Raw genomic sequence first — 288358 nt, forward strand, 5'->3', positions numbered from 1 at the left:
GAAGCAATTTTGTTGATGTAAAGAACAAATAATACAAAAAGGTTACCCACTCCTCAATCTCTGTTCTCCCCTTCTCCTTCAAACATGCACTTGCCTAAAAATTATCTGAAAATAGTAGCCCAGTAAAAACTTCATTTCCCAGACTTCTTTGCAGCCTGAGATGATCATGTTAGTGAATTCTGACCATTGGGTCATAAATAGAATTAGTCTTGACATTTTTCCCCCAGGAAATAATCTTAAAGGAAGACAAGATTTTCTTCTTCCAATTTCTCTTGCTGGTTGTGGAGATAAAATGGATAAATGGCTAAGACATTTGGAGCTTGGAGACAAAAGTGGAAGCCACTGTTGGGAATAGTAGAGTAAAAAGAGGGATAATGTTTGGTTGTCTGACAATAGTCAGTCTTTACACAAACTTTGAACTGTATATGTTTACATAAGCACATGAGAGAAATTGATTGCTGTTTTGTTTAGAACACCATAATTTTTAAAATGATTTATTCATTTGAAAGGTAGAGTTACATAGAGAGGAAGGAGGAGAAAGAGAGAGAGAGAGAGGAAAGAGGGCGGAGAGAGAGGAGAGAGGGTGGAGAGAGGGGAGAGAGAGAGAGGGAGAGAGGGAGAAAAAGAGAGAGAGAGAAAGAGAGAGAGAGAAAGAGAGAGAGAGAGAGAGAAACTCCCCAAATGTCTGCAATGGCCAGGGCTGGGCCAGGCCAAAGTCAGAAGCCAGGAGCTCCTTCCAGGTCTCTCACATGGGTACAGGGCCCAAGGATTTGGACCATATTTTGCTGCTTTCCGAGGCCATTATAAGGGAGCTAGATCAGAGTGGAACATCTGGGACATGGACCAGTGCTCATATGGGATGCCAGCATTGTAGATGGTGACTTCACATGCTATACCAAACTCTGGCCCCCAAACACTGTAATTTTTGATTTACTATTTATTATAGCTGAAGCTAATACATGGGGACATTTTAAAAATAGCACATAAGACCATTGGTTGAACTCTGTAATTAACACACAATTATTCTTAGGTGTTTAAATTTTAACTGAAAAGTGATCCCTGTTAGGAATTTGGAAAACATTATGCTGAGTGAAATAAGCCAATCCCAAAGGGACAAATACCACTTGTTCTCCTTAATAGGTGACAACTAACTGAGCACCAAAAAGGAAACCTGTTAAAGTGAAATGAACACTATGAGAAACGGTGACTTGATCAGCCCTTGCCCTGACTGTTGATGAACAACTTGATATGTTATCCCTTTTAGTATTTTTTTTGTTTGTTCTACTTAATACTTTTGGTTGAATACTGGAATCAATACACAATTCTTCTTAAGTGCTGAAACTTAACTGAAAAGTGATCACTGTTAAATATAAGAGTGGGAATAAGAGAGGGAAGAGATGTGCAATTCGGGACATGCTCAAGCTGACTTACCTCAAACGGTAGAGTTAGAAACATACCAGGGGATTCCAATTCAATCCCATCAAGGTGGCATGTACCAATGCCCTCTCACTAGTCCCAGTGATCAATTTCTGTTCACAACTGATCATAATGATAGGACTAAGAACCAAAGGGATCACATAAACAAGAATAGTGTCTGCAAATACTAGTTGATAGAATAAAAAAGGGAGAGAATGATCCAACATGTGAAGTGAGATACACAGCAGACCCATAGAATGGCAGATGTCCTAAATAGCACGCTGGCCTCAGAATCAGCCCTTAAGGCATGCGGATCCGACTGAAAAGCCCATGAGAGTATTTCAGGCATGGAAAGCCAAGACACTCTGGGGAAAAAAACAAAAAAAACAAAACAAAACAAAAAACAAAAAAAAACAAAACCTAAATGAAAGATCTCTGTGAGTGAGATCCCAGTGGAAAGAATGGGTCATCAAAGAAGGAGGTACCTTTCTCTGAAGGGAGGAGAGAACTTCCATTTTGACCATGGCCTTGTCTAAATATGATCAGAGTCAGTGAACTCAGGGGGCTTCCATAGACTTGGCAGCTCATAACAAGAGCCTAGGGTGATTACTGATGCCATAAACAAGAGTGTCAACTTGTTAAGTCAACAACAGGAGTCATTGTGCACTTACTCCTCATGTAGGATCTCTGTCCTTAGTGTGTTGTACATTGAGATTTAATGCTATAACTAGTACTCAAACAGTATTTTTCACTTTATGTTTCTGTGTGGGAGCAAACTGTTGAAATCTTTACTTAATGTATGCTAAACTGATCTTCTGTATATAAAGAGAATCGAAAATGAATCTTGATGTGAATGGAAGGGGAGAGGGAGTGGAAAAGGGGAGGGTTGCGGGTGGGAGGGACGTTATGGGGGGGGGAAGCCATTGTAATCCATAAGCTGTACTTTGGAAATTTATATTCATTAAATAAAAGTTTAAAAAAAAATAGCACATAGGGGTCATCATATGCTCTTCTTAAGCTGCTGCTTGAAATAACGCCACCCCATATTAGTTCATGTCCCTGGTATTCTGCTTCTGATCCAGCTTCCTACTAATGTGTAGGGAAGGCAGTGGAATGTGGTCCAAGTGCTTAGGCCCTTGCCACACATGTGGTAGACCAGGATGGAATTCCTGGCTCCTGGCTTTGGCTTGGCCCTTACCCAACTGTCTCTCTTGCTCTCTCTGCCACTCTGCCTTTCAAGTAAATAAAACAAATAAATCTTAAAAAAAAAAAAAAAAAGGAGCACCTGGCTTTCATTGTGTTTCTTTCAAAGAATAACTGATAGGTGTGAGTGTTTGACTTGGTAGTTCAGATGTTAGGAGGCTCATGTTGTTGGGTTTGATTCCCAGCACTGGCTCTTGATTCCAGCTTCCTGCCAATACAGACCTTGGGAAGCAGGTAGTGATGGCTCAGTTTGGTTGGATCCCTGCTACCCACATGGGAGACCAGGATTGAGTTCCTGGATCCTAGCTCTAGTCATAGGTCCAACGTTTGACAGGACATTTAGTGAGTGAACTAGTAGATATGAACTTAATCTCTCAGATAAATTATAGACACACACACACACACACACACACACACACATATATATATATATATATATACAAAATAGCTGACAAAAAATATTTTGAGCCTGGTTATCATAAATTTCACAATCACAAATAGTAAACCTGATTTGGGGTGATATCCATGGACTACCGACCTAACTAGACAAGTTTACTTGGGTAATACCTTCAATATTTTACATGAAGTTTGTAAACTAGTGTTTTATTTTCACTGAAAATTTTACATTCCAAATAGTTACATGAGGTTGTTAAAATAAGAGCATTTCTTTTAAAAAATAGAATGAGAGGAATCTAACCCCAGTGTGGTGAGTGGAAGATAATCAATTGTTTCAAGTCATTTATTTTGCAGGATATATCTTTTGCCAGTATTTAATACATTTGTCAATATTAAATTCGACATATGCATAATATTTGAGGAATAATGGCTAGGAACTTTACAAATTTGATCACAAAAAGTAAATCTACAGAGCAAAGATGCACAACAAAGCTCAAGTTGAAAAAACACAAAATTACACAAATAAACATATTAATTAAATTTCCAAAACCAATGTGGAACAGAGGAACAGATAAATTGAATTTTGCACCAGAAACTGCATTCTAAAAGAAAGAAAAGAAATCCTAAAAATGCTGAAAAAATAAGAAAGAAATGATGAAACTAGAACCTAAAAATCTACATCTAACAAAAATAGTTTTCAAAATTGAAGGCAAAATACTTTTTTTTAAAAAAACAGAGATTTTGTGGTTAGCAGATCTGCATTACAATAAATGTTTCAAAGTTGTTTTTGTAAAAAAGTTCTTTGGATGGAAGAAAAACAAGCAAGCAATGCAAAGTCCAGATGTGGTAAATATAATTTAATTTTTATTGTTATATTTCTTAAAAGTAATTTATTGTTTAAAGCAAAAATCATGCAATAGATTGTGGATTTTAACTCATGTTGAATAAATTGTATTATAAAATAGCATGAAGTATGTAAGAGAGTGAATTTAATTATACTGTTGCAAAGTTTTACATTCGTATGTGAAGTTGTATTATGTTAATTGAAGACAGATTGTTATATTTTAAAGATGCATATGATGCACTACTATAATGGAAAACAAATGAAATATAGTTTATAGTCTGACAATAGACTTAGAATAGTAGCAAATACTCATTGAATTAAAAAAAATCAGGGAAAGAGAAAAGTGGAACTAGGAACATATGTTACAAATTCAAAACCACAACAAGAAGATAAATTTAAACCTAGTTATGTTGATAATTATATTGAATATAAATACTCTAAGCATTCCCATTAAAAGGCAGAAATTGTCAGACTGCATAAAATTACAAGACCAACTATATGTTGCTTGTAAGAAAACCATGTTGTATTTAAATACACAGATACATTAAAACTGAAAGTATTGAAAAAGCTATGGGGGCCAACACTGTGACTTAGCAGATAAAGTCATTGCCTGCAATGCCAGCACCCCATATGGGCACTGACTTGAGTTCTGGCTGATCCACTTTCTGCCCAACTTCCTGCTAATGCACCTGGGAAAGCAGTGTAAGATAGCACAAGTGCTTGGGCCACTGCACCGACTTAGGAGACCCGGAAGAATCTCCTGGCTCCTGGCTTCATCCTGGCCCAGTCCAAGCTGTTGTGGCTATTTGGATAGTGAACAGGTGGATGGAAGACCTTTCTCTATGTCTGTCTCTCCCTCTCTCTCAGTCTGTAAGTTTGACTTTCAAATAAATAAAGTAAATCAAAAGGAGAAATAAATAGCAACATTATAATTTCTAAATACTTGGAAATTCAACAATGCCCTTTTAAATAATCCGTGGACCAAAAAAGATAATACAAAGGAAATCATAAACCATTTAATAGAGAAACTTAGAGGCACATTTATCTTTAAATGCTAACTTCAGAAAAGAAAAAATTGTAAATGTATGATCTAAGCCACTATCCTAGGTACTTGCTAGTTGCTTTCCACAACTTTTGATGTGTTGTGTTTCATTGTCAACCTATTCAACTTGCTTTCTTGTTTCCTTCATATGATCAAAACAATATTGCACTCCATGAGGAGTGACAGAGACCAACGCCACCCTTACAGACCCAACAGGTGCAGCATTTGTGGTACCCATCATATCTTCATTTATTCATCAGCATAGCCCTTCCAAAAGCCAGAGGGTGACAGAGTCTCAACTCAACACAGTAGGAACTCTTACATATAACATGGGGTGTATTTAACAGATTTAGTAAACAGGGTATCAAATACATGGCACGTGGCCGCCGGTATGACAGATGTGTTCTTTTCCATCCCTTATCCAGAAAGGGGATGAGATAAGTTTGTATTCACCTGGAGCACATAACAGTGCACACTGAGTCTTTAACAGTACACATGTGCCAAGGCCTTATTAACTATTTTTTTCTTTGTCATAATCTGAGGAAACCTGAACTATCTGGACATCAGGGAAAATATCACACTTTTATATTTATAACATGATAATTGGATCATATAGGCAAGAATTGTCAAGTATATTAGAGATGCTGCTAAGACATGTACTCTTGGGTTAGGAGGCATATATTGGCTCATTATATCAATGAAATTTTTAGAAGTCTCATTATCTTTTTTTTTTTTGACAGGCAGAGTGGACAGTGAGAGAGAGACAGGGAGAAAGGTCTTCCTTTACCTTTGGTTCACCCTCCAATGGCCACTGTGGCCGGTGCACCGCGGCCGGCACACCGCGCCGATCTGAAGCCAGGAGCCAGGTGCTTCTCCTGGTCTCCCATGTGGGTGCAGGGCCCAAGGACTTGGGCCATCCTCCACTGCACTCCTGGGCCACAGCAGAGAGCTGGCCTGGAAGAGAGGCAACCAGAACAGAACGCAGTGTGCCGGCACCGCAGGCGGAGGATTAGCCTATTGAGCCGCAGCTCCGGCCAGAAGTCTCATTATCTTGAGTATAATAAGATAGTCCCTGCACAGACATTTGAATTATTGTCTTGTATTTCCTTCTGCAAAGAGGGAGCAGAGCTGGCCTCTGGATTCTGGAGGCAGCGTTTCGCACACTGGAACAATTGCTTTGCACTGGCTGATACAGAAGACTGCCAGGGTTGAGCAGGGCCTCTCTGGAAAGTGCCCTGGAGCATGGTCAGAATTCTGTGCAAGGTGAGCCTTCTGGTTGGGTTGTAAAACTCTGTAGGCCTTCTATAGTTCAGATGTGGTAGAAAACCAGTGATGTTATACGGCGAGTTCCATCGGAGAATCACAGTGTGACAATTTCAGAGTTTTTTGGCTGACTTCTTTTCTAACTCAATTAAGTAACAATCTTTAATCTTACCATATGGCTATAAGAACACCTGTATTAGAGTAGAGAAAATATCCGACAGTGTCATAGTGTTACCATATTTAAAGTACTAGTATAATATCAAAACACTGATTTATATAGGAAGATATATTTTAATTAATTAACTACAGTTATGAGAGAGAGAGAGAAAGAGATAGAGCGCTCATCTACTGACTTACTCCCCACATGCCCTTAACAGTTTGGGCCAAAGCCAGGAGCCAGGAACTTAATCTAGACTTCCACATGAGTGTCAGGTGCCCAACTACTTGAGCCATCACTTACTTCTTTGCTGGGTATGCATTAGCAGGAAACTGGAATCTGGAGCACAGTTGGGAATCAAATACTCTAATACTCTGATATGGATGTGGTTGTCCTGACCAGTCTTTGTAACTACTAGGGTAAAGGCCTGCCTGACGCTCCCCACTTATAATTAATTTATTTTTGAGGTAGTAGGTGGGGGATGGGGAGAGTGTGAGAGAGTGCATTCCCATCAGCTAGTTTACTGCCTGCTTACTTTCAATGATCTGACTAGGCCAGGCAGAAGCCTGGAGCCAGGAACTCAATCCTGGTCCCCTACATGGGTGGTGGGAACCCTGTTATTTGAGCCAGGATAATGGCATTCTAACAAATGTCTTCATTGCTAGGCTAATCATCTGCCCTGGGGATATTTTCAAGGTGCAGGTCGTCCTCTTTGGTGTGGTACAAACCAAACATTAACATCTATGTGTCACCTTGCTTGGATGCAACACATTGCTGCAGGGTTTTGTGTACTCAAAGTAAATGGAGCCATAATGGTATTTCTGCATCCCCTCAGCTCTAGAAGTTCCCACTCCCTCCAAACACCTCACAGTTTTGGCATTCAAAAGGTACTGTGAGGGAGTGGGCATTTAGTGCTTAAGTTACCCATGTCCAACATCAGAGTGACTGGGTTCAATTCCTGGCTTAGGCTCCTGGCTCCAGTTTTCTGCTAAAGCAGATCTTAGAAAGTAGTGATGATGACCCAAGTAATTGGATTCCTGCTACCCTTGTGGGGAGACCTGTATTAGGTCCCTGGATCCTATCTCTGAGGCCAACCCTACTCTAACCATTGTGGATATTTGGGTAGTGAACAAGTAGAAAGAAGATCTCTGTCTCTCTGTCTCTGTCTCTTTGACTCTCAAACTTTAAAAACGTGTGAGCACCAGCAGTAATGGCATTTCCTGGAATCGTATTAGAATATAGAATCTCTGGCTGTATTTTTTATAATCTTGAATAATAACTTGCAATTTAATAAGAACTCCAGGTAATCCATTGGTGTATTAAGTTGTATTGTTTAAGATGTGTTGTTCTAAGCAATACACGACAGTCTGGCATAAGGACCCAGTAAGGTGTCATTACATACACTAAATAGTTATAATGTATAATAGTGTATATTGTTAGACAAAATTAAGTGTAGTGGGAATTTTAGCTAGGCATACTGTTATCCAAGATATGACTACATAAGGACATTTTAGTCAATGATAGACTGCATGTACAATGGTGGTACCATGAGATTATGTCACTGTCTAGTAATGTCATAGTCATCTTAGTTTGGGTAAATACACATGATATTCATACAACAATGAAATCACCTAATGAAGTATTATAATGCATACCTCTCTGGAGAGTCACATTTATGGGACAAATCACAAGTAATTCTTCAAGGACAATGAATGTGATATACCAAGTGCACAAAGAAATAAGGCAGCATGAGGAGGAACCCAAACAACAGATAATAGGAATAAACCCTGCCCATTCTAGATGGAATATTACATTATATGCTTGCCTATTTAAATTTTCTTTTGTTCAGCCTGTTTTCAGATCTGTACAAGTCGTTGTATCTCTTTTTTACTACTGAGTAGTATTCTATTCCAAGCTATGCTACACATAGTTTATTGATCCCTTTTCCTATTGAAGACACCTAAGCCTTTTTGCATTGTTATGAAAAAAGATGCTCTTAATGTTATTGTTAAAGTAGAAACAAAATAGAAATACATACATGTACATTTCTCACCCTCCTTGCGGGTATATGTAGGCATACAATTCAGCACTGGGTAGTACAGATGCCCAAAAGAGATGTGTGCACATTTAGTTTGAGTACTTTATATGAAAAGGCATGCCCCCTCCATTTTCACTGCCTGCTAACTGGAATGCAAACTTGATAGTGAGCACTAGAGTAGCCTTCTTTGGCTGCTAGTTGGCAACTATATTTAGATTGATGAAACATCCTATATTTCCTGTGATGGAACAACAAGGTAGAAGGAATGTAGGTCCCTGATGATTATAAAGGCACCAGAGAAGCCCTAGAAAGAGAAGCAACACACTACACTGAACAATTGTGGAGTATATGTTGCATCTGGAAAACTCATCTGTTTAGTGCAGTCATGGAATAGATAGTACTGCTATCATCTGGAGGCACCTTGGAATTGTTTCTAGGAGTCTAAGCTGAGGCTAGAAACTCTGCATTATTAGTGAAGGTCTGCTCAGAGAGTCATAATTTCACCTCCGCGTCCTGAGTTAAATGTCTCAGCAGATGCCTTCTCTCTGGCTCAGGGTGCGACCTATGGATTTTGCTAATGCTTTGGTAGATGCAACTCAGTGTGAAGAAGAGGATGGAGAGGAGCACATGGAGATCTTTCCCTAAAAGTTTCAATTTGAAAATGATTGGTCTTTTCTTTCTCTTTTTTGAGAAAGTTGGAAATTATTCTTCAGCCTAAGTATCCAGAATGCCATAGCCTGTGGTTGTGTGACTCAATCAAGTAGTTTCACATCATCAAATGCCCCTGGCAAACTCAGGCATCTTAGTATCTCTCTGTTAGAAACCAGAAAAATAGTAAGATCTTCATAAAGAAATTCCAGGGAATTCTGTTTCTAAGTCCTCAGCTGTTCCTGTGAGTCCCTGAGTGCTGAAAGGTTATTTTCTGGTTAAGCCATATCAAGTCAGGGTCAATTTCTTATAATATGGGGTACTCATTCTTAGATAGGGCAAGAGTGATCTTCCTGGTCACTTAAGAGAGTTGAATCAATTGCCCAAGATCACATAATTCAGTTCTGACGGAGACATTGCTTGAACCCAAGTCTTTGGAGACAAGTCCACTGTTCTGTCTCAGATCCAAAGAATAAGACGGGGGGCCAGTGCTGTGGCATAGTGGGTAAAGCCGTCCCCTGCAGTGCTGGCTTCCCATATGGGTGCTGGTTTGTGTCCCAGCTGCTCTGCTTCCGATCCAGCTCTCTAATACAGCCTGGGAAAGCAATAGAAGATGGCCCAAGCCCTTGGGCCCCTGCATCCATGTGGGATACCTGGAGAAAGCTCCTGGCTCCTGGCTTCGGATCAGCCCAGCTCTGGCCGTTGCGACCATATGGGATGGAAGCAGCAGATGGAAGACCTCTCTCTCTCTCTCTGTCTCTGTCTCTCTCTTTGCTTCTCTTTCCCTCTCTTTGTAACTCTTTCAAGTAAATAAATAAATCTTTAAAAATAATAATAAGACTGCCTATGGCTGACAGACAAGGAGGGCCAGGCATTTGGCCTAGTGGTACACTGGAGTACCACTAGGTACTAGCTCCTGATTTCATCTTCTTGATAATGTAGACCCTAGGAGGCTGTGGTGATGACTAAAATAGATGAGTTCCTGCCAGCTTGAAATCCATTGCAAGTTACCCAGTCATAAGAGTATATCACATGGCTGGCGCCACAGCTCAATAGGCTAATCCTCTGCCTGCAGTGCTGGCACACTGAGTTCTAGTCCCGGTCAGGGCGCCGGATTCTGTTCTGGTTTCCCCTCTTCCAGGCCAGCTCTCTGCTGTGGCCCGGGAGTGCATTAGAGGATGGCCCAAGTCCCTGGGCCCTGCACCTGCATGGGAGACCAGGAGAAGCACCTGGCTCCTGGCTTCGGATCAGCGTGATGCTCACGCCGCAGTGCGCCAGCCGCGGCGGCCATTGGAGGGTGAACCAACGACAAAGGAAGACCTTTCTCTCTGTCTCTCTCTCTCTCACTGTCCACTTTGCCTGTCAAAAAAAAAAAAAAAGTATATCACATTTTTGTTTTCCTGGAGCTCCTTCTACAAACCTTTATTGTAGCAGACCAGATTGAAGACTGCATTGAGTTCTTTGCCTCCCTACTACATAGGAGAAACAGCATCATCTATTTTCTTTTCTTTTCTTTTCTTTTCTTTTTCTTTTTTTTTTTTTTTGACAGGCAGAGTGGACAGTAAGAGAGAGAGACAGAGAGAAAGGTCTTCCTTTGCCGTTGGTTCACCCTCCAATGGCTGCCGCGGCCGGCGCGCTGCGGCCGGCGCACCGCGCTGATCCAATGGCAGGAGCCAGGAGCCAGGTGCTTTTCCTGGTCTCCCATGGGGTGCAGGGCCCAAGCACCTGGGCCATCCTCCACTGCACTCCCTGGCCACAGCAGAGAGCTGGCCTGGAAGAGGGGCAACCAGAACAGAATCCAGTGCCCCAACCGGGACTAGAACCCAGTGTGCTGGCGCCGCTAGGCGGAGGATTAGCCTAGTGAGCCGCGGCGCTGGCCTAGCATCATCTATTTCTACAGCAATTAGCACAAGGCCTAGGGTATAGTGCATAACGTACATTGGTTTGAATTATTGTACAACTGCAATCTTTGTTCCTCATGATAGCTTTTAAACAGGTGAAGACAATGACCTTGGCTATCTTCAGTCATCTCTTCTGCTGGTGAGGCTCCCAGTACCTTCCACTGGTCCTGCATAGCAAGGTCCCCAGCCTCTTTTCTATCATTGCACCTGTTTGGGAGACCCAGGTGAAGCTCCTGGCTCCTGGCTTCAGTCTTGCCCAGTCCTGGCTGTTTTGGCTATCCAGGGAGTGAAACAGCAGATGGAAGATCTGTCTCTCTCTGTCTCTCCCTCTTTCTCTGTAACTCTGATTTTCAAATAAATAAATACATTTTTTAAAAGATCATATGTAAAGCCACTCTGAGTTGCAGGTAAGACCTGAAGTAGGTTGATAGGAGCTCAAACAAAAGAAAACCTGGCTAAGATGTTCAGTCTGAGAATATAGGGAGAGTTTATAGATATGTGACCTTCTGTAATGAGGGAAAGGAGAGACCAGATCTTACAGAGGGACGAGGGAAGAGGAAATAGAGAGATGGCCTATGACTGAGGTCTCCACAGGGCAGAGCTGGGGCCACCATATGCGTGATTGTACAGGTGTCATGGCCCCTGCTGGCAGGCTTAGGGGGCTGGCTGACACTGTAATGAAACCAGTGCTCTGCTTCCCAAATTGTAATCCCTGGGCCTGTCAGTACCTGGAGGGAATGCCTCTATGGCCTGATGGTGACCCTGGGAAAAGCATCCCATGCCTTGGGGAGGGCGGCTCTGAACTGAGTGTTTGTGTCCCTACAAAATCGATATGCTGCAATATTATTTTCCATTGTGATTTTGTTTGGTGGTGAGACCTCCCGGGGGTCATTAGGGTTTGATAAAGTCATGAGGTGAGGTCTTCGTGATGGGATTAGTGCCCTTAGATAAAGAAGGGGACACACAGGATCTTGTTCTCTCTGCTGTGTGGGGGTACAACACTGGGAAGGCTGCTCTTACCAGACAGTAGTTCTGTTGGTGCCTTGATTTGGGGCTTCCAGTTTTCCAGAATGATGAAATAATGAATGATCGTCCTTCAATCCACCCAGTCTTGCTAGTTTGTTATTGCAGCCTGATATGACAGTGGTCTAAGATAAATTTCACCCATGAGACACTAATGTTGACTTTGAAGTTTCTGTAATATGATAATCCTTTTCCTAGCTCTTACATAAATCTCCAAGTGAAGACATCCTACTGATTAGCTTTTTGTGGGAAGTGTGTATATGCATGTGTAGAAATTAAAGAAGGGCTGGAATAAACAGCATTTGTAGAATCAGGAACTTGGATTAGGTTCATCAGAATACAAGACACCCCCCACCCTCCGCCCTTCACTTCCTGAAATTTATAGGCTTTCGTCATCCATGGAGCATGGAGCTGATGGTTTGAGCTGGACTTATCTGGATTTGAAAGGACAGGGAGGAAGCAAGTGACGCCGGACTTACATTTCATTGTTTGGTGCCTCCAGCATAGTGTCATTGGAAAATTATTTTATGGCCATCTGTCTCTTGCTTAAGAAAGCTACTATTGCATAAGGGATGGTTCACACAAATCATTACTTTGAAGAAGCAGTTTAAAACACCAATTACGTAAATAAACTGAGATTGTTATCTCTGACCCATGAGATAGTAGTTCATATATGTACTGTCTCTTCTGGAATGCATTTTTATAGCAAATTGGACAAGCTAGCTGACTGGAATGCATGGTGTAGAAGAGTAAACAGGAGCCCTGGGTTCAAGACTAAGTTTGGGTAAAACTTTCTAGCCCTCTGTGGTAAAATACATTCTGTGATAAGAGTGTTAAACAAAATGACCTCCAGTATCTATATGAATCAAGACTACATTAGGGGCTGCCGCAGTGGCATAGCAGGTAAAGTAGCCACCTGCAGTGCTGGCATCCCATATGGGTGCCGGTTTGTGTCCCGGCTGCTCCGCTTCCGATCCAGCTCTGTGCTATGGCTTGGGAAAGCAGTAGAAAATGGCCCAAACCCTTGGGCCCCTGCACCCATGTAGGAGACCCAGAAGAAGCTCCTGGCTCCTGGCTTCAGATCGGCTCAGCTCCAGCTATTGCAGCTAATTGGGGAGTGAAACAGCAGATGGAAGACCTTCCTCTCTCTCTCTCTCTGCCTCTCCTTCTCTCTCTGTGTAACTCTGACTTTCAAATAAATAATAAATAAATCTTTAAAAAAAGACTACACTAGTTATATGAAACAGTAACTTGGGTAGAATAGAAATATCCTTTTCTTAGCTAGGCTACAGGTGTTTCCATTCCAAGAAATCCTAAAGGACCCAGGGCCCTTTTATTTATTTATTTACTTATTTTGATAAAAAAAAAAAAAAAAGGCAGTATAAAGAGCCAAGAAAAGCACATCTTCCCTATTGATTTATGTACAACCTGGAAGCCACACACAGCTCTTCCACGCATATCCCCATTGGCCAGAACTGTGTCATGTGGTCTCATCTAGCTCCAAGGTACATTCAGGAATCCAGTAATACACCATTCGTTCTTTGCTGTTTCTTGCCAGCTAAACACTGGTGTTCTGCCACTCTGAGAAATGACACAAATGGATATTGCAGAACAGAAAGTAGTCTGCTGCAATTTCCTTCCAGATCTAACAATCTGCAATTCTCCATGTGGTTCACAGTTTGGATGATCTGCTGTCAAACCACCCCTTATCCACGGGGTCTTGTCTTCTGGATGATAGTCAGGACCCACTACTGAGAGAGTTAGCCACTAATTTAGACCAGGGCTGTTATGTAGAAACATAATGTGACTCACATAGTAATTAAAATTTTTCTTGCATCCACAGAGAAGAAGGCAAAAAGAAGCATGTGAAATCTATTAGAATAATTCATTTCATTTAACTTAATTATATAAAGAGTTATTAGGATATTTTCCATTCTCTTTTTCATACCAGCTTCTCAAAGTTTCACATTGTAGTTTATACTTTCAACACATCTCAGCTTGAAAGAGCTGCATTTCAAGTACTCGGCAACCACTGTGGCTAGTGTCTGCCAGAATACCACCACCACTGTATGCTCTGTAAGTTGTTCTGTCTTGAAGGGACTCTGACAACTAAGTAATTCACAATTAGCACAGTTATTATAGCCTACATTAATATGAAAGATAATATTTCCTTGTCCCCTGAGGCTCTCATGTGAATAATTGGCCATTGATTATTCACTTTCTGTATCTTCATAGATCTAACCAAATGCCCACATCAGCCAACCAGGTCAGATGGAGGTCATTGGAATCCAGCTCTGTCATGATGAGTAAACTATTTCGCTCTTTTGAGAACCTCATCTATGAGGAGGTCACATGTTGAGAAATCTCTTTAGCTGTAGTTTTTGGGAAAGTAGACAGCAGAAATGGCATGGGCTGAAGAATAAAGGACGTGGATTGTAGCTTCAACTTTCCCTTCACTCTTTGAGACTGAAAAATCTCATCTTCTCTTTGTATCCCACTTTCACACTTTGGGAGGTGGCTGAGGTAATAAGATGCTTAATATTCCTCTTCCTTCTTTTCAAACGGAACAACTTGACGTTATAGTAAAAGTAATTTGCATTTCTAGGACATGATTTGGGAGATGATTATTTTCTCAACTTCCAACTATTCCCAATAATTGCATTAAAAAGACAACTAAAATCTAGAAAGGAGAGATAGCCATAACAACTGAGTATTTCTAAATTGACATAGTCTTTGGAAAAAGGAGTGGGAAAGGACCAGTTAGAAAAATCTCTACTGGTGGCAAGTGACCCTTAGCATTAAATTTGAAAAGACACAAAACATCACAGGAGACCTCTGTTATTGATGGAAGTGTGTTCATATGCTAAGGAATCTTTCTGTAAGCCAGTTTTATAACATGTATCAAGACATAAAGAGTGTACATGCAATCATGTAAGATTTTTTTTTATTTGTTTATTTGAAATAGAGATATATAGAAAGACAAAGATCTCCCATCTGCTGGTTCATTCCCCAAATGCCCGTGACGATTAGGGCTGGACCAAGGCCAAAGCTAGGAGCTGGGAATTCCATCTAGGTTTCCTGTGTGGGTGGCAGGGACCCAACCACTAAGAATTTAAGGAAACTATCTGGGGCCAGTGTTGTGGAGCAGCAGGTTAAGCCACTGCTTGCAACACTGGCCATCCCACATTGAAGTGCTTGTTTGAGTCCTGGCTGCTCTGCTTCTTGTCCAGTTCCCTGTTAATGAGCTTGGGAAGGCAGCAGAAGATGGCCCAAGAGGTTGGGGGCCCTTCCTGCCACTTATGTGGGAGACCTGGATGGAGTTCTGTGTTCTCATCTTCAGACAGAAAAAGCCCTGGCCATTGCAACCATTTGGAGTGTGAACTGGCATATAGAAGATTCCTTTCTCTTGGTCTGCCACTCTCTAACTTTGCCTTTCCAATGTGTAAATAAAATTTTTTTAAAGGACACAATCTGATGTTCTCAAAGATCTATTTACACAAGTATCCATTGCTCTATTGCTGACATCACCAGAAAATGAGAAATACGGTGGCTGCAAAAAATAAGGTGTTAATAAAAAGTTATGGTACAGCCATGTATGGGGATTTATTAAACTGTTAGGAGTTTTCAAGGATATTTAATGATATATGCAAATACTTCACTACAATGTTGGACCATAAGAGGTGAGTAATAATATGCATGCTATTGTCATTCCCAATCCTCTTCTTAAATTAGTTCCTTCAAAGAGAATGCCCTCATGGTTCCTGATTTACCTTCTTACCCTCTGGTCCCTGGTTCCTCCTTTCCTCCTTTCCGCCCTTCACTATCTTATGGGTCAGAGTTTCCCAACTGCAAAGTTGTTGATATTTCAGGCTGGAAAATCTGTTGTTACAAGGGTGGAAGGGGGGCCGCCCTGTACTTTGTAAGATGTTGGCCAACATCCATAGCCTCTACTCACTTGGTGTCAGTTGTACCATCTCCTAAATAAGGAAACCAAAAATGTCTCCAGACATTGCTAAAGGTCTCCTGGGGACTTAGTCACCCCCCTACTTGCTCGATCATTATCCAGATTTGGTAATTATTATTTTTATTCCTGAGATGAAAATTATGCTTCCTCCTGGCTCCCTTCCTCTGTCCCTTTTCCCACCCTTAATGCACAACTTAATACACTCATCTTAACACAAATTTTAATTCTCTAAGACAGCTCAGGAGACATTTCCTTCCACGGAATTCTGACTACCCTTGGAACAGGACTAAGTTAGTATGCAGAGAGGCCATTTTTCTCGAGGTTTATCCTCTGGTTTTCAGTGTGAATGAAGATGACAGCAACACAATTTTCGGTGATCAGGATCAGGAACTGATATCTGATCTGACTTTATCATGTGTTGCAGAAAACTCTTGCCCAGGAAGATAAAGCTAGAAACCAGTAAACAACTTGATTGTTAACCTCAGACACTTCATGGAACTCATTTATTCTGCCCAGAGCAACTGCATGCTCATCTGGTAAACACCATCCTTCTTAAGAAAATAGTTTGCTCAGCTGGAAAAACCCTCTTGCTCATAAAATAGCTACTCATGAAGATTCCCCTCAAGACCCTAGGCTCCAAGTGTCTATCAATCCTAGTTTTAAGGACAAAGACCTGCTTGATTTGCCAACTACAGATCCATGACCTCTGCAAATACCACTCTTGACCTTCTCTTTCCAAATCACACAAGACTCACCAGGTGGATTTTTCCTCTTATTTGATCAGTAAAAACTGGGTTTTGCTTGGTAAACAGAAGTGTCTTTGATACACTGACAGTTCTGCATGGCCTTCCTACTTTTAAAAAAGGGAGCAGCATTATAAAGCCACTGACCCACTGACACCTGCAAAAAGACCAGGAGGAAATTTTGCAACAACAGCTTTTCTGTGTCTGAGGTCAAATAATATTCCTAGGTGAGCTGTCTTCCCACTGCTCTCTGTAAGCAGAGGGAGGCAACATGAGAATTTATGATCTTCCTGCCCACAGAGTGCATATGTGAGTAGAATAGCATTGGGGCTGCCAGTTTTATAAGAAAAGAAACAAGAAAGCATAGAAACACATCTAATGTATTAATAAATTCCTTTAATAAAAAATTAAAAAAACACAATGTAAGCATATACATGCATAGAGTGGAATTATTATAAGAATGGAATTATTTGGTTTTATACTTTTTCATTTTAAAATTTCTTTTCTTAATGAAAATGTCATTCTGTCTAGCCACATAATTGTTGTTATAATTTCAGGTGATATAATATGTCCATATAATTCTATTCTGTAGAGATTCAGGACGTTGGCTTCAAGGAAATGTTAAAGGACTGGAAACCTTTTTAATAAAGAGTTATTTATTTGTTTATTTGAAAAGCAAAGTGGCAGAGAGAAGGAGAGACAGAGAGAAATAAATCTGCCATATACTGGCTCACCTCTCAAATAACCACAATAGCCAGGGCTGGGTCAGGCCAAAACCAGGAACCTGGATTTCTGGGTTTCCCATGTGGGTGACAGGGGACCAAGTACTTGGGTCATCTTCTGCTTTCCCAGGTGCATTATCAGGGAGCTGGATCAGAAGAACAGCAGAGACTTGAACAGGTGCTCTTTATGGGATACCAACATTGCAAGCAGTGGCTTAATTGTCTACCCCACAAATCCAGGTTCAGAAGCTGAAGACTTGGTGCAATTGTTTGCGTAGAGTTTGAATATCTTTCAAAGGTTCATATGCTGGAGGTATGATCCCAGTGTGGTGGCATTGAGATGGTGCAGTCCAGTGGAAGGTAATTAGGTTGTAAGGGCCTCACCCTCAAAGGGATTAATGTAGTTCTTGCAGAAGAAATTTACATCTTGTGAGTTGCTGTAAACCAAGGCCATCCCACATACTTGGCCCCTTTACCTGCAGGCATTTCCCATTCTATTTGTCATCCCAGAGGCTGAACAAGTGGGGCTGCTCTGTGTTAGACTTCCAGACTCTTTTCAGCTTTAGCTTATTTGTTATAGTAACAGAATGTGGACCAGTGCTTGGGCTCATCTTTGTTCTGCACTGTTGAGGAGAATATGAGTAAAAACTACTACAGAGTTGAGAGTGTGTCATTTGTACCACGTATTAATTTGAAACATGAATGAACCATTATAATTACCTATGCTTTTTTGGACTCCTATTTTTGTGGTTATTAGTATATTCACTCATCAATAATTTGGGATGGGCAAGCTATGGGTTATGTGACAGGAAACAAGGTCCAGGCACTAAAATAAGCTGCACTACTGTATACCTAGGGACTTGGATGACTGTCTAAGCTCAGTGTGCCTTTTATGTATGTGATAGGTCACTGTCACACTCTCTGAGTATGGCTTTGACTCTACCACATACTAGTTTGGTGACCAGGATCAAAAAGCTTCAACTTTTGGCTGCAGTTTTTTTCACTGGCAAAAGTGAGATCCTGTCCCTGGCTAGTGAGCCTTGGAGATTTGTTTTAAAGGCTGAGAGAGATAATGTACATATAGATACTTGGGAAATGGCTCAAATGTGTGGTATTGTAGGTATCCATCTCAGTTTTTCAAATGTCTCTTTGATTAACATAGGCGAAGATAACCAGCCAGCGTGGAGGTTAAATACTTGTTCTATTTAACTCTATGGGATTGCATGAGATAGAGATAAAGGAATTTGGGCATCCCCACCTTATCTCAGAGTACCTTGGGGTGGAACAGCATCAGGAACCTGTCTGGAGGCCCCAAACTTGGAACCTGGTTCCCTTAGGGCTGTGTGGATGCTGCTGAATGCATACTTATGGAGTTAAGGATATTTAGAATTGTTTCATCAGCTGCCTACCATCTCTCATTAGCATTTCATGCCTCGCACATAGACCTGACTTTAAATTTTCAGGGTAGGGTCAAAAGAATGAGAGGAATGAAGAGGAGCAGTTAGATAAGCACATGTCCTGTGTCCATCCACTGTTTATTTGCTATGTGCAGCCTATTTTCTAGCAAATGTTATATACTACTCAGATGCACCACTAGTATAAAGTCTATGAATATCCATTTATAGGCTTCATGAATTTAAGTAATGTGACCCAGGTCACTGAGTCCATCAGTGTCAGAGCAGGGATTCACACCCAACTACATCAATTCTGTTCCACCTTCTTCCATCTAAGTGGCTCTCATTACCACTTGTGTGATTGAATCATTGTTATCTCAATTTGAGCTTTGTTGATTAGCACTGGATTTCTTTCCCTTTACACTTTATTCTTTATATTAACTGCAAGTAGCAAGAAGGCAGTGGGCAAAAAAGGCAAAATTGGAAACTTTAATGTTTAGTGGTCTTATCAGCTCCCTGTTAGCGGAGTGAATTTATGCCTGATTATGCAAGATGATTAAATATATAAAACATCATGGAAGTGAGCAATTTCCATAGAGATATGCCTTCTGTCTGTTTCCTCTGCAACTATCCACATTCTGATGTCCAAGAATGTCATAATCCAATGTTAACTGAATGAGATATGCTTGAAATATCATAACAAATAAGGGAGCATACTCTACACTCTTAATATAAATCGCCTCCTCTCTTGGTGAACTGCTTTGTATAGCACTGGGCTCTAGGAATGGCAGCTTCAACACAATGGTACAGATTCTGCTTCAGGTTTTCCTCCATCACCTACATTTACGTAATTCAAGGAAACAACAAAGGTGTTTTAGCTTGATCATTTATTCTATATCTAAATAGAAGAGTGACTAGCATTAAGTGTTAAATCCTTTCCCTGGGCATATGCCTGTTTGACATCTTGTCAAAAGGTACCTTGTTGCTGACTTATTACATGACATCACAAAAGAAGGTTGGCGTCTGCCATCAGATGGGGGTGCAAACTGTTGAAATCCTTACTTAATGCATACTAAACTGATCCTCTGTAAAAAAAAAAAAAAAAAAGAAATTATCAACTCCCAACTTGACTCTCACTGGGATTAAACATGACAATAGGTCTGCTCTGATTTCATCATCATTAAAAAAAAATCATCTATTATTTTTCACTTTATGTTTCTGTGTGGGAGCAAACTGTTGAAATCCATACTTAATGTATACTAAGCTGATCTTCTGTATATTAAGATAATCGAAAATGAATCTTGATGTGAATGGAAGGGGAGAGGGAGTGGGAAAGGGGAGGGTAGTGGGTGGGAAGGACGGTATTGGGGGGGAAGCCATTGTAATCCATAAGTCGTACTTTGGAAATTTATATTCATTAAATAAAAGTTTAAAAAAAAAAAGAAGTTGATCTTTGATGTCTGGCTTACCACTTGTTTGAATCATTGTGATCTCAAAGCCAAATGACTCTCTACTTTTTCTTTCTGCCTCACCTATCCAACCTCCTTACTACAACCAGGGTTGTGTAACAGACTTGCGAAAAACTCCCTTTTCTATATTCAAGATTTCTGTGTTGGTCATGCATTCCTTTGATATTTAAAAAAAAGCATGGAAATTGATAAATACAATGTGATGGAATACTTTACAGCAGTTAAAATGAATGAACTAGATCAATCTATATGCATCATCAAAGATAAAGACTCAATTCTATTCAATGAGTGAAAAAAGCATGTTGCAGATATATTACTAATGTTTCTTTTCAAGAGCAATTTTTTCAAAATTTTTATTTATTTGAGATGTAGAGTTACAGACAGAGGGAGAGACAGAGAAAGGTCTTCCATTCTCTGGTTAATTCCCCAAATGGCCACAACAGCCGGAGCTGAGCCTATCTGAAGCTAAGAGCCAGGAGTTTCCCCCAGGTCTCCCATGGGTGTGCAGGGGCCCAAGCATTTGGGCCACTTTCTACTGCATTCCCAGGACATTAGCAGAGAGCTGGATAGGAAGAGGAGCAGCCTGGACTCGAACCGACACTCATATGGGATGCCAGCACTGCAGGCAGAGGCTTAGCCTACTATGTCACAGCATTGGCCCCTCATGTTCAATTTGGAGCAAAGAATAAAATAAGTTGAGAAGGAAATGGTAGAGTAGATAGTAACTGTCTTCCCTGCCAGAGTTAAAAACCATCAAGATCCAGTGGCCAGAGGCCAAGTTCTTTATGTATCTTCTGAAGGGCCCTTCGTATGGTTGAGCTGGGGACAGTGCATCCCCTTCCCTCCCCAGTGCTGGAATGGGCGTGAGGAAAGGCAGAGAACTCTAGCGACTTCTATTTCTACAGAAGCCCAGCTCTTTATATTTTCATTCCCTGTGAGCCCTTTCATAAAGCATGCAAATGGGGCATGGGGTTATACTGGCCACCTGTTCCCAAGTCTTACACAGGATTCCTAGTTCAAAATAAGGGGTGTTTTACAGGTATTGCTTTGAGATGGGCTTTGGGGGATTCCTAAACAAACTCCCAGACAGTAAGAGATGTTGCTGGTGGTGTATTTTTATACTTCAATAAGACCCAAAGGTTTCAGCCTGAACTATCAGGCTCATGGCCTTTCATTAAATACGAGGTTCTTCTGCACCCAACATTAACATTGCCCAGCTCCCAGTGTTGGGATTTCACGCCCGGCAGCAATTAGCTTCCCAGTCAGCTCTCTGCAACTGTTGCCTACAAACAAGCTATGCCTCAATCACAAGGATGACTCACAAGGATTCTACCATGCACTTCCCTACCTTGAGCCCATTTGTGTGTGTGTCCATCAACCTGAGGTGACCTTGCTTCCACCACCGAACATATACTCACCCTGAAAGCCAGGGAACCCTTGTTTATTCCCATTGTACTGCTTTCAGCCTGGCCATTGGACCCTTGCCTGTGTCCTGATAACTTTCTCGTATCTGTCAGGAGTTGGATGGAACTGGGCATAAGACTGGATGCTCTGTGAGGACAGGGGCCTCAGCTTTTTTCCTTTCTGTGTTTTCTAAAATGGCAGAGACTAACACTCGTTGAAAGGGATGACACCTGAGTGCACCACTATGCCTTGCACATGCTTGGGCCTTAATTCCCTCTTTCTGGATTCTAGCAGGGTCTCAGAAAATGATATTGTAGAAAGAGAGCTGAGAGGGGCCAGCACTATGGCGCAGTTGGTTAATGCCCTGGCCTGAAGTGCCGGCATCCCATATGGACACCGGTTCTAGTCCCGGCTGCTCCTCTTCTGATCCAGCTCTCTTCTATGGCCTGGGAAAGCAGTAGAAGATGGCCCAAGTCCTTGGGCCCCTGTATCCATGTGGGAGAAGCTCCTGGCTCCTGGCTTCGGATTGGCGCAGCTCTGGCTGTTGTGGCCATCTGGGGAGTGAACCAGCGGATGCAAGACCTCTCTCTCTCTGTCTCTCCTCTCTCTCTAACTCTGCCTTTCAAATAAATAAAATAAATCTTTAAAAACAATTAAAAAAAGAAAAAAAAAAGAAAGAGCAGAGAAATGCATCAGGAGACTGGAGGTGTCATCTCTACCCTCCTGGCTGTTTGAATCAGGGAAAAGTCATTTTCTCTTTCTGAGCTTCAGTCTCAAATTGGGGAATGTCACTTATAGCTCTGAATGTATAGGAATCTGTTGTTCTGTTGTGCTTCTTCCAAATCAAATCTCCCTGTATTTCTGTATCTGTTACTTTCTGTCTTCCTCTTCTGTCCTTCCTCTCAGATGCATAATAAACCAAGAGTTTACAGTAAAAGCACAGGAAGAACTAAATGATGTGTTCTCTTCAGGAAAGTACCTGGTCCCCCAGGGAGCTGGTGGCTGCCTCAGGAGCCCCTGCCTCCTGAACTGTGTCTCCGGAGGACACTCGGTGTAGACCTTGCAACCCAACCTTCACCTTTGTTGTGGCTTTGACAGTGCTTGATGCACAAGCAGGCCTGAATCAGAGCCGTGGAAAGACTTGTTGCTCTCTGCCTCTGATCTCAGAGTCTGAATAGTGGCAATAGGGTGACAACTTGAGGGTCTATCAGGAATATACACAGAGAAGGGACCTTGGTAATCACACCTAACATGATTCCCAGACTTCAGGTGGGGCCAGCCTTTTCCTCCAAAGCTCTTTGCTCTTCTGAAGAGAAAATCAGACATGCTGTTCTGATTTGTGTGCATGCTGAAAATGCACAATTCCCTAAAGAAGTCCCTACATCAAATAATAGCTCCTGAATCTTCAAGAGCTATCTGTGCTCTTGAAAATAGTGGAAGAACCCTCAATTGGCTAATCCATGTCTCGTTTTTCTTGGTAGACATGAAGGTGATGGAGGATCCCAAAGAGATGATTTCAATTTGTGGCTTTAATTCAATTCAATTCATTCATTTATTTATTCCTTCAATCACTTTGTAAAGACTTGAGGACTTTTGTTATGCAAGGCACTGTTTGGGGCATTAAGGATGCAAAGGTTTTATATGGGTAGGTAGGTAAATCTCTATTTGGATGGATGGATGTGGAGATATAGATATGGACTTAGATGTGGGTATAGATATTAGTCCAGATATGAGTATGTATATGGTTATAGATGCAGACTTGGCCCTTGAAAAACTCAGTTTGCTAGGAGACACAAGCATTATACAAATAGTGGGAAAATAATTGTGATAACCACTCAAATGGAAAATAATGGTGTGCCACACTCACATAAAATGAAGAAATCCTGACTTATTCTAGGGGGCAAGCAAGGCTCCCACAGAGAGCCACTTGGTCTGAGTTACAATGGAAGGGTGCCACACCTCCTAACATCAACACTTGTCACAGTAATTGTGGTTTGGTTTCTGGAGTCAGACTGCCTGAGGTTTCAATGTCTTTGCTAAAAATGAAGTAATTCTACAAAGTCATCCCTCTTCTAGCCTTAGAATATTCTTTTCATTTCAGGTCATAAGATGGCTGCTGCTCCTCCAGGCATCAAAACTATTTTCAGATGTGAAGAAGGAAAGTACCAAAAACCAGAGGGGGCATTTCCTTTCAAAAAAGTTACCAAGGGGCTCCACTCAATGAATTTCACTCACATCTCATTGGCCAGAAATAGATCAACAACTCCTATTTGTGAAGATGTTGGTGGCTGGGAGGTAGGGGATTTTAAACTGCATACTTTGCCTCTTTGAACAAAATCAGAGAAGAGTGGGTGGTAAACTAGATCTGTCAACCCAGGGTATAATTGATACTAATTTCCTTTTGGTAACCTACATATCTTTCCCCACTTTTGACAACACCGTCTGAACTTTCTCATGAGAAACAAACGGTCTCCTAGATGGACATTGCTGATGTTCTGCCTTCTTGACACCAAACAATGGCTCTTGGGATTCTGAATGTTGATAAGAAGAGGCAAAGTGGGCAAAAATAGTTGGAGTCCATGCATTCCAAGGCACTGGCATGACTATTGGTTATATTCTGCTACTCTAGAATCCTGAAACTTCAGTTTTCTAGCTCTCTCCCAACTCTGGTGAGCCAATGAATGACTCTGCGCCTCTTCCAAGGTACCCCCCATCAGAAGCATACTTTTTCCCTGAGCACCCAGCTCTTCTCTGGAAGCTCAACCTGGTTCTCAGATAGCTTGGTTTTTATCTTAGCTAGTTGCCTGTAAGTCTGTCCTCCCCTCTCTCCAAACCCAGCCTCAAGTCTGTAAACTCCTTGAGAGCAGAGACTGAGTCTAACTCATTTCAAGGTCTTCAGCACCTGGCATGGTGATTAGCATATTGGGCTTCTTAATATATGCTTAATGGTGTTGGTTTTTAAAGGCTCAGAAAAGGTACTGGGTACAAAGAAGAAGACAGGCATCTTGGCCATGGAGAGATTCCTGACTGTCTAGAGATCTTCACTCAGAATCCAACCTGCTGAGTGGACTTGATGCCTCACTCTTCAGTAAGTCCTGAGTCATGGAATCATCCTCCTCCCTATATTACAAGTGCCCTTCCTCCTTTGGTTCTTCTTGCTCTTTCTCTACCTCCTCTTCCTCTTCCACCTCCTCCTCCACTTTTCCCTTTTCTTTTTCCTGCTTCTCCTTCTCCTCTTCCACCTTTGTCATCATAACCTTTATCATCATATCACTACCACTGTTAACTCCTTCTGAGCATCTGTTATGTGTTGGGCCTATTCTAATCATTATCCAAGAGGATAAACCTCTAGCCCAAGGTTACAGCTACCTCATGGCAGGGTTAGTGCTCAAAGTCAAGTCATAGTGACTCCCAATCTATGTTCCTGATTCCTCTTTTCTTCCTTCCTTCAGCCACAGAGGCTGACAGGGGACTCTGGGGAGGAGGGGGAACCTCTCTAGCCATATCCCACCTCAGTTTGAAATCCTGACCTGAACTTCAGTGGCCTCCATTTTTGTTACCATTGCCATCTCATCCTCTCTCTGAGAAGATGCTAGGCAGCCTACATTACCTTATCTTCCAAGGAACTGATCATCTTGAATGGTAAGAGCACTAAGAATGATGCTTTTGGCTGTTACTGCTTCTCTCTTGTCTGCTATGGTATTCATTAATCCAGTGCAATTTCCTGAAATATGGATATGTCAGTCTATGGCTGGTGGGCAGCATGCTAGACATGAATATCTGCCCCACCAAGGATGGAGACTCTGTGCAAATGGCTTTGCTTCTGGTTTGCTATTGGCAGGTCTGATAAGGTCAAACTGTGTGTGGAGAGGAGGAAGATGTATGTGCATGTGGAAGGAAAACATCCTGGTTCTTGTATGGAACTGCTTCTAACTTGCTGTGTGATTCCATCAAGTCTCAGCTCTTCTCTGACCATGTTTCTTGTCCATACCAGGGGTTGGTGTGACTTGGTACCTAAGCAGCTTGCACCTGAATCCCCTCATTAAGGTCTGTGAGTCTGTTTTAGGGGAGTTAGCTTGACTTATGATGCGTTATGGTTGTTGTGAGAGAGGTGACTATTGCTGTAGGGTGATGATATGTGCTTGTGGGTAGACAGAGAGGGGGAAATAGAAGTGATCTCCAGGTATGTGATGTCTACCTAGGTAGAGTATTTGGGAATTCAGCACCATTCTGAATTCTTGCAGATACCGAGAGCAATCTCTGCATACCACCCTAGAAATACACACTTCCCATTTATAGAGTACCTATTGTATACTGATGTGCTACTTCTAGGAGTTTTATATTTGTGTTTTTATTTTTACATGCATAGGTGATAATTACCCATATACTTCATGCCAAAACACACTGTCATCATTGGTCCAAAAGACCTCTCTGGTTTTATATTTTATTAGTATTATTTTTGCTTCAGTACCCTTGGTATCCTCTCTCATCTACCCACCCCTTCGGAAGGATATGTGTATGAATTTTAAAATGCATAATGTTTATGATGAATATGTAAGCTTTTAGTTTATATTTATGAAGCTATTTCAAAAAGTTCATGGGAAGTAGTGTATTTTGGTGTAAAAAGTTTTGAAAACCTTGCACAGTTTTTAAGTAATACACATTTTCCCATGACCTTTTTGATGATTCCTCATATAGCTTATTCCCATTCACTTAACAATTTCTCATTCCTTCACTTTACACCTTATATCAGAATCTGCCCACATCCATAGGTACCCTCTAGCTAACACTTCTAATTGCTTCATAATGTGTTGCAGTATGCAGCCTCTACATTGCACTCTTCCCTACTCCTGGGGATGGGTTGTGTGTTGCCTCAACTCCCAGCCACCATGAGTGCGGACTGCTCCGTGTGTGCCTTCACTGACTCCCTGCTGCTCAGAGGCAACCCCTGTGACTCCATTTGACAGTAGAGCTGCTGTGAGAAAGGTATCAGAATGCACTGCCCCATACCGGGCGGTGGTGGTGGTGGTGGTGGTGGGAAGTTACTAACATGAATGCATTAGGTACTATTTTTGCTATTAATGGAGATAGTTTCAGGGACTTCCTAGTGTGACTGTTAGTGATTTATAAATGGTTTGCACCCTGGAGAGCTATTGGTTTGGTTCTACTAAGTCATTACTGCCTCACTTTGCTTGCTAAGCTTCCCCTTTTTAAATAGATCAGGAGCAGACTTCAGGTAAAAATATTCACAGGCAGCACACTCTGGCTGAAATTTAATTATGTTGAAAACTTAATTAAAATACAATTTAGCAAAAAGGCATTTACTTAAATGGCTCTTTCTATTTTTTAATAAGAAAAGCTGGTTTTCCATTTAAAGAAGTGACATTTTATATTTAATAGAATCTAAAATACTACTGATTACATAAAATATCATTATATATCCCATTAAAAAAGAAAAATTCAACTAATTAAACCATCATAAATTTTTCATTGTAAGAAGTGTGTTGCTTTCAAAGCTGCTAAAATATGAAGAAATGCACATCTGCTTCTGTTTCCTTTAAAAAATACAGTTATTGAAGTGAAGAAGAGAATTTATTTAAAGAAAAAGTAAACAAATTACAATTTGGATGCTAGGTAAGTTTGGCAGAATTGAGGAGAGTGTGACTGGAGTTTGGAAAATTACATTACTTAAGTAGGTGATCCTCATACCAGCCTGTCTGTTTAGCAGGCAAGAAAAACCAGGGCAGGGACAAGTGGCCTTCCAAAGGCCACAAGATTAAGGATGCGTCTGAGGTCTCCACTTAGAGTTACCGAAAGTCCATGAAACCCGTGACTGGATTCCAGCATGGCCTGGCTCTTGCTCCTCCTCTCTGAGAGGCCTTGACAAATCCCAAGAGCATGACCCCTTTCCCTCCAATCCAGAATCCTTCAGTGCTTCTAATATGTTCATGTTTGTAAATTTTTATCACCCCGCTTGACCATGCATTGGTGCATTCCATGTGTTTGTCGCAGCAACTACGTTATCAGATGGAGAAGTCAATGATGATGAGTGGAGATTTCTGATATTGTGGCATCCTCAGGAATCGGGGACAGAGAATATTCCGGTAATACTTGTAGCAGTGGTAGTAATTTCCTTGTTAGTTACAGGCTCTTTTACTTTTAGTTTCATTTGATTCTTAACACAATTACTTGAAAAGATTTTATTCCCATTTTATAGATACGAACAGACAATATTAACTTGCTCCAAATCACATAATAATTGGTAGAGCTATAATTAGAGCCATGAAGTCACTGCCTCTCTATTTTTTAAGTTAAAGATTTTATTTTGAGATAATTATAGATTCACATGTTCTTGTAAGAAGCAATAGCAAGAGATCTGAGAGGTTGAGTATAAAATTGGCTTTATCGCTTTCCCCTCAATGGTAACATCTTGGAGAATTACAGACTAGCAGGAACAGGGTGTGGCATCAGCACAAGCACTATCCAAAATATTTCATAGATGTGTCTCCTGGTGTTGCCCTTTTATATCTGCATCCCCCTTCCTTTCCCACATCCCTTCTATTGCTAACTCCTGGAAATCTCCATCCTACTCTTTATTTCATAATTTTGTCATTTAAAAAATGTTACTCAAATGGAATCACAACATGTCACCATTTGAGACTGGCATTTTCTAACTCAGCTAAATTCCCTAGATATTCATGCAGCTTTGTTCCTTTTATTACTGAGTAATATTCTATGATATGGATGTATGACAACTTGTTTAACCATTTGCCCATTGAAGGACATGTAGGTGCTTCCTGTTTTTGGCAATATGAGAAAGCTGTCATAGAATCTCATATATATAGGAGTTTGCATAAGCATCAGTCTTGCTCCTCAGGGATAAGTGGCCAAGAGTGCAACTGCTGCATTATTTGCATGTTTAGTCTTTTAAGAAACTGCCAGATTGTTTCCTGGAGAGCTTATACTCATTTACATCCCCATCAGCAATGTCTGAGTGACATAATTTCTCTGCATCCTAACTGACATTTTTCCACCAAATTTTATTGTAGCCATTTTGAGAAGTGTGTAGTTATATCACATTATAGTTTTAATATGCATTTCCCTAATGGCTAATGATACTGAACATCTTTTCATGTGCTCAGTTGCCATCTGTATTTCCTCTTAGGCAACACACTGTTGTTTTTTTCTTTATTCTCTTCCATTTCCCCCTAATATTCTTTTTAAAAAATACTGAAAGCTTTATTAAGATAATTATAGATTTGTATGCCATTATAAGAAATAATAGAAGTCAGTAATAAAAACATAAATAACTTCATTAAAAAGTGTGCAAAGGGTTTGAAGAGACATTTTTCCAAAGAAAAAGTACAAATGGCCTATCAAAATATGAAAAGATGTTCAAGCTCATTAGCCATCAGGAAAATGGAGATTCAAATGACAATGCGATACCACTTTACACCCATTAGGACGATTACAATAAAGACCTTAACAAGTGTTGATGAAGATATGGTGAAATTGGATCCTTTTACTCTGTTGGTGGGGATATAAAATCATGCAGATATTTTGGAAAACAGTTTGATAACTTGTCAGAAGTATAAACAGTCACCAGAGAATTCAACAATTGCATTTATATGCATATACACAAGAGAATTGAAACATATATTCACATAAAAGCTTATACATGAATATTTATAGTAGCATTATCTGTAATAGGCCAAAGGTAGAAATACCCAAATCAGATCAGATGATGAACAGATAAAAAAGATGGTATACCCATATAATAGACTGTTATTCAGCAATAAAAGGAAATGAAATACTGATACCTACTACCATGAATGTTAACCAAAAAGTCAGTTGTAAAGGAACATTATTTCTATGATTTTATTTATATGAAATGTCAAAAATCGGCAAATCTACAGAGAAATAAAATAGATTAGTGGTTGCCTGGGGCTTTGGAGATGGAGAGTTGAGGAGTGATGGCTAAGAGGCGTGGGGTTTCTTTTTGAGATAGTGAAAAGACTCTAAATTGATTGTGGCAATGGATGTACAACCCTATGAATATACTAAAAGCCGCTGAATTGTATAGTTTAAGTGGATGAATTGTATGGTATATGAATCATATCTTAATAAACCAGTTTAAAAAAGAAATAATACAGCAAATTCATGTACCTTTGACCTATCACCCACCCATGGTATTATGTCTACACATTATAGTACAGTAGAATATTGAGATGAGGATTTTGGGATTGACACAAGCTATTGATCTTATTTATACTCCTCCAATTTAACTTGTACTCTTCTTTTCTGTCTTCCATGTTTTGTTTTATGAATGTTATTCCATCTGTAGGTTCATGTTTCCATTGAGTAGAATACTACCTGTTTTATGGCTCTATTGGATGCTCTGTGAAGCAGCACAGCAGAGACCTTGAATTTTTGCTCCTGTTCATAATTAGATGCCAGGCAGTTCCTCCTCTTGCCTTTACCCTCCCACCACACAGAGCTTCCTTCTCATTATGGTCAATGGAAAGAAATCACAAAGGGACATGAATTCCCACCCCCTCAATAATAGAGGAATGGCTGGGATTGTGGGTACATTCATCTAGATTCTAGAATCACTCACACTTCTCAAAGAGTAGGAAAGGATCTTACCGAAGGGAGGAAGGTGAATTCTGGAAGGGGGCTATGCCTCCATGTCTTCCTCCCACTGATTTCGGGAGTGATTTCTATAACTCCCAGTCAGGTCTGTAGATTGTCAGCACTTTCAGGGCTCTTGTATTTATTACGTTGCCCCAGCAAACACTCTCAGTGAGAGGCCTGGCAATGATTCATCTGTACTGATCCCTGTGTTTTCACCAGCCTTGTCTCTATGCGAGGGGACAGTCCCGGTGGCTCTTCTACAGCATCATCACTTCAGTTTCTCTCAAAATGGTTTGCTCAGAAAAAGCCCAGAACTTGGCTTCAGTTCGCTTTGGGCTTCCAAGGGAATTTCCCATCCTCCTCAGACTCCATGGCTGAAGATGCCTAAATGTTCACTCCTTACCCAGCAGGGCAAGTGTGAAAACTGACTCCAGCACAGCTATCTTTCAGGATCGAAGACAAACTTAGTAGAATCGCATAATGTGGGACAAGAGATGGGGGAAGTGGTACCAATAACTACTTTCTGTCTCTCAACTGTTGTCCCAATAGCCCCAAAACACCTATCCTGTCATCACTGACCAAATGCTAGCATCAACTTTACCCTCCACCTAGATCTTAAAATCCAGCCAAGATTTATGCATCTAAAACTTACCTTGTGCATATGTACCCTGTATGACCCAACTGTGTCCTCTGCCCTTTGATTTTCTCCTCTAAAACCCCAACACTCATGGTCCCAATTAAACTTGACCTTGTGACTGTACATGGTAAAATCTGCAAAAAATGAGAACTAATGATAATGATGAAAACCATAACGCCTCATACTCATTTGTAATAATTATAATAATAAACGAATTGAGCATTTATCAGGAAGGATGGCAAGCCTGTCATAAGCATAACTTCCCTGAATACTCACAACTTTTTTGAAACAAATAGTAGCTCAGAGATAGGAAAAGACTTATCCAACATTACATAGTGTACTGGTGATACAAATTTGAAATAAAAAGTTTAAAATTCTCTCCCTTGGTCATGGTTTTCTGATTGCCTTTTACCTCCTTCAAGCTGATTGTCCCAGAGAACAGATACTTGACCTCCTTGGTGAGACTAAAGACTTACAAACTGGTTCTTATAGAGAAGAAAATGATTTATTTAATTATTTCATCTCCTATTTATCATACCAAAGACAAAGCATAGAGGAGTCAAAATGGACCTCTGTACACCAGTAAGGCCCAAGAATGAGACTGGCTCAAGTTGTACCAGTCAGAATTCTCTGGAGAAATAGAACCAACAGAGTAATGAGGGAGGGAAGAAGGCAGGGAAGTGGGGGAAGGAGAAAAGAGACAGAGACAGAATCAGAGACAGAGACAAGAGATAGAGACAGACAGAGACAGAGAGAGAGAGAGAGAGAGAGTGAGCAAGCAAACTGACCTCAAGTTTCACCTGCTACAAACAGTGGCAGGGCCATCTACATTTAGGTAAACCAATGGAGTTGCTTTTGACACTAACACCAAGAAGGCTTAATGCCTTGGAGCTCCTGTGTTTCCCCTATGTTTTCTCCCACCATACCATCTTAGGGAGGAGTTGGGAATAGCAGGCAAAAGCTACCATTCTTGTGACTAGACTTTTTTATTTGTTTTTCTAGAGAGACTGAGAAATTCCTAAAGGATCTGTTTAACATTGCTGGCTAAACTAAGTATACATTTTTTTAAACATTAAAGTCACATTTTCACACTAACTGGTCTGAACTAGATTCACTAAATGAAGCAATATGTATTGGAATATGATTACATGTGTGTTCTTGTCATGTTAGTAAGTGGTTCAGGAGCTTGAAAACCAGGTGTGCATCAGTTCACACCAAACTCTCATGCTGTCTCCCAGACAATGTCAACATGATTCTCCAGCACTCCCCAGGAGCTACCATCACCCCTGGCTAACTCCTACACAGACCTGATCCCACTCTCTGGCCATGGCCTTCAGTTTCCCCTAAGTGCATTTTAGGCTAATGCTATACCAATGCCATACTACCCAATGCTATACTTTCATTTATAAAGTATACAAAAGTATAAAATAACATCACACATGTTGCCACTATGCAACTTAGCACATGCTAAAATGTTATCGTACTTTTGTCTATGCTTCTCAAATGTCAATGAAACGTGAATGACATGCTGTCCTCTTTGATCCTTGTCCTTCTGCTCATTTTCCTCCAACTTCTTTCAGAGGCATTCAGGCTCATAAGTTTGTTGTGGATCCATCTAGTCTGCTTCAAAAATAGTTTTAAATGTATAATTGCCTACACTCGAAAATATGAAATATTTTGTGTGTTTTAAAACTTAATGGTACCCATCTCTACATGAATATATCAGAAGTTTCATGGAAAATAGAATTTAAAGATATGTTTATTTTTGTGCAAAAACTTAGAAATCTATGTGTGCTTTTTTTTTTATAGGCAGAGTTAGAGAGAAAGGTCTTCCTTCCATTGGTTCACCCCCCAAATGGCTGCCACGGCCAGCACACTGCACTGATCCGAAGCCAGGAACCAGGTGCTTCCTCCTGGTCTCCCATGCTGGTGCAGGGCCCAAGCACTTGGGCCATCCTCCACTGCCTTCCCAGGCCACAGCAGAGAGCTGGACTAGAAGAGGAGCAACCGGGACAGAAACCAGTGCCCCAACCAGGATTAGAACCTGGGGTACCGGTGCCGCAGGTGAAGGATTAACCAAGTGAGCCCCATGTATGCTCGTTCATATACTTTTTCAAGACCCCTCATTTATGTAATTTGTCACTACATTTTCACTAACACTTAGCTTTGGAGATGACTTGTTCATGATTCTGGTTATTTAACTGTTACATTTGATTTGCTCTCCTATTGGTGGATAGTTTTTTTATTTTACAAATGTTTACTATCTGAGAAGAAGAGAGAGAGCTACCCACTGATTCACTCCCCAAATTCCTGTAGTGGCTGGGGCTGGCCTGAGGTCAAAACTGGAGCTGAAACTCAATCCAGGTCGCTCACATGCGTGGCAGGAACCCAACCACTTGAGTCATTACCACTTTCTCCTGCATTAGCAGAAGGTTGGAGTTGTCTGGAGCAAACCCCATGTTTCAATTTGGGATGCAGGTATCTTCATTGGTATCTTAACCACTAAGCTAAAATTGTCCCTTTTTAAATTTATAGCCAGACTTGCAGTGGACATTTCTATTTATGTTTTCATGGACACCTGTGTATATTTCTCTTTTATCTGCTTCTAGAAGGGGAAGTACTGGCTTTCTCTCTTTTTTTAAAAAAAATTATTTATCTGAGAGGTGGAGTTACAGACAGAGAGAGGGAGAGACAGACAGAAAAGTCTTCCATCTGCTGGTTCACTCCCCAAATGGCCACAATGGCTGGAGCTGGGCTGCTCTGAAATCAGGAGCCAGGAGATTCTTCTGGTTCTCACAAGTGGGTGCAGGGGCCTAATCACTTGGGCCACTTTCTACTGCTTTCCCAGGCCCTAAGCAGAGAGCTGGATTGGGAAAGGAGCAGCTGGGACACAAACTGGCACCCATATGGGATGCCAGCACTGCAAGCAGAGACTTAGCCTACTACGCCACAGTGCCGGTCCCAATACTAGCTTTCTTATACTTGTTTGATGCAGTTATCATGCTTGAGGATAGATAACTTACATATGAGCCTGTCTCTCCTCCCAGGTGGAGAGTTCTTAGAGGTCAAAGGCTGTGTTTTATTCATTTCTGTATTGCCAGTGTCTGGGACATGATGTTGAGATAAATGAGCACATACATAAATGAAGAGATGCTCTCATCCCTCCCCCTGATTTTCCAAACCATCTCCATTCCTAACCCGAGCATGACAGGAGTAAAGGAAATTCTGTGACAACTCAACAGGTGTGTTATTTCATTATTGCAGCTTTCTGAGCTGTAGCACATTACAAGTGATAAAATCGAGGCTTAGAAAGGTGAAGTGGATTCCTCCCATCAAACAGTCTGATTGGAGTAAAGATTTGAATGGAGGCCTGCCCAAACCCAGAGCCTATGCTTCTCTACTCTCTCCTGCCACCAGTGAAATAGTGGAATTTGCTCCACGAAAATGTTTGATCTTTTGTCTTCATAAACATGACACCAGCTTCAACTCTTCTGTCCCCTTTAATGATTTTTTCCCCTTACTGTCTGGGGAAATCATCTTCATTAATTGCCCTGCAGCTTCAACTAATTGACTCACATCCTTCTCTCTTGGGCTTTGAGTCTACAAGTTAGAATCCTAAAATGCTCCCCAGGGTGCTTTGGGATCAACTCCTTAATTTTAGAGGTGGAGCCAAGGAAACGTGATCAGGGTGACACAGTACAGGAGAAGCCAAGCTGAGCTCAGTACCAGGTCTCCTGTGACTGGGTCTTTGGTCAGTGTTCTGAGTTAGCTTATGAGGCTACAGCCTTGCCTCCTCCTCTTCCTCCTCCTTCTCCTCCTTCTAGATTTTATTTATTTATTTGAGAGGTGCAGACAGAGAGAGGGAGAAACAGACAGAAAGGTCTTCCACCCACTGATTCACTCCCCAGATGGCCACAATGGCTAGAGCTGAGCTGATCCGAAGACAGGAGCCAGGAACTCTCCTATTGGTAGCATGCGGGTTCGGGGGCCCAAGCACTTGCGCCATCTTTCACTGCCTTCCAAGGCCATCAGCAGAGAGCTATATCAGAAGAGGAGCAGCTGAAATGTGAACCAGCACCCATATGGGATGCTAGAGCTGCAGACAGAGACTTGGCCTACTATGCCACAGTGCCAACCACCGGCATTGCCTTCTTAATGATTCTAGAAGTAATAAAGAAAAATAAGGGCTGGAGACTTGGAATGGACATCACAGAATGTCATCAGAGAAATCCAGTTTGAAAGGGCCAGGTGGAAGCCAGGTGGAAGGTGCTGGCTTTGATGGGCTGAGGTGAGAGGAGAGAGTGGACTGGACTGTGAGGGGCTATATCAGCCAGAATAGGCTAACTGCTAAGCATCAGCTCCACAGACTCTATGGCACTGCAATATAAATGTGTGTTGCTTGCTCATATCATGGGCCAAGGCTACTGCTGGGCTTGATCTCTGCTCTATCCAGTTGTTCAGAGCCAGGCTCTTTCCATTCTTACAGTCTTCCCTCTCCAATACACAGCCTGAAAGTCAGTGCCAGTGAGGAACAGGCAGCCCAGGGTGAGTCAAGGAGAGGCAGGGCAGGGCTAGGCCTAGAGCAGCCCTCCCAGTTCCATGTCCTGTGACTGGCCTTTCTATTCCATCATCCTGCATCTCAGCATCTCTGGTCTTCAGTTTGCTCCTCTCTGAAATAGGAATCCTACAGCCTACTCTACTTGCCCTCGGGGTCGTGAGTTCAGGCACTGGCATGCGCTTTATAAATAGGCACCCCATAGCGATGGCTGTGCTTTCCTTTGTGTATCACAAGCAGCCGAGCCTCCTGCCCTACCGGACTAGAGTCTTTTCCCTCCGAGGCTTGAAAGAGGGTGACAAATCTGAGACACATTCCTTGTGAATGAAGACAGCTGCAGCATGACCCATCAGGACACAGCCTACTGCTGTCAGTTTGTGACGCAAGGTACATCACCTTGCAGATGACGCTGGTGAATCCATGCTGTGTGTTTATTTTGACAATGAGAATCTCTTCCTACTTGTCTCAGCTGCAGCCATTAAGCATACATCCTCAGGGTCAATCACTGATCTTGAACCCCGGTTGCAACACCATCAGATCCTGGCAGGGTGCTTGGTTTGTTCAGAGCAGTTGAATCTTGATTCTAGCGATTAGGTGGCCTCATGTTCTCATCTATAAAGTGGGAGAGTAGCTTATAAGCTTTTGAGGTCTAAATGAGCTAATTACGAAAACTGCTTAGCAGACAGACTGTAAATAAACAGGCAACACTCAGGAAAGCCGTGGTTACTTTCATGCCAGATCCAAAGTGCTAGAGATGAGTCTGGGCACTTGCATAAACGGTTGAGTCAGACCTTTAGTTTGTGGCTTCCCTGTTGGCCTATTTCTGTGAGCAACCTTTTGGCTCAGGGTCCCTTCTCTGCCAATCCCTTTTACTGCCCTGAACTTCAGCCAGCTTTGCTGAGGCCTGTTGACTCTCTCTGGTGCTTGCGAAGCCAGATCCAACCCCTTACAAGCACTCATGCCATCACTGCTTCCCGGAGGCTTGTCTGCTTGGTTTTCAGGCTGGGCACTGCTGTCTAGACTCCACTGGCCTTACAGTCTGAAATCTAAAGCTTTTCCAAGGGCTGTTGACTGTTAGGCAAGGATTGACCTCATGGATTTCATCTCATAGAGCACCCCTCATTCTTCAACCACAATGAGCTCCCTCCTTGACTTATTAGGCCTGAGGCAGAGCCTGAGACAAGGGCTTGGGAGGTGGCTCCTGGGAATAGGAGTGAGGGAGTGATTAGGATGAGACATGGAGGGGGGGGAGAAAAAAACAATATTCAGTCAGTTCCTGCTCTGGGTAGCCATGGCTCAGTCCCACTGAGGCCCTCTGAGAAGATGGGAACCTGGGACGTTCATCACTTCTCCCTCCCTCACTGGTTGAGGGGCACCCAGAGATGTCCCTCTTTGGAAATATTCCTTGCTGAGAGCTGAGTGAGCTTCTAATGCTTGTGAGCAAGCCTCAAGACAGAAGTGGAGAGACTTGGAGGCACATGGTTGAAGGGAAACCTGCCTGCATGGGATGTGACATGGACGCAAGGAGTCTGGAGAGACAGCTGGAACTGCATGCTAAGTATACTTAGCAAGCTGTTTCCCATGCTAGGAGCTTTGCATGAACTCTGCCCTGGAACACACTAAAGGCCCAGGATCAGACATCACCTTTCCAAAGAGAGATTTCTTGACATCCTATACAAATGTACCTACCTGTGATTACTCCATGCCATGCTCATGTCTTCCCGTGATCCTCCATTGGCAGCTGTCCAGTGTGGCTTAAAACCAACCAACCCACAAGTGGGTTCAGGTGTTGGGAGTAGGGTTCAAACAAGATCTATACCAGATGGGGATTATTACAGAAGAAATGGGGTAAGATGCCAGTGTCCATCTGGGAAGCAAGTACAAAAAGAGAGTTAAAGCTTTGGTTGATCATCAGGTGTTGGAGGAGAGATGTTAGGAGGTGAGAGGAAGGAACCCTATAGTCAGAGTCAAGCATAGGGAGTAGGAGAGCCACTGGCAGAGAATACCTGGGTAGCAGGAAAGGGTCAGAAGACAGGCAGTGCTGTTTTCTACAGGCAGTGCAAGGCTGGCAGGAGGATCTCCTGGGAATGAACAAGATGCATCCTCTAGCCCTGATTGAAGCCAAACTAACATACGTCTCTGCCCCACTGTCAGGGAGGCTATACGGTGATATACTGAAGGTTTGGAAAAATAACCACTTCTTCCCACCCCTTGATGAAGATGTATGTCCATCTTGCTGCAGTTCGTTCTGAAACTCTGAAGGCGATGGGAATCTAGGACCTAGAAATAGACCTTTTTGTTAAGTTTTGGAGTCATGGGCCCAAAATAAAATGGTTTCTGATGGCATTTTCTTGGTAAGGGCTTGGAGTTCTGAAGACTCTGGACTGCAGCCCAGCAGGGCAGAACCTTCCATTGGCCATAGTTTTAAGAGCTGTAGGTAAGAGAGCCACTTCTCCATCCAACCACACAGCAAGACCAGCTCATCTGCATACAAATGAGTCACTCTCCAGACTGGTCAGGAGCCAGGGCTGCAGCTCCCTTGATATGACCTCATGATCCCTGTCTCAGTTCTCCACCCAACAGCAATGCCATCCTGGTCATGCACAGGAGGCTGCAGAATGATGGCTGGCTTGGAGACAGTGAAAACATTAGGGTGCATATCTTTCAAGTAGAGTTACAACAACAAATAACCCTTTAGCTTTCATTGATGCTGCACCCAGGTTTTGCAGTTCCTGATAGTGGATCTTTCTATGGAATTTACTCCTCATTAGCATCACCTTCAGAGTCTGCACAGTGTGGAATTAGTCCTTCTCATCATTTGCATTGCATTAATTCTGTGTATAGCCATCTTCAGTTCTAGATGATGGGGTTCTGGATTAAAGCATTCCATTTTAGTCCTCATGGCATTAAAGGACTTCAAGAGTGGAGTTTTGATTTTCCTAACTTCTCTGTGCCTCAGTTTCCTCTTTTGCACAATGGAGATCATGACCTGAGAAGTACTTTTAACAAGCCTGGCATATGTCAGGAATTACCATGTTTGCTGCTATTATCTTTCTGCATCATCACTCATTTAGAGGTGGTGAAGTCAGAGAAATTAGTCTTCTTTATTTTTTTAAGATTTACTTTTTACTTATTTGAAAGGCAGAGTTACAGAGAGTGGGGGGAGAAGGAGAAGGAAGAAGAGGAAGAGGAAGAAGAGGAGGAGAGGGAGGAGAGATATTTTCCATCTATGGGTTCACTCCCCAAATGGCTGCAATAGCTGGGACTGGACAAGGCCAAAGCCAGGATCCACGAGCTGCTTCCGGGTCTCCCAAGCACTTGGGCCATCTTCCATTGCTTTCCCAGGCACATTTGCACAATGCTAGATCAGAAGTGGAGCAGCCAGTACTCTACCAGCGCCATATGGGCTGCCAACATCTTGGGAGAGGTTTAATCTGCTATGCCACATTGCTGGCCCCAGTTGGTGTCTTTTTCAAAGTGAGAATCCAAGTACAAGTTCATGTTTTTGATATTCTTTTGTCTTACCCTTTTTGCAAAAAAAAAAAAATTGCAATGGTTTCTGGATTAAACAGAAAGGAAAACTGACCACTGGGAGGAAAAGAAGACCAGGCCAACAGAAGGAACTAAAGTGAATAAGTTATGCCACAGACCATGCCATGACAACTGGAAATAAGTGGCCAATGAATTTGTCCTCAATTTCCTAGCAGCTAAGGAAGCTGGAGAATGTGTTCAATGTCACATATTTTGCTTTCTGATGGCAGCATCAAATATTCACCCTGTCGCAAAAATAAGCTCTTTGGAGGTGGGAGAGGGGATCTGTTGCAGTAGCAATTTATTCTGTGGTAACCTTGGGTACAAATGCCTTTGAGTGCAGCTCTACTATGAAAGTCTGTTGAAGATGTGACCCCTACATTATCCTCTGGAAGACACAGGGACTTTGCTTTATGGAGCTCAGATATCAAAGTAGAAACCATTGTGTAAATGAGAGATGCATGCATGTATTGGCTGCTCTCACACTGAGCAGGGAGCTACTGAATTATTACATTTGGTTCTCTCCCCTGCCCCTGTTTCCTCCGTAAGCAGCTGCATAGCTGATGTCACTTGACATAACCTATCTTAGCTTCCTCCTAAAAGAACTGACTGCATTCATGTTAGTTCCACCTATTGATAAGCCAATCAAATGGGTATTGATTGTTTTGTGTAAAGGAAGATTGCAGGGAAAAAAGGGGGGATTCACTGAACACCAACTGCATGCCAGACACCATCTGGGACACTTAATACACATTGCTGTGCTTGCTGCAATCATACAAGTTAGCACAGTACGGTACAGACAAGACTCATCATCAGTCGATTGGTCCTTTCATTGACTTAACCTAATGTTATCTTCCTTGCCTGGTGCTGCTGATGCAAAGAATGCTAAGAAATGTTTCCTGTTTCCAACCCACCCACAATCTGGTCGGGGAGACAATTCTCAAACTCAGTGCTCAAGTGCCTTATTATACCCAATCTCAAGGCTTAGTACTGAAAACAGGAATTATTTGATATCAGCAAGCTATTTACATTCCAGTTGCATGCTCTTGGGAATTAAGTGTTGATGAGGGAGGAAGCTGAATGATGACATCACACCTTTCTTTACACTGAAAGTCTCCTTAATGGAGACCTTGTCTTTGAGCAAGACTCTTGTAGCTTCTAAGTGAAGTTTGGCTCTGGGCAATGTCTTGCAGAAATTGTCCTGACACAGATGATGAGACGCCCTGGCAACAGCTGCAGATTCTTTTCCATTGAGCATTTGCTTCAGAGAAACTAATTAAACTGAGAATTTTTAGAGGGTTTAGGGCTTTGTCAACTTGCAAGCGTGGATCCTCTCCAGCAAGTTCCTTGGGGGAAGGGCCCAGCCTGAGCAGAGAAACAGTGAGCATTTCTGTTTTTATTCTCTCCCCTGTCTCCCCAAGATACCACCTTCTGGTTCATGATAGCATTTGAATTTCCTGGTGCCTCAGCTCTTTTGGTTGCATTTGAAACTCAGGCTGGAGATGGAAAACCTGAGATGAACACATTTTCCACACTTCCTATGCAACAACTGGGTGAGCCAGAGGAGTAGAACTAGTGCATTTCATGGCTGGGTGAGGAGGGACATTCCAGTGCCACCTTACTTAACATCCTAGTGACACCGAGGAGTAGGAGTCTTCTAGCATCAGACACTCACTGCTTCTCTGACAGCCTGTTCATTCTTTGGATGGCTTTCATCACTTGAAGTTCTTCTTTCGTTGAGTGCACATTGTTCCCCTGGAGATCTCTCCCATTGGTCCTGTTCTTCTCTCTGTCACCAGGCAACATGAGCCTGTTCTCTCCTCTCTGCAGTGACCTTCATTGTCTTTGAGACAGAGATCACATCCTTACTCAAGATCCTATTTTTCCTCTTTCTGTCTTCTTACCGCCCTGGTGTTCTAAGTGTGCTCCCTTTCAAGGATGGCAAACACAGTAATCAGGCATCTACTAATTGAGTACCAGCCTCTTTTCTGGGCCTAATTGCAACCTCTGAATCTTTCCCAATATCTTCCAGTCGTTATGATAAATTGATTTATTAACAAAGGAATCTTAATTGTGCAACTACAATGTTCAAACCTCACACCCTGGGGCTGCAGCATTGGGGATGGCGGTGCCAACATAGCAGAGCAATCCATACCCTGAGGGAATCTGCAGCCTGCTCTGAACAAACCAAGCATTGCACTGAGTTGAAGAGTTTTCTGGAAAAAAATTATCAGTTGATTTGACAGGCACAGAGGCAGAGAGAAAGAGAGACAGAGAGAAAGACAGAGAGAGCATGCTCCCATCAGCTAGTTCATTTCCCCAACACCCAGAATGGCCAGGTCTGGGCTGAGGCTGAAGCTGGGAGCTGGAAATTCAACCTTGATCTCCCACATCGGCGGTAGAGCCCAAACACTTGAGTCATCCCTACTGCCTTCCAGGGTGCCCATTGGTAGGAAGCTGGCGTTAGGTGCCAGGGCTGGTCCACTGACCTGGGTACCGAGATGTGGGACATGCACATCTTTTTTTTTTTTTTTAAGATTTATTTATTTATTTGAAAGGCAGAGTCGCAGAGAGGCAGACAGAGAGAGAGGTCTTCCATTCGCTGGTTCACTCCCCATATGGCCGCAATGGCCAGAGCTGAGCTGAGCTGAAGCCAGGAGCCAGGAGCTTCTTCCGAGTCTCCAACATGGGTGCAGGAGCCCAAGCATTTGGGCCACCTTCTACTGCTTTCCCAGGCCATTAGCAGAGAGCTGGATCAGAAGTGGAGCAGCCAGGACTCGAACCGGTGCTCATTTGGGATGCCAGCACCGTAGGGGGTGGCTTCACCCACTACGTCACAGCGGACATCCACATCTTAAATCCAGCTTCTCAACTGCCCACCTGAAGACTCTCTAGTATCTCTGAATTTGAAATGAGTGATATTTAAGGCGTATTTCCCCTCCAGCTACCCTGCTGGGTCTGTGTTCTGTAAGGTGATCCCAGTCCATTGGCCTGACCCTGTAGGGGATGTTGAATATTGGGGCTCTTGACAAAGCAGCTGCTTCGCTGATTCTTTCACTCACCTTGTTAGGTTTCTACTGTTGAGGGAATGGCGTGGGTGAGTGGGAACTGAATTCGAATCCACACTGATGATACCGTTGCTATGGGAAAATCACTTCCTCTCTGGGTTGGCTGTGAAATGCTGATCTGAGAATACAGCCAGCACTCAACAAGTTGGATAGCCAGTAATGAGTCCATGGACCTCTGGACTCTCCTCCTAGATGTGGTCCTCCATTGTGTGCTGGTTGAGAGACGGCAGGACTGGTCCTGTTGCAGGCACTGGAGATACAGCAGGGACACAGGTTCCTGTTGCCATGGAGTTGATTTCTAGAAAGGACCTGCATGAGTAAGTAACCAGTAGTGTTGGGAGGAAGCAGACCCCATATGGAGTAAAACAGGAGTAGTGGGCTGGGGAAGACCTGTGTGTGTGTGTGTGTGTGTGTGTGTGTGTGCAGGCGTGTGGGTTCTGCCTGGGTGGGCGTGCATGTGTGGGTAACTATGTAAGGTGTAAGGAAGTTCTCATGGAGAACATGACTTTGGGAGGTGCCTAAGGAAAGCGGGAATGTGGGCTGTGCATGTGCCAGGGCAAGGAACATTTCAGGCAAAGGGCTGGCAGTGGAGTGAGCCTCTGGCCTCCGAGCACCGTGAGAGAGGAGCTGTGGTCAGGGAAGAATGGGGTTGGCAGGGCGCTGCCACATCTCGGGCTTTCCTCTGAGCCAGAAGGCCAGCACTGGAGGGTTGAGCAGGGGAGTGAGGGACGGCTTAGGGTTGCACCAGGCTCTCACTACAGCTTGTGGGGTACAGACCCGCTCGAGGTGCTGGGAACACACACAGGGTTCTTGATTCTGTATTCCATGACTCCCAAGTGCTCACGGTGATCCACAGGGATCAGCGCCTATGCCAGGCTTTACAGAGGAAGAGAAAACAAATTGCAGCAGAAACAGCAGCAGCAGCAGGAGCAAGCTCACATCTTTAGAGGAGTCTCTCTCTGTGCTATGAAGGAAGCCCAGTGGGAAGGCTAGCAGGCATCTTGCTGCTCAGAGGTCAGGGTCAAGCCAAAGGAACCACACAGACAACAGAGAATGTGCGGGCTTGGCCTTCACAACTCACAAGCAGGGAATTGTAAATACGAACAAATTAGCAATGGGGCATAGATTGCAGTGGAGCTGTTAAACGTGCTGGGTTTTCTTGCAAAAAAAATTGTTTTAAACTTTTTTTAAAGATTTATTTATTTTTTGAAAGAATTACACAGAGAAGAGGAGAGGCAGAGAGAGAGAGAGAGGTCTTTCATCCATTGGTTCACTCCCCAACTGGCCGCAACAGCAGAAGCTGCACCAATCTAAAGCCAGGAGCCAGGAGCCTCTTCCAGGTCTCCCACACAGGTGCGGGACCCAAGGACTTGGGCCATCTTCTACTGCTTTCCCAGGCCATAGCAGAGAGCTGGGTTGGAAATGGAGCAGCCAGGATTTGAACCGGCACCCATATGGGATGCCGGCACTGCACGCAATGGCTTTACCTGACTTTACCTGACAGCCCCGGAAAAAATTTTTTAAAAGATTTTATTTATTTATTTGAGAGGCAGAGTTACAGACAGAAGGAGAGACAGATAGAAAGGTCTTCACTCCCCAAATGGCTGCAATGGCCTGAGCTCAGATCTGAAGCCACGAGCCAGGAGCTTCTTCCAGCTCTCACACGTGGGTGTAGGGGCCCAAACACTTGGACCATCTTCTGCTGCTTTCCCAGGCCATTAACAGAGAGCTGGACTGGAAGAGGAGCAGCTGAGACACCAACTGGCACCCATATGGGATGCAGGCGCTGCAGGCGGAGGTTTAGCCAACCAAGCCATGGTGCCAGTCCCCCTTGTAGAATTTGGATGAGGATTGGACATGGTGGGGAGATGAAACATTCCCTCCCCATGTTTCTTTTCCCTGTCTGCCACCCAGTACACATGTTCAAGAGGTAATATGTGGGAGGGTTTGGGGCTGCCGACCAGAGGTTTTATGCAGCAGGTGGAGCTGGAGACCAGGAAAGGAGTTTGCCACGTTCCTCCTGGCCTCCAGGCTGTTTCAACCACTTATGGAGAGAAAGACTGGAGCAGAGATGATGAATTGTTTTCTCAAAGGTATCTGTAACCTGGGAGCTCCAGTGGCATCAGCCCCACCCATAGCCACAAGTCACCAGGGGCATTTGAGGGTCATGCATTTTTAAAGCCTGGTGGAGACTGCCACCTGCTGGCTGACTTGAGGATTTTACCCAGTTGCTCCGCTTTTCTGAATCTCAAGAGAAGCCCGTCTTGCCAGCATTTTCTTCAGACCAGTGCTACCATTGTCTCTTTTAAATGATCACAAATTTTTGCCATGGCAGGTATTTTTCACTTACATTCTAAGGTAAACTAAGGAAGAACTAAGTGACTAGTCCAAGATGATACTGTAATTCTAAAGACGTGGAACTCAAGGTTAGCTCTTGCTACAAATATGAATTTTTTTAAAACTAAAGATTTATTGATTTGAAAGGCAGAGAGAGAGAGAGAGAGAGATTGATTGATTCTATCTCCTGGTTCACTCCCCAAATGCCCACATCAACCTGGCCTGAGCCAGGCCAAAGCCAGGAGACAGGAACTCCAAGTGTGTCTCCCGCATGGGTGGCAAAGGCCCAAGTGCTTGAACCACAATCTATTGCCTCCCAGGCACATTAGCAAGAAGCTGCATCTGAAGCAGAACAGCTGGGACTCAAACTGGCACTCTGAAATGGGACGCTAGCATTGGAGGCAGTGGCTAAACCCACTGTGCACAATGCCAGCCCTCAGATGATTACTTCAAAGAGCCTGTAATGGCCACATTTGCTTTGCCAACTGTAGAGTGTGTTGGGAACCTGGAAATGGCAGATTGCCAAGTGTCCTAAATGGCGAATGGATAAGGAGTAAATACACAACCAATGTCCCTTGGGGCAGTGTGGCTGTGCTCAGAGGACCCGGGGTTGAGTCCCGGCTCTGGCCCCCAGAGGCTGAACAGACCTGGGGGAAGTCATTTCATTTCTCTGAGACACAGCTCCTTTAGCTGCAGTTGCAAAGGTGCTGCTGGGCAAATGCAGGAGCTTATTGTTTTATAAAACACTGAACTCTGTTTTGCAATCCTGGAGGGGTTGGAGTGGTTCTCTAGAGAACATTTTCCTGCCTGCTTTCTAGAGATTCCTCTGTGCAGTGCCTTGGGAAGGAAGGAGGACCGGGAGAGTGAGCCCTCTGCTGGCTATGAAAATACCCCGGTTGTGTGCAAGAACTGAGCTCTGTGCACCCCGCCCCACTGAAGCTGGAGAACTCAGATGGGGCAAATGCCTAAGTGGGGGAGTGTGCTTTGAAAGAGCTGCCCTGGGATGACACCCAGCCTTTCGGGCTAGGCCCTGTCACCCCCTTCACCTGTGCTGCCCACTACTGTCACCCTTTGCCAGCAATCACAGATTTGACCTTGGCATTGGTACCTGGCCCTGTGCTAATCAGGGTCACCTCGGAGGAGCCTCCCCGAATCCTCCAGCTGCCCAAGCTGGGTTCCCTGGAGCCTGCCCCAGTGACCCAGAACCCTGCAGCTCTGCCCCCCTCCCCTAGCAAGGTTAACTTCACCAAAACTGACCTCCATGCCAAGGAAGAGTGCCCTCTAGGGACTGGGGCAGCTCAGAACAAGGCTGTGGACGTGGAGGCGCTCACAGGGGTCCCAAAACCTCATGAGCTTCGCCTTCTGAATATCCCCCAGAACCATGTGCTCTGTCTTCCTGGCCCACTCAGCCAGACTCCAAAACCTTCGGCTGGACTCCTGCAGGCATCTCCTCTGGCAGTTTTCTTGCCTCATCTCCCAGCCCTGATCTAAAGTGCAACAAAAGATGGCCGTGTTGCTCCCCTGCTCAACACTCCTTAGCAGCTTTCCACTGCATTTAAGGGAAGCATCCAAGTCTTACTGTGACCTCAGAAGACCTGCACAGCCAAGTTCTGCCAGCCACAGCAGCCTCATCCTCCAGGTCCCCACCTCCTGTTTCCCCTACGGCTTTTGCTGTGCACAGCCTGGCAGCTTTGCACCCGTGGGGTTGCTCTGCCCTCAGCCTTTTGCCTCTCCCACCTCCTACACCTGGTGAACTTGTACTTGTCATTGAGATCTCGGTTCCAATACTGCTTCTCCAGGGAAGCCTTTGCGATCAGGTCCCCCATTAGACTTCACAGCACTGTTGTACTTGTTCCGGTGGCACCGTGCTCAGTTTGTGTTTATCCATCTGCTGGTCTGACCCTGCGGCTGTTCCAAGTCTCTTCCTGGCATGGAGGCTGCACCAGGGTAGGGACCATGGCTATTTTGTTCCCTTTGTCCTGGGTATAAGGTGGTGGGTGGAGTACTCAATACTTATTTTTAAATGAAATGAGAAGTGAGAACCTTAGGGAAGACCCATCAGCGTGGTCTATCAGGGGTTCTACAGATTCTTTGGGCTTAGGCAATGTATGGTGGGAAGGATGACAGGTTGGCTGGGACTAGATGCAAAGGAATGGAGGGAGGTGGAAGTCCCGGATGGCTGGGTGTGGCTTAGGCCACAGGAGGCTCAGTAAGGGGAAACTGGCAATATTTCACTCCCTTGAGAGCACAGCCAGCCAGGATACTCTAGAGGAGGAGCAAGATGACCTAGGATCTGACCATAATCTATTGCCAAATCGCTGTGGTTCCTGGGGCAACCCCGATTCTTGCCTGGACTTAGATTTCCCCATTTGGATGAGAACAACGATCACCTATTCAATACAGCAGACATGAACTACATTGTCCCTTCCTCCTTCCTCTGCCCTGCTTCGGGTCTGGCCTCCACAGCTCCTTCTCCTACCTTTTCCCTTTCTCTGCAGAGCTTCTTACATTTGCAAAGCCCATTCGATTCACTTCTGTGTCATGTTCATCACTCAGTATTCCTTGTTAGAACGTAAGTTCCCCCGTAGTGGGGGTCTTGGTCCTTTTGTTCCCTGTTGAACCTCTTCTGTGTGGGGCGTGTTGGGCAAGTACTTGTTACATGAATGAAGTGCTATTCTCAGTGGAGCATGGTGTGTTGAAGTAAGGGAGATGTCTGGACTGCGAAGGACTTGGATTTGGGCACAGGCAGGTGGTCTAGCAATTAAGATGCTGGCTAACATGTCTACATTTCCTATCAGAGTGCCTGGGTTCCAGTCTTGGCTCTATTTCCAATTCCAGCTTCTTGCTAATGTGCATCCTGGCATGGAGCAGGGATGGTTCAGTTTTCAGGTGCTTGCCACCTGCATGGGAGTCCCTGATTAAGTTCCTGGCTCCTGGCTTCAGCCCTGTCCAACCCTGGCTGTTTTAGGCATTTGAGAAGTGAACTGGTGGATGGGGCTCTCTGTCTGTCCCCCAGTCCCTCAGCCACTGAAATAAGTAAATAAATAAAATGAAAATGAAACAAACTTGAATTTTGGAATTAGGCAACATGGCTTTTAGTCTTGTCAAGTCACCTGGTCTTTGTGAGGCTCTGTTTCCTACAAAGCTCAGATGACTTTGAACATCGAAACACCAAGCAGAGTGCCAGGTGTGCAGGAAAGCTGATGAATGTGAGGGGCTCCTGGTCCAGGTGAGGAGAGTACCAGTCAAAGCATTTGGCTGCAAGCATCAGAAATCAGCTGAGACTACCCAAGCTGAAAAGGGGTTTTCTGGAAGGATTTGGGGTGTCATAAAATTTGGTGGAAGTTTGGAGATGCAGGCTCAGAAATTTCTCAGGCACCAAAGGAGGCCAGGTCACAGGAGTCATCAGCCAGAGTGCCTTTGTCCCTGCTGAAAATTATTGTCCCTTGAGATGAAGATGCTGCTGTCCCCTGCCACAAGGGCTGGTCACAGAACCCACTGATGCAGGGCCCGTGGGCAAGTCAGGCTCCTGTGTGCTTTGTTTTGCATTCCTTGCTCGAAGTTACAGGTCCCTCAGTGGGTACCCAACTGGTGAAGCTCAAGTTCAGTGCCCATACCCTGGCTGCCCAGGAAGGAGGAAAGAGGCTTTCCCCTGGGGCTTTTACAGTGGGAAGCAAGGTCTCACCAGATGAGAAATTCTCAAATTCTGGGAAACCACTAGATACCCAATGGCTGCCACAGGGAATAGACGGGCTTGGAATAGACAGGAGAATGGATAAGGCAGGCAGGCACCAGGTGCCCAGGCATTCCCAAGAGCCTGTCAGGGTCTGTGAGAAGACTTTAAGTTGAGGGACTCCTTCCAAAGGTGTTGGCGGTATGGAGGACACAAGGGCTGGCACAGCTTCCCATACCTAGCAACAGCTGGGGTGCAGAGACCGCTCCCAGGCCAGAAGGGACAGGTGGGGAGAGCCATTATCTGAAACCGGAAGACAGGTTGGTGTGGGGAGGGACACAACTAGCAGTCACTGTGCCCCTCTAATGGTGGACACTGCTCACAGGGATGCCGTGGAAATGGCCAGGAAGTACATGCCTGACTCCCCTCCACTGCCTGTCTCCCCGGTTCAGTGTCCTACTGGCATTTTCATAACCAGTGGGAACCCTGGGAGCACTGATGTATGTAATTCACATGGGGTGGCCCTGAAGGGTACAGAGCTTAAAGAGGAGGGGAGAAAAGATGGGGGCGGGGGCTGGGGAGGAACAGATCGTACATACTGGAAATGAATTCTCAATGGAGGTGGTTTGGCTGCCTCTAGGTGGGGGCAGAGAGTGACCTGGACCTGGAGGGTATGGTGGAACTTGAAGACACTTTTCCAGACGAAGGAAGTGGTCTGAACTAGCCGGGGAGTCTGGGACCAAATCTGTTTGAGAAACGATGAGCTCACACTTTCAACTTGATGGGAGAGCTTGGACTTCTGTGGCTTCATACCCTTGGGTCTCCATTTGGGGCCATCTGCCACCCTCCTGTTTGATGAGGCTTTGTCAGCAGCCAGAATCTGGGGAGCAACTTGATAGCCGAGGTGTCTACAATTCTGCAGAGAGGGTAAGAGCTGGGCTTAGGGACTCCGGAGTCTGCAGCCTGGAGAGAGTTAAGTCTCCCACTTGAGGCTTGGTTGTTACAGGGGGCCCATTTGTTTGGGTTTCGGCAGCCAGGAGAGTGTTGCTATGGCGGAACTGCAAGCAACAGGTCTCAGGGTCTGGAACAGCGAATTGTGTATCTAACAAGACAGCATTTATTAAAGCAAGATAAACTCCACACTGAAGGATCTGGCTGGAGCTGCAAATTCCTCTGATCATCGCTTCTGAGACCTCGCATTCCATTTGAATGAGGCCCATCAGCACAAATATTTCCATTAAATTAATCAATTTGCTGCAAGCCCATCGGCGAATGAACTGGGAATTGTTCCATGAACTAATGTGCTCCTGGTGGTTGTGCCTCACCGTGGTTGCTGGGTGCCAACAGATCTGCTATTACTGGATATGCTGAGGCTGGAAACACTGGGCTCTCTTCCTTATTGGGGACTTTAGTGTAAAGGGCAAGAGATATTTCTAACAGACATTGCTTCTAAGAAATCAGGACTGTAGGGGGCCTGATGAGGGATCCTGGTGAACGTCCCCCACAGCCCTCAGTATGAAACCTGCTCTCTCTCCCCATGGCACACAGGTCCTCAGCAAGGCGAGACCTTCGTCAACGGCCTGGGAGACAGCAGGTGCATTGGAGCCAGGAGGCCCGGGACCTAAATCTTTACCCTGTTATTAATCAGGCGAGTACTCACAGCCAAGTTGATGTATTTCTATGAACCCCAGTCCATCCTATATAAAATGATAGCAGTAACAGCCAATACTTAGTTTAGAATTAATTAATGTACAGCAGCATGCTACAGGCCTTATATAGATGGCATATTTAAATTTTACAGAAAGAATGTGATCCTCAGAAGAGGAAACTGAGGCAGGGAGAGATTAGGGAAAAGGGTGGCGTCAAGGCATGAACTCAGGCAGCCTGACAATAATCCTCACCTCAGGTTACATCTTAGTATTTCAAGGAGGTTGCATCAGAAAATGGGTATAACAGCAAGTTTTATTTTAAAAATTGCTTAATTTATTTATTTTTGTTCATTTGAAAGGGAGGGAGGGACGGAGAGAGGAGGAGGAGGAAGAAGAAGCAGAAGCAGAAGAAGAAGCAGAAGAAGAAGAAGAGAGAGTCTTTATTCTGTTGATTCATTCCCTAAATGCTTGCAACGGCCAGGGCTGAGCTAGGCTGAAGCCAGGAGCTAGGAATTCAATCCCGGTCTCCCACATCAGGGGCAGGAATACTGCTAATTGAGCTATAACCTGCTATCTTCCAAGAGTGTTCATTGGTAGGAAGCTGCAATCAGAAGCGGAGCTGGGACTCGAATACAGGCAACTCCAGTGTGGGATGTGGGCATCCCAAGTGGCGTTGGAACACTTGTGCCAAATGCCCTCCTCTAAAAGCATATTTTAAAACATAAACTATTATTCTAAGAAATGCTGAGCAAGAAGCTGAATCTTAAGTTATAAGCTGTATTCCAACCTCTTCCCCATAAATATTTTCCTCTCTCCCAGCCTATAGTCTCCTATTTCTCCTGCCCCTCCCAAAGGACCATACCCCCCCACCCCCCCACCCCCATCTCATCTTTCTAGCATTCCTGCTTTTATTCAAATGCATTGGCTTTGGTGGAATTTCAGACTCAACCATGAAAGGCAAAATAACAGCCATACTCAAAAGTACTTGTGCTTTTATTAAAAAAAAAAATACAACCAGGTACTGTCCAGATGTGTTTTGAAAGGAATATTTCCTTAAAAATCCTTAGTTTGCATCACCATCATCATTATTATATTAATAATATTAATCATATCCTTGAAATCAAAACAGTATTGCTTTTCTGGTTTCTGTTGTATGAAATGTAAAAAAATGGATGGGGGAGGGGTGGCAGCTTCCAATGACACACATTTAATTTTTGCTAACAAAAATAATGATAATTAATTATACAGCTTTGTGTAAAATACGGCTTGTTCTAAAATAAACTACCATTGTACAACCCACCCCTCTCCCATTCCCAGAATCACCCAAGAGAAGTAAAAACGGTTGTGTTGTTCACTGGCAGATTCTTGCTGAATCCACCAACAGAACAGAAACCTGCTGGAGGCTGTGGTCTTTGGTGTGGAGGAAGGAATCGCAGAGTGGGTGATACCAGTGCATCGATGCTCCGTCGTCAGCTGGGACTCTTGCCAAAGGCCGCAGTGTGGCTGACCTGGTGGTTGGACCGGCGGTATTGATGCTTTGGTAAACTTCTTTCCATTCTCTGGGCTCTACTCCTCTCTCTCCCAGCTGTCCCTGGAAGTCACGCCCGTTTGCGCCTGCCTTCGAGATTCCGGAAGTTGCTGGGTCTCAGCTTCATCTCAGCAAACTGGATTGAGTATTCGTGGCCTTTCCAGTGGAACCAGTTAACCCCCTGTAAGAAAGAGCAGGCTTGTGTTGGGACGGGGATGGACGACAGAGAGGGTAAGATGCTTTACAGTGGCCCGAGCAGAGCCAGAGCTGGGACCGAGCTCCTGTGACTCCTGTGTGCCCTTCTACGTCATCCATGGAAGGATGGGAAAAGACATGTAGCTTTTTTGTTTGTTGTAGAAGGCCTCTGGAACAGGGGGAACAGGGCAATAAAGGGTGACAATGGAATAAACTCCCAGGGGAAGTGTTATTCAAGCAGCCCAAGAAGATGGAAACACCAGTGGACTGGTTTCGAGAGATGTCTTAACTCTTGCCTTCTCCGTCACAGGAGCCTGAGAAACCATGCTGTGATTCTCTCACGTGGTGAAGAGAACATGAGACGGAGAAGGTGAGAGTGTGCGGAGAAGGATCAGCCATGATGTCAAGGTCAGATCAACATTTCAGGTCAAAGGTGTTATTTGCTAGCAGTCAGCCCAGGTATAAACACAAGTCTCAAAGTGACTGGTAACCGAGAACAGCAGCTTCCAACATCTGCTGCCAGTCGGAAGTCACCCCTGGAGCCTACCGAAAGAAAAAAAGCACACAAACCACAAGAGAACAGCACACATAAACAAGGTGAGATGCTGCAGCCCACCTGAGATTGTAGCCTCAGAATCGCTGGGGCTGTCAGATTTAACTGGACCTTGGCGTTTTTACAAAGCCCCTGGGATCCTGAAGAGCAGCACGGGCAAGAATCATTGAGGTCCAGGGACCAATGCGGCATGGCCCTGTGAGAACTTCCACCCCTTCTCCCTGGAAGGCGGACAAGCCTTGGAGAAGGGACGAGGGCAGGGACTTGTTCCTGGCTCAGTAGCTGGCTCTACTTGACTTTATCTGCCTTTCCGGCCCATGCAGGTGCAGGCAGATCTCAGTGTGGGGTGGATTATAGGATTTGTTCTCATCACCTGTTTTTTTAAAGGGAACCTCCAAAGTCTGCCTCTGTGACTCCTGAAGTTGGGGAACAGTTATATGTGGCTTAGGATTGCCCCAGGGACTGAAACTGGGGAGACTTGACTCTGCTTCTAATTTCTCTCTGTGATCCAAGGAATGTCACCTGTCTGTGGGTCTCGGTACCTTAAAAAAAAATCCGTGGACTTCATTTTAAGGTATTCTTGGGGTTCTGAAGCTACATCTGGGCCAGGGCACCTCCAGGCTCTGCACCATCCCTGCTTTAGCTAAATGGCCTCATGTGAGAGTTCAGAGATTTTGCTTGATGATAGCTTTTTGAGTTTGGAATTCTACCAGGGGTTCTCCCTGGGATCTCCAAGAGTCAACATGTACCATTCCTCTTTTACCCAATCTGCAGGGCCACTGAGATTTCTTGTGGTGTTGGGAGAAGCACGTTGCCCTTGTTGTGTCTCTGAGGTTGTGCCTTCTAATCCCAGCCAGCGTGGAGGGGCTGAGTTGCCCTTCCCCAGTCCCCAGTCCCTTCCCAAGCCTTGCCCGCCCAGGGCCCGCACGGTCCTCTCACCTGACTGTGGTTGTTGTCCCCGTATCTGCCCATCAGGTTGACACGGTGGCAGTTCTTGTACCAGAAAGCCCCCTTGTAGGACAGGGCACAGTTGGTGATGGCTGAGTCTGTGTCCTTGTCGAAGGTGGAGAAGGACCTGCCATTGTGGTATGCCATGGAGTCCCCTGGGAGAGAGTGAGAGAAAGGAGATGTGGATCAGAGAGATCCCAGCTGGAATCTCAGAAGGGCAGTGCCAAGGTGAAAACAACGGGGTCCTTCAACGCTGGCCTTCGAGTCACGATTGAACGCAGGGCTGGGCAGGGCATGAGCATCACGCCCAGGGCTCATTTCTGATAGAGGCAGCATGAAGTGGAAGAAAGAAGCCTGCAGGTTGGGGCCGGCGCCATGGCTCACTTGGTTAATCCTCTGCCTGCAGCGCTGGCAACCCATATGGGCACCGGGTTCTGGTCCCGGTTGCTCGTCTTCCAGTCCAGCTCTCTGCTGTGGCCTGGGAGTGCAGTGGAGGATGGCCCAAGTGCTTGGGCCCCTGCACCTGCATGGGAGATCAGGAAGAAGCACCTGGCTCCTGGCTTCAGATCAGCGCAGCGCTGACTGTAGCGGCCATTTGGGGAGTGAACCAATGGGAACAGACCTTTCTCTCTGTCTGTCTCTCTCACTGTCTACTCTACCTGTCAAAAAAAAAAAAAAAAAAAAAAAAAGCCTGAAGGTGGCTGTAGGTGGCTTTCGAAGGCTCAGCCCCCAGTTCCAGTTCAATTACTCATTAGCCTTTGTGACCTTGCACAAGTTATGCCTCTAGCTTGCTCTCAGTTTTCTCACCTATAAAATGGTACTAGCAAGTACAGTCTATTCTACCTCCCAGGGCTGCTGTGACACTGGACATGAAGGTGCCCTGTATAAACACTGAGAGTGGTGTGCAATTAGTTATTATGAATGTAGTTTTTAAAATGATTTTTCTGCATTCCTTTTATATAAAAATCCTCAGAGAATAAGGTGAAACATCTGCATTTAATAATGCTTCCCTCACAGACAAGTATTTATAGCCACACTTATAATTAAGCCCTTTCAAGATTTAGATGTTGCCCAACAGTCTGTGTAACATTCAGTTATATCTTTGAAGTGTTTATCAGACCAATGTTCTCTTATTTTTAGACAAAAAGCTCATTTATAGATCACACTATCTGGGACTCTAGGTTGTAATTTGGTATATTGAATAGGAGGAGTGATTCAGTGCCATTTCTTTTGGTGACCCCTCACTCCCACCCAGGGCCAAGTGTGGTATCCCCCCAAAAATCAAGATGCTGAGGAATTCTACCCTGATACTTCACAGCAAGTTTTCAAAGGAACCTGGGCACCTGTTGGACTGATGAGCAAGAGAATGGCAGGCAGTGGCCGGCGCCGCGGCTCAATAGGCTAATCCTCCGCCTAGCGGCGCCGGCACACCGGGTTCTAGTCCCGGTCGGGGCGCCGGATTCTGTCCCGGTTGCCCCTCTTCCAGGCCAGCCCTCTGCTGTGGCCAGGGAGTGCAGTGGAGGATGGCCCGGGTGCTTGGGCCCTGCACCCCATGGGAGACCAGGAAAAGCACCTGGCTCCTGGCTCCTGCCATCGGATCAGCGCGGTGCGCCGGCCGCAGTGCGCCGGCCGCGGCAGCCATTGGAGGGTGAACCAACGGCAAAAGGAAGACCTTTCTCTCTGTCTCTCTCTCTCACTGTCCACTCTGCCTGTCAAAAAAAAAAAAATAAATAAAATAAAAAAAAAATAAATAAAAGAGAATGGCAGGCAGAACAAGAGAAGGGAGAGGAAACAGGAGGCCAGGCACAGAGAAATGCAGGCCTCCTAGGGTTGTCCTGCTAATGCGAATTACTAAGGTTCCTCTGACATTGGAAATACAAACAGAGATGGACTGGGGCCACATTCCTCCTGCTGGGTGACTTTCTCTGCATGTAACAATATCCTTCTCGCCTGAAGGCAGCTCCAGCTGAGGTAATGTCAGAATTCTTTGAGGAATGCAAGAAGGAAAACCAAACTTGCCCCTGGGTATCTCCCTTTGTGACCACCAAACTCCCATCTCAAGAGAGCTTTGTGCCTCCCTTAGATGGGAGCCTGGCTTTTGGCAACCCCTCATCCAGGGATTCTTCCATTTATGGGTGTTTTCTTTCAGGGCTTAGAGAGGTTGGAAATGTGCCATAGTATCTGTCTCTTATGTTTTCGTAAACATGAACAAAAGCCACTCAAAGTGGGCATGGGTGGTCCCCGCTCTCACCCCTGTTTCCTCTTTGTTGCCAAGAGCAGGGCTGCTCAAAGTTCTCTGCAGGCACCTGCATTGCCTTCGTGAGCTGCTTCACCTTGGGCAAGTCCACAAGCTTTCCTGGGCCTGCTTCTTTGAGTGTAAGCTAGCAGGACCTTCCTGAAATAATCTTCTTGAGGAATAAGCAGAGATAATGCAGGTGAAATGCTACCTAAGAGGCTGCTCCCCAGAAGGCCTTACCACTGGGCCCTTATTTCTTTCTCCTTATTTCTTTATTTTCCTTATTTCCTTTTTCCTTATTTCTTTCTCCTCTAACGTGGAACCAGAAAACCACACAAGAGGCCATTTCAAGCCAAAGAAATCTTCAAAACCTGGACTAGGATTATGAACCAGACAAGGAATGAAAGGGCCCATTGGGAGTAGGGAGCATCTGGTCATAGTGTCTGCAGGCTGAGTTGTATGACCTGCATGGCAAGGGTATCTTAGAAGAGAGTCAAGTAGTGAGGTGATGGAGTAGAGTGTTTGCTACTCAAAGCGTGGTTTATACAGCAGCAACAGCAGCAGCACCAGAAATGTAGCAGCACAAGTAATGTAGCATCCTGGCCTCACTCCACACTGGTCATATGCCCATAATAAATTGAGATGTCCTGGATTAGCTGAATATTAAAGACCCCAAGATACTGGTTTTCCAATTCTATATAATGGACATTCATAAATGGATACCAAAGACACAGATTTTGAATGAAGGTAGTTATAAATTTATCTTGGTTGGCCTGATTCCCAACGACCCTATGTCTATTTCCTATCACCTGCCTAACCCTTTCAATTACAGCTCTTCTGCATTAGCACCTACTAGGTATTCAAATATTTGTTGACTGAATGAAGGAAGGAGAAGAGGAAGTAGCAGAAGACACCAGCCAGGTTTCTGTGGTTTTGGAGGCTCTGAGTGTGGCTGCCCTGTACCTACCTGCTGTCCCACTGTAGCCCTCCACCCTCAGCCGATAGCGAGTCTTGGCATCTCCCACGCTGAACTTGTCGTAGACGGCAAAGGCTGTCTCCCCATGGTCTTTCAGGTCCACTCGCAGCTCATATTGCCCCTGGGCTGTGATTTTGCTGAGGTTGTCCAGACCTGTGGATGACAGGCAAGGGTTGCTGAGAAGCCAAAGTGACCCAAGCCATTGATTTTATTGTACCCTGTAAGAGCTGCAGGTGGTGTACTTGAAAGAGGTTCCCATCACACAGACTTGGGCTTAAAACTTGGTTTGTTCCTTACGGATACAACATCAAGTAAATACAGATGATGTTTTTGAACTTCAGGTAAAATTGGGTTGACATTTTTGTTATTCCAACAGCCTAGAGTATTGAGAAGATCAAAGGGGATAAGGTGATCAAAGCATCTTTTAAACTCTAAAGCTCCTTACACATACAAGGCAATGGGTGATAAAGGCAGAAGTAGAAATACAAGGCAATGTGTGATAAAGGCAATGGCGCACAGAACAATGCTCCATGTAGATGGTTGTTGGAAAAAGTGAGTGGAGTAGATGGACAAGTAGACAGATGATGGCTGAATCATTCTTCAAATGCTCACAATGGTTGGGTCTAGACCAGGGAGTCAGCAAATCAACCCAGGTCTCCCATGAGGGAGCCATCACCTGGTACTCCTCAGGGTGCACATCAGTAGGAAACTAGCATCAGGAGCAGAGCTGGGACTTGAACCAAAGTACTCTGACATAGAATGTGCACCTCTTACTCACTGTGCCAAACACCCACCCCTAGGTTGGCCTGGAGGTTGGATTTCCCTTGAGCAGGGTTTTATTTGAAAGATCCTCAGCCATTTAAATAGTCTTTTCCATTGAGAGTCTGGTGGTCTGCCTACTACCAGATCTTTTCCCCTCCTAGTTCATTTCCCCCATGGGTCACTGTGGGTTAGGAAGAATGACAAGGAGGGCAGAAAGGGATATTTCAGATTCAGAAGTGCAGGGATGCAGTACCAAGCCAGAATTCTTCTCTGCGGTCCCCAAACCCAGCAGCGTAGGCCTTCCAGTTTCGGTAGAAGTCCTCACGGCCATTTTTGCGTCTCAGGAACACCTAGGAACATAATCAATGAATCTGGGTGTGCTTAGGTTATCGAGAGAAATAGCAGGCAACTTCCTGAGAGGAAGAAACATGGGATCGAGGACACAGGACCTGTTCACAACTCTGTCCATCACTAATTTGCCCTGTGACTTTGGGTAAGCCACTTTCTCTCTCTAAACCTTGGTGATCTCACCTGAAAAAACATGAACTTAATAAACTCCCCAGCTTGAGGTGATAGTGATGTGTCACCATAGGCTCATTCCTTGTGGCAAACACGCCACTTTGGAGCAGGAAGTAGATGGTGGGAGACCCTGTGTATGGTGTGGGGACAGGAAGTATCAGGGAACTCTCTGCTTTCTGATCAATTTCAAAATGAACCTAAAACTATTCTGAAAAAAAAATAAAAGTTTATCAATTAGAAAAAAATCCTACCCAGTTTGTAGGGTAGTGGGGTTGAATTTATTCCTGGAAAACTACTAACACGGTGACTGGAAGCCAGTAGATGCTCAGTCTTTTCCAATGAACACAACTCATGATTTTGATGAGCCCTGTCATTTATATATCATAGAGTTAGATGCAGGTCAGGTGAAATAAATTATAAGGAAATTACTTTTATATATCCCCAGCTTCTTTCCTATTCCCGAGTACCTCTATGTGACAGGTGCTCTCTTGCAAAACCTCAGGTACATCGGTGTTAGAGTTCTTTGGGAGAGGGACAACCCCTCCTCCATCCCCTGCTGGGCCCTCTCTGCCCATTCTCCAGCCCTGAGAATTCTGGAGTCCAAGGTGATACTCACAATCCATCCACCCCCATCAGAGGTCATGTCACAGTAGACTTCCAGTGCCTGGGCCTTGTCACCATTCAGGTAAATTGTGTACAGGCCAGATGTTGTGTCTCCATTCAGCATTGCCTGAGAGCAGTCCCTGGGGAATGGGTACAGCAGTCCAACTGCAAGATAAGGAGGAAAAAAAAAACAAAGCTCAGAGCAGGGGGAATGGGCTAAGAGCTTCCCTATTGCAGCCCAGCAATTTACTGGCTAGACTCCCACGGGTAAGCAAACTGGCCTCTCTGAGTCTCTGTTCCCTCATATGTAAGATGGGGATAAAATCAACCTTGGAGGTACTGTGAGGATTAGAGGTTATGGACATAAGGGAACCAATTCGAGCCCTTATAATGATGGAAGTCATCCATTGGTAGAAGAGCAGGGCTTCTGTGAAGGGGACGTGTCACGTTAACCTGGACCTGCCTGAAGCAGCCAAGTAGCACCTGATGGACATCCAGGTACCAGCCAGGTGAGTAACTCAACCACGGATCAGGGGACCTTAATTAGGGTGCAAGTTGCTTTGAGTGTCTGACCAAAGCTTTGGCTCTTTCAGCCCCTCAGACAAATATATTTCAACCCACAACACACATCTTAGCCTCTTTAGATTATTCTAAGACAAGGGCTCCAGTCTTGAACCTGCCACTGATTGGCTGTGTGGCACTGAAGAGGTCATTTAACTGATCTGAGGCTGGGAATTCAAGGGTGATAAACCAAGAATGCCTGGGACGTTCCAAGTTCAGCAATGTGATACAAAAATATACACACTTGATAGAAAGGGGCCAACTTGGGGCTGTGCTTAGTCGAGAGCTGGAGAAGTGATGGTCATGAGTTCTTTATTTCTGATCTAACACCATCCCCTGATGTGCATCCATTTCCTTGCCTTGAGGTTGAATCAGGAGCTGTTTTCTTATTTATTTCACAGCCCTAGTCTTAAAATTCCTTTAGGACACACTTCTATTTTGTGCTCTAAGCACCTGACCTAAGATTGGCACAGAGGATACATCCTCTTCTGTCTAGTGAAATGTAAAGGGTGGGGCATTGCTGGGGTGCACTCAAGGTATCCTGGTTCAGGGCTTTCCAAAGGGGAGCTCCTCCCTTCCTCCTGAGTGGATGCCGTCTCTCAGCAGCAGAACAACTTGCCTGCTGGCTACTTGCAGGGGTTACTCAGGGGCAGGGGCAGGGTAGGCTTCTTGGCATTGGATTACCAAGCCCGACTCTAACTAACTCGCAATGCAGCCTTGAGCAGGTCAATTAGTCTCTGGAGCCTTGCTGTCTGCACCAGGAGGTTGGGCATGATAATCCTGGCCCATTGAACTCGTTTGAAACTGGAAGGCTTTGTAAATACTAATTGGTTGAAGGAGAAGAAAAGGGATCCCGAGCTTGTATTGAGTCCTACGTATTAAAGAGCCACCCAGTTATATGCATCACACACTTCACTAGGAGTACAACTAACTGTAAAACCTCAGTGACCCATACAAGATCCTCGAAAGGAAGGGAGGATTATAATCCCATTGTACAGATGAAGAAACTGAGGCTTGTAGAATGGAAGTGATGTTCCTAAGGCACACAGAACAAGCAGTGGAAATGGGGATTGAACCCAGATGGTTTTGTTGCCAGCCCTTCTTCCCTTCTACTGGATGTCCATAAACTACCTCCTCATCCATGCCCATGTTCCTTGGGCTTCCTGGTTATATCAAGAAATTGATAGTTTTCATAGATTTGTTTGAAAAAGTTGAAGCAGAAGTCAAAGAGGAAGTGCAGCTTTGACTCAGTCAGCAGGTTGGATCCCACGGCTGGATGCTTCCTGGGCCCTCTTACTTGTGGTGAAGATGGTCTGGATCAGCTTGCTCCTCAGAGGCCCGTTCAGTGCCTGCACCTTGGCTGTGTAGTGGGTGGATGGGCTCAGGTCAGCCAGGCTGTACGAGGTGGTTTCTGGACCCACGATGACTTCCTAAGGGCAGAAGGAAGAGGAGAGTAGCTTTTAGCCACAGAGATTCTCAGGGTATAAACGATGGAGACATTCATTCACCCATAAATTCATTCAACAGAAATCCACTGAGTACTTCCTCTGTGCCAGGCTACCTGTGCCCAGCTGGAATGTCAGAGATGAGATGAGTACAGCATGAGCAAAGGTCCTGGGGGCAGAGTAAATTAATATAATGTGAAGAGGCAATGCCTACTTCAACCATACATGGTTTTAGGTAGAGAAGCAGTGGGAAAGGTGGGCAAAGACCAGACTGCACAGGGCCTTAAGTGCTAAGCCATGCAATTTAAAGTTGAGCATTGCAAGGAATGGGGTCATGGATAAGAAACTCCCCAGATGATTCTGCTGTGTAGTCAGCTTGGGAACCTCTCGAGTCCACAGGTGACTTTAAGAACTCAGTAGGCACCGTGTCATGAAGGTTAGAGCTAACCTACCCTGCATCTCTTCCAGAACAGAGACACCCAGGAAAACACAGGTGTGTGGCCTACTCAACCTGTAGTTTGTGGCTGGACCCTGTGAGTGTCAGAGAACCTAAGAGAACTGCCCCTACTCCATAATTTTGGGTGGTAGAGGATAGTCTTGCATCCTGGTTTCACAAGCCAAACCAAACTATACAATGAAACACAGAAAAAAATCTTGGAAGAAAAAACTAGGCAGGTTGCAGTATACAACACCAATAACAAACATATTCATCATTAAGAGTTGATACACAAGGAATTCCTGCCCAGGACTTTTTGTCCTATACAAAGTTGACTGCTTGAGTAAGACACATAAAGTTGTGGATTGGCCATGTGGGAAAGGCATTCGGGGTGAATGACTCTTTAATGTCAGTGACCCACCGACCCTGGTGCGGCCCCCAGGTCTGGCCCCTGGGGGAAGGATCACCTGTCAGACACAAAGCTGGGCTCATTGAATTACTTGCAGATACAATTACCAGTCAGCTCTCCAGGCTGCTGTGCAGCTGTTTCCTAGGCTATCAGGGTAGATTGAAGTGAGGCTCATGATTCAGGTGGACACAGATCCTGGAATGCATGACCGGGAGGGGACCTCAGAGATGTGACAGTTCTGTGCTCTCATTTGACTTGCTTCTGATGCCCACTAAGATCAGAATAAAGGATGTAAGGTACAAAGAAATCCACCAACATGAAGGCAATGGAAGAGAAGACAGCCACAGACACATAACAGCAACAGCAGCTTAGATGGAAAGTAGGTGATGCAGAGACCCCTGAGGGGCAGAACAGAGATGAAGCAGGGGGAGAGGGGCTACTCAACAACAATGGGCCGAGCCAATTGGAGGCTGGCTGATATCTGCTAGGGAGTTCTGCAAGTTCAGGAATGCCAAAATCTACAAAAGCCAAAATTCTTTGAAGGCCACTGTAGGGTGTGGCTGGACAAAGGTCTGTTTTGTTCAGAAGCTTTGTATAAGAAACAGATTGGCTGATCTCTCTCATTCCAGATGGAAAGCTGAGGTTTACTCTCTAGAGAGGTTGAGCCAGAGAAGAGGCTCTGGATTCAAATCTACTGGCCTCAGATCCTGGGAAGGCTGAGGTGTGGCCCTGGAAATATAAGATGAACTGAAGGTTTGTACACAGTGAGAACGCAGGCTTTGTAGCACTGCTATTTGGGGCCTCCCAATAAAATTGCTGGTTCCTTGCTAAACCCCCTCCTGTTGGTGAGCCCTTACTATGCAGCTGAACTCCCAATTACTTCTTTCATTCTTGGTTCGAGTACAGAAGGATGAAGGAGGACCAACAGACACTTGGTGGTCGATTCCAACATAAAAGAGGGAGACCTAAATCCAAACTGAACTAAAACAACAGTGAAAGAGGGAAACATCAAAGTTGAGAGCAGCAACTATGCAAGCTGTACAATACAATACCAACAAAGTGTATCGTGAGTAAAAGAAGATGAAACACAAAACACAAACAATATGCCAGAAAAAGATGAATGTGCAGAGAATCAGAAAAAATATCTTGGAAATAAAAAGTGGGATAAGTGAAAAACTCAATATCAATTTAGAAGGTAAAAGTTAATTTTTTTTTCCACTTGAATGAAGATCTACAGTTATTTCAAATTAAAAAGCAAAAGAGGGGCAGGTGTTTGGTGAAAAGGTTAAAAGTTACTGTGTGGGATGCTTGCATCCCTTATGGTAGTTGCTGGTTCCAGTGCCGGCTCCACTTCCAATCCAGCTTCCTGCTAGTCTGCACTCTGGGAAGCAGCGGGTGATGGCTCAAGTGCTTGAGTCCTTGACACCCACATGGAAGCCTACTATTGAGTTTCAGGCTCCTGGATTCAGCCTGGCTCAGCCCTGGCTGTTGCAGGCATTTGGGAAGTGAACCAGCAGATGGAAGATATATATATATATCCCAAGATCTGAGGCTATATATATATATATATATATATATTTCAAAAATAAAATGGAAATACTTAATTTTTTAAAGTGGATGAAAAATTATGGGGAAGCATATAAATATATTAACAACAAATATAAACAGATTTAAGTTGATGTCATGAGCACATGGTAAAATATATTGCAATATATAAAGAAACAACCTGTGAGATCAAATATTTGGCAAAGACGCAGAAGTAGCTCTTGGTCTTTGCTCAGAAACATGGAAGGACCAAGAGTCCAGCTCCTAAAGCATCCTCAAGTCTTGTAGGCAGTGGTTCTTAGTTGGTTGGCTGGCAGAGCTGGGGTCTGTTTAGAGTGAGGGAGGCTGGAGGGTTTTATTCTGAAGGCCTGGCATGGTGTCTGGTCCCTACTAATTTATTATTATTATTATTATTGCTTCCCATCCGCACTGGGGCAGAGAAACAGCATGAGGTAATGCTTTACCGAGTTAAAGACCATGCACATTCTCCCAGCAGCAGTGCAGGCTCGTTTACGTTCTTCAACATACCTTGACTGTTCCATCCACAGATTCATAGAGCAAGAGGTAACCAGTGATGGAGGCCCGGGGAGGTCGCCAGGTGAGGAGGGCAGTTTCCGATTGAACCTCGGTTGCAGTCAAGTCTCTTGGAGAATCGAGGTCTGGAAAAGACACGACAGGGGATAGCGCCATAGGTCAGCAAGTGACGGACAGGAATCTCAGCTGGGCGTCAAGAGGCTCCTTACCACTGACGGGCGTGACTGCGGGCAAGGACCTTTCCTTATAGATGAGAAGGTCAAGCTGATGTGGGAAAGCTTAGACAGATAATTTTACGTTCATGGGCTGGAAGCCGTACCTCCTTCCTCTGTGTTGCCATGTTCACCTACCCGTCAATCAGGGGACCCCTCCCCAGGAAGTACTGCCTCCTACCCGGGACGTGGGGGCGGTACCACGGAAACACTTCCGCTTTTCTATAACTCATTCAGAATGCTTGCCTGCACGCCTGCTCATGGGCTCAGGATGAGCAGAACAGGGTATGATGATTCCCTTTCTTTGGCCCGTTCTCCCTTAATAAAGCCCTAACGGGCCTGTGTATTTTTCTCACTTTGTAAATAAAGTTTATCACACTGCCCGCCGTGTTTGCACCTGTATTTAGAATCCTTCTCTAAGTAAAAGGCAAGAACCCGGAAAATTAATTTAGGCCCAGTCTTAGCCCAGAACTGAGCCCTGTGCTTTTCCATGGCTCACAGCACCCTCAGGGCTGGGTTTGCATAGCACAGCATGGTCTTGACGGGTCTCGGTTGGATTTGGGCCGACAGGTACAGCTGCAAACATCAGTAGCAACCCCTTGCTTCTAGGTAGAAGGACAGATGAGGGCCAACATCCAACTCACTGGCCTGAGACCACTTCCCTGCCATCTGAGGTTTGTAAAAAGGTCTCAGTGCATAAACACCGGACGGACATCTAGGAAAACTTGCCTTTCTGTTCAAAAATATTTCCTTGCCTGGAACAGGGATCATAAAGGGCTGGATTTAGGGCTGGGGGAGGGGAGAACTGTTTTTCCACTTAATAAGCCCTCCTCTTGAAATCTTTTCCGTGCCCGTGGGGAGAACGGGGTCATTTCAGTTCAAAAGGAAGCGGTGTGTTTCTGCAGGCCCTGATTGAGTGGGCACGGGCGAGTTTAACCGATGCTAAGGTCATCACATTGCAAGGGCCTGACTTAAGAGAGAAGAGCTGGCCAGGGGTTGCCGCTGAAGGCACAGGCAGTGGGTGGGCATCTGGGAAAGATGCCCCCGGCTGTCAGGGGGCTTTGTTCGTACCTGTTGTGAACTTGGTGGTGATGGGGGAGCTTTTCTGGGGACCTTTCTCCGCAAAGATTCTGAGTGTGTATTCCGTGGCAGGCTCGAGGTCCGTCAGAGCATACTCCACCGTGTTCCCAGACACCGTGCGGGTAATTTCCGGAGCTGCACATGAAATACGCGAAGCCAGGCCATTACCTCTCCCTGTCTGAGCCATCAGCGATCTTGGCAAAGAGCGCACTGCCTCCTTCTCAGAAACTTCCAGTGACCCGCGGAAAAGCAGGTTTGATTTTTGGAACGACTCACGCTCCTTTCCCTCTCCTGGGCACTCACCTCATATGCAAAGAGTTTATCATATGGAGAGCGGATTTTTCCAGGCACCAAATCAGAGGGAAGGGGAACTGGGGGTCAGAAAATTGTTTTCCACGTGGTAAAGCGGCTGGAACCGCTTTGAGGCTGACACACAAGAACCGGCAAGAGGAGAGTTGCAGGTAGCATCCCGAGCCTCGAGTCTCCCCACCCCCAGTTTAATTTGTTCCTTTGCTTACTCTCTCTGCTTTTCCATTAACTCGCAAGTCCATTTAAAAATGGCTTGATTGCACACATTGATGGGGTACAATGTGATAATTCAGTGCATCACAGAGTGTGTAATGATCAACTCATTTGTTAGTATTTCCATCTCCTTAAACGTTTTCACATGTCCTTTTGTAATTCACCAAATGTGGTTAAATCAAGGGCCACAAAGCCTCATGTTTCCTTGCTAACTCTCAGGCCCTCTGGGTCAACGTCCAGTGGTGGAAATGAACCCACAGTGGCCAGGTGTGTCTGTTTATTTCCTAATCCTAGGCCATCAGCCACCTGGTTTGCCAGGACCGGAGGGGTTTTCGAGGCATGGAACTTTCAGTGTGAAAACTAGGAAAGCCCCTTGCAAACTGGGACAAGTTGGCCACTGCACATTGTCCTCCGGGAGCCCCTTGTCCCCTCTGGACCAAAGCCTTTTTGAAACCCAAACACACAGTTTCCGTGATTCCCATGAACTATACCCTGACTTATTTCAGTTGAGACTTAAAACACCTGAAGTTTTCTGAAAAATTTGCTCACATGAATAAGAATTAAAGGGCCAAAGGAATAAGCCCAAATATGTTCCCACCCCCAGCTTTGCTCTGTCTTCATAAAATAATGCTCTCAGGCAGTCACCAGGCCTGAGTTAAAATGTTCAAAGGACCAGGCACAGGTAATGGCACCTGTGTTCCCAGACACATACTCCACCGTGGAGTATGCAGGTTGTCATCGCAAACAAAATGCTACTGAACTGTAAAATATGAAACTGATATAGGCCAGGCAATTGAAAGAGGAGAGGTCTTTCTAGAATAGCTCATTAAAAAATTACTGGTGGGTTTATTGAAAAGAATTCTCTCTTATTTGTATCTGATTTTACTCTCTGGTGATCTTGGTTTGCTGGTATCCTGAGTGAGTGTTTGATTTTCCAACTGGGTGAATTGAAAAGGCTGATTGCAAAAACAAAGAGAAATCATTTCAGATTTTTCAATCAGATTTGCTGCAGTGGGTCTCTTCTGTGGCCTCAAAAACACACAGGCGCCCCAGTGTAGTCTGAAATAGTCTGAGCTCTCTTCCTTGGTGGAGGATGAGAACTGCTTGCCAGAGATGGCGTCTCTCACCAACAGGCAGAGACACTAGCTGGGAGGAAGAATCAGACTAGGAAGACATGCGGAGGCTGGAGATGGGTCTTGTTTCCCTGTTGCTGCTGTTCAGTGGTCTACTGGCCTCCTCCGAGGTTGCATTTGAAGAGTCCCAAGGACATGACTGGCCTTTCCAACCTACCCATGCGCCTTGGTAGTCCTGTATCAAATGGCACAGAGAATGGAGGAAGGGGTGGAAGAGTTGTGGCGGGGCTGTCTGAGTGGGGGGAGTCTTGGGCAGGGCCTTACCTCTCTCTCCTGTGTAGGAGATGACGTAACTGTCCACAGCGGCGATGGCTGGCTGCCACATGGCCAAGGCTTCTGAATCAGTGATGTTGGCTGTCACCAGGCTAGACGGACCATCCAGAGCTGCAAAGAAAGATGGGGAGAGGGGGCAGTCAAGTGGTAGGACATTGGACCACAACCGCTCTGTTGTCTACACTGCTTAGGACGCTGAGATGGTTTAGAATCCTGAAACTGGAGTCAGGTTGACCTGGGTTGGAGTCATGACTCCTTCCCTTGCTGGCTGGGTTACTTTGGGACTCTATATTCTCACCTGTAAAGTGGGGATAATAATTCTGCTGGTTTTTTCCTCAGTGTTGTTTGATTTTCACATGCTATTACAGGTGGGGAGCTGCCATATAAATTGAAAAGGGCTGAAAACATGACAAGGATTACAGTTCATAGCACCTTCCCCAGGGAAAGACCTTAGAGACCTGACAGAGTTAAGACAGCTCAAGGCTTTTCTAGGCATTGGGCAATATCTGTAGCTGAGTGATTTGCAGATAATCTGGAGCCAGGTTCTAGAAGCTAGCAGTCTAGGTTCTATTGGGGCTTCTCTGCCCAGTGCCTTTGAAACTTATTTCCCTTCTGCAGATGTCACTGTCTTTGGTTGTGAAAGGGTGAGTGCTATAAAGACCCATTAGACAACATGTGTGCAATGTGCTCAGGGAAATTCTCGATAATTGCAAGTGCTATTAAAGTTATTTGGAGTCTTGGGTGTGAATTTCAATTGACTTAAATTGAGTAAGCATTGACACCCAAGGTTTATTTTCCCTGTGCCTCTTTTAACTGACCACTTCCACTGCCCAATACCCCTCTCTTGGAAGCCAACCTAGATATCACTTTTTCCCTTTTGTTTTTGTGTTCGCTACTCAATTACTCCTTGGGAGCAGTGGGAGGATGGAACTCAGTATCAATCGTTCACTTCCCAGATGAGGCACCTGAGTCTCAACATGAAACAACTGGCCTGGGAGTCGGGATGTGGCAGAGTAATTGGGGGACCCACTATGAGTTCCTTCTGTTTGCATCCCTTGCATGCACAGAATCTCCTTTAACTGGTGATGACAGTGGGATCTTGGGAGAAATGCACCCAGCTTTTGTGATCTGTTGCCATGGAGAATTCATGAATGAAAGATGTCTTTGGGAAAGTAAGAGCCCATGTGGCAGGATAAACAGGACTCTGGGTTCAGATGGGATGTTTTAGTTGTATTTCATTAATTCTATGAGGCTACTAGGATATTTTTAAAATTTCCTATAAGGATTATTGTTTGGATCCTCTGATGGTTTGGACTGGGCAGTTGTTCATGGATCAAAGGATAAATTGTTTAGAAACATGGCTGTCTGAAGAGAAATGTTCCACTCATTCTCCTTCAGAGTGGTTCATTATTTCCCTCTTCTCTAGTGACAAATCAGGTCATAGCAGGAAAATAACCCTTTGTGTTCAAATCTGGCTCCAGCATTTACTACTTGTGTGGGTTTGGTCAAGGTACTTAATTCCTCCAGGTCTTAGTTGTCTCCTCTGTGAAATGGGAATGATAATAGCTGTGGGGTTTGAATGTGAAGGGTTTGGTATCACTGGCTGAAATGCAGTGGTTGCCAAATAGAAGCTGCTTTGTCTTCATCACCTGTCCCTGTGAAGCACCTGTTTTGATGAAGTCTCACATCGGTTCCAGGCAAGAGGAGGAGAAAGCGAGAAGGTGGCAGGCTAAAGGGTACACCTGTTGACATTTACAGAGTCTCCAGTACCCTGGGGGGAAGCTGGATTGTGCCCATCTTACAGAAAAGAAAAGTGGACTCCTGAGAAATTAATTGGCAGCTCACAGGGTTTTAAGCCAGGCCAATCTCACTCCCAAACTTGGGGTCTCCCACAATGCTTCAGGAAACAGAGACTCGGCAAGGATAAGGATGCATGGAAGATTCCCTGCTCCTCAGAGGCTGGGGATGGGCCAGAGAAAGGAGGCTTTTGGCGCTCTGAATCCAATTCACTTTCCGCTAGGATTACACAAAGAAGAGCTTCCTCCAGCTGCCAAGTCACAAGCCACATAGTGCAAGGTGAGAAATAATGCAGCATGCATACGTGAGCTCTGAAAGGCAAAATGCCAAACACAACACACCTGTGATGAGTGACCCGGAGAGAGGTTCACTTTCCTCAAAGCCCTTGGTGGCGATGATGTTGACAATGTATTCCATGCCAGGGATGAGTTTCACCAGCCTGGTCTGAGTCTCGGTGCCGTCCACAGTTACCGTGGCGGGTGGACCTGGGTCACAGTACAGACAAGAAGGCGAGTGGTGAACTTTACTGAAGTATATTCACTGTTGCCCCAAGGCTGGGTGTATCCATTTGGAAATGAAACACTATCTTTATCCAATAACCATTTTTTTAAACTTCATTTACTCCTACCCTCTGGCATAAGGAAAGACATTTTTTTTTATAATGCTTTTTCCATTGGTGAAGATGCCAAAAACCAAGCCCAGGAGAGGAAAAAACATGAAGTCACAACATACTAAAAATGGCAAGTTTCCGTTCTGTAGAGAGTGGGCATGTTGTGTAAGTTTAAATTCCTTTCTTTCCCACAAAGAATATGGGAAGCTCCCTATGTGATGCATAATTGATCTGTTTAACTCCTATCTTGGTTTAAGATTATGCAGTCTCCATTACTAGCAGAAATTCTATTTAGGAAGAAATGATGGTCACAGTCAAGTCTGTGCACTAAATTTATTAACAAGCACATAATTTCTCTTTCCAAGAGTTGCCTGGTTAGTGTACAGTTTGAATATGAGCTGGTCAAACTCCCCATAGGAAAGCTACTGCACATCTGTTAGGAGGTTATCAATTATTTTCTCTTGGCACATCTGTGGTAAAAGGAGCTCACTATCTTTCAGAGTGTGTTTAGATGGATTTGACTATGCTGTGGTCTCTGTCAGAATACTTAAAAAATCATGGCAAATGAAGTTAAAGATAAGTTTATTTTGTTTCAAAAATTGATTTCCATTCTAGTTTTTTTTTTTCATAATACATTTTCCATGAACTTTTGGAAGACTCCTTATCTGTTGGCTTTCAATATTTTTTGCATCCGAATAAACTTATCTTTTAATTGCATTTCCACGAGATTTTTGAAGCAGTCTCATAGCCCACTTACTCTGAACTAGAACTTGCAGCTCTGCTGGGATCACAACTCTGTATCCTATACTGAGACAGACTTGGGCACCCAAGACTAGCTTTTGAGATGACTGTGCTCCAAGGTGGAAAGACTTATGCATTTTTAGTCTTTTGTCATTGCATGAAAACATTATTGTTGGATTTCTCATTGAGTTTTATTTCTCATGGAATTTTAGGATTTCAAGACCAGAAAGGGTCTTCATACAAAGACCCTTCACAAGGTAGTTTCTTCCAAGGGCCTCACAGAACTTTACAAACGGGGACTTTTCAGAAACAAGGAAATAGTTTTCTTTGGCTGTGATGTTTAGGGGAGATGGGCACTATCTGGGTCCCTTTTACTTTCAACACAAACCCACCATGCTCCTCCTCCAGCTCCCCTCTCCGAGTCACCTACCTCCTGACAAGGGCACGTAGGTGATCCGGAAGCTCTCCACCTGAGCGGTGGGTGCCTTCCAGCTGACGGTGGCTGCGTTTTCAGTGATGTCTGAGAAAACGATTTCCTTTGGAGAGCCCATGGCTGCCAAGGAAAGAACACAAGAGAAACCAAGAACAGTTAGCTGTCTTGCTCAATGTTGCTATCTGGATTCCTTATCCAGGAAAACTCAGTGCCTGGAGATCATGGCTGAGTCAAGACTGTAGGATGACGATGTGATGATCTGTGGTCAAACAGAGACTTGCTAGAAGCAACTGTTCTTTCATTGCAGGTACAGGGCCCAGAACTGTAGAGTAGTCATTTGTGTTTCTTCAGGGGCAGTGTGAACACTAAGACCAACTTCCAAGCAAGTGAGGGAGAGTGGTTTTACAGGTTGAAATGTGCTACCTTGCCTTCTAGTTTGGTTTCTAGCATTTCCCTCCCAAATCTTTGCAGTTGAGTTCCTTTTTGATAGTAATACCAAGACTTAGAAGCTGTTCAGGTCTTTGCAATGTATAAGACTGAATCCTCACACAGAAACCTCCGAGAAGGTGTGGTTGTAGCCATCTTACCAAGAACCACACTGAGGATCTGTTCTCCAACAAACATTTTTGTGATGCGGCCTCTCTAGTTTCCAGGCCTGGGCAGCAGAGCCAAGCACTGCCCAGGATCCTGGAAATGATGCTCCTGTGGAAAATGACCTTGACAGACCGCTTCTTAGAACTGAAAGAAGGGCCAGTCCAGAAGAACAGCCTGAGACCCTCCCCAAAGTCAACACGCAACGGACACCGGGTCTACCTGTTGGGAAAGGAAGCCACAGGGCTCCAAATACTACCCGCCTTCAAACCCAGCTTCCTTGGCTCATCTCGTGTGGTTTTTGGCTTAGGTTTCACCCTGTTCAGTTGACCAAGCTTAACCAGAAAATTCAGGAAACAATTTTCAGGCTCTAGGGAGCTCCTTCCTCATCTTTTCCTGTCTCCAACCCACGTTGCTTATTAAGCTCTGAAACCCACAGACATTTAGAGAGATTTGTTCCCCTCCCCATGTCTTAATCTCTAAGACATCTCCTTTTTCAGCTTTCTTCTGTGACCTGCATGCCACCCCCAGATTCTGCGGCTGCCTAGGTTTTTGCCCTCTCCATGGAAAGTTTCGGAAACCACAAGGTCTCTGGAGCCTGCAAGATCCTGATTGTCCAAATTCCACTGAGAGGCTGGGTAACCAGGGGCATGTCCCTTCACTTCTGTGAGCTCCAGTTGCTCCATCTGTCCAGAGGGGAAAGTGGAACCCATCCACAGCAATGTTTTGTGGATTAGCAGAAATAATGAAAAATAAAAACTCCTGGCATGGTATCTGGTTTCTTGTGAGAACTGCATGAAAATGATTGCCCTCACTATTTTCTTTCCTCTGTAGTTCGCCATGAATTCTAGGGTACTCCCCCCGGAAAGGTATAGAGGAGTCCCACTGAGAATGAAACCCCAGTAAAAGTGTATGAATTCCAGCCTCAGGGTCTCCTCTGCCAGCCTGGCTCATTGTGGCTTTTGTTCTTACTGAAAACCTCATGGCTCTGGGTTCTGGCACATTTTAGGAGGTGTAGCTTATAGCCAAAGCTTTCATCCCTGGATCCCAGTTTTCTCATCTGCAAAGTGGTAATAATTTCTGCCCTATCTTGATAAAATAGGAATAAGCAACCTTGTCCATCACAGTCCTGGGAGATGTGATTGGTACAAGTAGCCGTGGGAAGACAGCTGTGCACAACTTGGAAGAATGGCTCCACTGGTGGTGGAATTCTAGGGTCAAAGGGGGTGATGTTTTTGGAACTCAGAACTTTCTATGTGTGTCTTTTTTTTGCCATGAATAGGGCCCTTACAACAGATGCTATACACAGAGCAGCTGAATCACAGCAATTGAAAAGTTGGGGAGACCCAGGCCAGACAACGCTTCTTGTCTCTTTTCAAGGAGACTGTCAATTTTCAAAAATAAATAAATAAAACTCCATTAGAGAGATTTCTGGAACTGATAAGCATTCCCAAGGAGATTGAAGTAGACTTCTATTTACTCTCTCCATAAAAAGTTGCCTTCCAAAATCTGGAGTGGATGACTTTCCTTATGAAGCCATTGACCAATGTATTTTTATGGAACATTTAATGTGTTAGGTCCTATGCAAAGGTAAAGGGTCAACTACTATAGGCAGTCTGATTTCAGAGCAAGGATTTTTGGAGTTGGACCCACCTAGGTTTGAATTCTGCTCTGGCTTCACTACTTATAAATACGTTGGCCCCTGAGGCCTCAGTTTTCACTTCTGTGAAACGGGGCTTGGATCTGCCTGTGTCATGGAGGTTCCATGAGGTCAAGTGTGTCAGTTACTCCATTGGTGGTTATTACGTTCATGCTTCTGGGGGGAGCATGTGAGTCAGAGTCAGAGGTACTGAGCACAAAGGGCTTGTGTCATGCGGAAGGATGCCAAGCAGATGTGTCTGCAGACCCTCTGACCCAGGCCCCTGGACACAACGGCCTCTCAGCTCTGTTGTGGGTGGCTTCAAGTTCATCTGGATTGGAACCAAGCTGAGGAGCTGAGAGGCTGCTTGGCAGGGAAAAATGGGTCAGGCTGGGAGTGGGGCACCTTCTGGGAGTTAGGAGGAGAGGGACTGAACACCCTATTGGCCTCAGGGGTGGAAGAGAGTACGAAGAGTACATGTGTGGGGGTCAGGGTGGGACAGGTTCAAGAAACCCTTCTGGGTCCTCACTCTGTACACCTGAGGAGGGCTGTAGGAGCCTCCGGAAGAGAAGCACTAAGCCACCTTACTCAGGTGCTACTATATTTTCCCTATTTTATGCGCACTGGGGATCCTCATGATGGTGACGAGCTCACTGACATTTAACTTCCTGGAGGCAGAAGGAGCACTGGGCAACTCCGTGTCTCTCTAAAGGGAGCTGAGGCTATTGGCAGGAAGAGGCTCAAACTGCAGAGATGAAGAGAAGCCATTGCAATTGCTAGGATGAACTGATAGAATGAACAATAACATAATAACCTCAGTGTTCATCAATAGGGAACTGGTTAATAAATAATATCTGGGGATAATCTCTGAGATCAACTAAAAAATAAACACAACAAAGTATGGAAGAATGGGTACTATGTTAAACATTGTGCCCTCCTGAAAAAGTAAAAAATATAAATTTATGTCTAATTTTGTCTAATTGTGTATTTCTTGAAGGACACATAAGGAATTGGTAATATTGGTTGCTTTTAGATAGAGTAGCTGAGTGGAGAGATACAGTAGAATAGAGATTTCACTGTATACATTTTTAACTTTATAATTTTGAAACAAGTAGTCCATTAAAACTAAAATTTGTAGCATAATAATAAAAATAAAAAATAAAAATAATAAAAAAATAAAAACCAAGCATAATAATAGCTAATGTGGTTAGTATGTGCAAGGGAATTCTGCTAAACACCTGCCATTCACGATCTTATTTAAAACTCATGGCAGGCAGACCTTTGAGTTAAATCCTGTTTTCCAGATGAGGAAATTGAGGCTCAGTGAGGAAGGGAGTTGTGTCCAAGGTCACACAGCTGGTAACAGGTTTGAACTCTGTTCAGAGAGTGCCGGCTTAGCCAGGAGGCAACACTGCCTCTCAGCGGTTGGGCTCATGCTCCGGAGAGAGGGCGACGGTGCTTTTCAGCCAGAGGTGGAGCCACAGCCACTCCTCACCAGAAGGAAGAGGGCTAGCACAATACAGAGATGGGTTTGCAAAGGTCTAAGGGATGCCAGAGAAGAGAGGAGAAAAGAAGAAAAACAGAAAGGAGACTTTATAAAGCTGACAAGGTGAAGATAGAATTAGACATCTGCTGTATGGAATCCCCTCTCCTGACCCCCTCCGGGTCCTGGAGCACAGGTGTGCAAGTGCACACTATTTTCTTTGGCTGTAATCTACAAGGCCCCAGAAAAGGGAATCAAAGAGACAGGGCTTTTCAGAAATGACTCTCCCTTTTCTTTCCTTTTGTTCTTAAAAAAAAAAAAAGTAGCTCATGATTATTCATTCTCATGTGCTTTAGAACTGCAGGACTGCTAGAAAGAAAAAGGGTCAGCAAAACAAAATCAGTGATCAGATGTAAACTTTGAAGAGTGGTGTTTATAAACCCAGGTCAAAATCCAGCTCTGCCTCTGATCTGGAGGCATTTGATGGGCAGCCACAGGGAGGAGCAGACTTAGACCTTCTCTGGGATCAGGTGTCCCTGACAATAAGGAACAGGGTTTTTTCTGTTAAAATGACTTGGTCTTTTGAGTTCTACTTGAGATCTAGTTGTGTAGCTTCCACCATTGACTGCACCTTTCTGGGCATCACATCTTCATGTACAAACGAGACCCCGAGCTACGTCGTTTCCCAGATTCTTTTGCCCTCTGCCTGTGATTTTGTGAGCTTTTCCTCTGGTTCCTCTTTGAAGGAGCTGTGTCCTGAAGTAAATCACACACACCCCCAGCTGCAGGCCCTTCCTTTTTTCTCTAAGGAGGCACGTTAGTCTTACTGATATTAGAAAAGACATGTTATTAATCACTTCTTTCTCCTTGGAACAGCTCACATGGAAAATGACTTTCCTTTCCCTCTCTCGGTGCCTTTTCGAGTTGTTCCCAGTATGGGATAAAGTTATTGAGGTCTTTGCTTCTTCCATGCCAGCCATCGCACTGATTATTGACATGGAATCTGGGCTAAATCTTAATCTTGACAGGTGCATTGACACTTCTTCATTAACCCTACCTCATGGAGCTACAACTCTTGGCCAAAGCACAGTAAAATGCATCTCTGGATAAAATATGAAGAAATAATAGAAGGGGGGACCGGTGCCATGGCTCATTTGGTTAATCCTCTGCCTTGTGGCGCTGGCATCCCATGTGGGCTCTGGGTTCTAGTCCCGGTTGCTCCTCTTCCAGGCCAGCTCTCTGCTGTGGCCCTGGAGGACAGTGGAGGATGGCCCAGGTGCTTGGACCCCTGCACCTGCTTGGGAGACCAGGAAGAAGCACCTGGCTCCTGGCTTTGGATCGGCGCAGCGCTGGCTGTGGCAGCCATTTGGGGGGTGAATGGAAGGGGTCAACGGAAGGAAGACCTTTCTGTCTCTCTCTCTCACTGTCTATAACTCTACCTGTCAAGTAAATAAAAAAAAAATAGTAGATGCGTTCTTCAAAAAGTTCATGAAAAATGGAATAAAAAATGAGTTTATTTTGGTGCAAAAAACACATTGAAATCTATGCAGAGGTTTTTCATAATATACATTTTCCACAAGCTTTTTGAAGACTCATGGTATGCACGGGTTTAGAAAAGGTTTTACACAAAATGTATTTAAATTCCATTTTCCATGGACTACACTCTAGATAGGAAAGAAGAGTCTTTGGAATCTAAGATATGTGATAATTATAATGATGATAATGTATTGATGACAATGTGAATAGCTCTCATTTGCCCAGCTCCTGCCATGTGCCAGGCCTTCTGATATGGGCTCTATGTGAATTACCTCATTTCATCCTTACAATCCTATTAAGTCATAGGCACCACACTCTTTCTGCATAAAGACAGCCAAATTGTCCAAAATACCCCAATCAATAATTGAAAGAGCCAGGGTTTGAAGGCAAGCTTGTGTGCATCCAGTACTCTTGTGATCATGGACACCTGTGGGAAGAAAACCCTCAATTCATGACTTTTCTTGTTTTTTTCCTGTTTGTTTACGGTACCTGTTGTTGCTATAGCACTGACTGGCTGGGATCGCCTTCCATTGCTTATTCCATAGAGTTCGATTTCATATTCAGTCGCCTCTCTGAGACCTGTAACATCCCTGGTACGTTCAAGGGCAGGTAGGATTATTTCCAGTGGCTCAGACTGCTTTTTGGTGTCTCTTATTTTGAGAAAAAAACTGTCAAACATCCCTTCATCAGCTGTCCAGGATAGACGGAAACCATCTGGGGTGGCATCTGAAACCAGAAGGTTATCCACTTCTGGTTCGGCTTCTAGAGAGGGAGAAAATGGAGGGGAAAGGAGGAAGGAACAACATTTAGCAGCCCGTGGAATGCTTTCTCCAGTGAGGGTATCAGAATGCAGTGATGCCCCAGCTTTCAGGACAGAAGTATCCTGAGATACCAAAAACAAAATCACTCAACATGAACAAGTCTAGTAGGGCTACGAGAGGGGAGAGATGGTGTTAACACAGTCAATACAGGCTACATGTATGCTTGCATATGTGAGTTTTGTCTACAAGCAATTCTATAAATCCACATCTGGACTCAGCATTGGTCCCTCCCATGCATTATTAAACAAGTTCAAAGCCAGTAACTTGTTTACATTTGCTCTCTGTCTTCCCGTGGCTGAATGCCCATCCTCTGTGAGACCTTCTTGAAAGGACAAATAAACCAGCATTAATGATCTGTGGAGCTGCCATTGATGACACTTCTGATTACATTTCCCTTGAGCCTGACCAAAATGGCTTTTAAACTGCTTCAGTCTTTTTGCTTTGTTCTTGGATCTGTTCTACAAAAGAAGGTTCCAACTCCCTGCTATTTGTTCTTCCTTGACTTTCTTTCCTTGCCATTTTAACCATTACATAAATGTTCAGATGGCAGAACTGAGGCTTTGAACCTCCTGTGATACATTTGAGTGTCATTCAAAAAGTTTATGGGAAAGTGGAATTTAAAGATAAGTTTATTGTGGTACAAAAAATGAAATCTATGCTTGTAATACATATTTTCCATGAACTTTCCGATGATACCTTGAATTTTTGCCCCAAGGTTTCATCTTGGATTGTCTTAACTAGACAAAACTCTATTTCAAGGTAAATTTAGAGCCGAGTTTCCCAAAGTGTGCTCAAAGCAAACTTTCTACTTGATCTTCTTCCTTAAAAGGCATCCATTATCAATACGCCTGGAGGAGTTGCTCTTGGAGCCACACAATGCACATTAAGATGCTCTGAAAAGCCTCATGGTCGGCCGGTGCCGCGGCTCACTAGGCTAATCCTCTGCCTAGCGGCGCCGGCACACCGGGTTCTAGTCCCGGTCGGGGCACCGGATTCTGTCCCGGTTGCCCCTCTTCCAGGCCAGCTCTCTGCTGTGGCCAGGGAGTGCAGTGGAGGATGGCCCGGGTGCTTGGGCCCTGCACCCCATGGGAGACCAGGAAAAGCACCGGGCTCCTGGCTCCTGCCATCGGATCAGCGCGGTGCGCCAGCCGCAGCACGCCGGCCGCGGCAGCCATTGGAGGGTGAACCAACGGCAAAAGGAAGACCTTTCTCTCTGTCTCTCTCTCTCACTGTCCACTCTGCCTGTCAAAAAAAAAAAAAAAAAAAGCCTCATGGTCAAAGATCCTGCTGAACTTTGTCTAACTCAGTGTTCCCAAACATGGAACACTAGAAACATGAACATGGAACTCCTTCATCAAGTAAGACTTTTCATTTTTAGAGAGACTTTGGGAAACACAGGTTTCTGACTGTTAAAATTGTAATTGTTTTACTTCTCTAGGAATTATTAATCATGTGAAAATTATGGATTTAGTCTGTGTTGAAGATTCTCTCTGATGTTAGTGTGTATTGATATCAGTTCATACATGGTTTGCCAGTAATGAACTCCCTGGGTAAATTTGTTAAGATCACTTTTGAGACTTTGAGGTGGCAAAAGTTTCACGTACATTTTCAAAATATACTCATTGGTATATTTTTCCTGAGAAGGCTGAAATGTAGCTGGGGACCAGCCAGGATGAACACAAGGGAAAGTGACATGGAGTAAGTATGTAAGAGCTATGGACAAGACATGGTCTACAAGGATTTGGGACACCAAGTGGAAACATTTCGACCTTCTCATTGCTAGGGTGGCAGTAGGGAGTGCTCATTAGATACATAAGACATGGGGGAGTATGGGAGGACGTGACAAAACAGTCCACATCTATGGAGTAAGCAGAGAATATTGACAAAGATGTTAAAATCACGTGATCTGGTAGACAAATGGAAGGGGACTGGGAAGAGGAGAGAATGGCTCACTTGAATTGAAATACCTGTGACAACCTCAGCCCTCAAGGGCTTGGTTTGATGCCCTTGGGTGAAGCCAGAGACCATAACCTCATAGCCAATGCCGGTTATGAGGCCTCTGAGCTCCAGCTTCCTCTGGGTTCCTGAAAGTGTGAATTCCTGGGGGTCCAGCAGCTTCCCAGAATCCACCACCGTAACTAGGAAGCTGTCAAAGGCATGCTCCGATGCCATCCAGGAAACTGTGAACCCGTAGGGATTAATGTCGGAAATGGTTAGGTTTTCCAGAAGGGGCAGGGCCTCTGAAAGAAGGGGGGAGGGGTAAAAATAATGCAGGTTAGCAGCACTGACGTTGCCAGGACAGTACCCGTTTCCAAGAACACCAGCAGATACCCAGTCAATCATTCAGTGTGTTATACTCAGAAAATGAATATTTAGTAAGAGCTTATTGGGTGCCGGATAGTGTTAGCATGTATCATCCTCCTAACAAGCCTTTGCAGTAGGTACCTGCCCCATTTCTCAGGTGAGAAAACAGTTTCAGGGAGGTAGATTAACTTGGCCAAAGTCATAAGCTGTTGTGAGACAGGGCAAAGTTGTTGATTGGATCTGATTCTGAAGGCCATGGTTTTCTCCCAGTGTAAGCAGGATCGCTTATGTTGGGTTCGGACTCCTTCCTCTATTCCCTACTGCCTTCAGTCATGAGGCACGTCAGTTTTCTGTTTGTCATTTTGCTGTACTTCATATGTTTCTATCCCACTTCTAGCTCACATTTTGAATCAAGTTGGTTAGGCCATTTAGTGAAATACCCTTACAAGTTGACATAAAGGTAAGATTTGCTATTTTTTCCCCTGTTTTCCTGGATAAAGTTGAAAGGAAGGATATATCCGGGTCTTCAGTGAGGTCTATCATCCCTTTTTTCATTCATTCACCAAACATCTGTGTCCCAGGCACTCTTCTTTCTCAGGTACCCAAGGGTTATTTTGTAGATTCAGGTTCCCAAAAAGAGTGAGGTTGTATCAACAAGTTCCTGTTAGTAATTATTCAGTTGATGAGGCTTTACGTTCATTATCCTGTTTAATCCTTACAGTGATGAGGAAGGAAACAGAGAGATCATGACTTATCCAAGATCACGCACCCACTAGGTGACTAAGCTGGGCTCTAGCTGGGGCTTCTGACTCCAACTTCTGTGTTCTTATCCATACCCCAAGGCAACATCTAATTAACAAAACCTGTCAGTGCTAATAAGCTCTGAGTCAGTAGCAGGAACAGTGGAGAAGGCTCAGCACCTCCTCTCTATTAAGTTAACAGCACGTGTAATGGTGGACATATATATGTATATATATTTAAATCCGAGGGGCTGGGGATGGGAATTCCATGGCCAAGGCTTGTCCAGTTTAGAACCTCTTTTCCATTGCAGGTGCATGGAAACGTTCAAAGAGCTAAATGACCTTGCAATAATGCCCAGGGTCTAATTTTATGGGATACAAAGAAAAATGTTTTAAAAAGAAGTGTTTGGTGACTGAATGAATAAGTGAATGCATACCCTCATCTGCTAAGCAGGGACTTAAGTTTTGCTGTGGTTTGGACTTCCTGTACTTATTTTGAAACACTTGGTGTTTCTTTTGAGTCTTTTTTTTTTTTCCATGTAAAGAGCTCTCAAGAACCATAACTCTATCAAAGGCAAAGATGATCACAAATACAGCGCAAACAGTCGTCTTGGTCTGAGAGACAAGGGTTTCGAATTCTGTTGCAGGGTTTTGTTTAGATAAGTGAGCCTTTCTTTCATAGCTGCCCTTTTTTGCACCTCCCCAACATCAAAGCAGCAGATTCCAAGGAAAATGAGGGTGTTTAGGCTAATTAGTCAATCAAGGGCTTGTTTCTTAGAGTCCCTCCTATGTAGATTTTTTTTTTCTTTTTAACAAGCTGTTACAATGCAGACTCTTTTCACAGCAAGGATTAGCTGAGACATAGCTGCAAAGACCTCTAGATTTCCAAGCCCTACTCTCCCAGCCTTCCTTTCTTCTGTGGGAGGTCCTGCAAGAGGCTACAAGTAAGGGCCTGATGGGATCTGTGGCCGTTCCTCCGCTCCTGGGCAGAGCATCTCATCTCATACCTATGCTTCCCATTCTTCTGAACAAGTCACCAGATTGTGCCTTTGAAGATGGATGTGACTCATTTATTTCACATTAGAAACTGGATAAAAAAATAATTACTTTTTAATCTAACACTGAAATGTGCGGAGATGGGTGTTTTATCTAGCAGTTAAGATGCTGCCTAGGACAACCATGTTCCACGTTGGAGTGCCTGGGATTGACTGCTGACTCCAGCTTCCTGCTAATGCAGATCCTGGGAGACAGCAGTGATGGCTCAAGTAGTCGGATTCTGTCACCCGCAGGGGAAACCTGCATTGAATTCTCAGCTCCACATTTCAGCCTGGTCCAGTCCTGGCTGTTGCTAGCATTTGGGGAGTGAACCAGTGGAAGGGAGCAGTCTCCTTGCCTTCCTCCTTCCCGCCTTCCCACCTTCTCACCTTCTCAAATAAACACACGATAAAAATCCATTATTCTCTTAAAATTAATAGGGAAATTGTGATTGCATAACTCTGTATTTAGGCTCTTTGGTTATACTTTGCTTATACTGTTGGGAGGCAATAGAAAGGACCCAGAATCTATAAAATGCATACCAGATGCCAGGCACCCACACCTACTTAATCCAGAGACAGGTTGGAGGTGCTGGTGGCTATCTTCTTTCCATATAGAAGGAAATAGGGGTTCAAACAACTTAAGTACTTGTTAAGTTTATATAGCTAAAAATGTGGGAGAAGTTTAGAAACCTTGCAGGCTTAACCTAAAAATACTCATTCTTTCTGGATACCTTAATGCTTCCAATTAAATATTTAATTAACCTTATTAACATATTTAAGGCAATTTCAATTTCGGGAGAGACCTGGTTTAATGTCAAAGTCAAATGGCAAAGTCTGTCTCTTGAAAATTGTCCTTAATGGAAGGCAAGATACTTCTAAATGCTTTCTGAGACTTTTCAGCCTGGAGATCAGGAAAACTGACACCATGTGCAGCTGTTGCCATTGACTTAGGATAATATCAGGAAAGAAAATAGATAACCGTTGTTTATGCAATACAAAGGGAATTTAAAAGTCAAGGTCAATGAATGGATAAGGTTCAGTTAATTTAAGAATTTATTTGTCAGAATACTGAATTGAAGCTTCAGTCTGTTGTAGTTGTTAGTTCTAAAAAGATTTTTTAAAAGATGCTTTTTAAGAGAGAGAGACAGAGAGAATCTCCCATTTGTTGGTTCACTCCCCAAATGCCTACTGTGACTGAGACGGGGCTGGAGTGGGTGACAGAGCCCTACTACTTGAACTACCACGTGTTGGCTTCTTTTGAGGTTTGGATTAGCAGGAAATTGGACTCAGGAGCTGGAGGTAAATATTGAACCCAGATGCTCTAATGTAGAATGCCATTAGGCCAAATGCCCAAGAAGCTTTTCTAAAGATAAAGATTGTTCTGGTATAAGTAGTTTATGAACTGTTTTACCTAGCATGATTTATGGGCAAAATTCCTGTTCTAGACCTTATTAAATTAGAATTCTCTCTTTTAGACAGAATCTCCAAACTCTGGATCAGACAACTAAAAAACTAGGCACAAAAAATCCCTGAAAACTTTATGTAGCTGTTGAGTTTCAGGTTTTGAAGTGTTGCTGTGAAAGACCTCTACTTTGCAACGATACCTCTTCTCTCTTGACTTAGACGGTACCATTGGCTGTTGTCAATAATGCTGCATTGCAACATAGGTGGATGAATTGGATGGCACAGTCACAAAATGGAATAGTAGTAGGCTTTATAAAAAAAAAAGGGAATTCTGTCATTTGTGACAACATAGATGGGCCTGGAGGATGTTTTGTGAAGTGAAACATGCCTCACACAGGGACAGGGAATGCATGATCTCACTTCTGTGTAGAATCTAAAGATGTTAAACTCATAGAAGTGGAGAGGAGAATGGGGCATGCGGAAATGGAAAATGTTGGCCAAAGGTTACAAAGTTCAGGTGGAGACTACGCATAAGGTTTAGCGATCTTTTGTACAGCATGATGGCCATAGGTTATAATAATGTATATTTCAAAATATAAAAGAGAAGATTTTAAATGTTCTCACCATACACACAAACAAATATGTAAGTGAGGTGATGGCTATGTTAATTAGCTCGATCTCATCATCCCAGAATGCATACATATTTCAAAGATCATACTATACCCCATAAATATATACAGTTATTATTTGTCAATTAAAAACTGAAACGTTTGCAGTTAGAGTGAAAACTCTGTTTTGAGTTGAATTTTCCCCCAGAGTGTCCATCTCCGTCTCCCCCTTTTCCTGTGTCAGCATTCTAAACAGTAAGTGAGAACCTCTGATTGAGTACCTGTAATGACAAAGGCAGTGAGGGGTCTGGTGGAGTCGCCAGCCCACGTGGTCCCTGCCACACTAACGTCATAGCCAGTGTTCTCCACCAAGCCTGTGATGTGAGCTTGCTGCGCATCTCCTGAGACTGTGAATTGCTGGGCCTCGTGCAGCAAGTGAACATCGCTCACATTGATAACAATCTTTGCAAAAAGCCCAGCTCGAGTGGTCCAGGAGACGTTGAAGCTGTGAGGAGTAATATTGCTAAAGATTAGCGTGCCCAACTGTGGTTCTGGCTCTGAAGGGAAGGAACATGGACAGAGAAAGAGACATTATTAGAGCAAGCAATGGATTTATCCAGAATGTAGCCATAGAATTTGAAAGCATTAATATCTCCAAATATTTGCAGAAATGGAAGTATATTAAACTATGTCCTCACCTGCATTGATTATAATATATAATCAGAACAAAAATATATAGATAGATAGATAGCTATATGTGTATATATATATGTATATATAAATATGTAGATATAGATATATACCTATATATAGATGTAGAAATATAGGTATAGATACAGATATGTATAGACATGTCTACAGATATGTATCTGTATCTATATATCTACATCTATATATATCTATATCTACATATCTATATCTATCTTCCTCTGAGGATACTTTTAAAGTATGGACACAAGCATTTGCTTGTTGTATATGAAGGAAAGTGAATAAGCCACTAAAGCAGCAGATAGGATTAATATAATTGGTATTAAGTTCTGATTTTGAAAGTTTCTATTGGAACACTAGCCCTGTAAGATGTCCCAAGACAAGAGAGCTTCATGTTGAAAAGTACATGGTAAACACTGGAAATTATATCTCATTATAGACATTCACAAAACATATTAGCATTTTAAAGGCTCTGACAGATGGGTTCTGTAAGTTTATGCGTTTTTTTTTTAGCCCCATGCTTTAAAAATTATCCATCAATGGGTATGTTATCTGAGGAAGATTCTTGGAACATTTCAAAGACCTGGTGTTCTACCAATCATGCTTTAACAAAAGTTACTTTGGAGTTCTTATTTAGTTTTCTTTTGATCTACTTGGATTGTGCAAGTTAAAGACCAATATTCATACAAGAGGAATTCTTTACAGTATTTAAGAATCCAAATGCATGCACTGTGGGAAACCTATATATCAACTTAAATATTGTGTAAAGGTAAAGGAGGCTCCCATTAAAAAATTCTTGGTAGATTCAAAAGTTATAGGAAAACTTCAAGTTATTGCATTTTTGATTAAGAAACTTATTTATTGGATACTATGTAAAGGTGGTTGTTGCCACCGAGGTTAAATTTCTCTTGTGCCTTAAATCTCAATCATTGATGATGAAATCAACTCATTGAATGTAAGGGTCCTATATGGCTACTGTCAATTTCTAAGTCTATGTAGGACTGGCCCCCAAAAGCTCCTTTATCAAATAATACTGATGTAAAAACAGATTCAGTTCAGGCTGTGTTTTAGAGAGGCCAGTTTCCTGGAGGTTTGCTATTTCAAGATCAGGATTTGGGGGTGGAAAGAGGAAGACTATTTCTTCCAAGGACTAGGGAGGGAGTTGTTTTTCTTCAGCTCCTGAATTTGGAGGAGAGAAGGAGGAGCTCATTTAGACAAACTTTGCACAACTGCACTGCATAACTTGATGCTCAAAGGACAAAAAGAGTCTGCCTCAGAATTAGAACGTGTCCATAGGCAATGACATGGGATTTCCTACTTCTCAATTAGACTGAGAAGCTAATGAAACTACAGTTTTCGTCTATAGTATTGGCAAATTCCCTCAACCACACAAAAGATAAAATACCCCAAAATGGAGCTCTGCCCTTTCCCTATTTTTTGTTGCATCTCTTGAGTTGAGGATGCATGTTGGTAAGCTTCTCATGCTACCAAAGACTGACAATGCCAGCACATTCATCATGCAGAATGATGTAATTTCTTGAGGTCAGTTTGAGCTCCGGCTGCCTCTCAGAGGGTACAATCAAGCCGAAAAGTAAGATGCAAGAAAACATTGAGAAACAGAATATAGTTAGGATGTGAGCAATATTCCATGCAAACAAGGAACATTTTTCTCCTACCAGTTCTAACCCTTTGAGACAATTCCTTGACATGCTGTCGGCTTCTAGAAAAGATAGAGATGTTCAGAAGCTGAATCTGGACGTCATGCACTGGGGTTTGGACAAGATGATGGGTGGGAAAAAGATTCTGATGCTTGACCACAGGTATCAGTGGGTGACAAAACATGCTTGATGGAGTCAGTGTCAAAAAGGAGCAGTGTTTGTAGGGAATCCAGACAAAAGAAAGTTTCAAGGAGATGAGACCACTGAATCGTCTCATGCATTTCTTGGAGAGTGATCAAATTTTCTTGGCCTCATGCTAGGGACACCATTATTTAAAATCCTCTTAGGGAGAAAGAGATTAGATCATTCCAACTGAACCAAAAATGGCATGCGCACACCTCTTTGAATATGATGCAAGCAAATTTTGATTAGAAAGACCACAGGCAGATGGTAATGAGTGGTATTTGAAAAGATTATTTAAGATCAGATTAAAGGATGGTTTAGAAATTCAACCAAAGCAAGTCACGTTAACTCCATACATACAAACAGAGCAACTCCAGATGTGAGTAAATATTTAGGAAAAAGAGATTGACACTAAAATCCTTTAATTTGGGGGTGAGGGTTATCTGAGAGCTTTAAAGCTTTGATTTGGCTGGCTCTATCAAACTTGAGGAAGTTGAAGAGTGGCTAGTGGGTAACTTTTGGAGTGCTACTCAGAGGAAGTTCAATAAACAGCAAAGAACTCATAATGGGAAATACCTGTGGTTGTTTGGACCATCAGGGTCTGAGCACGTTGCCTGCCAATCAGCCCATGAAGGTGGGCAGTGTAATTAGAAGAAGCTTTGAGGTTGGTGATGACAGAACTGCGAGATGCCGCAGGCACAGAGTATACCGCCGTCTCCTGGGGGTGGTCAGAATTACTAACTTCTATAAGAAAACTATCAAAGGCAGGCTCCTGAGCTTTCCATGAGATGAACACACTGCCCCAGGTCACATTTGAGATAGTGAGGTGGCTAAGGAGAGGTTCAGCTACTAAAGTGAGAAGAAAAATATGAAAGCATGTCACTTTAAACCATTATAGGTTCAAAATCAAAACACATAAGACTAAATCCATAAAGTTTTAGACTTCACTCCTGGTAAAAGTATTTGCTCTTTGTTGAAAACCAGTTTGAGCCAAATATATATGGTAGACTAATTATCTCCCCCGTGTTTGCTCCCACTTTAATGTGGCTGAGAAGGGAACTCTATCATGCTGGAACTACACCTGCCTTTTCTGTGGGTCACTCAAATAACAATTGGTTGTTGCATGTAGAATGACAGATGTTTCTTCAAATGTGGGTGACCTAAAGAATAATCATTTTGATGTTACAACCTTTTTCTTGCATTCTCTAGAATATGCCCCCCCCCCCGAACTATAAGGGAAAATTCTCCTGTGTTGGGTCCAAATGTCATTCCCCCCACCGAGTTTGTGATCCTTAATTTACCTGCCAAGAGAAGGCATTGTCTAAAATTTGCTAAGAATGCTATTTCTGTTGAATGAAGCTCTTCTTTCTAAACTCTTCTTTCTAAACTGTCTTTTGCTACATGACCCAGAGCTTTTAGCATGGTATAGATGCCAAAGACACCACAGATTAAAGTATGATCACTTCCCTCTTTCAAAAACCAAGATCCTTGTTTGAACCTGACAATTGTAACTTTATTTTTGTCATGTTGGTATCACTCACTGTCCTGGGGCAAGATATTTGGTCTGGTCTTTTCTCTTAGAGACAGTGTTAGAAACAACATAGCTACCTGCTCTACTCATCTGATGAGTAATCTTTGCTCTTTCTCTTCACTTTCGCAATTGGAATCAGCATAATTTCATTAAACCATTGCGATGTTTGGGTATACAAAAGTCAAAGCCACTAGGAAGACAAAGACACTAGGAAAACACACAATGTGACTTTAAGACCTCGTGCAGACATCTTCCCAAGGCCAGGGCAACTCTGAAAATCATGGCTTTTTAGTTACTGCAGGAAAGAATTCTTTCTCCAAATCCTATAATGCAATCAGAACCAAAAGCACATTTTATGATGCAAATGTCCTAGTCAGTGATAAATCAAGAACATGGCATTATGCAAATCCACCACTGGGGCTGCTGTTGGAAGAGAGTCACGTTAAATATCACTGCAGCCTAGCAAGCACCATAGAAGAGGTGGTGTGTCCTGTGGTTTCAACTTCCACGGAGGGGGAGGAGTGGCTTCACCCTGCAAAGAAGACTGTGGAAAGAGGATGTTGGGAATGAGACAATGCACATGTACCTGTGGTAGCTGTGGCACTGATGGTTTTGGTCCGGATGCTGGGAGCAAGGCCAGAGAGGTAGATAATAAAATCAGTGCTAGGGGTTAACCCTGAGATGTGGGCAGATCGCTCAGCACCAGAGATATTGTATTCCAGCGTCTCCAGCAACCTATTGGAATCAATAATTTCAATGGTAAAGGTCTCGAAGATCCCATCAGTAGCTGTCCAGGAAAGATTGAAGCTCTCAGGAGTTATGTCAGAAACATTTAAGTTTCCAATTTCAGGTTCTTTGGCTGAAAAAGGAGGGATAAGAGAGAAGAAACAAACGAGTTAATTATTTGGTTGTGTTTTCCGACTAAGGTTGTTAATAGAACCATTGCCAGGGAGGAAGATCTGATGGTTAAGCATGAGTGTGTAAATGAAGCAATGTTATCAATCAGTGCCAATGAGAGAGAAAAGGAGTTTTGTTAAAGGAAAACATTTTTAAAAAGGAAGGGATGGCAATTAGAGTGCCCTACTCTATAGTTGCCACACATGAGCATATCCTGGCCAGAATATCTCAAGGGAGAAGACCCAGTAAATGATCTCAGCAGAAATCTCTGTACTCTAGCTATACATGTCTCTGGGTGTGCAACAGCAGGGGTTCTGGTCATGGGTCAGAAGATAGGAGCTCTAGCAACTTCCAGTCTCTTGAACTGCATGCAGGAGACGAGGATTATTTGTATGCCTCCTGCAGAATCCTTTGCTTTGAGGGTGCGCCCATCTATTTAAATGAAGGCTAAATCATTTCAACATCAATATCCTACTAAGGTGATACCTTGAGGCTTCTGGTTTTGTGACTTAAAGGGAATTGCAAATTTCTAAGTGTAATTCTTGGTACTTTTTCATATTTTAGACAAGGGCTAGCCAGGCATTCCCATTTTCTGTTAAAATAGCTTATGCCCACTTTACTCCTTCTATGTGGGCCAAGAAGGTCTGGCACAACATTGCCAACCAAGAGAGCTAAGCCAAGACAAGGCTGTTTAGGGAACCATTTTTGGCCAAGAAATAACTTTTAGTCTTGGAGATGATCCTGCCAGTGCTTTCTTAAGTAACAGGAATAAGAAGTGCAGAAGGCAGGCAAGAAAACTTACACTGTCTCTTTAGCAAGGAAGAATGCCCCTAATCTGAGACCATCCCAATAGATTTTTTGATAAAGAACTCAGATGGGATTATGGGCCTTGCTCCCCATAGGCCATCATTGCCTCATCAGAGGCCATAATGTTGCTATTGATAAAACACACACACACGCACACGCACAAACACACACAAATACTAACCACACCCAAACCACAAGATCTGTATAAAAGATCAGAAGTGGTGGGTGATTTCCCTGCCTTCTGGAATGGGGTGGTTTATGGATGTCAGATGAAAGATGATTGGGCATGTTCAGAGAAGCCTCAGCTGTAATTTCTAGGCATTTCATGGTTGCCATCCATGGAGGGTTGCTTCTATTTTATGGTGATCTCAGTGAGAGTAACTGAAATGACTGATGCTAAAATGCAGAGCCATGCTTTAGCCAGAGTCAGCTAGCACATGCAGATTTGCCGTGAATGTTTAGTTGCAATAATTACATAAAAGAGAGACAGTCCTATGTAAAACAAAGCAGTACGGCCTCTTCTGAGCTTCAGACCAGCTGAGGCACATCCTGAAGAGGGGCCGTAGAAAACAGTGCGAGGGGGAAGGCTGCTCACTTACGTAGGCTCCCGGGGAAGCACTGAATGCCTTGGAACAGGAGTAGAGTGATTAGTAAACCATAGCATCCCCTCCTGGGGCTGGGGCTAGGAGTCTGCCACCCAAAGGCCAGTGCTGCAAGGAACAGCTCTTGACTAAAGGAGCAAAAAGGATACCAGTTCTTGACATTCATTTCTTGCTCTGAATGCTGCTGTGTGTATTTCTGCTAACGAATGGCCTTCTGTTTGGTACAGTCGCCAAGCATAATTGTATGACTTTTTTCTTTTTGGTTTAGCTGTTTGCTAATCTGATGTTCTAACAATGACTCAGTAACTGAGGGAATTGCCTGGAGGAGGGTAATTCAGTTCTCTTATTATACCCAGTACATTTTAGAGAAACATTTCTTAAATGCAGGAACCACGGCGCCTATACCCTGGAGGGATTTAGAGATAGTAAGGCACCATTTCCAACTAGCAAAGGTCCCTCTAAAGTAAATAATCTGTGCCCCAGTGCACTCATGGGAAAGGAGGGCTTCTGGTTGTATTCCAGCACTAGAGAAGTGAATTAAAACCATCAGGCTGACTCCTGAAACAAAAAGCCATCATTCATCATTGTAGGACTGGCCAGATAAAGTGTGGGAGAGAGAGGCTGGGGCCTGAAGGTCAGAAAAGGCAACATCTGCATCATTCATCATTGAGATGGCAAAGACATCTTGATAAAGGCACAGCCCACAGGGCAGTCTCTGAGCATGCAAGGGCAGCGGCTGAAGGGTGCATAGAAATGATTCAGTTATGGAGGGGAGAAGACTGCTTGCACAATCTAGTGGCAGGAAAGCAGGGAACTTCGGGGGAGAAAGCATTGACATGGAGAAGAGGTACCTGTGAAGGCCTCAGCAGAGAGCACTGGTGTTCTATAGCCCTGGATGACCCCATAGATGGACACTCTGTAAGGGGTGGCAGCTTTGAGGCCAGGAATATCCACAGCCTGGAGGCTGCCAGGCACCGTGAGGTTCTGAGCAGCCTCCACCTTGTTGGCCTCCTGCACCTGAATGACAAAGTGCTCGTAGGCCTGGTCAGCTGTGGTCCAGTTGAGTGAGAGGCTGTCCCAGGCAACCTCAGTCACAGTTAATGCTCCCAGCTCGGGGAGCTTCTCTGAGGAAGGACAAAGAGGTAGGTGTCAGTTCTGTAAAGCCCAGACGAAGAAACCAAACGTCCCACAGCCCAACTCTAGGAAGGAAAGAAAAGGGAACAGAGAATTTTGGTAATTCCTGGTCTCTGGTCATTTGCAATTTGAGCATAGCACTCTGGCTACAGCTTTCTTCTGGAGTTGGAAATGGTCAGAAAGAGGATGTGTACATCGTTGATCTGGAGGATGGCAAAGGAGTCTGCACCAATATACAATCCCTGAATATGCATCGCTTGCCTGGCCACTAAAGGCGGCCAGGCCTTGGTTAGGTAGAGGCGGATAGGCCTTGGTTAGAATTCCAACTCTGACACCAATTGGGTCATGCCACTCAGCTTCTTTTCTCATCCTCTTCACCTGTAAATGGAACTGATACTACCATTTCATTGGCTTGCGTGATGTTATGTGATGTTGAAGTGATGATATTTATCAACCTCTTAATACCATACTTAAGACAGAGTGAGAGTCCAGTAAGAGTCAGCTTAAGCAATATAATGTGGTCTTGGTGTTTGTCCTTGGAACTTCTTGATCTTTTGGGGAGATAACGACTTGCTTCATTTCATTATTTGAAATTAGATCATCTCATTGCTGGCCATGTGCTGTCTGCCTGTGTTCATAAAGTGTACACTGTCTCAGGTTTGGACAAGTGAGATGTTTTCTCTCTGGACTTTTCTCAGCTTTCAGGGATCAGAAGTGATGTCTGTTCTTGGCTTTGTTCTCCTCATCCACCCTTCTTCAAGCACTTGGTGTCTGACTGAAGAATGGCTGCCTCACAAGCAGTGTGTCTACTTTTAATTAAGAATTGTTAATGTTTTGATCAGTCAGTGGTGCAGAGAAAGGCCCACTATGAATTTTTATTCTCCTACAGTGCAGGAAGGAAACTTAATGTAGTAATTAGTGTTGGTTTAGAAAGTGTGGATTCAGGTCATAGAAAAATCTGGTGCTTTGTGGGATGCTTCTCTGGGTTACATGGAATCTGTCAGCCTCTCTATTGAGGGCCACAATGGCCATGGGTTAGAAATTAGAGTAAAATAAATAAATAAATAAATAAATCTCTACAGGTATTTCCATTAGAACAAGGTAGGGGTTGGATGCTTGTCCTCAGGAGTCCTAGGGCTCAGTGCACTATCAGAGCCTGAGGGTAACCTCTTCCTTTTAGGGGGCTGACCTACATGGACTATCTTCCATATATAGTGGGTGCTTTTCTGGAAGAATTACTCTGAGGACACAGAAGGAATTTCCTGTGGCTCCCCAATTCACTAGCAAAGCTGCTTGCTTATGTACCACATAGTGGGATTCCTTGCAAGACTTCATTTGCAAAAAGAGTTTTTCTGTTAAGAACAAAATTCTGCAGACCACAGCTGTAGATGATCTGTATCCTGCACCTAGTCTGCATGTCTCAAAAGCCCTTTTTGCTCTCACTTGGTCTGAAGCTATTCCAGGAAACTGAGGATAATGGCATCCCATGGGACCTTAAGATTATCACACCATCACTTTTCATATTTTTGGAATTGTGTGTCATCTCTAGCAATGACTACATTTATTTGGCGTATATGAGCAAGGAGCAAAATCTATTTGAATTAGGTGATTTGGATGGCATTATCAGAACACAGGATATGGAGAGAGGGTTAATGGGCTTAGGGTCTACCATAGAAACCCTAATACTAAAAATTTGGTCCATTTGCTCACAGCCTCATTTGAAGCTATTTTTAAAAATTTCATGCACAGTGGATAGTTTTCTATGACAGATGGAGCAGCATATATTCAGGGGGGAAAATTAAGATGAATTGTGTTTTCTTTCCAGGTTGAATGAAATACATTGAACTCAAATGGGCTGTCCTTTCTTGGAAATGCCCCTGCCTTGAGTGTCTTTGAAGGAGACTTGGATAATTTCAGCAGAAGATGAATAGATTATTTCTAAAGGTTGTTCTGTAGAGATCCAAAGATTGAATATTAGTGATTCTGAGGTTGGCAATGACAATGTTGCTCTAGAAAGTTCTGATCTTAGCCTTGTGCCACAGCCTTACCACTTCATTTGTTTTCGCATGCTTCTATTATGCAATTAGCTATTGTTGTTCAATACTACATGACGGGCACGGTGCTGAGTGCTTTCATTCAGTAGTTCATTTACTGCTCAGGATAGTGCTCTGAAGTATGGTTACTCTCTCTGATTTGAGTGTGAGAAAAGAAGGCTTAGAGATAGCAAGTGGTATACCCAAGGATATTCAGCTGACAAAGTGGAATTCCAGCCCAGACCTTCCTTCATGCTGCCTGTCAACCATGGAGAGGGAGGACCCTGAAGCTGGGGAATTATCTATTGCAATGACTCCCATCAGATCTCTGGTCTGGAAAGAGGGTCATGTACCTGTGATGACCTCCGCAGCCAGGGGTCGAGTGCTTCGGCCCCTGACCTCGCCATGCAGGGTGATTTTGTAAGGCGTTCCAGCCCTGAGGCCTGGGATTTCCACAAAGCGCAGGCTGCCAGGAACTGTAAGATTGCGAGCTTCTTCCACCTGGTCAGCCTCCTGGACCTGAATGACAAACTGGTCATAGGTCCCATCTGGTGTGGTCCAGTCCAGTCTGAGAGCATCCCAGCTAACCTTGGTCACTGTCAGGTTTCCCAGCTCTGGACTCTCCTCTGCATAAGGACACAGAGTTGCTGAGTTACTAAAAAAAGGCAACTGCACAGGGGGATTCAGGTGAGATGGCATTTTGGCTCAGGTTGGGATGAGTTGTCTGCTAAGTGTTGATTACAGGTGCATGCTTTACAGCTGAGTTGACATAATCTCATTGTTGGCACTAAAGCCAGAGTTTTCAACTCAGCCCTTGGGAATGAAAGTTGGTTTTAGGAATCGTTCACAATTTCCATTCTTTATATACAAATAGGGCTCTGGGGAGTCCTCCAGTGTCCTCAAAATGAGCTCAGAGCTATTATTTCTTCACATAAAAGTTGTGCTTTCCAATTTCTTAGATATTATGACTGAAACTTGCTTTGCAAGAGAAGTTAACTTCTCACTTTTGCAAAGGAAGAGTAGCTGGAATTTTCCATGGAACTGGATACATTAGGCTGTGACTGGGATGTGGCCAAATAAGGGATATGACATTTGGGAAGACACAGTGATGAGTCACCAGGATTTCCCCAACATGGTAGGTGCTGAACCCAGTTTAGAGCAGGCAAACACTTTGATTCCTCCTGAGCAGAGGCAGAGGGGGTGATGCAGGTGTGCAGAATGAGCCAGAATACCTGTTAAGACTTCAATAGAGAGAGGGGTTGTGATGAAGTCCCGAGTGACCCCTTGGATAGTGATGCTATAGAGAGTGGCTGCTTTGAGCCCAGGCAGGTCCGTGGACCTCAGTTCTCCTGGGACCGTGACATTCTGGGCTGCGTCTGTTGTGCCAGCCTCCTGCACCTGAATGAAAAAGTGCTCATAGGCCCTCTCTGGAGCAGTCCAGTTGAGCTTGAGGGCATCCCAGCCCACCTCAGCCACCGTGACCTCTCCCAAGCTGGGAGTTTCTCCTGGAGAAGGATAAAGAACTAGTTTAATGATTAAATCACACACCAAGATCCTGGGCATCTTTAAACACAACAAGAGGATTTAGATCACTTAGAAATGTGACTCTTTTTAGATAAGCATGCATCATGCAACTTTCCAAATTTTAGAAATAAAGCAAAGAGGGAGAATGTGGGAAAATACCAGTTTTTGTATCTTATTAAAGAATTTCCCTAATCTTTACTAAAAAAAGGGATTAATTTTGTGGTGTTATTTCCCTTTTTAAATGGAGTGTCTTCAATCCCTGAAAGGCAGAGAGGCTATTCATGGAGTTAACTGTCCCCTCCACTGGGGCTATGTGGAGGATGTGTGTCCAGGTTGGGCTCTGCATAGCTCCAAAGGGTGTCATTCATGTGGAGTGAAATGACCATGGTGGCCCTGGAGTTGTGTCTTCTGCTGGCCTGGCTGTTCTGTTATTAGACCCTGTCACATTAAAACATGAAGCACAAGTCCATTCCAAAGTCAGTTATGCCTGATCATCCTTGGGCAGCTGCCTGTTGAGAGAAGCAAAAGCTAGAGATAGAAAGGTAAGAGGTACCTGTGGAGACCTCAGCAGAGAGCACTGGTGTTCTATAGCCCTGGATGACCCCATAGATGGACACTCTGTAGGGGGTGGCAGCCTTGAGTCCCGGGATGTCCACAGCCCGGAGGCTGCCGGGCACTGTGAGGTTCTGAGCAGCCTCCACCTTGTTGGCCTCCTGCACCTGAATGACAAAGTGCTCGTAGGCCTGGTCAGCTGTGGTCCAGTTGAGTGAGAGGCCATTCCAGCCAACCTCAGTCACGGTGAGGCTTTCCAGTTCAGGGGCTTGTTCTGAATAAGGACAGAGATGGGGTCAGTTACACAACTCTTCAAAATGCTTTCTTTCTGAGAACCCACGGTCCATGCTGAAAGGCCATCAGCATCCCAGTTCTGTGTTTCCCTCGCTGCATCCCCTGCTGGTGCTGCCCCCATTAAAAACATCAACAGAGAAACAATACACATTTCGCCTTCATGCATATTTAGGCTTTTCCTTTGGGAACCGTATTTCCCTATTGGCCAGTATCCTGTAAATTAGAAAACCCTTTACATCCATGCCAGTGAGACTCTAGGCTTCAGCTCCAATTTTCATCACAGGGAGCTGGCCTTCAGCTGTTCTGCATGACTTGGGCTGAGCTGTGTAGCTTTCTGTATTTTGTGACTATTGACCCTACTTGTTCTTGGGTTCCCTTCCTTTCTGTACTGCCTCTGTCTCCTCTGGATGGTATGTTTTACAGTTTATAATTAGGGTGAGCTAGTTGTAGGAGTTCAGATCAATTGACATAGGTCAGTTTGGGGGAAGATCAGAGATAAATGAACATAGGGTTGGCAAGATAGAACTGAGGAAGGCAACAAGTCTTAGAAAAATCGTTCCTTTTTGGACACAAAGAATGACTGAGGCCCTGGGACAAACAAAGATTGTTAAGCTCAATGAAAATTGAAAGCACCATCTTCTTTTGTATCCTGAGCATACAGGATTCAGTAAAATAAAAATTAGCTTGTCTGAATCTGCCTAAGGGGGATATTTTCCCAGAGCTGGGCTTAAGTGGACTTTGCATGACCTAGAAAAAAATTTTTTTTTCTGGAAATTAATCATGTAAACAAAAGAGTTGAATCTTCCTTAGCTCATTTCAAAAAGTAAATCATTTTCCTATTTATGCCTTCCATTGCTGCTAATTTCAAAGGAGCCCTGTGTGTCCACAAAAATCAACTTCTAACTTGAAAGTCTTAGTTTGCAACTTGATGGAGGACCCTTTGTTTTCAGCAGAAGAAACATCTCTATTGTGGAATCTGTTTAATTCAAAATTTTCCAAATTCTGAAAACTGTTTTCCTAATCACTTCACATTGGCAAAGTTTACACTCTTCCACATCTAGAACAGAGGTTCACAAATAGTGATTTAATGTGTACATCTAGTCTACTGCCCATTCTGATATAGTCACCAATCCAGCAAGTTTTTACATCTGTAAATGATTGATAAAAATCCAAAGAATAGTACTTCATGAAACAAGTAGGTCATATGAAATTTAAGTTTTGTCATTATAAATAAAGTTTTATTAGAACATGGCCAACGTGATCACTCACATGTTATTGATCACTGCTTTAATTGTATCAGAGATTCCCTGGCCTGGCAAAATCTAAAGTATCAACCATCTGACACTGTACAGAAGACGCTAATCTGTAAACTCCTCATATAATTTCAAATCACGTCCTGGAGCTCACATTCAAGGTTTTAGCAGTTCTTAACCTCCTAAACCTAGTCTCTATGAGAGACAGAGGATCCCAAGTTCAAGGTGTTGTATGTAGAGAAGGAGAAAGGAAGGATAGTCAGCTCTCCTTCAACCTAATGGCCCTTGTGTGGCCAGAAACAGTGCCTCCAGCTACAATGATTATCCTTGGCCATGAGATTTAAGCACAACTAAACTCAGGAACAGTCCTTGTGCATAAAGAGATGCAGAGCAAAACCAAAGCTCAGCGAACAGTGAAACTGATCCTATGGCTCTTAAGTGTCCCTTTCTGTCCCACTTCCTTCTTTTCTTTTCCCCCTGCCATCCCAACCCACTTGTCAGGGACTCAGCTACATTGACCATGCATCCCTTTGTGTGAATAAAGTCACTGTCTTTCCTCTCCAAGTATCCATATGTTAAATCTTTTCTTCAATTATGAAAGAAATTTCAGATGCCAGGTTGCAAGAGACAGGCGAGTCATCCTGGGAGAGGTAGGGAGGACCAGGATTCCCTGTGAAGCTGTTATAGGAAATACTATTGGTGAGAGAAGAGGCGATATGTGTTGGAAAAATATTTCTTCATGGTGAACATCATCTCATCTCTTGGCATAAGCTTTTTGATGTCACTAATAATCTTCACAGTGTCTCTCACCTCCGCTTCATGTATTCAGTCATTTTCAGGTAAATGTCATTTTGCTCAGTCAATAGTAATAATCATGCTAATGATACTTCCAGCAAAAATTCTGGCTATTCCTCCATTGTTTTTGGTAGGCAAAATCAAGAAACAGCATTGGGTTATTATTTAGGGAGGCAGCACTTTAGCCATGTCTGTAGTGGATGCTACAAATATCAAGAAATAAGTAAAATGCACAATGTTCATGAATAAAATTGGTAGACAAAGGAAAGGGAGAGGGTTAAGGATTAAAAAAGGAGGGGGAATACTATGAATAAAACATAAAGCAGACAATATTTGAGATGGGGACCACAAATGCTGACTCTACATTTCCTAAGCAAATGACAGCTGTGGGCTCAGTCCCAGGAAGCCAAGTGTTCCCACTGTATAGCACCACACTGAATTTCTTTGGCATTTCTCTATGAAAAGGCTGTTGTCTCTCTCTTACAGCTGTGCACAGGAATCTACCCTCTGAAAAATGTCAATGGGCCTGGGAAATCAGAATTTTGAAATTCCATTTCTGTATCCATGGTAGGTTGAGCAGCTGGCCTGGAGGAATTTCTGGCAGTACCAAGACCTTTAGATTCTCACCATCCTGTAGATGGTCTGGCTAGAGGATAAACCCACTTTTCATGTTCACTTATGGGAGAGAGCCTCTCCCGCAGCTGGGGGATGGGCATATTCAAGCCTAAAGACCCCACAGAGTAGATAAAAGAACTTCCGTCTCATCTTGCAGGCATAAGATATAGGGAATGAAAATTCAGTGAGTCTTCCTGTCAAGAGTGACACCCAAGCCCCTTAAGGTCATATCCACGGCCATTTCAAGGCTGTCCCAACAGTCTCTAGTATTACCCCGTAGCAGGGTTAGCAGGGCTGCACAGCTTACATCTCATTGTGGGGAGCAACTCGGACTAGACTAAGTTACTGGAATTAAGACTTATTCTATGCATCTGCTCTCCCACAATATGGCGCTGGGAGAGAAGAAAACAGCTTCTACACAGCTGCCTCCAGTTCAGCCAATAAACTATAGGACTTGCTCCTGATTGGAGGAGAGCAGCGTACTCGGCGTGTGGGCAGCTGAGTTGGGATTGGCGGAGGAGGACTATAAAGGAGGAGAGAGACGGCATGCACCAGGAACATCTGAGGGGAACATCTAAGGGGAACATCTGAAGGAACACCTGTGCAGCCCCCGAGAGAGCCGGCCGGCGGTGTGCCGCTCCCCTGCGGAAGTGGGGAAAGTGAAAGGGGGAACCGCCCTTCCACGGAGGTGGAAGGGACAGTAGCCAACCCGGGAAGAACCAGCAGCAAACCCAGGGAGGGCCGAGCAGACGAAAGAACAGCGCAGGGTCCTGTGTCGTTCCTCCACGAAGAGGGGGAGCGACATAATGGTGCCGTGACTCGGATAGGAAACCTATGCAGGGTTCAGTGTCGTTCCTCCATGAAGAGGGGGAGCGACATAATGGTGCCGTGACTCGGATATGAAGCCTAGGCAGGGTTCAGTGTTGCTCCTCCACGAAGATGGGGAGCGACATCTCATCAATATAAACTTCCTGATGCCTTTGATGCCTTCAAATACTGGTTCTCCTGCTGGAAATGTTCCTCCGCTGCTTGCTCAACTCCATTTCCTTTTTCAGAACTCAGCCAAGCATCATCTTTTCTAAAGTATCTTCTCAGCTACTCCTCATTGCCTTTGCTCAGGCCTGGGCTGGACACCTGTCTCTGTGTTCCTAGAATCCCCTGCCTCCATGCTCCTGGAAACCTCTGCCACTGTGTTCCTGGAACACTCTGCCTCCACTAATCTTAACATCTAGTCTACCTGAAGGACTGTGAGCAGGTGCACACAAGTCAACATAACAGTGCTGACTGGGGACTCATTTCTGCTCCAATACCATTGCTGTCCAGTGCATGCAGATTTTTAATACATGCTTGCTAGTTAAAGTAAATACTGTTACTTGCCAAACCTGAAATAAGTAAACTTTTCCACCTATACATCTTGAATATTTGGTGGCAGATATTGAAATGCATACTGTTTGTATAGGAAGAGACATTTTTTTTTCCTGATTGTCTCTTCCATGTAGCAACTGAGGAGACATGACAGCAGGTTCAGTGAGCAGGATGAATGGGCTAGAAGGGGCACTGGAGGTCAGGACTGAGCTGCCATCATGGAAAAACTTGGTTAACCTCTTACTGACTAAGAGAAAAGGAAAACATAAGAAGGGCATAGTGGAAGCTCAAGGACCATATGCAAGCTTTCTGGGGTGACTTTGGAAAAAAGCAATAGACCTGGAACAGAAACATTTCATGGGAAATAACCACAGAATTATTACCAATCTCCTTGGCATCTTTAAAAGAAATCTAATGAAAAGTAAATGAATTATTAGGCTGAAAGAAAGGAAATAACAATTTAGAAGATTCTGTGAAACACACAACAGGAACAGGAAAACAAAAATAAATACAAATCCTGATGCTTCAACTTCTCCTAGGAAGAAAATCACTATTGCCCAGCAAGGGAAATTTGCTGAATGAGTTGACAAGAAGAAAATTTCATATTCAGAAAAGACAATCAGTTGTTTCAAAGTGGCATTTAGAGGCTTTGTGGGTAGACAAAGCAGCATGTTTTCCCATCTGGCTTTCTCGTGGGTGGATAACATGGCTGGCAGGATCCACAAATCTCAGGATCACCAGCGGGTTTGCAGGAAGCTCGGGTGCACTCACCTATGGATGCCTTCACATGCGCAGGCTTGCTCTTGTGTCGGCCCTTCTCTGCTGTGAGGAGGATGCTGTATTCCTGTCCTGGTTCCAGCCCTGTCAGGATGTAGGAGGTGCTATCTCTCGGGAGCAGCACCTCTGCTGGCTGGCCCATGGGGGAGCTGTAGTTGAGGCGGTAACGGTCAAACTTGGCCAAAGGTGTCCTCCAGAGCAGGGTCAGACTGCTGTCAGTGGTGCCAGAAACCCGAAGGTCCTTGGGTGCATCCAAGTCTGTGGGTGAAACAGAGATGAACACTCTTCAGACTATGAGGCAGGGCTGCTTCTGGGGCTGCCAGTCAACTCACTTGACCAGACTCCTATGTCTGCCACATACGGGCTATGTGGCTGCAAGACATTCACCTCTGAGTCTCAGTCTCCACCTTTGTAAAATAGGCCTATTTACAGTTCCTTACAGCCATGTGCATGATGACGTTTCAGTAAATGGTGGAGTTCAAGAAGGACAGTGGTCCCATAAGAATATAATGGAGTTGAACAACTCCTGTTGCTTAATGACCCTGTAGCTGTTGCCACGTCAGAGCACAATGCATTCTTCCTGTGTCTGTGGTGATGATGTTGGAGTAAACAAACCATATAGCCAGCTGTATGAACACATAGCTCATGTGATTATGTTCAGCCCTTCTCTATCCCCACCCAGATGCAGTAGCCCCTGGCTGCAATGGTTCTACCCCGTAAAATCTGCTTGATAAAAGTTCAGTGTTTTCAGCAGAAATTTCCCTACTCCCTGATGTGTTTTGGCTAGACAGTTGTTCACTGAAACATGGAATTGGTTATCAGCTTTACAAAAGTGTCTGGATTTCTTATAAAATCTGGTTTCAATTTTTCTTCAAAAATCCAGTTCTTGGGACTGGTGATGTGGTATCTGTGATGCTGATAGCATGGATACTTGACAATGACAGTCCGCCATGCTACTGGTTTATGTATTCACTACGTTGTACTTTTAACCATTATTTACTCTAATTACCACAAACAGAATGCTATTTACAGAATGCTGGCAGCAGCTTTACACATCTCAACCTTGTCCCAAGAGGCCACATTGAGGGATTGGCCTTTACAATGTAGTTTGTTTAAGGACATTTTCTGACATTTCTACAACAGTGGAATCACCTCACTGTGCCTTTCACGGGACACTTTCCTGTCCTTAAGTGATGCATGACTGTAATTCATCCAACTTTTGGAAGATTAAAAATAATGCATTGATAGATCTGTACCACAAAATGCCACTCAGCTAAAAGCATTCCATATAAATAGATTATTGATGCAAGAAACAGTTTAGAAAATTGCCAAGAGAATTATGCTGAAGGAAAAAAAGCCAATTGCAACAGGTTACACACTGTATTGTCATGGGCTAGACATTGTCCCCCCAAAATGTCTGTGTTGAAACCTAACACCCATGTGGTGGTATTTGGAAGGCCTCACAAATGGGGTTGGTGCCCTGAGAAAAGTGGTCCTAGAGAGGGCACAGTGAAGACACAGCAATCTCTGAACCAGGAAGGGGCCTCACTAGACATGGCATCTGCTGGGGCCTTGACCTTGCACTTTTCAGCCTTCAGAACTGCAAAAAATTAATTTCTTCTGCTTGGAAGCCATAAGCCTGGGGCGTTTTTGCTATGGTATCCTGAATGGGCCACTCCATGTAAGATTTCATTAGTATGGCATTCTTGAAATGCTAAAATTATAGAGATGAAGAACGGATCAGTGAATGTCAAGGTTAGGCAGAGGGGAAGAAAGGGAGGTGGCTGTGGCTTTTTAAAGGTAGTACAGGGGATCTTTTTACCAGAGGTACAAGCATTCTGTATCTTGACTATAGTGGTAAAATCATAAATCCACATGTGTGATAACATTGCATGGAACTAAACATACATACATACACACACACACACACACACACACGAGTGCATGCAGCATTGGTGAAACCTGAACAAAGTACATAGATTGCATCAATGCCAACTTACCAGTTGTAATATTGTTATACATTTATGAGAGATGCTACCCCTTGGGAAAACTGGGTGAAGGACAGAGGAATCTATGATTTCTCACACTTGCAATTGAAACTAAGATGATCCCAAATCAAAGGGTGAATAAAACAAAGCATAGGCAAGTGAGTCCCAGCATTGGCACCTGCATAATGTGGAAGCCTGATGCAGCATCATCTGTGTCCTCCTTCCTCACCAGTCTCCTCCTCCCCCACAGTACCCAGGAAGGTCTGATGGAGGCTGATGGAGAGGTAGAGGAGGTTGGTTTTTTTTTTTTTTTTTTTTTTCAGTGCAAATTTTCCAGGACAAAAAGAAAACTTGAGCAAATACTCAATTACTTCAAATCATGTAGCCCTTCTCTATCCCCACCCAGAGGCAGTAGTCTCTGGCTGCAATGGTTCTACCCTGTAAAATCTGCTTGATAAAAGTTCAGTGTTTTCAGCAGAAATCTCCCTACTCCCTGATGTGTTTTGGCTAGACAGTTGTTCATTGAAACATGGAATTGGTTATCAGCTTTACAAAGTGTCTGGATTTCTTATAAAATCTGGTTTCAATTTTTCTTCAAAAATCCAGTTCTTGGGACTGGTGATGTGGTATCTGTGATGCTGGCATGCAATATGGGCACCAGTTTGAGTCCTAGCTGCTCCACTTTCAATCTAGTTCCCTGCTAATGCACCTGCGAAAGTAGAGGAGGGTGGCCCAGGTTCCTGAGCCCCTGCACCTATGTGGGAGACCCGGCTGAGGCTCCTGGCTCCTGGCTTTGACTTGGATTGGTCCTAGCCTTGTGGCGTTTGGGGAGTGAGCCAGCGGATGGAGAATCTCTTTCTCTGTATCTCCCTCTCCCTCTCTCTGTAACTCTTTCAAGTAAATAAAAAAAAATCTTTAAAAAAACCAATTTTGTTCCCCTTTCTGTATATATATAGAGAAGTGTTGGCTTCATTTAGGTGGGCTGAGCTGATGTTAGTTTTGAATATGAACACCTGGGGTAGATTTACAGACCCTTTCACCTCCCGGGGCTTCTACTTTTTCCTTCTAACCAGACGTCTGCCCCATCAGCCCTATCCTGTCTGCCTAGAGCCAGCTCAGTGGCAGTAAGAATCCAAGGCATGCCTCACCTGTGGCTGCATTGATGGTTGCTGGGTCACTCTCCTTGTCTTCCTTCACAGCAGAGACTCCAATCCCATACTCTGTTCCTGGCTTCAGACCTAGGAGAGAACGTGTAGGTTGGTATTCAGCCTGAAACTGAAAAGGCTTTGAGAGGCCATAAAATTGGCCTTGAACTTGTCCCTGGTGGCTATGATTTCACAATGTCTGGAAGTTTTACATACTAACCTGCTGCAGCTCAAGGGGGAGGAATTGCTGCAAACTGGACCCATTTCTCCCTCTAGAGGGTTGCAGTAGGGACTTGTGGGAGCAGGTGCCCATGCTTTGAGGACCCGTGAGGCTGGCTGCATGCAGGGTGCGGAGCTCACCTTTGAGAGTGGTTCTGGTTGTGCCTTGTTGGCTCTTTGAGACATCAGCTTCAGCATGGTCACCTCCAGAGATGGGAGCATACTTAATTCGGTAACTGTCGATGGCTGCCTTGACATTCCGCCATTCCAGCGTGATGCTGTTATCTGTCTGGGAGACACGTCGGAGATTCCTGGGAGCATCCAGGCCTGTTTGAGAAAGGAGGGAACATATGAAAGGTGCCGCTGGACAGAAATGACATAATCACTCCTCCCCTCTTTCTTCAGTCTCCATAGCTAATGCACACATTTATTTTAAAAAAAAAAAATCATTTATTTGAAAGGCAGCGTGATAGAAGGAGAGACAGAGAGATCTTTCACATCTGCTGGTTCACTCCCCAAATAACAGCCAGGGTAGGGCCAGGGTGAAGCCAGGAACTCCATCCAGGTCTTCCGCATAGGTAGCAGGGGCCCAAGTACTTGGGCCATTGTCTTCTCCCTTCCCAGGCACATTAGCAGGAAGCTGGATGGGAGGCAGAGAAGCCAGCACTCTGATGTGGGATGTGGGCTTAACCCGCTGCATCACAATGCTGGCCTCTCACGCACAAATTTAAACAGATACTAATCATTTTGGTGACACTCGTGCCGTTTGAGTTTTTCTCAGACTTTGTGCTTAAAGAATAATGTGAAACTTACAAATAAGCTCCTGAGTGTGAGAACTGATCTTTTGTGCCTTCTCACTGCTACTTCTTTTTTTTTTTTTTTTTTTTTTTTGACAGGCAGAGTGGACAGTGAGAGAGAGAGACAGAGAGAGAAAGGTCTTCCTTTGCCGCTGGTTCACCCTCCAATGGCCGCCGCTGCAGCCGGCGCACCGCGCTGATCCTGGCAGGAGCCAGGAGCCAGGTGCTTTTCCTGGTCTCCCATGGGGTGCAGGGCCCAAGCACCTGGGCCATCCTCCACTGCACTCCCTGGCCATAGCAGAGAGCTGGCCTGGAAGAGGGGCAACCGGGACAGAATCCGGCGCCCCAACCGGGACTAGAACCCGGTGTGCCGGCGCCGCAAGGTGGAGGATTAGCCTATTGAGCCACGGCGCCGGCTCCTCACTGCTACTTCTGATAACTCACACAGTGCTTATTGAGTGCTGAAAAAATATTTATTCAAGGAAGGATTAATACCTTGCTACTTTAAACATAAAGAAGTAAGATGGTTTCCTCATCACTAATATTTTCCATAGTATTTATTTAATTTTATAAATATTTATTTGAATTTTACTTTAACCAGAACTTTGGTCTGAGAGCATCAGCCTAGCATCTTCTATGAGGTATTCAAAAGTTCATCAAAAATGCATATTATTAGAAGAACTATGTATAGGTTTCTAAATTTTTATACCAAAATAAACTTACTTCTTTTTAAAGATTTTTTTTTTGTATTTATTTGAAAGATAGAGTAACAGAGAGAGGTCTTCCCATCTGCTGATTCACTCCCCCAATGGCAACAATGGCTGGAGGTACACCGTTCTGAAGCCAGGAGCTTCTTCTGCAGGGCCCCAAGGACTTGGGCCATCCTCTGCTGCTTCCCCAGACACATTAGCAGGGAGCTGGATCGGAAGGAGAGCAGCCGGGATTTGAACTGTTGCCCATATGGGATGCCAACGCTGCAGACTACAGGCTTTAACCTGCTGCCCCACAGCATCGTTCCCAGTAAACTTAATTTTAAAAAAATTACTTAAGGACCAGTGATGTGGTGCAGTGTGTTAAGCCACTGCTTGCAACACCTGCATCCCATGTCAGAGCACTGGCTGCTCCGCTTCTGATCCAGTATCCAGTTCTCTGCTGACGTCACAGAGAAAGCAGCAGAGGATGGTTCAAATACTTGGGTCCCTGTCACCCAGGTGGGAGATCCATTTGGTGTTCCTGGCTTCTGGCCTCAGCCTGGCCCAGCCCCCACCCCCCATCACTCTGCTTTTCAAATAAATAAATAAATCTTAAACATGACTGGCTTATATATTTATTTATTTTAGAAGAGAGAGAAATGGGGAGAAACGAAGAAAGGAGAGAGACAGGTGGCCGAGAGAACTCTCATTCACTGGTTCACTCCACATATGCCTGCAATGACTGACTAGGAGCCAGGAACTCAATTCAGGTCTCCCATTTGGGTGGCAAGAACCCAACTACTTGAGTCATCACCTGTTGCCTCCTATGGTATGCACTGATAGGGAGCTAGAACTGGGAGTCAAACTGGGACATGAACCCAGGCACTTGGATATGGGATGTGGGTATTTACAATGCTAGACCAAATATTTCCATTAATTTTTTTCCATGAATCGTGTACATGTGTGTACAAAAAAAAGTGCTTTGGAATGTATTTGGGGTATTTTTCTTTGAAAAATGAAGGATTGCTACAGTATTTTAAAATAAAATTTAAATGAGTAGAAATTCCTTCCTTCACTTTTTTAACTGTCAAATGAGCCTGGACGATACCCAACATGGGAGAAAATGGAGATGTTTCCCCTTGTTAACAGGGGAAAGCATGTTACCTGTTGTGAAGGTCTCTTTGGCCGGGTTGCTGGACATGTCACCCCTGCGGGAGATTAGGGACACTTCATACTCGGTGTCAGGCTTCAGGTTCCCGATGGAGTACTGGTTCTCGTCGTGTGTGAGATCAATGGTGGTGCGGTCACCGGGTACATCTTTGATGCCGTAGGAGAGTTCAATGCCGTCAATCTCAGCCAGGGGCTTGAACCAGGTGACCAGAGCCGTGGTGTCTGTGACATCTTTCACCTCGATCTGACTGGGGGCATCCAAGCCTGTGCCGGGGAGAGGAGAGAGCTGTTTCAGAGATGAAGGCCAGTGCCATGACTAAGCAGAGAGAGGAACTCGCTGTCCTGCAGAACAGGGCTGTGCGTTTAGATAGCGAGTGACAGCTTGATCTTATTTTACCTCTCTGTGCTTCAGTTTCCTGTTTGGTAAGTCGTACATTGTGACAATGATAGCTGCCTTTGGAATTTTTGCCCTTTTCAAATACCAATGCAGACAAGACTTGTAAAGCATCTAGCACAGAGCCTGGCACATGCCAGTGACATGATGCATGGTCCTTCCTTTGTTGATGTTATTGTTACTATTTTCACAAGGTGAGGACACACAGTGGGGGTTACTTTATTTGGTAGGAAATTGACTTGATTGATAACTTTTCTATGAGAATGACAGAGTAGAAAAGTAAGACAGTAGATGGTCTTGATAGTGCATGGAAAGTTATTGTTGATGAGAATTCATCGCTATCTCAAGCCTTGCCTATCTTTGTACCTCCTCTTGGCTTTCCTGCTGTCTTTCATTCATCTCATGCCGTCTACGCTGTGCCACGACAGCCTGCTCCTCAGAGCTTGGGAGCAGCCCAGGCTGTTTGTCGCCTCTTGGTTTTTGTACGTGCTCCTCCTTTGTTTCTTCTCCCTGACGCTAACCCTTCCCCCACTTAAAATCTTTTATGCGCCCTTCAAAATCCCTCATGCATGACACCCCCTAACAAAAAGCCTCCTTTGACCTTGCTGTAATCAGGTGAATGTACACTTGCTTCCTATGACTGCAATAGTCAGTCCTTAAAGAGCATTTTATTGTCTCACTTTTCTCATTGATCTGTAATGGATTTATTTACAGTGTGAATCAATTTAGATGGGGTCATTCATTCATTCCAACAGTGGGTCTTGAGCCTTCTGTAATCCCCAGTGTCAAGGCAGGAACATGTTCTACTTTGAGTAAACATTTCTTTCTTCTTTTTAAATACTTAAGTTCATGTTTTTGGCATTGATTGGGTAGATAGTACAAATGAAATAAACTTGGCTTTTGCAGAGAGTGAGAATGAGAAATAATTCATTGTTGACTATGAGGCAGCTGCAGAGTTTATTTTTGAAGTCATGTTAGTTCATCAGTTTCAGCTCACAAGATAATAAACCCATAAAATGCACAGTGAAAATTGATTCAAATTGGTAATGAACCTGACCATCCTACATAAATGCCAACAAGCACTCAAAGTATCCCTACTGCCTTCCTTAGCACACTTTTAATTAAAGAAGTTAAGATTCAGTCAAGGACATTGATATCACAATAGACTTTGGACTCTTCAATAGTGAAAACTAACATTGTTCTGTGCTCATGTATCATGTGCTAGGTCATTTACGTCTTTATTGCTATAAACCCATTTTTCATGTGTTGGACTTAAAGCTGAAAGAAATGGACTTTTCCAAGGTGATGGTGAATGGTGAAGATAGGATTCAGTTAATCCAAACTTAACTCAGTTTTTACCATATGACAATGCTTCTTTTAAAAAAAGTCCTCATAAGCCAATGGTAGTTTTAATTCAGCCTTGACAGAATGGGTGACATGTGTTTTGCAACAAAGTTTAAGGTCCTTTGAGCCTGGAAAAAGCTCAGACATGCTAGCAAAATGGACAGGTAAATATCTGTCCCTCATTGGTGTTGGTGTTTATGGTTATAGAACTTCAAATGGTGGAGTATTTGTCCTGCAATAAGAAGAAAACAGCCAATCCTTAAATTTAAATTAGAAAGAAAAAGGGGATGAAAGAAATGTCCTCTGCGTTTTCCATGTGGTTACTCCACAGCGAATATGCATTTGCTTGATCATTTCTGTGCGTTGCCTTTCTGGTGATCTAATGATTTTTCCTGTTGCTACCTGCCTGCTACCTACCACAGAGGGTTGTTGTCAGGATGATGGAAAACACTTGCTTAAGAACGAGACGATTCTATGAGTTGGCTCTGAGCTACACAAAATGTGCAAATGTTTAAATGCAAGATGTTCTTTCTTGTCCTTAGTCAACAGATTTAACTTTTCCAACAACCCCCTGCCAAGAAGAGACTATTCCTTAAAGATTTGGCACACGTGCTATTTTGAAAAAAATAAAGGTTTTCCTGAATGGCAATGCACAAATTATTTTCTTTCTTTTTAAAAATTTGCTTTCTGGGAGAACAATCCCAAATTCAGAATTTTTGACCACCAGATGGTCTTAGTAGTGCTAAATCCTACTCTACCTCAATAATTTCTGACATCATTAGTATTGAGTAAAACTTTTTAAATATTCAGTGTATATGTAAGGAGAAGGAGGAAGAAGCAGATAATGGAGTGAGGGAGAGGGAGAGGGAAAGAAAAAAAGAAAGAGGGACAGAGACAACAGCAAAGACAGAGACTTTCCAATTCTTCTGGTTTAATTCTCAAATGCCAGCAATAGCCAGAGCTGGACCAAGCCAAAGTTGGGGAGCTTGGAATTCAACCCATGTCTCCTGCATGGATGACAGGGACTTGAATAACAACCTGCTGCCTCCCAGGGTGCATTAGCAGGAATAGGGGATCAGAGTAGAGTTAGGACTCGAAGCCAGGCGTTCCAATATGAGAGGCAGGCAGCATAAGCAGCACCTTACCCATTGTGCCAATCATCTGCCCCTTATGTGAATTTTTATTTAGGTTTCTGTTGAACAGATGGAATCAACATTCTGCATAAACCAGAGACTAGTCAATGCTAGTGGTAATGGGGTTAAAGTTAGAAACCAACCCTGGCTTAAACTTGTGGCTCTGATAGTATTAACTAAGTGGTGTTAAAGCAATTTCATTTCTTGAAATCTTAAGTTTCTACTCTTGAAAAATACAATAACATTAATTTTTGTCCTATGTCTGACGTGGTGCTGGGTGCTAATATTAGATGATGTAGTAGACAGTTAGTAATGACCTCAATTACTTATCTTCATGAGCCCATGCCCCTTGTGATTTTGAAGCTCTTCTCATCAAGAGATGGCTCTATTTCCCCACACTTTACATCTGTGATGGCCTTAAGATTTGCTTTGACAGAAGTGATGGAGTGTCAGTTTTCATTCTGCACAATAGCCGTGTGAACAGGTCCAGGCTAGCATCCTGGGGGATGAGGGACCACGTGGAGCTGGAAAGACCATGCTGTCTAAGGCCATCCTAAGCCAATCAGCCCCCATCCTACTCAGACACATGAGTGAGCCCAGGTCAAGAACAGACACATTGCTCAACTGAGCCAACTGTACATCCCCAAGGTGCAGAATTGTTTTAAGCCACTGCATCAACAAAAGCTAATTGAAATAGATGCTATGAGAGGCTGCACGGTTGAACAGAGATGTTGTGGGGTACAGTTGACTTCATCACTGCATTAGCAGCACTCGAGGTGATACTCACGGGTGGTGGTCACCCTCTTCAGGCCAGGGCCTCGGGTATTGTTTTTCACGATGTGCAGAGATATCTCGTAGTCTTGCCCGGGAGCTAGGCCAGTTTGCCGGTAAGAGGTCTCTGGCCTCCTAAGGCTTTTGGTGATCTCTCCCTCATCTTCTTTATTCTGAAAGACACAGGCATCATGGTGAGACTTAGAGGAGGTGTCAGCTCCTTCAATTCAACACTTATCTGTTCCTCTTTTATTCTTCTTTCAGTTTTTTCATTAGGCACTTACTATGCAGATCAAGATGTCAGCTGCTAAGGATACAGACATGGTAAAGATGCTTCTCAAGTATACTTCTCCCTCTCCTAAACCTCTGTTTGATGTACAGATGTAATAACAGAATGTGAGGGTTCAGGGAATTCTGAAGCCCAGGCTTAGGGGCTCCTGTGGTATCATCAGAGAAGTAGGGCAACTGTTTCATGATCACACAGGAAGTTGGTAGCAGAGCCCAGGCTTAAATTCAGAAACCAGTTTCCATGCCTAAGTTGTGCTTTTGTGCCTGGAGAGGAGGGCTGCTCAAATTCACTCACAGTGCAGTGATGAAGAACTCTGCCAAGACATTCAGGGTTCAAATCCCTTCTCTGCCACTTGTTAGCTGTGTGATTTAGGGTGAGAAATGCCTGGAGGCATTTTGAGAGGCAGATTCCATTTCTTCTCTTCTTTGCCTTGGACTCAAGATTTGCAAGACTAGAAGGAGTAACTGGAACCTAGAAATGACTTAAGTTACGTTTATGTTGGCTCTCAGCTCCCCATGCTATGCTCAGTGACATAAAGTCAAGTGAAAAACAACACCCCTCAAAATATATATGCAAACACTCAAGATGCTAAGGAAATCAAGTGAATGTAGAAGTCTGCAGCATCTTTGTTTCAGATCACTGAGGTTCATTCAATACACTAGCTTCTTAGTGCTACATACCATATTGCGAAAGATGATTTCCCATGTTTCAAAAGCAATATCCAGAGGGTCCCATTCTACGTCGACAGATGTCTCCTTGATGGACTTGAATCTTAGGCCTTCAGGGGCAGGCAAGTCTACAAGGAATATCACAAACATAATATAAGAATGGGGCAGGTGTGTGGTGGGGGCCACCCAGCCATGATGCCAGGCTGCATGCCTGCCAGAGCCCCGGGGCTGAATCCCAGAGCTGGAGTCTGTTTGAAGGTTCTTCTGTTTTGTTTTGTTGTTGCTCTTTGTTTTTTACTGTGAGGCAGTATAAAGTTAACATTAGGACCAATTATATGATTAAATAATGGCAATTTCATAAGAATGAGGCTAATACAAACATAGGCTTTGAAGTCCGACTGGGCTAGAATGTGAATTCCATGATGACAAGCACTGCAACCTTGGGAAGTAGCACAGAATGGCCTGCGCCTTGCTTTCTTTCCCTGGGAGGAGTAAATATGCCTGCCCTTTGGGAATGCATGGACATCCAAGTGACACATTTTAGTGGACTGCAGAGCCTCTCCCCTGGCATGCAGCAAGTGGCAGCAGATGCTGCTCTCACTAAGCCACAAAGGGCCTTTTTCCAGCCACAACTTGCTTTTCCAGGCTGTGGATAATTACACTGATCCTGGGCTCTTAAGGGAACAACTGGAAATAGAATGTTTCTACATTAAAAAAAAGAAAAAAACCTAGGTCCTAGTTTTATAAAAAGGTAACAGAATGATTCAGAGCATAAATCTGCCAAGACTGCCTGGATTCAAATCTCATCTCCATACCTGTTAGCTACATGATTTGGGATGAGGTGTTTAACCATCCAGAGTCTCAGTTTCCTCATCAGTGAAATGGGCTTAAGAATAGCTCCTACTGGATTGGGTTAAAGGAGCTAGTATACATAGAGTGGGTAAAACAGTCTGCGGAATTAACAAGTAATTATTAAATGTTACCTGCAGTGTAAAAGGGATATGGGGCGGGGAGAGCAAGGAGAGAGTTGGTAGAAATGAGGCATTTCTATAAGAGACTGATGCACTTAAGTGGGTGCCAGGGTCTGAACTGATACAACTATCCCAGGGCAACTAGAGGGCTGTGGGCTGAAGGTGAAGAGGTGATTTGTGGGATGGGCCCAAGGCCGGTGCAGTGTCTCAGAGGAGTACAGCTGACTCACACGTGGCCACTCTGGCGCTGACGGGAATGCTCCTCTTGTTCTCCAAGATGGCAAAGACACGAATGAAGTATTCCACACCAGGCTCCAACTCCCGGATGGTGGTAGATGTCTGGTCCCCAGGCACACGGAATTGCATTTCCAGGCCATCTGCTTGGGTGGGTGTGTACACAACGAGGTACTCCGTGACCCGCATCTCATTGTCCCAGGCCAGGTTGACAGTCTCTTCTGTCACTTCTGTGACAATGAGGTCTTTAGGAGGGGACACTGGCAAGAGTAAGAAAGGACATCTGGGGTCAGTGACATACCATGTGAAATCCCAATAGGTTTGTTTCCCTTGCCCTGTCTTTTCTACTCTTGGCAACAGAGTTCTGAAATTCTCCCCTGGACATCCAGTTTCTGATTGTCTCTAGATTCCAGAACCCCTCAAGGGCACCCTGCTATGACCCATCTTTAGATGCTGTTTTGGCCATAATTTGTCCATGCCCTTCAGGCTGAAGTTCCAGGTCAACAGCATACTCCCCAGTGATCTTTGCTGCAGCCCCTCCTACTTCTCCTCTTGCTGGGTCTCCGTTTCAATTCAGGCCATTGACATGGCAAAGTGCAATCTGGGTCTGACTCCCTGTCCTGGACGTGTGTTATACATCTGTGGCCCTGGAAGTGTATTTTCAGTTCATTTGGTTTAATGTTGGTTTTCTAGATGTGAATGATGCAAAGGGACTTGCCCAAGTTTGCATGCCTCATCAAGTTTGGAGCTCACGTTAAACACAGAGGCATCCTTTTATTCCTGTCTACCAATGTCAGCTCTCCTCCAGATAACGTCAGATAACATGGAGCAAGAAGTAAAGAGGGCTCTCAGTAAATACGAACATTACAATTCTTTGTTGTGCTTTTGTTCAGCCAGTGTTTCCTGAGTACTTACTATATACCATGTTCTGTGCTAAGTGCTGGGAATGGTGTTCACATTCGTTGAAGCAAGACAATAATGAGAAGATGATTTAAGAGACAGGTCTACCTCGTAGGTGATCAGCATTTAGACATTAGCTAAGTGTGCATTTAAAACAGTTTCTCTCATGTAATCTCACCATCAATTCAATTCAGTTGAGTGTTTGCTTCCACAAAGAACAATGTCATTTACTATCAGTTCAGTGTCAGTAGTGAGTAAGAAGTGAGGTTGGTATTTAGTCAAAGAGAGGTTGTTACTTCATCTGCTATCTTTGGGCACTTGGATATTAAACTCAGGATAGATGACATAGGCAGATGCAAACATCAGCTCTGTGATGCATTAGCTGCGTGTCATTGAGACATTATACCTTTCTGAGCCTCTGAGCCCCTTGCCAGAAAGCCCTGTAACAAGAGAATGAATAAGTCTCCCTCAAAGAGTTAGAGTGTGTGTGTGTGTGTGTATTGAATCTAGCATATTAATGTATTAGAAAAGTCTGTGTGGGTTATAGATTTAAACATAGCTCTCTACCACACTCCAGGTGTACACCCCACGGTGGTTGTCATCACACTCATTGTGTCAGGTACTCACCCTCTGAGCAGTCTTCCCCGCTGTGGCCCTCATTGCAGATGCACCTGCCCGCCACACACTGCCCCCAGTTGCTGCAGTCATTGGGGCAGGAGCGCTGCCCACAGTCCAGGCCTGTGAAGCCCTCGTGGCAGATGCACTGGCCGTCCTCGCAGCGGCCCTGGCCATGACAGTCATCGGGACACCTTCGTTCCTTGCAGTCTTTGCCCACGAAGCCTTCGTGGCACACACACTGCCCGTTCACACAGCGCCCTTGGCCATGGCAGTCATTCAGACAGGAGAGCTCTGCACAGTCGGGGCCAGTGAAGCCGTCCTCACACACACACTGCCCATTGACACAGCGGCCCCTGTTGCTGCAGTCCCTGGGGCATCGGCGATCCCGGCAGTCTTCTCCAGTGTAGTCATCATCACAGACACACATGCCATTCACGCAGCGGCCGTGCTGGTGACAATCATTGGGGCAGCTCATTTCACTGCAGTCATAGCCCTTGAAGCCCTGTTCACATATGCATTTGCCTTGCACACAGCGGCCCCGGCTGTGGCAGTCACTGGGGCACCGCTGTTGGCCACAGTCCTCCCCAGTGTAGCCCTCATCACACACGCACTGTCCATTGACGCAGCGGCCACGGCTGCTACAGCTGTTGGGACATTTGAGTTCCCCGCAGTCTGCTCCCTTGAATCCATCATCACACTCACACTGCCCGTTGATGCAGCGGCCGCGGTTGTGACAGTCAGCAGGACATCTCTTCTCGCTGCAGTCTGCACCTGCAAAGCCGTCATCACATATGCACTGCCCCTCCTCGCAGCGGCCCTGGCCACGGCAGTCATTCGGGCAGGTGAGTTTGCCACAGTCTTCGCCTGTGAAGCCTTCTTCACAGTAGCAGGTGCCGTTGACACAGCGGCCCCGGTCGAAGCAGTCATTGGGGCAGATAAGCTCACTACAGTCTTCCCCAGTAAAGCCCTCATCGCACACACACTCATTCTCCACGCACCGCCCTCGGTTGTAGCAGTTGTTGAGGCACAGGGGCTCATTGCAGTCTTCGCCAGCAAAGCCATCCTGGCACACACACCGGCCATCCACGCAGGTGCCATGCTCCTTGCTGCAGGGCACTGGGCAGATCTCTTGGCTGCAGTCAGCCCCGGTGTAGCCTTCGAAACAGATGCAGACCCCATTCACACACCTCCCCTGGTCATTGCAGTCACTGGGACAAGCCAGCTGGCTGCAGTCCTCACCAGTGAAGCCCTCATCACAGACACACTGTCCATCGTTGCATTGGCCTTGAAGGTGACAGTTGCCTGGACATTCAGGCTCAGAGCAGTTGGGTCCTTTCCAGCCAGGTTCACAAACACAGCCGCATCCTTCAGTGCTGAAATTGCCCCTGCCACTGCAGAAGGGTCTGGTGTCCAGGCGGCCTGCCATGGAGAGAACAAAGGCTCTTAGGTGAATTCAAGCAGCAGAAGTTCTTGGTGCCTACCCACAAAACTCAGACCCAAATTTAGCCAGAGAATAGTTGCACCTTCAGGTTCCTTTGGCTTGAAAACCTGTTCATCTAGTGTATGAAATCAAATGGATTCACATCCAATACCAGGTATCAGTTCTTGACCTGTACTCCCTGAAACTATTCTTGCATGCAAAGGTGTGTGTGTGTGTGTGTGTGTGTGTGTGTATTTCCAATCATGGGCAGGGGTTCCATGATTTTCATCCCATTTTCAAGGAGTCCATGACCCACTGTGTTGTGGCATGCACTGTGGTCAGCTATTTTTCTGCCTTTCCAGTGTCCAGTCAAGGCCAGACATTTAAGAGATGCTGAAAAAGTACTTGTTCAATGGTACTTCATTCTCACTATTTGCCTCAATAGCTGTGGCACATTTGGGAAGGGATTTAGACTCTTTGGAGCTCAGTTTCCTCATAGGTCAAGTGGGACCAAGAGTCTACTACCCTGGGGTATATAAATGAAGACAATGAGAGCTAATTTTTGTATTTATTCATTGAGATTTCTTCTTTTTTCTTTTCCAAATCTTTTTCTTTGTGTGTGTGTGTGTGTGTGTGTGTGTGTAGAGGGGGTTGATTCAAGTTGGTGTATGGATTACACGACTAATCTTTCGAATTTTCTGTAACTGAAATGATGTCCCTATACAGTGGCTTTCTTACTGGGTCAGGACATCTTTCAGTTTGGTTCTTCCTGCAGAAACCCCATGCACCTCTGTCTTTTCGATCTCCTGCAAGCTGAGGTGCTGGGTCGATTTGAAGAAGGCAGGGTTGGAGCTGATCCGATTCCAGCCCTTTGAATTCTAAATATTGTGTTGGCCCAACTTATAAGAGCCATAGGTCTAACCTTCATGGAGACCAAGGGGAAGAATACAACTCACTGTTATATTATCTGCACCTAGATACACTTGTGTTAATACATTTATCTCCTGTCAGCAGGAGAGAAGGGAATTTTTAAAAAGTTATTGAGAATCTAAACCTATGTCCAATAAGGTGGCCACTGGCAACATTTGGCTCTTAAGTACTGAATTATGATTCGTCTAAATTGAGATGAACTGTAAGTGTAAGATATATAGCAGATCTCAAAGACTTAGCATAAACGAATAGAATGTGAAATATTTCTTAATTTTTATATTGATTCTATGCTGAAAAGTAAATTTTTTTTTTCACATTGAATAAAATAGGTGGTTAAGACAACTTTTACCTGTTTCTGTTTTAAGAATTGTGACAACTGAAAACAAGATTATATGTGTGGCTAATACTTGTATTAGCACTGCCTACAGTGATTTTAGCCCACTGTTTAGCATTGATCACTTTGGGTACTTTGACCTGCAGTTTTCCATGGAGTTGACAGAAGTAAAATATAAACTAACTTTTCCATAAAGACAACTTTAAAAAAAAAAGTCTAAGAAACCTACAACATGTCCTATTAGACTTATTCCACTTATGGCTGTTAGATCTACTATTGAAATAATTATCAAAATATTTCCTGATATATTCCTTCTGAGTGGCAGAAATAGAGATTTTCATCTATGATTTGAAGTTGTCAGAATACCTGCAGTTCTATTGACTTTAGGGAATACAGATAAAGACATGACTGAAAACCAACAAAATTCCTTAAAAATGGGATGTCTGTGGGGATATAGTATCAGTGTGAAAGAATGGGTTCCAGAAACCCATAGGCATGTTCAAAGGTTGTTTATTATTACTCTCTGTGTCATCTTATGCCCAAGGTTATCTTCTTTGCTAGATCCGCAGATAGGGGTGTTGAGGTGAGGCTTAGTGAAAAGGTTGTTTATGCTTGCTGCATAGATAGGGATTAATTCCCTATTGGCATCATTTTAATCATCACCAAGCCATTAAATTGGAATTTTGTTTTAATACCAATAGACTCAGCACCACCCCATGCAACACCAAATATGTTTAAGAACCACGGGATGTGGAATGCTGTGATGTAAGAGCTAACTTGGCTACTCACTGCAGGACCTTGAACAACCCATCCTCAGTTTTCCTGTTTGTACAGTGTGGTGATGGAGTGTCATCAGGACCTTTCCAAGAGTGCTCTTTAGGGCATGAATTTCATGATACATTCAAAGGGCTTTTGAGAGCGATGGGTATATTTCATGGACAAATAAATTGCAGACACTTAAAGTGAAATGGAGGTTTTTCAAAGCAGGATTTCTCAAAGGCCTAAACGTCTCTCTGAGAAATGTTTTCTACCATGACTTCTCCAAAAGCAGGGGAGAGAGAGAGCTACATCGTTCATATTTACTTAATCCTAAAACTTAAAATTTCTTTGTAATCAACACCTGGTGAGCTTAGGTTCCCAGAAACCCACTTTGGAAACACCTGATGTATCCTGTTATGCCCATTCTTTCTCCCCATCTTGCAGTCTTGTGATCAGACCAGTCCCCAGTTTGTACCTTCAGCAGCCTGGGGACAGCAGCCTGCTCCCATGGTGCACTGTTCCCGCAGGGAAGATACCACACTCTCTAGCTCCTCCAGCCTGCTCAGGAGCTCCTTGACGTCGGGAGCTGCGGCACAGCCACAGGCCCTGCGGGGGATGTTGATGCGATGTGTGAAGACAATTTGGTTTTCCCCATCCACTGTGTGTTCCTGGAAGCTCTCACTGGGCTCAGATGGTGGAGCCAGGTCTTTCTCCCCACTGGCTGATTCTAGATCCACTGAACACTGGGACCCCACGGGCAGCTTGATGTTGTAGACGTGGTTAAAAACCACTGGCTGATTCTCCTCTGGCAGGGTGACGTTCACCCCACTCTGTCGTTTGTGCCGGATGACTCTCTTGAGTACACCACCTTCAGTAGGGAGGGCAAGAAAAGCCAGCAAGACGCCTGGCAACAGCCAAGTCATGGCCCCCATGGTGGAGGTGGGTGAGTTGGGTGTTTCTGGAGTTCTAAGGTCCTCGGGTGTATCACTTGAGCAGAATTGCAGATTTAGAAGTACAGAACAGAATCCAAATCAGTCACCTCTGATCTTCTTAAAAATGATCTTCTAGAAGTAAATGAAAGAAAACAATAAACTTATTAGTATCTGCTGCTGATAAAACCCATTGAATCTCTAAAATTGCAGTGAATGTGGTTTTATGTCTCCTGAGTTTGAGGCTCTCCTGATATCCCTTCATTATATACTAATATAAAATGAATTCTAAAAAGCAATTTGCTATCTTGAAGAAGTGATTTCAGTCACTCTTTAACTTCCAGGGAGGCAGAGGGTATGGAGGAAATAGTCTAACGTTGGAACAAGACAGAATGGGCATGTCTCTTGGCTCTAGCCCTGGGTCCTTGGGTAAATTTTATAACTTTCATTGCTTTTTCTGTACTGTGAAAATCATAACTAATGGCAGGGCTAAAAGAGTGATGTCAGTGAGAACACTGAGCAGAAGTCATTCTTGCATTCATTGATTCATTCAATATTTACTAGATAAGCCTCCTGAATGAGTCATTAAAATGACATGAAGGCTGTAATAACTTTGGCCTCTCATTGACCCTTTAAAGTGATTTTAACGCCATCTACCGCTTCTCTTCTGTCATAGGAGGCAGAGGTTAAAGTGAAGGACTCCAGAAGGCAAACTGAGCTTTAATCCCACCTGGGCATCTCACTAGCTATGTGGCTGTCAGCATAGGATTCTTTCTATACCTCAGATCCCTTCTTTGATTCAGTTTCAAAGCCCTCAGAAGTCCAGTGTTTAGAAAAGTCTGACAGAATGTTCCTGAAATAGTTGTCTACACTGAGAGCCATGGCAATAGATAGCTTAGAAAAATTGTGCATGAGCCACTAAAGTCTTCTCCAATCAATAAGAACTTCCAGATTTTGTATTGTGTTTCCCACAATAAGCCCGGTTCTGTAGATGGCAGAAATAAAGATCAAATGTCTTCCCATAGAGGACTTAGCAACAGAAGAAGAAAATGGGATCATCCATTCAATACTTGGAGAATAAAGCAATAAAGAGTGTAAAGGATTAATATTGTGGTATAGAATATAGGATGTGAAAAACAGAAATGAATTGTCAAAAAAGTGATAGGGCCTGGCTTATTGGAAAGGATGGAATTTAAGCTGAGCCTTAAATAGCAAGAAAGTTCAGATGGACAGAGTTATGAAGGAGAATATACTACTGTGAATCAGTTTTCATGTTGCTAAAGTCATCTTACTCATCTGTCTCAGGGTTAGTAACTTGTGGGGGCAAACAGGTGGCAGAAGAAACCAGAGATGTCTAAGATGGTTGATAAATTATGGCATAAAGAGGGTAAGCAGGACTTAACTTGGGGGTAGTTATAATATTGACTAAAATAATGCCTTAGATTCATGCAAGGATAGTCTCCACATGCTATAGTCACTTATTGTCCTCTTTAATTAGGAAATACACCTGAATGTAGTTCAAGAAAATGGTTGAAAAACTATTTGTTCTGTAATAATCATTCCTGAAACTGACATTTCCCCATACCTATGTTATTCTTGCACATTCTATCAGCTACCTGTATTTATATTTATTAGCCGTGGCATTTACGGCTCTTATCCAGTAAGTTTTCTAACATTTTTTCCCCAGTAACATCATATCTCAGTGACAGAACACATCTACGTGGTCCCTCGTGGTCATAGGAAGTCTTCTGCAAAACCTGGCTGGTGGCAGGAAGAATTGAGCGGAGAAGCATTTCTATTAGACTTAGCAGGGGTCCAGAGGTCTAGAAAGCAAGAGCTGTACATTTTATCCAGAATGTTCTGCCCACAACCCCATCACATCCCAATTGCTTTCATATTTATGCTGATATTTTACCAACTACCCACGTAGTATCTACTTAGGCCATTTCTTCTTTGTGTAGACCATAAAAGTAAAATAAAACAAATCCAAAAATAAAATGCTGTTTTCTGAGCATGCTTTCTTATTCAAATTAGTTTTCTAAAAAACAGTTTGTGGCTTTGTGATGTAGGTAAGGCCACTGAATGAAGAGGAAAGCTCGGCATGTTCATTCTCTCAAACCAATTTGGTCCATCTGTTTACTGGACAAATATTTATTGAATGCATACTCTATTGGAATGACTGCTTTAACTCCCTTACTCCCTTTGCCTTCATAAAGTCCTTCTTTCCTGCCCTCTTCCCATCAATTCAATTCTTAGCTTTTTTTTTTTTTTTTTTTGAGGGAGGGCCATGGGCCAAGCAGCTTGAAATGCTTTTGGACTTTTACCCAACACTTTTGTGTGAGTTGCTAAATGACTTACATTTCCATCTAAAAAGGCATTGGAGTTGCTGGTTGAGACTTCAAGGCAATCAGTTTAGGGTAGTATTGACCAGAGTGTGGGTTGGGTGAGGAATTTTCACTGTGTGTTTAAGAGATGTATGCTGGTGCAGCCAAATGTTGCCCTGTTTGGGGAAGGATATGCTATTCTTGAATATTGTGTATTTTCCATTGACTCATGGTGGTCTGAGGGTCAGTGCATGTTTTTGATCTTTGAGAAAACCCACAGTATTGTCAGAGTTGTGGAAAATGCTTAGCCTATGGAATTAGATGCATCTGGGTTCAAATGCCACTCACTAGCCCTCTAACTTTGGCAAGCTGCTTATCTACTCTAAACCATGACCTCATTTATAAACTAGGAGTCAAAAACCATTCCAGAGAGAACTGAGGATTAGAGATTTGAAAATAAAGCACACAGCCTGCTGTCAGGCCCATAGTAAGTACTCATTAAACAGTAGCTGCTGCTCTGTCACATCCCCAGGGACAAAACCTAGTGAGATACAATGCCAACAGCCTCCTTTTTGCTTCCACTTGAGCTTGACAGCCTACTTGAGTCCAGTCCTAAATTCAGCAGCAGTTTGGCACTAGATCGAAGAGGAGGTACAGAAATCACCGATGGGTGAAGAGATAAGCTGCGTGAAGATCAATTTACTAGAACTGCAGATATTTCCATCAGAAAGGAAAAAGATACAAAGTAATGACCTTTAAGAATGTAAAATAATTTCAGGCAGACAAGTGGCTGATTTATATCTCCTTTGAGGATAGATCTAGGGAAAATTAATTGAAATTGCATTTTGAGATACTCAGGTTATGCATAAAGAATCAAGTTCTGATAGTAGGGCTTTTAGAATTTCAGGATGAGCAATTTATTCCACTGAGACCCTTAAAATAGTACAGGCAGATTTTATGTTTACAGGAAGTGATCAGTAATGAAAGGTCTGGAAAATACCTTGTAGGAGGAAGAGATATGGACCTGTGCTTTTCCTGTAGCTGAGAAAACCAAGGTTGAGGTGGGAAATGTTACTATGTAATAACTCTGGGCAAGCAGGTTCTGTTTTTGTGGCCCCAAAGGACAGAATAAGTGCCAATTATGTGTATCTGTGTTGGAAGATCACTTACAAAAAGGCAAATTTCAGCTCAAATGGAAAACTATTTTTTCTAGTTGGAATTGTCACCCAATAGAAAAAGCTTCTTTGAGAATGCAGCAAGCTCCATAGCACCAGAACAGAAATGCCAGGAGAGTGGTGTTGAAGAGCACAGGTTTCACAAAATCTGTTGGCTTTGAATCACCGATCAGTCACTTCCTGCTTCATGGACAAGGTATTAGCCACTAATACAAGCCAGAGTCCTGTCATCATTAAAGATGTTGAGTATCCTCACTGGGGTCACTGTGAAAAGTGCATGAAATAATGTATATGAAAGGAATATCAGTCTTTGGCAGCAGCCACACTTCCATCAAGGGAAAGTTTTGTGGTGAAAAATATGGACTTCAATTAATATTTTATTCTAGAATTTTCTTTCCCTCAACCCTTGAAACCCTTACCTTGTCATATGCAGTTCCGTTTTTAAGTGAGGATAAGGGATTTTCAGTGAAAGGGAAAATTCTTCTCTCTGTGTCTCCAGACAGGTATGTCCCAAGAGATAGATAAACGAGTATATATAGATACTCCTCAGGTTATGATGGGGCTATGTCCCAAGAAATCTAGCCTAGGTTAAAAATGTTATAAGCCAAAGATACAATTAGCATACCTACCTACTGAACACTCTGACTCAGCCGTAGTCAGCAGAGTTTCAATTATTCAGCCAGGACCCTCCTGGCTGTGTGGCTGCTGGGAGCTTCAGCTCCGTGTCTCTGCCCAATGTCATGAGCAAGTATGAGGCTGCAAGTCAGTAGCCCAGAAAAAGACCACAATTCAGAATCCAAAGGCTTGTTTCCACTAGGTGTTTGTCATTTTGTACCTTGGTAGATCCAAAAAACAGTTGAACTTTTGTTGTGCTAGGAACAATTTGCATGTGTGTCTTTCTGAGATGAAAGGACCTATGGGTCACTGGTGGTAAAGGGTATCAGGAAGAGGCAAAGCTTTCACAGTGTCTCGATCTGAGATTGTTGGGTCACATGCCCAAAGGACTATGCCGACCCGGGTATGTCTCACTGCTCTGCAGCCTGCCTCAGCATCTGCCTGACGCAGAAGCAGCCAGGTGTGGATCAGACTTTGCTTTCTGCCCTTTCCAAAAGCAACTTTCAGAGCCAAATGAATACCTGTGAATTGTGGGATTCTTTTTTGTGAGATTTTCCAGGTATCTCCATCCCTGCTAGTGTCTCAAGACATAATTAAGTGAAAAAATGTTCATTTTTTATTGTTTGGATGTTAAATGACCCCCCCCCCCCAAAAGACCTAAGTTTTAAATATTTGGACCCCTGAGTAGCACTATTGGGAAATAGCAGAACCAGTAGGAAGTGTGGCCTGGTGAGAGGTCCTTGGGTCACTGGGGTGTACCCTTGAAGAGGGCCTGAGTTGCTTCCTCTTTCTTGTTCTTAGCTTGAATTGTAACTACTTTCTCTGACACACTTCTCTCACCTGTGGCTTTTACTAGAGGCCAAAAGCCATGGGCTACTCAATCTTGGACTTGAATTTCCAAAACTGTGAGCTAAATTAAACATTTCTCTTTATTAAGTTAGTTGACTGAGACAGTCATTGTTCCATTGCAAAGCTGACTTATAAAACTACTGTAAAGATTTTTGGGTGAGATAGATTTAAGGTTAACAAATTTTGTAACTACTAGCCACATATGGTTATTAAAACTGAAGTTAATTTGGGGCAAACATTTAGCCTAGTATGTAAGATACTGGTTAAGATACCTGTATCCCATATTGGAATGTGTGGGTTTGATACTCTCCTCTGGCTCCTGACTCCAGCTTCCTGCTAGTGCAGATTCTGGAAGGCAGCTTAATGATGGCTTAAGTAATTAAGTTTCTGCCACCCATGTGGAAGAACTGGATTGAGTTTCTAACTCAGCTTTGGCTTAACCCAGCCCTGGCCACTGTGGGCATTTGAGGCATGGAAGAGCAGATGGGAGTACATTCTGTCTCTCTCTGGTTCTCAAAGAAATAGAACTCTAAATTAATTTGAATTAAATGCAATTAAAAATCTCACCCCTCAGTTGTACTACCCACGTTTCAAGGATTTCATCACCACAGGTGGCTAAAGTAGCCAAAGGTGCAGATGATGGACATTTTCATCTTGCAGGAGGGCAAGTTCTGTTGAGCATTGCTTGATTTTTGTTAAGCCCATGACACAGATGAGGAAACAGACTCAAAGAGATCAAAGAGAATCTAAAATAAAGTCCTGATGTTGTTGTATTCTGTCTACTGAAAGTGAGTACCTCAGACACAGGTGCTATGGGATGAGTGAGAAAATATGGCATCTTTTCATTGACTGACTTAAATGTAAGCAAGCACATATGTGCTCTGCAGTGTTCATATGTTACGTATTTGACCATATTCAGGTACAAGTGAAGAATGGTCTCAAAGAGTATGTGCTCCTCAAATCTGAAGGGGTAGTAACTGAGATAACTTCATTGGACAAACTGGGAAACCAAATCCTATTGGATTTTTGGCTTATAGTTTTATATTTTATGATGCCTCTTTCTCTTAACTTGTTGTCCAAACTTCCATATTTTTTCCTCCAGTAAGGCTATTTGGTAGCTAACGTTTGGGAAGCAGCATGAATAAATTACATTATTTTTAGACACCTCACTACAAGACAAAGACTATGGCTGTATGAAGGAATCAACAGTCTTTGAATTTTCCCCTGGTCACAGATGGAGAACAAACCATTTGAATTTTAGATGAAGATGAATTATCCAATTGGCTAGTCAGATTTCAGAGTTAGTTACTCGTGACTTCATTTTTAATAGCTTATAGAATATATTTACCTCGTCAACTTGGGCAGGATAGGAAATATCCTAGTTTGGGGGACAAGGAGGGTTCTTACATTTGGAAATCCAGATGATTTTGTTTCCACATATGTTGGCAACACATGAGGCAGCTTACACCGAACTTTTCTTCTCACTTACAGGCAAGAGAATTTTATTGTGTGTAGTCAGTCAACCATGGAGCTGCTTACATGGGCGTTCTTAAATGTTCTAGAAATTCCTCACCCTTTGTCCTTCCCAACATCCATAAATTCCTTCTTGGAATGTGTCAGGAAGACAGAAAGGAGCCAGGAAACAGCCTTAAGTGTGGATTTTTTCCGAGGACATCTGATCCCCACAGTTGAGTGATCCAACACAACCTGTGTCATAAAAGAATTGAGAAACCTCTAACCACCAAGCCAAAGACTTATCCAAGCCTGAGGTGGCTGCATTCTAGGCCTGAGTAGTAGTTATGCATTTAGGTAGCACATGGCTTAACCAATTCCCAGTTAGGATGGTAGTGGAGCCAGCAATCTTCCCAGAGGTCTGTGGGTTTATTCATTTTTAAGATGATTTATTCTTATATTCAATAGAGATGAGCTGAATGAGTGTAAGAACAGGCCACAGGATACCCCAGGGGTAGTGGGGGAAGTTTTAGAGACCAATGATGGACAGAGCTTGCTCTCAGTGAATCCACAATCCAGTAAAGGAGGCAGACGCATCAGCATCCTTATTGGGAAGAATGAAAAATAATAACATTGACAAATTCCCCAGAAGAGCATATGAGATGTTTGAGAATGTATGCTCTAGACTCAGTCAAATACTGTTAGATCCTGGCTCTGCCACTTGCTATTAATTTAAACCATATGGAATCTCCATTTTTTTTTCCCCGAGGAAAAAAATGGTTGAGTAGTAGCATCTCCATATGCTTTCTAGTAGCTGTGACCTCGCATGTGTAACATTATCCCTCTAGGCCTCAATTCTCTCGTATGTAAAATGGTAACACTAATATGAACCCAACACAGTACTTCAAACCTTGAGTGAGAAAACTGGTATTAATGGGGCCAGCATTGTGGTGTAGTGGGTTAAGCACCAGCCTGCAGCACCGGCATCCCATATGGGCCCCGGTTTGAGTCGTGGCTTCTCCACTTCCAATCCAGCTTCCTGCTAATGTGCCTGGCACACTAGCAGCAGAGGATGGCCCAAGTGCTTGGGCCCCTCCACCCATGTGGGAGACCTGGAAGAAGCTCCTGGCTTCAGCCTGACACAGCCCTGGCTGTTGTGAATTAGTGGATAGAAGATCTCTCTTTCTCTGTTTCTCTCTTTCTCTCTGTTTCTCTCCCTCTCTTTATAACCCTGCCTTTCATATAAATAAAATAAACCTTAAAAAAAACTGAGGTTAAAGCAGATATGCAAGACACACAGTAGCTAACACTTGCAAGCAGAGAGTCCTTAGAAACTGGTGTGTATAATTACTCATGACTTTTCAATGGAGAGAAGGCAGAAGGCTCATGTCTGAAGGATGAGAGATTCATTAAAGAATTTTGGGAAGTCCCCTCATGCCTGTTGTTACTTTTTCCATGGAAGTGTGTGATTCTTGGTGTTTCAGTTTGTCAATCAACCCTGTAATCCTTCAGAGAGTGGATAAGTTGTGTCTATAGCCTTAGTTTTCTTCCTAGCTTTTCTACTCAAACTCAGTAGCAGAAAAAGCAAGTGAATGAGCCAGGGTGGGGCTCTTTTCTGGGAGGCCAACTCCCTGGCCAAAGTTTCTCAGACACAGTGCTGCTACTGGAATGGTTGTCCATGCTGTCGAGCCAGGGATTTCTCCAGAACACATTGCTTGTGGTTTAGTCTTTCAGGACTGTGCTCCTAATGGGAAACATTTGGCCCACCTTCTCAGCTCTTTCCATCGACACAGACACCAGATTATAGACTCAAAGTCATGCTTGAGCAGGGCTTAGATGCAACTGTAGAAGGTCACTGAGTAAAGGGGTAGCAAATCTGTCATTCACACACATAGTTCTGCTGCTAATCAATATCCACACACTTGTGGGGCCCCACATGCTGAGCTGGGAAGATCAGGGATAGGTTGCTAGTAACAACAGAATAAAAGTAACAAAATATTAATTATCATTTATTATTTTTCCAAAGCCTATGAAAATCATTTTTAAAACTCCAGTTTTGATTTCTTACAAAATTAGATGAGATTCAAATAGAGATTAAGTTGCGGAGTCTGGATTTGAACTCAAGCCCATCTGAGTAGAAAAATCAGTACTCTGAACCGCCACTTTACACAGACATTTGTGCTGAAGGGTCAAGGACAGGAGTTGTTTTTCAACTTTCCACGCTTTGTCCATCTCTCTTCCAAACACTTGGCTCAAAGTTGAAGACCATCAATCTTTTGGAATTAGACCCAAAGAATGCCAGACATCCTGCTGCTGTTGTAGAGAAGAAGCAAAGCAGAAAGACCTCTAAGATACTGTCATGTCTCAGTTATCACTGAGGAGGGTTCCAGATGTGTTGGAGGCTTCTAGAAAACCCTGTTGCTAATCGAGAGAACAAATCTATCTGTCCTTCAAGATGCAGCTAAAAAACATCTGTCTTTGGAAGTGTTGTTATTCAGGTGACTTCAGCTACTGAGCTTCTCCTCTAGTGAATAGTCTGAGTATTTGATATTATTCCCATCAAATATCATTAAAAGGAAGAATTGGGGTGACTTTGTTATAAATCCTTTTTCTTAAGGAATTATCTAACTCTACCATGTAATTATGTTATACCATAAGCAACTAGCTGGGATACAGTTAGTATGCATTCTGTAAGCTCTGAAGATGGGAACTATGAGTGGATTTCAAGAGTTTCATTAAAATGCAATGAAAAGAAAATGAATTTTTTCATTAATTTTTCAGTAAATTTTTGTAGTCCCCTCATGTATCTGAGACATTCCTTCCTGAATCCCTAACACTGTGTGTGTAGTAGATAGTAAATGCATAGTATAGTTGCATAATTTGAATACAATAAAGCTGAATATACTTATGACTTTGAACTTACACATAAAAGACTCTTACATTTGTGGAATTAATGAATGAACAAAATGATCTTATTTTCTTGATGACTCTAATTTAATTAGCCCTGCTGTGATCTCTTATAAGGCAAAATGTACCAAGGAATTCATCATATTCTCGATTCTGCAATTCATTTTTATTCATTCAGGTCTTCAGTGGTTACTGATTACGCATCACACATTATGCTAACAGACTTCTCTCCTTGCCACGAGATTCTAGTCAATACCATACGGCTCTGGAAAGCACAGTGCCGTTTACTGTAAGACAAGCTTTCTCTACTACGAAGGAAATTGCTACTAGCAGGAGTTGGACAGGCACACTGTGAAACCCTTGTTTTGATATGAAGGAAGCATCCTGGCTTATTAGTCAGCAATCTTTCTAATTTTCTTGTGGTATTGATTATTTGTTAAATTCAGGTCACTTCCCACCTTTAGAATTTTGGTTTTTCATTATTTTAAGTTCCTGGAGATTTGAGGCCCTCTAGCAGAAAGTACAATAGATGGAGGAGTCGGAGGAAGCGTTCTGGCCAACTGCTCATTGTGTGACCTTGGGCAAGTCTCATTCACTCTTCAGTCTTGAAGTTTTCTTGCAAAACAAAAAATTGTATGTGGCCTCAAGCTCTAGGGTCCCTTTGGTTCTAGTGATCTGTGTCTCAGGGCTAATTTGGCAATTTTTCTGTTTTCATTTCATTGGCAATTTTCATTTCACTTTAGATCCAGGTCAAATGGCCAATGGTAAGTACAAACCTCCTGAATACTATGTTTCTTTCTTTAGCTATTTGGCTTAAGCCTTCGTGGTACTTCATTGCTACCTCCTTTCTCCCACCCCTTGAACAGAAGTTTCATTACCAACCAAATTAAATCCACAAATCTTAATCCATAAAATATTTCTTAGCAGACACAATAATGAGCTTCACATTTGTGGTTTAGTATACCTAAGAGAAGCTTCGATGAAATATGACTAGATCCATTGATACATTCAGACCACAAACTGACCTGATATGGTCTGGTTTTAATTTTTGAAGTAAAACTTCTGCAGAATACTGCTTTCTCTTTTCTATTTCTGGATTCAACAGAAAATAAAAAGTGGGTCTGACGAGGTAACAGCAATATAGATTCCTATAAAATTCTGGAAAATTATTTCAAAAATAGATTTAAATTCATTTCTAATAGAAAAATGACCTCTTCTGTTTCAGCCTTCATCCAGAATTTTAAGAAATATGATTGACTCTTTCACAAATGTTGGAAAGTTTTGAGTTCTTGAGTTAAGGTTAATAAAGATATTTTCAAGGAAGGCCAAACTACTGACTGACTCACACCTCAATCGTAAATAACAGAATTTCTGAAAAGGACTCTATGACATAGTGGCCTTCGTGAAACTATTAACAGCCACTCAATTTCAAAGATTAAGTCTGGAAAGGCTTTGAAAATTCATAAGAAGTCATTACTATGGGAGAGAGAAGAGTGTAACCTTTAGAGGCAGAAGACCTGAGATATAATGAACTTACCGACTGGGGAGCCAGGGCCAAAGTCCTATAATTTTCTGAACTGAGACTTACTCAGCTGTAAGATGGGAATCTATTCAAAGTTAATGGAGACAGTCAGTGGGATAATAGGGCTGTAAATGCTAGGCATAATAATAAATTCTACCCGAATGTTAGTATCTCTTCCTTTTTCCTTATTTTTTTCACCTTATCAGTAAGTGAAATGGAATCAACACGTTTAAAAAAGAGAACAGAGGCAAATGTTTACTCTAGTGGTTAAGACACCTGTTAAGATGTCCATGGCCCACAATGGAGGGCTTGGGTTCTGTCTCCAGCTCCAAACTCTAGCTTCCTGCTAATGCAGATCCTATGCAGTGGTGGTGATGGCTCAAGTGGTTATGCTCCTGCCACTCACGAGGGAGGCCTGGATTTGTTCTAGGCTCACTGACTTGGGCCTGATCCAGCTCTGGCCATTGCAGATATTTGTGGGAGTGACTAAGCTAATGGGAATATTTCTCTTTGTGTCTCTGTCTACCTCTCATTCTGTTCCTCAAATAAATAAATAAATAAATAACTTAAAAAGAGCAAAATTGCAGAAGTAGTTTAAGTACTTGTTAAGAGGCTGAATTGTTTTGCAATGACAATTAGGTGTCAACTTCAATATTTTGATATGGTTTTCTGGAATTGCTTTGAGAAAGATTCTGTGGCCATGTTTGGATTCAGGGGGAAAAGATGTTGAGATGGATTTGCAGGACTAGGCAGGTTTGTAAATCTTTTCCAATCCAATGTGCTAATATTCAAAGTAACAGAATTCTGCTTGACTTTACTGAGTTTTGCATCAGAGGGAGCCAAGTGGAGCCAGTGACAATACAAAAATCTACATAAATCAAGTTCAATTAAGTTTGATATCTTCTGATAGAAGATGACTCCTTAAATAAAAACATGTCTCTAAGATTAGAAGTAGGAAACTGAACCGTTAGGCAAAACTAAAAGTATTTCAGGAACTAATTTGTGTGAGGCCAGGCAAGGAAATCATACTTTGTCTACTTTCCCTTTCCCCAAAATGGGACCATTTAAAAACAACCACTGTTGATTGAATACATTTGTGTCAGGCAGGCACTGCTCTGTGTGTTTTATGGGAATTATATCACTGAGTCCTCTCTAAGACCTCTGAAGTAATTACCTTTATCTTCCTCAGTTTACAGATAAGAAAAGGGAGGCTCGCATAATTCAAGGTCAGCCTCTTAAAAGGGTAAGCAGGAGTTTCATGTAGCTGGACTGACTCACTGGTCAGAAACTCCATTCTCAGCCTTTGGCATTACTGCTGCGGTTTAATGATATCTAAGGGTGGTTTACGTGACTAAGTTAAAAAGGCTAACTTCAAAAGGAACCAGTGGTCAGGGTCCAGGATAACTTTTCATCATTGCTGATGAAGGGTCTTTATGATTAATAGACAAAGAGAAGCTGTACAAGAGCCTGAAAGAGAGAGATATCTCTTCCCCTTGACTTGGGTTGAATTTGGCTGTGTGATTTTAAGTGAAACTTTCTGAAGTATAATCTACATCCTACTCATAGGTCTTGATGCAGGGAAAATATTTCCTAATTACACATGTTTGGAGAATGCTATTGTAGACCAAATGTTATTTTAAGTCTTTACTTCAGGACTTTCCAGGGTCTTTTATGTGTTCATGTTTATTGGAAATCTCTAAGAATGGGACAGTTTATAGAGTGTTTCCCACGCTTACTTGATTATTTTGTGTTTGAAGTATGTCCCGGGATTTGATGGCACACAAAGGGAAAAATGCTGGTGCAGTGCAAATCTGAGGCCCGTTGCACTCTAGTTTTCTTATGACTCTGTGATGGGGCTGTGATGTGTGTGAAGCTCCAGGATGGACGACCTGGTGTGAGTGAGGGGAGAAACTAACACTTATCCTGTGCTGTTTAATCCTGATGCCAACCTTATGAGTTAAAGAACATTGTTTGTCTTTTATTGGCAAGAAAACAAGTGGCTTGAGATGGGTAAGTTGCCTTTTCCATAAGTATCTGAATCAGAATTAAGAACCCAGTTTTACAACTCCAAACTATATATACTCTTTTTTTGTTTTTGCTATATTGAGTTGTTCTTTGCAGCAAATTTGTTGTCCAATTGAAAGCATTAGTAATTATGTCATAAATATCAGAGTGAAACCCATTATCATTAATGGAAAGAGAATTGTTAGATTCCTAAAATGGGATGTTTGAGTGTGATATTGGGGAATTGATGTATACATGATTAATTACAGCTTTGAACTTGAGGGAAGGGCACAAAGCCAACTGAACTATAACATCTTGGTCTCAGGCAAATTTTTTTTTTTTATTTATTTGACAGGTAGAGTTACAGACAGTGAGAGAGAGAGAGAGAGAGACAGATAGACAGACAGAGAGAAAGGTCTTCCCTCCATTGGTTCACTCCCCAAGTGGCTGCAATGGCCAGAACTGCACCAATCCGAAGCCAGGAACCAAGAGCCTCCTCCTGGTCTCCCATGCGGGGTAGGGGCCCAAGCACCTGGGCCATCTTCCACTGCTTCCCCTGGGCCACAGCAGAGAGCTGTACTGGAAAAGGAGCAGCCGGGGCTAGAACCGGTGTCCATATGGGATGCCTGCGCTACAGGCAAAGGATTAACCAAGTGAGCCATGGCACTGGCCCCTAGGCAAATATTTTTATTATCATTTTTGACATATATTTGGGGTACCATGTACCATGTGATTTTTCAATATATACATATACTATGCAATATTCAAATCAAGATCAGTATATTCTGTCTTCTCAAATATTGATTATTTCTTTATAGTGAAAGCATTCCATATCTTTTCATCTGGTCCTTATTAAATAAACGTTCAGTACTTTATCATTATCTGTAGTCATGCTACTGTGCAATAATCAGGACTTCTATCTAACAGTACCTTCATAGCCCTTTACCAACTTTTCCTCATCCCATTTGCTCTCTCCTGTCCCCAACCTCTAGTCTCCGCAGTTCTACTCTCAACTTCTATGAGATCAACATTTTAGATTCCACACGTGTCTGAGAGCAGGCAATATTTGTCTTTTTGTGTCTGGCAAACTTGTAAAGTCCTCAGGGAACAATCTGCTCTCCTTCAGCTGGCCCGGGAAGAAGGTTAATCAGTGAGAGGAAGACAAAGTGAGAAGTAGCAGACAGGGGAGATTAAAAAAAATCTATCAGTTCTGGAAATTTGGCCTTACACTCTGTACTATCTAAAAACAGTATGGCTTCCAAGAAATCAGTCAAAGCACCAGAGCATTTCAAAGGTCTGGAGACTACAACTTTCATTTCTGAAAGCATGGACTTGTATGAACAAGCAAATAACAAAATCAGGAAAAGGGGAAAATCCCTTCTAGACAGGATCACTTAATTCAGCAATGGCAGGAAAGTCAAGAAATTTAGGATGAATCATACAAATGAGTAACTCTTTTATCATTTTCTAAGCTTCCTCCTTGTTTTAGAAGGGAAGTTACTAGATGAATCTTAATTTATGACTTATAACTCCCATATGTGTAAGTTTAATAATATCTACCTTGCTAGGTTATGGTGATTGGAAATCATGCATAAACATTTAGCATGCTAACTGGCAGGAGTCAACTATCTTTTCTTTTTCTATTTATTCTTTATTTATTCTTATTTTAAAGGGAGAGAGAGGATGAGAAAGGGAGAGAAATCTTTCATCTGCTGGTTCACTACCCAAATACCCCAACAGCTTGGACTAGGTCAGGCAGAAACTAGGAGGCCAGAACCCCATCTACATCTCCCAGCTGGGTGGAGAGACCCAAGCACCTTAGTCATCACCTGCTGCTCCCCGCTATGTACATAAACAGTAAGCCAAATTGGAAGTAGAGTAGAGACTCAAAGCCAGGCACTCTGGTATGGGACATGAATGGGTATCTTGAGCACTGAGCCAAACATCCCGGTACACATTTTCATAAATGACAGGACAGTAAGAGTGTGAAGCTTTGCAGTCAGATGATCTAGCACAGCTACTCAATTCTAGGATTGTAGAGAAAGTAGTTTCAGAGACTACATAACTGTGGCTATTTTCCAGTAAATTTGTATTTACAAAAATAGATTTCTGCCTCTTGCTAGACTATAGTAGTTACTCCATAAATGGCAGCTTTTATTATAAAACCAAATACAAATTGAACTGGACAGGAAGGAAACCAACATTTTGTGTAGTGCCCCCTATGTACTTGTTTTAAGCCAGAGTTTGTCATGAGATAGTTTGTCATGAGATGGATATCATTAGGTTGACTTGGAAAAACTCAGGGAAGTGCAGTAACTAGTTTAAGAGGCAGAGCCAGCTTCTGGACCCTGATCTATGGCTCTCATAAGTTCACTTTCAACTATGTTGAGGTACACTGGGTTGATTCCTCAATCAACTTCCTTCAGTTCACATCAGGTAGAAACTTAAAATTCGAACTTCCCCATTGAGAGAGTCCACCCCATGTCTACACTTTCTATTTCCTGGACTTCCAGCAGCTCTCCAGTGGCTGGCCACATGTAAGCACTAAAATATTTGGCCTTTGTCTTTCTCCCAAAGCCTCTGGCTGGAGCCCAAGGTGTATACACTTCCTCTTTGGAGAACACTTAAGGCAAGGTGTACTGTTTGCAAATTCCTATTAGCTTCTGGGCAAATGTTGGCAAATTTCCTTTGGCCTGAGATGTAGTTCGAGAGTCTGCTGAGATCTGGCTGTGTTCATTGATTATCTGAGCCAAAAAGGCTTCTAATTAGGGTGATACCCTGCATGTCTCTACCTCCAGAGCTAGGCTTTCCTGCCCTGGGCATGCCTGTTTTGGCCCAAGTGGTTTTCCTGGCATTTTACTATACATTTAGATGAGTGAGAGAAAATTTACAATCCCTTTAAAATCTTCAAAGCCTTGTGCTTCAGTACAGAATATCCCAGACTGTTCCAAAATGTTTTTAGGGAGCTGTGCTGTGGAAAAGGGTATCTGTGGTCAAATGAGTTTGGAGATCCTGGGTTGACCAGATTGAACAGATTAATTCCTGCAGAATTTCTCAGATCACACACTCAGCTGCCCCAAACTATCTGTTGGCTTCTAATCACATTCAACATAAAACACAATTGAGAGCCAAGCTTGTCCCTCTATTGCATTCAGATGTCTACTTGAACCTTTAATCGGTGGGTATTATCTGTTTCCTTGCATTCTATTTCTTCTTAGCAAAGATCACCATGTGAAATTGTGCTATATGCTTATTTGATTCTTTTTTATTTTCTAATTCCCCCCATGCTATGGTGTGAATGTAAACCCTCCAAAATTGCCATGTTGAAAATAAAATACCAATGTGGTAATATTGGCTGGTGATACCTTTGGGAAGAAAGCAGGTCATAAAGACAGAGCCCTCATGAATGGAGTAAGTTTCTAAAAGAAGGAGACCCTTGGGGCCAGCACTGTCATGTAGTGGGCAAAGCCACTGCCTGCAATGCTGGCATCGCCTATGGGCACCGGTTTGTGTCCGGTCATTCCACTTCTGATCCAGCTCCCTACTATTGTGCCTGGGAGAGAAATGGAGAATGGCCCAAGTGTTTGGGCCCCTGCCAGCCACATGGGAGAATTGGAAGAAGCTCCTGGCCCCTGGCTTCAGTCTGGCTCAAGATGTTGCAGCCATTTGGGAAGTGAAATAGTGGATGTAGGATCTTTCTCTTTCCCTCCCTCTCTCCTTTTCTTTCTCCCCCTCTCTATCTCTCTTTCCCTCCCTCTCTCCCTCCCTCCCTCTCTCTATTTGTGTGTGTCTATGTATGTCTACCTCTGTCGCTAACTCTGCCTTTCAAATAAATAAATAAATCTTAAAAAAGACCATAGAAAGCTGCCTGTGAAGACACAGCTGGAAGAAACCATCTGTGACAAGGATGTGGACTTTGTTGTCCCCAGACAACAAATCTGCTGCCATCCTGACACTAGTCTTATCAGCTTCCCAAACTGGGAGAAACTTATTTCTGTTGTTTAGAAGCCACTCAGTCTATGGTATTTTGTTATAGCTGCCTGTATGGACTAAGGAACTTCACTGTAATATAAAGTCCATGAAAAGTATCTGTCCTCTATTATTTATTGTATCACCCCAGCTTTTATAACTATGCATTGAATGGACATTCGAACTGAATTTCCAAGAATGGGACACAGTGTCAAATGTTCCCCAAACTCATTTGACCATAGAAAAATTTCAGGCACATTTCATGAGAATTCTTTCCAGCAGGACACACTCTGAAAGCTGCTTCTCTAGTACAGTCTTATCATCAAGAACCATTTCAATGGCAGGAAACAATAATGGCAATGGTGACAATAAAACATTTGTATTGAGTGCCAGTGTATGTGCTAAGCAGTCCAAGTTCACTATGACATATAGTCATCACACTAACCTCCTAACACAGGTACTATTATGTTGCCTGTAGTATGGATGAGGAAAACAAAGCTTGGAGAAAGTGAATTAATTGGGGCAAGATCACTTAGCCAACACATACTTCTTGAACCCACAGATTTCTGATGCAAAGCCATATCTATAACCATTATGCATTCCTTCCCCTAAGCTATGAATTTACTATGTCCTGAGATAGAGAGCTCTTTGTCTCCATTCCTTCATTTAACTCATTCATTTTCCCAGTAGTTCCTTAACTTATCTTTGTTAAAACCTCCAGATTTTCAGTTATCTCTTGTGACTCAGTCTCAGATCCCCAGACAGGCCTTCTCTGTCCTTGGTACTAGATTTTCCACATCTCAAGCAATGCCTGCTTTTATCTGGGGTGGGGGCACCTCTGAAAGCAAGGGAATTCCTTGAAATCTACATTCTGAGATGGTTTTCTGTCCCAGGACTGGGCTGGATTCCTCTTGACACATGCTATGACATCACTCTTCACTGTTGCAAGCCTAGATAGTGAAGTATGAAAACAACCCCAAGCTCTCAACTTTATAAACAGACTCTGGGGAGGAAAGAAGGGAATGTCCAAGTCTGGGACAAAACAAGGATTCTATTTAAAAAATTTTCCCCAGAAACCTTTTATTGAAGATATACAAACTTCATACATTTCTTAAATACAACTTCAGGAACATAGTGATTCTCCCCACTGCACCCACCCTCCCACCCTTCTTCCTCTTCCCTCTCCTATTCCCATTCTCATTTTTTACTACGATCTATTTTCAATTAACTTTATACACATAAGATTAAGTCTGTACTGAGTAAAGATCTTGTTAATTGTTGAGGAATAATTTTATGCCAGTGTGCTCAGTTTAAAATAAACCAGATGCAAATTCTCCCTTTAAGAATGGCATTGTTATGGGATTACATCAAGTTAAGACGCTTCTGCACTGCAAAGGAAACATTCAACAGAGTTCATAGTCAACCAACAGAATGGGAGAAAATATTTGCAAACTATGAAACTGATAAAGGATTAATAACCAGAATCTATAAAGAGCTCAAGAAACTCAACAACAATAAAAACAACAATCCAGTTAAGAAAAGGGCAAAGAACTAGAACAGGCACTTTTCAAAAGAGGAAATTCAAATGGTCAACAGATACATGAAGAAGTGCTCAGAATCAGTAGCCATCAGGGATTTGCAAATCAAAACCACAATGAGGTTTTCACCTCACCCCATTTAGACCTCATAGAGCAGTCAAAAAAAATTACAAGGATGTAGGAGAAAAGGTACAGTAATCCACTGTTTATGGGAATGTAAGCTAGTACAGCATATGTGGAAGTATGGAGATTCCTCAGAAATCTGAAAATAGATCTGCCATATGACTCAGCAGTCCCATTTCTGGGAATTTACCCAAACAAAAAGAAATCAACATATGAAATGAAATCAACATATGAAAGAGTTTTCTGTACCCCCATGTTTATTGCAGCTCAATTCACAATAGCAAGATATGGAATCAATTCAGCTGTCTACCAACTGATTAGTGGATAATAAATATTGTTATGTACATGTATATACGTGTGTGTGTGTGTGTATAGATATATAGTATGGAATACTACTCAGCTATAAAAAAACAATGAAATTTTGTCTTTAGCAACAACATGTATGTCACTGGAAACTATTATGCTTAGTGAAATAATGCAGTCCCCCAAAGATAAATACCGTATTTTTTCCTGATCTGTGGTAACTAATAGAGTATAAAAATGTAATGTGTATGAACATTTTGAAATTTTGGGATCCACTGATTGTTTACAGCCCTTGTCTCTACTGTTGAGGAACGGTATTATTTTCTGCTTACTCTTTGTTGAATGCTTTACTTAGTGTAGAGTTAATCATATGAATATAAAATAAATTGAAAGTAGATTATTGTAAAAATAAAAGAAAGAATAAGAAAGGAAAGAGGAGCAAGGGTAGAGTGGGAAGCATTGCTATATTCCTAAGCCTGTATATATGACATACATGACATTTGTTCACCTTAAAAACTAAGTAAATTAATTAATTTTAAAAAGAATGGCATTGTTGAAGCAAGCAGTTAGCCTAGTGGTTAAGATGCTCACCTCCTACATCAGAGTGCCTGTGTTCAACTTCCAGATACAGCTCCTGATTTTAGATTCCTGCCAATGAAGACCCTGGAAGGCAGTAGTGATGGTTCACATAGTGGAGGTTCTGCCACTTACATAGGAGAACTGGACTGTATTCCTGGCGTCCAGTTTTGACCCTAGTCCAGTGGATGGAAACTCTGTTTGTCTATTTGTATTTTAAGTAAATTATTTTAAAACTTTTAAAAAGAACTTTATTTTCAGGAGTTTACCTATGAGCAGACAGGAAATTCCAGAATAATGAGGGAGAAGATAGAGAAAAATATGGTGGAATAGTATGATAGTGAAAAGACATCTGCCTGGAGGAGTTGGTTCCTGGCCTAAGTTTTGAAAGACTAGAAGTAGTGAAATGCATAGGAAGGGAATTGTAGGTAAGAAGAAATGGCATTTGCAAGGGCATAAAAAGAATAAAACAGTTGATGTGGAGAGCATGGATTACAGTTGAAGTACAGGGTCTGTTTGAAGAACAGGAGCCTGATCATGGTAAACTTTGAGTGTTAGGCTGGGAGGCTGAATTTTTCCTGTGAGTAGAAGAGAAACATTTGGAAATCTTTAGGCCTAGGAATGTTGACCTCTGCAACCCAAAGTTGAGGGAGGATTGAAAAGAGAAGACTGCTGCAGAGGAGACCGATGTGGAAGCTATTGTAGTGGCTCATCTGTGAGATGTCAGGGGTTGAACATGCGGGGTGATGATAGAGGGGGAGGGTGATGATGAAGGATGTAGGTGATGATGGAGGGTGAGGAAGCGGTAAACTGATTTACTTTCAAGGCACATGTTGAGTCTGTAAAATGCTGTGAAATGGGGAGTGGTAAGAGAAATAGAATTGATCCCATATTTTAGTCTTCATTATATCTGTGAGAGAAATAGTTTTCAGGGCACCACAACAAATGAGTTTCCAACACCTTGAATATCTTGCTCTTAAATAAAACACATCTGGAATCATTGCTTTGGAAAACCTTACCCTGGATGATTTTTAAGACAATCATGGAAATTCACTGAACTATGACATTAAATGCAGGACTCTTTGATATTTCTTATAAATGGTCAAAAATTTAAATAATATAGAAACTACCTTAGAACTGCTATAATTACTGGTTGCTCATCAATAGATGTACAGCTGGGTTAAGCAAATTTGCTATTGATAAGGGGTTGCCAGAAAATGTGGGAGATGCAAAGCAGACTCAAAAGTGGCCCCTATTAATACTACCTCCTGGTATTCTCTTGTGTAATCACCTCCACTTGAGTGTGAGATGGCCTAATACTTTGTTTCTAATCAACAACATATAACAAAGGTGTTGAGTGTCACCTCCATGATTAGGTTATATAAACATAACATCCTTCTTACTTGAAGACTCTCTGCTTCTCTTATTGGTTTTGATAAAATAAATGACATTGTTGGAGATGCCCATGGGGCAAGACTTTGAGAGTAGTGGAAGACCAACAGCCAGGAAGGAACGGATGCATTCAGGCCAACAACCTTTGAGGAACTGAGTCCAACCAATAGCCCTATTAGTGATTCTGGAAGATAATCATTCCCCAACTGAAACTTCAAATGAGACCCCAACCCTGGCTAGCACTGAGATGGTAGCCTGTTGAGATTCCATGAAGCAGAAAATCCAGTTGAATTATTCTTGACCTATAGAAGCTGTGAGATAATAAATGCATTATTTTAAGCCACTAAGTTTTATGGTAATTGGCTGTGCAACTATAATTAACAACCACAGAATTATTTGTTATCCATGTCTCAGTCCCTGGGAGCTAAGGCTGTTCAGAGAATATGACTGTTCATTTTTCTTTTCTAAAAGAATGTATTAATTCTGCTACTTTTTATATTGTCCCTAGCTTCCAAGAGCGAGAGTCAGAAGACCTAGGCATCAGTCCTGGTGTTGTTGCCAACTGGCATGAGATCTTAGGAAGATCTTTCCCTTCTCCATGTCTCAGTTTCACCATCTTGAAAAATGAGGGATAATAAGCTAGGCCAGCAATTTATGAAAACATTTTTTTTTGTCACAGATCTCTTTCATTTAATGAAATTTCATGAGGATGCCCAGTGTACAAAACAGATAGAAGTGAAGGGGCTTTTGTTGAAATAATTTTGAGTGGAGCCCCCTGTTTAGCTTCCCCAGCTCCCCACGGCAGCCTTCAATCTACCTCTGAGGAGCTTTTTCAAACCCAGTCTGTCAGCTGTGGGTTAGAGGCTGCCAGTTTCAACATTCTATGGGCTCCAGGGAGTTTTTTTTTTTTTTTTTTTTAAACCAAACTACTAGTAAGTTGGAGTCCCTTTTCTGTACCATCTCTGTGTGGACCCCTGCATGACAATCCCATGCCCCAGGGCGTCTCGGATATCAGCCTGCTCCCTTTGGGGGCTGTGTTAACAGTACATCTGCCCGTGCTGGTCCAGTTTTGGCTTCCTGAGCTTCCTAGCAGACAGACCCTCTCTGTAATAGCAAAGTACTGTAGGTATTTGCTACCACCAGACTACCTTACCTCCCTAGGTGGGTGAAAAGCCATAGCTTTCTTCTCTGCATACATTCTTGTCTTTTCAAGACAAGTACCTATATAATGGATGCCATGCTCCTAAGGGTCCCTGGCCGTCTGGAGTTCAGGGGAGCCCTGGGCTCTTTCATTGTGACTGTGGTATTATTTCTGCAGGTGAGGGTATATCCATTCACATTTCGCTGCATGCCTACCAGAATTCCCCAGTTGGCACACTGACTATGCCAATGTCAGATATTCAGATATTCCCTATTCTATGTCTGTGTTTTTAGAGTTTTGAACAAAATTATTTAATATTTTTTCACTCAAACATTCAGATATTTGGTCTTTTTTTAAAGATTTATTTATTTTACTTGAAAGTCAAAGTTACACAGAGAAGAGAGGCAGAGAGAGAGAGAGAGAGAGAGAGGTCTTCCATCTGATGGATCACTCCCCAGTTGGCCCCAACGGCCAGAACTGCGCCGATCTGAAGCCAGGAGCCAGGAGCTTCCTCCGGGTGTCCTGTGCGGGTGCAGGGGCCTAAGGAATTGAGCAATCTTTTACTGCTATCCCAGGCCATAGCAAAGAGCTGGATGGGAAGTGGAGCAGCCGGGACTTGAACCGGTGCCTGTATTGGATGCCGGCACTTCAGCCCAGGGTGTTAACCCGCTGCGCCACAGCACCGGCCCTAGTCTTTATTATTTTTTTTAACCTATCAGATTTGGTTTTACCTTGGTCCCCTCCACTGGGTGATGAACGTTGAACTTTCTTGCAAAGCATCCCTTTGCCTCCTTTCTACCAATGGTTATTCATTCATTGAGCATTGCTTCTACTTAACTATAATATGTGTTCCTCACAGGGGTGAGGAACCTTTCTTCTGCCAAATGCCACTGAGAAATTTATAACATCATTGGCAGGTCATACAAAATTATCAACTTAACAATCAGCCTGCTTTAGATGTATTGAATTTTGAGTCCCACCTGTGGTAGCCTTGGTAGGGCTAGGCCAGATGATTTTCTTGGCCTTACGTGGCCCGTGGGCTGGATGTTCCTGACATCTGCATGAACAGCCTACTAACTCAAATATTTTCCCATCTGGAAAAAGGAAATAATCCCTGAGTACTGTGTGGTGAAATGAGAGGGGCACAGTTTTGTGGAATTAGGCCTGAGGGAGAACCCCCAGGCCACCCCATGCTACTTTGTGAAAGTGACAACCATCTGTAAAATAATGTATACCTGATGGGAGAACCTCAGGTTGATGCATAGAAAAGTTATTTTATAAATTTAGAAATTTCTTAGCATCCTACTTTGTTAAAAACATATTTTGCATGTGAGGATGCTTCATAAGCCATAGATCAGAGCAAAAACTTAGGTGCAAAAAGTGTTTTCAGCAGCAAAGCAATATTGCCTTATTGTTCCATTTCCTGGAGGATAGCAGAGAGTTTGTTCACAGTAAGTTACCACAGGCCTGATTCCCGCCCATAGGGGAATGGATTTGTGGACAACACACGCCAGCAGACACAGTTCCTGCTTCCTTGATGTTCTTGACCTCAATAGCCTCTAGTCCCGTGGGGTAGGGGAGGTGACTATGGGGCAGTTATGATATGGAGAGGTCAGCAGGAAGAGGACAGAGCCCCTTGGCAGGGGGAATCAAGGCAGGGCAAGCAGGGCTTCATGCCAACAGTACTTGCTTACATGACTGTGCTTCAGTGTTGATCCAGTTTTGTGTCCATACAGCTTACAGCCCGGAGAAAACATTACACTAGGAATCATACACGAATTGCTAACTACACTTTCAGCAGGAGGCGGAACCTGGAAGAGCAAGTTGAAGATAGAAAGATGGCTGCCCCATTGCAAAGAACATCAGGGTCTGAAAGACAAGCTTTTGGCTCTTTCTTAGCTTTGACATGTCATGCCCTCTCTCTGTTGGAAGATGAATGGAATAACAGTGCTGAACATGAATGTTTATACCCTATGACACCCACTTTCTCAGAACTTGGAGCTGGGTTTGAGTTCTGGCTCTAGCAATCACTTCTGTGTGGTGTTGGGTGAAGTGCTTAAGTGTTTCCTACCATAGATTTTCTGATATTTGGATGAGGGTGGGCAGTGATGCTTACTGGAACCAATGGGTGATAATTAAATGACATAGTGCCCGTACAGTCCTCAGTAAATATCAGCTACTACAATTAGGCTCTAGGTCCCACCTAGAAGAACATTTTGGACATGTTCAAAGCTTATGTAGAAGGTAACAGAAACCAACTCACCTACATTAGGGTAAGAGGTGATCAGCTGTTCATTCTGAAGCCAAGCTGCTTACTTTCAGAGCTTGTAAAAATGTCTCAGGTTCTTGCCATAGGATATTTGGAGAGGGTTAAAGAATAAAACAAAGCTATCTGAGTTACCATGGATGCATAATTAAAGATTAGTGAGCTTAAGGAAATTTTGAAATTCTGAGACAATTTTGTCATAAAATGCTTTTTTTCCCCCCAGTTCCTCAGAGAAGGGACTTTGTATTCACCCTCTGCTTTCGTCGTTGGCATTCTGCCTTTATTTGATGATGGAGGGAAATAGACAGCGATAATACTGTTGAGTTCCAGGTTGGTGCTAAAGAGGAGAGGCTGGAAATGCAAGACAAGGAGGAAGGAAGCATGAAAGGGTTTCTAGGCTTAAGGACACAGCTGAGGGTTAGAATCAGATAGGTATACAGACTTTTCTCTTTTGCGGAGAAGTCCTAGAATGTGCATGGTCCCTTGTGGTAGGTCAGGCCACTGCTTGTCTCTTGTGTTGGACAGAACTGTTGTCTGGAGTCTGCAGGAGCTTATGTTCCACCACACCTTGAAGGGGTTTTCCTACTTCGAAAGGAGCCTTCATCTAATGTTTCCTACGTGTTGAAGGTGTTCAGTGGGCCCAGAATTTGTGGATTCAAGGGGATTCCCTGAAATCTCAGAGTGAGAGGTATCTGGATCATAATCTTCCTTTATGATATTTTTGTCTGAATTCGAAGCCTATAACCCTTTCTCAGTTGTCCTGGGATTCACTTTGCTGGGGCTGGGGCATACTGATTTCACTCTATATCCAAATCAACCCTTTATAAACCAGATGTTCAGCTCACATGGCTCTCAGACAGGATTCAAGTACTGCTCTGCTTTCCCGATCCAATCTCCCACCCGTATAGTATGCAGAAGTGTGTGCCTCGTTTTCTGGGATGAAAATCAGCAGTAATGACCTAAGTGCTACCTCTGGTTTCATTCTTTGCTCTCCCGGGGCTGAAATTTGAACTTTTCTGTTTCCAGGCAGAGAGCGACACCACCGTGGGTTGACCTTTTCTGAGTACCATGAAAAATGATACACACAGGGCTATTCTGGAAACCAGTGGACCCCAGTGCCAAGGGGGGCTGCTCCACTGTGCTGGCCATCCACGTGAGGTTCTACACTCAGTCAGCCCAGGCTGACATCAGGAAGCAGTGCGGCATAGGAGAAGGAGCAAGAGGGTTTTAGTTAGAAAGCTTGGGTTCAAAGCCAACTCTGCCCTACATACGGAATGATCTCAGTGAGTCAGTTAACTTTCTTGGGTCTCAATTTCTCTATCCATGAAATAGAGCCAATAATTCATAACTTCCAGGCTTATAGAGAGAATTGTATGAGAAGCCACAGATAAACCTTCTATCATGTATGTCATACATAGTCAGCCTTTAATTTTCACTATTTTATGTTCCTGTGTGTGTGTGTTTTTATCACAAGGGGATTCTGTATTTAGTGCCAACCAAATGTTTGTAACCTACTTTCTGCTTTTCAAATTGAAGTGGCTTCAGTGTGGAGGATCTTGTGTTTTAGCCAGTTGGGTGTTTTTTTTTCCATAAGAAAGCATGGCTTGTGTCTAGAGAAATCCAAGGAGAGAAGAGAAGAGGTGTGCTTAGTTAATAGTAAGTATTAGAAGGGGCAGGATTAAGGGGGATATGTTTTTCATTCTGTCAGCTTGAATTCCCTTTCCAAATTCCATTCTGGTTATATGATCAGGCTACTGCTGTATTTATGGGTGGCCACAGTCTGCCTGGAGGGGCATATTTAGTCAGAAAGGAAGTTTGTTTTCCTTCTACAGGCAGTGCAAGAAACAGAAGCATTTGAAAGGAACACAGTAGAATGTGCCTCTGAGTTGATGATCGTGGGGACCTGGGTCTGAAACCTGGCTCCATCACTCTAGGTGTGAAGACTCTGGAGAATTTGCTCCATTTCTCTGCTCTCCAAGCCATCTCCTTTGCCAGTAGGCACAGAGATACACTGTGGATGTTTAGGGAGAGGGTGCCCATGGAAGGCCAACTCATTACAGAGTAGGCTTAGAACAATCAGGCTCTGTTAAGCTGTTTTATACTACTTACAAACATTTTTATCTGTTGTAGAATTTGGGAAATGGCTCTCACTCCCTTTAGAGATGCTGACAAAGAGAAACAAAAAAACCTTGCTCAGTGCAGAATTGCAGCTGAAGTGCATGTCACCTCACTTCATGGTTTGTAACTACAATGTGTTATTACACAGGCTGAGCATGATACTGTGAGGTTTGGACTCTCTGATTCCATTTTAATAAAAGCAGCCCCACCTCTACCTGTCATAGACTAGGATTTTGCATTACATTATTGGTATGAATATTTCCCTTATTAAACTTAAGTTTGAAAATCATTGTTTTAGAACATTAACCCTGGACAGATCCTTATAAATTCATCAGCAGAAAAGCTAAGAGAAACCTTCTTCTATTGACCCTTTATAGTGTGCCAAGTATAGTGTCAAAAGTGTGCCACTTAAGATCTCATTTAAACACCCCAAGAGCCCTGAGTGGTACAGATTGTCATCCTCTTTACATGGATTACAGAGCCAAGGGTTGTGGATCCAGTACCTTCTTGGGAAGGGGGCGAGGGATTAGTGGCACATGAGGTAGTGAAGCTGTTTTTAACACAAGTACAGAGGGAAAATACTTAATGACCACAGAGCCTGAGGACTTCCTTTTCAATCCTATCCAATCACACAGTTTGAGCAAACCAGAGCATTTTCTTATTCTGGACCCACTCCTTCCCCCGGACACCTTCAGGTCACCTCCTGAAGTGCACAGAACCGGAGCACACCGACTTACATCCCCTGCAAATGGCTCAGATGCTCGTGATGCCAGAAAACTTCCCACTGGTTTATTTAGGGGAGGAAGCCTTCCCTTAGTCCTGCATGGGGCTTCCCATATCCCAGGACAAGACCGGGAAACTGGCTGGGGTGGGTGAGAGTTTTCATTTCTAAAGGGCATATGGGAAAGTGTCATCTAAAAAGGGAAAACGGGATTAGAAAAACGTGAAAAAGAGGCACTCATTCTTCTTCCAGTCCTGCATTTCTTGAGAGCCCTCAGCAGCACCAGCACCGCACCTTATAGCCTGCAGCTCTGGGATCTGCAAGTGCCTAAATGCGAAACCTTCTGGCACTGTGGATTCAAAACTCAACAGTTCTGTGCAGCCCGGGCTGCCACCTCTCCTCCCAACCTGTGCCAACACAACCTCCTGCTTGTAGATGCAGCCAAGTCTCCAAGTTGCCTGGCTAGTGAGCCACACTGACAGGGCGCCATAAAAGGGGGGGGGGGGCTGGGGGAGTGAGAAACGCACAAGAAGCAATTCAAGATTGGCTAAGTGCCTCTTTTAACTTCCAGAGTAAGGGCAGATTTTGGCAATGGCTGTGATTATCCAAACTTCCCCTTATTAAGCACTCACTGACAACCTCTTTATACTTAATTTTCTCTTTATATGACAACAGACTAATTGTCCCCATTTTAAAGAAGTGCACACTGAGGCTCAGCCAGTTTACATATTTTTCTCAGGGTTCTATTCCCGGTGCTGGTGGGGATACCAGTTACCTCTGGCTTTAAGGCTTGAGTTCCTAATCCCCTTCCAGCACCCATTGATGAGAGGAATCCCTGTGTTCCTTCCAAAATCCACCAAGGGAAAGAAGCTTCTCATATGGAGTGGGGTGGGAGGTGAGGAGGGGGAGGCGAGATTAAGGTGTAGCACTGGCTCAGCGCACCCCAAACTTGCGTCTGTCTGTAGCCTGCTGGAGGATCAGGAAATCGGGAGGTGTCCACAAGAAGCTCCCTGCCTTTAGGAACTGCCGTTCAGCTGGCAGGCTGGAGTTTCGCATCTGGCCCCGGGAGTCACCTCATCTCTCCTGTCCCAAACTCTCATCTCTGTTGGTGACCCAGAACAGGGTGGATACTGTGAGCATCGAGTCAGAGAACAGGTACAAAACTCCTTGTAAACTATGCAAGCTGTTTAGATCTAAAATGTGTTGTCTTCCCCACGCTCTTCTAACAGTCGTTACCTAATGCACCCTGGTGCACCCCGGAGAAAGGCACATTAGGAGCAAACGCTGCTTCCCTGACCCTCCAAGAAAAATATCCACAGGTGAATCAGCTTGGCAAGGAGTTAGAGAAATCCCGACTTCTGCTCTACAGAACGACAGAGATCAAAACTTGACAAAAAGTTCCTCTCTGGTGTGACTTGTCACTGGGTGAAAACCAACAGACAAAATCCAAGACTGGACAGGACAACGTCAAGGTGTATCACGATCATTAGCAACCCATAGCCCCTTTGGGCAGCGGAGAAAATAAAGCAGAGGTTTTATAATGAGACCCACAACCCATAAATGTGCCTGGAGTACAGTCTACCATTCCCCTCTTCTGTGATGAGGGAGAAGCTGACTTACCTTTCCGGAGGAGTAGGAGAGACCTAGATCCTGGCATGCCGCAGTTCCAAGGAATAAGTACCTGGCTGTGAGCAGCGGCAGGGTTCCCTCGTGTGCAGTCCCCCAGCGGCCCCCCAGTCACGCTGTCTTTGTGCCGACCAGAGGCGTGCCCGCGTGTCTGCCCGGGAGAGGCTGGCGTGTGGCACTAGACAGGTTGTGGCCAGAGCAGCCAGCTTTGGCTGGCTTATATAGCCGGCTCCTTCCTCCGTAATGGGACGCCTCGCCTCCAGACATCCTTTCCCACTTTTTCAGTTGGTGAATTAAAGGAACAGCCCTCCCAGCGGAACAGGGTTAGCTCATGAAAGACACACTCCCTCCAGGCTTTCAGCCAGGGAAAGAACCTATTTGCATACAATTTATGGCGAAAGGAGGAATTCCAGTTTCCCCCGCCCCCGACTTCGGGTAGCTGTTAGTGATGTGTGATTTTTGCTGTGCTCCCCAAACGGGGTTTTCTAATTGTGAAACAGAAGTCCGGGGAGCGAGCCGGAGGGAGCGGGATTAGCAGCCCTGGCTCGGAGACTCCCGGCAAGTTTCAAACTCCGCTGGGCTCGCCTGGGCTCTGGGCAGCAGCTGCTCTGTGGCACCTCAGAGACATCAGAGTTCCTGGAAAGAGCAGATAAAGCCCTTCAAAAGCCCAGGGCGTTTCAGGTTTCTCTGGGCCAGGATTAGTTCTCAGCAGGTGGGAACCGCGGGGTGCCCAGATCAGTCCTGCTAGTCTCAAGTGGGAGCCAGCCTTGCCCAGCTGCCTGGAGGAGTCTTTGTTCCCACCCCAGAGTCCTACTGGGGAGCAGCTTCTTGACATTGTTCCAGCCTAGTGCTAGGCACGGACTTCTCAGCAGGATTCCTTACAGGAAAAGGTACCAACTTAATTTTTGAGCCACAAACTGAGCCGTTGCTTCCCAGCCACTGTGGATTGTTTCCCAGCTCTGAGTCATGCATTCAGTTCCTTTGGTGGTTAGCATGCATTGAACACAGGGCATTAGAGGGAGTGGGGAAGGAGTGCAACACCCACAATGGAGGGACTTCTAAGCTGGTTGTGGCACAAAGGAGTTGGTGGTGGCAAAGGGAAAGGAAGCACCTTGTCACCCGAAGCTCCCACTGAGCCCTCCTTTATCAGGACTGTGTTAGGTGCCGTGCAAGAGACTCTTGAACACGATTCATTGTATCTTTGCAACCACCAGGTATGGAGTATGCAAGTGTCCCCTTTTACAGATGCTAAAACTGAGGTTTAAAGATTTATTTATTTATTTGAAAGGCAGAGTTACAGAGAGGCAGAGGCAGGGGGAGAGGTCTTCCATCCACTGGGTCACTTCCCAGATGGCGGCAATGGCCAGAGCTGTGCCTCTTCAAAGCCAGGAGCCAGGAGCTTCTTCTGGGTCTCCCATGTGGGTGCAGGGGCCCAAGGACTTGGACCATTTTCCACTGCTTTCCCAGGCTATAGCAGAGAGCTGGATTGGAAGTGGAGCAGCCGGGACTAGACTGGTGCCCATATGGGATTCTGGCACTGCAGGCAGCTGCGTTACCATTTATGCCACAGCGCCGGCCCCAAAAACTGAAGTTTAGAGAAATAATTTGACTATGACTTCACTGGGGAGCATTCAGCTTTCCACCTCATGCTCTGTAGTTGTTTCCATTGCATACAATTATCTAGGAGGATTGTGATATTTGAAGGCTTTTACATCCTGTTACTTTTACATCCTGTTAGAATGTTACAGCATTTGTACAAAAATCACTGCCATACATGAATATGGAAAATACCAATTTTTATTCTGCCGAGCTTAAATTAGGAGAGATCTTTAATATGTTCAATTAGCTGCTAATGAAAGAGATTTCAATTATGCACTGATTTTCAATACTAAATGATAACATCCCTACAGTTATTATTGCTGTGGTCTCAGTTTCCCCACCAGAAAACAGCACGATAGAATTAGGTCATTTTGATGGTGTCTGCTCTGGCATTCTAGGATTCTTTGTTAATGCAACCCTCCCAGACAGTGAGAAAGCCCATAAATAGCCATGTCATAAAGCAGCTCATTTGAACTTTTAAAACATTGTGGCTGAATCAAATGTTGATTGTTTTGGAAGTTTTTAATTCAGTGCTTTTGCCAAAGCATATTTTAGTAGCATGAGGCTGTGTCTTTCAACTGCTCCCAGGCCTCTTTGTTTTCCTGTGTCCTCTGACTTTATCTTCAGGGTGAGGGAATAAAATGTTAATGTATGATGCATGTCATATGGCATAGAAACTGTATTTACATATCCCAAATAATATATGCTTTTAATTATGTATGTTTAAATAAGACCATTGAGCATGCTAGAAAGCTGGATGATGAATATGGCTTCTGCTGGAAATATTCCAAATCCAAACCTTCTCCCTCCTCCCCAAAACTCCCCCACAAGGTTAATATCCTACAGCCGTTGATTAGTGTCTACTACAATTGGCTTAGCCAATCACAGGGAAAATAAAACCATATATGAGCAGGCTGGCCCTCATTAAAGAAACAGGCTAGTGGAGCTCACCAGCATATTATTATCATGCATTAAGTTCACAACTATCATAGAAATATTGGCTAATAATACAGAGGGGTGGTTAGCTTTGTGCATCTTTAGGAGAGACTACTTGTTTTCTTTTTTAACTTTTATTTAATAAATATAAATTTCCAAAGTACAACTTTCGGATTATAGCAGCTTTTTCCCCCCATAACCTCCCTCCCAACTGCAACCATCCCATCTCACACCTTCTCACCCATCCATTCACATATTAATTTTCAATTATTTATATATACAGAAGATCAGTTTAGTATATACTAAGTAAAGATTTCAACAGTTTGCACCCACACAGAAACACAAAGTATAAAATACTGTTTGAGTACTAGTTATGCCATTAGTTCACATAGTACAACACATTAAGGACAGAGATCCTGCATGGGGAGTAAGTGGACAGTGACTCCTGTTGTTGATTTAACAATTGACACTCTTGTTTATGACGTCAGTGATCACCCGAGGCTCTTGTCATGAGCTGCCAAGGCTATGGAAGCCTCTTGAGTTCGCCAAAATAGAGGCTACTTGTAAAGGGAGTTTGTTCCAAAAACTGCATGGTATCCTGAGCCACACCTTGGCGTTTGAACAAGCAGGGTCTAGGCAAGGACTTGTTTTCCACCCGCCAACCTTTTGCAACCTCTTCTCCAGGCAAATAAGTCTGCACATGCCATGGACTCTCCTCTCTCTGCACCTTGGATCATGCTGCCCTTCTCGTAGAATCCTTGCCTCTGTCTCCTTGCATCTCCTGCTCAGTCAGTTCTGATCTGTCTGCACTGTGGAGCTCCCTTGATGGATTTCTTTTGCAAGACAAGCCTCCAGGATGCCACTCTGTTAAGACAGTCATCACTTCCACAAGGTATTATATATGTACCCATCTAGATATTTTCCTCCAAGACTCTAGATTTCCTGTTTAGTGACCATGCTTACTTTTTCTGTGTCTAGCAAGGGTCTTTGGCTTTGTAGAAGCTCAGTAGGTGTTAGCTGAGTGAATGAAATAGTGGAGGTACACATAAATGTTTGGCAAGTTGTGTTTTATGACTTTCTTCCTTTTTCACCCATAAAACCTAAGAAGAAGATTGGATTATTGTGTCCAATACAGTCATTGCACAGAGAGGAGAAATGATTTCCAGGGCCTGTAAGGTTACAGTCCCTAGATGGGGCCATCCAGGTCAGAGTTGAGCAATCAACCTATACCAGACATTACAGCAGAGGTGTTTATGGAAATTAATAACCATTCGTCCTCCTGTTTGGCAGAAGTTGTCACCCCTCTAGGCATCTGCTCTCTCGTGGTTGTATCCTCCTCTGTACTATAAGCACTTTTTTTTCCCATGTGAAAGGGCAAAGTGAATGCTTGTAAACACACCTCTGCACAGAGCTCCCTGCCAAGCCCTGATGTTGTGATTGCTTGTTAGCACTTCTCATTCATGAGTTCTTGGTGGAAGCTGTGGTTTGGAGGCCAGAGGGAGCCTTGGGGTTGCCTCAGGTGAGATCATCCTCATTTCCCAAAGCTTAACTGCAATATATCCCTGTCCCCCACATCTCCCGCAGTGGGACCCACCAGCTGATGGAATATTGGTCAAGACTAGTCCTATCTGGAGAAGCTGAGAGTCCATTTCTCCATAGGATCCCTTGCTTTCCACTCCAATTATTTACTCCTTCCCTGTTCCCAACCCTCTCCTCTTCATGGGATTCATCTAGTGTGCCAACTCCTCTCCAAATGCTCCATGTGACTCTAATTGCCAGGAATCTCTTCCCAGTGAGGAAGGAGCTCTGCTCCAGTGCTAGGGGCTAGTGATTCAATGAGATGTATTGCTTAGCGTAAAGTCTTCCTCACTTGTTAGCTGCAGATCCTGGTTGAGGGCTCTTCTTTTCCATCTCCTCTCACTTTTTCTTAGATAGCAAACACAACAAAAAAACTAAGGCTTGATTGAATGAATGGCAAAACAGATGGGAACTTCCCTGCCTGATGGAACAGGACAAATCAGCTCTAACATCAAGCACTTGAGTGGATTGTCTGGACAACACAGCAGAGAAGAAAGAGATTTGATGGGGGAATAAGCTTGAGTTTTGATGCTGTACCACCTTACTGTTTGACTTTGGGCAAAACCTTCTGTTTCCTGGCCCTCAGTGTCATGGGCACCAAATGGATGACTCCCAAGGATCTAAACAACTCAAAACCTTTCAGTAAAAAAAATCAGAAAAATACTTTAGAAGCCTCTGAACCTTTACACATTCAATCCTCCACAATGAGCCCTGCCTATCCATATGGCAAATATTATTTCTTCAACACTTACTTCTTAGTGCTTCTTCTCAGAATGTTTCCATGATCCTCACACCCAGAGAGAAGGTCCTGTGCTCCATGCTCATCCACACGATTGGTTTTCATTTTTAGCCTGTTGCACGCTGTGTTTCCTTTGCCTGTTGACTTCACTAGCTCAGGGGTACCATAAGGTAGGCTCAGTGCCTTTTCGCCTGCTTATTAGCGTATCTATTATAGCCAGCATCTGTTTGTAACTGGTACGTATGCCGCACCATATTTGCTAATTATTTTGAGCAGCATTTATGGATACATCTAGTTTTTAGGATTGTGTTTGAGCATAAGATATTTTAGAGGTAAACAGTATAGAATGTTTTTGAAATGACTTATTAATTAGATTATTAGAGCCCTTCATTGCCATCAGTTATTTCCTAATCTGTTCCTCCAGCTGCTCTGTGAGTGTTCATTGAGCATAAGCATTGTGCTTTCCTTGCCACGTGCCCAAAGCTCTGAGCCTGTTAATGAACCCAGGACATGAATGAGGGACCAGCTGATCGGCTGCATGATGGAAAAGGGATAAGGTTTGCGAAAGTAGTCTTGGGTTCTATTCATGTTGCTACTTGGAAGGTGAGTCACCTTGGGGGAAAAAGCATGCTCCCTCTCTGGAGCTCAGTTCCTCTTTTGCGAGACGAGAATAGAATTCCACACCTTGGGTACCTCCCAGAGTTCACATGAAGCCCGAGTAAGGCAGCAGATGAGAAAGTCCTTGGCAAACTGTATATTCTCGATAGAGTTATCTTGACCCCCCCACCCCCACTCCCCACATGCTGAAGTCTCAGTGGAAAGCTCGCATTTTGCATGTCTGTGCCTATTTTGTGAAAGCATGAGTGAGTCCCAGCTTCTGTCTGAATGTCTACATCATTTCTGGGCTCTGTGCAAGTTCAGCAGGGAGGGGGGGTAGAAGCCACCTGGTGCTGTCTTGCTAGCACTTTGCGACTGCTTCTTAGCTGGAGGCTGAAGAGAGGGGAGTTTACAACCAGCATTGGCCAAAGTTGGAAGGTCTGAAGTTGTGTCTTCGTTCAGAGGGCTGAGAAGGCGGTTTTGGTCATGCTTGCGGATCGGAGCCCAAGCTGTGGTAATGAATACAAATGAGTCAGACCATTTGCACTTACTGCAGGTCACAGGGGGAATACGCGGCTTTGAAATCAGTGCAGACTGAATTTCTATGCTTGATTTTCCACAGCTGAGTTGGACACTTGCGAGGAAGTGTCATTCATCTCTTTTCCTTATTTCTCTCCTAGATCTCTTACATTTCTTTTGTAGACAATGAAGGGTATCCGTGCTGACATTTACAGAGTGTTCCTGTGACCAAGACACTATTCAAGCAGCTTGCATGCATTAAATTTTGCAATCTTTATAATGAACCTCTTGAATAGGTCCTATTCACTACTCCCATTTTGCAGATGGGGATTATGAGGTGTGGAGGGATGAAGAAAATGTGCAAAAAAATATGAGTAATAGGAAGCCCCAAGAGGATCTGAACTTAGAACACTCCAGCCCTCACCTTTCTGACTATTTTGGGGGGTTGTTTCTATGTATGTATTTTAACAATTGCCCTAAGGCAAGGATGGCATTCTTGAACTCAGATGGACCATGCTGTGCGGTTATGGTATTTGTACATAAAGATCCAGTGAGGTAGGGAGGGCTGTGGTTATGTTGCTATGGCTGTTGTGGCAGTAGAGTGCAGTGGAAGATCATCTTGTGTCTGTGCTAATCCTATAATTGGGGAGCTTTGTAGCATGGACTCAGTTACAATCCTAAACTCCCTAGCTATGAAAGGGAGAGGGATCTTGGGAAAATTACCCAACTTTTTCTATTACAATTTCCTCATATGTATAATAGAGATGATGATACCTGACGCTTAGAATTTTCCCCAGTATTAAAGTGGCTACACTTGGTCAGATGTCAATACTATTGCTTGTCACATTCAAAGTAATCTCCAAATTGTGGCCATTGGCTATTATAGATCAGACATTTATGCCAGTCTGAGCCTTTCTTTTCTCATGTGTTAATGATGGAAAAAATAATCTCAGAACTATATTCCAGAAATGTAAAGGGTTAGTGAAAAGCTGTGCAAGGGAATAAAAATATGTAACTCCTTTTGGTGCACCATGTGATCCCATCCCATTGTAGATATATTTTATCAGTCACTCTGTTTACTAAAACATCCTTGATAAACTTTCTAAGCAACACACACTCATCACAGGCACAAGAATGAGCTCACTGAGAAGAGTATTGTCCTGAAGGGATGTTTATTGCTGCTCAGAGAGGCTATTTGTCTGGAAGAAATAGTATTGACTTACTTTAAAAAGTAGACCTATTTGCCCATCCGTTCAATTGCAGGCTTTGAAGGAGAGCTCTGTTCTTTAATTGTTCTCCAGGTCGGTGCACATTTTGTTTCTCAGGAGGAAAATGTTCCCCTAGTCAGAATCAGCTGGGAGGCATCACCTGCTTCAGAGCTGGAAACTCCCTTGATAGGGCTTAGAGGTTGATGGACTGGTATCACACACAAGAGTATCTCAACTCGTGGAAAATGTATGCTATGAAGAAACTCTAAGAATTTTGATTCACATCAAAATTAACTTACCTTTAATCTCATTTCCATGATTTTTTTGAAGTAGCCTTGTAGATATTTGAGTCTCTCACCTCCTTGGGGAGTACCCTGGGCTGTCCCTTTGTTCTGATTGGGCACTATTCCCCACCCCACAGCCTTCCAATAACAACAGTGGTAGCAATGATAGCCACTTACAATTGTCAACAGCATTACAAAGCATTTGAATGCTATCAGTCCCCACACCAGGCTAGGTTGGTACAAATGAGGAAATAAATAGGAGGAGACGTCAAGAGACTTGCTTAACATCACACAAATCTATGTGCAGTTTGAGAGACAGATGATTCCTACATGCAAATTTCTGGGTTTTTCTTTGATTTCCATAGCAGAAACTATCTATATTAGTTTGTTTTGCATTATAATAGAATAATAAAGATAGTCAAGGAAAGTTAACCATAAAGAAAAGTTTATTTATGCTTGCAATTTTGGAGGTTCAAGGGTAGAGTGCTGGACATTGGTTCAGTGAAGGTAAGGACCCTCTTGGCTGTGTTATGTTGTAGTTGGAGCATTGCAAGGAGGAGAATCCACTTGAAAAAAGAAGCCAGAGAGAGACTGGGATACCAAAATCTCCTTTGAGGACATGCTCTTAAATGACCTCAGGACTCTCAAGTAAGCTCCACCCCTTAATGGTGCTGGCACCTCCCAATCCTGCCACGTTGGGGTCATGTCTCATGAAAGTTTAGGGGGACACACTTAAACAATAGACCATCTATAAGGAGTATATTTCTTTTTTTCTTTTTTTTTTTTTTTTTAAACTTTTATTTAATGCATATAATTTTCCAAAGTACGACTTATGGATTACAATGGCTTCCCCCCCATACCGTCCCTCCCACCCACAACCCTCCCCTTTCCCACTCCCTCTCCCCTATAAGGAGTATATTTCATCAGCTGTATAGAACTCTTGGTATAATATAAGAAGCTCATGATCTGAAACCAGACTTGGGTTCAGTGTTAGTTCTGCCATTTATTAGCATGTAATCATTTTCAAATTCCTTCACTTATGTGCGCCCCATCTTATACCTATATCTGTAAAATCAGAGTGAGAATGCCTCCTTCATGGGGTTGACAGGAGGATTATGTGAGAATGAAACATGATTCCCCCATGATGTCTGTGTCCTAATCCACAGCCCATGTGAGAATATTTGGTGGAGAAAGGGCTTTGCAGTTTTGTGTATGTTAAGGATTTTGAGATGGGGAGATTATTCTGGAGTAAATTATAAGTGTTCTTGTAAGAAGAATGCAGAGACATATATGATTACACAGGCGGAGAAGACAATGTGATGAGGGAACAGAGATTGGAGTGATGTGGCCACAGGCCAATGAAATGCCAGCAGTCACCAGAAGCTGAAAGATTGTTGGAACAGATGACACACTCCTTGTCAAAGTCCCTAGAAAGACCAATTGTGTTGACACTTTGATTGTAGATCACTAAAACTCACATCAGAATTGTGGCCTAGAAAAGAGTAAGAGAATAAATTTCTGCTGTTTAAAGGCACTAACTTTCCGATACTTTGTTAAAGTAGTCATAGGAAACTCATGCAAGAACTAAGAGGGATACTATCTCTATGTTGTGTATAATAAGACCTTAATAATGGTAATACTTAATGTTTCTCTAAGAAACTCTTTGGGAGAAATGGAATTAACTTTCTTTGAAAACTGAAATTATATTTCCATAGAGTTTTAGTTCTGCAATGTAAATCTCTAGACTTTCAAACACTGTTTTTGTTGCAACTCCTTTAATATGATTTTTTAGGTGTGGGAAGGGACAGGAAATTGGAGTTGCAACCTCTACCACTAGCCTGAGAGTTTTGAAGTGGCATCTTGACGTCAGGCTTTGCACCCCTGAGTGGTTTAGCCCACAGGGAGAAGTAAATCTTAACTTACACATTTCATCCTTATCATTCCAGGGTCAACCTGACCCCAACGAATGTCAGGCTTATCTGGGTAGCTGCTCATCTATAACTGAGAGGGTTCACCCACAGCACACTTTGTCAAGCTGAAAAGAGAGAAGAGACATTCATGCTCAAATTACAGATAAGAATGAGGCCTAGAGTGGTTGCCTGCTTTGCCTACACACTGTGAACTGTGGTGAGTCTGATAACTTGTGAAACAGTGTTCCATATGGAGGAAGAAACTGGTCTCGTCTACATTAGTGTACAACCTGCAAGAACTAGATGGGTTTTTGCTTAAAAAAATCCTTCACATAGTTCAAGTTTCTTCTACTTAGACAGCAAAGACATAAAATGGGCCCAAGAAGGGAAATGGACGCGCACAAGGGCTTCTGTGAATAGTCAAGTCCCATCTCTCTCTTCAGCTCCCTTCTTGTTTCTATTGTGTTCAGTGACCTCATCAGATGTGGTTATAGTATCAGAACTGAGGGGCCCCTTAGTGAGACATCAAGCACATTTTTCAGACAGTGTCTCAGAGAAGCACTTCTCTAGGGAAACTTCAAAAGCTTTCTGCATTCTTTAAAATTTTTTATTAATATAATGAGAACAGATTTTATGCATTCCATAGGTACAGTTCCAAGAAGACAACCACAATTCCCTCACTCCCGTGCTCACCCCCAAACTCCCTCTCTCCTTCCCCTCTGTTCATTGGTTTTTTTCAAAGACAGAATTTTAAATCATTCTATATTCACAGGATTAATTCACCACTAAGCATAATAGTCAACAAGGAAAAAGTAAGAAGACCACAGTTTCACAGGGGTATAAACAAGGGCTAAAGATGACAAAGCTTTCTATATTCTTCAGAACACCTGCTAGACCAGGATTGGGCTCAACTTGTAGATAAATGACATATGGGGAATGTTCTTAAGTGACTATAGATAGATGACTCATCGTTCAAGGCAGATGATAGAAGTGCCCCCCCCCCAAGGAAATACTGTATAAGGAAACCATGGTGAAGCCTTGATAATCCCCATGCATAGGAGGGGCTGGGGGACAGGATGAATCAGTGAGACAGCTGCACAGCAGAAGACCAACTGAGAGCTGCTTGCTTTGAAGTGTTTGCTACCAGTGGCTCAACCAAGCAAATAAAGAACTGCTGAGGAGAGATCTTCTGAGATCCTGGTTCAATGAACCAAAGATAGTAGTAAATGATTGCCTTTGAAGTAAGTAAAAGTACTTTGGCTCTTTAGCAAGTTACAGTGTTGTTTTCATGGTTAATAAAATGGGCAGTTCATGCACATGTGCAACCATATTTTACCTGAAAAATGACGCTTTCATATGGTTGAACTTAATGCAGTCCAATCTTTATCATAAATTCTAGATTAGACCTTGACTAAATTTTAAAAATATTTTGCCTACTGTCATTCTTGCAAAGGAAAAACAAGCCACACCCCAAACAGGTGTTCAGGAGGGTCTTCATGAAAGACAGTGAGCTATTCCACTCCCTAAAGTCCTTGGAACCACAGTTGATCTATAAGTACTTTTCTCCTATCTGTGGATACTCTACTGATACTCTACTGATCTCAAAGCTATGTGTAGAACTGCGGTATATCAGAAGGACATCCAAACAAGGAGATATCACAAACTGTTAGTATCAGATAACAGATTCAGGACCTTTGAAAGCTAGGAAGATGAGCAGAGAGCATACGTCAAAGGCAAGGTGCTCCTGATCACATACCTGGTCAAATGTGTGAGTGTGTGGTTGTTTTATAGAGGGCCCCTCACAGGGGAATGGAATTTCCTCTTTCATTTACACACTGGGGATCCCCTATAAATAATGATTGCTAATTTTTACAGAACATTTACTATGTGGTAGGTACCATGCTTAGAAATTTATATATACTAATCTTATGCAATCTTTGTAACAACTCTATGTATATATTCTGTTGTTAATATCAAATAGAGACCCCAGGAAGAGAAGTTATTTGACCAGATGTGGGATTAGGACCCAAAAACTTATTTTGTTTGTGTAGAATCCTCTTCACTGTGTTTTCTGAAAAAGATGTTTTAGTGCATTGTTAATCTTGTTGAAATAAATATGAAGAAGAAAGGAGAATGCTAAGGTAACATGCTCAATGACTAATTCTTCCATTCAACTATTTCTTACCCGACATGTACTGATAGCATACACAGTTTCTGTGCTGGTAGATGTAGGGAATACAGCTGCAAACATGATACGTGCAGTTCTTTTCTGTTGTACTTCACTTCTCCTGCAATGTTTCTCAATATAGGGATGATTTTGTCCTCCAGACATATTTGGTAATGTCTGGAGACTGTTCAGCTGCCACAATTTTTAGGGTTGCTACTGGCATTGAATGTGGGGAGACCAGAAATTCTGCATTCTGCTAGATATCTGCAATGCACAGGATAGTCCCTCAAAACAATTATTTGGTCTAAAATTTCAATAGTGCTGGGTTTAAATGAGGTTGATCAGTGAGTATGTAGGAATGTGTAGCAGTACAAGAGATATCTAACATATCAGATTGGAAAGACCTTTACTTGGACCCCCAGATAACATTGGGACATACATGGCCTTGGGTAAAACTAATCCAGTTGACATGCAGTGGTGGGATGGTGTGTGCCAAAAATTGTAGTTGTAGTTTTCATGAAGTGATAGAGATACCCAAGACAATGCCTCAGGAAATAATGGGATCTTGGCTGGTCAAGGCCATGGGGTGTATCCAGAGAAACTGTGACCCGAGCAGGCTCCTAGGAATTGGCAATATCTTAACATCACAGCTAGGTATCAAAGGAGCAGAGATACTTTAGGAGTGCAAGTATATACAATGAGGATATCTGCTATAACCTAGGAGAAACTTGTTAACTAAATGTTTTGGAATATATAAGACCTTTGGTTCTTGAATAAACTAAGTGGGAAAGGAAACAACTTGCAATACAGTTGAAATTTCAACCACTCATTTCGGTGATAACTCAGAAGAGAATGGCATGATTAGGAGAAATAAAGAAATAAGATGTATCTGACCCTCAAGTATTGTAATGTATTCATTATGGGGCTACATATCTAGAGCTCCTACCTTATGGCAAGCTACAGAGAATATTAATTTCCTTCTTCCTTCCCAGAGAGAACAATTATAGATGAAGTAATAGCTCTTCCTGTTTTCAGAGAAGTTGCAGGATGACTCGGGAGATGAGACCTACAATCGTGCCAAACTTTTCAGTGCCTAAACATTCTGTTTCAAATGATAGCCAAGAAGTATATGTGGTTTAGTTTATTAACTGTTTCATTTGTGCATCATATTTTCCTTTCTCCAGGGGTACTGAGACCAGAGGATGCAGAGTTGCCTTGAAGACTGCCAAGCCCTTTATTGTTGTCTGCCCGAAGCAATACAATAGAAATGGCTGGTTTCATTTGAGTAACTTAGAAGAATATACAATGTAAATATCATTTTCTGGATATTGGAAGTGCCAACAAGATTTAACTAGCATATTGGTTGTTAAATGTTGTCAATAGAATTGCCAAAACATAGAATTGATGAGTGATAAGATATGAGAATGTTAATTTTGTCTGAGTTGTAATTCAGTGGACAGATGCTCCCTAAGGCATCAGTGTCTTTATTTTACAAATATTCAGTGGACTCACATAGGCATCACAGCTAGGTACTTATAATGGGTCCATGTTGTGTATTGAAAAGTAGTTCATCTGGCCCTGATGGAGTTTATAGAAACATTAATTACAAAATAATTTAATGTGTGCTATAGTTGAAATCACCATAATGACAGGGGCATAGACAAGCAGAGAATTTAATTTTTCCAATAATTTAAAACCTCATGAGGAAATACAATGTATATGTGTGTGTGTGAGAGAGAGAGCGAGAGAGCGAGAGAGCGCGAGAGCATACAAGCACATATGAGCATATTGCAAATGAGTTCCTAGTGCCAAGTTCTATGTGAGGCACCTGAGAAGGAGTGAATAAAAGAGGCATGGTCCCTACTGTCATAGAACTTGCAGGCTCATAGATGGGACAACTATTAAACACCACATAAATGCACAAACAAGCATGATTACAAAGAGTGATAAGTATAATGAAGGAAAATCCAAACAGTTGGGAGACTCTGAGTTCCCACTATCTGGTTTTAGTCAATTTCATCGATCCTGATAGGTATTTTCATCTTCATTTTGCTGAGGAGTTAACGGAGTCTCCCAGCCAGAATGTGCTTCATCTGGCATTGTTTACCTACTACGTGTCAGAATTAGGATTAGAACCCAGAACTGTTTAATGCCAAATCCATATTCTCAACTCCAAGTCCTCGTTGATGAACCTCATGACATATGGGCCATCCAGGGTCAGTTTCACTTACTAGAAACATAATCATTAAAAACAGTAACTTTTCTTTTGGCCGATTATTTACCTTGTATTCCTTTTATATGTACCACTCACTTAGGGGTTAAATAAGAACCATCTCATGTTGATTTGTAAGTGTGGTTTTGTGTTGTTTGAGTAAGGGCATGGAAAGTCTCATTCCCCCACCCAAATCTACCCACCTACAGTTTAGGCTGATGCTGGGTGCATAAGTTCTTATTAAATACTCACTGACTTAAATTGTAGATCTTCAAATTTTATGACGTTGGATACAGATTCTAAGGTAATGGGCTAAAATAACCAAATGACTGTGTGTAAATCTTGGTTTAAATCCTGGCTAAAATATTTTGTAGATGTATGCTTCTGGGTGAGACTTTTGCCTTCCCCAAGCCTCAATGTCCTGTCTGTGAGGCAGAAATCAGAACACTCTGCAGGGCTGCCATGAGCATAAAGTGATATAAAGTTCTTAGCATCATGCTTAGAACACAGTGCTAAGTAGTGGTCATCTCTATTACTTCTAATTTTTCTTCTTTAGTTAACAGCAATCATCTGAACCATCAAGGAAGGCTACTGCTCAACTTTTAATTCCTTTTTGAAACCACATGAGAAGCTGCAGACTTATTATATTCTATCAGTTCCTGAATTCTTTTCCCTACTTTTATCAAGAAGGGTGTCTGATACGTTCTGCCTTTTGGTTTGTGTCAGTGGGTATTTACTGCGAGTATTTGGAAATGACTGAAGACATTTGTGTTGTCACGCCTGGGGTTGGAGTGTGTGGGATGGATAGCAATAGTATTGGCAAGTAGGAGGGTAACGGCTGAGGAAGCTGCTGAACTTCCTACAGTGCACAGGACAGCTCCCCTCCAGAAAGAATCATTCGGTTGAAAAATGTCAGTAGTGCTGAGATTCAGAAACCCTGATTTATATGCACCAGCACCACATCCATGTTCCTGTGCACATGCAACATGCAAGCATATGGCTGGAAACACACTTATACATGTAGGTACATGTATGCCCCGGGTCCTTGGCCCACTGTGGAAGGAGCAGTGTATGCAGACCGGAGCCCGAGTGAGGTCCAAGATGATGTCATGCTGGGGGAGACCGAGGCCGGCTGTGGTGAGACACATGACGCATGGGGGATCTCACCATTTCCGTGCAGACCCCTCACCTCCCCGCCGCCGCCACCTCATATCCTGCTCAGGTCCCTCCTGGGAACGAGGGAAACCTCGCAGCAGATGGGGTTTCACTTAGTCACAGTGTCTGCAGCCAGCTTGGATTACAGCAACAGCAGCTCTGGCTCCAGAGACGCACAGTTGCCTGGTGTGCTCTGGGTTGGCCTTTCACCTTCTGGGACCCAAACTCACCCTGAGAATGGCCAGGAGCATGACTTTTTAGCAGTGCTATCTTTCAAAAGGAAGGAAGCTGAGAAGTAGAAAAAGCCAAAAAGATACTGATTTCTTCTTTGGAGGTTAGGGGCTGGATATTTCTGTCTGTGCATGCACTTGTGCCTGCCATGCCAGATGATAAGCATGGGCTGTGGCATAGAAGGCTAAGCCTCCACCTGCAGCACCAGCATCTCATATGGGTACCAGTTCAAGTCCCGGCTGCTCCACTTCGGACCAGCTCCCTGCTAATGTGCCTGGGAAAGTAGCAGAAGATGGCCCAAGCCCTTGGGCCCCTGTAGCCATGTGGGAGACCAGGAAGAAGCTCCTGGCTCCTGGCTCCTGGCTGCTGGCTCCTGGCTTTGGCCTGGCTCAGCCCCGGCTGTTGTGGCCATTTGGGGATGGAAGATCTCTTTCTCTCTCTCTCTCCTTCTCTCTCTCTCTCTATCTCTACCTTTCAAATATAAGTAAGTAAATCTTTAAAAAATAAATATGTAGATGATAGAAATCTTGATGGAGTTTGCATTTCACATGTGTCTTAGTTCAGGCTGCTATAATAGGGGGCCATAGACTGAGTGGCTTTAAACAAAAAATTATTTCTCACACTCGTGGAGCCTGGGAAGACTGAGATGAAAGGGCTGTGTGGTGAGAGTCTGCTTCCTGGTTCACACTGGGCCATCTTTTCATTGTGTCCCCACATCATAGAAGGGACACAGAAGTTCTCTGGGGCCTCTGTTACAAGGCACTGATCCCACTCATAATTAATTCATCTTAACAACCTAATCACCTCCCAAGGCCTTGCTCCCCAACACTATGACATTGAGGATTAGGCTTCAACATGTGAATTGTGGGGTGATACAAACATTCAGTCTATAGCAAGTTGTAAAGAGTAAGAAAGTCTACTAACTCCTGGGTACTTTTTATAGTTCAAGTACTGTGTTACGTGTTTACCAAGTCATGTCACATATGTATAATTCTAAATCAGTGATGTGTAGATTACCATCTCCACTTGAGGACTGATCTGACAGAGGGTCACTGAAGCTAACTGCCTTCTACTGGCTGCTCCATGGAGAAAAACAGATTCCAACACGGGTCTCAGGTCTAGGTCTTAATCACTGAACCAGATGCCTCTCAGTGGTTTAGACTCCAGAGAGAAAAGGTCTGATGTTTTGCAGAGAGCTAGTCCAAGACCTCCAGGTGATGGACACATATGACTCCTTTTGGCAGTGCTCTTTTGAAAACGGGTGACACCAGTGACCTTAGTTTCTAGTTCTTCCATTTCTCACTTGCACGTGCACTCCATGCCCTTCCCAATGAACACAAGCAGCAGCTACCCGCTGTCTCAGGGGTTCCCTAAAAACTTGCTACAGTGCTAGCCACCAGGTACTTAAACATCCAGTGCCTGATTTTAAGAAGACTACAGTCAAGTATGCAAAGGAGACAAAGATTAGTGCTCTTGGAATACAGTAGGTGAATGCTAGGTGTGGATCAACTACCTGCAAAGATTTATCTCTGAACCAAGTTTTGAAATAGCGTCAAAGCAATGTGGCCTGGGAAGGGTGTTCTGATGGGACAGCAACATGTGCAAAGGAAAGGAGGCGGGGACGACAGCTCAGAGCAGTGAGCAGTTCAGGAGAGGTGGGCACAGAATCATGGTGAGTATTGTGTACTAAGAAGCATGCGTTCATTCAGCTTTTTTGACCTTCCCAAAATGTGAGTGTCCATTTGGGAACAGAGAGTTTCATGGAACACAATGGAACTATCCGTAGCTGGACTTGATGAGAAGGTACTGCTCTTCCATAGTGGTTTGGTCACCACCAGCAACTCGGTGTGCTTGCTTTTAGGCTTGGGAAATCTACTGATCATGCGATCCTTTAGGATATACTCCATATTCATCTTGGCTACACATTGCAATCTCCCCTGGCTTTGCTGTGAGCCAGAGTAGGCAGTGACTCTACCTACTTAGGTACTACTCTTTATTTTGCCAAGGACTCTCCAGTACAATGAAATCCTTCCTCCCTACACCCCAGGGGAACTGACGGCTCTTTCTACTCTCCAGAGAAGACTGAGAGAAGACTGAGTCACTGTATGGTCATTACCCCTAGACTTAACATCGTCTAGCACTCACGGAAGAGATGAAGAGTGAGGATGCATGAGAATTAGAATCTCAGTTTCTCGTTTGTAATCTATTTTTGGATAGGAAGCAGAGCTGCATGGAAAAGATTTGATAATGTTAACAAATGACACAACAATAACCAGCTGAGCCAGGAAGTGTTTCTTTTCATGCTCATGTGATGCGCTTTGATTATACAGACTTCTGAGAAGACAGCCTTCTCATCCTCTCTAAAAGGTCACTTCTTTTGATGCCCAAACTGACTGCCCCCTGTTCTGCAAGTCATTTCTTAGAATTCAGCTCAGACTGCCTCTCTGTACTTTACTTGTATCTCTATTCTTTGATTACCCCACACTGCTGGATCCTAAATAATTACATCCATATGTGCCTCTCATGAGTTTATAAAATAAGGAGAGTAACATTTATGATGGGCCTTTATGTGGCACACACTGGAATAATTGTTTTGTAAATTCTATTTTATGGAATCTTTTCAGATTAACTGTAGACAGATATTACCATCCCTGTATGAAAAATGAGTAAATGGGGAATCCAAGATTAATTAAGCTCCCAAGAGGTTTTAAAATGTATGCCTTTCTCTGTCTCTACTTGCTTCACCTGTCTGGCATAACAGTTCCCAGGGCATGGTAGTAACAAAATAAGTTTTGTTGAAATCCTTGGAATCTTCCTTTTCTTTGCTCAAGTAATACAATATCCATCTAAGGCTCATCTTATATTAAAAAATGTTCTAGGAAGGCTCAACAGTGGTGCATCCAAGGAGTCAGAGCGTTAAGTATCCTGGGCTGCTGCCACAGACACTTGCCAGGAGGTAAAGAACATGTATTGTTCTGTGCTTCATCATAGCAGAAAGAATGCTCAGTGACATCATGGTGTATTTCAGGACCAGATTTGCAAAACTCCACTTCCAAACAGCTGTGTGTCATGATGTGGGCAGGACTAGGGCATCTGGACCACCCCACATTCTGCCCTTTCTTGTCTTGTCTCTGGTTGCTAGCAAGCCCTATGTCTCTTCCTTGATGAAGCAAAACTCTTTCTGAGTCAGTCCCTGATTTTGGAAAATCTTCAAGCATCTGCTTCTAAGTGTGTGTGTGTGTGTGTGTGTTTGTGTGTGTTGCTGGGGGTGTGGAGGGGGGTCAGGAAGAGTGAGAAATGGTTTCCATTCAGTAGTCTGGGGCCCTCTCCATTGCAAAGTTACTCCCTAAAAGGAAATGCTACAAGAGCTGTTCTTCTGTAGAATTCAGAGTGGATTCATTTCTGTTTTGGAAGAACAGGCATGAAAAATTCATCATGTACTCATCCACAGTCAGAAATCCTGTTCAGATCTCTAAGATTGCAGAGGGAGTATTTGTTAGCCCCTGTTTTGCATGAGCTGGATGCATTGGTTCCCCAGCTGAAGGGCTGTGGTCACGTGGAGATGCTGAAGCCATCTTCACCATTCCCAGGAGAGGGATGCTGGGTGGCCCTAAAGAGTTAATAACAATGCTCACCTTCACTTAACTTTTTCACTCAGCTTAGTTGCAAAAGCATAAAATCTTTAGGGGAACAAAGCATTACTTAGGAGGTGGCAATGATAATGAATATGTTTATTCATTTATTTAATACACATTTGTCTATTACTTGCTTCAAGTTGAGTGTTGTGCTGGGAAGTGAGGAATTTAGATGAACCAGGGAGTTTCTTAAGAGGCTTGTAGCCCAGAAGAGGAGACAGAGAGGATACAGACAACTGACAATTGCAATCCAATGGGATACAGGTTCTGATTGGGCAAGTAGAGGATCTGGGAGTCAGTGATGACTGGGGCTGGGGAAGAGCCTTCTAGAGAGTGATGCACCTGAGCAAGGAGGAAGTAGGAGAAAGGGAAGAGCGGTTGAACTCCCTCTCAGAGCAAGGAGCTGACAAACAGCATGTTGCCCCCTGGGAATGTTTCCGAGATGAAGTCAGGGAATGGAGGCAGTGCTGGGACTTGAGCTGTTAGGACACACAAGACTGGCAGGTTCACACACAGGGCCTTGAAAACTATGCAAACAAGTTTGGATTATTCTCCTCTAGGAAGGTGATGGGAGCCATTCCAGGTCTTCAGTAGGGGAGGGACAAGGATAGAGTCATGCTTTAGAAACGTCAACCTGGCAGCAACATGTAACAGGGTCAAGAAGGCATTTTGGGGCCGGTGCCGCTGCTCAATAGGCTAATCCTCCGCCTGCGGTGCCGGCACCCCGGGTTCTAGTCCTGGTCAGGGCACCGGATTCTGTCCCAGTTGCTTCTTTTCCAGTCCAGCTCTCTGCTGTGGCCCGGGAGTGCAGTGGAGGATGGCCCAAGTCCTTGGGCCCTGCACCCTCATGGGAGACCAGGAGAAGCACCTGACTCCTGGCTTTGGATCAGCACGGTGCGCCGGGCGCACCGCGCTGGGTGCAGCGGCCATTGCGGGGTGAATCAACGGAAAAGGAAGACCTTTCTCTCTGTCTGTTTCTCTCTCACTGTCCACTATGCCTGTCAAAAAAAAAAAAAAAATGGCATTTTGGAGCTAGGAAGACCAAGGAGACGCTTCTGTGGTTGTGTAAACGAGAGGGGATGTTGGCTTGGAGCAGGTAGGAAATATGGGTATGGAGAGAAGTGGGCAGACTCTAGTGACATGAAAGATAAATTTGTAGGATGTTGGAATTGAAGTAGAAAGAAGTAACATCCTGGATGGGAAGCCCAATGTTTGATGCCATTCAGTGAAATGGGGCAGAAGCAGAAGGAGAATGGGTGAAGAGTGACCATCATTGGGACCTAGTAGTTCCAGCTCAGGAACACAGAAAATAGTTACAAAAGGATTCTTTTGTGGGCCTGGCCTCAACAGGAAACTGCCCTGTTCCATCCTTCTCCAGTCTAGGCTGATGAGCACGATGACACAGACCCTAACCTGAGACAGAGCTAAGTTTGGCCAAGTTTCTCCCTACTGGTCCTTTACCCTCTCTGATTTGGTGTGGTTTTAGTCTCACTGTCCATGGCAGTAAGATAGTAATCATAACACATACAGAGAGATAGTACTATGACTAAGTGCTATGGTTAGGTGCATGTAAGCCACACTGCCAGGATTTGTAAGCAGTCTGGTTCTTACATAGTTTTTTAAAGATTTATTTTATTTATTTGAAAGACAGAGTTACAGAGAGAGGTAGAGCCAGAGAAAGGTCCTCCATCCACTGGTTAGTTCCCCAAATGCTGCAATGGCCAGAGATAAGCTGATCCGAAGTCAGGAGCCAGGAGCTTCTTCCGGGTCTCCCACACAGGTGCAGAGGCTCAAGCACTTGGGCTATCCTCCACTGCTTTCCCAGGTGCACTAGCAGGGACTTGGATTGGACGTGGAGCAGCCAGAACTTGAACTGGTACCCATATGGGATGCTGGCACTGCAGGCCGAGGCTTTAACCTGCTGCTCCATAGCACTGGCCCCAGTCTAGTTCTTATTCACTAGCGACTTGAGAATGTCACTCAAGCCATCTGTGATTTCATGTTCACATCAATAAAGTGAAAGTACTCATTTGTACCTAACAAATTGATTGTTGAAAAAAAAGTAACAATATGTATTTGTTTACAGGTTTCTGTTGACCTTAATAAACTGTGAGAAGAAATTCAAGGGCAGAGCCTTTGTCTTTTTTGCCCCTGATAGTCCCTGATCTTAACCCAGACCTTGGTACGGAGTGAGGAAAGGTTTACTGCATGAATCAGTGGATATGTAAATCCCGTTTAAAGCAGAGCAATAGTAGGCAGAGGACATGTCATTTTCCCTTCCATATCTCCTTGCCTTGGCTTAACCCTAGCTCAGCAGTCTGCCCAGAAAGTGGAGCATCTGGAACCAATCAAAGAAGGAAAGAATGTTCTAAGAGATGATACAAATAGTTTTTGCTTTTCTGCATTCCCCAGATAAGGCATTGACTCCTAGGCACCAGCAATATATACTGTAATTAAAGACTTAATTTTCTTTCTCAACAAAGACCTAGAGTTTTTCAAATGCAAGTTAGGGGACCAGTTACATAGGGCTACATGGGTCCAGGAGTCAGTACACTGGATTGGAACTAACTGAGGATGGACAAGGAAATGTAGACTTAATACGATATCTGCTCAAATTTGATTTCAAACATTTATGTTTAGAAAATGGGTTATCCTCAACTCTTTTACCACAATTAGTCCATTGGCAAATCAAGTCCTTTTCAACATTTACCATTTGATCTCCTCTATTACAACTTCAAATATATTTGTTATGTTTATTTAAAAGAGAGATTGAAAGGAAGCCAAAGAGGGTGAGAGAGAAATCTCCTATCTGGGGAATCACTCCTCCCCTCTGCAAATACCCATCATGGCCAGGGGTTGTACTGGAATGCAGCCAGCAGCCAGGAGCCAGGAACACAATCCAGATCTCCCACATGGGAGGCAGAGACCTAACTACTTGAGTCATTACCAGCTGCTTCCCAGGGTCTGCATCCGTAGGAAGCTGGAATCCGTAGTGGAGCCAGGACTCACACCCCGATACTTCCATATGGAAGTGGGCATCCCAGATAGCATCTTAACTGCTGTGCCAAGCACCTTCCCCCATGATAAGTATTGAAGAGGATTCACTATGTTAAAATTTGGTACTCTTCAGGAGTTTGCTTTTGTGCCATCCAAAATAATCTTGGAAAACTACGTACATTTTAAAAATGACATTTTTATTTTAAGTTTAAGTAATTGTACAGATAGAACATCAAGTTTTAAAAATGTAGTCATTTAAAAATAAAAACATTTTATTATTATTTTAAGTTGATTAAAGGTATTTAAATTACACAGTTTTTCAACATCAACATTTGCCCATTAAGAAATATACAGATGACATTTTCCTCAGTGGTTGAAATCTTAGCTTCTTTTTGTTTTTAAGTGTGCATTTCCATTTAATTTCCTCCACAATAGTTTATCCTACTGTAACTTATTTTTATATTTGAAATTCTCTCCTTATATTATCATATTTCTCTGAAACAAAAATACAAATTGATATGGAAATTTCTGTAATGATCTATAAGTATAATGTCCTTATAAGGAATAATTCTTCTGGATTGAATTATAATAATAATCCAATTGACCAATCCTCTATACATTGACTAAAATACTGATAAATATAACATGAAACATAAGCTTTATTGGAAATGAATCTTTTAGTGAAATGACTTTTTTTCAATTAGACCATATATCTTTTGAAGAATATTCAATATTTTTAGGTGAGATGCCATTATTTAAGCTCTTTTCCTAGTTTTTGTTGTTTGTAAACTCTGAGAAACCTGTTCACAAAAGTAAGTAGTTGGGGAAGGAAGGAGTTTTGTTAAAATGGTCTCATCACTTCCTATCAGTGCATGCCAAAATCACACAAGGATCAATCATTGGAAAGTATTTTTAATGATCTCTCAACCTACATTCTAATTGGGTTCCCTTTTAATTTTATTGTAATTAAAGGATGGGGTGTCATCTGACTTGTAAAATGATTTTTTACTGGATCATTCATCCTTAACTTTCTGAATACCACAAAATTTTGAGTTGTACCTTATTTGATCTCCCAGATATTTTCATACTTTGTCAATTTTGAATGAGTGAGAGGTATAGCTTCCTTTTGGGAAGGGAGAAGAAATTTAGGAAAAGGGTAATCTACTCAAATTTTTGAGAAAGAATGCAAATGGAAGTTGAGGATCTGAAAATTCCTTTAAAATCTTTGCCAGCTGGGTTCCTTGGAAAGTCCTTGAGTATACCAGAGGTCAATGTGTGTCACAGTTTGAAATTTGGTATATGAGATATCCTTTCCATAATTGAATTAATCCTCCCTGGAGAGAGAACGTGGTTTTACAGGTAATGATGAGACAACAGTGCAAAGCAGCCAGAAGTCAAGTTCACATGGGCTTCAATGTGTCAGTCTCTTTAATTCAAATGCAGAAAAAACTAACTTCTGTTTCAGCAATCTAAGGTTTTCTTATGAATGCATTGGGATTCTAATGATTTCTCAAATTATGGAAACAGAATATTCAATAAGGAATGAGCTTCATATATCATTTAGTCTGGAGAAGACAATTAAGCATTGCTTTTTGTACTGAATTGATTGTTACTGTCTGCTTTGAGTTCTGTGTCAAGAGGGATTTAGAGGCATCATCTGAGTTCTGCAAGAACCAAGTGCCTGTCAGAGGAAGCAAGCAAAAAAGGGCCATGGTACTCTCCATTTCCATCGTTGAGTTGGCCCAAATACATCTAGTCTACATCACACGGGGAAACTGAGGCCCAGGGAGAGCAGGAAGCACTACCAAAATCCCACAGCCAATTGGTGGCAGGATAAGTACAATTACTTATTTTTTTCTTCAACATTCAGTGCTCATTGTGAACTTGTTGCTAACATTGGCAACTGGAAAGTTTTGGGATATTTTAGAGCTGGAATGGAGTAAGTTCTTATTGTACAAATATGAACTGTTCTTTCATTAGTAGGCTTTTAGCTTCCTTCATATTTGTACTCTGTGCTATTTGATGAAAGGAGGAAATAGGTCATCCATTATGAAAAGATTGAAAAACTGAAAATACTAAGAGCATGGTCTTAGTTGCCCATTCATAATGGTGCTCAGGAAAAACCATAAGACATACAAACAACTCACTGCTCATCTGGCTGTTCCTTCTATCTCACTCTGGTCCAGGGAAATAGATCTACAGAAGAGAGGCTTGTAAACTTCCTATTCCTACATTCATTCAGGAGATCCACTCATTCCTAGCATCTCCCACATCCGTAAGGCCCTACATGGTCCTTTACTCATGTGAGTATTGTAAACTCTTGGGATTGGAGTGGAAGTAGAGAGAGGTATAAGAGAGGTTCAACAGGACACGTACTTTGATGGAGGGGTTAATTTTATATATTGCAAGTGGATTTTACCAAGTGCACAAAATTTAATATCAATTTCTTCCTTTTCCTTTTAGATTTCTTTCTACATGAACCTACATGTACCTCATTCTGTTTAACTAAAATTAGTTAATTCCAGACTTTAGCTATTGCTAACAGTGCTTCAGTAAACAGCCTCTTGCATTCATCTTGGTGCTCTTCTGAAAATTTCTCTTAAGAATAAATTCCTAGAAGTGGACTGGCTGCAACAAAGGGTGCATGGACTGTCAATTTCCATAGATACTGCCAGATGGGTCACTGAAGAGGTCACACCAGTTTATACTCTCAGCTATGACATATGGAAACGACTGCTCTCCACATCTGACTGACATTAGGTGTTTTCCAATATTGAATTAGACTTGAAGTATCCCTCTTGGCTGCCCCCGTCTGTGTCATCCCAAAGTAATACAGCTGGGGAGTGCCTGATGCCACAGACTCCACTCAGAAGTTTGAATGCTCCTGCTTCAGTGGGAACAGGGGTGTTTCTTTGGTCTGTGACCTACTTGGCATTTGTCCCTGACAAACACAGCCAGTGTGAGGAGCCAGCCTCTGTGATCATAAGAAAGAGTGGGCTGGAAACAAATTGATCTGTTCACAGCTGGCCATTTCTGTCTTTCCCTTCAACCTGGACCCAGCTCCTAACAAGGTCGCTGATGTTCTGCTGCAACAAAGATGTTATTATTGATGACTACCTCCTTTGGGGGAAAAGCCTTGTTCTCCAGGAACTGCCTCTGTAGTGTCAACTGTGACAGACCTAGGAGACAGAGCATTTCTGTGCATCTCCAAGGGTCTCCAAAGCAACACCCAAGGGGTCCACCCTTTTGATGACCATGTACTCTTCTGCTGGTATCTGCATTGTTTTTAAAGGATGTCAGATAATTCCATTCACTAGTGTATAACCCCTTATTCATCCTGGTGGCTGTGGTCAGAGGGTGAGAGAGATTGGGTCTCAAAAGGATAACTGTGCAGGCACAGGGGAAAAGCATCCAGTGCTGGTTTTTGGCACTGCCACGCTTAGCATCATTTTGTTTCTCCACATTCTTTTTCTCCATCACACCCATTGCACCTGATAGAAATCTCTGATTATTGCCTACTTCTTCTACCAGAATAAAGCCTCCATGCAGTCCATGATATTGTTTAGTTTGTGAACACATCGTAAGTTCTTAGAATACTTCCTCATACATTGAACATTCTTGGTATGTATCTGTTGAGTGAATGAGTTTAATGAGCACATGCTGTGTTAGACACTTTATTGTATGTGATGCCTTTAAATAAATAAGCTTTGTGAGATATAGCTGTCGTCTTCATTTATATAGCTAAGGGAACTGGATTTTAGAGATTAACTAATGCTTCCAGAATCACAACATTGGTAATTGATAGAACATAGATTTTCATTTGGGCCTGACTCATTCCAAACCCATCTTCTAGACCATCAGGATTCTGATCCTTCACAGCTTAAATTTTAGTATATTTAAGGCTTTCACAAGCAGTGAGTGAAGTGCTCACTGAGACATTTCCATGCCTATGGTGTTTTCAACAAGAACAGGTCCCATTAAAATTTTAAGTTTTTATTACATCCTTACTGATTTTGGAGCAGGCAGTAGGATAACCTATAGGCATTTGCACAAAGTTTGGGACCTTTGAACTGAGAAATAAGGGGATTCTAGAAGACCTTATGTTCACCATGAGTGAGTGTAGGGACGGGAAGGAATATTTAGCTAGGTTGTGTTCTATGCCAGGGACCATGCTTTAAATATATAATTTCACTTAGTATTAAAACAACACTTTTCTTAAATTTTCAGACCAGAATTTTGAAGTTTAGTTTGATCAAGCTATGTGTAATAATAGGAATCTATATGAGCATACAAGAGGGCTTTAAAATGTCAGTGGAAAAATAGAAATTTCAAATCCCCTTCACATCCACAGAGCCTCTTCTCTTTTTTATCCACTGTGCCACAGAGTGTTGGGCGGGGACTGCGCTATTCTTGACCAAGCGCAGTCATAGGCAAGAAGGTGCTGCATCATTGACTTGTTGCAAGGCCCCTGGCAGCCTAGATCTTAGACAGTGCCCCTGAGGGCTACTTGGGGTTTGGCACCATGCCTGGTATGACTTTATCCTTTTATTGTTTCTTTCCTTTGTTGTCCAATCCTTAGAGAGAGCCCTGTCTCTTGTTGGAAACTGCTGGAATGAGAGTTTTCCACAGAGGTTCCGGAAGCACACACTCCATGCTGTGATTTTTCCTGAGAATTGGCTGCAAGGTAATGCTCTGAGGTCAGTCCTTCCAGCTCTCAACTCAAAGATCTCAAACTCTAGGCTCCCATGGGTCTTGAGCTGCCAGTTATGATGAAATGTTAGCCCAGAAGAAAATATCTTTTTTCCTATTTTGGGTTTCTAATCAGGACAGCATGGTTACAGGATGATTTATGGACTTTGAGTATTTTCAAAAAAAAAGTTTCTTTTAATGATGTTCCTTCTCCAGGCATTTTTCTTATCACTTGGGCTCAGCTTGATGCTTCGCTGGAATGTGCCTTTTTTCCTCCCATCTAAAATGCCAAACACATGTCCCCAGTCTGGGTCATGAAACTGAAAATCTTAAGGGAATTCTTTATATAAAGTTTCTACAGATTTTGTTTGGATATAGTCGGTCCCAAAGACATTGCAGTCACAGTGTAAGGGGATGGCATTTTCCTTCTGAAATAATAGAAATGCTGAAAGAGAGAGAGAGAGAGAGAGAGAGAGGGAGGGAGGGAGGGAGAGAAATAAGGAAGGAAGGAAAGAAGACAGACAAGGGGAAGGAAGAGAGAGAGAGGGACTGAGAGATTGATTCTCTGAAACATTTTGCTCATTATTTCTTGTTCATCTATATAATCATTTGACAAATACCTCAGTATTTGTGCTGGACATTGTGCTGGATCCAGAGCACATGGTAATAGCTCTGATAGGATCTCATCCTGCAGGGGCATGTGGTCTATTGCACCAGTCATGGGAGTCACATGGCCTGACCCCTCCTACCTCTGGAACCCTTCTTTGATGGCTCTTCTGTCCTGGCACTACTATTCTCCCATCCTAGCCCCCAGGTTTTCCCATCTATGTTCTCCTTCAATACTTTGATCCACGTACTTTTTCGCCCCAGAACACTTGTCTACTCTCTCTCCTTCTGACAAACTTGTTCTTTCAGTACAATTCTAGATGTCATATCCTCCTGGAAGTCTTCCTGATACCCATCTCATATTGGGCTTGAGACCTTACATGTGTTCTCATTCCTCCTCCTATCGTATAACACTTACATTGCACTGTGATCAGCTACTTCCTTGTCTCCTTCTCTTACTACATTGCAAGCTTCTTGAGGACAATGATAAAATAATAGCGTTCATAAAATATGCCTAGGGCGGGTGTTTGGCCTTAAGACATTGGTTAAGATGCCTGTATCCTATATCAGAGTACCTCTATTTGCATCTTGGCTCCAGCTTCAGTTTCAGTTTCCTGCCAATGTGCACTCTAGGAGGCAGCAGATCATGGCTCAAGTGGTTGGATTCTAGCCACCCATGTGGGAGACCAGCATTGAATTCATGGCTCCTGGATTCAACCCAGTACAGCCTCAGTTGTTGCAGGCATTTGGGGGAGTGGATTGGTAGATGAGAAATCTCTATCTTTCTCTTACTCTCTCTCTTTGCTTCTTGAATTAAAATATCCCTAAATATGTTCCAAGTGCATAGCACACAGTGAGCACTTGATAATTATTCTTGGGAAGTGGTATTGAATATGGACAGAATAAATGAATTCTAAGAACCTCGTAGGGATTCTTATGGGGATTAAATCAATAGATGTTTGCAAAGAGCTTAAATAATGCCTGCTTCTCAAAAATACATTCCAGCACTATTTAATAAAATGCAGAAAAGAAAAGAAAAGGAATACTTTAAGATGTCCTGGGATCCAGGATAAAGAGTTACCTATAGTGCATTTTAAAGAGAAAATTAGTTCAAAAACTGAATGAATAAGGGTCCTGAAGGTAAGCAAAGAGGTAAAGTGTCTATGGTAGAGAGAATCGTAAATGCCAAAGCATAAAAGCAACAGAGATGAAATACTTACTTAAGGTATACTAAGCTGATCTTCTGTATATTAAGATAATCGAAAATGAATCTTGATGTGAATGGAAGGGGAGAGGGAGTGGGAAAGGGGAGGGTTGTTGGTGGGAGGGACGGTATGGGGGGGGAAGCCATTGTAACCCATGAGTCGTACTTTGGAAATTTATATTCATTAAATAAAAGATAAAAAAAAAAAAGCAACAGAGAATACATGTTTGAGAGGCTTTGGCTTCCTCATGTGTTTGGAGGAGAGAATATTTGGGTGGGTGTGAGTGGATAAATGGGAGAGGAGATTTGTAAGTGGATTAAAAATGGTCCTATGGCCCGATGCCCAATGGAAAGAACATTAGAAGGAGAATAAGGGAACTAGAACTTGAGGACAAACTGACTTAACTCTTTAAGTGGCCTTGTCCAATTACATGACTTTTCTTTCCTTTTTATTGTTAAAAGACTTATTTATTTGATCTTTTCATCTTCTGGTTCACTCCCCAAACAGTGACAATGGCTGGAGCTGAGTCTGGCGGAAGCCATGAGCTTCTTCCAGATCTCCCACAAGAGTGTAGGGGTCCAAGCACTCAGACCATTTTCTTGTCTGCTGCTTTCCTTGCTGGATCAGAAGTGGAGCAGCCAGGACTTGAACTGGAGCCCATAGGGGATGCTGGCATTGCAGGTAGAGGCTTAACCTGCTATGCCACAGTGCTGACCTCAACATGTGACTTTTCTGTACCTTAGTTTCCTCTTCTGCATACTGTGGGGCACATACTAGATGATCTCAGAAGCCTGTTTTCATCTAAGACATCTAAGGAATTTGGGAACACTAGAAGCTTCTTGAGAACGAGGGACTCATGGCTGATGCCTGGCAAATGTGGTCATCATTACCATAATTCAATATTATTACTTTTTCTATTATACTACTATATACTATTTCTAGTGTTATACCAGTTCGATACATCTAGTACTATTACTACTGTATTACTATATTACAACCAGTACTATTATCACTAAGCTGTTACATTATTGCTTATAATATGCTACAACTACTACACTACTACCACTACTACCATATGATTATACTATTATTACTGTCATACTATTATTCCTATGCTACTGGAAGAAATAGTGCTTACAATCATAATGTTGGTATATTTATCATACATTACTTCTTGTAAAAAATTTATTTATTTGAAAGAGAAAGGGAGGGAGAGAGAGAGAGAGGGAGGGAGGGAGGGAGGGAGGGAGATCGATCGATCTTCCATCTACTTGCTTTCTCCCCAGATGGCTGAAAGGGCCAGGGCTGGGTCAGGCCAAAGCCAGGAGCCAGGAGCCAGGAACTTTACCTGAGTCTCCCACCCGGGTGGCAGGGGCCCAAGTACTTGGGTCATCTTCCATTGCATTTCTCAGTCCATTAGCAGGGAGCTGGATCGGAAGTGGAGCAGCTGGGACATGAACCAGCACCCATATGGTTTGGTGATAATAGGCAATGACTTTACTCACTATAACACAATGCCAACCCCTGTAATTTCTATAATACTACTACAACTACCAGACATAATAGCTAACATGTATTTAGATCCTATTCAATGTCAGTCACTACTTTATGTATATTGACTCCTAATTCTCCCAATAATTCTAGGTCCTCTTTTCTTTGAAATTTTGTGGTATAAGAAACTGAGCATCAGAGAGGTTAAGGAACTTACTCAAGAGGCTGGGTTTGAAATTTAGGTAACACAGCGTAGGAGCCTGTAATCTCCTGAGGTCTCTAGGCAGCTCTGTTGAATGACTGAGTAGAAGGTTGAATGAAGTTATATCTTCAACTGATGTTTCTGAATTGTTATTTTGGTAAGAAATCACAGGGAAATTATTACCTATTGGAGATGGGTTGACCAAGAGTTGTTAGCTCAATCTGTAAACTCTTACTTCCGCAACCATCATGTATCAAGCATGAACTACATGAAATGAAAGATAAAGTGGTTTATTTAGCAAAATTCATTTATCATTCAGCAGTGTAAGACCATGACTGCAAGCACTGCCTATGTGCCATTCTGAGATTACCTGCAACACCTGTGGTCTTTTGGAGGCACATGGTGAGAGGTGTTCACTTGGAGGATTCTGGCTTGTGTTTCCACATGGCCTGAGAGAGGAAGCTGCTGACACCTTGGCCAATAGGAATTTTATGTGCTCTATAGTGTACTTACTCATTCCTGTTAAGGCCTCTAACATTTTGGGAACCTAATGAGAAGGAGCATCATTCCTGGCATTATGGGGCCATTGTGGAATTAAAAAATGTTTATGGGAGGGCATCTTTGCACATTATCCATTTCCAAACCATCTAGAAACATATCTAAGAACTTCTCATTAACTTCCCTTCATGGTTATTGAATCTGCTAACTTGAAATTTCCCTGGCTCTTTGCTTGGATTTGGAGTCTGCGTTTTATCTTGTGGATCCTCTGGGCTCTGTTTTGGACTGCTGGAACATTTTGCTCCCACAGCTGTTGGAAATGACCCATCAACATAACCAGAAGCAGTTGCTCAGCATCTGAACAGCAAGACCAAAAGGGGTGAAAAAAAATGGAAGTCACGGTTAGTAAGCAACTGACCTCATTCTGTAGGAATTCTTTCTGGAAAGGGAGCGACAGAATGTTGTGACAGGCGGTAAGTCATCTGTAAGAACGTTCACCATGGAATTCTAGCAAGAAAATTGGCTCAAGAAACCTCTGGGTAATGCAAATAGAGCCTGCTTTGAGGCTCAAGAGGGGAGTACTAGAAAACTTCAGCCTTGCAAGGGAGGCTATCTATTCCTGTGCTGAAGTCAGCTGAAGCTGTAAACAACACTGGAGATATCAAACTGCTAGGATAGTGTTTATACAAAGGAGCCTTCTGGTTCTCGAGTCAGCGTGGCTTCAGGAAGGCCAGCCATGAGATATATGGGGAAGAAGTAAAGGGCAAGCTGCTAAATGTGTAGCTAGGAGTTACTGTTTCCATTTTATGGAGGCTTAGATGGATGAAGGAATTTCCTAACTTGATGAAGTTTGTAAGTTCCGGAGTCTGAGTTTAAACTCAAGTGTGTCTGATTCCAAATCCTGTCATTCTGAGAGGAGCTCTATGCATTGCGCATACTTTTCTGTGTCCATTGTCTCATCTGCTGTGCTAGGTAGTAGAATCCTGGAATATCAGAGTTGGAAAGGCCTCTGAGCATCCCATGGTCTAATCTCTCTGTACAGTTGAGAATGGGCCCAGAGAAGGGAAGACATTGTTCTGACTCAAAGGCCAGGGCCCAAATACAGTTTGGTTGACCTTCTATTTAGAACTCTACCTCTGACCAGGCCCCTTGTGCCAAATGAATACTCAACATAGTTTGCTGGTTGATTAAAGATAATGTAATTTATGGCAGTGCCATCTGTCCTCCCAGGAAGTGACAGCTAAAGCCTAAGAGTTCACCTTTGGCCCCCTTGCTGCTCTTCTGGCTGGTGGTTATCAGTATTTGGTAGGTAAAGGCTTTCTCCTTCAGATCAGTAGACAATGGTATGTGAAACATTAGAGGTGATAAGATAAATCAGTCACAGTTAGTTAGCTTCAAGAATTTACCAAGACGTTGGAGATCAGACATGAGAACAGCTTATTTTAATGCGCTAGGAAATATATTATACACCTGGGCAGTATGGAAACTGAAATAAAGGCACCTACCTCTGTTTGGGAAAGTAAAGGAGTCTTCTTGGAGGATTAATTAAGCTAATTTTATGATTTCATCTATTCAACAAACATTTAGTGGGCACCTTTTTGGTGTCAGATGATCTTCCAGATATTAAAAAAATCCAAGAATAAGAAAGTACGACTATTTCTCTATCTAGAGGTATGTAATATCTATTATTAAACAAAACATTATTCAAAGAAGCAATAGTGAAGAAAACTATAGCAAGGCAAAGGTTTAGAGAATAATATGGGTTTGAGGTTTTATTTTTAAAAAGGTATCCAGGAAAAGCTTCTTCAAAGGGATGTATTTTGTTAAAAATTAATGCACACTTTGGAGAAGTGTGCATGTGTGTGTGGGTGTGGCGGGTACTCCTATGCATTAACTCACTCCCCAAATGCCCATATTGGCCCCCAGCTGGAGCTGAAAGTGGGAACCAGGAACTCAGTCCAGGTATCTCATGTGGGTGACAGGAACCCAGCTACTTGGGATGTTATTGCTGCTTGTCAGTGTGCATCAGCAGGAAGCTGGAGTCAGGAGCCAGGTGTCAAACCCAGGTCCTCTGATGTGGAATCTGGGCATTCTAACCAGCATTTCAGCTGCTAGACTAAATGTCCATCTAAGGAGAAGTCTTTGGGTCATAGAACTAAGGGAAATGACAGAGCAGATTCTTGCAAATATGTATGAGAAATGCTCCTCAGGCAAGGAAAATATTAGAGCCAATCTCTTGAGACAGGAACTATCTTGGTGAATTTGAATAAAGCGTGGGGACAGACATTTAGTTTAAGTGGTTAAGACTCCACTTGGGATGCCTTCATTCCATATGGGAACGCCTGAGTTCAAGTCCTGGTTCTGTTCCCAATTTCAGCTCCCTGATGATTCAGACAGTGGGTTAAGTGGTTTTGTCCCTGTCATGTTTGTGGGACACCTGGATTGAGTTTCCAGCTCCTGGCATTGGCCTGGTGTAGTTCCAGCCATTGAAAGCACTTGAGAAATGAATGAGTGGATAGGAGATCTCTGTCTGTCTCTCTTTGTATTTCTGCTTTTCATATGAATGAAAAAAAGAACAAAAGAGAAAGCCAGTATTGGTAGAGTAGGATTATTGAAGGTTTCTGCAGGAAGAAATGGAGAAGGAGATGAAGAAAATGGTCAGATTGCATGTGGTGTAGGTTACAGGTGAATAGAAGGCAGTCAGATGTAGAGGAATTTCCAATCCTTTCATTCCTGGTGAGCATCACTGATAATGCATGACACCAATGCATAGTAAAAGAAAAAGCTAATAATAACTGAATCATTCTGACTGTACATCTTGAGATATTGTCATGGAGCACAATTAATGTGTTTCTGCCCATAAGGCAAGATTGCATCAAAGAATCTCCCTGGAGAATGCAGTGGCCAGAACTTAAGTTCCAGCACTCCTGCCCACTCCACCATCCATCCTATATTATCATGTCTCTCTCTGGTTCCTTGTCATGTTACTAATATTTCCCTTCAGGGAGATGGTGCTGTGCCAAGTAAAGTTGTCTCCATAAATATTTAGACTGAATAGAAAGTGTGCCAGAGATGCAAAGAATCTGTCCAGAGGGAGGAAAGACTTTGCTCTTTGTTGCTTCTTCCAGCTTGTTATTTAATTCATGGATATAGTATCTTCAAATAGTACATATTGATCAATTTCCCTAAAAGAATACCAGAGAAACCTTAGCCTCCTCATCCTTCTGTCATGCCCTAAACAGCATTTTCTTCTCACCAGGGAGCACAGATTCCTTCATTTTTCCTTTGTTCTCTATCTCTTCTTTATCTCCATATTTCTGATCCCACAGAGTGTCAGGCTCTGTTAAATGTATCCATGCTGAGTCTACATCCACAGCCTCTTCTCATCTCCTTCATCTGTGTATTCATTCTACTCAATCTGCTCCATCTATCTCCCTTTGCCTCAGTCTGTTCCCACTGAGGTCAACCTAGTCTTCATATTACTAAACTTCATGACCATCTTTCTGGTTCATATTTTGCCAGACCTCCTCACTGAAATGCATAATGTGAATCGGTCCTGGCTGAAACACGACATGTCTCCTGTGACATCTTTGCGCTGTTCTTCTGCTTGGACTACTCTGGCTATTTCTTCTACTCTGTCCCTTACATTTTTGCCTTCCCGTGGGTTGTGTCTTTGTACTCTTCTTTCTCGAAGTCCATTCCCCTCATGCCACCCTCCTCTCTTAGGGGTCTGGACTTTGCCTCTAATAGCTTCTGAAGCCCTCTACTCTATCTAGACTCAATAGCTGGTTCCTGTCTGTGGGCCTGGAATGACCAGCCTCAGACAATTCCCCCTCTCATCTGATTAACAAGTTCAAAGTGACCTTTGATGCAACTTCTTATTTCTATTCCAGTTGCATTTACCTCTTCACCTGTTTTCAAATCCTCGTACCAGATACTTCCTTAAGAGGCAGAGAAACCATGCTTTCCTGGTAATTGTCCGATGGAAATTATTCCACTTGAAAGTTTGATGATGACACACACTGACTTGATAAAGATGTTCAAACTCCTCCCAGCTGCCTGTTTAGCATAAAGAGCTCTTCTCCAGACCTGGAGGTGAAACTCTTATCTTCTCCTTTAATCAAATGAATTTAGGCTGAAAAGAACCCCAGTCAGCAGCCAGCATTTCACTAGCATTCCACCTCTCTCAGCATCCATGATATTTTTCCTGCTTTACTGGGTGAGAAGAGTTGCTTGATTTTAAAAGCTCTCAACAGGAATCAAGTGAATTTATGACTACAAAAATAGAAAGTGCTTAAGGCTATACAAAGAAAGGTAAAAAGGTGCAGAGACCTTTTATTGTCTATAGGTATTATCATCTGTGATTTTGACAGTTGAAGAAAAAATGTTAGAGAGGGAATGTGACATGGCCAAAGTTGTTGATTAAAAAAATTTAGACAAGGTAGAATGTAATCCTGATTTGTAACTCCTAATGAGATGACTTTTGCCAGCACACAGCATACCTGAGATAATAAGCCTCTTAATGTTTCCTAATGAATACTGCAAATTGTTTAAATCAGGAGTGCATGTGTGAGATCTAGGGCGCTATCTAATTCAACAATGCTGTACTTTCAAAATTAGAAGTTGGAAGAGTTACCTTCCTAGTCTACCTGTTTATATACCATTTTGTTGTAGACTAGTACATTGAAAATAGGCAAATTTCGTTTTTAATTGGAAGAGTAGTATAAATATTCTTAGGAGTTACACTAGTATTATAATGAATCAATTCTTATGATTAAGATAATAAAGCACATCTATAATAGCATTGCATTTTTCAGCTTTGTCAATAAGTTTTTTGGTTCTGCATCACTTACTCCTGTTAAAAAGTTAACAGTCAAGGTTTGGAGATGCACTTATCCTTTAATTGAAGGTGCACCAACCAGAGTCCATGGAGATGCTGGATCTCCCCCTTATCTTCTGGCTCCCAGCATGGGAGAAGTGGCTTAATTAGCTTGGGGAGTCTGGGAGAAGTTGCTGAGCATATTTAGTTTACCACAGTGATTCAGTCTGGCCCCAGCCTCAATACTACCATAAAACTTGTTAGAAAGGCAGGTTCTCAGACCCCACCCAAGCTTACTGAATCCGAAAATCTGGGGATAGGCCGCATCGTGTGCGTTCACAAACCTACCACGTGTTTCTTGTGCCCACTTGGGTTTTAGAACCACTGATTAGCTTGTTCCTCCAACTTCTTTGTGTCTGCCTGCCTGCAGAGGGATCTTGTTTCCATCATGTTGTTCAAAAAAATGTCTACCTGAAAGTGTCATTGGGAAGAGAGCATGCAATTAGGCAGGGAAGCCCATGACTAGGTGTTCCGATATGATTCCATGTGCAGCGGTAGAGAGCCCAGGATTTCACAACCATAGACCATGTTCTCCAATCAACATTCTAAAATGAAGCTGACATTTTGATTTCCTTGCTTACTCTGGCCCTAATTTCAACTCATGCAGCTGATTCTGAATTTGTGAGTGGAAGGAGGAAGACGTGTCTTTAATGGCACCTTAAAACCATGGTGATCGTTACTTTTTTCTTTATAGTATTATACACTCCACTCATTTTAGTGGTAGTAACTGGAGCCCAGAGAAAGGAAGGCATCACTCAAACTCAGAGGTTTAACTGGAGAGAGCCGTGTTCCACTTCTGGAGCTAGACCCATGCATCCAGCCATGATGTACCTTAACCAGTTCCAAGTTGAAGCAAGGAAATGCATATTTGGAGCAATTCAGCTCACCACATTGAACACTTCCTAATTTTTATTTCAGCCTAGAAATCCTGGATACCTCTCTATCTACCTCATTTCCGTGCCTCCTCCTCCCACTCCCCCAGTTGGTGAATGCAGCCTCTCTCAGTGTCCCATCCTTGCATTCTTTTTCCAGCTCCTCGCATCCAACTTCCTTAACAGGAATTTAAAATGAATTGCAGCTGTTCAGCAGTTCTCTGCGTGGGACCTAAACCGAGCTCATCCCAGGAGAAAAACATAGCACAATGAGGAAATGCTCTTAACTACGACACTGAGCTAACCTTCATTTCCTTTTAGTCATTTTTGTTTCCAGTTTGCAACGTGATTATTTCCCCAAATTGGGATACTTGATTGTCTGCCAGAGACATTTCCTATGAATTCACAAATCCGACTCTCAGAAATGTATTTTATTTTGACCAATCTAATTTTCATTGTCATTATGCTTTTCTCTTCCATGACTCCTCTTCTTGACTGTCTACTTGCATGAATTTTTCAGTCAGAAAGTTTACAGCAACTTCTAGCTTTGGCACTACAGACTAATCAGTTCACCTCTGTGTACATTGATAGTGTCAGCTAATCTTTGTTGAGCAATTACTATATGCAAGATAAGGTGCTAAGCATTTTATATGTGCTGTCTTAACTGGGCCTCACTCTAACCTATAACATTATTATAATCCTCACATTTTAGGTGAGAAATTCAGGCATTATGCATTTATGTAAGCTATCCAAGATCACACAGCTAGTAGATGAGAGGCAGTGCTTGAGCACTAGTTATTTGAGTCCATAGACTGTCCTTTAGACCTGTGTTTTGCCATGGACTCCATATATATGGGTCTGGAAGATGTCTTTTATTTTTTTCTTTGATAGGCAGAGTTAGACAGTGAGAGAAAGAGAGAGAGTTATAGAGAGACAGAGAGGAAAGTCTTTCCCCTCCCCTTGGTTCACTCCTCTAATAGCTGCTACAGCTGGCGCTGTGCTGATCCGAAGCCAGAAGCTGGGTGCTTCCTCCCAGTCTCCCATGTGGGTGCAGGGACCCAAGTGCTTGGCCCATCCTCCACTGCCCTCCCGAGCCACAGCAGAGAGCTGGACTGGAAGAGGAGCAACCAGGACTAGTACCCGGCCTCCCAATTGGGACTAGAACCCGGGGTGCCGGCGCCGCAGGTGGAGGATTAGCCAGGTGAGCCATGGTGCCGGCCAGGAAGATGTCTTCTTGATGCATCACTCCTTTCTTTGTTTAGTATTTGCTGTGGTAGAGGATTGATACCAAGTCGTGGGTCTCTAAGACCATTTTACACAATGAAATATTTGACAGCTTTTTGGGGTTGCTCAACTGATAGGGAGGAGAGGGTATGCTGGATTGATGGAAAGTGTAATTAACGGCCTCTGTAGAAGCAAGACAAGGGGTTGTTTGATACAAATTTGATGCCAAAGGGAAGAACTAGAGGTAGATGATTTTTTGAGAAATATTTAGGGTTTGCCATTAGGTACAAAAGGTTAAAACCCATCTCCATAGGTCCCTCTTTGGTCTGAAGATATCCAGCAACATGGAGTATGATATAAGTCTGGGAGATATTCTGGTATAATGTGCCAGATTGGCCCAAGTTTATAGGAAGTCCCCTGGCAGATTCTCAAGTTCTTAAAGGGAAAAAACAACATGGATGAAATCAAGAAAGAATGGATTAATTGGGACACCTACAGAAATCAAAGATGTGCACAGAATTTATACACCAAATATGGACAAAAATAGGACTGATACAACTTGTTCTTCATAGAAAACTCACATGACTCATTTCATTAATCCAGGAAGAATGGGGCCTGAGTTAGTACTTTGACATATAAACTAGGTGTAAGGGGGATACTGTGACTGAGCTGAGTCTGAGAGGGCCAGTAGGAATTAGGCAATGAAGGAAGATGGCAAAGATTGGTGATCCAGAAATGAAAATGTTACTTGCTCTCATCTGTGGATGTGCTGGTTGTCAGTGACAGAAAGTCTGACTAAGTGTGGGAAAAAGAACTGTAAGCTTTTCTTGTTTGGCTTTGGTTTTGTCCTTTCTTGTTTTTTAATATTTGTTTGATTTTAAAAAATTATTTAAAGTGTACAAATTTCATTTGTTTCATATGTACAAAATTAGGAACATAGTGATTCTTCCCACCCTACTCCCTCCCACTCACGCCCCCACCCTTCTTTCTCCTCCCTCTCTTATTCCCATTCTTATTTTCAGTTCACTTTATACTCATATGGTTAACCCTACATTATGTAAAGAGTTCAACAAATAGCATGAAGGAAAGAAAACACTGACTGAAAGGCAGAGCTGCAGAGATAGTGAGATATACAGATAGAGCTAGAGCGAGAGCAGGAGTGAGAGCAAGACTGAGAGAATGATTTAGTCTTCCATTGTCTGGTTCATTCCACAAATGGCGGTAATGGCCAGGGCTGGGCCAGGCCAAGAGGATCCTGGAACTCCATCTGGGTCTTGCACATGTGTGGCAGGCCCAAGTACTCAGTCTGTTAACTACTGCTTTCCCAGGTACATTAGCAGAGAGCTAGATCAGAAGCGGAGCAGCTGGCTCTTTTACCTATAAAATCTTTCCTTAACATCATCAAAGCTTGCATCTGTATTTTCCTTTGTTCTCCTGTAATCAACTCATGTTGATCATCACAAGTCTGGGTATCTTATTTACATTCACATCCAGAAGACTAGGGGGTGCATGGTACCACCTACACTGAATCCCTTTTTTTGTTTCAGAAAAAAATGAAAGATTTTCTAGAATACACAGCAACTTTACACTTACATTTTATTGTCTGCAGCAAAATCATGTGGCCATTCTTGGCTGCTTTTCCAGATTCCACTGAGGATGTAGATGAGGAAAAATGTCACTGGGGATGTGTGTAAGGTTGGCCAACTGACAGCATCTTCCACAGCACCCCTATTGTCCTGACAGCTTTATGAAGGCAGTGTTGATATTTCTTTATTTCCTCCAAGTGTAGAATACAGTGTCAAAACATAAAACATTCATTGCCAAAATAAATCAACTTAGTTCATTTCAACAAGCATTTTCTAACTATGATGTACATGTTAGAAACTGTATTGATACAGATCAAGGAACATGGAACCTATAAGATAGTGGACATATATGAAACACATACATGGTATAGTATGCTATGAAACATGTTAGTCTGCAGCAACACATAGGAAGATGACTGAGGAAACCCAAAAAAGGAGCATGTAGTTCACCCCAGTGCTAGAGAAGAAAGATAAAAAGTGAGCTAGTTAGGACAGTTTAGGTTATATTTAGGCAAAAAAATGATCCCTAAATCTCAATGTACAGTCACAAGATTGATTTCTTTGTCATACTGTTTGGCCATGTGGCTTATCTCTGGATCTATAGTTCTATTTCACTTCTATCTTAGCCTGCGATCCAGATTGAGTGAATGCGCAACCTCTATCTGAAACCAAAAGAACAGAGAGCAGAGGGAACAGAGATCATAGTAACTGCATTGGCTTGCAGAAGCTTTTCCTGAGAAATGACAGATAGCACTTCTGCTTCTGTCTTCCTTAGCCAACACAAGTCACAGAACTCTGCCAGAACTGAAGGGTGAAGATGTACAGGTGGGAGAGTAATAAAGTCTACTACATGGAGCCAGGGCTGGGTCCAGTTGATTGCTCTCTGTTTCTTCTGGTCTACCTTCCCTGTTTCCCCTTTTCTCAATGCCCAATCATTAACCTCACTTGGTGCAGAGAGCTGTGGGCTGAGCTGAGGGCCCATGATGGATTGGGAGAGACCGAAGGCTGTCTTCATCTCCACTGAGTCCAGACAAGGAGTCTGAGGATAGGGGCCTAAGTGCACAGCCAGGATCATCCTTGCAGGATGTGGCTAGAAGAGTGAAGACACTATCTGTGTCTTTCCTAATGCTGTCTGAACAGGATCTATCCCAGGATATAGAGGCTGATGACCCAGAAACCTGAGAAATCGTTACTGCCAGCCAGCACTGGCTTAGCACATGCCAGTTATGAGGATGAACTACTTGCATGTGTGGGATTTTGCCTATGTAGGGGCCATTGGGAGAGTAAGCTGGGGATAGGGGCATTGACCCGAACCCTAACTTGTTATCAGTGGGAATAAACATGCTCAAATATGAACTGAGTACACAAAGAGCCAGGATAAGCCCCAGCTTGACCTGAATAGTTAGATTTTTCTGCTCCCTTGTCTTCTTTCTGTCTGCTGCTTGCTTTTTGTGTATCTTGCATTCAAATTCTCCATTAAAACATTATTACAAAATAAGTTTTAATATCAATTGTTCCTAAGATACTCACAAACTCAGATTTTTGTCTGTACCAAAAATTATACCTTCAGCCTCCAACATAGAGGTAGATAGAATGCCTGGCAAGAACAACATAAAATTTGGTTTCATTCCTGGATCTATAACTTTCAGATTCTCTTCAACTTCTCTTTCCCTTCTATAAAATATAGATGCTGATCATAGCCTTTCTGCTACCTTAAATAACTATTGTGGGAATCTAATAAGAGCCTTCATTATTGAATACTTACTGGGTACCAGACATTGGATAATAGGAACACATTATCTTTTGTAAGATTTATATAGCTGAAGGTAATTTATTTTAAGATTTATTTATTTACTTGAAAGAGTTACACAAAGAGAGAAGGAGAGGCAGAGAGAGAGAGAGAGAGATGTCTTCCATCGGCTGGTTCACTCCCCAGATGGCTGCAATGGCCAGAGCTGTGCCAATCCAAAACCAGGAGCCAGGAGCTTCTCTGGGTCTCCCATGTGGGTGCAGGGACCCAAGGACTTGGGCCATCTTCTACTGCTTTCCCAGGCCATAGCAGAGAGCTGGATTGGAAGTGGAGCAGCCAGGACAAGAACCGGCGCTCATATGGGATGCCGGCACTCTAGGTGGTGGCTTTTCCTGTTAAGCCACAGTGCCGGCCCCTGAAGGTAATTTCTATTGTAATTGTTCTATTTGGGAAAAAGTTGAGTTCACAAATGTACACAATTATGTATGTTCCTTCTCTAATTCTGGCATCAGAATCTCTATTTAAAGCTTCAGACTGTTAATAACAATCTTCAATCATCATGTGGACCATGAGTATTCTGAAACTGAAATTGCCAATATGTCCTACCTGGATTATGGCAGTATCTTCTTATCTTGTCTCTCTCCCCAACTCTAAATTGTTCCAATTCATTTTATGTATATCAGACAAATCTAAAAGCATTCTGCTGAAAATCCTTCATGACTCTCTGCCCTTCTGAGAAGTCCACATTTTTAGACTCTGTCCAGATTCTTTAGAACCTAGCCCCTGCCAAATTCTCCAGGCTTATCTCTCAACATACTTTTTCCTATCCCAACATTTTCACATAAACCCACAAGCTATAATGCAACCCCAGAGTCCTAAAATAGAGATTCCAGCACCTTATACCCTTAGAGAACATCTAGAATGTCTAGAACATCTTTGTTCTTGAAACTTCTCACTTAAGTTCAACAATGGTGTGTTTGAGATCTCAGCATAACGGTTTCTTCAGTTCATCTGGGGAGCCTTGCATGACATTTATCCTTTCTTCCCCATTGCTCACATCAAATGTGATAGTGTTGTCTGTTTCATGTTCAGGTTGATAATAGAATTTGCATTCTTTGAAATTACTGATCTAATTTCCTTTCTTTTTATCTACTTTCTTCCATAAGCAGTACTTGAGTTCAGACTTGGGGTCAGGCATTGTATCCATAAGATGCTCATGTCTTCAGGCCTGAGATGGTGCATCATACTAAGCAAAGAAGCAATAAATATGAGGGGCTGGTGCTATGGCTCACTTGGTTAATCCTCCGCCTGAGGTGCTGGCATCCCATGTGGGTGCCAGGTTCTGGTCCCCGTTGCTCCTCTTCCAGTCCAGCTCTCTGCTGTGGCCCGGGAGGGCAGTGGATGATGGCCCAAGTGCTTGGGCCCTGCACCTGCATGGGAGACCAGGAAGAAGCACCTGACTCCTGGCTTCAGATCAGTGTAGCGCCGGCCGTGGCAGCCATTTGGGTAGTGAACCAATGGAAGGAAGATCTTTCTCTCTGTCTCTCTCTCTCTCACTGTCTATAACTCTACCTGTCAAATAAAAAAAAAGAAGCAATAAATATGAGTGATGAAATGTCAAACAATGGATCAAAAATTCAGTTCAAATAAACCCAGTTTAAATAAACCTATTTATCACCTAAATCAATCTGGAGCTTCAGGAAGATCAGCATTTTTTCTAATCTTTACTTTTGGCCATATTCTTAATTTTTTTCTGGTGTCACCTTTTGACAGAGAGATCTGTTTTTCAAAATATATTGCCACATTTTTGTAGAACATATCATCCCGTCAGTGAATCACTCTAATTCCTGATTTAGCTTCCTTTTAACCTTATTTTTATTTTACTCTTTTGGGTGGTAGAAAGACATGAGCATAGGGTCCAAGACCCCTGGATACTCTCAGTTATAAGATAGGTCCTTGGGGAAGTCAGTTACTCCTATGGAGAGTCATTGTCCTTATCTGAGCAAAGGAGATGACATTATCTAGTCTTATAAGGACTAACTCTAAATATGTATAAGTATCTGCCATAGTTTCTAAAATGATTTTCCAAAAATATGTCTGCTTGTTTCATTCAACTCCTACTTTCCCAGGATAAATCTAGAAAGAGGGAAGAAGAGTATTATACACATTAGCAAATGAATACAATGTGCTGAGAAGATAGAGAATTGGAATCATTGGCTAAAGTGTTCATATTACTCTTAGAATTATTGGACAATTTTTTAGAGCTCCTTGTCTTCATATGTAAAAATGTATCTCTTATTTTGTATATGGGAGTATTGATTGGTAAATGAGAGAATGAATATAAATTCCTTCATCAAGAGACTGTCACATTGGGAAGCTTCAGTCCATTTTAGTGATAATATTGTATAGCCCTCTTCATTCACATCATGTGGTCAACCAGTCTTTAGTTTTGAGACTCTTTTACTCTGACAGCTGGTCCAGACTGGCATTAGTCTTAGGGGGCAGTGACAGAGTCCATCTGCTCTAATGGATATGACCTGCAAACTATGTACTTTGACAGAGTGAGGACAAGAACCAGATCACGCAGCACTTTATTCCGAGGCCAACTGCAAAGCCCAAGTGAATTTTCTGATATCTCTGAACTTTCAGGGAGGAGTGATGGGACTTGCTGGGATTTTGTTGCTCTTCTTCCATTGCGGGTCTTAATGAAAATAATGTCAGCCGAGAAATACTGGTGTCAGGCATTGTTGGAATTTTCCATGTGTTATCATTACACAGCATTTCCAGTTACAAAAATGAGTGGAGCTGTTTTTCCCTGTTGCTTAATGGGTGAGGAGACTCTTAACAGAATGCATGTCTCAGTGTGGCACAATGGACAGTGATCTGTGGTGCAACCTTGAGTAAATCACAGAACTATTCATGATCTCAGTGACGCTCGCCATGGGAAAGCTGGAGACCACATGTGAGAGAATGAGGCTCTGATTAGAACTTGGGCTCTGACATGAGAGAGAATCGTGCTTGGAGTCCAGTTCTATTAAGACCAGTGCAGGATACTGGGTGCATTACTCAAACTCTCTGAACTTTCATTTTCTTTCCTATTACAGGGGCTGGTGATTGGTCCAGTCTTATGGAGCCAATGTGAGTATTAAAAGGTAGAATGCATGTAACATACTTTAAACAACTTCTCGATATGCTTGGTGGGATTATCCTGCTACTGTTATTATTAGGAATAAATACTTGCTGAGAACATGCCATCTTCCATATCCTCTGGTTGAGTTTTCATGTTCAGTTCTCACAAGAGAAGAAAATATTATCCTGAGGTTGAATGTGAAAAAATTATGACTTAGAGGGTTCAAGTAACTTGCCCAAAGTCATATGGGTGTGAGTGGCAGGGCTGAATTTTTTAGATTTTTATTTATTTATTTATTTGAGAGGTAGAGTTACAAAGAGAGGGAGAGACAGAGAAAAAGGTCTTCCGTTTGCTGGCTCACTCCCCAAATGGATGCGACAGCCAGAGCTTGGCCAATCTGAAGCTAGGAGCCAGGAGCTTCCTCTGGGTCTCCCACGCAGGTGTAGGGGCCCAAGCACTTGGGCCATCTTCTTCCCCAGGCCATAGCAGAGAGCTGGATCAGAAGTGGAGCAGCTGGGACTTGAACCGGTGTCCAGATGGGAGCCACAGGAGGAGGCTTAGCTTATTACACCACACTGATGGCCCCCAGAGCTGAAATTTAAACCAATGATTGATACCAAAGCCTATTGATTGGACTTTCTACTGAAAGATAAAAACCAGGTGAACCTGTTAAATATTTCCCTGATAAAATTTTGGAGGTCAGTGCCTAAGCAAACCAATTAACTTCAGATAAAGACTATTTGTAGAGCACTCTGGATATTCCTAATGCTGTGAGAGATAAAGAAAAATAGGTGACCAGATCTTAGGCTGTAGGAATTTTTGATTTATTTGAATATTTAAGAAGAAAAAGAGACAGGGAGTGTTAATATTGCATGGGTGCTGTGGATCCCAGGTGCTCCCAGGGTCACAGGCAATGATTCCTAGCTCATGTGTTCAAAATATCTTCCAAGAAGGCCCTGGAAGAGAAAAAGGAGCTGATGTGGATAATACAATAGTCATCCAATGCTTGGTGATGTGGAACTACTGTAAATTCAACAGGAGCCTGTCCAGGTGCCCATTCTCTGGGGATCCTTCTCTGGTGCCCAGATTGGTGCTTACTGTGTAATTCTTCCCTACTCACTGCTTCATCAACAGCAGTTTACCCCACTGTTGCCTTTGCTAGATAGACACGCTTTGCAATGAAATGCTTGGTCTTTCTTCTTTGTTATTTTTCCCGTAACACATTGCCTGGTGCATATCAAATGCCAGAATGTGATTGACACAGACTTATAGGAAAGAATGATCATCTGTCTTTTTGGCTGGATTTACCTGCTCCAGGCTGGTGATCTTTTGGGAGATGTGTTTCAGTCACTCTTATGGCAGATGAGTAACAAGTACAGGATTCTGGAAGAGCAATGCTTGCAGCAAGTCCTGTCATACTTCCTATGTGATAAGATTCCCTCTGCAGCGAGGCAGCTCCGTGACTCAGTGTTATGGAGTATGTTTGTGACCCTCATCCCATCTTATAGGATGAAGCCCTAATATGAAGGCATTAACAATTGGGGCCTATAGGAAGTAATTTTGATCATATAAGGTCTAATCCTAATTAGGTGTGGGTAGAGTCCTAATGAATGTGATTAGTGCCTTTAGAAGAGTCATAAGAGGATTTAGTTCTCTGCTTTCTCAGTGTGAAGATACAGAGAGCAAATGGCCACCTATGGACTAGGAAGTGAGTCTTCACTAGACACCTAGACACTTGGAGTCCTTGATCTTGGACTTCCCAGCTTCCAAAGGGTGAGAAATAAAGGTTTGTTTTTAAAACCACCCACCCAGTCTATGGCATTTTTGCTATAGAAGCCAAAAGAACCGAGACACTAGGGCACTTTCAGTGGCCTCCTTGTGGAGTGTTGTCATCCTGCAATATCTCTGGGGATGTCCAAGTTCCAGATTTCCCTGTCATTCCAGGGCTAGCAGATAGAAATCCACAGCAAAGTGAACACCCATCCTTCAATTTTCAGTATATGCTCTGCTCTCTCACTCACAGGCTGTTTTTCCTTCTTCTCTTCCTTTTCAATAACTCCTGTGGCTCTACTGGGCTCAACATCAATCCCCTGCCTATGGGAATCTTGGTACTCCAAGGTACCCTTTCTTTGGGCCTTCTACAGCATAGCCTTCATCAATCAAATTAATGCTTTGATTAATTGTTCAATTATCTTTTTCTCTATGTTGTTCATCATCTTTAGCTTTAATTAGTTTACCAGGTGAATTTATCAGTGGCTGAACTTCAGAGAACTTCAGAGTTTGGGGCTTTGGAGAAAATGTTCATAGCACTGGGAGTTTTTGGTGGAGGACAATAAGAAGCAGAAGGAAGGTATCTGACTCATTGTCAGATGTGCCCCAACAGAGGCCTTTGAGCCTGATAGCATTAAGAAGCTTTGTGAGTAAGAACTGAGAGGGGAGTCCAAAGATGGAAAACTTTACTCACTAGATAATCTGACCATGAGCCAGTCCACACAAATGAAACGTGATCTGATCAAAGCTTGCCTCCTTGATCATGGTCATATATTGTTAAGTGTGTGCTTTTCAACCTACAAAGCACTGTCACATAATGTTCCAGCAGCCTTATGTGTTATGCACAGCAGAATTCCTCTCATTCACAGGCAATGAATCTGAGGCTTGAAGAGTGTCTTGCTGAAGTCCTGTGGCACCCACATGTGCCCCAGGTCTTTGACTGTTGTGGAAGCTGCTCCAGTCCTTACCACACCTCGGTAGGAGAGGTCTTCGGACAACTTAGAGATAAACACTTGTCATCTCTTTTCTCAGAGAATTCAGTGTGACTTGCTGTTGAGAATTGTGACAGGATGATTTCGTATTCTGTAGAGGTATCATATGAAGATGACCAAACCTGCCCTGGGAAAATGCAACTGAATGTAGAAAATTACAAGAAAGGAAAACAGAAAATACAAATATGCAAATCCCATGTACTCACGAGATTGATATATTTGAGCTTCCTCTGTGGCTGTGTTTCCCAGGAGCCAAAGAAAAAAAGGAGAAATAGGTTGTCATTTACTCTCTGGAAAATAGTAGTTCTTGAGCCAAAGAAATCTTTTGCAAGATTTAAATCTCAGAAAAGTCTTTACCATTTATTCAGCAAGTATTTATTTACTGTGCATCAGGTCCCACTCTGGCATGGACATAGTTGGGGAGGGAGATGTAAAACATCATACTATATTGTGTATATCATAAGAGGGATCAAAACTGAGATGGGTAAGATGATAAGAGAGAATATAGAAAAACTTGTTTTTTTGGGCAGTTATGGAATGTTTGGAGAAGGTGATGTTGCGGTTGAGAATGGGCTGGAGACAATGTTTTAACAGTATGGAGCACTGAAAGAACAAACATTGTGTTCAGCAAGAACAGCAGAAGCAAAGGCCCTGAGGCTGGTAAGAACTTGCTACATTCCAGAAACTTCAGGAAGGACAGTGTGAGCTAGAGAGGGCAAGGAGAATAGCCTGAGATGACCCCTGAGAGTAGGAAGGAAGAGACTCCCAACCCATCCCTACCCCTTAGAGCCTTCCTGGTCTTGTTAAGACGTGGTCTTTACCCTGGAGAGAGCCATTAAGGTTCTGCAGGATTTCAAGGAAGAAAGTGGCTCATCAGATTTGGAGACCACGAGGAGGTTATGGAGCTGTCCTTGTCAGAGGTGAGAGTGATCTAGAAATGCAGGGAGAAATGGAGATACTCAAAAGATTCTGGAATTGGAAGTCCACTAGCTTGATGCAGCTACACCAGGGGAGGGCTGCTGCTGCACAGAGACAAGTGGTGGGTGATGTTCCTCACATCTCCCAAGTCCCAGAAGTCAACACTGTGGAAGAAAGGTGGGGTGGAAGTCTAGCCTTTATGGAACTGGTTGATATGGTCCTTCCTGCCTCAATTTGCTGGGTAATAGGAGACATTGAGAGCAAACATCCGTACACAAAGCCCAAATGTGCATGCCGCACAGTCACTACTGCTCACATCTGGCAGTTTTCACAAAGCAATTGGAAAAAAAAGTTATTTTTGGTTCTTTTTTGTTATAATCATGGGTGGTGGGGTTTGGTCTCCATGGTGAAAGGAGCAGGCTTCTGGCAGAGCAAAGCAGCCACAGATTTTCCTGAATAATGGGTCTCCCTCCATGGACAAAGCCTGGGACTCCTCGATGACTCACCTCTGAGGGGCTCAGCTTGTCTTGGGATCCAAGAAAGGAAGAGAGCTGGCGTCAGGCCTGGTGACATAGTGGCTTTTCACTCACTTTTTTGTCATTGCCCCAGTGGGCACATCTGCCCCCAGAATTTGTCAGTTTGTGTGAAGATACAATGAAGATTTGTTCCCTGTATCCGATGCGATGACCTCATACTTCTTTAAGGCAGAGTAAGAGCTGGGGCGTGGGAGGTAAGAAATGAATGAAGTGAAATGGGCAGATTATAAAGTTAGAACTTCATGTTGGGTAAAATCTGGAATGCCTCTTATCTGGGAAACTAAAAATCCAGGGCATTAACCACGTTGGCAACAAGGATCCAAGTTTCCTCCTGTTTAGCTAATTTAAAAAGGAGTTATGAACATCCAAACCACTGGGGTGACGTGTGTGGACTTATTTTCCTTTCTTGTGCTGAAAGTCTGATGCAGAGCAGTGGCTTTTAACATTTTTTAACAATGACCCATACTCAGAAGTACATCGTATATTGTGACTCAAACACATGTATGCACTGAGAACAATTTTATGAAAAATATAATAAATAACATTAATGAATATTTCATGTATTTTATTTGTTAAATTATTTTTACTTATTTCATATAATTTTTAAATATTTATTTATCTGAAAGGCAGAGTTACACAGAGAATGTGAGATAGTGAGTTTCCATTTGCCAGTTCACTCTGCCAAATGGTGACATTGGCCAGGGCTAGACCAGGCCAAAGCCAGGAACCCGAAGTTTCTTCTGGGTCTCTCACATGGGTGGCAGGAGCCCAAACACTTTGGTCCACCTTCCACAACTTTTCCAAGGCAATTAGCAGGGAGCTAGATCAGAAATGGAGCAGGTGAAACTTGAATCAGAGACCATAAGGGATGCTGGTGCTGTAGGCAGTGGCTTTACCCACTGTGCCATAATGCTGGCTACAGTTACATTATTTTTATTTTCAAAAAATCAGTGGATGACTAAATGCAGCAGCTTCAAGAACCCCTAACGGGGTGTGACCTGCAGTGGGAAAACATGGATGTTGAGGAAAGAGCATGGGTTTGCATGTTGAGCCTAAGGACTTACCTCTGCAATCTTAGTGTTGTGGAGGTTTTCTGAGCCTTACTGTGTGAGTCAGCATGGGGCTGGCTGTGCTTCAGTAATGAACACCCCCAACATTTCAGTGGCTTAAAACAACAAACATTTATGTCACAGTCATGTGACATCAAAGCATTGCATTCTTGTGGTGCTCAAAGATCAAGGCTGCAGGAATCCCCATAACTGCCATGCTTTCCCACCTGCTGCAAGAACGATTTGACTTCCAGCTCTGGCCCTTCCTTACTTTCTGAGCCTAGGCATGTCATCGACCAGGGCTAACTTCATGGGCCTGGGATCTGTGTAGCCACACACTGCCTGGTCTTCACAAAAGTTTTGTCCTTGGCTTAATACTCTGTCACCATTGTCTTGAAATCCTTAATAAATTTTGAACAAGAAACCTCACACTTTCATTTTGCACTGGGTCCCATTATTTTGTAGCTGATCTGCATACAATTCCCTTGGTCTCCTTTTTGCCTCATAAAATGGGTTGATTGTGTAGAACTTGTAGGGTTCTTAAGAGGACTGAAGGCAGGAAGGCACAGTAGCCCTACCTGTTAAATAAAACTGCTGCTTTTATTTTGTGACATCATCTTCAGTTTTAACACTGTGAAAAACTTCTGTTTAATCGAGTTGGTGTCCTCATCTTGAAAAATAACACTTCCCTATGTGACCCTCCTCTCTCCCTTTGTGTATGTGAATTTTGTTCATTATTTAAGACTCAACTCTGGTATCTCTTTGGAACCTACTTCCATGACTGCTCAAGCTGCTCCCAGGACCCCTACATGATTCATTGTGGATCCTTCTTCATGACCTTCTTCCTTCTATTCCTTCCACTCCCCGGGAACACTTGGTCAGAACTGCTTGAACCTTGTCTAGGACACTGAATAACCTCCTTATCAGTTGCTTCATGTTCAGTTGGCTCTTGGATCCTTGCCTGCATGATGACAAGATCATCTTCCCATTACCCTAAAATGCCTTTTCTTCCACGCCATTGCCTGTTTTCAGAAGCTGTCAACAGCTCCTGCCACCTAAGCGGTGTTGTGTTAGGCTTTAGTCTTGCATGTAGGATCTGGCCCTGAGGTCTCTTTTCCTGTCTGTTTCCCCTGCTTCCCTTGTAGACTTCTCCTGCCTCCCTGCTTTACACAGTCTCTGAAATAGAGCTTATTCTCTTACTTTCAATTCCTTGTACATTCTTTTCCTTCTACTGAAATGACCTGCCTCCAACCTTCCCCTGGAAGAATTCAACTTACCTTTCACTACTTGGCTGAAATCCAACCTCCTCCCAGCAAATGCAGACTCAGGATAAAATATGCCCCCCTTCTTCTGCATGCCTGTGGCATTTCCTAGAATTTTGCATGTATCTTGAATGTGTTGGGCAATCCAGCCAAAGTCTTGGTTGCCTTTTCCATTGTGTCTGTGTTCCAGAGAGAGGACAATAACAAGATACACCTAGTGAGTCAGCCACATTTTGTGGGAGCCCCCTGGAGTGAAGGGCTCCTGCAGAGATTTTCTGGTTCTTTTCCCATTCCCCTCAGCTGGTCTGCATAATCTCCCTTCCCTTGGGCCTTCTTGGCACTTTGTACATTCTGCTAACATTGCACTCACCACTTTCCATTCCAATTATTTTTTGACATGTCTGGCTCCCCCATTAGGCATGTCTTATTCATTATTACAGATACAACAGGGCCTGGTGCCCAGTCAAGACTCATTGAAAGAATGGACTCATGGAAGGATAGAGACCCAGGGAAGGGAAAGTTGCTGGCTATTGTAAGTGGGTATGATGGGGAAGGACTCCATGTATAAGTGTAGGGCAAGTTAGGCTATGGCAGCTGTGATTCTAAACTCTTATTGGCTCCAAACAACAAATAAATGAAAGGACTTCAAAAAGTTCATGGAAAATGGAATATTAAAGTTTATATTGTTGCAGAAGTTTTTGAAATCCATGGCAGTTTTTTCATAATATACATTTCATTAATTTTTTAAAAAATATAAAAAGTATCAAAGTATCACATAAAATTATGGCTATTTATGAGAACTATGATATTTTGATATATATGTATGTATACACATTATATAATGTACAATGGAGGTAAATACATCTATCTCAAACATCTAACAAAGAAAATTAGAGCCATACTCTTTATGTTTTATCATGAGCAAGCTAGACAGGATAAAAGATTGAAAATCAGGTCTTTTGATGGGTTTTGTCCCCCCTTGTAACTAAATGTCAAGCTGATAAGTTTTTTCTTCCTCAAAATTGTGCTCAAAAACCCCACTACCAGCAGCCTCTTTGGGTTTTGCCTCTCGGAGCCTCCCTTCCAGGCCACGCTGGCCGCAGCTCTCTGACTAATAAATCTAGCTTCTAAACACTTAAAAGAAAATAAAACAGAGACATACATACCATATTAGCATTATCTACTTCTGACTTCTATCTAACTATAACTTAATATCCATTCATCAACATTTCCCTACCCCCTTTTTCCTCACCCTATGGTACCTACCATTATACATTTAACTTTTAGGAGATCACTTTTTTAAATGAACTTTGTAAGTTATTTGTATAGATGCATTTCATTTTTTTTATTTATCATGGTTGTCATCACATTTTTAGGAAGTTTTTAAATTTTTTTTTGCATCAAAATCAACTTATTTTATTCCATTTCTCAGATTTTTTTGAAAGTCCCCTGGTATTATTTCTCATTCAAATTCATATCTACTGTTTTTTGCCCATAATTCTATTCTCTCTTTTATCCTGGCATAAAGTCTGATAGAGAAGCCTCAATATAGGATGTGCCATTCTGTGTCAGAAGAGGAGACAGGGGAGGCATGCCATGGCTCTCAAAGCATTTGTAGAGAAATTGTTAATGTCCTATCTTGTTGGCCAGATCAAGTCTCATGGCCACAGAATGATGATACTGTTAGAGAGATGGGCTGGTAGAAAGGGGTATCTGGATTTGATGGTGGTTGTGGTGGGTGGTTAGGAACTGCCATCATTTACCCACTGATGAACTGTGACCCCGTATATATTCACAGGATGTTGCACCCTGCACATTGGACAATAATATGTCTTATCCTGTGGTTTAGGCAGACCGTGAATATTGGGTTGAATGTTTTGTGTGTGATATATACCTCTGTATTGGTTTGCAGTTACTGATGTAATACGTTTGCACAGATATAGTAGGTTAAGAAGGCACAAATCTATCATCTAACAGTTTTGGAGATCAGAAGTCCAGAATTAGTATCACGAGGCTGAAGTCGAGGCATCTACAAACATATTCCTTTAGAAGGATCTGCAGGAGAGTCCCTTCCTTGTATTTTCCGGATTCTGGTGATTGCCTATACTCCTTGGCTCATGGCTGTTCCTTCGTTATCAAAGCCAGCAGGGTAGTATTTGTCAACTTCTTTCCTGACTTCTAACCTCTTGTCTCCCTTTCACAAAGACCCTTGTGATTGTATCTTCATCTCAAGATCTTTAACTGAATCACATCTGCAAACTTCCTTTCGCCATATGAGGCAGCATCTTTGAGTTGGAATTAAGGCATCGTTTAGCTTATTATACCCTCTAAGTAGTTGTATTTGGCTTTGGTTTAACCAAAATAATCAAGAGGAGATGAATTCAGCCTTAGTGAAGCACTCTGCCTTTTCCCTGCTAGAAACTTCATGCTTTGTTTCGGTCAGCCCTTGCTGTGACTCTGCAAGGTAGGTCTTCATTATGTTCATTCTATGAATAAACTAACTGAAGATTGCTTAAATAAATATGTATTCAGCTTGTAAGAGATGGAAGTGAAATTTGAATGTAAATTAGTTTGCCTAAAAAAAAGATCACTCTTTTCCTACAACTTCAAACACTCCACCGCCAGAGCTATTATTTTCTCATAACTGAAATGATAGGATGAGAAATATTCCAGCGTTTCACATCTCTGCTCCCCTGGAGGCTACAGAGGCTCACTGGAGGGATTTCCTTTTCCTGTTTCGGGAGTCAAGGAGACTCCTGACTCCTTCGGCTTTTCTCTTGGGACTCAGTCCTGGGTACTCAGGTTTTGTGGAAGGGACACACCCAAGTGCCTTGAGTGAGTCATACTCTGCCTGGAGCTAAAATGTGTTGAGGCGGGAAGGCTTTTGCCTCCCCAGCCTGTGAAATGGTTTCCATTACAGCATTTCTGCCGACAGCAGTAGTTCTTTCCTTTGATCCTCCTCCCCATGAATGCAGAGCCACCGGCATCTGATTGAGTTGGTGGAAGATTGAGGGGGGCGCTGGAGAGAGCCCTGGGCTGGCTGCCAGGGTCATGGGAAGCTTGTGCCAGTGTTGCCTCGCACTGGTCTCTTTGCACCTTGGACTCCCTGCTCCAGTTTCTGAGCCCTCTGGTCCTATGTGAACCCAAAGTCTTAGGGATTATCTGCTCTTAGAATTGAAGGTAACCCTGCTTAGCAAAAGGCTACCATTTTCATTGGCGTAAGCAGTATCAGAAAGACTTTGGAAGACATGCTTCACTGTCTCTGAACAGATAGTATGGCAGAGAGCTTGAGGGCTCCAGCTCTGCTCCTTTGGTTGGGTTATCTTGGGCAAGCTTCTTAATCTCTATGCCTCACTTTCTTCGTCAATGCAGTGGGGATAAAGAGAATGATGATCTTTTCCTCCAGGATTGTGAAGATCTTAGAGAAGCTAGAACAGCACTGGAAATGTTCAGTCGAACGAAAATACTCAGCGTGTGCCTCCTGCCCACGTTCATTCTTTTGAAGTACCCTGGAGAGAAAGGAACTTTGACTATAGATTGAGAATCACTTGGTTTTTATGTTGGTCTCTTCTACTCATCAGTTATGTGAGCTTAAGCAACTAGACTGGACTCTCTGATCCTCAGATTTTTTTGTCTTTAAAATGAGGATAATAATAAAATCAACTTCACATTTTTTATTGGTGGGGGGAGATGATGGTTAATGAAGCAATGCTTGGAAACTCCTAGCAAAGAGTGGCATATGGAAAATGTTTGTTCTCTTTGGATGTCACCCTCTTCTTGTATGATAGACTTCTTTAACATTTCTAATCTGCTTTGAATTTAATTCCATTTTCTAAGGTGTCAGCATGCATAATTTGATGCTTTGGATAAAGTTAAGTTTTTATATGGAGCTCACACATTTGCAAATATGTGTATTAAACTATGTCCTGGTGTGTAACAAGGGGCAGATTTTTCTGGGATCCTTTACCTTCCCCCCTCCCCCGCCCCCTGCAACTACCAGTCTCAACATCTGCATATAATTAATGCAGAGAGGCGGTTTATAGCTGGCCACCCAAATGCATCTGAAACACTACATTTAAAATACTAGAAGGATGAGCCCAGTGAACTGCTATAAACTTCAAAGGACCAATTAAGGACTGAGACATGCAATGCAAAAAGATATACCTAAGATTTCTGGTGTTGGGTTTACTAAAAATAATTTCAGAGAGGAGGGAATCATGGCTGTGTAGAATGTCAGGAAAGGGAAAGTTGAGGTGAGCCACGTGCCCCAGACTGGCCTGGTCTGACTTTGATCACAGAATCAGATAGCAGTAGGCACAGCTTAACTCCATTCCTCCAGCGGCAAGAAAAAAATCAGAAGGCTCACAGAGGTGAGACTGTAATTGAATGAGAGCTTCCATAGTTGGAGGAAGATAGACTGGATCTGCTGAAGACTTTCGCTTTTTCTGCCTGGAACACAGGGAATAATAACTATGCCAACTAACATTTATTGAGCAATTGTAATGTGTGAGATGGCTTTACACTGAATTTAATTTATAGCTCATCATGTGAGAAGTCAGGTGGGTTAATAGGTAGTCAGGGGATCCCAGTGGAATTTGGGGTATAAAATATTTGCTTCCTTCTTTGTTCTTTAGCAAGAACAAGCAGGCCTCCCTCCTTCCTAGGGATCTCCAGATTTACCAGTTGAATAGTAAGGGAGCTCTTCCTGAGCTCACAGATTATTGTGGAAACAAGTTACCTATCCCACCCTTCTGGATGGTCTTTTGTTTTATCTGGGCAGGCCAGACAGGATGGAGAACTGTAAATCAGGTCCTTTGGGTTTTGCCCCTGCCTGGTAACTGAATGCCAATCTGATTGTCAATTTTTTTTCCCTTCCAAATGAAATTGTACTTAAAAACCCCACTACCACCAGCCCCTTTGGGTTTTTTCCTTTCTTGGAAGCCCCATTCCATCCTGCTCTGGTTGGAGGTCTTTGACTCTAATAAATCTATTTAAATCTCTCTGCTGTCCACGTGGAAATTCTTCTTCCCTGTGAGACAAAGAACCAAGGTAACAATAATTTCTCCACCACAGTTTTCTGTAGCAATAACAAATCATAAAGGAGGCACTGCTAATATTCCCATTTTACAGAAAGAGCAACTGAGGCTGAGAAAGCCGCGGTGCCTTCTTCAGAGCCAGGTAGCTCACAAATTTGAACATAGATCTACTTGATGCAAGACTACTTCTGTGAAACTTCTCAAGGGAACAGATAGCATCGACTATGAGTAGTTCAGCCACTGATCTTGAAGGTTGAGCAATGGATAAAATGACCTCTTGGATACATCCAAGATTTGGGGAGTGCAAGATACCCATCTCCTTTCTAAACTGAATATGAGTGCGTCACAAGAGTCCTTCCAAAGAAGCCGCTGAACATTCCCAGTCTATGTATCCCTTGTATGTATTGTTCCCTTAAAACTGCAGCATTGAATTTATTCACTTGGAAGTTAACTTGTCTGTCTGTTGTTTGCTAGAGAGTAAGTTTCCTTTTTGATCAAATTCATACAAACTCACATGCAGTCCAGGCTCAGGATGCATTTTTTAAATTGATTAAAATTGTTCCTTGAGGTTTTCTTTCCCTTATTTTGATGATGGGAGGAACAGAAAGGTTTTCAGTGGGTCCCTATGTATTGTCTCTTGCTACAGGTGTGGTCTGGGCCCAAAGTTTGGGGATGGAGTTTTCTGCCCTTGCTCTCAGTTTGCACTAGTTCCTAAGATGGGGCAACCTCCCCCATCCTCTTATCATCACCCATCCATCCACTGTAATTCAAATAACCATTGTACTTCACCTAAAAATATTGAATGGTCTATTGATTCTCCTTACCTCCTCTAATTTATTTCATTTAAAAATAGTTATAAGCATAATACAAGCATATAGAAAGTACTGATTAATTAATAACTCACTTAATGATAACAGCTTTTTAATCACATATGTACATTTATAAAAGCAATATATGTGATGGTTGTATATGCATGTAAACTTGGAGTAAATTGTATCATACTAATCGTACTAAATACATCATTATGTAAGTTACTTTTTCTTTTTAAAAGTTAACATTAAGGGGCCAGTGCTGTGGCATGGTGGGTTAAAGCCGCTGCCTGCAATGCTGGCATCCCATATGGGTGCAGTTTCAGGTACTGGCTGCACCACTTCTGATCCAGCTTTCTGCTAATGCACCTGGGAAAGCAGTGGAAGATGGCCCAAGTGCTTGGGCTCCTGCAACCATGTGGGAGACCCAGAGGAACCTCCTGGCTTTGGAACACACAGCTTCATCCATTGCAGGCATTTGGGGAGTAAACCAGCATATAGAAGATCTCTCTGTCCACCTCTCCCTCTCTTTCTGTAATTCTGCCTTTCAGATAAATAAATAAATCTTTGAAAAATACTCAGCATTGTTTTGAAGAATAGCTGTTGACAAATGTGGATAAATTTACCCACTTTTAGCAGCTCCATGGAGTACCCTTGTGTGACTATTACACAGTCTAATTTGTCTGCTCTTCTACTGGTATGTGTTTAGGTTGGTTGGTTCCCATTGTTATAGAAAACACTGCAGTGAGCTTTCTGTACACATCTGTGCAGATTTGTATATATAACTGTGGAGCAAATACCTCAATTTGGAATTTCCAGATCACATAATATGTTCATATTTATATTTACTAAATAATATCACATTGCTGTCTGAAATCATTGTACCACTTTACCTTCTTAGCAGCACTGGATGAGGGTTTTCATTTCCCTGAAACTTTACAGTAAGTAATTGGCATTGCCAGACATTTGATAACCTAATAAGTCTGACAAAGTGCTTCACTGTCTAAATTTGCATTTGTTTGTGAGAACAATTTAGTTGTATTTATTTACTATATAGTAATTTGTGTTTATTGATGAGAATAACTTTTTACATGCTTTTTGGCTGTTTTGACTTTTTCTCTCATTAAATGATTTGTTCATGCCTTTTCCTATTTTTCCTCTCAAAATTATATAGTATTTATTTTATTTATGGGAAATTCTTCCCCTATGTAGTCTGCATGTTAATTCTTTGTTATTTAAAAATTAAGACAAAACTTGCAAATAACTTCTTCAAGTTTGTGGTGTAGTTACATCTTTGAGGTGTCTTTATTTTGATTTTTTATTTATTGTAGTTACAATATCACTTTTTTTGGTTTGAGCTTTTAATGTCTGATTCAGTAAATTTTAAATCTTGAGGTCAAAGAATTATTTTTCAATTGTTTGCTTAGAAAAGTTTAAAAGTTTTACTTCTTTAATTGTGATCTTAAATCTATCTGGAATTTATTTTGCTTTACTTAAAGCAGTGTTCCAATTTTGTTTCTTTTTCTATATGGAAAGCCAATTGCTTTGTACTACTTATTGAATAGTCTACCCTTTTTCTATTTATTTATAATGGCATTTTTGATAATGCCAAGTTTCCATGGGTCTATTTTAAGATGTTCAAGTCAATTATATTGATCCATTTGCCACTTTTTATATCAAAAACATATTGCCTTACATATTACACTGATAGAATAAGGTTTGATATCTGATCTTGTTGTGTTTTATTATTTTTAAAAAACTTTCTTTTATCTGCTTTCTTCCCTATGAGGTGTATAAATCTTGGCTGCTCTGTTTATTATATAGCCTTTTGAGATTTTTACTCAAATTGCAGCAAATGTATTTACTATTTAAGTGATAAAACAGAGGCTCCTTTGATACCGAGTCTCTTCTTCCATCAGTCTTTTATCAGACATTCTTTTATGTCTTTTGAAAAAATTTTCAGTGTTTTTTCTAAATGTTTATTTGCATTTTTGCTAGAATGGCTCATAGAAGTTCTGTGATTTTTCTTGCTGTTGTGGACGTATCCTCGATATCCATTGAACTTATAATTGATATTGCTGTTTTCTGGAAACACCAATGAATTTGTGTATTGATCCAGTAACTGTTGCAGAACCTCAAAACCTGTGTCTGCTTGTCTACTGTGTAGTGAGCCAATCAGTGACATCAGGATGGTGGAAGAGAGTAGGTATTTCTCTTTGTCAAGTGCAGAGCAAGGAATTCTCTTAATTGTTGGGCGCCCTGAGGGATTCAGGGTTAAGGAGTCTGATAGATTGAAGTTGGGACTGAGAGGTGCATGACTGGCTCCAGCACAGGTCTTGGTCTGCAGCACTCATTGTATGTCTTTGCTACACAATAGGATGCCCATCATGTTCTTTTGGGAATTTTGCTGATGGCAAAGTAGGCTCCAGCCAGTCTGGGGGTTATGTTCTGATGGCTTTTACCTTGTTTACTCAGAGCCTGAGGTTCCCATATCCCTTCAAGACAGGGTCTAACATCAAGATAGTATCTAAAGAGGAGATCAGTGCATGCTGGGTCTTGTGATCAGGACCTGGTGCATTACTCCCTCAATCTGGTTAGTCTTTAGAAGCTGATTGTCATGAAATCATCAAAACATAGCAAAGAAACTGCAAGCCGAGGAAGGGCGACTGAGAGAGCAGGGCCTGAGCATATATACATCAAAGGCGCAGTGCAGGAGCTCTGTTTCAGAACTTGCTGAATCCCATGATCTTTTCTACATCCTTCTCTGTCAACTCTAATTCTGTTCTCCAGTGAAGGCCGTCTCATCTCTTTGTACCTAGTTTATTTTTAGAAGAATCAGCCACTGACCACTTTTTTTTTTTAATAAGATTTATTTATTTATTTGAAAGGCAGAGTAACAGATTGGGGAAGGGGGGGGGAGGAGGGAGGGAGGGAGAGAGAGAGAGAGAGAGGGAGAGTCTTCCATTCGCTGGTTCACTCCCCAGATGGCTGCAGTGGCCAGAACTGTGCCCATCCAAAGCAAGGAGCTTCTTCCAGGTCTCCCACTTAAGTGCAGAGACCCAAAGACTTGAGCTGTCTTCCCAGGCCATAGCAGAGAGCTGGTTCACAAGTGGAGCAGCTGGAACTTGAACCAGCGCCCATATGGGATGCAGTGGCACTGCAGGAAGCATCTTTAACCTGCTCCGCCACAGCGCCAGCCCCTGTACCAGTTTTAAAATCTCATGTCTGTTTTCTTGTTTATTGGCTAGGGCTCCCAGGTCATGTTGAATATTGGGCATGCCAGCAGGCATCCTTTGCTTCTTCCAGATTTTAAACAATGTTTTTGTTTCTGGCTTTCTAGCACTAGTAGAAAGGCCATGGAGCACAGTGATGAAACAAAACAGCTCTGAGGTCAAATGAAGAGTTGTATGATTTGGAACAGATTATTTTACCCCTGTGTCCATGTTTTCTCCATCTGTAAAATGATAACAAAAACATACTTATAGCATATGAATTGTATAAAAATGGATCATATTCAATTATATGCATATATTTATGTATATATGTATGTGCATGGGTATGTACAGTATTTACAGCAGTTCCTGGTAGAAATTAAATGATAAATAAGTATTGGATAATTAAAAAGAAAATATATTTGTTGTATATTTTTGATGCAGATTTTTTGTACTTTTTATTTGAAAATAACAATAGATCATGCAAAGTTTCAAAAATAGTGCTGTGTTCCCCTTATTTATTTTCCTTCATTGATAACATCTTATATAATGATATTAATCAAAGCTGGGAAATTAGTGTAATCTATAGATATAACTTAGATCTCTCTAGTCTTTTAGTCATATATTTATATGGGCTGCAGTACTACATTTAAATACATGCATGTGACAAAGATTCTTTATAAGCTTGAGGAAATCTCTTTGCATTTCTGTTTTTCCTAAAGTGATGGGCTTAGAGTGAATTCCGCAGCACCATTTTCATTTCTTCTGTTAGTTTTTAAAGTTCTCAGAAATTAATGTGCATTTTACAGTCAATGAGATCTAAATGTTTTGCCAGATGATACCTGACATTCTTGTCATTATCTGTGCATGTGGGAACTTGAATTAACTATTAATGTTCTAGTGCCTTGAGCTGGGTTACATGCTTTGCTGATACTGCATATATACTACAGGTTGAGTTCTAATGCCATTTGAAATATAACATCATAGCATGGGTCACCATTGAAAAAGAAGCTGATGTATTTGAAAAGCAGTTGAAGTGGGCAGGCATACATGATTAGGTTTGTGAGCTGGAAGACCATGCCTTCGCCATGCCCCTATGTGACCTCACACCCTACCTGATACCTCACCATGCTCCTGTGTGACTTCATCCCCCTGCCTGACCACACAAGGGTACCCAGCAGCCAATCAAGTTAATTAACCACTCCCCTTTGGAAGTGGGTTAAAAGCCTGGGACACGATGTGTCCTGCTCTTCTGCTCTTCTTTTCTTCCCTGGCCTCTTGCCAGGAGGGGGCTTGCCGTAGCCCTGTGCCTCCAGGGCGCATGGCCTTTGGGCCAGGTACTCTAGGCTTCTGGCCTAGATGCTCCTCCACGTGGCTGGTTCCTGGTGTTTGGTATGAACCCCTATTCACCTCTCTCTCCTAAATAAAGCTCTCACTCTCCTATGCATCTTTCTCACTAAATAAAAGCTTAAAATGTACCATGCTGCCTCATTTATCTGTGCTGGTATTTAGAATTCTTCTCTAAATATTAGGCAAGAACACTCTTGGGCTTATTAATACTGGGGATTTATTAACAAGCATATTATGAAATCGTTTGGCACCCCAAAATTCAAGTAGCATATGTGGCACCCCAGATGGCGCTTCTGGGAAACTTTAAAGGGCCACATTTTTGTATAAATTTTAGGGAATCAACTCTGATTTCACAGGGACTTTGAAGAAAATCCTAGAAACCAGACGAGGGCATCTGGGAGGATGCGGCAACACCAATGCTCTTGATTGCACAGTGAATGGATAGTAATGCAGATTGAAAGGTGCACATCAGTGGCTTTGCACCAAAGCTGGTTTAAAAGAATAGGATTCTGAATGCAAAAAAAAAAAAAAAAAAGAATATTTTAACGTTGGTTTGCTTATAATTCGCTTTATGAGTGCACAAGTACGTTATATAAGAATTTATTACTATGAGCTCATTCATTAAGCATTCTTATTGTAAGAAGACTAATAAGAAAGCATGGAGACATAGTTAAAATAGCAGCTGTAGCAGTAAAGTTTCAATCAGAGAAGCAGAGCCAGATCAGAGAAGCACATCTATAGATATTGACGTAGATGTATAGCTGTAGATGTCCTTATCCAGACAAATGCATGCAGGGATGGATTTACTGCTAGGAATTGGCTTAGACATTTATGAGAGTTGGCTACACAAACTTGAAATCCCCAGAAAGAAGGGTATAACAATCAGGCTGGAACTCCACACTTACAAGTTGTTACAAGCTCATGGAATGCTTAGGCTCTCTTTTCAGGGACTCTCTGGTTGGGTCAAGCCCACCCAGGATAGTATCTCTTTTGATTAATTTGTAATCAGCAAATTAGGCATTGCAAAACCTCTTCACAGCACCACCTACATCTGGGTTTACCTAACACTTTTGAACTTCTTTTCACCTTAAAAGATCATCACCATAACTTTTTTTTATTTTTTAAATAGTTCTTGAAATAAGGATGCATTTAAATATGGAGGATGTCTTGGATGTAATGAAGTATGTCTTCTAATTCACTCTTTTAACTCATTATCTCTTTTTCTTATTCTCCTTGATGGAACAAAGCCTTAAGCCTCAGTCATTTTCCCTCATTGCCCAAAAGATAGATATTTATTCCTTGTCCCTGAATCTGAATCTCAATTCAATCTCACACCCTGCTGTCTTTACAGCACCCCCACCCCCCATTGTTCCCCAGGTTTGGAGGCCTAGCCACTTGAAAGACAAGTATGGAGGAATTCATCTCTGCCTCCTGCCCCTATCCCCACTCCCACCCCTAGCCCAGCTGTGATATAAAAAGGTCCGGTCCCTGGGGTTGGGGCCCTCTGCCATGTGTGCAGTCTGTGCATGCTGGCGGTTGGTCACCCACCTCTGCAGATTTATTTTCTCTGAATAAATTCGATCTGGCTGTAGATTCGTACCCTCTTCATCTCTGTTTTGCACCTCTTTTCCTTACAATTTGGTGCCCAGTCTGCACTCTTTTCTTAACACTCTTTGTCTGAAATAGGTTTCTTTGAGTTATTAAAAATAAATTTTAATTATATTTTTCTATTTACAAATTTTCTATTGGATTCTTTTTTTTCTATTCATTATTATTCTTATTCACTATTCCTGTTTTTGGTTCATAATTTCTGAAATTTCTTTAAAAACTAGATCTAGAACTTCCATATGATACAGAAACCCCACTACTTGATAGCTATGCAAAAGACATGAAGTCTTTGTATCAAAAAGATACCTGCTCCACTGTGTTTATTGCAGCACTATTCACAATCACCAAGGTATTTTCTCTTGGACAATTGCAAATGTACTTACTGAAAGTCTTGTATTAGATTAGAAACTTTAATGTTGTTTATAGTTGATTTATCTCCTGATTATTATTTTTATCTTGATCTTTACATTGTTTTGAATTATTTTGATTTTTGATTTGGTTTTGTTTTGCTCTTTAGATGTTGGGCTTTCTTTTTTAGGCTTTTGTGTGCTTTGTAGGATTATCTTATGTTGAAGGAGTTTTGTTTTCTGCTGGTGTCTTACCTCCTTTAGAAGATTTGTAATGTTTTCTTCCAATGGACCTTGAATCTGCTATCCAGGACTGTGTTTTATGTCAGCTGTTTGAGATTCCTGCTCTGTGGACAGAGTGGGGTATTTGGATCCAGTTACTTAAAGGAGCATATGGCTTGGTTCAGCTTGACTCTTGGCTGTAAGGCTGTGTTCGCACACACAGTCCACTTGTCAGGTGCTCTAGCCCTAGACACTGGAACATTTAATTTTCAGTCTCCTTAATAGGGGATCTTCATCTTCCACTTGATTCTCAGAAGGGAGCCTGACTCCAGTCTTCAACCTTGCTTCAACTGGGTTCCCTGTGCTTCCCTCAGAAGTAGAAATCCTGCCTGCCTCTGCCTCTGCCTCTGCCTCTGCCTGCCTGGGGGCCTGGAATTCCTGTTGCTTCAGCCCCTCTTTACCTGTATTTATTCTGTTTCTCATTCACGGAGATGTTTATCATGTGTGTGAGACCAGCTTTTGTTTTCAGTGAGCCCTTTACAGCTGTTATCCATCATTGTCATGGGGTTGGAAAGATGCCACCTCCTTGGATGCCTCCTTTCCTTTCCAACCTGGAAGGCTTACTGGTATTTCCTAAAAGGCAACTCTCGGCATGTCATCTCCTCCTTTGTAAGGTTTCAGTGTGGTCAGATCGAACTTAGCACAAATGACAAGAATGCTGCCAGACCCCTGAAGACCTTTAGTTACCTGGCCTCTGCCCCCTATTTACGTGGAGCTGTTTTTAGTTCCCTGACTACCCTGTGCTTCCTCTCACCACCAGGCTTTCCCAGGGGCTCTTTGTCCATCTGATACACTCGCCTCTCTGCCTTGTTGGTATTTAATCCTCTGGAGTCTCCTGCTCTTCCTTCAATGTCATTTCCTCTTCTATACCTCGCCCCATGAACTTTCATTCCTACTGCTACTTCTTAAATGAGAACTCTTTCTTTTCTTTGAGATAACTTTTTCAAAAAGATTTATTTCTGTATTTGTTTAAAGGTAGAACAGGAAAAGAGAATGAGGGACAGAGAGAGAGAGGTATCTTCCATCTGTTGTTTCACAACCCAAATATCTGTGACAGCCAGTCTGGACCAGGCTGAACCAAGGAGCCAGGAACTGGTCTCGCACATGGTTGAACCATCATCTGCCATCTTCCCAGGCATGTTAGCAGGAAACCAAGCTGCAGGAATTTGAACCAGCACTCTGGTGTGTGAATGGGGTCTTAACCTGCTGTGCCACAACGCCAACCCCTTGGAGCTACTTTTTAATCAATCTGTGGTGAATCTCTTAGGTAGGAAGTCAGATTTGAGCTTATGTGTGTGTGACATAAAGGCCCAAAGAGTTGACATCTAGGTCCAGTATATGCATCTCAAAGTCATCGTTTCAGGGGCAACCCAGTATTTGCATCCTGCCTTCCCCCTTCTACCTGATAACCTGCCAGGTGGGGGTCCCCACCTCTTCTGCCTGATAACCTTCCAGGTGCAGCCCAGTGTCTGCACTTCAAATGTGCCCAGCCCCTTCTACATGATAACCATCCTTCCTCTAAGGCTCCTCTAATGTGGTGAGATGCCAGCCAGGCTTCCCCCTGTCTGATAACTTCAGGGGAAAACTCAGAAAGGAATTTTTAGTATTTATATCCAAAAAGTCCTTTGTTCCAAGAGGAGCAGAGGTGGAGAGGCAAGACCCACCCCCTTAAAAACCCTCAGCCTCAACCAGGCTGCGCACCCAGCCCTCTGCCTCCCTGCTGAGCCTCCCGACTGGCCTGGCCAGGTGTACCCTCTCCACTCAACCATGTAACCCCGCTCTCCCCCAGTCTGAGCGACTGCGAACTCTCTCTCAGGTTCTGTCTGGAGAGGTGCCCATCCGTTCTTACAGATGTCCCTGCCCTAATAAAGCTTCCTATTTTACTTTCTGCTACTCTCTGTCTCATGCCTGAATTCTTTCTTGTGCGAAGACAAGAACCCTGCCATTCACGGGTAACAAATCCTTGACTTAAGCTCCTTGTATGTAGGAAGAATGTCTTACTCATTTAGTCTTCCATCACCACACCTAGCACATCACTGATATGTAAATATTAGTAGAATGAATAAATGTAAAAGGAGATGCAATTTGCTCACTCATCTCATTTCCTCCTTGCATCTGGAGGGAGCCCTGACTTTCTTGTGATGTCGTAGAAAACACTATCCTTTTACAGTATCAGCTTGCTGAAGAGTCACTAGTCACTTAAATTCCTGTAAGGGGATTCTGAGCTTCTTGGTGTGCTGAAGGCTCTGGGGGGAGTGATGGGATTCTAGTGTACAACAGAGAGGGCCTGGAGGGGCGAGTTAGAATGTCCTGTGTTCTGTGACAGAGAGATCCTTTTGTCCCCACTTGGTGTTGTTAGGGAGTGACACACAGACTTTCCAGGTCTGGCATGGCTTGTGACTCTGAAGTAGGCAGGCATACAGGCTAAAATTAGATTTGTGAATTGGAAGACTACGCCTTCACCATGCCCCTGTGTGACCTCATACCCCTACCTGATGCCTTCACCACTCCCCTGTGTGGCCTCATTTCCCCTACCTAGCCACACCTGGGTGCCCACCAGCCAATCAGGTTAATTAACCACTCCCCTTTGGAAGTGGATTAAAGCCAGACATGGTGTGGCCCAGCCCGGCTCTTCTTCCCTGACCTCTTGTCAGGAGGGGACTTGCTGTAGCCCTGTGCCTCCAGGGCGCATGGCCTTTGGGCCATGTGCTCTAGGCTTCCTGGCCCAGATACAGGCCTAGATGCTCATCCACATGGCTGATTCCTGGTGTTTGGTATGAACCCCTATTCACCTCTCTCTCCTAAATAAAGCTCTCACTCTCCTATGCATCTTTCTCACTAAATAAAAGCTTAAAATGTACCATGCTGGGGCCGGCACCGTGGCTCAATAGGCTAATCCTCCACCTTGCGGCGCCGGCACACCGGGTTCTAGTCCCGGTTGGGGCGCCGGATTCTGTCCCGGTTGCCCCTCTTCCAGGCCAGCTCTCTGCTATGGCCAGGGAGTGCAGTGGAGGATGGCCCAGGTGCTTGGGCCCTGCACCCCATGGGAGACCAGGAAAAGCACCTGGCTCCTGCCATCGGATCAGCGCGGTGCGCCGGCTGCAGCGGCGGCCATTGGAGGGTGAACCAACGGCAAAGGAAGACCTTTCTCTCTCTGTCTCTCTCTCTCACTGTCCACTCTGCCTGTCAAAAAAAAAAAAAAAAATGTACCATGCTGCCTCATTTATCTGTGCTGGTATTTAGAATTCTTCTCTAAATATTAGGCAAGAACCCTCTTGGGCTTATTAATATCGGATATTTATTAATAAGTGCATGGTGAAATCGTATGGCACCCCAAATTCCGGTTGCACATGTGGCACCTCAGATAGCACTGCTGGGGAACTTTAAGGGGCCACATTGCAGTGTAAATTTTAGGGGGTCTTCTCCGATTTCAACTCGACAGTAATTATTAGGATGTATTGCTACCCCCTTGAAACTGCCAGTCCATGCAGACCAGTGCATGAAAGTTGATCTGAGCTCAGGGGCCCTAGGGGAGCAGAGCTACTCCTCTCCATTCTGAAGTAGACATAGTTCTGTGCTTGGACGTAGGCCTGTGACCTTGGCTGCAGCCAGTGGGTGCTGGGAAATCTGAGTTTACTTATTGATCACCAGAGCAGCTGTTTAGGTTGGCTTTCAGGATGATCCCTCACAGAGAGCTGTGGTTGTGCCAAAAGCTCTCTTACTCGTTTTCCTCCACCATTTTTATGTGCAATTTAGTTAAAAAAAAAAAAAAAAAAACTTGCCTTTCATGTGTAGGCCAAGATGGTGACTTCATAAAGGAGAGGAAATGGGAAAGCAAGAAACTTCCTTGAAAGATTTAAAATAAATTATTTTTTGTAATAATAAATGGTGCATTGAAATATTTTACCTGAGGAACTCTGATAGTTGAATGGGCTGAAATCTAGGTATTTGGGGATGGTTACCAATCCTTCTCCAGGACTTGGAGAAGTTTTGTACTTGCCTGATCTCTACTTTCTATTCTTTATTTATTTTCATTCCTTAGAGAAGAGGTGTATGTCAAATTTTATTCTATTCTATTTATTTATTTATTTGAAAGTCAGAGTTACACAGAGAGAGGAGAGGCAGAGAGAGAGAGAGAGGGAGAGAAAAGTCTTACATCCACTGGTTCACTCCCCAACTGATCACAATGGTTTGAGCTGGGCCGATCCAAAGCCAGGAACCAGGAGCTTCTTCTGGGTCTCCCACATGCGCGCAGTGGCCCAAGGACTTAGGCCATCCTCTACCACCTTTCCAGGCCATAGCAGAGATCTGGCTCGGAAGTAGAGCAGCTGGGACTCTAACCGGTGCCCACATGGGATGCTAGCACTGCAGGTGGTGGCTTTAACCGGTACGCCACAGTGCCAGCCCCAACTTCTCAGTATTCTCTGCTCTGCTATGTGACCTGAGACCACTATTCAGGCTGGAGGTGCAGAGAGGGGAAGAGTCACATTACCTGTGATTTCTAGAGTATCTTTCCTAAGATACTCCTGAGAAGTATCTTAGGAAGAGTGTCAGTTTAGAAGGGAAAGCAGAGGAAACCACTATAATGTTCGTCCTCTCATTCACTAGCCATGTGGCCTTAGGAAAATCATGGACAGATGTGAGCCCAGCATCTGTCCAGGCCTCTGTTTACCCACCTGTAAATGTGAGGGTTGCAGCCAAGGGTAGTCACTTTGTTGTCTTGGGAGGAATCAGATTGTTTAAGAAAGTAGAGAACGAACAGGGTGAATGAGAGGCCACATGAAGTCAACATACAAATCCAGTGAAGTCGTTGCTGTGCAGGAAGCAAACCATGAGCATCAGCATCTCTAATTACTTCAAAAGAATCCTCTCTCTGAGTTAAAATATATATTATTTTAACAAAATTACATACTTACTAATTTCGTTGGATGGTTTATTTTTTAATTTAAATACATTTACTTATTTTTTAAAAATATTTATTTTATTTATTTGAAAGAGTTACAAAGAGATGTAGAGCCAGAAATAGGGAGAGGTCTTCCATCCACTGATTCCCTCCCCAGTGACTGCAATGGCCAGAGCTGAGCTGATCCGAAGCCAGGAGCCAGGAGCTTCTTCCCAGTCTCCCATGTGGGTGCAGGGGCCCAAGGACTTCTACTGCTTTCCCAGGCCTTAGCAGAGAGCTCGGCGAGAAGTGGAGCAGCCAGGACTCGAATTGGCACACATATGGGATGCCAGCCCTGTAGACCAAGGCTTTAACCCACTGTGCCACAGCACCGGCTCCCTTACTTGTTTTAAGAGATTTACTTATTTATTTGAAATGCAAAGTTAGAGACAAGGAGAAACAGAACGAGAGAGAGAAATATATCTTCCATCCGCTGGTTCACTCTCCAAATAGCCTCAATGACTGGGGATGGGCCAGATCAAAGCCGGGATCCTGGAACTTGATTTGTGTCTCCCACATGGGTACAGGGATCCAGGCACTTGGACCATTCTCCACTGACTTCCCAGGCAGTTTAGCAGCGAACTAGATTGGAAGATGAGCAGCAGAGACCAGAAGCAGCATGCTGGTATCACAGATTGTGGCTCAACGTACTACACCACATTGCCAGCCCCTAGATACATTTTTTTTTTTTTTGACAGGCAGAGTGGATAGTGAGAGAGAGAGAGAGAGAGAGAGAGAGAAAGGTCTTCCTTTTGCTGTTGGTTCACCGTCCAATGGCTGCCACGGCTGGCGCGCTGCGGCTGGCACACCGCGCTAATCTGAAGCCAGGAGCCAGGTGCTTCTCCTGGTCTCCCATGGGGTGCAGGGCCCAAGCACTTGGGCCATCCTCCACTGCACTCCCGGGCCACAGCAGAGAGCTGGACTGGAAGAGGGGCAACCTGGACAGAATCTGGCGCCCCGACCGGGACTAGAACCCGGTGTGCCAGCGCCGCTAGGTGGAGGATTAGCCTATTGAGCTGTGGCACTGGCCTAGATACATTTATTTTAACAGGAAAATTTTTCATGTTGTAAATGGAAAGTAAGCATAATTCACTATAAAATGAAGATAAATTGGCATTTTGAAAATTATTTATTTATTTTAAAGAATTACAGAGAGAGAGGGAGAAAGAGAGAGAGAGAGAGAGAGGAGAGAGAGAGATCGTCCATCCACAGGTCCACTCTCCAGATGGCCTTAATGGCCAGGGCTGGGCCAGGCTGAAGTCAGGAGCCAGGAGCTTCTTCTGGGTCTCCCACATGGGTGCAGGGGCCCGAGGACCTGGGCTATCCTCCACTGCTTCCCCAGGCCATCAGAAGGGAACTGGATCAGAAGTGGAACAGCTAGAACAGGAGCAGGCAGCCATACAGGAAACAGGCATTGCAGGTGGTGGCTTTACCTGTTATACCAAAATGCCAGCCCCTGAACTGGCATTTATTTCTTTTCAAAATACAATTTATTATTTTTATGTTATTGTGCATATTTAATATACACAACATGTTATATATACATAAAGTGTATGTATGTATACATAAAGTGAAAAGGTTACTGTGGTAAGGAAAATGAACATATCCATCATCTCAAATATTACTCATTGTTTATTTTTGTAGCAAAAGTAATATCTATTCATTTAGCATGAATCCAGTGTAGGGTAAAATTTTATTACCTTCAGTCCCCCTGCTGCACATTAAGTCTCAGAACTTGTTCATCTTACATTTCTGCTACTTTATATCCTCTGACCTACATCTGTTCATCTCCCCACTCATACACACCCATGCTAATCACTGTTTTGTTCTATCTCTATAGAAATGTTATACTATTTTTTAGATTCCACAGATAAATGAGATTATGCAATATTTTGTTTCTGTTACCTGGCCTATTTCACTTAGCATAATGTCCATCCATTCACTTAACATAGTGACTCATCCATGCTATGACAAATGGCAATATTATGTTCTTTGTAGGGTTGGATAATATTTCATGATTATATTTATATATATATATATATTCTAATCTATGTCCACCTCATCTATATCCATATCTATTTCCATCTCATCTTTATCTGCGTCCATCTCTATCTACACCACATTTCTTTCCTTTCATTGGTTGATGCACTCTTAAGTTGTTTCCATATCTTGACTGTTGTGGATACTGCTGCAATGAACATGGAGAGCAGATGCCATTTATTAGATGGTGATTGCATTTTTTTGGGTATATGCCCAGAAGTGAGCTTGCAGGATCTATAGAAGTTCTGTTTTTAAATTTCTTTAGAAACTTCCATACTGTTTCCCATAATGGCTGTGCCAATCTATCCTTTTCAATATAATTTCCGTTTCGATAATGTTGCCTGGAGAAGGCTCTGAGCCTAAGGCATCCTATCTCTTATTAATAAGGGAGATGAGGCAGGCGCCGCGGCTCAATAGGCTAATCCTCCACCTAGCGGCGCTGGCACACCAGGTTCTAGTCCCGGTCGGGGCACCGGATTCTGTCCCAGTTGCCCCTCTTCCAGGCCAGCTCTCTGCTGTGGCCAGGGAGTGCAGTGGAGGATGGCCTAAGTGCCTGGGTCTGCACCCCATGGGAGACCAGGAGAAGCACCTGGCTCCTGGCTTCAGATTAGCGCGGTGCGCCGGCCACAGCGCGCCACCGTGGCAGCCATTGGAGGGTGAACCAATGGCAAAGGAAGACCTTTCTCTCTGTCTCTCTGTCTCTCACTGTCTACTCTGCCTGTCAAAAAAAAAAAAAAAAACAAACAAAAAAAAAACATATCAGGACTGGTGTTGTGGCATCCCATATAGGCACTGATTTGAGTCCCAGCTGCTGCTCTTCTGATCCAGCTTTCTGCTAATGTGCCTGGGAAAGCAGCAGAAGATGGCTCAAGTGCTTGGATCCCTGAACCCACACAGGAGACCTGGATGAAGTTTCCTGGTTGTCTCCATTCAGGGAGTGAAACAGTGAATGCAAGATTTTTCTCTACCTCTCCTTCTATCCCTGTAACTCTGACCTCCAAATAAATAAAAATAACTCTTTTAAAAAGCACATGTCATATATGATGCACTCTGGACAATGCACCAGTTGCCATGGATATGCTAAAATGTGGTGTTCAAATGAACACAAATATCCAACTCTTCAGCCAATTTTTTGACACCCATATCTCTACTTGAATTTATGGAATTTTTTAGTTTCTATTAAAAACACCACTGAGTCTATCTGTATCTTGGATTTGCCTAGGACTAAAGAGAGAAACATATTTTGATGTGCAGGAATGCAAAGGGCCTTGTGGTTCTCTACCCAAGTAGAGCAGAATTTAAGAGTATTGGCTAACAAAACATTCAAACCAGATGGGTACCAAGCATGTCAAAGCATTTTGTAGAAGTAGTTTGGTGACTATTTCTAGATACAAAAGCAGTCCTGTTCTTCAGTTGTGTTGTCTTCTTTAAACACCTACCACCTACCACCGGAACTTGTACTTAATTGCATTTTCTTAAGACAATTTACAGTTACTGAAACACAAGCGTACTGCACTGAAGGGCTCAGGTTTTCTCTCTACCAGTGAAGCGACAGAAGCACAAAGGGGACCAATGTGTGGCTCAAGGGATATTAGTGAATCGCTAGCAGACAGGGGACTCGTCAGCCTTATAAATGAAGTCATGTTTTGCCTACAACCCAAGAAAGCATGAATCACTGGTTTTGATTTCTTTCTTTTTATTTTATTAGTTTTAAACTGCTAAATGGATCACCCTCCTCCTACTCCTCAACTCCAGCTCCTTTCAAATTTGGAAGCCAATTACATTCCAGGGAAGCAGAGATCTGGTGATAAAGTACTTGCTGCAAGTTTCAGACTATTTTTACGGCTTGCTTATAAAATCGTGAAAGCTGGTCTAATGGTGGAAAGGTTGATGCTGCCCAATGCTAAATAGTACAATTAGAGGGACACTCAGATATCCTCCCTGAGCATCCCGTCTCCTCTTGGTATCCCAAAACACAGATCTTTCACGTAGTAGTTCAGGCTCCTCCTTATTTTCAGGGGTCATCATATGGATCTTCTCTGCCAGATATCCCAACTACTAATGAAAAAAACAAAGCAGCTGGGCCGAGACAGTTGCAACCACTGGGGACAGAGGCAGGGCTGACGGACCAGCATCTAGGTGGGGGATAGCTTGAGGAATCTGCATCAGAGGAAAAGACCAAGGTATCATTTCACAGAGGTCTTCTGCTTCTGGTATTCTTTCTTGTCTGCTCTAAGGCTTTATCAACTGAGGGCCTGGAGGGTAGGGTAGAAGTGAGTCTATTACTTATAATATTCTACATCAATTTAAAATAAAAGAGTTAGTTCAGAATCAGCTCTTTTGACTGATACAAACTTAAAGGGGTTAAGTCATTCAATTCAGGTCAAATTCTAAAATATAGGTCTTATTCAACTACTTAACTATATAATCCATGTCAAGAAAAATGGCTTTGGTCAAGAGCTCTCAATTCTTATCTGAAAGAGCAAAATGTTGAGAGTTCTATTTTTAATGTAATATTCTAAATTTCAAAATTGAATAATTGCATCAAATAACTAAATCTCTAATATAGCAACATCAGTGGGCAAATAACAAGAACAATACATTCATAAAAGCTACATAGCATTTATTAAGCACATAATATACCACATTCCATCCACATTGCTGAGAAATTTGCTTTCCATGTATACTACCTCTCTAGCTCCTGTAATTCTAAAGGGATTTTGTTTCATCTTTCTGGCAACTCTGTAAAATAGTTATGATGACCTATTAATTTGACAGATATTATTATTACATGCAGAAATTGTTCAAAGTCCTTGGGATGCAAAACAGTTGGGCAAGATGAGCATTCTTTCTGCTCTCAGATTTACAACATAGTGGAGAGAGAACACTGACAGTAAAATGATCCCTTTAAAATTTTGTTTCTTTTAAAAATTTATTTATGTATTTGAAAGGTGAAGAGACAGAGATCTCTCATCCACTGGTTCACTCCCCAAAGGCCCATGACACTGTACGCTAGACCAGGCCAAAGCTAGGAGACTGGAACTCCATCTGGGTCTCCCATGTGGGTGGCAGGGACCTGACTACTTGAGCTACCAACTGTCTCCTGGGATGCACATTAGCAGGAAATGGGGTTGGAAGTGGATCTGGGACTTCAACCAGGAACTCCAATATGGGATTCTGTAGTCCCAAGTAGCATCTTAACCACTGCAGCAAGCACCTGTCCCTAAACTATAGTTTCAAATAGTTTAGTTTCTTTACAGTTTTTTGTTTAGACCTGTAAATTTGAAGCAAACATCTATAGTAATATGATTCCTTTAGGAGGTAGCAAAGTGATGAGGAAGACAAATGAGGCGAATGGAGACCTTTAGACAGGAGACAAAGGGAAAGCCTTCCTTTCTTTATGGTGAGCTTCCAGGTAAAATCACTATCCCAGGCCCAGCTCTGTGGTGGAGAAGATGTTGGAATGTTTCAGATACTGAAAGAAACTCCCTGTGACTGGTGATGGTGGGAAGGGAAGAGCGATAAAGGATGCGATTGAGGATGCCAGCAGGGGCCAGATTATACAGAATCTTGTGGGTCATGGTGCAGAATTAAAGCAAGGAAACTGAGTCAGGGAGCAAAAGTAAGTCTCTTTTCCTGGACCACACAGACTGTATGACCTAAAGCATCGCTGAGCCACAGGAGAATTTCTCTGCGTCTCTCTCCTTAGCTCTATCACTCCCTCTATTTTTATATTTTTATATGTACTCCTGCCTCTATCTCTCCCATCTCTATCTGTACATTTAGCTTGACATATACCTATAGGATCGATAGGTCTCTATATCTATTTACTTATCTATCAGCTATCATCTTTTTATTGTTTATCAGTTACTATGTGCTTGGGATTTTAGCCTGTGGAGATATAATAAACATGGCTGTCAGTGTTCCTACCTTTGGGATCTTCATTAAGTACAATAAAGCAAACTAAAGCAAGAAAAAAGAATGCAGAATGAAGGAGGCTGTTTTAGATAAGACGCTTTAGGCAGGAAAATGCTTCTTGAACAGAGACATGAGTTAGGAGAGGAAGCAGCTATCAGCTCTGAGCTCTAAAGCTAATGATTTTGTCATTTGCATTTCTAAGTAAAGAAAAATGACATGCTGTGATTATTGTGTGTGTGTGCATGTACACATGTGCATGTGTGCACTTGTTAGCCAAACCATTTCTCAGACCAGAGACAGCGAGAAAAGCTCAGCCTACGTTGTGTAAACAGGATTTGGAAGCATCAGTTTAGTAAAATTTTGCCAGGCTTGGAGAACCATGGAAGCAGTGTTTCTGGAAAGAAAGAGCCCAGCCAGACAGAAGTTCTGTGTGTTTCAGATGTGAGGCTCTGGCGTCTGCATGCCAGGTGTCAGTTACCCCTGGAGAGACTGTTACGGCATTTTTACTGCAGTGTTCATTGGCTTGGATAAGAGTAGACCTCCACAAAAGATTGAGGGAGATTGATGAGTCCAGTAACAGCCAATAAGAGAAGACTAAATGTTGGAATTTGGTAATCATTGGATCTGGGCACTGCAATATATTCCTGTAAAGGACTCATGATTAAGTCATACTCTTTTCTCTGTATACTTCTCTCTAATTTTTTTCCCCAGCAGAATTTCTACTCTTTGACAATAATTAATACATATCAAAATTCTGAACATGTAGGGACTCCTTGTTGTATGAGCCCTTGGATAATTTAGATGTGAATGAAAAATAAAAATATACTATATTGTTTTTAAAATGACTATAAAGTGGAGTAAACCACCCAGGATTAAATTTGGCAGTTCACATGTTGATTCCAACCACTTTGGCCTTTTTGATGACATGGACCAAGATATTTCAAAGGGTACTTGGTGATTTATTGAGTCCTATGCAATTATTATTCAGAGAAGAAAGAAAATGTGTCAGGTTATAGTTCTGGAAACTACTAAGGCATTTATCCATGCATGCTTTTGTCCATCCATCCAGGAGGCATTTATGGAACACTGTTAATTACAGATGAATAAGGCATGGCCTCTGTCTCCAGAGAGCTCACAGTCCAGTGACGGACATGGGAAAGATATTTGACCAAAAAGATTAGTGCAGGACTGTGGTAAAGATCAGATGCTGGCTGGCGCCGTGGCTCAATAGGCTAATCCTCCACCTAGCGGCGCTGGCACACCGGGTTCTAGTCCTGGTTGGGGCGCCGGATTCTGTCCCGGTTGCCCCTCTTCCAGGCCAGCTCTCTGCTGTGGCCAGGGAGTGCAGTGGAGGATGGCCCAAGTGCTTGGGCCCTGCACCCGCATGGGAGACTAGGAGAAGCACCTGGCTCCTGGCTTCGGATCAGCGTGATGTGCCAGCCACAGTGTGCCAGTCGCGGCGGCCATTGGAGGGTGAACCAACGGCAAAAGGAAGACCTTTCTCTCTGCCTGTCCAAAAAAAAAAAAAAAAAAAAAAAAAAAAGATCAGATGTGCTTGTGGGCAGTTTCCCATGAACACTGCTCATCCTGGAGAGGAATGGTGTGTGGGAGTTTGCAGGCAGAGAAGGCCTGAAGAGGCTTTTCAGTAAGACAAACTTGTAAGAACCTGTACTTAGGCACAGAGGGTGGAAGAGCAAGACTCACTCAAGGAAGTGCGGTAAATTTGCACAATCAGAGTCCTGACTGGACATCTTTTCAGGTGGTAGGGCTGGGTATGTGGAGGAAAATAATGGCCAGAAGTGAGAGTCAGTATTTTTAGGGACAAGATTATGCGAGGCCTAAAGACTATGTCAGTGAACTTGGGTTTGGTGCTAGTAGCTCTAAGAAACCAGAGATATATTATTTATCAGTTATTTTTGAATTATTTATTTGAGAGGCAATAGAGAGGAGGACAGGGAGAGGTGAAGCGGAGGAGAGAAATAGGAAACAAATCAAAAACATGAAAAAATATCCATTCCACTTCCAAGCTACGTGTACATTTCTGACATGCATCAATTACTCTGGAAGCATGATTGTTGATTGTCTGACGTCATTTTTCATTCATGAAAGAAACCCTTCTTTTTTTTTCTTTTAAAGATTTATTTATTTATCTGAAAGTCAGTTACACAGAGAAAGAAGGAGAGGCAGAGAGAGAGAGAGAGAAAGGGAGAGAGGGAGAGGGAGAGGTCTTCCATCCACTGGTTCACTCCCCAATTGGCTGCAACGGCCGGAGCTGTGCTGATCTGAAGCCAGGAGCCAAGAACTTCCCCAGTGTCTCCCACGTGGGTGCAAAGGCCCTAGGACTTGGGACATCTTCTACTGATTTCCCAGGCCATTGCCAGAGCTGGATTGGAAGCAGAGCAGCCGGGACTTGAACTGGTGCCCATATAGGATACCAGCACTGCAGGCAGTGGCTTTAACTGCTACGCCACAGTGCCGGCCCTACCCTTCTGTGTTGAATCCTCAGCTGTGCCTGAGAATAAGCCTGGGACAGAGAAGATGGTTGGTGAGTGAGCCAGGAGTTGATCTGTGAATGATTCAAACTGTGTATGAGCCCATTTGAACATTTATTGAATTATTCATGTTAATATGTTGGTCATTGTAACAAAAGTAAGTCAAAAGCAGCAATATAGCAATGACTTCATAGTTACTTACTGAGGATCCTCTTCGAGCTAGTCACAATCTCAGGTTCTGCATGCATCATCTGAGTTAACCTTCATCATCTCCTCATAGCATCAGTTTTATCATCCCACTTTACATATGGGAACACCAAGGTTGATGGAGCTTACTCAACACTCTCAGGGTCACACAGATTGAGAGGTGGGAAAGTAGGATGAGATGCCAATACTGCTTGACAGCAGTCTGTGCCTCTTCTCTCTCACTGCTATTCCAAGTATCAGTAGGTGCTTTAACTGAAAGAGGAGGCGTGTTTGTTTCTCTGGCTCTAGAGGACGGAGGCTCTTCTGGATGGGGAGGAGGAGGGCTTCTGCTGGACAACATGGCGATCCTGGATCTTGGTGAACAGGACTGACTTTTCCAGGAGGCTCTGACAGCCATCCCTGGATGAGAAATGTTGATGTAAAAAATGGACAGCCATCTCTCAGGGTATGTGTAGAGTAATTTCTATTCTGCCAGGTAGAATTAAATGTGTTCAGTTCTGTTTGTATGATCCTGAGATATTCTTTGGATAAATAGTTCCTGACATCTGGAGGGTATTTCACATTAGACAAACACTTGCAAGGACCATCTTATTTGATCCCAAGTAGAACTTTTGTGGGGGGGGGGGGGTTGAGGCAGCCCAAAGAAGCAACGTGACTTGTCCAGGGATATACAGAGTGAGTGGGAGATTTGGAAACAGAGCTGAGTCAGAAAATTCCAAGATCAGTGCTTCTTCCCCTGTGTGTAATGTTTACTTCAGTGGAGCAGATCTCCTGATCTGTAGGGCAATGTCATGCAGAGTGAGCAGTTTGTCCCATAATGAGAATGGACCTCATGCTGAGACAGTCATCCATTTCTATGTGGGTCAATATTCCCTGAGGCCTGGACCTCCTTCTGGAAAAAAAAGAGGCATTTTTCAAAATCTTCCTTAATTATCTCATCAGTCTAACATGTTGCTTTCTATCTAACTTTGCCCTATTTCCATGGGCAATTTATGTATACCCAGAGATGTTAGAGTGGTATTTTTTGCCTCAAAGATTTTATGTTTGGCTTATTCTTCCTGACATGTGACTCCAGGGCATAGGTTTAAGTCCCCCATTTGTGTAGCCCAGAGGGTCAAGCCGTCTTGGGCCAGGAAATGCATTGACTCCTGACTGGAAATTTGTGTGCTAAATATAAGCAGATCTCCCTTGCTACTAGATTGTGAGCCCATGTGAAACGAATCATTCACTCGGTACAAACATGCATCATCAGGCCGCACTCTGGAGCTCCAACCAATTCATCTGGCTTCTCATGGAGCAGTGGGTGACTAAGGAGTGCAGGGGCATGGGGAGACTGCTCAGTCCTGTCCATCTAAGGCAATATCTGTGTGGTTTGATGGGATAGATGTGGTGAGTTTGGGGCCAAATGGTTGTGTTAGACATTCAGACTGGAACTTCAACACCATCTGAATAGTTTCAATTCTGTGTATGTAGGACACTAGGGTTTGGGGGTGGAGGTGACTTTCTCATGATCTCACAGCAATTTGGTGGCTTAGTCAGGGTTTTATCAAAGGTCAAAATGCCCAGGCCAGTATTCATTCCCTTATGTAAGGCTGCCTGTGCCATTGCTTTTCCGTGGGCTTCTTAGGTTTCTTACGCTTTGAATCCTGGAAGTCTTGGGGTGACTTCTGTGAGTCTTAGGAACTTTCAAGAGAATATGATGATTAATGCCATCTACTGGGAGTTGATATTAGGTCAAGATAGATGTTCTGTGTATTTTTTATACATAACAATCTTTTTTTAAAGATTTATTTATTTATTTGACAGTTACACAGAGAGAAGAGAGGCAGAGAGAGAGAGAGAGAGAATGTGAGAGAGTTTTCCATCCACTGGTTCACTCTCCAACTGGCCACAATGGCCAGAGCTGCGCCAATCTGAAGCCAGGAGCCAGGAGCTTCCTTCGGGTCCCCCATGAGGGTGCAGGGGCCCAAGGACTTGGGCCATCTTCTGCTTTCCCAGGCCATCACAGAGAGCTGGATTGGAAGTGGAACAGCGCCGGCCCCAACATAACAATCTTAAAGTACCATGAAGTTTGTGTTTTTCCTCTCGTGTTTTGAAGTGGAGGGAACTGATACTCACAGATGGCAATTTCCCAGGGACATAGAGTCTACGAGGGGGCACAGCCTGGATTCACATCAAGATGTAACCCAGAGGTGTGGTGCAAAGGATTCAGAGAGGTCCTATGGTGACATCTGATCAGTTAACAGAGATGGCTGGGACCAGCATTTCATCACCTCAAAGGGATTTTTTGAGCATCTGTTAATATCTTGAAGGATAGTTTTAAAAATGAATCTTTAAAATTCATTAATTTTTATTTTAGTTTTGAATATTTGTTTATTTGAAAGAGAGAGAGAGAAAAGAGTGAATATCTTCCATCTGCTGGTTTACTCTAAATGACTGCAACACCTGGGGTGAGGCCAGGCAAAAGCCAGGAACTAGGAACTCCATTTGGGTTTCCCACATGAGTGGCAGGGATCCACATACTTGGGCCATCTTCTGTTTTCTCAGGCACATTAATAGGCAGCTGTATCAGAAGCAGAGCAGCTGGGACTTGAACCAATGCTTATATAAGATTCCAGTGTCACAGGTGGTGGCTTACTCACTGTGTCACAATGCTGGCCCCTATTTATTAGAAAGGGAAAGAGACAAAGACACATAGAAGGAGATCTTTCATCTGGTAATTTACTCCCCAAATGCCTGCAACAGCAAAGGCTGGGCCAAGATGAAGCCAGGAACTCAGAACTCAATCTAGCTCTCTTATGTGGATGGCGGAAACCCTAGTCCTTGAACCATTACCTGGTACTCCCAGGAAATACATTATCAGGAAGCTAGGATTAGAAGCATAACTGGGGCCAGGGCTGTGGCTCACTAGGCTAATCCTCGACCTGTGGCGCCGGCACCCCGGGTTCTAGTCCCTGTTGGGGCACCGGTTCTGTTCCGGTTGCTCCTCTTCCAGTCCAGCTCTCTGCTGTGGCCTGGGAAGGCAGTGGAGGATGGCCCAAGTGCTTGGGCCCTGCACCTGCATGGGAGACCAGGAGGAAGCACCTGACTCCTTGCTTCAGATTGGTGCAGGCGCCGGCCGTAGTGGCCATTTGGGGGTGAACCAACGGAAGGAAGACATTTCGCTCTGTCTCTCTCTCTCTCTCACTGTCTAACTTTGCCTGTCAAAAAAAAAAAAAAAAAAAAAAGAAAGAAAGAAAGAAAGAAAGAAAGAAAGAAAGAAAGAAAGAAAGAAAGAAGCAGAACTGGAACTAGAACTCAGGCCCTCTGATGTGAACATCCCAAGGTTCTTTTAACCATTGAACCAAATGCCCATCCCAGTTATATGTATTTCAAAGATGAACATATTATTATCCCAGTCTTCTGGGAAAACTGTCTGCTGGTAGAAATGCAAGCAAACTCCTACTATATTGGAGAAATTGTCAAATGGATGGATGATAAGGTCTAAGAGGAATAGAGCAAAAGGAATATATGATTTTGTACAAAGAATAAAAATAGTTTGTCAGAGGAGTTGACATTTTTCTGTTAAACAAGTGAGGAAAGAATTCAAAGCATAAGATGATTGTATGTGTAAAAAAATGGAAGCAGAATAAATTGTGGAATTATGGAATACTTCAGAAATACAGATCATTAGGTATTGTAAATTTGTGAAAATACAAGCAGAGAACCCTAAAAGATAATATCAAATTCACAGGTTTTTAAGGACCTTGAATATTTTGTTAATAGGATTGGAATTTTTCTCTGAGAACAACTGAGAAAACTGTGGGTAGATTTCAAGCAAGAGTGACATGATTGACATATTTTTATAGGATTAGTTTTGACTATTACTAATGGAAACCTCCACCTTGATACTGATTTAAAAACAGTTAAAGTTATTTATTATGTAAAAGTATCAAGTTACATAATCTAGTACTGATATGGGGACTTCAGTAATTCAAGCTCTTTCCTAACATCCCTGTTTGTGGCCTCATATTTGAAACCCATTTATATTAAAAATTCACAGTCCTGACAGAGATATAGAATCAGTGATAAAGAAGAGTGTTAAATCTAGGCCATAGGGTTCTTTTAAAGAAATTTCCAGAAACTTCTGCAAGACACTTCTGATTTTGTCTCTTTCAATGAAACTTAGCCATATATCTATACCCAACTACAAGGATGGTTTGGAAGTTTAGTCTTTATTCTGGACCATCTTAGGCCTATACAAAAATACAGTTGTATATGTTTCTTCAGGGACCAGAATGGATACTGAGAAAAGTTAGCAGCTATTAATTTTAAAGAGCTCACTTCAATAGCTCTATCCAAGATGGAAAATGATATAGAAATAAGACTAAAGTTGTGAACTTGGAGGTGCTCGCCCCTTACATTACCTAGGCATTGCCAAATTAAGGAAATTGCTCTCTCAGCTTTATTTCTATGCTATTGAGTCAGAGTTAGACATGTCTACTTGAGTCAATGAGTCATAACCATGGTTGGGCAGACCTGTTTAGGTATGTAGAATGGACTACAACATGAGTCTGGTTTGGACTGAATCCTTTATTGGCTTAAAACTCTTTTCATTGTGCTTTTGACCACAAAGAGCTATATCAGGTTTCTTGTTCTGATCATTTATAGAGCTAGGACAGGAAAGAGGAAGTTTCTGTACATTCCATTCTGATTAGCAGAGTTAACAGGCTGTGTTTATTAGATATTCATGGAGTTAGATTAAGAATATGAGCTTTAGAATCAAAAATTGCCTTCAGCAAGCAACATGTCATATTGCTTCCTTTCTGGCTCTTTGTTTACTTTTGTCTGATCCCTAAACTATTCACTTTCAAAGGGGATGAGGAAAGTAGTCACCCGTGTTTTTGACTGTCTGTAAAATATAGTGGCATAGAAGGGAGTTGAAGATGGAAGAATTTAGTCTTTGACCCTGACAATACTCATTTGGTTGTGTCTACCTACATGCATCTCCTTTAGTAATCTACTCCTGGCTCAAGAAGTATGTTGAGAGCTTGATAAGTGCAATAATCCAGCATATGTCCAATGTTGGTTCATCAAGTCCTCACCAGCCCCTCCAATCTGCACTCCCTTTACATTCCACTCTTTTTTCCGATGACCTTATGTCCACTGTCCTCCAGAATCCTGGTCTTCCCACTTTACTCAGTTTTGTTGGGTCCTACATTGTAGCTTGCTTCTTGGCTATAGTATTGCTAGGGATCTGAAAGAGTAAGATTTTGCTTGAGAACTCCAAGGTTGAGATATAATAATATCTATAGTATTATATGGACATCTATATAATATCGACATAATATAAAACAACTGGTATGAATTTTCAGTTTTTATTTATATGATTAATTCTGGACCTTGGTAGTCATGTAGGTTTTTCAGGTTTTCTTATTAGTAAGAGAGGATAATGATCCTGTACATTATTCTGAAGATTAGATGAGTTTATATGTGTATCTCACATTTTGATATAGTACTTGGCATATAACAAGTAAGAAATAAATATTTGCTATTGATAATAGTTTTGGGGCTGGGAATTTAAAAAATAAGGTCAGGAAATTGGAGGAGCTAAGTCATGAGAGCTACTTTATGTCAAAGAAGTTGGAATCTGGCAAAAGGGAAGAGGGGCTTCAGACAGGAGACTGTATTAGTTTCTTATTGTTATTAGAGTAAGTTATAAAAAATATTACAGTTCTGCATATCAGAAAACTGAAGTGGGTAGGCCAGGCTGCCTTCCTCTGGCTTTAGGAGAACACTGCCTTTTCCACTTCTAGGTTGTGCCTGTTCCAAGGCTCATGACCACATCAAGCTCTGCCTCTACAGTCAAATCTCCTATGTGACACTGAATCTACTGCTTCCTTCTTACAAACACCTTTATGATTACAACAGGTCCAGCCAGTTAATTCAGGGCAGTCTGCCCATCCAAGTGTCTTAATTATATCTGCAAAGTCCCTTTTGCTCTGTAAGGTAAAACATTCACAGAGTCTGGGTTTTAGGATATGGGCTCCCCACCCACCCACACCGTGTGCGGGTATTATTTAGCCCATGATGTAAAGTAATATGGCTATTTGGAGATTTCCAGTTAAGATGCTTCTGTGAGATTTGGGTACGGGTGGCAGATCTGGACATAAACATTAGGGTCAATAAGGGAGATGAGGAGGAGTGGAAGATGAGGAACTAAATTCACCAGGACATGGTTAAAGAGAGTAGGAAAGGGAATGATTTCTGGATTTCTAACTGCAGGGATTGAGAGAATGGTGGAATCAAAAGGGGTTGGAAACTACAAGTTAGGTGATTCATGTGGATCAAGGCTTTCCAAGAATTGCTATTTCTTGTTCCTACAGTCATTCCTTATGAAACACAGAAGGCAGCTTGGCCTAAAAGAGTGACTCCAATACTTCATTAATTCTTTTTTTTAAGATTTATTTATTTATTTGAAAGTCAGAGTTATAGAGAGGCAGAGAGAGAGAAGAAAGAGAGAGAGAGATCGATCTTCCTTCCACTGGTTCACTCCCCAGATGGTCACAATGGCCAGAGTTGAGCTGATCTGAAGCCAGGAGTTTCTTGCTGGTCTCCCACATGGCCATCTTCTACTACTTTCCCAGACACATTAGCAGGGAACTGGATTGGAAGTGGAGCAGCCAGGACTTGAACTGGTGCCCATATGGGATGCCAGCACTGCAGGTGGTGGTTTTACCTGCTATGCCACAGTGCCAGCTGCTTGTCATTAATTCTTAACAACTAATTCCATATCATTGTTTCAAATGCTTCAAAGTATGAATTTTTTTTGTTCCATTGGTCTCCAGTAAAAAGTAGCCTCATCCTAATCAATTGTTTCATAAAAGCACAATTCTGATATCCCTGGATTTTTTGGTATACATTATAGGTTATATCTTAACATATATATATATATATATATATATGTTATTTCTTCATATCTATCCATTAAATGGAAATATTTTCCCATGAACCATCTAAAATGATCCCTCAAACCACTGGTACTTAGCATAACACATGAGGATAAACACTAGCGTAATGACAAGAACAGAGTCTGAGAGATTCAAACCTACATTGAGCATGCCACTCGCTCTCTCCAGATTTTTCCTTTCTCATTTGTGAATTAGAGACAACACCTCTTGTAAAAATGATTTAATTAGATAATGTATGGGAAATACTCGATACTATGTCTCATGGAAGGAATGCTACCTGCATAACTTCATATGGCTCATCTGATGATGATTTTTCCTTGTGTATTTTAAATAATTCAAAGCCTTTACATGAGGCCTGCCAGTTAATTCTGATAAATTCAGTAGAAAATCTATTGTCTTTGCAGTCTAGGTGACAGAACAATTTAACGTAATGTTACTCATGATCTCTTGAGTTTTCTATACTTTCTTTTTTTTTTAACTTTTATTTAAAAATATAAATGTCCAAAGTACAGCTTTTGGATTACAGTGGCTTTCCCCCCCACCATAACTTCCCTCCTACCCACAACCGTCCCATCTCCCGCTCCCATTCCATTCACATCAAGATTCATTTTCGATTATCTTTATATTCAGAAGATCAATCTAGTATATATTAAGTAAAGATTTCAACAGTTTGCACCCACACAGAAATACAAAGTGTAAAGTACTGTTTGAGTACTAGTTATAGCATTAATTCACATTGTACAACACATTAAGGACAGAGATCCTACATGGGGAGTAAGTGCATAGTGATTCCTGATGTTGACTTAACAAATTGGCACTCTTCTTTATGGCGTCAGTAATCACCCTAGGCTCTTGTCATGAGTTGCCAAGGCTATGGAAGCCTTTTGAGTTCACCAACTGTGATCTTATTTAGACAAGGTCATAGTCAAAGTGGAAGTTCTCTCCTCCCTTCATAGAAAGGTACCTCCTTCTTTGATGGCCCATTCTTTCCACTGGGATCTCACTTGCAGAGTTCTTTCATTTAGTTTTTTTGTTTTTTTGTTTGTTTTTTTTTTTTTTTTTTTTTTTTTTTTTTTTTTTTTTGGCCAGGGTGTTTTGGCTTTCCATGCCTGAAATACTCTCATGGGCTCTTCAGCCAGATCTGACTGCCTTAAGGGCTGATTCTGAGGCCAGAGTGCTGTTTAGGACATCTGCCATTCTATGAGTCTGCTGTGTACCCCACTTCCCATGTTGGATCGTTCTCTCCTTTTTAATTCTTTCAGATAGTATTAGCAGACACTAGTCTTGTTTATGTGATCCCTTTGACTCTTAATCCTTTCATTATGATCAATTGTGAACTAAAACTGATCACTTGGGCTAGTGAGATGGCATTGGTACATGCCACCTTGATGGGATTGAATTGGAATCCCCTGGCACATTTCTAACTCTACCATTTGGGGAGGATTAGCCTAGTGAGCCATGGCGCCAGCCGATGATATGGATTCTTCCAATCCATGAGCATGGAAGATTTTTCCATTTTTTGGCATCCTCTTCTATTTCTTTCTTTAAGATTTTGTAATTCTCATCGTAGAGATCTTTAATGTCCTTGATTAAGTTTATTCCAAGGTATTTGATTGTTTTTGTGGGTATTGTGAATGGGATTGATCTTAGAAGTTCTTTCTCAGCCATGGCATTGCCTGTGTATACAAAGGTTGTTGATTTTTGTGCATTGATTTTATATCCTGCTACTTTGCCAAACTCTTCTATGAGTTCCAGTAGTCTCTCAGCAGAGTTCTTTGGATCCCCTAAATAAAGAATCATATCATCTGCAAAGAGGGATAGTTTGAGTTCTTCCTTCCCAATTTGTATCCCTTTAATTTCTCTTTCTTGCCTAATGGCTCTGGCTAAAACTTCCAGAACTATATTGGATAGCAGTGGTGAGAGTGGGCATCCTTGTCTGGTACCAGATCTCAGAGGAAATGCTTCCAACTTTTCCTCATTCAATAGGATGCTGGCCATGGGTTTTTCATAAATTGCTTTGATTGTATTGAGGAATGCTCCTTCCAAACCCAATTTGCTTAGAGTTTTCATCATGAAAGGGTGTTGAATTTTATCAAATGCTTTCTCTGCATCTATTGAGATAATCATATGATTTTTCTTCTGCATTCTGTTAATGTGGTATATAACATTGATTGATTTGTGAACATTGAACCATCCCTGCATACCAGGGATAAATCCCACTTGGTCTGGGTGGATGATCTTTCTGATGCGTTGTTGTATTCTGTTGGCCAGAATTTTATTGAGGATTTTTGCATCTATGTTCATCAGGGATATTGGCCTGTAATTCTCTTTCAATGCTGCATCTTTTTCAGGCTTATGGATTAAGGTGATGCTGGCTTCATGGAAAGAATTTGGGAGGATTCCCTCGTTTTCAATTTTTCTGAATAGTCTGAGAAGAATTGGAGTTAGTTCTTCTTTAAATGTCTTGTAGAATTCAGCAGTGAATCCATCTGGTCCTGGGCTTTTCTTTGTTGGGAGGGCCTTTATTACTGTTTCAATTTCTGTCTCAGTTGTGGGTCTGTTTAGGTTTTCGATGTCTTCCTGGTTCAATTTAGGTAGGTTGCATGTGTCCAGGAATCTATCCATTTCTGATAGGTTTCCCTGTTTGCTGGTATACAACTCCTTGTAGTAATTTCTGATGACTCTTTTTTATTTCTGTGGTGTCTGTTGTTACATTTCCTTTTTCATCTCTGATTTTATTGATTTGGGTCTTTTCTTTTTTTAGTTGTGCCAATGGTGTGTCAATTTTGTTTATTTTTCAAAAAACCAGCTCTTAGTTTTTCTGTGGCATAGTAGATTAAGTCTCTGCCTGCACCACCGGCATCCCATATGGGCACTGGTTTGTATCCTGGCTGTTCCATGTCTGATCCAGCTCCCTGCTGATGGCCTGGGAAAGCAGTAGAAGATGGCCTCACATGGGGGACCTGAATGAAGCTTCTGGTTTCTGGCTTCGTAACCTCTCAGCTCCAGCCTTTGTGGCCATTTGGGGAATAAACCAGTGGGTGGAAGAGCCCTCCCTCTCCCTCTCCCTCTCCCTCTCCCTCTCCCTCTCCCTCTCCCTCTCCCTCTCCCTCTCCCTCTCCCTCTCCCTCCCTCCCTCTCCCTCTCCCTCCCTCCCTCTCTCTCTCTGTAACTATGCCTCTCAAGTAAATACATACATCTTTAGAAAAAGGCATTTAAGGTGAAGTGATGGAAGGGCTTTGCAAAGCAACTCATCCCTGTTGAGTGTTCCAGGAGAGTTTTGGGTCTGGTGGTGCTAGAGCCTGGGGGAGGAAACCTAGTTTCTCTTGCGTAGTAGGCTGACCATAGATGATGTTATTTTTTGGCATATTTTTTATTAAAAATAGAAAACAGGATATTGTATGTTTTTACTATTAAAGAACTGTTAAATGCTTGAAGAGATAAGTATATTTATAGATTAGACATTAGATAATGTATATATGCAAAGAAACATCACACAGCACCCTGTGAACACAATATTTTTATGTCTGTTAATTTTTTTTTTTTAAATTAACAATAATTTAAAAGTGATGAAGTCCAGGCTTGAGATGGGGGCCTCAGCCCCACTGTTTTCTGAGCTAACCTGGGATCATTCCTGAATACATGGTTCTGGAGCACATCGCTTACAAATCCCAGTCGTGTAGCTCATTGGAAGATATACTGTAAGTCTGCAAGACAGAACCAACCTGGGTTTTTCAAAAAACCTCCCCAGGATCTTTCTTCCCCTTTATGCCCTTACTCAGAATAACAGAATTAGACTCAGAGCAGTATTTGCTGAAGATAGCACTGTTTGCACGAGCTTTCCATTAATACATCTGGTTTTCCTTTAGTAAAAGGCCCTCAAACCCTATAAAACTGAAGTCTTTTGAATCAAACCACAAATTCCTTAAAGCTAACCTCAGCAGAATGCCCTACGCACACTGCGTATTTAGTCCCTCTAACCTTCATCCTGTTTCTTTCCTCTTCACCAAGCTTGCAGGATCCAAGCTTATATGATAAGTCAGTTTTTTTCCCCAATTCACTTCATATTAATAAAAATTAGAGGTCATTTTTCTGTCTTAGACCTGTGATTTAGAATAGCTACCATTTATTGAGATCTAATTATATGCCAAGTGCTTTTACATAGTATCCCCTTTTATCCTACAACACACTTGCGAGGTAGGTGGTATTTTTCCATGATTTCCAACGAGGAATGAGAAACAAAGAGAAGTCACTGTTTCATTGCCTTGCTGATGCTGAGCAGTAGAGTGTGACTCAAATTCAGTCTCTGCAACTCCAGTACCATCACTGCTCCCATCTGTCTTGCTTATAATAGAGACCTAAGAGTTAAATGACTTTATATTTAAAAGTTCCTCATCTGCCCCAGGCAATCATCATCCCAATTATTTACTTTGTGGTGATGACAGTAGTTGCTACTACTAATAATGAAAGCTCCTATTTTCTGAACATTATACTGAGCCCTTTACATACCTTAAATTTAATAAAAATAAAACAAAAACCCTGTTTTTTTTTTAAATATTTGTTTTATTCAAGAGGGAGAGAGAGAGAAAAAGAGAGAGAGAGAGAGAGAGAGAGAGAGAGAGAGAGAGAGAGGTCTTTTATACACTGATTCACTTCCCAAATGCCTGCAATAGCTGTAGCTGGCCCAGGTGGATCTCTCACATGGTCTTCCAGGGACCCAAGTACTTGAGCCATCACCTGCTGTGCCCCAGGGTTCACATTAGCAGGAAGCTGGAACCGTAATTATAGCTGAGATTCAGATCCAGATACTTCACTGGTTTTGGATGTGGGCATTCTTGGAGGAATCTTGACAGCTGGGCCAAATGCTTACCCTTAATTTTTAAAATGATCTCTCAAGGCAAGTGTTATCTACATTTTACAGATTTGTAAACTGAGATGCAAAATTGTTTAGTAATCTGCTTAAGGTCACTGAGCAGCCAATTAGTCAGAACTGCAAATATTAATGAAAAGCAACACTTTGGTGCATGCCAGAACCTTTGAACTCTTTTACAGAGTTAACTCCTTCAATCCCCACAGCAATCCCATAAGGCAGACAGAATTGTCTTCTGCCTCCCACAAGTGAGGACACTAAGGCACAGAGGATGCAGGGATTTCTCAAGGCTGCACAGCTTGTGAATGGGAATCAGTGCATCCTGGGGTCCCAAATGAGAGCAGATAACCACAGCACCCTGCTGCCTCATTTTCTCAAGGCAGAACGTGTTTGCATTGACCAGGTACTTACTTGCATGAGAGTGAATTTAACATTGTATTCCTCAGTCCAGTCCAGTTATTCTCCAGTGACTTCATTGTGTTGAAAAGACAGGACTTGATGTATGCCCTGCCAGTGGTGATCATGGTTACTGAGCTGGATTCACGTTGATGTCTGGGAGTCTGGACTGAATGTTGATGATGTACAAAGGTGACTTGCGAAAACTGCTCTTCTCTGTCTGCAAGCCAGCGCTCTGCTTGGCAGGAAGAGCCCTCGCAGCTTGTGGTGGATTTCCCTCCTGTCAGGCCTTATCTAAAGGCTGAGCAAATCACACTGGAATCCTCTGGGAAGTTGGAAGAGGGGAAAAATTAAGCGTTGGGTGGGAGTAGAGATGTGGAGAAGTTTCAGCTGGAAGATGGAATATTGACGAGAACAAAGGTGAAATTGATGTCAGCCAGCTTTTCCTTCAGGAATGAAGGCTCAGGAATGGAAATGAAAAGAGAGGAACTTTCTGTTTAATTGCAGGAATGGAAACAGACAAGTTAACATCTGGAGGACTTCTGAGTGGATAACTGGACTTTAGATAGGTGTTACCCTTTTTTAGTTCTCTGATTTTATTCCTTCAATCTTTTTTGCATCTATACTGATGTACACACAGCACAGCCAAGAGTGGATGCCTTCATACTGGAAATGTCTTTGAAGTTACATGTTTTATTAATTCATAACGACTAGATAAGAATTTGCCTCTTACACTTGTTTTCACATAAAATAATCCAAATTACTGTCAAGTTAAATTTCTTAACACTCAAATTTTCAAGTAAAAAGGACACATGATGCTTATTGTTGGGATGAGGACAACACTGCTATTAGCGCTTAAGAGGCATTCCTGGAGCCAGCACTGTGGCGCAGCAGATCAGGCTGCTGCTTGCCACGCCTCCGTTGTCATCCCAGCTGTCTGCTCATGTACCTGAGGAGGCCGCAGAAGATGGGCCAAGTATGCAGGCCCCAACTGCCGTCATGAGAGATCCAGGTGGAGTTCCAGACTTCTGACTTGGCTTGGTCCAGCCCCAGCCATTTGTGGCCATTTGTGTGGGGAGCAATCCGGACTAGACTAAGTTACTGGAATTAAGACTTATTCTGTGCATCTGCTCTCCCACAATATGGCGCTGGGAGAGAAGAAAACAGCTTCTACGCAGCTGCCTCCAGTTCAACCAATAAACTGTAGGACTTGCTCCTGATTGGAGGAGAGCAGCGTACTCGGCGTGTGGGCAGCCGAGTTGGGATTGGTGGAAGAGGACTATAAAGGAGGAGAGAGACGGCATGCACCAGGAACATCTAAGGGGAACACCTGTGCAGCCCCCAAGAGAGCCGGCCGGCGGTGTGCCGCTCCCCTGCGGAAGTGGGGAATGTGGCAGGGGGAACCGCCCTTCCACGGAGGTGGAAGGGACAGTAGCCAACCCGGGAAGAACCAGCAGCAAACCCGGGGAGGGCCGAGCAGATGAAAGAACAGCGCAGGGTCCTGTGTCGTTCCTCCACGAAGAGGGGGAGCGACAATTTGGAAAGTAAACTGCCATTTGGGCAGATGGATGGTTTCTCTCTCTCCCCCCTCCAATACATACATAAATAATTAAATCTTTAAAAAAAGAGGCATCAACCTACCCCCAGATTTATGGGAATATGTTCCTCAGTTATGCAGATTTGCAGGGAGGTGTTGCCCAATAATGCAGAGGTTAAGGAAGGAAAAGTGTGAAGGGGACAGATGTTTGTCTTTCACCTGTGTTGTGTCAGGCACTGTGTATTATTGAGTATGTACAGTCTTGTTTAATAACAATAGTAATACATAGTAATTATTTTCCCCATTTTCTTGATGAAGGAGCAAATGGAGAAGAGTGGATTAAATTGTACAATGCATGTGATTAGAACCTGCAGGAGCCAGAGCTTAAAAACCAGTTAGGGGCCTTGCGCTGTGGTACAGTGGGCTGGGCCTCTACCTGCGGCACTGGCATCCCATATGGGTGCCGGTTCGGGTCCTGGCTGCTCCACTTCCAATTCAGCTCTCTGCTGTGGCCTGGGAAAGCAGTGGAAGATGGCCCAAGTGCTTGGGCCCCTGCACCCACGTGAGGAACCAGGAGGAAGCTTCTGGCTCCTGGCTTTGCACTGGCTCACCTCCAGCCATTGTGGGCATTTGGAGAGTGAACCATAGGATGGAAGACTTCTCTCTCTTTGCCTCTGCCTCTCTGTAACTCTGCCTTTCAAATAAATAAATATATCTTTTTTAAAAAAGAAAACTAGTTTGTCTGACTTCAAAATATATGCTGTTTTCCCAAACCATTCTTCACTTCCTCTCAGAGTAAAGTGGAGATAAATCTAGAAGTCAGGCGGTCAGGAGACACTCTGTTTTCCAGGGGGAAAGACCAAACCAAAATAAAACCATGGAATTCTGAAATTCAACCTAACTTGGAATAGTAGCTTTTTGGAATATCATGTTCTTTCTGGGTAAAAAAAAAGTGGGGCTATTTCATGCTCTAAGATAGTTGGCTTTGCCCCCACTGCCAGGTAGAAAGTAGGCTGTTTATGAAGGGAGCATTAGTTTTAATAAGAAAATAGTACATCACATGTCATAATTTAATGTGCCATGCATTTCATTGATTTATTCAAACTGCTTTGTGGTCATTTGAAAAACGTGCTTCTATTTCTCTACTGCTATTTAGTACTGCAGGTCTTTCATCAGGAGGGTAGTCTGTTTCGCCATGAGTTAACTCTGTGCTGCTCTTGTGTCTCGGTTTGTCTGACAAAGTATAGCAGGAGTGACAATGTGCCAGTTCTGGGTCTAGACTCTAAGAGACATTGCATGCTTCTGTTTCTCTCATTGGCTCCTGTATCCCTGTCAATGCCATGGGAACAGAATTAGGCCACAGTTCAGGAGGAAGGGAGAGACATGTGTGGGCAGCCGCATGCAGAAGCAGAGCTGCCTGGCTGAACACAGCTAACCTCATTCTCCTGAGGGATACCAGCGGAAACCAGAAGGACTGCCCATCTAAGGCAGCCTTAAATTGCTGACACACAGAATTTGGAGCTAAATAGATGGTTGTGGCTTTCAGCCACTGTGTTTTGGAGTGGTTTGTTTTGCAGCAGTAGATAACTGGTATCTATTCACTGAAAGAGAACTGGGTGCCAACATCATGGCAAGCTATAGGGGCACAGAGGCAATCAAGACATGGTCCTTGTTCGAGCAGCCAGCACTCCAAATGGGAAGTCAGACATGTAAACAGACATTCACAACATGGCAGGTTGCGTGATTAATCAAGTAACTTATGAAATCCTCTTAGTTGCAATAGTTCCGCTTGCTTAAATAACAACCATTATCACAGGGAGCACAGGACCAGTTGGTTTCAATAATTTGTGGGATAGTGTCATCCAAACCTCAGACTGCAACAGTGGTCATTCAACGAGGAGCCTTCAGGATTACCCAATGCTATTTATATCTATTATATGATCCGCATTAAGTAACCTCAAATGGGAGCCAGTAGCTCGAAGCCAGAACTTTTTGGAAGGGCTTCTTTAAAGTGATATCATTCTCTGTTTAAATTTGGAATAGCCAGGTATTTGGAGGCATCAAGCAAAGATTTCAGTCCCTTGTACTTTTAATTATTTTTTTAAAAAAAATGAATACAGTCTAGGCTTCAGAAATCAGGGATTTGTTGAGTACCTTTTCTTTTTTGGAGAGAAAAGTGAGGCACCTGACAGATTAGTGTAGAGAAGATACACCTGGGTTTGAATCCCAGCTAAAGATATCAGGCCATTAGCTTGTTCCAGAATTCCCCATAAATTTCACATTGCTTGTGTTTAAGTAGGGATAAAGATCGCTATCTTATAAGGTTATGATGAGAACTAAATGTACCTGGCACATAGTTAGTGTTAACTCTCTCCCTATTTTGTTGATTTTTTTCTAGTTCCTTCTATTGCCATTTCCTCCTTTTTTCCAAAGGAACCAACTGGAGTCCTAATATATTCTTGAAATTAGGTTCCGATTATCAGCAGAATGGGTGAGTTTGAAGCCTTCCTCACTGTCTGTGAAAGCACCTTTTAAAAGTGAGGGCTCACTAGGCTAATCCTCCACCTTGCGGCGCTGGCACACCGGGTTCTAGTCCCGGTCGGGGCGCTGGATTCTGTCCCAGTTGCCCCTCTTCCAGGCCAGCTCTCTGCTGTGGCCAGGGAGTGCAGTGGAGGATGGCCCAAGTGCTTGGGCCCTGCACCCCATGGGAGACCAGGATAAGTACCTGGCTCCTGCCATCGATCAGCACAGTGCACTGGCTGCAGCGTGCCGGCCGCGGTGGCCATTGGAGGGTGAACCAACGGCAAAGGAAGACCTTTCTCTCTGTCTCTCTCTCTCACTGTCCATTCTGCCTGTCAAAAAAAAAAAGTGACTTTGAATGACTGCTTGAGATCTATTCATGATCATGTAGAGCAAGGTTATTTTGGGCAAATTCTGCATTGAGTGCAAATGCACATATGAGCACCAGTCCACCACTTTGGTCCAAAGAAAAAAATGATGATTTATGATATCTTTGTCACCTCAATGCAGTAACTCTCAACTGACTGGTATGTTAATGAGGACACGGACGTAGTTAGGAAAACTGTCCTAGAATTTCTTGTGCTTTGAATGTAGCACATTCAGTGTTTTTATGTGAACAAGAGAGGAAGTGGGAGAATTATTTCCTCTTCCTTCTCTTTGCTATTAACCTCGGTGGTTTAATTTCCCTTCTATAGAGGGAACACTTAACAGAAAGCACATGTGAGAATTAAATAACTACAGCATGGAATGAAGTCTGAATCAATGGAACACGTCAGGACTGTTTACAGTGACGGTGAATTGACAACCCTTTAGATGCAGTTGTCTTACCTGGACGGTAGGACTAACCACTGAGGGATCAGCATGGGGTTTTAAGGATGCTCCAAGGAATCTTTCCCCACTTTTTTTTTTTTTTTTGACTGGCAGAGTGGACAGTGAGAGAGAGAGAGAGACAGAGAGAAAGATCTTCCTTTACTGTTGGTTCACCCTCCAATGGCCACTGCGGCCAGCGTGCTGTGGCCAGCTAGCTGTGCTGATCCGAAGCCAGGAGCCAGGTGCTTCCTCCTGGTCTCCCATGGGGTGCAGGGCCCAAGGACTTGGGCCATCCTCCACTGCCCTCCTGGGCCATAGCAGAGAACTGGACTGGAAGAGGAGTAACAGGGACAGAATCTAGCACCCCAACCGGGACTAGAACCCTGGGTGCCAGTGCCGCAGGCGGAGGATTAGCCTATTGAGCCATGGCGCCGGCCAGCATGGGGTTTTAAAGATGCTCCAAGGAATCTTTCCCCACTTCCTAGTTTCAGGGATCTTGCACTTACTGTCTCTTTTCCTAGAAATTCCATATATTTGTTTGTGCAAGCCTCAGTTGTTTCTGGTCTCTGTCCAGGTGTCACCTTCTTACACGGACCTTCCTTGATTATGTTATCCAAAATCACCTTTCTAACTCCGTCTGCTTTTCTCAGTTACATTTTACACTGGTGGGGCTGGGGCTGTGGTGCTGTGGGTTAACGCCCTGGCCTGAAGCACCGGCATCCCATATGGGCGCCGGTTCGAGACTCGGCTGCTCCACTTCCGATCCAACTCTCTGCTATGGCCTGGGAAAGCAGTAGAAGATGATCCAGGTCCTTGGGCCCCTGCAGCCATGTGGGAGACCCAGAAGAAGGTCCTGGCTCCTGGCTTTGGATCGGCGCAGCTCTGGCTATTGTAGCCAACTGGGGAGTGAACCATGGGATGTAGGACCCCCCCCCCCAACCCTGCCTCTCCTCTCTCTTTGTAACTCTGACTTTCAAATAAATAAATAAATCTTTAAAAAAAATTTTACACTGGAGTGCCTGACATTGTATCAAGAATCATATGTTGACCTGTTAATTGTCCATCTTCTGCAATTGAATTTCAGCTTCACTGTGGCTGGGACTTTGTTCAATTCTGGATCTTCAGCACTTACAATCATAGTACCTATGACATAGCAGGCACTTGAGCCAGGCATTTGCTAAGTAAATTAGTGGATTCACGTACAAGATCATTTTGGCATCAGACATCACAGGCACATGATAAGCATGCTGTAACTGTTAGCAGAATTAATGATTGTGTATGCTCAAGTGCAACCAGCATTGTGGAATCACAGTTCCCCAGGAAGACAGTGTCTCCTTCTCGCCCCTGCAGATTGCATAAGGAACGTCCAGACACTTTCTCTTTCCAGCATGACGTAATGTGGAACGAGAAGACCTGCAGAACATGCTGCTCACAGACCAGACAGATGATCTCATCCCCTTCCTGGGCATTCCCAGGCTTTGCTATTAGAAAAGAAATTACAATATTCAGTTCACAGGTGGTTGTTTCAGTCTCAACCCTTTGTTGGCAAAATGCTGTAACTCATCTTAGCTCAGTTCCCTGGTGGCTGGTGTGGGGGAGGGGGATGTCAGATACTGTCTGGGCTATTTCTTCCGCCAAATGGAATAGATTTAGCCTGAGAAACTGGGACAGAAATGGGGGAAGGGGGTAGAAAAAGCCTTTTAACATCAGCCACAGGGGACAAGCTGAGAGCAACTGACTGGGGGTGATGGAGGAGTTTAAAAAACAAAGTAAGCAAAGTGTTTCATTGACACCAGAAGGTTGAGGTTGTTCTTGGGATTGTTTCAAAGGTTTAGGGCTTCAAGAAAGAATGTGCTGGATTTCTCTCACATGGTTTGCTCTCATTTAGAAATTTGTTTGGTTTTGAGGTCTGTGTGTATATAAAAACAATAAAAATTCGGAGTTACAGGTATTTACTGCCCTACGGTTTATGGCACATTTTAATACACAGATCTTTACAAAGTCTCTGAAAATGAGGGGTGCAGAGTTACATCTTTTATGGTTGAGGAGGCTGAGGTTCAGAGAGGAGAGGTGAATTAATTGGCTTTGCACAGCTGAGGAGAATTAGAATTGGTAATAGAGCCCAGATTTGGTGATCCTTAGTCCAAAACTTAAACAGTGACCTCTGGGGGCTGGTGCTGTGGCATAGTGGGTTAAGCCCAGTCTGCAGCATGGATATCTCATATGAGTGCTGGTTTGAGTCCCATCTGCTCTCCTTCTGATCTAGCTCCTGGGAAAGCAGCAGAGGATGACCCAATGGCTTGGGCCCCTGTACCCACGGGGAGACCTGGTAGAAGCTTCTGGCTCCTGGCTTTGGCCTGCTCCAGCCCTGGTCATTGCAGCCATTTGAGAAATGAACAAGAAGATAAAAAATCTCTCTCTTCTCTCTCTGTCTCTCCCTCTCTTTTTGTAACTCTTTCAAATACATAAATAAAATATTTTTTAAAAAAGATGACCTCTGTCAACCACAGTGTCTATTCCTTCCCAGCTCAGCTGCTAGAGACCCCACTTCAGACCCAAATCTGGTGTGGGCCTGGTAGGATGGATGGGTCTGCACACGGTCCAAACTGAAGTCCACCTTGATTTTTCATGAACGATTAGCAACCCAAATGTAACTGTTGACCCTGCTCTCCTAACCCTCCACCATACTGTCTTTTTGCAGAAACTAGTATCACCAGTATGTCAACTCCTAGATACAAAGTCATCTACATTATAGCTGCTTCTTCCATGCAATCCCAGATGAAAGTCATCCAATTTTCATTTTCAAACATATCCTGGCTCTGCCCACTTGTCCCCATCCTGCTGTTACTAACTTAGTTAAGGCACCATCCTTGAGCCTAGATTATGGCAGCAGCCTTCCAGCTCCCCACTCTTCCCCTACTCTTGCTTCTTTCATTCATTCGCAGCAATGAAGTCTTAACATGCAATCATTTCTTGTGCTTAACTCCCTAGGACCTCTCAATACACAAGTAAAATTCAAAGTCCTTGACTTGATCACAAGACTCTGCTTAATCTAGTGCTTGACTTTCTTGACAAACGTATTTGTGACTGTTTCAATCTTGCTTATTCTATTCAATGAGTTGGCATATGTGGAGAAAGCTTCTTGAGAATAGAATGAACCCTACAGAGATGATACACTGAGAGATCAAATTGTAGAGGTGTTGTGTGAACTTCTGAGTCCATTTGTGCCCTCAACACTGCATTAAGTTGTGAAGCCAATACATCCTTTCCCCTATTTTTGCTTAAATTAAAATTAGTGGGTTTGAGTTTATTACCACTTGCAACTAATAATTCCTGGATTTCCAGGAACATAGTGTTGGATGGGGAAAGTTGACAGATGATACAGTGAACACTCTGGAAAGAGATGGCTGCTGTGGTGCAGGTCAACTGAAGATGGTTTTAAGCAGCCTGAGAGAAGAGCAAGTGTCTGCTACCTTGCAGGAGGCAACATCTGTTCTGAATCTTGAAGCAAGAAAAGCAGGTAGCAAAGTAATTCTCATTCTGAGGTTGGTAGAGAGGTGTTTCAGGCAGGAGGGAGACATCAAAGCCTAATAGGAAAGAATATGATAATTTCAAGGAACTTCAAGTAGTTCGGTGAAACTTTTTAAACAAATTATTATTTTTTATTTGAATGATGGAGATAAGGACAGAGAGAGAAAGAGGTATAGGTAGGGGTGGGGGTGAGGTTGGGGAGTAGAGGTAGAGATGGAGAGGAAGTTCTTCCTTATGCTGGTTCACTCCCAAAATGGCTGCAATAGCTAAGTCTGCTACAAGCCCAAGCCAGGAGCCAGGAACTCCATGCTAGTTTCTCACATGGTTGAAAATGGCCTGAATACTTGGGCCATCTTCCACTGCCTTCCCAGGCACATTAGAAGAAAGCAGGACTGGAAATGGAGCAGCCAGGACTTGAACTGGTCTTCTCATGTGGGATGCTGGAATGGTGACTTAAATCTCTGTATTACAACAATGGGCCCAGTTCTGGGTAACTTTGTAGTCAGAGCAGTGGAGGCAAGGAGAGAGAAGCTAGAGAGAGAGGCAGAGGCCAGACCATGAAGTGGATCACATGTTATCCTAAGAAGATGAATATTATCCTGGTAGTTTTGCGGAGATTTTGAGAAGTTAATTTCTCCACTTTTTAAACAGGTGTTCTAACCCTGCCCAATGTACCTTAAAGAATTAGTGTGAAGGTCTCTTAATAAAATGGCTATAAATTTGCTTTTAAAATATTTATTTACTTAAAAAGAGTGTGTGAAAGTGTATGTGTGTGCGTGTATTCTCCATTCCCTAGTTTACTCCCTAAAATGCCTGCAAGAGCTTAAGCTGGCCAGGTTGAAGCCAGGAGCCATGAACTCAATCCGAATCTCCCAAGTGGTCTAAGTATTTGATCCATCCTCTGCTGCCTTCTCTGGTGTATTAACAAGGAGCTGGATCAGAAGAGGAGTAGCTGAGACTCACACCAGCACTCGGGTATGAGATGTGGGCATCCCTAGAGATGGCTCCATGCTGCCACAGTGCCTGCCCCCTGAATGAACTTCAAACAAAGGATGGATGCACTCATTATACAAAGGAAAGAAGGAAACTGGAATCTGTTTGGTATCTCCTTCCTGCCAGGCCATGGGCCAAGAGAGAGATTCAGGAACATTGGAGACGCTGAGAGGATGCAGGGCGGGTTTGGGGAGCCTCACACACATTCTGTTTCTGCAGGGAAGACCTGTGTGCTGGGCATCTTTGGGAGTTGAAGGTATCCTGGCAGTGGGGAGAGGAGAAAATACTGCTTATGATCTTAACCTGTTTCACCACTTTCCAGAGCAAGGCCTGCTCCCTGCCCCTCTGGGCCCCTTGCTTGCATTCCAGCAACAGGAATCAGACTGGCTTTTCTGAGGCTCAAGTTCCAGACACTTCAGCATCCAGGAGCTTTGTTCTCAGAAATTATCACCCCACCGCCATCTCTTCTGGCCTTACTTCCTGTGTGTTTTAATGACCCCCCTCTCCAACCCTGGATCATTACAGCTGAGCAAAGCCAAGAAAATGCCACAGCTGCAGGGTTTGACCCAGGCAGTGCCAGCTCTTGCATTCTTGGGGGCATTGTGGGCTGGAAAGCAGGGATGTAATTGACAATACACCAGAACAAGGGCTTCTTCTCCTGAGGGGACCCATCCGTGAGACCAGGAACTCTCAAGCCACGTTCTTGGCGTCAGCCTTCCTGGACCATTCACTATGGCCACTAAGTATCAGGCTGGCTCTGGGCTCATTGCTTCTATTTAGTGAGCTGGAATGATTGAGCTCTGCCATGTTACGATAGGGTCTGCCCAAAGAAAACTCCATAGCTTTGTCACAAAAGATGAAACTATGTGTCTTTCCAGTTCAGGAGGTGCCATGACTACATTTACAATGGGAAGTATATCCTCCCCCCTACTTTATTTCTCATTCTGGGTTGGAAAGTGTGATGAAGTAGTAGAGGATGCTTTGCGTTAATGTTTAATTGATTCACATTTTTTTTGTTCAACTGTGGAGGACTGTTCTGTGTCAGGTTTTGTGCTAGGTTTGAATAACATAAAAGGCATTGCCTTGCCTTCCAGGAAGGTGCAGTTTATTTGTGCTGTTGAGCAGGATGCTAACTCAAAACCAGAAGCCAGAAAATCCCAATCCCTTCCCTGCCCTGCTTCAGTGTTGTGTGTGGCTGACTGCATGGTGGGGGCTGTTCATCCACAAAAATTCTATCTTGTCAAATGGGACCGTCTTATAATCAAAGAAGGCCTTACAAGTTTTGCCATAATGATCTCACAATCATTTTTACTTTTGTTTGTAAATTGTTATTTACTTATTTTTATTTTATTGGGAAGACAGAGAAATTAGGAAAGACAGAAAGAAAATCTTCCAAATGCCTATAACAGGTAGGGTTGGACCAGGCCAAAGCCAGGAGCCCAGAACTTCATCAGGTGGTTGCACATGAATATCAGGGGCCCAAGTACTTAAACCATCATCGGCAACCTCTCATGATGTGAATTATCAGGAAGCTGGATTAGAAGTAGAATAGCTGGGACTCACTCCAGGCTCTCTGAATATTGGAAGTGGATCTAGTAAGCAATGAAACTGCCGTGATAAAGGCCTGCCCAATTGTTTTATTTTTAATAGCAAAAATGTTCAGAGAAAACATATGAATACAGATAGGGCTTAATATGTACAGAAGTCACCTGGACAACTGACAAACTAAGAGGTGTGGGGAGCAGCCCGGACTGGACTGAGTTACTGGAATTAAGACTTATTCTATGCATCTGCTCTCCCACAATATGGCGCTGGGAGAGAAGTAAACAGCTTCCGCACAGCTGCCTCCAGTTCAACCAATAAACTGTAGGACTTGCTACTGATTGGAGGAGGGCAGTGTACTCGGCGTGTGGGCAGCCGAGTTGGGATTGGCGGAGGAGGACTATAAAGGAGGAGAGAGACGGCATGCACCAGGAACATCTAAGGGGAACACCTGAGGGAACACCTGTGCAGCCCCCGAGAAAGCCGGCCGGTGGTGTGCCGCTCCCCTGCGGAAGTGGGGAATGTGGCCAGGGGGAACTGCCCTTCCACGGAGGTGGAAGGGATAGTAGCCAACCCGGGAAGAACCAGCAGCAAACCCGGGGAGGGCCGAGCAGACGAAAGAACAGCGCAGGGTCCTGTGTCTTTCCTCCACGAAGAGGGGGAGCAACAAAGAGGCAAAGATAATTTTACATTTTATTTTTCCTGATGGACTGCATTGTGGAATTCAGGAGCATATAGAGTGAATTTAAACACGCAGACACACACACACACACATACACAAATGCACACAGTGTTCTGTTGCTAGGCAAACTAGTTCCTGTGGCTTGTGGATTTACAAAGAACTAGACCTCAAACAAATCTGCTAAATGCAAAGATGATGAGGCTCTGGCAGGCTGTCGGATGACTTCTGTCAGCTGAAGCCTGATGCCGGGAGTTTGTATAAAACAGCTTCCTGAAAACAGAGTTGGAAGAACATGAGATGATTAAGTATATTTATGATTTTCTGACTGCAAATACACATGGTAACTTAATTTATAAATTAAAATTTTAAGTAGACATTTTATTATCTCATCCATACTTCTAATGTTTATGTAAGTTAGCCAGATAACGTGCCTTTTACATCTTCTTAGAGAGGCGAGGACAAGCTTGCATTATTGTATTAGATGCTTGTATTAGACCCTGCTCTGTGCTTGGGACAGGTGTTAGTTAGATGGCAGAGTAAGCTACTTGGATTTTGCACAGGGACTTCCATCTCTAAACTTTAGTCTCCTTTCTGCGAAAGCAGAGTGATGAAGTGCCCCATTTCCTTTCCCCATTAGGAATTACACTGCTCTTGAAGGCAGGCAGCCATGGGAAATTGCACATCTACATGCAGGATGTATTTTGTATTCTCTCCTCCCCATTTTATTCCCAACTAATTGAGCTGGAAGGCTCCATTAAACAAACACACCTCCAGAACTTAGCATATTCCTCTACCCCAGACTCTAAATGGAAAAAGTAAAGAATGTTTTCTTTCCCCTCTCTGGTATATACATTTAGGATTTATAAAGCATCACGGGAGAAAGGAAGTGGTTGTTGACTTTCTGATAATGCTATTCCGTTCCTTGGTGCATCTTTCTTGCCCCATTTCAGATAGGTCAAATTAGTGTAATCATCGTGCGGACAATGTAATGACACTTAAGGGAGGGGACATACAAATTAGTTTTGCAGCAAAAAAAGGTTTGTAAATCCGCTTTTTTTCTGAGCCCAATTGTTCTGCCACATCAGCTGTCCCCACAGGATGGATCATTCTTGTGACTATAAAATCATCTGAGATATTTCCTGTTAAACAGCCTCTGCCACTTCTGTATTTGTTTGTTTTATTCCAGGAGCCTAGAAACACAGTTCAGCTTTATAGGTGGGCTCTGGCTAGCTATTATAGTCTTTTTTTTAAAGAATGCTTTTATTTAATAAATTTCATAAGTACAACTTTTGGTATTATAGTCTTCATATAACTTGATTGCACACATTTATAGAAAACATCCAAAGATAGGAAAATATTTTCTTTTCTCTAATTAATATAAAAGAGTTAGAATAGAACTTTGAATATTTTGTATTTATGTTTAGTTCATAGCTATTACTTATCTCTGGAACAGAAAAATCACGTTTAATAGCTTTGTTTAAAGGTTTTTATTTCTTCCATCCTTGTTGCTGTAGAGTCTAGCTCAATATGTGTGCATCTGAGAAAGGGAAACAGGCTGGGAACAAAATAGTGTTCTGGTCTCTACCCAAAACATCAGTGTGTTTTTTTTTTTTTTCCCATAATCTTGGAAGTCTTTTCAACGTTGCTTTGATTGGTTTCCTTACCACTCCCCTTAATACAGAGTGAGATGCTAGTTTGTGGCCCAGGATAAGAGAAAGAGAGGAGCCAAGGGACTCTCGTGGGACAGCATGGCCACTCAAGTCTTCTAAACCCAAGGGGCTTTACATAAATTGGAGATGCCCTGGAAGGAGACCAGAAGTCTTTTGAGCTCTTTACCCATCGCTAATTCTGGCTCCAGCTGGACTCCGGCTTGGGTGATGAAAGGGAGTGAAAGCAGCAGGCCACAGTGAGCATTTTGGACAGGATCCATTCAGCCTGCATTTACTCCCCCGGCACTGTGGGGTTTCCGTGGCAACAGGCACATGTTTCCGTGTGTTACATGTAGAGGGCCTACACTTTACAGTCACTCCCTGTCAGGAAAAGCTGATCTTATGCCACTTCCTTCCTGGTAGTCTGAATGGGCTCTACCATGAGTCCATTTCCCCTTTTTCCATGTGATCTGCACAGAGAGAATGCAGAAACCACTGCAGATCCCATTGAAGGCATCTGAAAATGGAGTCTGCTGCAAAGACAGTTGGCATAGTTGGGGCAGATCAGAAATAGAGGCTGAGGCCCCTTTCCTGCCCTCACTTGGCTCCCTGCCTTGGCTGGGTTTTGAGGGCCAGTTTGAGATGAAAAGATTATCTGGATATTGGCCATCACCATTCTGCTCCAAGGGGTGTGATTCATGAGGCAACTGATACCAAAGAGAACTCTATGCATGAGTCTGAATAATGATCCTCTGTGATGTCTGTCTACTGGTCATTGGAGGACACTGAGAGTTAGGTGCTTGCAAACTGTCTACAGGGTCATAGAGTCACAGTCAAAGGGTATCTAGTTCAGTGTTCCGATTGTATGATAGAACACTCTCTCTTTCCTCTTCTGTTCCCATCAACCACAGTCCACAAAATAGGACCCTTTTTCATCTGCAAGATTTCAGGGAGAGAGAGTCCATTCTTCTAGCCTTCTCATTTGCTCAATCTCACAGGAGACAGTACTACTTTTCTAATGATGACAAGAGTCTGATTTCCATTTGTGTGTTTCTCTGCAGGCTGCAGGTACTGTGGTGAAGATTGTGTGACATGGGACTTCTCTTGGAGTCTTGTGAGTCTTGGTATCTACTTGCACACTAGACAACCATTTTCATTTCTTTGTTTATCTGGTTCAGGACTTTTATTTATGGATAGTTAAAATAATTGAGGGTTTAAAAATTAGTAACTGGATTTGATACATGGTCTATTTATGCATAATTGTTCTGCTTGGAGAGTGATTACTTTTGATTTGGATATTAAATAAGAGAATTGAGATATTTTATAATAAATTATTAATTTGCAATTTATCTTGAATGAACTGGAATATGAGTTCTCCATGGTGATGTTCTGTAGGGGATGAACCTGTGCTACACCTCAAGAAGGATTCTGGGAGCTCCAGTGTGCCAGAATGCTCTATATACCCATGTTATACATTTATAATACTTAGCACATCAGTGTCCTATGGAGGGTATGGCCCCTACAAACATGAGATTGTTTGCTTGATATTAAGAGAGGATCCCTCTCTCTCTCTCTGGAGGGTGGGTCATATGTCAAGTTTGACATGTGATCTGTTCTTTAGTGTGTTTTTTTGAGGTATGCAGAATGCCAGGATGCCCCCATGACTGGCTGAATTAAGCTTCCCCATGTCAAGGTGCTGAGGTCTCATTATAAAACCTGCTCTGTAGAGAAGGCAGGGAGGAGAGACAACAGCTTTCTTCTGGGAAGAACAAAGAAAATGAGTTGTGCTCTGTGAGAATGAATGGGCTTTCACTAGGTACAGAAGGAGTTTTCTGAGCATGAGGATCATCATAATGTGGAAAAGGGCAATTCTGAAGCACATGACACTTACGAGAATAGTATTTTGATGTGCTTAGAATGCATGATGTGTGACAGGGGCCTGGGAGAGATGATTCTGAGACAGATAACAGTCTTCTGTTGTCAGTGGAAATCTATTGCAGGTCAGTTTTTCAGTAGTTCAGTTATTACACAAACAATGCACAATTAGATTCTCTTTGACATATCTGAAATATTATAAATAATCCTATTTTGACTTCATCTTCTAATCCTTATCTGTTATGTGGCCACCTCGAGTGGGGCTTCCCAACCTCTGTACTTTTGGTATTTGGACTAGATAATTCTTTGCTGACAGTGGTTCTCCTCCAGGACATTCTAGAATGTTTCATATTTCTTCTGTTCTCCACTCATAAATGGCAGTAGCCCCTGTCATTCCTTCCTGCACTGCTCTCCCCTTAGTTTTAATAGTCAGTGCTGTTTCCAGAAATTGCCAAATACCCCTAAAGGGGCAAGATTACTCCAAACTGAAACTCACTGACATAGCAGGAACAAGTGTTATCTATTTACTGTATAAGCTAATAATATGTATTTCTACATTAATCTATAGATCTATTTATCAATAGAACAGTTTTTTTTTCCTTTGTCACATAAATATTACTAGGTTACATGTGTATTTTTTTTTTTTTTTTTTTTTTTTGACAGGCAGAGTGGACAGTGAGAGAGAGAGACAGAGAGAGAAAGGTCTTCCTTTGCCGTTGGTTCACCCTCCAATGGCCGCCGCTGCAGCCGGCGCACCGCGCTGATCCTGGCAGGAGCCAGGAGCCAGGTGCTTTTCCTGGTCTCCCATGGGGTGCAGGGCCCAAGCACCTGGGCCATCCTCCACTGCACTCCCTGGCCATAGCAGAGAGCTGGCCTGGAAGAGGGGCAACCGGGACAGAATCCGGTGCCCCAACCGGGACTAGAACCCGGTGTGCCGGCGCCGCAAGGTGGAGGATTAGCCTATTGAGCCACGGCGCCGGCTGGTTACATGTGTATTTTAACTTGCTTATTTTGTGTGCCTATGTGTTTCAGATAAATAAATGAGATATGTTTTTTGAGATATGTTTGAGATAGAAAGTTGTCAGGTTTATATTTTGCTTTGTTTTTAAAATATGGCTTTGGGGGGCAGGTATTGTGGCACATTGAGTTATACTCCTACTCGGGACACCTGTATCATATATTTGAGTGCTTGTTCGAATCCTGTCTACTCTGCTTCTGGTATAACTTCTTTCTTACGTGTTTGGGAGGGTAGCAGATGATGGTCCAGGCGCATGGGTCCCTGCCACCCACATGCGAGACCTGGTTGGAATTCCTGGCTTTGGTCTGGCCTGACCCTGGTTATTGCGGGGCATTTGTTGGTTGAACCCACAGATAGAAAATCTCCCCTTCTTCCCTCCATCCCTACCACTCTACCTTTCAAATAAATTAATTAATTAAAAACAAAAAATAAATATGGTATGATATTCTGTAAAAGGCACATAGCATAGTTTATTTGTCTATATTATGTTATTGGACCTATAGCTTCCTTGTTTCTTTTTCTTTTTTTGTGTTTCAAATAATTTTGCAATAATGTCAACATATTTCTTTACGGTAAGCACAGAACAATTTAAACCAGGAATACAAGGCAGGCTTGCTGTTATTCATCTCCAAAATGACGAGACCATTAAGTAGATTCTTTGTGCTTAGAGAACTGCTTTCCCATTGAAAACAACCCTAAGGGGAAAGGCATGAGGGGGAGGTGGTGGCAAGGAAGAGAAGGGTGGAGGGGAGAAAGGGAGCGAAGGAACAAAAAGGGGTTTACTAGCCCCTCCACTGACTGAAACCACAGGGTTGCTGAGCATCCGTTCAGAAAAAATGTTGAATAGCACAACAGGGCATTTCAGATGTCAAAGGAGGCAGCCTGGGGCAATAGGAGGGAGGGTGAAGGATGAAGTTTCTGAATTTGTTTCCCAAAGTTCTCAAGACTTTGACTCCCACCCACTGGTTTGATCCAAAGCCCAAACCAATTGCCTCTAATATCTTTTATTCCAAAGAAATAAATGTCCTTTAATTTCTTATTAAGCTAATTATCTGAGAGTTGTTTTGTGTTCTGAAAAAGACATACAAAATCTGAACAGACGCTTTGCTTCATGGGTGGATGGGTTGGCACAGGGCTGGATTCCTCCATGAAAAATTAATAAATAACCTTCCCCTTTCTTATTTCACTGCACTAGCAGGTGTCAGTATCTGACAGTCTTCTCTATAATATGTCCACAGGGAAGGGACCAGCTCTTTGGGGATTCATCAGCTCTGCCCTGGGAGAATGTGAAACTAAAGTTCCCTATTTTAACATGCCTGATCAGCAATCTTCCACCCAACCTTTAAGATCTGGCTTCCCCTTGCTCTCCTGCTCAACTCCTGGGTGCCTTTCTGTTCTCGTTCTCCTAATATTCTGATTCCTTATAGCCATTTTGAATGCCTATACTGCTGTACTTGATTGTACCTTGGGTCAATATCACAATGCCTTGAGGGCAAAATGATGTCTAAGGCAACTCTAAGCAGTCTTGACTGCTTTACATGATATTGCATTCTACTAGTCAGCACAGGTCACAGAATGAACCTAAATGCAGGATGAAATGAAGTAGGTGGAGGAACTGAAAAGTCAAAGGGCAAAGGAGACTGGATATGGGGAGGGTATTATCTTTTTTTAATAAATTTTTATTTTCTAAATAATATTTTTATAAATTTTTATAAATTTTTTTATAAATAATCTACCCGAGCCAATTTTGTTAAGGCTACACAGACCTCATGACTAATGCTTCCAATTTTCTCTCTCTGGGAAAAAATTTGCACATATTAATAAATAAATATGTTAGAAGATTCATTGTACATTAATTTGCAATAACAAAAACAACAATAAACACAAAAAATAAAGATCTAATAATATAGATGTAGATAATCTGAGTATGTCCAAAGGACTTAATACTATGCTTTACTTTTAAAAAACTGGAACATTCCTATGTAGTAGCATGTTTAGATAGTCTATGTAAGATTAATTATTATTTATTTCATTATTGTTAATAATTTTATTATTCTATATATAAATTACAAATTTATACATGCAATATATTTATGAAAAGGAAAAATTAACATTATTTCAAAAATATTTATTTATGATATTTATTTGAAAGATGAGACCTCTCATCTACTGTTTCACTTTCCAAATGCCAACAACAGCTAGGTCATGACCAGAACCTGGGAATCAGGACTGGGAACTGAATCCAATTGTTCTAAGGGGTGGTAGAGACCCAACTTCTTGCTATCTCTCAAGGCAGGCTTTAGCAGGATGCTGGAATTGGTAGCAGAACCAAGACCTGAACCCAGACCCTCAGATATGGGGTATACCCATTAAAAGCAGTGTCAAAAATACTACACCAAATATTTGCCCAAAAGAATATGTTTTACTGGTAAATATAGCTACAGATAATGCCTAGAAATAGGTATGTGAATTTCTATAGTAAATGGGAAACACTAGTTATCATTAGGTCAGTGATTGTCAACTGGGGGTGATTTTTTTTCTACCAGGGAACACTTGGCAACAGCTGAAGACATACAATTTTGGGGGAGTAAATGGTGCTACTGGTATCTGGGGGTAGAGGCCAAGGATGTTGCTGAAATGTTAGAAAATTCCCCCACAGCTAAGAATTATCCAGTGCAAATTGTTAATCATGCCAAGGTTAAGAATGGATAGCTCCAGACATCTGGAGTATGTTCATTTCTATTGGAATAGTAAGTATGCTAAAGTTAACCTGTGTAAGGTAGACCTTTAATATCTACACCCCTAATCAGTACTCTCCCTCATCCCACCAATTTCCCCCTAGTCAGGATTTGGCAACTCTCTTATGGCTTTTCACTTGCCTCAGTTCTCACATCTACTCTATCGACAGCCCTTCCTTCTGACTGTGACATGAATTGACTATTCTTTGCCACCTCCATTTACTTTTCCTGTCACTGAAGTCAGGCCATGTTTATATTTTCACATTGCACAGAAAGAGGGTAAGGGAGGATGAGGGAGGCTAGGACCATGTGTCCAGGAAAGGAGGTTGTAGAGAAAATGAATAGAAACTAGGAAAATACAGTTTCTGATGGAGTGTCAGTGAGGACCAGAATGTGGAATATTCTTCTATAGTAATAGAAGAAAATGCTAAATTAGAACACACTTTCACTCACGAACACAGCTAACTGATTTTCAGGGAGCCTGCCCAAGCTAGATTTTTATGTGGTCATCTGACACTGTGAGCAGGATTTAGTCAGAGGGAACAATAACTCTTCGTCAGCATAGCTACATGGCTCACAGTCTGCCATGGCAACAAACGAAGTGTCCAATGTTCTCGGAGGGCGAAAGGTAAGAAAGGAGCTGCTCAGTGAGTAGACTGGGGTGCGTGTCCGGGTTGGGGCAGGGAGTTGCAATCTAAGCCATTTATTTATTTATTTTGACAGAGTGGACAGTGAGAGAGACAGAGAGAAAGGTCTTTCTTTTACGTTGGTTCACCCCCACCAATGGCCGCTGCAGCTGGCGTACCGGGCTGATCCGAGGCCAGGAGCCAGGTGCTCTCCTGGTCTCCTATGCGGGTGCAGGGCCCAAGCACTTGGGCCATCCTCCACTGCACTCCCAGGCCACAGCAGAGAGCTGGCCTGGAAGAGGAGCAACCGGGACAGAATCCGGCACCCCGACCAGGACTAGAACCCGGGGTGCCGGTGCCGCAGGCGGAGGATTAGCCTATTGAGACGTGGCGCCGGCCAATCTAAGCCATTTTTGTAATTGAAGTGAAAAACTGATTAAGTTTTCTGAGACTTGAAGTTTGAGTCAGAGAGAAGTTTCAATCCATACTGATGCGTTGAACTTGCTGAACATCCAAAGTTCTTGTTTCTCCATTTGAAAGTGGGTTTAAGAGCTCTGGCTCTTCGGGCTCAGAAGACTAGAGCTTCCTGGGGCAGGTGTTGCAGCACAGCGGATAAAGCTGCTGCTTGGGACGCCAACATCCCACACTGGAGTGCCAGTTTGAGAGGTAGCTACTCTGCTTCTGAGCTGACTTCCTGCTAATGCATCCTGGAAGGAAGCAGATGGTGGCCCAAGAGCCTGGGCTCCTGCTGAACATGTTGGATGGAATTATAGGCTCCCGGGTTCTGCCTTTGGTCTAGCCCTGTCTGTTGCTTCTATTGGGGGATTGAGCCAGCAGATTGAAGATACCAACCACCCCGACCCCTGTTGTGACTTAAGTAGAAGAAAAGAAAAGAAAACATTAAGAATAACAACAAAAAGATTAGAGCTTTCCCTCAGCAGGGACACATTCCTGTGCAGCTTGAGTTTTTTGAGTGCTACATACTGGTAGGGCTCAAAATTAAGAAAAGCACCCCAGTAGGACATAGAGAAAAACAGATTTTCATGTTTTAATTTTAAGATGGAGGACTTGACTCACTACCTTATCATCACTCAACCTAGCACTCTACCTCAAGAAATTACCAAGGGGCCAATTCCAAGGAGGTACTAAAATTAGAATTACCCATTTTTACATTGAAGACTGTGGAATCAACCCACCTGCTACATTCCCATTTTAGTCAATAATGAATATAATGGGGGGCCCGGTGCTGTGGTACAGGAGGTTAATCATCTGCCTGCGGCGCCAGCATCCCATATGGGTGGTTCTAGTCCTGGCTGCTCTTCTAATCGAGCTCTCTGCTGATGGACTGGGAAAACAGTAGAAGATGGTGCAAGTCTTTGGGCCCCTGTACCCACGTGGGAGACCTGGAGGAGGCTCCTGGCCCCTGGCTTCGGATCGGCCCAGCTTTGGCTGTTGCTGCTGTTTGGGGAATGAACCAGCAGATGGAAGACCTTTCTCTCTGTCTCTCTCTCTCACTGTCTGTAACTCTACCTGTCAAATAAATATAATAAAATAAAAAATTATAAAAAATAAAATAATGAATCATAATTGATAACAATGAATCCAGAAGGCCAGCCACTCCTTGTCACCTGGATTCATCCCTGTGGGTTCTGCATGATTCCTAAGTTGGGCTGCCTGCTGACTCTTCCCTATTTCCTGAATCTTTTCACTCTGTCCTCTCAAATTCATCATCTCTCATTTATGTCCTCAATTTCTTCCCTTGAGTTTTCCTTTAACTCTCTTTTCCTAAGTAAACAAGTAGATCAGAGGTTGTAATGCACACTGCAGCCCTCACAAACATGTTTTTCTTCCACATCCCTGCTGCCCTCCAAGGGTGGGTATTTTCTTTGACATTTCCAGAAAAGTGTCTCCTTTCTTGAAAAGAAATGGGTTATAGTTGCTTTGAAAAATACATGATCAGTCTATCCTTCATGCCATCTCCTGAGCCATTAAACATTTCAGCTCCTGCATCACAGCTGTTCTTTTCACCCTTACGTCTGTCACCTTTGTCATATCCAGTGACTGGCACATTCCCATTACTCCCCAGTGGGAGTGCTCACTGATGCTTGCTGAATGAATGAATAAACAAATGAGTGAGCACTGTTGTAAAGATTAAGTGAGATAAATTAAAATCACTTATTTAGTACAACATGACTTATAATACATTTTTTTAACTTTTAAAAACTTTTCTATTTATACAAAGGGAACATATTTCATGTATATAGTTTTTTTAACTTTTATTTAAAAAATATAAATTTCCAAAGTACAGCTGTTGGATTACAATGGCTTCCCATCCCCATAACTTCCCTCGCACCCACAACCCTCCCACCTCCCGCTCCCTCTCCCATTCCATTCACATCAAGATTCATTTTCAATTATCTTTATATACAGAAGATCAGTTTAGTATATATTAAGTAAAGATTTCAACAGTTTTCACCCACACAGAACATAAAGTGTAAAGTACTGTTTGAGTACAAGTTATAGCATTAATTCACATTGAACAACACTGTTCTTAATGAAATTCTTAATGAAATTGAGTTGATTATATCTATGTACCCCGCAACAACAACTATTCTACCATAATATTTACCACTGATTATACTTATTTTAAATTTTTATTTACAAGTTTTTTAAGCTTTACTTTTATGCTTTGTTTGATGATTATTCACCATGAAATTGTTTGCTTTAAATATACAATTCAAAAGGTTTTAGTATATCCACAAAGTTGTGCGATCATTGCTAATATCTACTTTAGGAATATCTACATTACCCCAAAAGGTAGTTATGTGCCCTTTGGGAGTCCCTCTCATAGAATAGCAATCACTCCCATAGGTCTTTCTCTCAGAATTTGACAACACAATAATCCACTCTCTGTCACTATAGATTTTGCTTATTCTGAATATTTCATATAAACAAAATCATACAATATATTCCTATTTGTACCTGGCTTCATTATCTTAGCAGGATGTTTTCCAGCTCCATTCATATTGTGGAATATATCAATGTTTTAGTACTTCTAATAGCTGAATGGTATTTCACTATATATAAACATTGTAAAGAACATCTACAAATATTGATGTATACAAATGTTCATACCATAACATTAATCCTAAGAGCTAAAAGGTAAAACAACTCAATATTTATCAATTGTTGAATGCATATTTTTAAAGAATACAGAATTGGGAGGAGAGTTCACATAGTGGGAACTGCCTTATTCAAAGTTTTGAATTTGACAGTATTAGGTGAATTTTATTCAACAAATAAGTGAATGAATGGCTATTACCACTATGGTAATGATAATGGTGATGAAAATACTGAGGATGATTGAAATTACTACTTGAATTCCATTAGGTTTCTAACTCTTTTTAGACTTTAGTTTCCTCATTAATAAAATGGGGCAGATAGTGATAGCTATAATGACTTCAGAGGTATGATAGTTATTCCTACATGTAACTTAATTCTCCTTTGCAAACCCTTTTGCCAGGCTTGGCACATATATTTTAAACACTGAGCATTTAAGATAAATACAAGAACCAAGAGTGAAAGTTCTACTGATTAAGAACTTTGTATATAAAGTAAGATTCTAGTTCTTTAGAAACTAAAATTACACTTGATCTCTTGAATAACATAAGCTTACTGATAAAATGTTATGAATCTCAGTGATAAGGTTGAGGTAGAGGGTTATGCATTTTGACAATTTGATATTTAGTTCATGTTTTCTTGACCCCAATAACATAATTAAGTCATAAGCTGCCTAAGGTGGGGCTATAACCTGTTGTCATGACTTCAGTGACAAGCAGAGTGGTTAATACTTAGTTGCTACTCCATTCATTCTTTGCAGATGACTAAATAAAAAGGCAGTTTTTGATATAGAAAGGTGTTGAAATAGCTCTCTAGGCTTAGCCTGGACATGTGAGCGCAGTGGTTTACAGATTTCTCCCCTCAGTACTAGCACCAGCAAATTGGAGTGGACCTATTGAAGGACATTATGCACTGGGGATATAACATGCTTCCCAGCTCCACTTACAAAAAAAAAAAAAAAAAAAGAATCCAACCTCATGCAGACAAACCCTTATTTCTCCATTGCACTATGGCAAGACCACTAAGGCCCACACTCACAGGCACTGGGGGACTGTCTTGCTTCAAGAGAAAGGCCTGTCATGAGAAATGAAATATACAACCCATGGTGTTTCAGACTGAGGGACAAAAAAGTAGATTATTTGTGGTAGGAACAGAGACAGTCATTCTGGGAGATATCTTCAGACTAAAATAAAACCTAGCCAGTCTTTGTGGCTGGGCCCTGGAGAAACTAACCTCAGAGCCATATGGCTGATGGGAAGAAAGAGACTAATTTCATCTGTAAAATGATAGGGCTGGATGAGATAATAATCACTCTCATCTCCCCCAGCTCTGACCACTCTGTGGTTTCTTCAAGAAACCTCACTGAGGGGGATGTGGAGTCCCTGTGCACCCTTGGCCTGGGAGAGCTGTGGGAGGTCCACATCCTGTCCTAGAGGGCCTGCGGAGGCTTTCTGAGTTCTGCAGCTGCATTTATTAACCTAGCGTCTGGCTCTTGATGAGTGCAGAACCCCTCCTCTGCTTACTCATATTCACCTGCACATACACACATGTTACCTACTCAACACAGATGCAGTTTCCAAGGGAGGAAGGCTTTCCGCCAAGCTCTAAGTTTCTGGAGTCATCTCGGTCACTGGTGTGTTTTTAAGACAGAAATCTGACTTAAATTGTTCCATAGCATCTGTTGCCATTGGGTTTAAGCCAAAATCCTGTCAGAGCACCCACATCGCTGAAGGATAGGGTCCCATTCAATTTCTCCCTAATCATTCTCAGATACCAATACACTTTTCCTCCTTCCTCCCTCCCCTCTCTCCCTCCCTTCATACCTTTCTTCCTTCCTTCTCGCTTCATGTAGACAATGTCATCTCTCATCAGGAGCCTTTGCATGTGTTACTTTTTTATACTCTCACAAGAACATGAGTTGTCTTTAAATATGTCAATCAGATCACAACACTCACCTGCTAAGATTGCTTTGGCTTCCATCACACTTAGAATGCAACCAAACTTGCACTCTTCCCCATTTGACCACACAGTAGCTGGCTCTGCCTTCCTTCTTCCTACCGTTTCATGTCACTTTTAGCCTCCAGTTGACAGCCATGACTGATTATTCTGTGCTCAGGTCATGCCACACTTCCTCTGAATGTAGGAATTCCACACTAACACTTCACTCTGCCTGCATATTATTGGTCTCCATCATTGCCTGGATGATTAATTTTCTCTCAGGCTTTAATTGAAATGAAAATTCCTTGGAGTTGTCTTTGGCTACTGAGTCTAAATTTGTAGCTTCCATCCATGGAATACTGTTTTATTTTATTCATGGCACAGAACTCTTCTGATAGTTTTAAAATGATTTTATCTGTTTGAAAGGCAGAGAGAGAGAAGAGAGGAGAATGGAGGAGAGGAGAAGAGAGAAGATGAGGAGAGGAGAGGGGAGAGCAAGAGGGAAGAGGGAAGGAGAGGAAAAAGAGGAGAACAGAGAGATCTTCCAATCTTCCATTCCTTGGTTACTCCCAAATGGCTGCAGCAGCTAGTCCTGGGACAGGCTGAAGCCAGGAGCCCAGAATACCATCCAGGTCTCTCATATGGGTGACAGGGACCCAAATACTGGGACCATACTCTACTGTATTCCCAGATGTATTAACAGGGAGCTGGATCAGAAACAGAGCAGCCAGGACTTGAACTGGAGCTCTGTTATAAGATGCCAGCATTGCAAGTGGCAGCTTAGCTCACTACAACACAATGCTGGCCCCCCTTCCTGATATTTTATTAATAATTTGTTATTGATCAACTGGCTGTAGGGTTGGCTCTGTAAGATAAAAGATCCTATTTTCCTGTTCAGTACTTTAACCTCAGTGTCTAGAATAGTTCCTAGAACATGTTAGGTACTTAGGACTTAGGTGAATGAATGAATGAACATTTCTCACTTACCTTATCTTTCTCTCCATGAATAATTCCTGTGTATCAATTAGTCTCCCATTTTCACATCTTTCCTTCCAGAAAGACTTTGCTGACTCTGTGGGATGAACTAGATGACCCTATCTGTGTTCCCCTAGTAATTTCTACTTTCTGCATCTAGGTATTTATGAGGCTGAAATCTTAACGCTTCTTATCTTGCCATTCTTCCCTGGTCTATATTCTTTTTAGAAGCAAACACTTAAATCTGCACATGGCCACATTGCCAATCCTTAGCTCAATTCTGAGCATTTGGATAAGCTTTAAAAAAGAATAAATTGTTTGTTCCTTCACTACCAGTATGTAATATGTTTCCTAGGTAGTAGTAGCCTCTAGATGAATTATCTCAAGGAGAACGAAAGACTCTTACTGCCTACAAATTTTTGGTGTTTTATTTAAATTTTCTTTTATTCTCACAAAAGCCCTTGATAAGAGTAAATACTAAGTTTGTTTTATGGGTGCAGGAATTGAAGCTGAGAGTCATTTCTTGGCCAAACTAGAAAATGGAAGTAGTGTTCTTTCCCGTTTTTTTCATTTTCTATTCTCTCTTTTTACCACTGCTTCACTCACGTTGGTGCAGACTGTGAAGCAGAAGTATTTGAGAATTTTGTTAGCCATCCTCAAACTAACAGCTTCCTTCAGATCCCTCAGAAAGGGGGCTCTAGTTAGAGGTCCAGCCTCCATAAATGGGGGGAACCTGGCACTCTGGTTTCAGGTACCCAGTGTGGAAGTGGCTCACTGAAGGCAATGTGTTTCCCTGATCAAGCCCCAGTGCTGCTCTGTCCCCTTCTAGCTTGGCCACCTCTGACTCTAGCAGTTTTCTGGCAACACTGTTCATTATGTTGTTGGATAACAGAAGGAAAGAGAGGGGCCCCTCATGGCTGGTTTGTGATTTGTTGGAAAGAAAGAATACTGGATCCAGTCCTGAGTATGTGGTGCCAGGTTCTTTCCTCCCTGGGTTCAGGTAGCTGCTGGGGCTTGTGTCTGATCCTTATATGGCCACCCCCAGCCTCGGAGGTTATCAGCTTGGTAAATTAGTTCCTCTCCCTCCTTGCTATCCTGTCTGATCTCTTCTGACTCATCCCTCCCTCCTTCTTCTTATCCTAAGAGTTCACAGCAATGGAGTCTGGGGAGGAAAGCAGCAGCCAAAGCTATACAGGCAGATGAAATCCTCACGTTTTCTAGACAAGCTTTCCAGTTTTAGCTGGACTGCTCTGGATGGACCGGCAGGTGAAAAGCTCGATGTGAAAGCCAGCACTCTCCCACACAATATTAGTCTTAGCCAGCACTCTCCCACACAATATTTGGAGGAGGCTTGCACACCTTCCACAAACTCTAGCCCATGGGTGGCTGTTAGTAATTGCATTTACTTCACGGTGTTGTTGAGGGTAGGTATCAGACCCCTTGGAAGGGAAATCAGGACACAAGAAAGGAAGACCTATTGTTGCTACAAACTCCCTGGTGATCTTGGGAAAGTCATTTCATTTCATGTCTTATGGAGCCATTAATTGAGTGGTTTAGATATCTGCTGATATGCAGAGTAGTGTTATCCCAAAAGAACCCTTCCTCAACATAACCTTTTAATTTTCTGATTTTAAATTCATGCTTAACTAACAGAGAAACATCCCCATGCTATATTAAGTAAAAAAGCAATTGTAGAACAGTATCAAAGTATGTCCTTATACTGTACAATGTTTTGGTAATTCAAAATAATTATCAGTACATTAAAAGAAAGCTTTAATTAACACACAATTATTCTTAGGTGTTTAAATTTAACTGAAAAGTGATCCCTGTTAAATATGAGAGTGAGAATTAGAGAGGGAGGAGATGTAAAGTTTGGGACATGCTCAGTCAGACTTGCCCAAAACGGTAGAGTTAGAAACATACCTGGGGATTCCAATTCAATCCCATCAAGGTGGCATGTACCAATGACATCTCACTAATCAAAGTGATCAGTTTCAGTTCATAATTGATCATAATGAAAGGATTAAGAGTCAAAGGGATCACATAAACAAGACTAGTGTCTCCAAGTACTAACTGATAGAATTAAAAAGGAGAGAATGCCGGCGCCGCGGCTCACTAGGCTAATCCTCCGCCTAGCGGCGCCGGCACACCGGGTTCTAGTCCCGGTCGGGGCGCCGGATTCTGTTCCGGTTGCCCCTCTTCCAGGCCAGCCCTCTGCTGTGGCCAGGGAGTGCAGTGGAGGATGGCCCAGGTGCTTGGGCCCTGCACCCCATGGGAGACCAGGAAAAGCACCTGGCTCCTGGCTCCTGCCATCGGATCAGCGCGGTGCGCCGGCTGCAGCGCGCCGGCCGCGGCGGCCATTGGAGGGTGAACCAACGGCAAAGGAAGACCTTTCTCTCTGTCTCTCTCTCTCGCTGTCCACTCTGCCTGTCAAAAAAAAAAAAAAAAAAAAAAAAAAAAAAAAAAAAAAAAAGGAGAGAATGATCCAACATGGGAAGTGGGATACACAGCAGACTCATAGAATGACAGATGTCCTAAACAGCACTCTGGCCTCAGAATCAACCCTTGAGGCATTTGGATCCGGCTAAACAGCCCATGAGAGTATTTCAGGCATGGAAAGCCAAGACACTGTGGCAAATAATAATAATAAAAAAGACCTAAGTGAAAGATCTCTGTGAGTGAGATCCCAGCAGAAAGAATGGGCCATCAAAGAAGGAGGTACCTTTCTATGAAGGGAGGAGGGAACTTCCACTTTGACTATGACCTTGTCTAAATAAGATAGGAGTTGGTGAACTCAAAAGGCTTCCATAGCCTTGGCAACTCATGACAAGAGCCTCGGGTGATTACTGACACCATAAATGAGAGTGTCAATTGTTAAATCAACAACAGGAGTCACTGTGCACTTACTTCTCATGTAGGATCTCTGTCCTTAATGTGTTGTACAATGTGAAGTAATGCTATAACTAGTACTGAAACAGTACTTTACACTTTGTGTTTCTGTGTGGGTGCAAACTGTTGAAATCTTTACTTAATATATACTAGATTGATCATCTGTATTTAAAGATACTTGAAAATGAATCTAGATGTGAATGGGATGGAGAGGGAGCAGGAGATGGGAAGGTTGCGGGTGGGAGGGAATTATGAGAGGGAAAAAGCCACTATAATCCAAAAGCTGTACTTTAGAAATTTATATTTATTAAATAAAAGTTAAAAAGTAAAAAATAAAGCTTTACTGAGTTTATCCTTCAAATAATCAATTTATTCAAAGGCTGCATTGAAAGTCTATTTGATATTAGAATTTGGGACACAGCAATGAACAAAAAGAAAGCCATTATCCTGGCGGAGTCTAAAGTCTAGGGAGTTGATGGGGACTCCTGACTTATTTTTAAAAGATTTTTACAAAGTAATTGTCCTGCAGTTGAGGCTGGCCTTCCTCCATGTCTGATGAAGAGAAAGGACTCTGACAGCCCCTTTTCTTACAACAAGGGGTGTATTGTTCACATTCTCTTTAGTGCCACATCCTCTCTTTAGTGCTTCCACTGAACTTGCCCTTCCTGAACTCCTACCCAACCTTAAGCTTGTGCCAATAATTTGTACAGCATCTTGCCTCCCTGTCCTCACCTCTTCACTGCTCTTGCTTTCCTCAGCCTGCCCTAATCAGGCTCTGTCCTTTCTGTTCTACTAGGAATCTTTTTGTTAACTTCACAATATTACAGATATTGTGTGTTCTCTCTCCCTCCCCTAAAACACCAAAAGGCAAAAATGCACACTTGGAATAATTTTAAGAGGTATATTAACTGTTAATTGTGCCTGGATTTGTAGACTTTATGGAGGGCTGTTTAGTGCCATGTCCCTGAGCTTTCATCCTCTGGCCACTGCTTACATTAGCAGACTCATCTTTACTTAGTGGTCTTAGGATTTTAGGTTGCTTTTCAGGTGTCTTTCTTGCCACCATATCTTTATTCATGCCATTCTTCCTACTTGGACATTCTTTTCTTGACATTCATGTTTTCAGTGAATATTTTTTGTTTTATTTTTCCCAGACACACACAACTCCTGTCCTTTTTTTTTTTTTTAAAGATTTATTTATTTATTTACTTGAAAGGCAGAATCACAGAGATAGAGAGAGAGAGAGAGAGAGAGAGAGATCTTTCATTTGCTGGTTCAGTCCTCAAATGGCTGCAATGGCTGGGACTGGGTTAGGCCAAGCCAGGGGCCGGGATCTTCCTCCAGGTCTTGCACGTAGGTGCAGGGACTCAAGCACTTGGAGCATCCTCTGATGCTTTCCCAGGCACATTAGCAGGGAACTGGATCAGAGGTGGAGCAGCTGGGACTTGAACAAGTGCCCAAATGGGATGCTGGCATCCCAGGTGGTGGCTTAACCCTCTGAACCACAATGCCAACCCTCTCTCTTGTCTTTTTTTAGTTTCGTTATCTTCATTTCTTATTCCTAGGATGCCCTAATTTCTTTTTGTAGAATTATATCTCCCATACTGTGGGCAGTGATGCTCTGTTGGATCTTCCTGCCCAAGCATTTAGTGCAGTCAAGGAATGGGCATCCAACAGGCCAGTCCACTGCAGTGGCTTTCAATGTGGAAAGCCTGGGCTTCAGCAGAAGTCAGCTTATGAAGAGCCCTGGCAGCTCTGCCAGCCAAGAGTTGGATCACTAGAAATGGAACTGCCCTGGAGTTAAGGATGCCCAGGTCAGAGCCACCGATCTTTCTGGCTCCAAGCTGAAAAGCCCTTCATTCAGCCCAGCTTCCAAGGTGACTGCTGCTGCTGAGGAGACAGCAAAGAAGGGTCAGTAACATTGCAGACAAAACTGTAGGTTTCCTGTTAGAGATGCCATCTGCTTTTACCTGACCAGCTCTCCTCTCAGGTCAGCAAGGTAATGGAAGTCAACAGGGTGCCTTCCCCAAGAGGTTCACATCTCCCTTATGATGTATCTCATCGGCCAGATGATTATCAAGCCCCTTCTGTCAGTTTCTATTTGCCTCTCAATTGGAGAACTTATTCGTGGCTTAGATAACACCTTTCTATGTCCTCTAATAATGATTCTGTCCTTTGTATGTAGCCTACTTGGGCCTCATTCTTTTACAATCATAGCCTCTACTCTGACATCTATGGCTCTACTCCCGACCTGTGTATTGATGGTCCTCTCCCCCACTTAATGTTGTATGGTTGTTCAGAATTTCTCTACAGACAAACCCTTCTACCTGCAAAAGTTGAGTGGCCTTTCTCCTGGTTTTGGTTGGGATCAGCTTTAAACCATGTCCATCAAACTGTCCTCACAAGGGTCCAGAGACCCCCCTCACTCCCTCTCACTATGAAATCCTCTCGTTACCTGGTTAATGCCACTCTTAGGATCATTGGTTGCTATTCTCACACTGTCTTTTATACTACAGTGTCTAAGTGTTTACAGGAGTTGATAATGAAACGAACCAAGGCCTTCAGCAACCAGGCCATCAACCAAATGCTGCTACAGGGATATACTTGGCTCCCCACCCAGGAGACAGCGGCTTGAGACATCGCCCCATGCCAGCGAAGAGTACCTTGTCACCCCATATCAGCAGAAAGTAGCTTTAAAGACAGATCATCATCCCTCTACCCCTCCTGGACTTTTGGGACTAATGTACTCCCATACAACTTCTGCTTTATAAAAAAACAAAAGTAGGGAATGTTAGGAAAATGCGCAGTTTTACCTGTGGTATGATCTACACCCTGACACCATCCTAGTGTCTAGCCCCCACCACCATTGCTGAAAGCCAGGTGGCTACATTGCCTGACCACCGGTATTAAGCTCCACCCTCATCCTAATGGGATTCATTGTTCCTACTTCCCTGCCCACCCTCGGCAAAGTTTTATAAGGACCTGTTCGTGAACACATGGCTCTCTCTAGCCTCCTCCTCTCTCACCTGCTCTCTCGTCTCGCGCGCTCTCTTTCTCCTTCTCTCCTTCTCTCCGTCTCTCTTCTCTCTTCTCTCTCCCCTCTCTCAGCTCCTCTTTCCTCTCGCTCTCTCTTTTCTCCTCACTATATCCTCTCCTCTCTTTCTCTCTCTTACATTCTCCTTCTCTTTTTCCTTCTTCGTCCCTTCCCTCCAGTCTTCTGGGTTTTCCCCAATAAACCCTTTCCCTTAAAAAAAAAATTGGAATTGGAAAAAAAAAATGGAATTGAAAAAATTGTCTCTGAGAGAGACAAATTGGGATGATTGGGATAGACTAAATGATGATATGTATGGGTTCATCCATTCTGGGTCCACATACCAGGCATTTCTGACACCAATACCCTGCAGAGATACCTGGTTTCCATCTATTCTGTCTCCTCCTTCAACCTTTTTACCCCCCTTCATTGTCTTCTTAGAAGCTCATAGCATGTACCTTTCTTTCAAATTATTCACAGTTGGTTTCTGGTCCTTCAAATCTACAAGCAATAACAACTACGATAACAATACTGATACCTCCTTCAAGACTAAGATGAGGAGGTACTTTTTTTTTTTTTTTTTTTTTTTTTTTTGCATACTCTGCAGACTTCCTCTTTTATCCTACCTTGGCCTGCAGTTGTTCTAGTGGATTCTTCTCTTGTAGAATTATAACTGACCTTTTCTTCAATAGGCTCTCTGGGAGGGAAAGGTCTTATTTCATTTAAAGTTGTTTTCCTAGAGTCTAAGGATATCCTTATATGGAATATCACTAGAGCCCAAATCAAGGTTGTTCAAGAGTGAATGAGAACCAGAACTTTTCTATCCATGGGGCTAGTACATTCTTTTTCTTTATTGACAGATGATGAGTTGATAGGATTATTTCCTTTTTCAGAAGCTAAAATTTTGTTTTCTATCATTTTCTTTCTAAGAGATTTGACAAGACTGCGTTTAGGAACTGGATTCCCTCTGTATCAGTCGGGCTCCAGTCAGCTAAACAGAAAGCATGTCAGGAATTTCAAATACAGAGAATTTAATATAGGAGATTGATTACACATGTGTTAGAAAGCTGACACAGCAAATGGATGCTGAGGTAATTCAGACATTAATAACTACAGGCAGGAAGTTGCTACTATGTCTTAGGGAGAACAGAAGGGAAAAGGTGGTGTGAGGAAAATGTATGAGTTTGGAAGAAGTACTCTATATGGCCGAGACTTACACTTTTGAAGAAGAATAATGTGAGCTAAATTCTTGAGCTCAGACCTGTTGGACCAGCTTGTGCTCTTTGCTAGAGAGGCAGGTGCAAGAATGGCTGGAGGAAGCTGGAGGCTGCAACCCCAGCCCATATTTTGCTTCTGGAGAGCGTTTGAAAGGATCTGGAATTAGGTAGAGAATTCTCCTGAGCTTGCCAACTGCTGGTCTCTTGTCAGTTGCTCCTGTTGATGGACTCTGGTGGAAAGTGAGCCAGCAAGGAGTCTGGGATGTACAGTTTGCAGAACCACAATTCCCGCATCAGAGAGTAGAAATGGGGAAGGAGATACTTAAGGCTTAGAGATGCTGAGTAAATAACTGACATACACGGTTCTGGTGAAGCAAGGCTAAGCAGATTTGGCCTCTGAGGGAATGTGGTGAAATGGTCTCGTTGTGTGACTGGTTTTCAACATGATTCTCAATAACTCTCAAGTAAGGAATGGAAGCTTGGGAAAGGACGTTTGTGGAAAGATCCTGGTGCCAACGTAGAAAGTGGCTCCAAAGTCAAAGCATTCCTGCAAGCCCCAACACATGGAGCCCATGATTTATTTTAGTTTTTGCTTATTTTTTCCTCTTTCTTCAGCCCCCGGTTCCAAGAACGCCCTCTGGGCCAGATGCCCCCATGGCTCAGATACTTGGAAACTGCCATTTACTGTAAAGCTTACTGCTCTTCAGGCCTCCCTGCCAAACCCCTGACTGTGTGCAGTCACACCCTGTTCCTCCAGAGCATACTGTTCCACGTGTTACCTCCTTCCTTGGAAAGAGAACACAAAAACTTAACACATCCCATTGCCCCAATTCCTTCTCTTTTTAATTTTCTACTATTTTCGCTCGTTCCCTAATTCTGATTCTTGGTGTATACCCCTGGATTTTTTCCTATTTTACTGTTCTTACAGGGTTCACCATACAGAAAGAGTATTGTGATAATAGTGATGGTGAAATTTTGTGACTGCACAAAGCTTTAGATTCTTTGAAGAGGTGCTTTTCATTTTCAACTTCATTGACCCAGGATTTGAATGATTCAGGTTTATGGATTTATGGATTTAGGAAATCATCTTTAAATCCTGATAAGTTAAATCTAATTTAACTTGAAAAGTTTATGTTCTGTAATTCCTCTACTTTAATAGAGGACTAATGTCTACCCACAAAGTTTTGCTAGGAAGGTTAAATGACACAGGTTCTATACTATATCTGGCCTAGTAATACCAAATGAATCTTAGTTCTTTTTCCCCAAGTGAGAAACGATGTTGTTCTCATACATGTTTGAGGAAAGGAGGCCAAAGTATTATATGAATTTGGCCTGATTTATACAATATATTTCTTTTTTTAACTTTTAATTAATAAATACAATTTTCCAAAGTACAGCTGTTGGATTACAGTGGCTTTTTCTCCCACATAACTTCCCTCCCACCCGCAACCCTCCCATCTCCCGCTCCCTCTCCCATCCCATTCACATCTAGATTCATTTTCAAGTATCTTTAAATACAGATGATCAATCTAGTATATATTAAGTAAAGATTTCAACAGTTTGCACCCACACAGAAATACAAAGTGTAAAGTACTGTTTCAGTACTAGTTATAGCATTACTTTACATTGGACAACACATTAAGGACAGAGATCCTACATGGGGAGTAAGTGCACAGTGACTCCTGATGTTGACTTAACAAATTGACACTCTCGTTTATGGCATCAGTAATCACCCGAGGTTCTTGTCATGAGTTTCCAAGGCTATGGAAGCCTTTTGAGTTCACCAACTCTGATCTTATTTAGACAAGGTCATAGTCAAAGTGGAAGTTCCCTCCTCCCTTCAGAAAAAAGTACCTCCTTCTTTGATGGCCTGTTCTTTCTGTTGGGATCTCACTCACAGAGATCTTTCATTTAGGTCTTTATTATTATTATTATTATTATTAGCCACAGTGTCTTGGCTTTCCATGCCTGAAATACTCTCATGGGCTGTTTAGCCGGATCCAAATGCCTTAAGGGTTGATTCTGAGGTCAGAGTGCTGTTTAGGATATCTGTCATTCTATGAGTCTGCTGTGTATCATGCTTCCCATTTTGGATCATTCTCTCCTTTTTAATTCTATCAGTTAGTATTTGGAGACACTAGTCTTGTTTATGTGATCCCTTTGACTCTTAATCCTTTCATTATGATCAATTATGAACTGAAACTGATCACCTGGACTAGTGAGATGGCATTGGTACATGCCACCTTGATGGGATTGAATTGGAATCCCCAGGTATGTTTCTAACGCTACCGTTTGGGCAAGTCCAATTGAGCATATCCCAAACTGTACATCTCCTCCCTCTCTTATTTCCACTCTCATATTTAACAGGGATCCCTTTTCAGTTAAATTTAAACACCTAAGAATAATTGTGTGTTAATTACAGAGTTCAACCAATAGTATTAAGTAGAACAAAAAAAATACTAAAAGGGATAAAATTTTAAGTTCATCAACATTCAGGACAAGGGCTGATCAAGTTACTGTTTCTCATGGTGTCCACTTCACTTCAACAGGTTTCCTTTTTGTTGCTCGGGTAGTTGTCACCGATCAGGGAGAACATACGATATTTGTTCCTTTGGGATGGGCTTATTTCACTCAGCATGATGTTTTCCAGATTCCTCCATTTTGTTGCAAATGACCATATTTCATTGTTTTTTACTGCTGTATAGCATTCTATAGAATATATATCCCACAATTTTTTTATCCAGTCTACTGTTGATGGGGATTTAGGTTGATTCCAGTTCTTAGCTATTGTGAATTGAGCTGCAATAAACATTAAGGTGCAGACAGCTTTTTTATTTGTCAATTTAAAATATACAATATATTTCACATCAAGAAAGGGTTTTAAAAGAGGATTGTCATAATGGTATTTGGAGGAACATTCTTTGTTCCTATAAGAAAACAGAGTGGTATCATTAAATGAGTTGCAATAGTGGACTGACTTCTGTTCTTCAGTTTTCCTGCTGTACAATCTATTCTTTGAGTTTGTGTGAGGGGGGAAATGAAGAGGAGAAGATTGGAAACAAAAGTATGATAGTGGGACAACATAAAATGTTACAAAGGACAGAAAGTAAAGTATAGGACTTGAAATTAGCCTTAATTATGAAGATCCTTGAATGCCTGGCTAAAGAGGATGCAATTCGTTTCTTAGGCAATAAGAATTCAGAAGTAAAGGGTAAAAGTATAATTGTATAAAATGAATTTGCCTTTTCATATATAAAAATGTTTCCTTAAAAGGCTGACAAAGAGAGTCTGAGAAATGCAAGATCCAAGAAGATTTATCTGTGGTCATTTTCCTCATCTCTCTAAATAACTTAGGAGAAATGTACTTAAAGTAAATGCTAGTAATTTAAGTGTACCTGTCATTTTGTCATTTTATTTCCCATTTTCCCACTCACATAGAAAATGACTTGCCATTGTTTGCTTCAAACAGAGGAAAGATTTCATCAATAGGCCAATGAAATTGATACCTAAAGAAAATAGCAGGGGATCTCATCATGATTTATTCCATTAGATGCATTTGTTCTAGAAAAGCATCACTAGGGCTGACACAGTGGCATAGTAGGCTAAGCCTCTGCCTGCAGCATTGGCATCCCTTGTGGGCACTGGCTTGTGTCCCAGCTGCTCCTCTTCCAGTACAGTTCTTTTCTTCTTGACTAGAAAACAGTGGAAGATGAACCCTGCTGGGCCACTGACCCCATGTGGGAGGCTCCTGGTTCCTGGCTTTGGATAGGACCCACTCCGGGCTTTGTGGCCATTTGGGGAGTAAACCAGTGGATGGAAGACCTTTCTCTCTGTCTCTACCTCTCTCTGATTCTGCCTCTCAAACAAATATATAAAATCTTAAAAAAGAAAGAAAAGGGTCATTGGTACCATTAAGGAGTCAGCATTCTAATTAAGGATAATCAACCTGGAAAGCATGATGAGAGGCAAACATTGGACCTTCAGAGTGGACTTGCAAGAAAAAACTTCTAGAAAAACTTCCTGGAAAATACACAGTAGAAAGGAATGAATGACCCAGTTGAGTTTTGAAGGATGAAGAGGAGATAATCACATTGAGGAAGTTCAGGAGACAGATCAGATGGAGCAAAGACCTTCCTAATGCATTAGATGAGAAGCAACGCGTGGGGGACATTGCAATTTGTTATGCTGCAGGGAATCAGGCAGAGAGAGACAGGGGCAGAGTGGAGCTGAGGAAATGAGGCAGGACCAGAAGGAATGGGATCATGTAGGCTCATCTCAGAAATTCACTTTATCCTGATTGTGAGGAAAAGATGTTAAGGGGTTCTGAGCAGCTGAATGACACTGTACCATTTAGATTTTATTCTGCTCTGGGGGCTGTATGAGGGGAGGAACAGGATGATTGGAGAAAGATAAGATTGGAGGTATTAGCAATTCTCCAGGTAGGCAAGGGAGACCAGGACAATGCAAAGCATCAAGGAGGTTATGGAACGAGGGTGTTTAGGAGTAGGCTGTTGATTGAACCAGATTAGTGACAGTCCTGATTGTCTAGCCATGATGACTTGTGAACAATGTTGTCAACCACCAAACAGGGAGCACAAAAAGGAGGTGCCATGTTGAGGAAAGATAATATGGTAGGAATGGACTTGAGGTGCCTTCAAAATGTGAACCACATATCTTCCTAATTGTACCAACTGCTGTTTAACCTTGAGTAAATGGTTTAATCTTCTGGGTTTCAACATAGTTATCTAATTTTCAAGGGAGAAATAGCACAAGTGTCTAGTTTTTAGGGAAAGATTAATTTTCCCATGGAACTCAAAGTGGGTTTTTTTTTTAAACAAACTGTTTTCATTAGCACCTTATTTACATTAATCCCAAGGAATAAACAAGAAATCTCTGCCCCTAAAAGGAATAAATTCCCCTTTCTGAGCCACAATTGCTTTTGCTGACCATGTTAAGTGTCTGTGTCTGTGGATGATGCTCTTTTGGGAGTCTTGGTGTCAAGGTGACAGGTTCCATTGCGAGGGTCCCAGGGCTGGAAACGTGCTTCCTGTGAATGCACATCAACAAATTCAAACGTCTTAAGGGACAAATGTGAAGCAGAAAGCGTTTTGACATTTGTAAAAATCTTTGAGATGATCTTTATTTTACATGTATTTCTCCCATATCACATTTGCAAAGATTGCGAAATGAACTTCACCTTAAAATAATGTGTCCTTCTCTGCCAAAATAATGATAAATGGTTTTCTCCTCTCTGTAAAAGGCATCTGTTTTGGACCCCAAACTTCTTTTTGTTGTTGTCATTTCTCAGCCAAGAATGGATGAGATAGAAAAGGGAACAGAGCAGAAGCCCTCGGTCCACATTTTTACTACCAGTTAGCCGTGAAATAAACAAGTCTTCACCATTCTTACCACATGTGCTCTTGGACCAAAAGCCCTTTTGGTCTGACAATCCAGCTTTTGCTATGAACTGTGAGCTAGCATATTTTAAACTTGGCTTCTGAGTTGGTGAAGAGAGCTTTCTTGTCTTCTCCTAATAAAATGCAGACGACTCTCCTTCTCAACTTCATAAATCCCCAAAGCTGTGCTTGAATATGAATCTCATCTTCTTTAAGGATACAAATGATTTGCTACTAAATCTTACTGTGTGTTATCCCCAATTCTTCATTCCAAACTGCTTTCTAAAGTGCTCCATATAGAGTAAGTGCTCATTAAATATTACTAAATGAGGATGTGAGAAGCATGAGCATTAGGCTTAGTGTATGATCTGGTATTGCAAGCTTTTATCTAAAATGTGAGGGAGTACTGCCTGCTACATTAGAAGAAAGACCTTCAAGTCCATTACAGCAGGATTAACAACTTGATTCCATTCCTTCTTAGCTATGTGAGGGGAAGAGTTGGGTCAATTTATTTAACTTCTCTGTGACACAATATGGTACAGTAACTGAGGATCAGGATTCTGAATTTGAATCTTGATTCTATCGTTAATTAACTAGAGGACCTTAGGATCTTACTCAAGTTCCCCTGTTGCCTCATTTATAAAATAGGAAACATAATGATATCTACCACTGCAGGCTCGTTGTGAGGTTTTACAAGTTAATCTATACAAAGCACTTGAGCAAAAGAAGTTGGCATCTAGTAAGGACCTTGTAGGTGTTAATATTATTTTGTGGCTTTCATTCTACTGTCTCTTATTGTGCTATTCCAACTGTAAGAATAGTGGCAGCTAGCTGTGTAATTTTTTCCTAGGGAGTTGTTCCATAGTTTTCAACAACTTGGGGGTGGTATTGGGATGATCATTTAACCTCAGTCACTTTTTTGCATAATTAAAAGTAAATTTATTAAACGTTATACATAAAATACAGCTGATTATACTAGGAAAATAATGAGTTTATGATGATGATTATTTCATCATTTGAATATTTTTTAATAGAAAGCTTTTATTTAATAAATATAAATTTCATAGGTACAACTTTTAGATTATAGCAATTCTTCCCCCCATAAACACCCTCCCACCCACAAACCATCCCATCTCCTATTCCCTCTCCCATCATATTCTTCATTAAGATTCATTTTTAATTATCTTTATATGCAAAAGATCAACTCTGTACTAAGTAAAGATTTCAATAGTTTGCATCCACACAGACACAAAGTATAAAGTGCTGTTTGAAGATGAATTTTACCATTAATTCTCATAGTACAACACATTAAGGACAGAGGTCCTACATGGGGAGCAAGTGCACAGTGACTGCTGTTGTTGATGTAAAATTTGACACTCTTATTTATGACATCAGTAATCACCCAAGGCTCTTGTCATGAGCTGCCAAGGCTATGGAAGCCTCTTGAGTCCACAAATTCCAACATTATTTAGACAAGGCCATAATCAAAGTGGAAGTTTTCTCCTCCCTTCAGAGAAAGGTGCGTCCTTCTTTGATGGCCTCTTCTTTCCACCAGGACCTCACTCACAGAGATCTTTCATTTAGGTAATTTTTTGCCACACTGTCTTGGCTTTCCATGTCTGAAATGCTCTCATGGGCATTTTAGCCAGATCCGAATGCCCTAAGGGCTGATTCTGAGGCCAGAGTGCTGTTTAGGGCATTTGTCATCTATGAGTCTGCTTTGTGTCCTGCTTTCCATGTTGGATTATTCTCTCCTTTTTAATTCTATAAATTATTATTAGCAGACACTCATCTTATTTCTATCATCCATTTGATACTTATTCTAGTTTTATGATCAGTTATGAACTTAAACTGATCACTTTAGTAAGATGACATTGGTACATGCCAACTTAATGGAATTTGGAGTCCCAAGCCGCTTTGGATTTCTGTTTTCACATGTGCCAATGAGATCCTGCTCAATCTCCATACTGTTTAAATACAGTTTAGGCTTTTTGTGAGGCCAGAAATGTGAAAATAAGATTACAACTGTGAAAACACTTAGTGAACTCTCAAATGCTCTATAAATGTGAGTTTATTAGTTGGAACTCTTTCCACTACAAGTGACAAAAAAGCAACTAATGTTAGCTTATGCCAGAAAGAGGATTCATTGAATCTTGTAATTGGATTCTAGGGTCACTCACAGACTTCAGGAATAATTTTAATAACCAGGTCTTTGGGGGCCTGGATTCATGGCCATTATAAATAGATCATGTAGTTTATATGTGTCTTTCATCTCTGATAGCTACCTTCCCTGCCGCTACACAACATTCTTTCTCATGAAATGAGGAGGATGGCACCAGAAGGCCAACTTCAAATTGTTTCAGTATCCCAATCCAGCAAAAAAGGGGAAATCTCCTAATAATGTCCTTTATATTCACTTCAGGTAAGGATTATGATTGACCTTGATTTAATTTCTTGCCTAAACTTGGACCAATTGTGTCCTAGGGAATGGAGTACCAAGATTGTTTAGGCATTAACTATTTAACATGGGGCAAAGCAGTGCATTATCACCAGAAGAGAAAGAGAGGGAAACTAGTGCTGAACAGATTTAAAATAGTATCTCAGATTATCAGTATTAATACTAGTTTCTTTAACTTCTGTAGAGATGACACTATTGAAACTCCTTGTATATCTGAAAGCTTGAATGCTTTCCAATTTATGTCAGAGACAGATTATCAGAATCCTGAAGATGTCTTTGTAGGAGAGAAATCCTACTAGTACAGTGTTCTTAACCTCTGAGCTATTGATGTTTTGGACTGGAAAATTCTTTGTTGTGGGGTACTGTGGTGTGCATAACAGGATGTTTCCAGTATTTTTGGCCTCTAACCACAGGTACCAGTAGCATTTCTCTCCTCCTTGTGACAACCCAAAGTGTTTTCAGACGTTGACAATGTCACTTAAAGGATATGTCTTGTTCCCCAGTTGGAGTGGAACCTAAATAGTAATTCACACTTCTCTATTATTCACTCTCACTCTCAAATGATGGAGGACATGCCAGATGGCTCTGTTGTTGTTATAATTTTATGGCCTGTATCCCCTGTTGCCATACCATGTTATATTGAAGCACCACTCCACTGGGCAGGAAGAAGTTTAATGCTGTTGATAAAGACTTCAGAATGTATGATTCAGGACAGTTTGGGGTCTAGCCCATTGTCTGAAAATGAGTTACAGTGTGTGGCTGAGCATCTTTTTTTCTCTCTGGGCCTTGGTTTTCCCTGTTGGCAGAGTGGACAGATAATGCTTCATGTTGTCCTAAAATTTTATGATACAAATTGATCAGATTTGAAATATGAAATTTGAAATCACTCTATAGAATTCACTTATTGAGTCTGCTGAGTATCTCACTTCCCATGTTGGATCACTCTCCCCTTTATTTATTCTATCGGTTAGTGTTAGCAGGTACTAGACTTGTTTATGTGCTCCCTTTGACTCTTAGTCCTTTCATTATGATCAATTGTGAACTGAAATTGATCACTTGGAATAGTGAGATGGCATTGGTACATGCCACCTTGATGGGATTGAATTGGAATCCCCTGGTAGCACTTTGGCCTCAGAATCAGCCCTAAAGGCATTCGGATCTGGCTGAAAGGCCCATGAGAGTATTTCAGGCATGGAAAGCCAAGACACTCTGGCAAAAGATCTCTGTGAGTGAGATCCCAGTGGAAAGAACAGGTCTTCAAAGAAGGAGGTACCTTTCTCTGAAGGGAGAAGAGAACCTCCACTTTGACTATGACCTTGTCTAAACAAGATAAGAGTCGGAGAACTCAGAGGGATTCCATAGCCTTGGAAACTCATGACTGAAGCATAGGGAGATTACTGATGCCATAGACAGGAGTGTCAATTGGTAAAGTCAACAACAGGAGTCACTGTGCACTTACTCCTCATGTAGGATCTCTGTCCTTAATGTGCTGTACATTGAGATTTAATGCTATAACAAGTACTCAAACAATATATTTCACTTTGTGTTTCTATGGGGGTGCAAACTGTTGAAATCTTTACTTAATGCATACTAAACTGATCCTCTGTAAAAAAAAAAAAAAAAAAGAAATTATCAACTCCTAACTTGACTCTCACTGGGATTAAACATGACAATAGGTCTGATCTGATTTCATCATCATTTTTAAAAAAATCATCTATTATTTTTCACTTTATGTTTCTGTGTGGGAGCAAACTGTTGAAATCCTTAGTTAATGTATACTAAGTTGATCTTCTGTATATTAAGATAATCGAAAATGAATCTTGATGTGAATGGAAGGGGAGAGGGAGTGGGAAAGGGGAGGGTTGTGGGTGGGAGAGACGGTATGGGGGGGAAGCCATTGTAATCCATAAATCGTACTTTGGAAATTTATATTCATTAAATAAAAGTTAAAAAAAAAAGAATTCACTTATTGAATAATGTGTGCTGAGTCTAAATGTTCCATGGCACCCCTTTTGTTTCTTGAAGTTACAATTATACTGAATTAATTTTAGTGGAATCTCATTGCTACCTGATGTTTGGTCTTGGATTATCTCTAAAGATTAGTGCATCTTTGGTAGGAAGATAATATAGGCAGAGAACCACTAAGTGCAACTGCAGTATATTGTGTGAGGGACTGAAATAGTGAGAAATGAATTGAGTGGTTGTGCAAGGCCTTGGATGCCAGTGCAATGGGCACAAAACTATTACTCAAAGAGGGTAACAGAATCATAATAATGCAAATATCCCTATAACTGGGTAAATTAATTTTACTGTTACATTTGAATTTAGGAATATGTTAAAGTGAAATTACCCAGATTTAATTGGAATGGTTATTAGCTTGTGGCCATTATATTTTCCCCTCAAAATTATATGGAATCCAGCATTCATTTTATTGAGAAAACTAAGGCTTAAAAAGAGGATTTATGAGCAATAATCACACTATGAGTTAACCGCTGAATAGAGCAAGCCATCCAAGGGTCAAAACACTTAACCCAAGGAGTGTCCACCATATCATCCTTTGGGGAATTACCCTATTGTAAAGTGGGGGAGTGTAGAAACACTCAACTCGCCTCTTGCCTAATAGTAGAGTTCTTTAAAGGGAGTCATGTTGATGCTGAATTTTCCATCTTCCTTTCCTTTGCCTCCCTATTATTAAGAGGATTTTCCACTTTGATTTCAGTAGTATTCTTGCTGTTTATGCCTAGCTAGTGGCAGACCATGGCTCATGATGAGATCCAGGACAGAGCTCATGGAGCAAATCCCACATAGCTTCCTCCCCTTCCTTCTGGCTGAACAAAATGCCAAATGATATTTCTTGGCAGATGGAAATGGGCAATAATATATATTTCTTGAACACATACTATATTTTCGTTTTTGCACTAGTTTCCTGTGACCGTGAAAACAATTACCACAAAAGTGATCGCTTAAATCAACATAAATTTATTCTAAGTTCTGGAGACCAGTAGCATAAAATCAAGGTGCTGGAAGGGCCACACTGTCTTCACAGGATGTAGGGGAAAACCGTCTCCTCCTCTTTTTCAGATGCTGGTGGCTCCAGGTGTTGTTTGGTTTGTGACCATATTCTGATCTTTGTTTCTATAGTCACTTTTTTCTCCTCCTCTTCTGTAGGTATCTCTGAAAAGAAGACTCTGGATTTAGGGACCTCCTAGATAATCCAGGATGATCTCATCATCCCAACATCCTTAATTTAATTACATCCTCAAAAAACCTTTACAAATAAGGTAGCAGTCACATGTTACGGCAATGAGAACATAAATGTATGCTTTAATGTATGCATTATAATTTAACCCACAGAGTATCTTATGGATTCTTCACAAGTCTGGGTCTTATGAGTGAACACTGGCTTTTGTTGTCAATACATTCATTTTAGGACAGTGATATGAGAATAGAGGGCACCATGTATTGAAGATGTGTGTTCAGACACACTGGGTTGAATAAGTGGTTCTCTGTAGTATTTGGTTTGACCTTGTTTTTACTTTGATGATGATGTAAAGGAATCTTGATCTAATTCTGACCCTGTCTTTACGTAGCTATGAGTGAATTTTTAACAAGTCTATTTGTCTCTTGTTCCTCAGATTTTCCAACTGTTAAATGAGTTGGACTCTGAACTCTTAAGTTTATGAATAGAAACTTGCATCAAAATCAATTTTCAGGGACATTGATATGAAGAAATGGTGCTTTATTTGCAATAATAATGATTACTAAAATATTTAAAATATTCAAACTTTTCAGTTGCTACTCAACTGGTGTCACAGAATCCAAATGCTAGAAAGCCTGGTGAGGATCATATTCCCTGAAGTACTCTCCCCCCACCTCCTATTAATAGGGGGGCTGAGCCTCCTATTAAATCTTTGAAACACAAGTCATATATTCTTCTTCCCACGATCTTCTTACACTGAGTTAACTCATTTCCTCCTTGTTTGTTTTCCCACAATACTTTACCTTGTGTACATTTGAATAATGACTCTTATCAATGTATACTGATCATTTTTTCTTTTAAAGATTTATTTATTTTACTTGAAAGTCACAGTTACACAGAGAGAGGAGAGGCGAGGCAGAGAGAGAGAGAGAGAGAGAGAGAGAAATGACTTCCATCTGCTGGTTCAATCCCCAGATGGCCTCAACAGCCAAAGCTGTGCCGATCTGTAGCCAGCAGCCAGGAGCTTCTTTCAGGTCTCCCACGTGGGTGCAGGGGACCAATGACTTTGGCCATCTTCCGCTGCTTTCCTAGGCCATCGTAGAGAGCTGGATCGGAAGTGGAGCAGCCAGGTCTCGAACCAGCACCCATATGGGATACTGGCACTGCAGGCAGCGGCTTTACCCACTATTCCACAGCGCCGGCTTCAATCATTTCTTCTTACCTCATTCCTCTATGGCATTCAAGAAGGGAGTGATATAGACTTTCTTTGAGAAAAGCTAAAGCAGGAAACCTATATATTCACTTTTTTCTTGATATTTGATTGGAAAAGTACCTGACCATTAGAGGAGATGGTCTGTGTTAGTGAGATACCAACAAAGAAAAAAAAAAAAAAGGAAAAGAGTTTAAGAAGGAAATCTAAAGCATTGGGTTTTCTTTGCAAGATAATACTTTCCTTCATTTCTTCGCTCTTTTCTATTACCATTTCCTTTCCATTATTGCTATTCCTTCCCTTCCTTTATCAAGCACACGGTCTGAGCTCCTACTGTTGTGCAGTGTAGTCACTGCTAGATCTAAGGATAAGCAGATGAATAAGCTACTGTGTTACCATCAGATAACTTAGTCTCAGGATCAAGGAATAAAAGAACTATAGCATGCCAGATTATATCCCATCATATCATATATAACAAATACTACAGAACATAGTACATGCCACTTTTTTATAATTTTAAATTATAAAATACATCATATTATACCTTAAAAAAAGGATGTACCAAATGCTTCAGTAGATTCTTCTCGTTTGCATTCTAAGTCACATAGAAAACATATTAGGTATTGCACGCATATCCATCAAAGAGGAGAGGATTTGAATTGAGAATATTCAAAGGCTCTGAACCTATAGGCTTGAAAGAAAAACTCAGATACATATATAATAACCCAACAAAATTATCTGAGACCATATTTTTAGAGAATTTTTTTTTTTTTAGCTTACTTGGGTTTTTTAATCCCCACTGTAGGGCTTGTACCTCCACTAGCTTCATGACTGCTGTGTCAATATTGTCATCTGCCTGTGTTTTCTTAGTCCTCATGTCTGCACATGTACCATTTTCCAAGAAGACATCTGTCCACCACTTCTCCCTTCAGTTGATTGATCTCAAAACCTAGCTCAGACCTTTCTTCTTGGAAAGGTATCTCAGCAAGCCCTTTACTTGATGGAATCACTCTTCTCTTTTCAGAGCCCCTGTTTTCTTCATTATGTTGCCACACTAAAGGCATTTGGTCATATGTTTCCATGTTTCTTCAACTTAACCCTGAGTTCCATGAAGATGGAGATAATACCGTTGTTTGTAGTTATGTCCTTAGTTCTGGTCACAGGACCTTACACTTACTAGTTGCTTAACCTGTGGAAAATAGAGGTAGAGAGGAAGAAAGGAATGAAGAAAGGAAAGGAAGGAAGGAAGAGAGGAGGGTGGGACAGAAAAAGACAAAGATGCGAGAAGGTATTGGGACAGTTACCACCAAATGACAATAAGAGACTTTCAGGTCCCGGGGCCAAGCTCAGCATGAATTATGTTATGTATAAGCTCTTCAGGAAGAATTTCCAACAGCTGCCCACTGTCTGGCTTGGGGGTGGGGTGGGGGCAGGATATATGGCCACTCAGCTACTTCATAAACATGCTGGGGAGCTAAGGAGGACTTCATTGTTTACCCCTGGAAGCCAGTGGGTTGCTTTTGTTTGTTGTGTCTCTGCTGCTATGGCTCCCAGATGACACCCCATCTGCATAAGCGCTGCGGCAGCAGAGATGGAGCCGCCAGGCGGGTTTTCTCAGAACCAAGAGCCTCTGCAATCCAGCAGCTGACAAAGGCTGCGAGTAGGCCCCAACTGCAGGGGAAGGAATGCGGATTTGTCTTGATCTGCCCCATGTGAGGGGAAATGATAAAGAAGGAGTCATAAAAGACTGGCAGCAGCTCAACTATTTGGTACCAAAGGCCTCTTCCAAGGAATCATTTTCAAAGATGCATCCGTGCCCTGGCAAACATGCACGTGAATGCTCTTCTGGCCTTTTCCATTCTTCTCTTGCTTTTTTTTTTTTTCTTTATCTTCCTTCTCTTTCTTCTTTTCAAACATTCCCTGTTCTTTCAGTGAAAAGAATTAGTAGAATGGCCAGGTCTCAGGCATCAGGTAAAGACTGGGAACAGAGGAAAGGGAAGAAGGCAAACATTTCTTGCAGAGACAGCAGGACTCTGTGAAAGAAGAAATGGTCGCTCTTTTGGGGACATTCCAAGTTTTGAAGCCCATCGTGCAAAGCCCATTGATTTCTTCCTGCTCACTGTGGTGTTGATTGCATCCCAAGGTTCCCATCATTTTTCCCATTTTTTTTATTTTCCTCCAAGTATCTGCCTGAGTATACCTTGGGGAAGAGATTACCCTTAGGTGGTCTTTGCCATCTTTTCTTTCTATTCCAGGAAGTAAGTCCCTGCTGACACACAATGTAACTATAAAACCTTCCCTGGATATCCCCCAGGCAGAGTCAGGGCTTCCTTTCTCTTGGGCTCTTGAACTTCTATCTACTTATTTGCTTGTTCCTTCATTGTCAGACCCCTTATGTCCCCTAGCTCTGCAGCTTATAGGGATCACCTAGTTTGTTATGGTTAAGATAGGAAATGGCTCAGGGCTATGTTCCACAGATGGTGGGATTCCATGTGTCCCAAGGCCACATCCAAACAGGTGAGCTTTTGTCTTAAACCATCATTTCTAGCCTGGGATTCCTGCCTCTCAGATTCAGGATTTCTTCACAGCACAACAGTCACTCCACCCTTCATCATGCATCATTAGTAGTAAAACAGCTTCTTTTCATTTATTCCCCACCCCCCATACTCACACATGGGAATGGTGGGTAGCAGACTTCAAACCTTAACAACTGTACATGGAAATTAAACAAGCTCAGACTTCATTCTTATCATTCTTCTTCCTTTCTTCTCCTTACTAGTTCTTTCAGCCATCCTTTCCAATATTCTACTTTATTTCTTGAGAAGACAGTTCAGATGTTGTATCTAACCCTGGCCAGGGCTATTTTTTATTAGCAAAATAATCCATGAGAGATTTTGCTATTTAAAAGCCATTCTCTCTCTTAAGCACAACTTAATCTCTGGATTTTAAACTAACAGCTTTCTACACTATATATTTACTCAATTTAAAAACATTGGCTGTTCTGGATGATGTTCTAGAGCCTACTCACTATGGAGGTATAAAAGAAAATATTCTAATTTTCATCACTCTGTTTAATATTTTACACAATATTCTCTGCTAAATCTTGAGGGAAGATGCCATATTTCATTTATGTCCCTGTTCTTGGTGCCTAATATACATTTACAATGCACAATAAGTATGTAAATTTGTGGCAAAGTGGTTTCAGGTATTATTGAACATATTTTACAAGTGAGAAGATGAGACTCAGAAAACTCAGGTAGTAAATCTTTATCATACTGTAAGTGACAGAGTCATGTTACAAAATACCCAGAGGTCCAGAGATCAGATGTCATGATTCTACCATATTAGTGGCATCTACCCTGCATATAATGATTTGTTTCAGATATGACACATATGCAGGCTGTCTGTCAGTACCTGGAGGTGCAACTTCCTCTGCTCTCTTGCTTGTGTGTGGATGGGTGGTGTGTGTGGTGGGGGAGGGATAGGCACAGGCTCCATTCCTGGGCTGGCCAGGTCTGGTGCTTTAGCAGCCTCTCCAGTTGGTGGCTGAAGAAAGCCTCTCTGAATCAACACAAGGAGTTCCTGAGTATCTTCTCATACAGCTGGCCCTTAAGGTACAAATGAGGTACACAACAGAAGCAGGGGTCAGGCCTAGAAGGTAAGACTCATGCATCCCTGTCAGGGTGCCTGGATTCAATACCTGGTGGTGGCTCCTGATTCAACCTCCAGGTAATGTAGACCCTGGGAGGTAGCATAGTTGGTTTAAGGGACTGGGCTCCTGCCACTCACATAAAAGGCCTGTATTGCATTCCCAGCTCCCTGCTTCAACCTGGCCCAGCCCTAGCCATTGCAGGCATTTGGGAAGTGAGCCAAAAGATTGGAGTGCTCTCTCTCTCTCTCTCTCTCACTCTCTTTCTCACACATACACACACAGAAAGAAGAGAGAGAGAGAAAGAGAGAGAGAGATTCTCAAATAAGTAAATGAAAACTTCTAAATAAGGGTCATAAGCAACCAAAAATGGGTAAAAGAAGGTAAAAATGGACAAAGGGATGTTGCCCAGTGTATTAGTTTTCTATTGTTGTGTGACAAATGACTGTAAATGTCTGTGGATGAAGAGTCCAGTCATGGCCGAACTGCGTGCTCTGTTAAGACCTCAGGGAGCTGGGATGAAGCTGGCTGTTCTCTGTTTGGAATGTGGCTGGAGAAGAATGAATGTCCAAGCTCCTTCACCTTGGTAGCAGGATTCATGCCCTTGTTGCTATACAGCCAAGAACCCTAACATTTGGCTGTCAGTAGATTTAAAGTTCTTCTTCCTGGGTTATTTTCCATTTTAATGAAATATAAATAATATTTCATAAGTACTGAAATTCTAGCAAAAATCGCATGAGCATCATTTTTGAAACACACACTTTACTATTCATTTCAACCTGAATAATAAGAATGTCAGAAATTTGTCCTATGGAATTAATAATCCAAATAGAACTGAGATGTCCTGACAGTTTTTTTTCTTTAGTGTGTGAGCTTGCAAAGCAGCTGCTATCAGGTCAGAGTTGCTTGAATTCAACTGGAAATTCCCAGGCCTTCAGTTGAGACTACTTAGTGACTTCACTTACTACCACACCAACACCCTGCTCTCCAGCCAGCCTGTGTCACTTTTCCTTACACCATTTACAGGGCTGGCATTGCTCCGGTGTCATTCACTAAGCTCCTAGTATGACCTTTATGGATTATTTGGGGAGCCATGGAGACTTGGTTGGGAACCAGGTCTCAAGCACACCAATGCCCAAAGGCTTGATTCATGTCAGTACGTTTATTTGCCATTGAAGGTGTCAGAGTCGCAGTGACTTCAAATTAAGATAATTTTAGATAAAAATTATACTTAAATAGTTAAAGTTTGCAACTTATTTCAGGAGGAGCAGGCTGTGCCTGTTTTTATTTAAAGATGGGCTGTGTTGTAGACTCAGTCATCTCAGTCAGGAGTTGATAAGCCTTTTCCGGAAAAGGTCAGGCAATGAACACATCAGGCTTTGTGGGCTAAATGTTCTCTGTTACAGCTACTCAACACTGACAATATGTAAGGGAATGAGCATGGCTGCATTCCAACACATATTTATCCATGGACACAAAAATCTGAATTTTATATTATTTTCATGGGTCATGAAATATTATATTCTTCTTTTAAGTGTTCGTATAGATTACAATTACAAAACCTATTACTGGATTCTGGACCATAAAAATCAAGCAATAAGCTAGATTTAGCCATAGAGCATAGTTGGTCAACCCGTTACAGCTACAAAGCAAGGACCTATCTGTTGTTCTGGGGGAAGGAATCGATTCTCTCTTATACCCCTTTGGAAGTCAGGACTGCCTTTAGGATTGCAGGGATCTCTGGAGATACGTGCTGGAGAGAACTGTCTCTGAGATTGTGTTTTCAAAATAAGTGCTTGCTGTGTTTGGAGGCAGCAAAGGAAGATTCTTCTAGATTTCAGGCTTATTGCATCTCATGGAGGACAGCTGGTCCTAGCTAAGCTATGATTTCAGTGATCTCAAGGGCAGGTGAGGAGGCCATACTAGGAAGATCAAGAGCAGCAACAGCTGCAAAGAGGCTGAAATCATCTCAGTAGAGCAAGGAGTGACCTGTAGAAGAGCAGATGGCTGTTGGGAGATAAATGACTGATTTATACTAACGTGACGACCAGGACAGATTTGTGGAACATTTCAAAGTGTCCTGGAAATTCCCAGAGATATTTGGGGGAGTGTGGTGCAAAAGAATGAATTTTCTACATTTGAGTAGCTGGAGGGATAATAGCCCTATAATTTGGGTATGTAAAGAAATATAGCTTTTTTGCTATGGTTTAGTTTTTAAAGTCTGAGATGTATGTTGTCATAAATACTCTTGGTTGCCAGGCACCATCTGTATCTCTGTTAGTCTTTTTTAAATATAAACATAATTTTTAAATAATTTAAAACCTTTAGAAAAGTTTCAAAATAGTACAAAGAGTTCCCATAGTCCCTTCACTCAGATTCCTTTATGGTAAACATTTTCACATATTTGCCTTAGCATTTTCTATTACACACACACACACACACATATGCACACACTCATATCTATTGTTTCTGAAACATTTGAAAATAAGTTGCATCAGTTTGTATTTTTAAAAACAGGAACATTCTCATACATAATACCAACACAAACCATCAAAATCAGGAAGTTAATCTTGACCCAATATTACTGCCAATTGTCATACCCAATTGAAATTTCTCTGTTGCCTCAATAGTGTTCTTTTTATGTCCTGGAGTCAATTCAGGAATGTCTGTGCATTTAGTTGTCATGTCTTTTTCTTCTTCAATTTGAACAATTTTTCTGTCTTTCCGTCTATTACAGGATTTAAACATTTTTGAATAAAGCAGGTTGATTACTTTGTAGAAAGCCCCTAAGTGTGGATTTGTCTGATGTTTCTCCAAGATTTGTGAAGTCTTAACAGTAATATGTCAATATTCTCTTCATGGTATGGTATCATTAGGAACCAAATGCTAATTTGTCTAGTTACTAGTGATATTAACTCTTACCACTTGGCTAAGAGGTATCTGTAAAGGTTTCTCTATTGTGGTGTTAGCTAATAAATATTTTTTACTCATCAATTGATGTTGCTCCCCCTCTTCGTGGAGGAACGACACTAAACCCTGCCTAGGTTTCCTATCCGAGTCACGGCACCATTATGTCGCTCCCCCTCTTCGCGGAGGAACAACACAGGACCCTGCGCTGTTCTTTTGTCTGCTCGGCCCTCCCCGGGTTTGCTGCTGGTTCTTCCCGGGTTGGCTACCGACCCTTCCACCTCTGTGGAAGGGTGGTTCCCCCTGCCACTTTCCCCACTTCCGCGGGGGAGCGGCACACCGCCGGCCGGCTCTCTCGGGGGCTGCACAGGTGTTCCTTCAGATAGATGTTCCTGGTGCATGTTGTCTCTCTCCTCCTTTATAGCCCTCTTCCACCAATCCCAACTCTGCTACTCACACGCCGAGTACGCTGCTCTCCTCCAATCAGGAGCAGGTCCTGCTGCTTATTGGTTGAACTGGAGGCAGCTGCGTAGAAGCTGTTTACTCCTCTCCCAGCGCCATATTGTGGGAGAGCAGATGCATAGAATAAGTCTTAATTCCAGTAACTTAGTCTAGTCTGAGTTGCTCCCCACAAATTGAAAATTCAGAAAAACATATTTTGGGAGATATACTTCATGTTTCTGTGATAAGTTAGAGCCTTTTCTCTACACCATGTATTTTTATTAGATTAATGGATTTCCAATTGTCTCAAAGAGCTACAACCTATAAATATAATTATTAATTTTATACTCAAATTGTCCTAGCTTTTTTCAGTGGATTTCTTCAAACTAGTTCCAGGAGATTTTTGATTTCCACCATAATTATTTCAGTGATTCCTTTGTTTATGACAATAAAATAATCCTGACTTATCTTGAATTTTCATTTCTTTCTTTCTTTTTTTTGACAGGCAGATTTAGACAGTGAGAGAGAGAGAGAGAGAGAGAGAGAGAGAGAGAGAGAAAGGTCTTCCTTCCATTGGTTCACCCCCCAAATGGCCACTACGGCCAGCGTGCTGCACCAATCCAAAGCCAGGAGCCAGGTGCTTCCTCCTGGTCTCCCATGTGGGTGCAGGGCCCAAGCAATTGGGCCATCCTCCACTGCACTCCCAGGCCACAGCAGAGAGCTGGACTGGAAGAGGAGCAACCAGGACAGAATCCGGTGCAGGCAGAGGATTAGCCTAGTGAGCTGTGGCACTGGCCTAATTTTCATTTCTGTAGCTCTGGCTCAACCAGTACTCTTAGAAGCCCTAATTTCTTTAATGAGGAGTCATGTATAGAAAACAAGAGATGATCACATATGGAAACCGAGAATAAAGCCATGTCATTTGCAAAAAAAGATGTTAATGTTTCTGGGTTCTTTTATGGACAGAGATAGAACATACAGGCAGACACACAAACATAGAGCATACACAGACACACACAGATGTGAACACAATACACACTCACACATCTGTTATCTATCTATATAAGTTAAATCCATGAATTTACCTTACCACTTTCAGTTTCAGTATGCACAATACTATGGGATTTGTTCTAGACTTATCTCTCTTCATATTTTTAAATCCCTTCTCTTTCAATGAAAAACCAAACTTACAGCATTTTAAATTTATGTATCTATTTGTTTTTTAGTCCTTCCTGTATATAACCCATCTCCTGGTTATGAGAGCATGCCAACTCCAACTTTCCAGCTTCCAGACCCTGTATTCTCAAGATTAGTTCCCCAGGAAGAGAGAAGGAAAAGGGAGAAGTGGAATAGGAAAGGAAAGAAGAAAATGTTGACTCTACCTTTGTTGTCCTTGCTCACGGGCTGTGTAAAACCTGGGCCCTGATAAAGTGGGAAAGGGGAAGAAAGAAAGAAAAAAAAAAGAGGAAGTAGGAAAGCCAACTACCCTTCCTTTGCCAGGCAAGCCAGCCAAAATATCAGCCTTGCTTAAAGAGAAAGGAAGGGAAGAAGGTGGAGAAAGGAGAAATCCTGTTTCTTCCTTCCAGCGTTGGCAGAAAATTCCAACCCCATTCTTATTTGTTTTTATTGTATTCAGCTGGAAAGCTAAGTACTGAATTACTCTTACTGCTTTGGTATATAAGTGTGATCTAGCTTAGCCCCTAGAGATAAATAATCAAACACTTCTGGAAAGTTTTGCCTTTCTGAGAAATGAGTCTCTATTGAGTCTTCCTGCATTTTTCCTGCCTAAAGTTGTGGGGGCCGTCTTTTCCTTCTGACACTGTAGGTGGGAGGGTCAAGAGACTCTAAGAGATTCAGGTAATGGAATTAATGCCAGTAGGCAATTACCTCTTCTTATGTGAATACATTAAACCTCTATTAATTCAACCACTGTAGGTATAGTAGTTACTTATGTTTAATTGAGTGCATTTTCAACTGAATCTCAACTTGAGCAGGGAGCCTATGTGCTGCAGTGAAGATGATCCATCTCTAATTCTAGGGATAGATCTGATGGGTTTAAGGATAGTCCCATCCTGCTTTTAGTAGTTGACTAAGGGGTGGAACAGGGATCAATTCTGAAAGTAGTATGGGAGGAGAAGTTAGCTATGGGGAGCATCAGTCTATGACCTTCTCATGGAGTTACTGTGGTTGGGTATGAGGCTCACAGCTGCTTTGAATATATACCTATGTGCCTGAAGATGAAGGTGACATACTGAGTAGAACCTGAACGAGAACAGTAGCATTAAATATAAATTCGTGCATGCTTTACTAGGTGACCCTCAAATATTGGAACTGGCACATTTTCTTACCAAGTTGATTTGAACTGAATTTTCTATTACTTACCTATGAAATCAGCCTGAGAGACAGACAGATACTAGCAGTATGCATCAGGCTCATTTCTTAGCACCTAGGAAATAAGTCTATTTTCAATCAAACCACATGAAATAGTTTTGTAAGCGTCATGATAAGGAAAATACAGGACAGAGTGCTTAGAGGAAGTATGA

General features: G+C 42.7%; 1 protein-coding gene and 2 long non-coding RNA genes across 16 annotated transcripts; 2 read left to right on the top strand and 1 right to left on the bottom strand.

Annotated features, from left to right (window-relative positions):
* Positions 1-50686: 50686 nt before the first annotated feature.
* TNC (tenascin C) lies at positions 50687-146088 on the bottom strand. Of its 14 annotated transcripts, none has more exons than XM_008273387.4 (30): positions 144974-146088; positions 115905-116493; positions 111996-113405; positions 110465-110728; positions 109276-109391; positions 108323-108479; positions 104659-104928; positions 102147-102332; positions 101790-101879; positions 98648-98911; positions 93556-93828; positions 92711-92983; positions 91832-92104; positions 89163-89435; positions 86592-86864; positions 85051-85323; positions 82207-82482; positions 77800-78072; positions 75501-75773; positions 69760-69882; positions 68320-68463; positions 66173-66292; positions 64245-64388; positions 62956-63086; positions 59890-60022; positions 58045-58196; positions 57163-57259; positions 56139-56300; positions 52927-53090; positions 50687-51420 (listed from the first exon to the last, which is right to left on the bottom strand). In XM_008273387.4, the coding sequence occupies exons 2-30, from the start codon at positions 116359-116361 to the stop codon at positions 51310-51312; spliced, it is 7155 nt and encodes a 2384-aa protein (XP_008271609.3). In that variant the 5' UTR covers positions 116362-116493; positions 144974-146088; the 3' UTR covers positions 50687-51309. The 14 variants fall into 14 exon arrangements, with proteins under 14 accessions (XP_008271609.3, XP_051711716.2, XP_069912047.1 ...); XM_051855756.2 differs by having other exon boundaries at positions 115905-116490; positions 144974-145274; XM_070055946.1 differs by lacking the exon at positions 144974-146088 and adding an exon at positions 140512-140588.
* LOC138845048 (uncharacterized) lies at positions 60018-61871 on the top strand. The gene is made up of 2 exons (XR_011381736.1): positions 60018-61635; positions 61789-61871. It is a non-coding gene; the product is annotated as an uncharacterized lncRNA (long non-coding RNA).
* On the top strand, positions 64384-193524 carry LOC127493243 (uncharacterized). Its single transcript, XR_007923361.2, has 3 exons — positions 64384-64506; positions 188853-188886; positions 191518-193524. It is a non-coding gene; the product is annotated as an uncharacterized lncRNA (long non-coding RNA).
* The last annotated feature ends 94834 nt before the right edge of the window (positions 193525-288358 follow it).

Source organism: Oryctolagus cuniculus, chromosome 1 (assembly GCF_964237555.1).
Source record: "Oryctolagus cuniculus chromosome 1, mOryCun1.1, whole genome shotgun sequence".
NCBI lineage: Eukaryota > Metazoa > Chordata > Mammalia > Lagomorpha > Leporidae > Oryctolagus > Oryctolagus cuniculus.

What these genes read in the sequence shown, in the direction of transcription:
- TNC (XM_008273387.4), bottom strand. Translation starts at nt 116,361, where the DNA reads ATGGGGGCCATGACTTGGCTGTTGCCAGGCGTCTTGCTGGCTTTTCTT. An exon ending in GATGGTCCAAACAACCACAG is followed by an intron (nt 82,483 to 85,050) that starts GTATTTCCCATT and finishes CCTTCCCTTCAG; the next exon opens with AGCCAGAACCACAGTTGGGC. An exon ending in CAGAGAAGAATTCTGGCTTG is followed by an intron (nt 56,301 to 57,162) that starts GTACTGCATCCC and finishes TGTCATCCACAG; the next exon opens with GTCTGGACAACCTCAGCAAA.